This window comes from Bufo gargarizans, chromosome 10 (assembly GCF_014858855.1).
Source record: "Bufo gargarizans isolate SCDJY-AF-19 chromosome 10, ASM1485885v1, whole genome shotgun sequence".
Taxonomy (NCBI): domain Eukaryota; kingdom Metazoa; phylum Chordata; class Amphibia; order Anura; family Bufonidae; genus Bufo; species Bufo gargarizans.
The window spans coordinates 65,090,458-65,378,815 of record NC_058089.1 but is presented as its reverse complement, the minus strand read 5'-3'; the positions used below and the strand labels follow the sequence as shown (position 1 = coordinate 65,378,815).

At 43.6% G+C, this 288,358-nt stretch overlaps 3 protein-coding genes across 5 annotated transcripts in view; 1 reads left to right on the top strand and 2 right to left on the bottom strand.

The window, feature by feature from the left end:
- MUS81 (MUS81 structure-specific endonuclease subunit) overlaps positions 1 to 2,331 on the bottom strand; it is a 391,902-nt gene extending 389,571 nt beyond the window's left edge. For both annotated transcript variants that reach the window (XM_044271087.1, XM_044271085.1), the window contains exon 1: positions 818 to 2,331. The gene's annotated coding sequence lies outside the window, so the exon portion shown is untranslated. The remainder of the gene's footprint in view (positions 1 to 817) is intronic.
- CFL1 (cofilin 1) lies at positions 410 to 7,013 on the top strand. The gene is made up of 4 exons (XM_044271090.1): positions 410 to 567; positions 2,344 to 2,651; positions 5,830 to 5,906; positions 6,010 to 7,013. Exons 1-4 carry the CDS (start codon positions 565 to 567, stop codon positions 6,120 to 6,122), a joined length of 501 nt encoding a protein of 166 aa, XP_044127025.1. The 5' UTR covers positions 410 to 564; the 3' UTR covers positions 6,123 to 7,013.
- A 71,635-nt stretch (positions 7,014 to 78,648) lies between these two features.
- On the bottom strand, positions 78,649 to 273,092 carry OVOL1 (ovo like transcriptional repressor 1). 2 transcript variants are annotated; one of them, XM_044270698.1, is made up of 5 exons: positions 272,277 to 272,358; positions 185,977 to 186,116; positions 126,214 to 126,386; positions 80,912 to 81,086; positions 78,649 to 79,327 (listed from the first exon to the last, which is right to left on the bottom strand). In XM_044270698.1, exons 4-5 carry the CDS (start codon positions 81,072 to 81,074, stop codon positions 79,032 to 79,034), a joined length of 459 nt encoding a protein of 152 aa, XP_044126633.1. In that variant the 5' UTR covers positions 81,075 to 81,086; positions 126,214 to 126,386; positions 185,977 to 186,116; positions 272,277 to 272,358; the 3' UTR covers positions 78,649 to 79,031. The 2 variants fall into 2 exon arrangements, with proteins under 2 accessions (XP_044126633.1, XP_044126632.1); XM_044270697.1 differs by lacking the exon at positions 185,977 to 186,116 and having other exon boundaries at positions 272,277 to 273,092.
- Positions 273,093 to 288,358: the final 15,266 nt, after the last annotated feature.

Sequence of the window (288,358 nt, the reverse complement as noted above, 5' to 3'; positions counted from 1 at the left end):
TCCGCTAACCCGCCCTCCGAACTTTAGACGCCGAACTTAAAACAGAAGTTCGCTCATCTCTAGTCAGGATTCAGTGCGGGTGCTATGCGTTCACGTCACACATTGCACCACGCGGAAAACTCGCTCGTGTGAAAGGGGCCTTACACTTTTGCACACAGTACATCACATAGTCCTAATGTTACAGGGGCTGACAGGGAAATAAGCCAGCCACAGCAGACCGAGCACATTTCACATCTTTCTCTCGCATTTCCACCGCGGGTCCCCACCCCATGTGTCACGCTGCGCTTCCACCTAACCAATAATGGCTTCCCCGGACTGAGACCCTCCCAGCCGCTGCCTACAACTCCCGACAGCCTCTGCGCGCACAGACAGGAAGCCCGCCCCTCCCTCTTCATTGTGCAGCGCTTAAAGAAAGCGGAAGGAGGAGACAGAGAGGCTTCATTTCGGTGCGAGTCTGTCAGGCGGCTGCACGGTCTTTTCTACCACCTCCTGAAGCTACCGTCGGCGGTCCCCTCCTATCTCCAGATCCCTCCGCACCTCTTCTACCCACTAACCCCAGTAAAAATGGTGAGTAGAACCATCTGAATTGGGACATGGCACATTCAGGAGGGTCTGTGCCCGAGCGGAGCCGCTCCCTAATGCCGCCATTTTCTGAGACCCTTGTCAGTCGGCCCCTATCTGACTGCACTTTGCTGCGGCCACTGGTTCCTACGGGTGACTGCGCAATGACGTGGTTGACTGCAGACTGGAAAGTGTGCGGGTGACTCACATTAAGACTCCTCAGGATATCACACAGACAACGGTGGCAGGTTCTTACCGGTGACGTCTCGTTATTGGCAGGTTCTTACCGGTGACGTCTCGTTATTAAATGACTGAGGCCGGTGACGCGAAATGTAGGTGTACGTGCTCTTGTCGAGGAAATAAAAGGGCGGGAACGGAGCCCGTCGGCATTTGGGTGTGGCCGGGCGCGCTAGACCGTATGCCCCGCCCCCTGTGACGGCGCTGGTAGCGGATGGGGCGAGCGTCCACCTCGCAGGATGCTGTGCACGCTACTCGGCGTTTGCGAAGCCGCCTGCGCTTCTGTGTTGTGGCAGAGGAAGTCTTTTATCGCGCATGTCGTGGCGGGCCTGCCTTGTGTCTGTGACCGGCCTGCGGTTCTAACAGAGGAGCAGCTGGTCACTGGGGGTCCTTTATGTTTATGACCTTTTTGTTTTTTGGCACTTGACAACCTTTTAAAAACGACGTCACATGGGTGATGTGTGGGGACTGGCGGGGACTTTTTCCGCCAGGTGTGAGGGCTGCTGAAGGTGCATCTAGAGGCATGGGCATCTTCCATAGGCTGCAGTATACGCCCAGGCCGTGGGGATTATTTTAGGGACATGTGCACCTCTGATTCCCGTATTGTGGAATCTGCCAAATCCTGCGGTAGTTAAGCAGGTGCTCAGATGCACCCCAGTATTGCCAGCGACCACACACACACACACACACTCTCTGTTAATTCAAGTCCTGTACTGCCACAATGTGGTCACATCTTGTGCTTCTGCAAAGGAGGCCTCCACTGTGTATGGCCATGCTGGATATACTCCTGGCATACATTGGGGCCTGTGAATGTGTTTAGCATCTATGCTGTGGGCTATCCTGGCACTTGAAGAGGACATGGATAACTGCGCCAGACAAGTGAGTAACCTGGGGGGCAAATGTCGTCTGTAATTCATGAATGTTGCTCAGCTGGAAATTTAAGGGTACTCTCTACATTAGAAGAATCCGGCAGACCACTGCCTGCCGGGTGTGGCAATCCATATGTAAACGGATATCACTGGTTTCCAGGTGCGGATCAGTCTCACACTGCAGTGCAATACCCGATCCCTCGTGTCATCCGGAAAAACAGATCCAGGTTTTTTTTCTTCAGATTTAACAGTCTAAGCATACGCAGGCCAGGAAACTGGATCCGGCATTAATACATTTCAATAGAAATTAATGCCGAACGAGGCAAGTGTTCCTGAACTTTCTGTGTTATTTTCTCCGGCCAAATACCGTAAGAGGAATGGAAGACATCCTGATACATACTGAATGGATTGCTCTCCGTTCAGAATGCATGGGGATAATTCCTATATATTTTTTTTTCGCTATTGAGCCCCTATGACGGAACTCAATACAGGAACGGTATTGAGCCCCTATGATGGAACTCAATACAGGAAAACTTTAACGCTAAGCCCAATTTCAAGAGCATTCTGTCTTCCCTCTGTATATTAGAAGTGCACAGGGGTAACATTCCTGTATGGGATGATCTCTTACAATGGTCTTTCTTCCCTCACATTCTTTACTCCAATATTTGTGTTGTAGGCCTCAGGTGTGACTGTTTCAGATGACGTCCTTCAGATCTTCCAATGCATGAAAGTGCGAAAGGCCTGCACCCCTGAGGAGGCAAAGAAGCGCCGGAAGGCTGTTATATTTTGCCTGAGTCCTGATAAGAGAAGAATTATTCCAGAAGAAGGGGCAGAATTCCTGGTGGGAGATTGTGGGGGGAAGATTACTGATCCCTACAAGCACTTTGTGGACATGCTGCCCAGTGATGACTGCCGTTATGCCCTTTATGACTGCACCTATGAAACAAAGGAGAGTAAGAAAGAGGATCTGGTCTTCCTTTTCTGGTGAGTTGAGGTGGACTTGAAATTGTGCTTAGAGTTCAGAAAGCAATGTTATACCTTGAAGGGGGATATTGGGCCTGGCAACAAGGAAAATCGGTATTGATTGGCATTCCAGTGACCACTTGTTACATCCATAGAATATCTGACAGAACCTCAGAGGAATGTGTGGAGAGAACAGCAAAAAAATGGTACTCAGGACATAATGTCTGACAAATCAGTGCGCTATAAAAAAAATTGTGAAATTGTAAGATGTCCTAGAGAAATACTATGCCATGCAATGGAAAACAGGATAATTGCGAATGCCTACGTGCTTTAGATGCCACATACACACCACGTGACATTAGTTTGTTCATTGCCTTGTCTTTTGTCTTGGGTTTTAGTTTTCACTTGTAGCTGGGATACATGGTGTTCAAGAGGAGTCTGAATACTGATCTGTAAGGGTTACGTGTAGCTAGATGCCATAATGTGGCAACAGATGTTCCTTGTGGAGAACCCATCTGAGTATTGAGAAATTGTAATAGTCCAGCGCCTGGAATCTGCCTTACAGGATGGTGCTTTTCTAGACAAGACAACACTAAGGGTAGTAATATATTTTAATACAAAAAGAGCAGACTGCGTGTTGCATACACTTCAAGCCACAAATGCTGTACAATAGCCCGATTAGGTGAATAGCCGCCAAAACGGTCAGTGTTGGTAGGACCAGCTGGCCTAAATTGGTGCCCTGGGGACATATTTTGTCACTGACAAGTTGCCACCAGCAGTGTCTGGCAGTATATAGCAATCTTCTCTGAACCGATGGATGCTAAGTAAGCATATGGAGGGTAGGGAGCTATACCTGTCAGTCATTTGCTTTGTAAGGCAGCATCTATGACTGAAAGAAAAGACTGTTAAATGCCTGTTTTTCATCCTTTTTAAACAGCAGTTAGGGTACTTTCACACTAGCGGCAGGACGGATCCGACAGGCTGTTCACCATGTCGGATCCGTCCTGCGGCTATTTCGCCGTGCCCGTGGACCGCCGCTCCGTCCCCATTGACTACAATGGGGACGGGGGCGGAGCTCCGGCGCAGCACGGCGCTGCACGGAGAAAGGCCGCCGGACTAAAATTACTGCATGTCAGGCTTTTTAGTCCGGCGGCTTTCTCCGTGCAGCGCCGTGCTGCGCCGGAGCTCCGCCCCCGTCCCCATTGTAGTCAATGGGGACGGAGCGGCGGTCCGCGGGCACGGCGAAATAGCCGCAGGACGGATCCGACATGGTGAACAGCCTGTCGGATCCGTCCTGCCGCTAGTGTGAAACTAGCCTTAAGAGCTGACTTTCATTGGATTTAAAGAGGACCTTTAACCAGAATAAAACTTCTAAACTAACTATACAGGCATGTAGAGCGGTGCCTAGGGACCCCCCTGCGCTTACTGTTATACCTCCGTTCTCCTGTTATTGCCTCCGGTATCTTCATAGTTAGGCTCCCCCAGGGGAACCTGCTGGTGTCTCATTCTCCCATGCTGCAGCGCTGGCCAATCACAGCGCTCAGCTCATAGCCTGAGAGGCTTTTTTCTCTCAGCCTATGAGCTGTGTGCTGTGATTGGCCAGCACTGCAGCATGGGAGGAGGAGGGCTGGCAGGTTCCCCTGGGTGGAGAAGTTTTATTCTGGTGAAAGGTCCTCTTTAAGTTAAAACTCCAACCCTTACAGTGCCCCAGTATAAATGTACTTTGTTCTGCCTCTGTAGTTATAATAGCCCACGTTGTGCCCCAGTACATATTGGCCACCACATATGCCCTCATACCCGCTCCTCAGACTCTTCACTGGATGCAGGAGGACCTGACTTTTCTTAAAGGGATTCTGTCACCTGGCTTTTAGTGACTGCTTTTAACATCACATCAGTCTGCTCTTTGTATTAAAATATACTAGTATTACTACACTTAGTGTTGTCTTTTGTCTAGAAAATTGCTTTTATTAATATGGTAATTACCTGAGTAAGGATCCCAAGGGGCTGTCCCTCCAGCAGCTGGAGCCCAGATGTGCCCCCTTCTCCTGGAGTCCAGCACTGCCCCACTGCAATTTATTTACTACTCATTGCTGGCTGGCGCATGTCCCGTAAGGCCGATTCCAGGCAGACGTGTATCCACGGAATGCGTTCGCTGAGCCATAACCTAACGCACGAGCTGTAGATACACATTGGCACCTGGAATCGGCCGTAATTACCAACTTAATAAACTTTTGTCCAGAAAAAGACACTAAGAGTAGTAATACTAGTATATTTTAATGCAAAACAAGCAGACTGATGTGATGTTAAAAGCTCTGTCACTAAAATCCAGGTGACAGAATCCCTTTTAAGGCTACTTTCACACTGATTTGGCTTTTAGTTTGAGATCTGTTCAGGGCTCTCACAAGTGGTCCTAAATGGATCAGTTTTGCTCTTAATGCATTCTGAATGGAAAAGGATCCACTCAAAATCAGTTTCCCTCCGTTCAGTCACCTCTCAGCTCTGGAGGCGGACACCAAAACCCTGCCTTCAGCGTTTTGGTGTCCATCTGACGAGAACTGTGCCAAATGGGTCCGATTTGACACACAATGTAAGGGGACGGATCCATTTTCTATGGCACAATAGAAAATTGATCCGTCCTGCATTGTCTTTCAATGATGTTTAAGACGGCTCCATCTTGGCTGTTATAATTAAAACGGATCCGTTCTGAACGGCTGCAGACCATTGTATTATCTGAACAGATCTGCACCAAACATGTGTGAAGGTAGCCGAATTCCTATTCTTGTTGCGGTTTATTTTTTAACAAGTGTTAAGACTATGCACTCCTAGCCTTGAGAATAGCCCCATAGACTAATTGGCTCTGGAACTGCCCAACTGATGGCTCGCTGTCATGATTGCATTATGCTCATTGTTCAGATCTCACACTTGGCTACATTGTAGTTTGGTAGGTGTAAGACAGAGCTTTGCAGAGGGTACATGCCAGCTTGCACTTGCATGGTTTCATGAGCTTTTTAGCTTCCCAAGGTTTTGTACTAATTTGAATTGTGGCAATGATGCACAGGCTTGATGATCATCCTGGCTTTCAACATTACAAACTAGTGTTATGGTAAAAATGGAATAAACCCACTTAAATAGTGCTTTTAGATGTGCAAATATAAGGATGCCATGGCCTGTCTAAAAAAAAAAAAATTTGTTTTCTCAGGGCTCCTGACGGCGCGACACTGAAAAGCAAAATGATATATGCCAGTTCTAAAGATGCAATCAAGAAGAAATTCTCAGGCAAGTATCCGGAGCTAAAGTGTCCATAATCACTAGACTATTCACCTTGGCCATAAAATTGGATAACTTTTGTCTCAATGTGACTATTTGACTTATTTTGCAGGTATCAAGCACGAAGTACAAGCGAACAACAAATGTGACATTAAGGACCGCTCTGCCCTGGCTGAGAAACTTGGTGGCTGCACTGTCATCTCTCTAGAAGGCATGCCTCTGTGAAGACCCACATCTGTGCCACTTAAAGAGGCTTCCATGTTATCAACCCTACCCCAACAGTGTCTCCTGTTACCCTCAAACCCTACATGCCTCTTGATTAGGAAGTCGTTCAACAGGGCGGCTTCTCCTTTAAGCCCTTCCACAACAGCCATAAATGTCCTCGTAATTATACTTTTCTTTCCAACAGAAGCAGCTTTCCGTTCTAGTTATGAAATGTCCTTCAGCCCCTCCATTCTTCATTTGCCTCCTAAGTTGAGTTATTTTGCCAAAAGCAACCTGGCATCTTACCCGTTCTCCTCACTGTTCAGTAACCCCAAACTGGGCGCTGTAGATGTGGATCAAACTATGACCTGTAACATGCTGCTTGTGGGTTAGGCTCTAACATTCCCAGAACCTGCTTTCGGTTGTCATGAGTGCACCTCCAAATTCCACTTTTGCAGCATTCCTTATGTTACCCTTCTGATGTTTGCAGGGTATTTGTAGTAATTGTAGTATTGTTAGGAAACAACTTTTTTTTTTATTTTTTTTTTAAGAGGTGTGTAATGGCAGTTAATAATTGTAAACCTTCAGTAGCACAGAATTCCTTTAACTTGAGAAGAATGGGACACAGCTCTTTGCGCTAATCCACTATTCAATATTTCATTTTTGAAATGGATGGCTACACAAAGTATGTTTTGCCAATTTCCTCAATTCCATGACTCATATTTTTGGCACTTGTGTTAAGGGGTCTTTGGGAGAGTTAAGTACAGATGACTGAAGCCTTTCACCACCTACAACTCCCTTTACCCCCTCAGTCACTTGTTCATTGCAGTCTTTAATTCCTCTTGTCTTGCGTTACTAATATGGAAGTTGTAATGACAGATCCAACATTAATAAAGGAATTGTTTCATGTGGTCACTTTGAATCTTTCAATTACTTGATGCAAGCTACAGACCCCCCTAACATCGTTTATAAGGCTGGAAAAATACATTTGTCCATCCAGTTCAGCCTGTTATCCTGCAAGTTGATCCAGACTAAGGCAAAAAAGAGTGAATGCTGGCTCTCCATTGCAGCACCAAACCTTGCAAAGAATTTGGGATACCCCGGTTAGAGGCCTCACACTGACTGTCAATGCAATGTAATACAGCAAGTACTGTACTGGTTTAATCAAACCCCAGAGATTAAGTCCCATAGTGGGACAAAAATGGGGTTGTATGATGCTGGGTTGTATCTAATCCTATCCTGTGTAATACTGTCTGCTGACGACATAAGATTAGATATCCTGTGGGAGAGCTGTGTATCTAATATGTTGTCAGCAGACAGTATTACACAGGATAGGATTAGATACATGCACTCAGCAGACAGTATCACATGACAGGATTAAATATAGCTATTCAGGCATTACTCATGATAGTATTAGATGCTCAGCAGGCAGTATCACAGGATAGGATTAGATACATAGCTCAGCAGACAGTGTCAAAAAGGATATGGTTAATATACACAGCTCAGCAGATGGTATTGGATTAGATGCACTAGTCAGTAGACAGTAACACAGGATCAGATTAGATACACAGCTCAGCAGACGGTATCACAGGATAGATGCACGACTCAGCAGGCAGTATCTCACCGGGTGGGATTAGATGCACAGCTCAGCAGACAGTATCAAATACAGCTCGTCAGGCATTACGCAGGATAGGATTAGATACACAATTTAGCAGGCTGTATCACATAGGATTAGGTACATAGCTCAGCAGACAGTGTCACACAGGATGATTCATCTATATTTCTGAGAGATTGATACCTTATTAATGTTCTTGTATACTTTACCCCGTCTACCCAGCTTCCTTCGCTTTTATATTTTATTATTTCAGCAAGGGAGTCCCGAAGCCTGTGATGTATTTGAGAAAGTGTGAGTTTAGTTCCCTTAAATTTATAGCAAAAATCCAAGAAGGAATTTTCCTTAATATTCAGAAGGTGTTTATCCTGGGTACTCATATGTGCATGTCTAATTTGTGCATACCTGAACCTGTCTATAAATGTGAGTTTAGTGTTCTTAATTACATTTTCTAAAGAGATAATGTTGCCGTGTGGTGAAATGTGAGTTAAACAATTGATACCACGTGAATTCCAGTATTCATAATCAGAAATAAGCCTAAATTCTTTTAAATTAGAGTTGTGCCAGAGAGGAGTAAAGTAAGCAGAGTGCGTTATACCTAATATCTTTTATTTTATTCCAAACTTTATTTAACGTGCCACTAATTAGGCACTCCCCCCCCCCCCCACCCCCAGATATCCAGTCTCTAAAATAGAAAGGATGTCCCCACATGGCCCCCGAAAATCCCTTACAAAGTGGGCAAGATAATGGTCCCCCCGCCCATACACCACCGCATCTGAGCTGCAATATAGTATCCCTGGAGAAAGGGGAGAGAGAGCCACCATCTCGCTCAGAGAGCCAAAGATATTTTTGTTTAATTCTTACTCTACCCCTCCCCCAGGTTAGCTCATTCAACAGTCTCTCCAGGAGGCCAAAGAAGGAGTCATCAATCCTCATCGAGCAGGCGGTCACCGGGTATAATGCGATAGGCAAGACCACCATCCTGACCAATGCAATCCTTTCAACTTGGGACAGAGGCAATTTCTGCCAAGTTAAAAAAAACTTTGAAAGATACAGCGGCTCACCCCCTCACCGTATGGATAAGGTGCTCACCCTCAGGTCCCACCCTTAGGACCTTAAAGAACCAAAGGAGGTGTAAGCAATATGAAGGGGCACACTCAAAAGGGACCACAATAATAGCAGAAAATATGGACTTTAATCGTCTAAAAACATACATGTAGGCACACATGTACCTATACAAATCTAGTAAGACTATAATGGGAAGAAAATTGCTGTTGATGTATTAATCCTCCATTAACATATGTAACAGCGTGCCGGCAATGTCCCAATAGGTGCTATTAATAAGCGTCGTACTAGTATGGCCGAAACCACAATGCACAATGTTTGTATTGCACAAGATTCAGTGGCGTGCAGGAAACACAACTGGTGCCGAATATCAAGTAAAGTCAAAGTATTCAGGCGAACACTACTCGCTTCACAGTGAAACTAATGTTGGTATAACTTATAGTTTCTTCATATGTCCTATAATGCTCATATACGAGCCCGGTCTTACCCCTCTTCACTGCTCTCCGCAGCGTTGTATCCAGGCGGCCATGCACTCACAGCGTCCCATGTGATGTGCTGGCCGTACGTGGCGTCCCACGTGACCTGGTTGTCCAGGGAACCGGATAGACGCTTTGATGATGTCACTGTTTGGCGACTGCTCTTCAAGCAGGTTTTCTTGCTTTATTACTTATTTCTTTTGGTTCCAGGCTTCCTTTTTCTTTGTTTGTGATGATCCCACGCTCACTCTGTAATGCCAGACGCGTTTCAGGGTCTAACATCCCTTCCTCAGTGGTCAACTGGGTGAGCGGATCCTCACTCCTTATAAATGGGATGTCATTACCAACAATCCCATATTGTTTTGTGCATTTGATAATCTCTGGATTGGATTTCAATCATCATGTATATATCTTTATAAGTTAAAACAATAAATAATGCCCTACATTTAAGTACACATAATGACCACACTTAAAAATTGTTAAAAATAGTTAGAAATGAATATAGGAGAAGACTGCAAGGTCCAGCGATCTTTTTTTTTTAAAAACGCATCAGAAACGCACAAGTGTGAACTAGGCCACATATGCGGTTTTGGCCTATAAGTGTGCAGTTCAACCTCAAGAGTTGAAACCTACCTCTCATCTTCTGTTATTGTGTTATTTAGCTCTATTGTTCTTCTTCAAAGAAGAGGTGATATATAGTGTTGTATTGTAGCATAGGGGAGCTCCTTCATATTGCTTACACCTCCTTTTGTTCTTTAAGGTCCTAAGGGTGGGACCTGAGGGTGAGCACCTTATCCATACGGTGAGGGGGTAAGCCGCTGTATCTTTCAAAGTTTTTTTTACCTTATCACCCTTTACAGCTGAGCTCCCCTTTCCTCGAGATGGACATTTGGGAACACTTAGACAATAAATATAAAAAGATAGAGACATTTACCTTCAATGTGGAAGGTGAAGCATTGGCAGAAAGATCTACGGATTATGTTTTTAAGGTTTTGGAGAGGACTTTGCAACATCAGTTACGCAATAAGTGGGAAATTAGGTCACTTACGTAATATTTGGATAAGGGCCTCATCCCTAAGGGTTTGACACTCACCAAGACACCGGCATCGGACTTGGTGGATGACAAATTCAAAAAAGAATGGGATGCGTTCCTTAAAACCCAGTCAGAAACCCTTGTACAAATGATTATTAGAAGGACACAAATGACAGAAGAAATGGCGGGGCAGATAGATGCTCTAAAAAGAGAGATAGAAAAATTTCCAGACACTGATATAGTCCGTAAATGGCATGAGAGGATTTGCAAAAATCTGGACTCATTAGAAAGAGAAATAATAGGAAAAAGGTCCAGGAAGTTATACTATATGGAGAAAAAAGAAGTCACTGAAGTTTATAAACAGAGTGAAGTCGATCACGTTAATACACAGGGGATACAATATGACAATGTTAGTATCTCCACAGATTTGAAACACTTATGACACCGCATTTTTTAGATTTCACTCCACCACATCACAAAGCACGAACGAGGAGCACACGTACCCCAACACCACCACGACAGGACACAAGGAAGCACAATCACAGAACACAGGGACAGGGTCACGATTACAATTTGAGGGAGCGTCCGAAGGAGTATGTACAGGACAGAGGGATTCACCAGGCACAGAGACAGGAACATAGGTATTGTCAGAACACAGAACATCACTATACACCAACACTAACCAGGTCGAAACGACACGAGCACAACGGAAAATTCGGAGAGGACGACATGCACATAAGAAGGAATCACAGACACCCATACAATCGATGACCAATGTAATAAATATCAGTGATACTGTACTCACAGACACCCAGGTTCAGTTACTGAACAAGGGTTTAAAGTTTGCCCCCACAAATTCCCTGGACAAGTTCGCCACATATATTGGGGTGGAAAAGTTCATAAGACGGTTATGTCTTAAGAAATATTTTCTAAAAAAAAACATTAATAGAGAGATGGACATGGAAGGGAATATTAGCAAATATCAACATACTGATCTAAAGGCCAGATCTAAAAAATTCCCTAGACAGGAGATTAGTAACGAAATGGCCGCGTTCAAGAACAATGTAGAGCGGGACTTGAGAAGAATTAAAAGCCAGAGAATAAACACAAATCTAAACAAAGGGGAAATTAGGGCAATCAAATCGCTGCAAGAGGCGAATGATATCATAATTAGGCCGGCTGATAAGGGTGGGGCTGTAGTAGTACAGAATACGGCAGATTACTTGAGAGAGTGCTATAGACAATTAGGGTCACCTATCAAAAATTAAACGGGGACCCCACAGAGGAATATTATAAAATCCTAAAGAATTACTGTGAGAAGGGATTAAAAGTGGGCTTCCTATCCAATCAGGAGGCTGGACACTGAGAAGAGGATCCCGATGTTCTATTGCATCCCCAAGATCCATAAAAATTTACAAACACCCCCAGGTCGCCCAATAGTGTCTGGGATTGAATCCATTTCATGTAACTTATCCAAGTACATTGATCAGTGGCTTCAACCCTATGTTAAGAGAGTGCCATCATACATTCGTGACACTACCGACATTATTAAAATATTGGAAACTATTGAATGGGTAGACGGATGGATCTTGGGGACGTTGGATGTTGGATCCCTGTATACGGTGATCGATCACACCCAAGGCATACAAGCATTGTATGAACAATTGTCGGGAGATGTCGGACTATCTACTGAACAGCTACAATTCCTTTTGGGGGAAGTCGAATATATATTAGCCCACAATTATTTTTCATTTGAGCAGGAGTTCTATGTACAGCGTACTGGCACCGCCATGGGTACCAGATTCGCCCCCAGCTACGCCAATTAGTTTTTGGCCCAATGGGAAAAGGAAGTTATACAACCCAGCCTTGGGGCGGATCTGGTCCTATGGCGGCGCTACATAGACGATATTTTGTTCATTTGGCAAGATACAACTGAATCCCTAGACCTATTTTTGAACAGTATCAATATCATTGATAGGAATTTGATTTTTAGCCCAAATGTTAGTAAAGAAAAGGTTGAGTTTCGGGTTCTGGAGATTCAGGTGAAGGGGAACTGTTAAATATCGCCCAGCATTTCTTAATTTTGTAAGAGATGCTTCAGAAGGAGCCAACAAAATATGGAGAGTTCTTGATGAAAGATAAAAGTTAAAAGGATTTAATTCGCATAAAAAGAAACAGTTACAAAGTTTAGGAAGAGAAAACTATAAAGTACAGCAGATGAATCTCAAAAGGTAACAAGCAAACAATAAACCAATTTAAAATGAGTGAAGAAAAAGTAATTCCCTTAAAGTAACGTGTATGTGTGAATGTGTGTGTGTGTAGAGAGCAACAGGTGTCTTGTCAAAGAATGCTCTGCCAATGTCATGGGACAAAGCTTTTTTATAGGTTGACTCTCCATAGAGTTACATTGTATCCTAAATTTACCATTATAACAGACATATATGGTTAACTAGTAAAACCCCTTACTAGAGTTGAGCGAACACCTGGATGTTCGGGTTCGAGAAGTTCGGCCGAACTTCCCGAAAATGTTCGGGTTCGGGATCCAAACCCGATCCGAACTTCGTCCCGAACCCCATTGAAGTCAATGGGGACCCGAACTTTTCGGCACTAAAAAGGCTGTAAAACAGCCCAGGAAAGGGCTAGAGGGCTGCAAAAGGCAGCAACATGTAGGTAAATCCCCTGCAAACAAATGTGGATAGGGAAATGAATTAAAATTAAATTAAATAAATAAAAATTAACCAAAATCAATTGGAGAGAGGTCCCATAGCAGAGAATCTGGCTTCCCGTCACCCACCACTGGAACAGTCCATTCTCAGATATTTAGGCCCCGGAACCCAGGCAGAGGAGAGAGGTCCCGTAACAGACAATCTGGCTTCATGTCAGCAGAGAATTAGTCTGCATGTCATAGCAGAGAATGAGGCTTCACGTCACCCACCACTGCAACAGTCCATTGGCATATATTTAGGCCCAGCACCCAGGCAGAGGAGAGAGGTCCCGTAACAGACAATCTGGCTTCATGTCAGCAGAGAATTAGTCTGCATGTCATAGCAGAGAATGAGGCTTCACGTCAGCCACCACTGCAACAGTCCATTGGCATATATTTAGGCCCAGCACCCAGGCAGAGGAGAGAGGTCCCGTAACAGACAATCTGGCTTCATTTCAGTAGAGAATCAGTCTGCATGTCATAGCAGAGAATGAGGCTTCACGTCAGCCACCACTGCAACAGTCCATTGGCATATATTTAGGCCCAGCACACAGGCAGAGGAGAGAGGTCCCGTAACAGACAATCTGGCTTCATGTCAGCAGAGAATTAGTCTGCATGTCATAGCAGAGAATGAGGCTTCACGTCAGCCACCACTGCAACAGTCCATTGGCATATATTTAGGCCCAGCACACAGGCAGAGGAGAGAGGTCCCGTAACAGACAATCTGGCTTCATGTCAGCAGAGAATTAGTCTGCATGTCATAGCAGAGAATGAGGCTTCACGTCAGCCACCACTGCAACAGTCCATTGGCATATATTTAGGCCCAGCACACAGGCAGAGGAGAGAGGTCCCGTAACAGACAATCTGGCTTCATGTCAGTAGAGAATTAGTCTGCATGTCATAGCAGAGAATGAGGCTTCACGTCAGCCACCACTGCAACAGTCCATTGGCATATATTTAGGCCCAGCACCCAGGCAGAGGAGAGAGGTCCCGTAACAGACAATCTGGCTTCATGTCAGCAGAGAATCAGTCTTCATGTCATAGCAGAGAATCAGGCTTCACGTCACCCACCACTGTAAGAGTCCATTTTCATAAATTTAGGCCCAGCACCCAGGCAGAGGAGAGAGGTCCCGTAACAGAGGATCTGGCTTCATGTCAGCAGAGAATCAGTCTGCATGTCATAGCAGAGAATCAGGCTTCACGTCACCCAACATTGGAACAGTCCATTGGCATATATTTAGGCCCCGGCACCCAGACAGAGGAGAGGTTCATTCAACTTTGGGTAGCCTCGCAATATAATGGTAAAATGAAAATAAAAATAGGATTGAATGAGGAAGTGCCCTGGAGTCCAATAATATATGGTTAAGGGGAGGTAGTTAATGTCTAATCTGGACAAGGGACGGACAGATCCTGTGGGATCCATGCCTGGTTCATTTTTATGAACGTCAGCTTGTCCACATTGGCTGTAGACAGGCGGCTGCGTTTGTCTGTAATGACGCCCCCTGCCGTGCTGAATACACATTCAGACAAAACCCTGGCCGCCGGGCAGGCCAGCACCTCCAAGGCATAAAAGGCTAGCTCTGGCCACGTGGACAATTTAGAGACCCAGAAGTTGAATGGGGCCGAACCATCAGTCAGTACGTGGAGGGGTGTGCACATGTACTGTTCCACCATGTTAGTGAAATGTTGCCTCCTGCTAACACGTTGCGTATCAGGTGGTGGTGCAGTTAGCTGTGGCATGTTGACAAAAGTTTTCCACATCTTTGCCATGCTAACCCTGCCCTCAGAGGAGCTGGCATTGACAAAGCTGCCTTGGCGACCTCTTGCTCCTCCTCTGCCTTGGCCTTGGGCTTCCACTTGTTCCCCTGTGACATTTGGGAATGCTCTCAGTAGCGCGTCTACCAACGTGCGCTTGTACTCGCGCATCTTCCTATCACGCTCCAGTGCAGGAAGTAAGGTGGGCACATTGTCTTTGTAGCGTGGATCCAGCAGGGTGGCAACCCAGTAGTCCGCACAGGTTAAAATGTGGGCAACTCTGCTGTCGTTGCGCAGGCACTGCAGCATGTAGTCGCTCATGTGTGCCAGGCTGCCCAGGGGTAAGGACAAGCTGTCCTCTGTGGGAGGCGTATCGTCATCGTCCTGCCTTTCCCCCCAGCCACGCACCAGTGATGGACCCGAGCTGCGTTGGGTGCCACCCCGCTGTGACCATGCTTCATCCTCCACCTCCTCCTCATCCTCGTCCTCCAGTAGTGGGCCCTGGCTGGCCACATTTGTACCTGGCCTCTGCTGTTGCCAAAAACCTCCCTCTGAGTCACTTCGAAGAGACTGGCCTGAAAGTGCTAAAAATGACCCCTCTTCCTCCTCCTCCTCCTCCTCCTCCTGGGCCACCTCCTCTTCCATCATCGCCCTAAGTGTTTTCTCAAGGAGACATAGAAGTGGTATTGTAACGTTGATAACGGCGTCATCGCCACTGGCCATGTTGGTGGAGTACTCGAAACAGCGCAACAGGGCACACAGGTCTCGCATGGAGGCCCAGTCATTGGTAGTGAAGTGGTGCTGTTCTGTAGTGCGACTGACCCGTGCGTGCTGCAGCTGAAACGCCACTATGGCCTGCTGCTGCTCGCACAGTCTGTCCAGCATGTGCAAGGTGGAGTTCCACCTGGTGGGCATGTCGCATATGAGGCGGTGAGCGGGAAGGCCGAAGTTACGCTGTAGCGCAGACAGGCGAGCAGCAGCAGGATGTGAACGCCGGAAGCGCGAACAGACGGCCCGCACTTTATGCAGCAGCTCTGACATGTCGGGGTAGTTGTGTATGAACTTCTGCACCACCAAATTCAGCACATGCGCCAAGCAAGGGATGTGCGTCAAATTGGCTAGTCCCAGAGCTGCAACGAGATTTCGCCCATTATCACACACCACCAGGCCGGGCTTGAGGCTCACCGGCAGCAACCACTCGTCGGTCTGTTGTTCTATACCCCGCCACAACTCCTGTGCGGTGTGGGGCCTGTCCCCCAAACATATGAGTTTCAGAATGGCCTGCTGACGTTTACCCCGGGCTGTGCTGAAGTTGGTGGTGAAGGTGTGTGGCTGACTGGATGAGCAGGTGGAAGAAGAGGAGGAGGAAGCCAAGAAGGAGGAGGTGGCAACAGGAGGCAAAGAATGTTGCCCTGCGATCCTTGGCGGCGGAAGGACGTGCGCCAAACAGCTCTCCGCCTGGGGCCCAGCTGCCACTACATTTACCCAGTGTGCAGTTAGGGAGATATAGCGTCCCTGGCCGTGCTTACTGGTCCACGTATCTGTGGTTAGGTGGACCTTGCTACAGATGGCGTTGCGCAGTGCACACTTGATTTTATCGGATACTTGGTTGTGCAGGGAAGGCACGGCTCTCTTGGAGAAGTAGTGGCGGCTGGGAACAACATACTGTGGGACAGCAAGCAACATGAGCTGTTTGAAGCTGTCTGTGTCCACCAGCCTAAATGACAGCATTTCATAGGCCAGTAGTTTAGAAATGCTGGCATTCAGGGCCAGGGATCGAGGGTGGCTAGGTGGGAATTTACGCTTTCTCTCAAATGTTTGTGAGATGGAGAGCTGAACGCTGCCGTGTGACATGGTTGAGACGCTTGGTGACGGAGGTGGTGGTGTTGGTGGTACATCCCCTGTTTGCTGGGCGGCAGGTGCCAACGTTCCTCCAGAGGCGGAGGAAGAGGCCGAGGCGGCAGCAGCAGAAGAGGCCAAGGCGGCAGCAGCAGAAGAGGTAGCAGGGGGAGCCTGAGTGACTTCCTTGGTTTTAAGGTGTTTACTCCACTGCAGTTCATGCTTTGCATGCAGGTGCCTGGTCATGCAGGTTGTGCTCAGGTTCAGAACGTTAATGCCTCGCTTCAGGCTCTGATGGCACAGCGTGCAAACCACTCGGGTCTTGTCGTCAGCACATTGTTTGAAGAAGTGCCATGCCAGGGAACTCCTTGAAGCTGCCTTTGGGGTGCTCGGTCCCAGATGGCGGCGGTCAGTAGCAGGCGGAGTCTCTTGGCGGCGGGTGTTCTGCTTTTGCCCACTGCTCCCTCTTTTGCTACGCTGTTGGCTCGGTCTCACCACTGCCTCTTCCTCCGAACTGTGAAAGTCAGTGGCACGACCTTCATTCCATGTGGGGTCTAGGACCTCATCGTCCCCTGCATCGTCTTCCACCCAGTCTTGATCCCTGACCTCCTGTTCAGTCTGCACACTGCAGAAAGACGCAGCAGTTGGCACCTGTGTTTCGTCATCATCAGAGACATGCTGAGGTGGTATTCCCATGTCCTCATCATCAGGAAACATAAGTGGTTGTGCGTCAGTGCATTCTATGTCTTTCACCGCTGGGGAAGGGCTAGGTGGATGCCCTTGGGAAACCCTGCCAGCGGAGTCTTCAAACAGCATAAGAGACTGCTGCATAACTTGAGGCTGAAACAGTTTCCCTGGTATGCATGGGGGTGATGTGACAGACTGATGGGGTTGGTTTTCAGGCGCCATCTGTGCGCTTTCTGCAGAAGACTGGGTGGGAGATAATGTGAACGTGCTGGATCCACTGTCGGCCACCCAATTGACTAATGCCTGTACCTGCTCAGGCCTTACCATCCTTAGAACGGCATTGGGCCCCACCATATATCGCTGTAAATTCTGGCGGCTACTGGGACCTGAGGTAGTTGGTACACTAGGACGTGTGGATGTGGCAGAACGGCCACGTCCTCTCCCAGCACCAGAGGGTCCACTAACACCACCACGACCATGTCCACGTCCGCGTCCCTTACTAGATGTTTTCCTCATTGTTATGGTTCACCACAACAACAAAAATATTATTTGGCCCAATGTATTGTATTCAAATTCAGCGGGATATAAATTTGAGGCCTCGTAGACTTCAATTTTCCCCACCAAGATGTTCCAGACATAGTATTCCATTCATGTTCTATTTCTGATAATTGTCCTTGATGATTATTAAATGCAATTTCAGCTTATTTTACTTGTTCGTTTAATATTTTTAAAAAACCTTTATCCTTTTTAATTTCTTCTGTCCACTTATCCCACGGAAATGTATCAATTTGAGTGAGATTAAATTGTATTGGAAGGGGTTTCAATTGATTTGTATTTATGGAAGAAATATTAAGTCTTACTAAATTCATAGAAATAGCTCTCAAATCTCCCTCCAAACAATATAGACCTCTTGTCAAATTCTCGTAATGTATACAAGAAGAAAAGAATGCTACGACCTTTTCTTTCTCAGACATCACTTGTACACAAACTTTGTTTAAACCAACTTGAGTTACCAAATCACGAATTGAGTATACATTCTCAATCCGTGCATGGCAAGAAGTTTGATTATGGAAACAAGAATGATAAATCGCCTTATCTTGCTCCGGTAAACAGATTATTTTAGAAACATAGAAACAGAATGTGTCGGCTGATAAGAACCATTTGGCCCATCTAGTCTGCCCAATATATCTGAATCCTATGAATAGTCCCTGGTCCTATCTTATATGAAGGATGGCCTTATGCCTATCCCATGCATGCTTAAACTCCTCCACTGTATTTGCAGCTACCACTTCTGCAGGAAGGTTATTCCATGCATCCACTACTCTCTCAGTGAAGTAATACTTCCTTATATTACTTTTAAACCTTTGCCCCTCTAATTTAAAACTGTGTCCTCTTGTGGTAGTTTTTCTTCTTTTCAAAATGCTCTCCTCCTTTACCGAGTTGATTCCCTTTATGTATTTAAAAGTTTCTATCATATCCCCTCTGTCTCTTCTTTCTTCCAAGCTATACATATTAAGGTCCTTTAACCTTTCCTGGTAAGTTTTATTCTGCAATCCATGTACTAGTTTAGTAGCTCCTCTCTGAACTCTCTCTAGAGTATCTATATCCTTCTGGAGATATGGCCTCCAGTACTGCGCACAATACTCCAAGTGAGGTCTCACCAGTGATCTGTACAGCGGCATAAGCACTTCACTCTTTCTACTGCTTATACCTCTCCCTATACATCCAAGCATTCTGCTGGCATTTCGTGCTGCTCTATTACATTGTCTTCCCACCTTTAAGTCTTCTGAAATAATTACTCCTAAATCCCTTTCCTCAGATACTGCGGTCAGGACTGTGTCAAATATTCTATATTCTGCCCTTGGGTTTTTACGCCCCAGGTGCATTATCTTGCAAAGTGTAGAGATGAAGAAAGATCCAATTGTTCTACAAACCTGATTCCAAAAAAGTTGGGACACTATACAAATCGTTAATAAAAACTGAATGCAATGATGTGGAGGTGCCAACATCTAATATTTTATTCAGAATAGAACATAAATCACGGAACAAAAGTTTAAACTGAGAAAATGTACCATTTTAAAGGGAAAAATATGTTGAATCAGAATTTCATGGTGTCAACAAATCCCCAAAAAGTTGGGACAAGGCCATTTTCACCACTGTGTGGCATCTCCCCTTCTTCTTACAACACTCAACAGACGTCTGGGGACCGAGGAGACCAGTTTCTCAAGTTTAGAAATATGAATGCTCTCCCATTCTTGTCTAATACAGCCCTCTAATTGTTCAATCGTCTTGGGCCTTCTTTGTTGCACCTTCCTCTTTATGATGCGCCAAATGTTCTCTATAGGTGAAAGATCTGGACTGCAGACTGGCCATTTCAGTACCCGGATCCTTCTCCTACGCAGCCATGATGTTGTGATTGATGCAGAATGTGGTCTGGCATTATCTTGTTGAAAAATGCAGGGTCTTCCCTGAAAGAGATGATGTCTGGATGGGAGCATATGTTGTTCTAGAACCTGAATATATTTTTCTGCATTGATGGTGCCTTTCCAGACATGCAAGCTGCCCATGCCACACGCACTCATGCAACCCCATACCATCAGAGATGCAGGCTTCTGAACTGAGCGTTGATAACAACTTGGGTTGTCCTCTTTGGTCCGGATGACATGGCGACCCAGATTTCCAAAAAGAACTTCGAATCGTGACTCGTCTGACCACAGAACAGTCTTCCATTTTGCCACACTCCATTTTAAATGATCCCTGGCCCAGTGAAAACGCCTGAACTTTGTGGATCTTGCTTAGAAATGGCTTCTTCTTTGCACTGTAGAGTTTCAGCTGGCAACGGCGGATAGCACGGTGGATTGTGTTCACTGACAATGGTTTCTGGAAGTATTCCTGAGCCCATTCTGTGATTTCCTTTACAGTAGCATTCCTGTTTGTGGTGCAGTGTCGTTTAAGGGCCCGGAGATCACGGACATCCAGTATGGTTTTACGGACTTGACCCTTACGCACAGACAGAGATTGTTCCAGATTCTCGGAATCTTCGGATGATGTTATGCACAGTTGATGATGATAGATGCAAAGTCTTTGCAATGTTTCGCTGGGTAACACCTTTCTGATATTGCTCCACTATCTTTCTGCGCAACATTGTGGGAATTGGTGATCCTCTACCCATCTTGGCTTCTGAGAGACACTGCCACTCTGAGAAGCTCTTTTTATACCCAATCATGTTGCCAATTGACCTAATTAGTGTTAATAGGTCTTCCAGCTCTTCGTTATGCTCAAATTTACTTTTTCCAGCCTCTTATTGCTACTTGTCCCAACTTATTTGGGATTTTTCCTTTAACCACCTCCGGACCGCCTAACGCAGATGTGCGGTCCGGAGGTGGCAGCGCTGCGCAGAGTCACGCATATACGCGTCATCTCGCGAGATGACGCGAATATGCGCATGCGCAGTTCGCGCCGGCATTTCATTCAGGACTATTTCGTCAGCAACCTGCCAGCCGTGATCATTGGCTGGCAGGTTGCTGATTTTTAAAAAATCCAATCAGAGAGCCGAATAACAGATCATATTTGTAAATATGATCTGTTATATGGCTGCCTGCTCCTCTGCTGGTTCTTTTAGTCGGTTGGATCCAGCAGAGGAGCAGGCTTCACAGTGAGTACACCAACACTACACACTTAGCCCCAGATCACCCCCCTGAACCCCAATTAACCCTTTGATCACCCCTTTGATCGCCCCTGTCAATCACAAGTGAAAAGAAAAAAGTGATCAGTGCAAACTGTCACTTTTTTTTTTCACTGGTATTGACCGTTAGGTTTCAGTATAGTTTAGGCCCCTTGGTTAGGTAGTTTAGGGATCGGTTAGCGCCCAGCCCACCGCACCGCAGTCCGTTATTCGCTGATTAGCGTATCGCTAATCAGCATTTGTACTTTTATAGTATCTGGAAGTGATCAAAACTGATCACGGTCAGATCTATAATTATACTAGTGTCACTTTAGTTCTCCCTCCACCCAAAACGCAGTGTTTGCCCGATCAGGCCTGATCGCTCGCCCACACGTGCGTTCGCCCACACCCGCCCCACCGCAGTGACAAAAATTTTTTTTTTTTAATACCCCTAGAATCCCAGAGGTGCTGGCAAACCCTGATTGGCAGTCCCCAACTTCAGCCGCACCTGTAGTTTTCCCTTTCACCGCCCAGTCTGGAGTTCAGGTTGAGACAGCTCAGATCGGTTCGGCCCTGGGATTTTTTGAGCTGTTCTTGACTGCGGAGCTTTTAGACTTAGTTGTGGCAGAAACAAATCGGTATGCCACACAATTTATAACCGCTAACCCGGGAAGCTATTATGCCCAGCCTTTCCGGTGGAAACCAGTCCAAGTTTCCGAAATTAAAACTTTTCTGGGCCTCCTCCTCAACATGGGCCTGACAAAAAAGCATGAATTGCGGTCATATTGGTCCACGAACCCGATTCATCACATGCCCATGTTCTCTGCTGCTATGTCCAGGGCACGATTTGAGGTCATCCTGCGTTTCCTGCACTTTAGTGACAACACCGCCTCCCGTCCCAGGGGCCACCCTGCTTTTGACCGGCTCCACAAAATTCGGCCCCTCATAGACCATTTCAACCAGAAATTTGCAGATATTTATACCCCAGAGCAAAACATCTGCATAGACGAGTCCCTAATACATTTTACCGGGCGCCTTGGCTTCAAACAATACATCCCAAGCAAGCGCGCCCGGTATGGGGTCAAATTGTATAAGCTCTGTGAAAGGGCCACAGGCTATACCCACAAATTTCGTGTCTATGAGGGAAAAGATCAGACCCTGGAGCCGGTCGGTTGCCCTGACTACCTGGGGAGCAGTGGGAAGACAGTTTGGGACTTGGTGTCACCCTTATTCAGCAAGGGGTACCATCTTTATGTGGACAATTTTTACACAAGTGTGGCCCTCTTTAGGCATTTGTTTCTAGAACGGATTGGCGCCTGTGGTACCGCGCGAACTAGTCGCGCGGGCTTCCCCCAACGGCTCGTTACCACCCGTCTTGCAAGGGGGCAGAGGGCCGCACTGTGTAACGAAGAACTGCTTGCGGTGAAATGGAGAGACAAGCGTGACGTTTACATGCTCTCCTCCATTCACGCAGACACGACAATACAAATTAAGCGAGCAACCCGTGTCATTGAAAAGCCCCTCTCAGTCCACGACTATAACCTCCACATGGGAGGGGTGGACTTCAATGACCAGATGTTGTCTCCGTATTTAGTTTCCCGCAGAACCAGACGCTGGTATAAGAAGGTGTCTGTATATTTAATTCAATTGGCTCTGTACAATAGTTTTGTTCTCTACAGTAAGGCTGGGAGAACTGGATCCTTCCTCAAATTTCAGGAAGAGATCATCGAGAACCTCCTGTACCCAGGAGGTTCCGTCGCCCCATCCACCAGTGTAGTTAGCCGTCTACACGAGCGACATTTCCCCAATGTCGTTCCTGGTACCTCAACCCAACCGTCACCCCGAAAAAGATGTTGTGTCTGTAGCAGGAGTGGAATAAGGCGTGACACCCGCTATTTCTGTCCTGACTGTCCTGACCACCCTGCCCTATGCTTTGGAGAGTGTTTCTGGAAGTACCACTCACAGGTACACTATTAGCATAGGGATCATCTCACCAGGATAGGCACACAGGGCTATTAGGGCCCATTCACTCACTGCTGCTGCAAACGTCTCCTTTCACATGGGACAAAGTGCATAACGCACTTCGCCACATCTTTGGGCGATTTGCGCTTTGCACATTGACCCATGGGGAAGGAGAGGTTTGTTCTATAAAGGTAAAAAAAAAAAAAAAAAACACACCAGTAAGCAAACACGTTAAGGTTCAGTTCAAAAAGTTAAAGTTACATGTTCTGTTGCAAAGTTAATAAAATTATTGCGTTGCGGCCTGTTTTTTTTTTTTCTTTTCTTTTTTTTTTGTCTTTTTACCTTCCAGGTGGACCAACCGATCGACCAGCTGCAGCACCGATGTGCATTCTGACAGAAGCATTGCGCTGCTGTCAGATTACACGCAAGTCGGTGTATGCGGTGCTGCAAGACGGGATTTTGCGGCGCTGCAAGACGGGGCATGGTGAGTTCCTAGAATTTTTTATTTTTTGTCGCAAGTTAGTGGAATAGACTTTGTAAGGAAAAAAGAGAAAAAAAAGAAAATCATCATTTTCCGCTAACTTGTGACAAAATAAAAAAATTCTAGGAACTCGCAGTGCCCCTCACGGAATACCTTGGGGTGTCTTCTTTCCAAAATGGGGTCACTTGTGGTGTAGTTATACTTCCCTGGCAATTTAGGGGCCCATATGTGTGAGAAGTACCTTGCAATCAAAATGTGTAAAAAATGACCGGTGAAATCCGAAAGGTGCACTTTGGAATATGTGCCCCTTTGCCCACCTTGGCAGCAAAAAAGTGTCACACATCTGGTATCGCCGTACTCAGGAGAAGTTGGGGAATGTGTTTTGGGGTGTCATTTTACATATACCTATGCTGGGTGAGAGAAATATCTTGGCAAAAGACAACTTTTCCCATTTTTTTATACAAAGTTGGCATTTGACCAAGATATTTCTCTCACCCAGCATGGGTATATGTAAAATGACACCCCAAAACACATTCCCCAACTTCTCCTGAGTACGGCGATACCAGATGTGTGACACTTTTTTGCTGCCAAGGTGGGCAAAGGGGCACATATTCCAAAGTGCACCTTTCGGATTTCACCGGTCATTTTTTACACATTTTGATTGCAAGGTACTTCTCACACATATGGGCCCCTAAATTGCCAGGGCAGTATAACTACCTTACAAGTGACCCCATTTTGGAAAGAAGACACCCCAAGGTATTCTGTGAGGGGCATGGTGAGTTCCTAGAATTTTTTATTTTTTGTCGCAAGTTAGTGGAATATGAGACTTTGTAAGAAAAAATAAAATAAAAAAATCATCATCATTTTCCGCTAACTTGTGACAAAAAATAAAAAGTTCTATGAACTCACTATGCCCATCAGCGAATACCGTAGGGTGTCTACTTTCCGAAATGGGGTCATTTGTGGGGTTTTTCTACTGTTTGGGCATTGTAGAACCTCAGGAAACATGACAGGTGCTCAGAAAATCAGAGCTGTTTCAAAAAGCGGAAATTCACATTTTTGTACCATAGTTTGTAAACGCTATAACTTTTACCCAAACCATTTTTTTTGGGCCCAAACATTTTTTTTTTATCAAAGACATGTAGAACAATAAATTTGGCGAAAAATTTATATATGGATGTCGTTTTTTTTGCAAAATTTTACAGCTGAAAGTGAAAAATGTCATTCTTTTGCAAAAAAATCGTTACATTTTGATTAATAACAAAAAAAGTAAAAATGTCAGCAGCAATAAAATACCACCAAATGAAAGCTCCATTAGTGAGAAGAAAAGGAGGTAAAATTCATTTGGGTGGTAAGTTGCATGACCGAGCGATAAACGATGAAAGTAGTGTAGTGCCGAAGTGTAAAAAGTGGCCTGGTCATGAAGGGGGTTTCAGCTAGCGGGGCTGAAGTGGTTAAAATGATACATTTACTCGGATTAAACGTTTGATCTGTCATCTACGTTCTATTACAAATAAAATATTGACATTTGCCATCTCCACATCATTGCATTCAGTTTTTATTCACAATTTGTTTAGTGTCCCAACTTTTTGGGAATCCGGTTTGTATATGAGAACTATCATATGCAAATTAAGTATATTGCAATTGATAATAAATCAACTGTGTTTCACTCACAGGAATTCCTAAAACAATTATTGGAATGACCATTTGTTCTTTTCCAGTTACTGGAATCAATGAGGTCACTGTACATGTGTTCTCATTACATCCTAACCACTTATTTACCCATAAATCTATATGTCTCATACTATCTCCAATTTTCCACCCAATCTTCATCAACTTTTCCTGTTATGGGAAAAATGGATGAATCCATTATTTTTACATAATTCTGGGTATGAAACCAAATTTCCTCTCGAGATTTTCCCACTCTTCCAAATGATATCTTATCATGTGTGACATTCTCCAGACCATATAGCTGACTCATTTCCTTTTATCACGATACTCCAGTATATCTATCGATGTACACTCCCATGTACCTGTTCTATTGTTATGTGTGAATGTTCCTTGTAATTGAGTGAACTTTGTCCTGCTGTTGCATGTAATTCAATGTGTGTATCATGTCTGAAGTGTAATTCAATACAACAGTTAACACCATAACCCATGCAAAGACCTCCAGAAATGTCTCTGGAATTATCTTGAATATGTTCTTCCAGAAAATCCTCAAGATGAAATCCTTTTCTCCTTCGTGCAAGGATTGAAGTCTCTGTATCATGGTCACTCTTTATATCATGAAATAATTCTGCGAACGTAGTTGTGAACATCATCATCAACAATGACATTCTCATCATGAAGACATCTGAAGACATCTTTTTCCGTTGTAGAATGCATATTCCATGAAGAATTTCATTCCCTAATGAAGAAAAGCAGTATCATTATTTTGGTACATACAATTTACATTGATCAACATGTACCCACAATTTATGTTGTCTGCAAGTATTCTTTAAAGCATTCGGTGCTCTTTGAACCAAAATCATTACTTTTCCCATAGTATCAATGATGGGACCTTCCCAATTACTTTCCCAAGGTCCACTCTTCCTGAAGGTCTTAATCATTACAAAAGCACCTTTCACAAATTTAGAAGAGTGAGGTGGTATCATGCATTGCATTTTGGATGCAGCATATGGAAGAATTGTACTTAAATTCTCTTGTAATAACTGTAACCACCTGGACCTTGCTACTGCATCTTTTTGAGGAGTAGACAAGAATGGTTCGTTTGGGAAAATTAATGACATTGTTCTTCCCGTCATCAATTCAAATGGAGTATATTGTGTCGTAGAGGAAACAGTTCCTCTTATACTCATCAGTACAAAGGGTATTGCATCAACCCATGTATTCCCTTTGTCTAATAACATTTTTGCAATCCTTGTCTTAATTGTTCTGTTCATTCTTTCCACAATGCCTGCAGATTGTGGGTGATATGTTACATGGAACTGTTGTTTTACGCCTAGAATAGCACAAACTGTTTGCATGATTTTACCTGTAAAATGACTTCCTCTGTCAGATGTAATCATTCTTAGGATCCCCCAAGTACAAAACACATGATTCATCAATGCCCTCGCTGTAGACAGAGCATCATCTTTCCTGACAGGTAAGATCTCTACCCATTTTGAAAATACATCCACCACCACTAATGCATACCTCAGTCCATGTTTACCTGAAGGTAGAGGACCTATGTAGTCTATCTGTAATGTAGACCAAGGACCATCTGCAGGTGCAATTTGTAAAAGTGGAGGCTTTTGTCCTTTAGGTCGCGGGTTGACTTGAGCACAAATGAGACATGACCGAACAACATCTTGGACAGTCTTCTCCATTTTGTCCCAGTAAAATTTATCTTTGAGAACTCCTAACAATTTTTCCTGACCCAAATGACCTAAACTCTCATGATTGTATTTGGTGAATTCAATCTGTAAGTGTTTTGGGACAACAGGACGCAATTCCCCCTTACAGTCATGACACAAAACCCCGTTTTCACAAACAAAGGGAGGTTTTGGATCAATCTGAGAAGTAACAATGGACGAATCCTTCGCTTGTTCTTCTGCAAAGGAAGGCAAATGCGTGTCTGTTTTCCTAACTGGTAAAGCTTTCAAAAATTTAGTTTCTCCCTCCAACTTTCCTGTCTTAGCTGCTTCCTTAGCTAATGCATCTACTGTATTGTTTCCAATAACTAGCTCATGTTTGCCTTTTTTATGTGCGGGAACTTTGACTATAGCATACCCATTTGGATTTTTAGTAGCCAATTTGAATACTTCCTTGAGTATATCACTATGAATCAGGACCTTGTTAGAGGAATCTACAAAACCTTTTTTCTCCCACACTGGTAAATAGTCTGTCAGTGATCTCACGACATATGAGCTGTCACTATAAATAACGAAGGGACTCTTGTTTTCTTTCTCATCAATTGTCAGTACTGTCTTGACAGCTTCTAACTCTGCTCTCTGAGCTGAATAGTGTCCTGGTAGCCTATGCTGAACTGCATATCCCCCATGAGGATACCAGAGAGCATAACCTGAATAGTATTTTCCCTCTGACCAGAATCTGGAGCCGTCTATGAACACTGGGTCATCAACGTTCTCTGCATCTCTTCTGAAAAGAGATGAATTTGGTTCACAAAATGTCTCTAAGCACTCATGCACCTTCCCTTCATACTGCATTAGTTGAGGAAGTACATACTTGGCTTTGTGATCAATCTCAATTTGCTTTGATGATAAAGACAACAACCAATGTGCAAATCTTTGATGTGACACACCCAGGATGTTTTTCTCAAGGAGAAGTTTTAGTGTGGAGTGAGGAGTCTGCAGAATGATTTTGTTAAATCCAACTATGTGTTCTATTGCCTTGACAGCAAAATGAACACCCACCAAATGTTTTGCACAAGTTTCAAACCCTTTTTCCACAGGTGTGAGAAGCTTGGAGAAATAGCCCAAAATCCGCCATTCTCCCCCTTGCAACTGCAAGAGTACAGCTGACACAGCCGTGTCTGAGGTATCAACCTACAAAGCAAAAGGTGCCAGAGGCATAGCTGTTGACAATGCTGGAGCGTTTTGCATATTTTGCTTTAAAAGTTCAAATGCCTTCTGTTGTTTCTCTTCCCATGGTCCAAAAGAGTCATCATCATTATTTTTCAAGAGATCATAAAGAGGCTTAGGTTTTTCTGCAAACCATTCAATGAATTATTTAGAAAAGTTTACCAGACCCAAGTAATGTCTTAGAGCCTTGTGTGATGTTGGAATGGGAAGAGAAGCAATAGCTTCAATCCTTTCTTGAAGAGGCTGTCTCTTTCCTGGACTGATTAACACTCCAAGATATCTCACTTTATTTTGCAACAACTTTACTTTTTGGGTATTCAATTTCAAACCTGCTTCATGCAACAATGAAAACAATTCTGCTAAGAGAGATAAATGCACCTCTCTATCCTCAGTGGCTAAAAGAATATCATCAACATATTGCAACAGACAATCGGGTCTTGAAAATTTGGACAACACTTTTGTAACTGCCTGATGAAATATGCTAGGTGATAAATGAGCTCCTTGAGGCAATCTGCAAAATACATATTGCTCATCCATAAAAGAAAATGAAAACTTGTATTGACAACTTTTTTCAAGAGGAATGCTGAAAAAAACATTACTGATGTCTAAAACAGATAAAAACTTTGCCTTAGCATTCAGTCGTGCCATAATGTCATGAGTATTTGCAACAATGGGTGCCACATTCAGCAGTCTTAGGTCCAATAACATTCGGTATGAACCATCAGGCTTCATGGTACACCACAAAGGATTGATCGTTACAGAATTCGCTTTTCTAATGACACCCTGATCAAGCAGTTCCTGTATGATTTTAGACATGGGACCAATTGATTCAGGTGGCAATTTGTACTGCTTTTGGGGGAGGAGGATCTCTCCCCTCCACATTCACAAGTACTTCTTTCATTGTGCCCACCTCATTTCTGAATTGTGCCCACAAAGAAGGAGTACATTGTACAATTCCTTTTAAAACTTCATCATCACCAGTGTCTGGCCACAAATGTTCTAAAGAAACAACTTCTGTTAAGCTAACAGTCCCAACATGACTGTATTCAGTGGGATCAATGACTACAGGTTTAGACCCATCCACCTCTTTCCAGATCACCTTATTCCCTAAGTCAATGACCCAACCCCATTTTTTTCATGATGTCAGTTCCTATGATGTTTTCAGAGTTAGTACTATGCCAAATGTCAATTTCAGTTTTCAGATAGCCAGGTATTTCCAAACCAACATTCTGAGCTAAAATTGCTTTAGTACCGCTCTTTCCACTAAAACCAACAATTGTACAAACAGGTGCATTTGGAATTAGAGGTAAATCCTGATTAGTCACGCTTAATTGAGCTCCTGTGTCAATGAGAAATGTAACCTATTTGCCCTGTAAAGATCCCCTTACAAAAGGTCTCCCACACTAATCTAATGAAATTGGAGCTACTAGTTCCAAAGGACGAGAGATCATAGTTTGTCCTAGTCATGGGGAAGGTAACAAACCAGTTGTCTCCTCAATCTTATCACCATAAGATTTCCCCTTGTACACTGTGTTATTTAATGTTAATTCTTAAATTTGTCGTATTAGAGGTGCATATGGTGACTGTGACTGATACTGCTCTGGAGAAGGAGCTGTTGGCACAAAACCATTTTCTTTCCCTGAATTTTGTGTCTCACTAAAGAATTTCCTACATTGCCATTTTAAATGTCCTATTTTCCCACAATGATAACAAATAACTTGTCCTCTGTGAAATTACACCTTTCCTTTCTGTTTGGAATATTCCCCTTTCATGGGACGGTTTGATTTAAGATGACTTGAATTAGTTACCTGTTTTTCATCCTTTTTTTGGACAGCAATAACTTTGGCCTTAACACTACTTTGTTTCATCGATCTCCTAATCTGATCAATAAATGTCGCTGCCTCTTGTAAACTAAGCTTTCCTAATGCTAACTCCCTGGAGACTGGATCAAGGTATTTAAATCTTTTTACAAATGACTTTATCATTGAGGTGTGTTCAGAATCATCCTCAATTTCCTTGACCATTCTATAAGCCTGTTCAAATTTTATTAAGAATGAAAATGGATCATCCTGTAAAGTTGGCTTTAACATGTCAAGGATTTCAAATGTAGGAGTAGTTGCCTCAATCGATCTGCTGGGGAACTATGTATTATTTCACGCTTATCATTTGTTCTTGGCGTAGTCTCTAATCTCCTTGCCATATGTGAGGGAATCCATACTTTAAATACTTTATTTTTCTATTCATTATTAAGGTTAAACTTATCAGTATTAGATTCAAAGATATCAGCATTGTGAAATGCATCCATCTTATCATTATAAGTTGGGATATCTTTAGTAATTTTCATTAACTGATCATGTATTTTTAAGTTTAGTTTGGCTGCCCTATCATGTAATTTCCTCCTCTTGATTTCCTCAGCCTCTATGTCTTCATCTACATCAGCTAGACTAGTGTCTGGAAGGTAGGACGCACCTGTATCTTTGCCACTTTTTGTAAGAACAGAAACTGTTTTCATACTATGGCGTAATTTTGATATTAGTTGTGTCCTAGTTTCCATCTGATCTTCCAGATCTTCTATGTGTTGTGCCAAAATGTGACAATTTAGACAATCATTAAAATCAACCTCCTCTAAATGTTCTTGTGTGTCAGTATTATGTGTATCTTTATTATTCACACATATACTATGTGTCTGATTCTGTGGCTGCCTGTCTTCAAGAACTAATATATTGAATATTTTGACCATATGTAACACATTTCTAAGTGTCTTTTGTAATTTATCTATACATAACAACTTTTTATCAATTCTTTTGTTCTCCTCTTCACATTGACTATATAAACTTGCCCATAGTTGTGCATTAGTATGACTACTCACAACTCTAAACTCAAATTTACTTTTATCAGAATAAGAATCAAGAAATTCCATTACTTACTCAGGTACAATGTCCTTGATGTCCTCTTCACGTCTTGTTTCACAGTCTATGGAAGGATCCCTGTGTAGTTTCTTCACAGGCCTCCGTCTGTAATATGTCTGGGAAGTGACACTTTGAACACGTGCAACAGATGTATGGCTCACTCCTTCTTGTATAAGTTCGTTTTTGTTGATTTCCTGAAGCTTGTAATAATAATTACTTAGTAAACCCTCCTTTTCAAGCAGAAGGAAAATCAGAGAAAAAAATCTGATCGGTGGCTCGCCATTTGTTAAATATCGCCCAGCATTTCTTAATTTTGTAAGAGATGCTTCAGAAGGAGCCAACAAAATATGGAGAGTTCTTGATGAAAGATAAAAGTTAAAAGGATTTAATTTGCATAAAAAGAAACAGTTAAAAAGTTTAGGAAGAGAAAAATATAAAGTACAGCAGATGAATCTCAAAAGGTAACAAGCAAACAATAAACCAATTTAAAATGAGTGAAGAAAAAGTAATTAGTCTTGGTAGGTATCTTGGAAATAGCTCACTGGTCCCACAACCATAAGAGGTGCACAATCTGATGAATTCACCCTTCAAATGGTATAAATGTTAATATGGGATTGGCACACTCAAACATGCAGAGCCTCACAGAGTTGAAACAGTTTACTATAACTACGTTTGATAAAATATAATAAAATGCAATAAAATATAATAAAATATGAATAAAATTGAATTAAACAATTGCAACAGAGTATCAACATGCAAATTAATTGCATTCTAGTTTTTCGAGAGCTATAGAAAATCTGTTCAAATCTTCAGGAGTTGCCGAAATTTCTTTTCGGAAAGATCCCCGAAAAAATCTCCGGAAAAATCTTTCACACAGAGTTCCGATTAAATTTACATTCGAAAAACAATAGGAAAGTTTCTTTATGCGGAATCGCATGCAATAGTTCTCTATATAAGCACTGTATTGCTATCTCTATATAGGCACTGTATCGTTGTCTCTTTATAAGGTATAAATTTGAAATCAGTACCGATAACCCACACTTGTGGGCTTACCTGTCCTTTTTGTTCAGCTGGTTTTTCGGAATAACTGTCGCTCCCGACTTTAGGCCGGCGTCCCGGTCTTTACTATGTTTAAATTTAACAGTGCACTGTCCGTTTAGAGTTTGAATCTTTCCAGGGTGAACCTCTCGCCAGACGCGTTTCGGGGATAGCTCTCCCCTTCCTCAGTGACATCACCCCCTATGAATAAATTATGGGTTTTTATACCCCTCGATAGTCTTGTAAAAAGGTATCATGGGAAAAGGATATCGTGGAAGAAACGGAATATTGATTCCCCCAATATGGATCTTTCTCAGCCATACTTCTTTTCTCAGTTTTGTAGGTATTTTTCTTGTTTTGACTGTCCATGATCATTCCAGAATTCATAAACCATGTGATTTTATTGATTTCCAAGTATTTTTTGTACTTGCGATTTTTAGTTGCGATTTTTGTTGCGTTTTTTTCTTATGATGCGTTTTTTTCCTCTATTAGTGCGTTTTTTTGATATTTGTTGCATTTTTTACTTCTGACTCAGCCACATATCATATTTTTTTTAAATAACTTTCACAATTCAATTAAAAATATAAGGCAATTGTGGCATTAGCCTTCAAAACATTGACTTCAGGTTAGGTCAGATGGTGGTACATCTGGCACATCCGGGGAGAAGTTAAGGGACGCACACCCGCGGTGCAGGGAGAGTCATAGTGCTGATAAACAGCCTGACATGTCACTCTCCGTGAACACACGGGCAGGTGACCCACTGTCTATAAAAAGCCCAAAATTTCAAGCTCTGAGTTTAGCCCCTTTGGCACCATTCTCCCAAAATCGTATATACGTCTCGATTCCGCTCTCGACATTTTTTCTATGTGATTGCCCCCCCTCCAGTGTGTGTCTATCTTCTCCAGAGCCATAAATGACAGGCCTGTACAGCTTTTATTGTGCATCTCTTTAAAGTGTTTGGATAATGGATTGTTTTCACATCATTTTATAATATTGTTGATATGTTCTGATATCCTCACTTTCAGCTGTCTTTTGGTACGGCCAATGTACTGTTTGGGACAAGGGCACTGGATTAGATAGACCACACTGGAGGAATTGCATGTCAGAGGTTGTTTTACCGTCATCGAAAAAGGGTTTTGGGTTGAGGAAATTTCTGTCGTTTTTTTAGGAAATTTGGTTTTCCCGCATCCTATGCATGTTCCGCATCTAAAGAAACCTTTAGTATTCAGCCAACCTGATGTATTTGTTTTCTTCTTTTTATCTTTTATGGAGGGGGCTATCTGTATACCCAAATTTGGAGCTTTAGTATAGGTAATGAGTGGTTGGGCTGGTAGAATAGGGCCAATTATTTTGTCGTATAGCACATGGTGCCAATGTCGTTTTATCAATTGTGAAATGTGTTTTGATTGTGCATTGTAGGGCAGGATTATTCTAAACTCTGAACTTTTGTCAAAATTCTGTGGGGGTTTAGTTTCAAAAAAGGACCTTCTGTCCAGCTGTCTTACTTTTCCCAATGCTTCGTCAAGTATTTTTGCAGGGTAATTCTTTTCTCTAAACTGCAAATTCATTTTTATCGCTTCCTTCTCAAAAACGTTATTCTCAGTGCATTTACGCCTAATACGGCGGAATTGCCCGAGGGGAACATTGGTAAGCCATCTTGGCAAATGGCAGCTAGAGAAAAGAATAAACCCATTTTTAGATGTTGGTTTGTGAAAGGTGTTACACAGGTATTTGTTTTCTTTCTTTGTTATTTGGATATCTAGGAAGTCTACCTTCTCTTTATTTGTGCCTGCCGTAAAACGCAGGTTGTATATGTTCTTATTCAAATCCTGCATAAACTGTTGTAATCCATCTTCACCACTTCTCCAAATGAAAATAACATCGTTGATATAGCGCCGCCATAGGACCAGGTCGCCCCCAAGCTTGGGATCTATAAACTCATGTTCCCACTGGGCCAAAAATAAATTAGCATAGCTGGGGGCGAACCTGGTACCCATGGCGGTACCCCTCAACTGTAAATAATACTCATCATTGAAGAAAAAATAGTTGTGGTGGAGAATATGGTCCACACCCTCTATTATAAAATCTATCTGTTCCTGCTGCATAGTCCCATTGGAATTAAGTTGTTCCCTTAGGGCCAAAATTCCCTGTTTGTGGTCTATTATCGTATAGAGGGACTGAATGTCCAGTGTGTTAATAATCCACTCTGGTTGGACATCCAGTCCCTCCAATACCCCAATAATTTGGGTTGTGTCCTTGATATAGGACTTGGTAGTTTTTACCAATGGTTGCAGCAGGATATCAATGTATTGCGATAGATTAGCTGTTAAGGATCCTATCCCCGATATTATTGGGCGTCCTGGAGGGTTTTCTATATCTTTATGGATCTTCGGCAGGCAATAAAAGATCGGCAGTCTGCCTAGTGTTCCCGTGATATAATTGTACTCTTGTTCCGTCAAAATATTTTGCTGAAAACCTTTGTCACAATGATTGACTAATGCTAACTTGAATTCACTTGTTGGGTCCTTTTTTATTTTCTTATAGGTGGATTGGTCAGACAGCTGAGACAGACACTCCTCATTGTATTGATCTTTACCCCAAATGACAATGGTGCCCCCCTTATCGGCCGGGCGGATTACAATATTGTGTTCTTCCTGTAATTCTCTTATGGCCTTGATCTCAGCATTAGTTAAGTTGTTCCTATCAGATCTTTTTGGTTTAATCTTATTCAGACCTATTTCAATGTTTTTTTGAAAGGCAGATATCTCTGGACCAATCTCTGCCCTCAGAATTTTTTTTGATTTGTTCTTCAAGTGAGTATGTATGAAGGAATCTTCCTTTTCCGTGTCTGTGCTAACTGGATTTTTCAAATAATATTTCTTTAAACATAACTTCCGGATATATTTTTGAATACCTATATAAGTGTCAAATTTATTCAATTTTTTTGTGGGGGCAAACTTTAATCCCTTATTTAATAGGGTGATTTGTGCAGGTGTGAGAGTTATTTGACTCAAATTAACTATATTACTCTGATCTGTGTTTAATAATGTTTCTTGTGCTCTGGTTTTCTTCTTACCTCTTCGTGTTTTCCTGGTTTTGTGGGATATTCCCTGTGATAGTGTCTCTGATTGTCCATCAAATGATTGTCTTGGACATTGTGTGAACATGAATCCTGTTTCTCCAAATGTGTCCTCTGATATGTCGGTTTCCTCTGTTCCAATGGTGGGGTTCTGAGCCTCAGATTGTATGGTGGTCTGTAAGGTGATTGTCTGTGCCTGATTCTCGGTGGGTGGGGAGGCGGGGTTTAGTCTAAAAAAGAATTGTGCGCTAAGATCTCAAATCTATTTTGGGTTGGTACGCCATGTCTATTATGGTCCTCATATTCTCTTGGTATCTTTACATTACCTTCTGGTTTTGACACTTCGTTCGCTTATCGTGTTTCGTTTGATTTTACTTTTGATATATATTTGTGTTTTTTCATTTTTTTTGTAATTATTTCTTGTTCTGTTTTATCTAAACTTTTACACAGTCTTTCCTGCCCAATTTCAAAGATCTGGTCTCTTGGAAACTGGTCTATTTTATTTTTCAATTTTGTAATCTGTTCAGACAAGTTATCCAAGATCTCAGATCTACGTTTGATAATCAATTCGACTAATATACGTGATTGTGTAAATAGAAATTCTTCCCACTCTTTGTTGAATGCTTCTCCCAATAAATCTTGTGCTGGTAGTTTGGTTAGCTGCAAACCCTTTGGGATCTTATTAAATGCTAAATACTGTTTCGAGGAGCGTATTTCCCAGAACTGTCTCAGCTGTTTCTGCATTAGATTTTCCAAATCCCTGAATGTGTCAGAAACAGATGTCTCACCACCCGATCTCATGGTGTCGTCATCAATGACATCAAATATAAAAGCTTCTGCCTTTGCCTTTTATTCTCCATGTGGTTCCATATGTCCATGGCTGTGAGAGAAGGAGCTAAATTTCCAATTGGGTGAAAAAAAGGGTATAATCTTGGTAGGTATCTTGGAAATAGCTCACTGGTCCCACAACCATAAGAGGTGCACAATCTGATGAATTCACCCTTCAAATGGTATAAATGTTAATATGGGATTGGCACACTCAAACATGCGAAGCCTCACGGAGTTGAAACAGTTTATTATAACTACGTTTGATAAAATATAATAAAATGCAATAAAATATACAAACCGGATTCCCAAAAAGTTGGGACACTAAACAAATTGTGAATAAAAACTGAATGCATTGATGTGGAGATGGAAAATGTCAATATTTTATTTGTAATAGAACGTAGATGACAGATCAAACGTTTAATCCGAGTAAATGTATCATTTTAAAGGAAAAATACGTTGATTCAAATTTTCATGGTGTCAACAAATCCCCAAAAAGTTGGGACAAGTAGCAATAAAAGGCTGGAAAAAGTAAATTTGAGCATAACGAAGAGCTGGAAGACCAATTAACACTAATTAGGTCAATTGGAAACATGATTGGGTATAAAAAGAGCTTCTCAGAGTGGCAGTGTCTCTCAGAAGCCAAGATGGGTAGAGGATCACCAATTCCCACAATGTTGCGCAGAAAGATAGTGGAGCAATATCAGAAAGGTGTTACCCAGCGAAAAATTGCAAAGATTTTGCATCTATCATCATCAACTGTGCATAACATCATCCGAAGATTCCGAGAATCTGGAACAATCTCTGTGCGTAAGGGTCAAGGCCGTAAAACCATACTGGATGCCCGTGATCTCCGGGTCCTTAAACGACACTGCACCACAAACAGGAATGCTACTGTAAAGGAAATCACAGAATGGGCTCAGGAATACTTCCAGAAACCATTGTCAGTGAACACAATCCACCGTGCCATCCGCCGTTGCCAGCTGAAACTCTACATATCAGTATCTGGATTGAGTTGATTTGAACAATATAGGAGCAACTACAATTGTTTGAATCAATTTTATTCATATTTTATTATATTTTATTGCATTTTATTATATTTTATCAAACGTAGTTATAATAAACTGTTTCAACTCTGTGAGCCTCCGCATGTTTGAGTGTGCCAATCCCATATTAACAAGAAAAAGTAATTCCCTTAAAGTAACGTGTATGTGTGAATGTGTGTGTGTAGAGAGCAACAGGTGTCTTGTCAAAGAATGCTCTGCCAATGTCATGGGACAAAGCCTTTTTATAGGTTGACTCTCCATAGAGTTACATTGTATCCTAAATTTACCATTATAACAGACATATATGGTTAACTAGTAAAACCCCTTACATCATGATTTTTATAAGTATTCCTTATTTGTAAAGTTAATAATAATATGCTGAGGAGGAGGATTCCTAACCTTTCCAAAATTGACACTTCACACAAGTGCTGACCTTTCATGGTCCTTAACCACTTCCCATCTGGGCCATTTGCCCCCTTCCTGACCAGGCCTAATTTTGCAAAACTGACATATCTCACTTTATGTCGTAATAACTTTGGAACGCCTTTATTTATCCAAGTCATTCAGAGATTGTTTTCTCGTGACACATTGTACTTCATGATAGTCCTAAATTTGAGTCAAAATATTAAAAAATTAGCAATTTTCTAAATTTCAATTTCTCGGCTTTTAAAACAGAAAGTGATACCTCATAAAATATTTATTACTTAACATTCCCCATATGTCTACTTTATGTTGGCATCATTTTGGAATTGTCATTTTATTTTTTTAGGACGTTAGAAGGCTTAGAAGTTTAGAAAAAATTCTTCAAATTTTTAAGAAAATTGCCAAAACCCACTTTATAAGGACCAGTTCAGGTCTGAAGTCACTTTGTGGGGCCTACATAGTGGATACCCCCATAAATGACCCCATTGTAGAAACTACACCCTCAAGGTATTCAAAACCGATTTTACAAACTTTGTTAACCCTTTAGGCGTTCCACAAGAATTAAAGGAAAATGGAGATCAAATTTTTTAATTTCACTTTTTTGGCAGATTTTCCATTTTAATCCAATTTTTTCTTTAACACATCGATGGTTAACAGCCAAACAAAACTCAATATTTATTACCCAGATTCTGCTGTTTACAGAAACACCCAACATGTGGTCATAAACTGCTGTATGGGCACACGGCAGGGCGCAGAAGAAAAGGAACTCCACATGGTTTTTAGATGCCATGTCCCATTTGAAGCCCCCTGATGCACCCTTACAGTAGAAACTCCCAAGAAGTGACCCCATTTTGGAAACTAGGGGATAAGGTGCCAGTTTTATTAGTACTATTTTTGGGTACATATGATTTTTTGATCATTCATTATAACACTTTATGGGGCAAGGTGACCCAAAAAGTTTCTATTTATTTATTTTTTCAGCGTTCACCTGAGGGGTTCAGTCAAGTGACATTTTTATAGAGCAGATTGTTACGGACGTGGCGATACCTAATATGTATACTTTTTCTCATTTATTAAAGTTTTACACAATAATAGCATTTTTGAAACAGAAAAATTATGTTTTAATGTATCCATGTTCTGAGAGCTATAGTTTTTTTATTTTTTGAGACATTTTCTTATGTAGGGGCTCATTTTTTGCGGGATGAGGTGACGGTTTTATTGGTACCATTTTGTGGGACATACGCGTTTTTGATCACTTGGTGTTGCACCTTTTGTGATGCAAGGTGACAAAAATTGCTTGTTTTGACACAGTTTTTCTTCTTTTTTTTTTACGGTGTTCATCTGAGGGGTTAGCTCATGTGATATTTTTATAGAGCTAGTTTTTACGGACGCGGCAATACCTAATATGTAGACTTTTTTTTTTTCACTTTAACAAAATAATAGCATTTTTGAAACCAAAAAAATGATGTTTTAGTGTCTCCATGTTCTAACAGCTATAGTTTTTTTTTAGTTTTTTAGAGATTTTCTTATGTAGGGGCTCAGTTTTTGCGGGATGAGGTGACGGTTTTATTGGTACCATTTTGTGGGACATACGCGTTTTTGATCACTTGGTGTTGCACCTTTTGTGATGCAAGGTGACAAAAATTGCTTGTTTTGACACAGTTTTTTTTTTTTACGGTGTTCATCTGAGGGGTTAGCTCATGTGATATTTTTATAGAGCTGGTTTTTACGGACGCGGCAATACCTAATATGTAGACTTTTTTTATTTGTTTCACTTTAACACAATAATAGCATTTTTGAAACCAAAAAATGATGTTTTAGTGTCTCCATGTTCTAAGAGCTATAGTTTTTTTTATTTTTTGAGAGATTTTCTTATGTAGAGGCTCATTTTTTGCGGGATGAGGTGACGGTTTTATTGGTACCATTTTGTGGGACATACGTGTTTTTGATCACTTGGTGTTGCACCTTTTGTGATGCAAGGTGACAAAAATTGCTTGTTTTGACACAGTTTTTTTCTACTTTTTTTTACGGTGTTCACCCGAGGGGTTAGGTCATGTGATATTTTTATAGAGCTGGTTTTTACGGACGCGGCAATACCAAATATGTCTATTTTATTTTATTTTTTCTATTTTAAATTTATTTATTTTTTATTCCTTACTTGGGGACCTTTTTTTTTTACATGTGAAACTTTATTTTATTTTATTTTTTCAACCCTTTATTTTATTTTTTACACTTTTCGTCCCCCCATAAGGTCATACAAGACCTCTGGGGGACATTTGCTTCACTTTTTCATTTTTTTTTCACTGTTGATTTCTCCTGTAACTGGGGCTGACATAGTAGCCCCAGTTACAGAAGAAATGCACCCCCCAGAGAGGCTGTACAGCGTGATTCTGCGCTGTACAGCCTCAGAGCAGGGCTGATCGAGGTCTCTGTAAGACCTCACGCAGCTCCTGCACGCTCCCGCACAGCGCTTCCTGCTCTGCAGACACAGCGCTCGGTGAGCGCTGTGTCTGCAGCGATCCGGAAGGCAGGGACACCTGGGCACTGTCCCTGCCTTCTCTCTGGGTTGCCCTGCTGTCACTGACAGCGCGCAACCCGATCAGCAGCTGCACGATTAGCGTGCAGCTGCTTTTTCTGAAAGGACGTTTTATAACGTGCTTTCAGAAATAGAGGTCCACCCATAGGACGTTTGTATCCTATGGGCGGACGTAAAGTGGTTAAAATACCCTATCGTACTAAAAAGTGTTAATATGTTATTTTACAGGAACCAGTTGTATTGCAGTACGTTTTTCAAGCCAGTGGCCAAAAACAGCTTCATCAGGTTTTCCAGTTGCCATCTTCCATGGTGGCTGCTAAATGTTCCAACGAGTCAGTTCCGTAGACTAAGGCGAAACTGTACGGATGATGGCAAGTTTGATGAGGAAGCCACTGGCTTGAAACAACAATTATTAGAAAGAGATTACCCAGCTCAGGTCATCGATAAATCATTGGAGAAGGTGAAGGGAATGGAAAGAGGAGACTTCTTTTTGGTTAGTCATCCCCTACCACGAGATGAAACATTGAGGATTATCCTTCCCTTTAATTCCCAATATAAGATGATGGAAAAGAGTATTCGGAAGCATTGGGGACTCCTATTGAATGATAAGGTGATAGGTCCTCTGTTGAGTGAAGCACCCAAGATTACGTATACACGGGCTGATAATTTAGCTGGAAAAATAGCCCCAACTGTCAAAGTGAGAAAAGAGAGTCAGAAAAAAGATAATTGGTTGGCAGTGAATGGATTTTTTTAAATGTGGCAGATGTGCCAACTGTAGAATCAGGAATTTCTCGAAAAAAAAACACAAAAGTAGTGTCTACAGTGAATTCCTTTAGTGTAGAGATACAAGAATGCTTGACTTGCGACTCTACAGATGTGATATACCTGCTTCAGTGTGACTGCAGAAAACAATATATAGGCAGGACAAAAAGAACGCTTAAAAAGAGATTAGCGGAACAAGTAGCAAACATCAGGAAAGGTTTAGAGACCCATTCATTATCCAAACATTTTTAAATCAAACACAATTGTGATCCAACTGGTCTGAAATTCACAGCCATTGAGAAGGTAAATAAAGTGTGGAGAGGAGGAAACCATATTGCACATATGTCGAGGCAGGAATCCCGTAGAATCTTCGAATTATCCCCAGAGGCTCGAACGCCGAGATGGAGGTCTTTGGGTTCCTGTGAGGGGGTGTTGTCCAGCGGGGATGGGACATCGCGGTTTGGCCGACTATGGGCACCGTGATCTCCCCTCCCTGACGGACGCCTCCCCTAGGCTACAATACAACACTATATATCACCTCTTCTTTGAAGAAGAACATTAGAGCTAAATAACACAATAACAGAAGATGAGAGGTAGGTTTCAACTCTTGAGGTTGAACTGCACACTTATAGGCCAAAAACACATATGTGGCCTAGTTCACACTTGTGCGTTTTTGATGCGTTTAAAAAAAAAAAAAAAAGATCGCTGGACCTTGCAGTCTTCTCCTATATTCATTTCTAACCATTTTTAACAATTTTAAGTGAGGTTATTATGTGTACTTAAATGTAGGGCATTATTTATTGTTTTAACTTATAAAGATACATACATGATTGAAATCCAATCCAGTGAGGATCCGCTCACCCAGTTGGCCACTGAGGAAGGGGTGTTAGACCCTGAAACGCGTCTGGCATTACAGAGTGAGCGTGGGATCATCACAAACAAAGAAAAAGGAAGCCTGGAACCAAAGGAAATAAGTAATAAAGCAAGAAAACCTGCTTGAATCCAAGAGCTGGAAGAGCAGTCGCCAAACAGTGACGTCATCAAAGCGTCTATCCGGTTCCCTGGACAACCAGGTCACGTGGGGCGCCTTGTACGGCCAGCACATCATGTGGGACGCTGTGAGTGCACGGGCGCCTGGATACAACGCTGCGGAGAGCAGTGAAGAGGGGTAAGACCGGGCTCGTATATGAGCATTATAGGACATATGAAGAAACTATAAGTTATACCAACATTAGTTTCACTGTGAAGCGAGTAGTGTTCGCCTGAATACTTTGACTTTACTTGATATTCGGCACCAGTTGTGTTTCCTGCACGCCACTGAATCTAGTGCAATACAACCATTGTGCATTGTGGTTTCGGCCATACTAGTACGACGCTTATTAATAGCACCTATTGGGACATTGCCGGCACCTATTTGTATAGATTTGTATAGGTACATGTGTGCCTACATGTATGTTTTTATATGTATTTTTTAGGGGTATGTTTTTAGACGATTAAAGTCCATATTTTCTGCTATTATTGTGGTCCCTTTTGAGTGTGCCCCTTCATATTGCTTACACCTCCAATTTCTGCCAAGTGCAGATCTTATCTTTCACCTTGTTAATCATGGGAGTGATATTTAAATGATTGTATCTAGCAAGATCCGCGCTGATTCTAACTCCCAGATATCGTATAGAGTCAGTGGGAACAAGTGTCCTTACGCCGAGGGGGCCGCCAGGTGGGGAGCGGACCAAGGGGAGAAGTTCAGATTTGTCCCAATTTACTCTATATCCGGATAGATACCCGTATTCTTCCAAGATATTCATCACTAAGGGTAATGCCTTCCACCCGTTTCAGAAAGACTAGAATGTTGTTGTGTAAAGGCTAATTTTATCTTCCCCCTCCCTCCCTCAAGCCTATAATCTTATTGGACTGTCGAATTCTACATGCGAGGGGTTCTAGGATTAAAGCAAAGATTAGGGGGGAAAGGGGGCAACCCTGCCTTGTACCCTGTTTTAGGGGAAACTGTTCGGAGTCAACCCCATTTATTTTAACACTAGCGATAGGATTACAATAGAAAAGCTGAGCCCATTTGATGAAGTGTCCACCCAAATGCATTCTCTCCATAGTTCTCCACAGGAAGGGCCACTCCATACCGTCAAAGGCCTTTTTGGCATCCAGGGACAGGATGGAGCGGTCCTCCCCATCCCCAATATAAATATTAAGGAGGGCTCTGCGGATATTCGATTGTATATTTCGTTTTGGGATAAAACCTGTCTGATCTTGATGGACCAATTTTATGGATGACCTTCCTCAACCTATTAGCAAGAAGTTTCACTAGTATCTTGTAGTCGGTGTTGAGTAATGAGATTGGGCGATACGACCCGATTTCCGTTTTATCTTTGTCCTTTTTCAAAATCAGGGATATAGAAGCCTCCCTCAAAGAGGGAGGGAGTGAGCCAGCCTCCCAAGAGCCATTAAGCATTTGGAGTAAGAGGGGTAGTATGATTTTTCCATGGAATCTATAGATTTCAAAGGGTAGACCGTCTCTACCAGGGGCTGTGTTGCCTTTTTTGCTATTAACCGTGGTCTCCAACTCGCTAACAGTAATTAGGAAGTTTAAAAGGGAGTGCTCTTGGTCGGAGAGGCGAGGGAGCACAGTACTGTCTAAATAGGCAGCTAAGGCTTCATCGCCCTCCCCGAGTTCTGTTTGGTACAGCGTAGTAAAATATTTAATGAATGCTAACTTGATGTTTGTAAGATCATCGGTTAGGGGACCGGATGGTAATCTAATGCATTTTATAGGGGATTGGGTCTTTTGACTGGCAATAACAGATGCAAGCATTCTGCCTGATTTACCTTTTTCCCAAAAATCCTTCTGCCCCGCAAAGAAGGACTTATGTTGCGTCTTTTCATATTGAAAAAATTTATATTTCTTTTTAGCCTCCATCAATAACTGTTGAGTGATTTCCCTATTCTGTCTGCCCAGTTCCAATACCAATCCCCTAACCCTTTCTGCCAGCCCCTTCTCAATACTACCTATTTCCACCCTTTTTCTACTTATTCTCATACAGTATGTCCCTCGTAGCATAGCTTTGAGGGAGTCCCACACAAAATGCACATCCGTAGATCCATAATTTTGTGTCCAAAACTCTAAGATATCAGTCCCAATCTTTTCTTGTTCCCCAACCACATGAATCCAGTGTGGATTTAACTTAAAAGGTTTCTTACCACCATATATTATTTTTTTCTAAAAACTCGCCAGAGCAAGATCTATTCTGGACATAGCTCTGCAGGATCTGCTAAAACAGGAGAAAGTTGTTTTTTTACCATATAAAGAACGCCAAACGTCCGTTAATCCCATCTCCTGGCAGATCCTGCCGAGCGTCGTCACCTGACCCTTGGCGCCCCCCTAATAAAGGAGGCTGAAACCCTATCTCCATCACTGAATTAAAGTATCCCATCACTAACACAGGGCACTTATCCCTCTTATATACATATTCAGCCAACTTCCTCATAACTTCCGAGGAGAAAGGTGGTGGGATATATACAAACGCAAGAACGCATACCAGTCCCATCCATCGGCCATATAGAAATATAAATCTTCCTTCTTTGTCTATCCATTGATCATATGGGTCATAGTAGACTTTTCTATGTATATAGACGCTTACACCGCCGGATTGGGCCGAGAAATGGGAGTGGTACTCGTATTGCGTCCATGTTTTTTACATATATTGTATTTTTTCAATTGTAAAATGCGTCATAAGTAGGCCAACGATCGCAGGTAGATGTCTAAGAATAATGTCAGAACCCACCCTCCTCTTAAGTTTGTCCGACAATCCGCGTACATTCCATGTCAGTATACGAGACATTGATCTATTGCAGAGGGATGATCCTAGGCTATGCCCCCCCCTCCCCATCTGGTCCAGCAACAGCGAATACCCACCCTTAATCCATCCCGCCCCATGGTGCACAAGGCAAGATAGTCTCATGCTCCTCTTACACACCACCCAGGCCTCCCCCCGAGTCCCCATCTCATAGTCCCCTGGAGTCTAACCAGGCAGAGGCCTCCACAGTACTGGAAAGGAAAGTAACTGTGTCATTATATACTATTCTTAATTTAGCAGGGTACATCATCGAGTATTTAACATTAGCATGAATGAGACTTTTTTTATCTCCCGAAATTCTCTTCTTTTAAGTTGGGTCATGATGAAATAATCTGGGTAAATCTCGATTTTATTCCCATTATAGTCCAGGTCATGGAGTTTTCTTTCGCCTCAAGATTTCCTCTCGATCGCTGGTACATAGGATTTTGGCTACAATATTACGTCTTTTATTGGGGATTCTGTGCACCCGTTCCACCATAAACAATGATGAAAAGGTTTCTGGACCCATAGATTCCAGCAACCATTTCTGGATGAATCCCCCTGGATCATCTTTTTCTGTCCCTTCAGGGAAACCTATTCAACGGATATTCCCTCTACGTGATCTGTCTTTTAAGTCAGTTAATTTATCCTTGGGGGCCTTGTGATCTGATTCGATCATCTCAATTTTCTTTCCCAGCATCGTGACTTCATTTTTAGTCTCAGATAGAGATGTTTCAGTTTCGTGGGCCCTAGAGCGAACTTTATCCATATCATCTCTAATAAGGGAGATATCAGATTGCAATGAGAATACAGTGGTTGTTAAAGTACCCAAGGCCTGGTTAGTTATTTTCAACGTCTCCAGAATGTCTCCTAGTTTTTGTTTAATCGTTTCCATGCGTGTATGTATGTGGGTATTCATATCCTCTTTTCCACTGTAGTCACTCGGCTCTAGAATGGTTCTAGGCCCTTTCTTTTCCTCTGGTCAGGCAGATGATTTAAGTATGGCTCTAGTTTTGGTGGGGGCAGCTTTAAGGTATCTCTCAATGTTGGTTTTGGGACTTTTAATTTCTAGGCCTTTCGGGGAGGAGCTACCCATTGATTTTCTGTTTTGATCTTTATGGGCCATATTGTGCCAATTTTTATGCGGTGGGTACTACAATAACGTGAAACAGATGTATCCAAACCAACCACTTTTGTTCCTCCTTAGACCAGTAAATGCCTCCAGTGTCAGAGATAAATACATACAGAGAGTCTTTTCGACAGTTTTCAACAACAACAAAAAGGATTTCAACGCTATATCACGCAGTTAATAGACGTGTTATATAAACCAGATCTTAAGCGTCAGTTGTTAGTGAAGTTTATGGACTGTTATGTTTGCGCCTGAGTGTATGGGCTATTTAGTCCCGGTCAGTACACAGAGATGTTAGTATAAAACTAAAAGCCTTAGAAACAAATAGATGGATAACATCAAAAACTTTCCTGTCCCTGAGCTGGTTAATCAATGGGTCTGTATCCTTTTCTGGGGCAGAATAAAGTTGTCCCCTTAAGCTGCATCACATGTCACGGTTCCTCAGGGCGGCAGTTATTTCAAGCTTCTTGCCCAGAACTACTCGGGCTGGCAGGAGGACACAGTTATTTCAAACTTCTTGCCTAGGACCACTCGGAGGACACATCAGAAGTTTAGAGTGTCACCGCGCCAGAAGACCAATAGGATCTCCCCTCCTCCGTGCTCCACGCCGGCCAGAGGGTTTTTTTTCCACCTCCATGAGCCGCACCGGCTGAGTCAGTAGAGTCCTCTCACAGCTCTCTGATTCGGGTGTCCCGAGCCCCACACTGGCGGCTCTCACCCATCGAGGTAGGCAGGGGCAAGCAACACCTCCAAGTCACGACCTGCGATATGAATCGGCGCCGCAATCCACGCTGGACAGTCCCACCGCGATAAGAGCAAAGCAGACAGCTGGAGGAATCGGAACAGCCCGGGGGGAGGGAGGAGCCCGCAGCACGTCTACGCCCTTACGTCATGCTGCTGCGTCTGCGTCCCTAGGTCTCTGGACTTGACTCACAGATATATTCTCAGGGGATGCTTTCTTCCTGGAACTGGAGGTTGTCTGTAACTTTCTGCTTTCTTTTCATCCAGTTGAGCTGCAGGGCATAGACTGGGAATTTGATCAAGTCTCAACACGAGTCTTGGTCCTTGCAGTCTTCTCTATGCACGGGACAACTAGAACTGGTTCTAACAGTTTTTTTCCTCCCTTGCTGCAGGAAGCCGGAAACCTTCACTTCTCTTCAGCAGGGGGGCAGAATAGAACAGGATCGTTCCACTCTGAACGGCCATAACAGTAAGACTATCTCTACCAATGATGCTGCTACCTGCTGGCGGACCTGTAAAATTACAAGGAAACAATTACATTCAACATGGTTTTACAGGCACATTTGTGGAGACATAATATAAATTACATCTGATGACAATATAACAGCTCTTAAAGGGCAGTAGAGGTTTTAGTTACACTACTCTGGGGTGTTACATCCCCCCTTACTTTGAATCAAGCAGTCCTTGGCTTGTGCTTGGGATAAGAGGAATAAGCTCTGTGGTACCAAAATTAATACAAAGTGCAGCATGAAATACATATAAAGACAAACATGAAACGGCTACCCGGAGGTTCCTGCCCGCATGAGTAGGGTGTCTTAATTAATAGTTTCCCTCTCGGTATAACCAGTGAACCAAAGGTCTGCACTAAGCAATCACTACTGACTGACTTTGAAGTATTTTGGATCCGAATACCAAAGAAAGCATGGGGGTGTCCTTACTCCGTAATCCCACCATGGTGTAATGAAATGCTGGCAAATGGAAGGGTTGCTTTATTCTGTATTCCCTTCCCTGCACCAAAATCAAAATATAAGGCTTATAGCACGATCATTATGGTGACTATGGGTCGCTAAAATGGCTCTAAGGTTGAGGCCTATACCTTAGGCAAAGACACAGAAGAGGAAGACATGAGCTTCTCCAAACGCTTCTGGCAGTGTCACAGGAGGAGGGCATAATAGTCCCATGAAACTCCTGGAAGACACCTCAGCATGGGAGCAATCCTGAACAAATAACAAACGGGAAGGAGGGGTCAAAAACTCCTCTAACCATTCCCGAAGAAGAGGGGCCCCCCTCTATGTGAAAGATAGCATGAAATCTAATTTGATACAAGTTAGTGAGACCAATTTAGAGTCAGTTTGGGTTACCTTGCAGCTTGATAATCATAAGGTGACTCGTGTAGGTGTGATATATAGACCACCTAGCCAAGTCAAAGAATTAGATGATCTACTAGTTGAGGAAATAGCTAAAATGACATTGAAGATGGAAGTTATCATTATGGGAGACTTTAATCTTCCTGATGTAAACTGGAAAACCAAAATAGCTAGTTCTGCCAGGAGTACAGATATTCTAAATTCCCTACTGGGATTATCTCTACATCAAGTAGTTGAGGAGCCAACCCGGAAGGAGGCCATTTTAGATTTAGTATTCACAAATGGGAATTTGGTATCTGATATTACTGTAGGGGAAAGCTTGGGATCTAGTGATCACCAGTCAGTGTGGTTTACTATAAGTACAGTGACTGAGTCACACCACACAAAAACAAAAGTTTTAGATTTTAGAAAAACTGACTTTTCTAAAATTAGATTAGTGGTGTACGAGTCGCTATCAGATTGGAACAGTTTCATTGGAGTCCAGGACAAATGGGACTACTTAAAAGTGGCATTATTGAAGGCAACAGAAAATTGCATTAGGCTTGTCAGTAAAAGCAAAAAAAAGGAAGAGACCACTGTGGTACTCAGCAGAAGTGGCCAAAATCATTAAAAACAAAAAGATAGCATTTAGTAATTATAAAAAATTAAAAAAACAAGGATGACAGACAAATTTATAAGATTAGGCAGAGAGAGGCCAAACAAGTTATAAGAGCTTCCAAAGCACAGGCAGAAGAGAAATTAGCTCAGTCAGTGAAAAAAAGGCGATAAGACCTTCTTCAGATACATAAATGAAAAAGGAAACTTAAACAAGGAATTGCCAAATTAAAAACAAAAGAAGGAAGGTATATGGAAGAAGATAAAGAACTAGCTGACTGCCTCAATGAATACTTCTGTTCAGTTTTTACAAAGGAAAATGAAGGAAAAGGACCACAGTTAGGGAGGAAGACTAATGAATCTTTTGATGCATGTGTCTTTACAGAGGAAGAGGTTCTAAGTCAGCTGTCTAAAATTAATAGGATTTAGGAAAACTAGAGGAATAGTCAAAAATCTGGCAACTAAAATTTAATGTTGATAAGTGCAAGATAATGCACTTGGGGCGCGTAAAAACCCAAGAGCAGAATATAAAATCAGTGATACAGTACTAACCTCAGTATCTGAGGAAAGGGATTTAGGGTTCATTATTTCAGACTTAAAGGTAGGCAGACAATGTCAGAGAGCAGCAGGAAATGCTAGCAGAATTCTTGGGTGTATAGGGAGAGGCATTACCAGTAGAAAGAGGCAGGTGCTCATGCCCCTCTACAGAGCACTAGTGAGACCTCATTTGGAGTATTGTGCGCAGTACTGGAGACCATATCTCCAGAAGGATAGTGATACTTTGGAGAGAGTTCAGAGAAGAGCTACTAAACTAGTACATGGATTGCAGGATAAAACTTACCAGGAAAGATTAAAGGACCTTAAAGGGACACTGACAGGCCCAATAACCATAATTAGCTGTACATATCCATGCACAGGTCTTCTAATGTGCATTTAAAACATATAAGTATCCCCCCTGTCCACATTATGAATACTGCAAAGTCGTGTTTTATAACCTGAACTAATCCCTGTTTTTTCTGCCCAAGGGGCGGGGTTTCAGCTTCTCTGAGCACAAGAGAAGCTGAAACCCCGCCCCTTGGGCAGAAAGAACAGGGATTAGTTCAGGTTATAAAACACGACTTTGCAGTATTCATAATGTGGACAGGGGGATACTTATATGTTTTAAATGCACATTAGAAGACCTGTGCATGGATATGTACAGCTAATTATGGTTATTGGGCCTGTCAGTGTCCCTTTAACATGTATAGCTTGGAAGAAAGACGAGACAGAGGGGATATGATAGAAACTTTTAAATACATAAAGGGAATCAACAAGGTAAAAGAGGAGAGAATATTTAAAAGAAAAAAAAAAGCTACAAGAGGACATAGTTTTAAATTAGAGGGGCAAAGGTTTAAAAGTAATATCAGGAAGTATTACTTTACTGAGAGAGTAGTGAATGCATGGAATAGCCTTCCTGCAGAAGTGGTAGCTGCAAATACAGTGGAGTTTAAGCATGCATGGGATAGGCATAAGGCCATCCTTCATATAAGATAGGGCCAGGGGCTATTCATAGTATTCAGTATATTGGGCAGACTAGATGGGCCAAATGGTTCTTATGTGTCGGCACATTCTATGTTTCTAGGGGTTACCCGTGTAGTTACTGGACCTGCCGGGACTTACCACTTGGTCCTACCCTGGGTACCTATGGGCATATAACAGCGGGTGTAGGCAATTAGTATTAAGCGTCCAGATAGGCAGTCCGTAAAAGGGGGGAGAGACGAGCTGTAAAGCAAGGCACACAAAAGTAAGGTGCTACTGATCTGGCTAAAGGCAAAAGTTAGTGCAGTTTCACAAAAAGTGCATGAAGGTCACATGGCGGCACCTAGAACAGAATACACACAATGGGCATAAGATACTTCAATGTTGCGTCACCTGTAAACATTTAGGCAAAATTAGTGCAAGACTAGAACAGTATAAATCACAAAGAGCTCAGGTACACATTTGAGTCCTTTCTTTGGGTGCAAGCTTGTTACTTTGCATAACCTGTAAACATATTGGAAAGACAGTGCAATAATATTAGTGCAATTAATATTCAATAATACACTCAAATATGACTTGAGTCCTTTTTTTCTTGAAGTGCTTGATATAGAATCCTCTGGAAATACACAAAAGTCAATTGTAATCCAATGGATGATATAGAATGTCATATAAAAGCACATACAAGAGCAGCATAATGAGAACCATAGTTCCATGAGGCTCTCAAGTAACCTGAGAAAGGGGATAAAACAATGTTAACTGGGGTATAAAACAATAGTAGATGATGGGGGGAGTCCTCCCAAGAGTGGCCATCCAGCTGAGGCTATAACTTGTGCCAACCAGAAACAACAAAACTGGCCAACAGTCTCTCAGTCTTCAATACCAGTCCACACTGTGGCTTTCATAAGTTCTTTTATTTTAGGATGAGAAGGGCATTTAGAGAAGGACTTCCAGGTCCTCCTCGCTGCTAGAGCTACTGAAGCTCATCAGGGGGCACTCTTGCCTTTGATAACTCAGCTTTGCGGCTGTAGTGGTGCGCTACTGCCCTCTAGTGGTGTCTTTTGATAATGGCTGCGCAGTAAGCCTGGAGAATGCAGCTGCGACATATTGCAAACCAGGTTCCCTAGCCGGTGCAGAGGTGGATAAAACCTCCGGCTGGAGAGGCTCTGGAAAGCAAACTGGGGGTGCCTGTGGCAGCTTCCATGGCAGAACATAAGGTTGCACCCTGGGGTTGAATGTCAACACTGAGTTGTTGATCTGGCCCACCTGTAGTGTTGAGGGTGCAGCCAGGTCAGGGATGAGTGGCTATGGCTCAGGCTGCACTTGCTCTCTGAACCTTAATTGGCCATCTGGGGTCTCTTGAAGACGTCTGACCCTCCTTGCAGAGCCTGGGTCCTCCTGCCAGGTCTCTGGGGTTATGGCATGGGATAATGGCTTGGCGAGTATAGTCACTGCTGCCGCAAAGGGGCCTTTCAGAGACCGCATTGGGGTGTAACCACTTGGTCGCCCACATACAGGCTGTAGGTAGGGGCGCTTAACGGAGCTCCAAAGTAGTTGTCCTGGAGGAAGCCCACTGTCCCTGTCCATCTGGTGAGCTTAGGATCGCCAGGCTGGGGGTCGTCTAGGACTTCTTTGACCCACTCCTCTATGGCAGTCTTATATTCCCATGGGGTCTGGGTGTGACCGGTAATCTCTAGCGGGGCCTCTGGATTAGGCTGGCCTGGGGCTGTCTCTTCTGGGCGGCGTTATCATGAAGCGTGAGGAAATTCGACTTCAGGACAAATCAAATGTTTCTTGAAATTCGGATCGAATTCCACTTCGTCAACTTCGATTCACTCATCTCTACTTACCATGTTGTCACCTGTCTATTGTTTCAGATGTCTAGCAATATAGACATATAGGCGTATATTTATTTCAAGGTCCTCTCATTCAGTGACTCTATTTTGTTATACAACTGTTAACTTGTTCTGTTATATGCAATGTGCCTAGTTTCAAGCAGGTGCAGTAGGTCTGGCAGTGTCCCTAACTGTCCCTAACTTGAGTAAGTGCGGGAGGGACAGAGAAAAGCAGAGACAGGCAATGGGCGGCGTGCGCACCGACAAGAGCGTACAGCAGTCAAGAAGGGTCAACAAACCAGCAAAGGTAACAACAAGAGGTCGCATCAAACTACAAGGGAGATGCAGACTATACCAATAACAAGCCGGAGGTCAAACCTAGAGGTCGCGTCAGAGTACAAGGAGGAAGCAGGAACGTAGTCAAATAACTAGCCGTCGATCAAATTCAAGAGCAATGGAGCAGAGAATCAAGAGCCTATATAAACAATATCACAGGCAACCTGTGGCTAGCAGGTTGCCTGCTTATATACTGAAGGGCTCAGGTCATGTGACGTGGCCAGTGCCACATGACCTGTCCCAGGACTGATAGCTGAGTGTCTGGCTCGGCGCTCAGCCCACACAGGTATCTTGGCAACAGAGGACGCCGGGCACGTTTCCGCCCTCCATTGCCATGGCAGTGGAGGCGCCTTCTGCAGCTGCCGGAGAGGAACAGGACGTCGGCGGCGCAAGGGGAAGGACGCTCGTTGCTGGCGTCCTGTGACAGGCAGAGTCCTAGAAACAAGCATGGAACTAACCATTCCATTCTTGTACCCCCTTTGGGCAGAAGTGGGCTGATCTGCTTCTAGGAAGCTAGAATTACAAACCGGATTACAAAAAAGTCGGGACACTATACAAATCGTGAATAAGAACCAAATGCAATGATGTGGAGGTGCCAACTTCTAATATATTATTCAGAATAGAACATAAATCACGGAACAAAAGTTTAAACTGAGAAAATTTACCATTTTAAGGGAAAAATATGTTGAATCAGAATTTCATGGTGTCAACAAATCCCCAAAAAGTTGGGACAAGGCCATTTTCGCCATTTGTGTGGCATCTCCCCTTCTTCTTACAACACTCAACAGACGTCTGGGGACCGAGGAGACCAGTTTCTCAAGTTTAGAAGTTTAGAAATAGGAATGCTCTCCCATTCTTGTCTAATACAGGCCTCTAACTGTTCAATCGTCTTGGGCCTTCATTGTTGCACCTTCCTCTTTATGATGTGCCAAATGTTCTCTATAGGTGAAAGATCTGGACTGCAGACTGGCCATTTCAGTACCCGGATCCTTCTCCTACGCAGCCATGATGTTGTGATTGATGCAGAATGTGGTCTGGCATTATCTTGTTGAAAAATGCAGGGTCTTCCCTGAAAGAGATGACGTCTGGATGGGAGCATATGTTGTTCTAGAACCTGAATAAATTTTTCTGCATTGATGGTGCCTTTCCAGACATGCAAGCTGCCCATGCCACACGCACTCATGCAACCCCATACCATCAGAGATGCAGGCTTCTGAACTGAGTGTTGATAACAATTTGGGTTGTCCTTGTCCTCTTTGGTCCGGATGACATGGCGTCCCAGATTTCCAAAAAGAACTTTGTGACTCGTCTGACCACAGAACAGTCTTCCATTTTGCCACACTCCATTTTAAATGATACCTGGCCCAGTGAAAACGCCTGAGCTTGTGGATCTTGCTTAGAAATGGCTTGGCTTCTTCTTTGCACTGTAGAATTTCAGCTGGCAACGGCGGATAGCACGGTGGATTGTGCTCACTGACAATGGTTTCTGGAAGTAATTCTGAGCCCTGTCTGTGATTTCCTTTAAAGTAGCATTCCTGTTTGTGGTGCAGGGCCCGGAGATCACGGCATCCAGTATGGTTTTTACGGCCTTGACCCTTACGCACAGAGATTGTTCCAGATTCTCGGAATCTTCGGATGATGTTATGCACAGTTAATGATGATAGATGCAAAGTCTTTGCAATTTTTCACTGGGTAACACCTTTCTGATATTGCTCCACTATCTTTCTGCGCAACATTATGGGAATTGGTGATCTTCTACCTATCTTGACTTCTGAGAGACACTGCCACTCTGAGAAGCTCTTTTTATACCCAATCATGTTGCCAATTGACCTAATTAGTGTTAATTGGTCTTCCAGCTCTTCGTTATGCTCAAATTTACTTTTTCCAGCCTCTTAGTGCTACTTGTCCCAACTTTTTGGGGATTTGTTGACACCGTGAAAATTTGAATCAACTTATTTTTCCTTTAAAATGATACATTTACTTGGATTAAACATTTGATCTGTCATCTACAATCTATTACAAATAAAATATTGACATTTGCCATCTCCACATCATTGCATTCAGTTTTTATTCACAATTTGTTTAGTGTCCCAACTTTTTTGGAATCTGGTTTGTAATTAAAGTTGGAATTCTAAGGGACAAGAGCGAGGGGATGTGTTTCCTCTCAATCCTGCTGCAGGAGCCTAGGAAGCAGCTCCGAGAGCACCCCGTTCCTTGCTTTTGACTGAACTATAGACTTTTGTGAGAAGGCACAAGGTGTCATAATGGATCCTGTTTATGGCCTGTATTTAAAACTTAGCCTTTATGATTTAACATAAAAGGTAAATTGCCCAAATTTCCATTAAAAATATATAGCCGCTTAGTTGTAAATCGGATTTGTCATTCATTTTTATATTTAGATGTGTGTGTGTGTATATATATATATATATATATATATATATACAGTACAGACCAAAAGTTTGGACACACCTTCTCATTCAAAGAGTTTTCTTTATTTTCATGACTATGAAAATTGTAAATTCACACTGAAGGCATCAAAACTATGAATTAACACATGTGGAATTATATACATAACAAAAAAGTGTGAAACAACTGAAAATATGTCATATTCTAGGTTCTTCAAAGTAGCCACCTTTTGCTTTGATTATGGCTTTGCACATTTGGCATTCTCTTGATGAGCTTCAAGAGGTAGTCACCTGAAATGGTTTTCACTTCACAGGTGTGCCCTGTCAGATTTAATAAGTGGGATTTCTTGCCTTATAAATGGGGTTGGGACCATCAGTTGCGTTGTGGAGAAGTCAGGTGGATACACAGCTGATAGTCCTACTGAATAGACTGTTAGAATTTGTATTATGGCAAGAAAAAAGCAGCTAAGTAAAGAAAAACGAGTGGCCATCATTACTTTTAGAAATGAAGGTCAGTCAGTCCGAAAAATTGGGAAAACTTTAAAAGTGTCCCCAACTGCAATCACAAAAACCATCAAGCGCTACAAAAAAATTGGCTCACATGCGGTCCGCCCCAGGAAAGGAAGACCAAGAGTCACCTCTGCTGCGGAGGATAAGTTAATCCGAGTCACCAGCCTCAGAAATCGCAGGTTAACAGCAGCTCAGATTAGAGACCAGGTGAATGCCACGCAGAGTTCTAGCAGCAGACATATCTCTAGAACAACTGTTAAGAGGAGACTGTGTGAATCAGGTCTTCATGGTAGAATATCTGCTAGGAAACCACTGCTAAGGACAGGCAACAAGCAAAAGAGACTTGTTTGGGCTAAAGAACACAAGAAATGGAAATGGACCAGTGGAAATCTGTGCTTTGGTCTGATGAGTCCAAATTTGAGATCTTTGGTTCCAACCACTGTGTCTTTGTGCGACGCAGAAAAGGTGAACGGATGGACTCTACATGCCTGGTTCCCACCGTGAAGCATGGAGGAGGAGGTGTGATGGTGTGGGGGTGCTTTGCTGGTGACACTGAACCAGCATGGCTACCACAGCATCTTGCAGTGGCATGCTATTCTATCCGGTTTGCGTTTAGTTGGACCATCATTTATTTTTCAACAGGACTATGACCCCAAACACACCTCCAGGCTGTGTAAGAGCTATTTGACCATGAAGGAGAGTGATGGAGTGCTGCGCCAGATGACCTGGCCTCCACGGTCACCGGACCTGAACCCAATCGAGATGGTTTGGGGTGAGCTGGACCGCAGAGTGAAGGCAAAGGGGCCAACAAGTGCTAAGCATCTCTGGGAACTCCTTCAAGACTGTTGGAAGACCATTTCAGGTGACTACCTCTTCAAGCTCATCAAGAGAATGCCAAGAGTGTGCAAAGCAGTAATAAAACCAAAAGGTGGCTACTTTGAAGAACCTGGAATATGACATTTTTTCAGTTGTTTCACACTTTTTTGTTATGTATATAATTCCACGTGTTAATTCATAGTTTTGATGCCTTCAGTGTGATTCTACAATTTTCATAGTCATGAAAATAAAGAAAACTCTTTGAATGAGAAGGTGTGTCCAAACTTTTGGTCTGTACTGTATATACACTCACCTAAAGAATTATTAGGAACACCTGTTCGATTTCTCATTAATGCAATTATCTAGTCAACCAATCACATGGCAGTTGCTTCAATGCATGTAGGGTTGTGGTCCTGGTCAAGACAATCTCCTGAACTCCGAACGGAATGTCAGAATGGGAAAGAAAGGTGGGCTACAACAGCAGAAGACCCCACCGGGTACCACTCATCTCCACTACTAATAGGAAAAAGAGGCTACAATTTGCGCGAGCTCACCAAAATTGGACTGTTGAAGACTGGAAAAATGTTGCCTGTTCTGATGAGTCTCGATTTCTGTTGAGACATTCAAATGGTAAAGTCCGAATTTGGAGTAAACAGAATGAGAACATGTATCCATCATGCCTTGTTACCACTGTGCAGTCTAGTGGTGGTGGTGTAATGGTGTGGGGGATGTTTTCTGGGCACACTTTAGGCCCCTTAGTGCCAATTGGCCATCGTTTAAATGTCACGGGCTACCTGAGCATTGTTTCTGACCATGTCCATCCCTTCATGACCACCATGTACCCATCCTCTGATGGCTACTTCCAGCAGGATAATGCACCATGTCACAAAGCTCGAATCATTTCAAATTGGTTTCTTGAACATGACAATGAGTTCACTGTACTAAAATGGCCCCCACAGTCACCAGATTTCAACCCAATAGAGCATCTTTGGGATGTGGTGGAACGGGAGCTTCGTGCCCTGGATGTGCATCCCTCAAATCTCGATCAACTGCAAGATGCTATCCTATCAATATGGGCCAACATTTCTAAAGAATGCTATCAGCACCTTGTTGAATCAATGCCATGAAGAATTAAGGCAGTTCTGAAGGCAAAAGGGGGTCCAACACCGTATTAGTATGGTGTTCCTAATAATTCTTTAGGCGAGTGTATATATATATATATATATATATAGATCACATAGAAGCAGTTACTGGGGGTATTCTTTTCATACACCCTCATCCTTCTGTGTTTAGAGTGTTAGTTTTAATGTGAAGTCCCTATTGCAATAATCTGCTCTACTTGCTAAGATGTTTCAATTCTCCCTACTCAAAATGTGTAATTAATTTAGTATATGACACATAATGAGCGTAGATATAATCAACTCAATACTCTGTGGAATCTCCTGATCGGCTCATAGTACCCTTGCTATCTATCATAAAGTCTATACCTCCACTCACACACTCCACTCACACAGTAAGTACTGATCCCATATATCGCTTTCCTGCCTAGATCAGTTAGCCAGAGCACCTGCAGTGCGCACCACTGATCTCAACAACTAAGGCCCCTTTCACACAAGCAAGTTTTCTGTGCGGGTGCAATGTGTGACGTGAACGCATTGCACCCGCACTGAATCAAGACCCATTCATTTCAATAGGGCTGTGTACATGCGTTGCGCGAAAGTTGCAGCATGTTCTATATTCTGTGTTTTTCATGCAGGCCCGATAGAAATGAATGGGGCTGCGTGAAAAAAGCATTGCATCTGGATGCACTGCATTGCGTTTTAAACACAAGTGACTTAGCAACAGTTAAGGGATTTAAAGGCAGGAGGTTCAGTTCTCAGCGTCTGGCTGCAGGCACTGCATGGAAAAGAGATTTCTTATTATTCTCTTGCCCTTGCGGAACAAATTTAAACATGCAAAAGACCAAAAAGTCCATTGATGTTAAAAGGATGATCGTCCAGGTCGAGGAGAGGCCATATATTTGGGACAGCAGGTCATGGGAGTACATCGACCGGTACAAGAAAGATGCGGCATTGCTCGAAATCACCCAGGACCTTTTCAGTATCTGGGAGAATAGTCAAGGCCAGAGTCGGCAGAGGTTGGGTAAGTAAAGTGGACAATCTATACATGTTTGATCCTAGCTGTCCTCCCTAGCATAGCACATGTCAAACGCCGTCCTCCCTAGCATAGCACATGTCAAACGCTGTCCTCCCTAGCATGGCCAATGTCAAAAGCTGTCCTCCCTAGCATAGCACATGGCATAAGATGTCCTCTCTAGCATAGCACATGGCATAATATGTCCTCTGTTATTAAGATTGTATTGTTTTGTTAAATGTTTTTTTTTTGTATTTTTATTCCTAGTTGATGAAGTAAAGAATCGCTGGAGGAGCTGCCGGGACCAGTTCCAGAAGGAGATCCAGCAGAAAGGGTGCAGTGGGTCCGGGACCTCCAGAAAAAGGCCCTATCTCTTCAAGGAACAACTTATGTTCCTGCGCCCATTAATAGAGCTTTGTCTGTAAGTAAATTATAAACAATGATGACTACATGTATTTCAATACACACTGCATGTTTACTGTGTAGGTAATGTAATTTGTACCAATATGTAAATTAGAAATGTCATAGTTGACGATAGCAACCAATCCGATTCCTCCTTGTATTTGCATAAGTAGGTGAAAAATATTACAAGTGGAATAGGATTATTTACAAAGGCCAGCTATACCACTTCTAATTTCCAGAATGTAGTTACATGACCACATATGTAATATGTTGGTTCATTTAAACATTACCTGTTACCATTACTGACATGCCTTTTTAAATAGCTTTATGTATTTCCCATGTAATAACAATTCTGGAGCATCTATTCTTAGGATTCTTTATGTAGTGGCATTCCTTTATTATTCCTGCTAGAAATTATCATTGAATTGATATTACACTTCTATAAGGGTACAGAGGGGTGTTAACAAGTTGGGGGGGGGGGTTTGTACCTGCACTTACTCATTCTATCCAATCAGTGCAGCCATGTTTAGGTGTGCAGGTATACCCCCCCCCCCTCCCCCAACTTCATAACTACCACTCGGTACCCTTTAAAACTGAAGGCTAATAGCAATTCATTCATAACTTCTATTTTACTCATAATAAAGAAATGGCACAACATTGAGCCATAACAATAGATGTTCCTGAAATGTTATTACATGGGGAATACATGATTTAAATAAAGAACACATGTCAGGAGTAGTGTCGAGCGAGAATATTCGAATAGCGAATATTAATCGCGAATATCGCAACTTTGCTAATTTGCTAATATTTAGAATATAGTGCTATATATTCGCTATATCGAATATTCGTCATTTTTTAACATCTGAAAGCATGATTCCTCCCTGCTTCTTTCTTGTGGGTCAATGAGTCATTGGCCCACAATCAACTTAAGCAGGAAGGTATTATGTTTTCATATGGAAAAAAAATTACGAATATTCAAAAAAATTAATATATAGCAATATAGGGAACATTTTCCTTATTTAGAATATTCACCTTTTTCCCCCCAATCTGTACAGTTTTTCGCATACTCCTCCCCAACAAGCGTCCCCGTCACCATGGGAATGCCTGTGGGTTAGAAAATACCATTGGATCTGAGTTTTCCCTGAGATCGTGAAAACTCTGATTCGATGGTATATTCTAACCCACAGGCATTCCCATGGTGACAGGGACGCTTGTCGGGGAGGAGTATGCCAAAGTGGAATAACAGTACACATTGAAAAAAATATTCTAAATAATTAATATACAGTGGCGGAAATAATTATTTGACCCCTCACTGATTTTGTAAGTTTGTCCAATGACAAAGAAATGAAAAGTCTCAGAACAGTATCATTTCAATGGTAGGTTTATTGTAACAGTGGCAGATAGCACATCAAAAGGAAAATCGAAAAAATAACTTTAAATAAAAGATAGCAACTGATTTGCATTTCATTGAGTGAAATAAGTATTTGAACCCCTACCAACCATTAAGAGTTCTGGCTCCCACAGAGTGGTTAGACACTTCTACTCAATTAGTCACCCTCATTAAGGACACCTGTCTTAACTAGTCACCTGTATAAAAGACACCTGTCCACAGAATCAATCAATCAAGCAGACTCCAAACTCTCCAACATGGGAAAGACCAAAGAGCTGTCCAAGGATGTCAGAGACAAAATTGTAGACCTGCACAAGGCTGGAATGGGCTACAAAACCATTAGCAAGAAGCTGGGAGAGAAGGTGACAACTGTTGGTGCGATTGTTCGAAAATGGAAGGAGCACAAAATGACCATCAATCGACCTCGCTCTGGGGCTCCACGCAAGATCTCACCTCGTGGGATGTCAATGGTTCTGAGAAAGGTGAAAAAGCATCCTAGAACTACACGGGAGGAGTTAGTTAATGACCTCAAATTAGCAGGGACCACAGTCACCAAGAAAACCATTGGAAACACATTACACCGCAATGGATTAAAATCCTGCAGGGCTCGCAAGGTCCCCCTGCTCAGGAAGGCACATGTGCAGGCCCGTCTGAAGTTTGCCAATGAACACCTGAATGATTCAGAGAGTGACTGGGAGAAGGTGCTGTGGTCTGATGAGACCAAAATAGAGCTCTTTGGCATTAACTCAACTCGCTGTGTTTGGAGGAAGAAAAATGCTGCCTATGACCCCCAAAACACCGTCCCCACCGTCAAGCATGGGGGTGGAAACATTTTGCTTTGGGGGTGTTTTTCTGCTAAGGGCACAGGACAACTTATTCGCATAAACGGGAAAATGGACGGAGCCATGTATCGTGAAATCCTGAGCGACAACCTCCTTCCCTCTGCCAGGAAACTGAAAATGGGTCGTGGATGGGTGTTCCAGCACGACAATGACCCAAAACATACAGCAAAGGCAACAAAGGAGTGGCTCAAGAAGAAGCACATTAAGGTCATGGAGTGGCCTAGTCAGTCTCCGGACCTTAATCCAATCGAAAACCTATGGAGGGAGCTCAAGCTCAGAGTTGCACAGAGACAGCCTCGAAACCTTAGGGATTTAGAGATGATCTGCAAAGAGGAGTGGACCAACATTCCTCCTAAAATGTGCGCAAACTTGGTCATCAATTACAAGAAACGTTTGACCTCTGTGCTTGCAAACAAGGGTTTTTCCACCAAGTATTAAGTCTTTTTTTGTTAGAGGGTTCAAATACTTATTTCACTCAATGAAATGCAAATCAGTTGCTATCTTTTATTTAAAGTTATTTTTTCGATTTTCCTTTTGATGTGCTATCTGCCACTGTTACAATAAACCTACCATTGAAATGATACTGTTCTGAGACTTTTCATTTCTTTGTCATTGGACAAACTTACAAAATCAGTGAGGGGTCAAATAATTATTTCCTCCACTGTATTTGCTATATTGCTGTAACTTCGTTTTTTTAGAATATTCATCATATTCTAAAACAAGAATATATAGCAAAATAGCAAATATTCGTAAAATACAGATATAGACTGCAATTTAGCTAATATAGTGCCATAATATTTTTTTTTACAATGTAAATTTTTTCCAAATCTGAAGTTCAAAAGAGAAAAAATTATAGCACTATACTAGCTAAATTGCAGTCTATGTGTATTTTACGAATATTCGCAATATTGCTAGAAATTAGTTTTTTAGAATATTACGAATATTCTAAAAAATGAAGTTATAGCAATATAGCGAATATTCTTAAAATACACATATTAGTTATAGCCAACCAATAGGAAAGTTGCCCTATACAGGTAAAATTGCAATACGCAAATAATTAAATCGCATATTATTTGCAATAAATATAATAATGACGAATATTCGATTTTGACGAATAAAAGACGAATATTCAATTGAATATTCGCGAAATATCACGAAATCGAATATGGCACCTCCCGCTCATCACTAGTCAGGAGTGGTGATCGGTCATATTTAAACTAGTATTATGTTAAAAATGTATTTTGCTGATAATAGTAATATAATAAAATATTTTTGAGGACATATTGGTGTGTTCATATATTAATGTATATGTTTATGTTTGTTTTTATTTTATAGAATGGAGGACATTTTATGGAAGCTGAAGAGAGTGCCATAAGGCGCCTCCTGCCTCTGAAGCTCCTCAAGACAGTGCTAAAGGGCCCAGCACCTCATCCGCCTGTCAGCCCCAGCTTCTGCTGCTCCCTACTTTGCCATTGCCAGCATGCCGCCGCAGACCAATGCTTCCTGCCGAGGCTGCGATAAATACCCAAGTATTGGATTATTTGTGTCGAGCCTGGCAGGAGGATCATTGTGATCTGTATGCGTGGAGTCTGGCTCATTATTTAAGGAATCTGCCTCCAGAACGATTACCGAGAACCAAATCGGCTCTCGGGATCGTTCTGGTAGCAGCCATTCTGCCTAATGAGCCTTCCCAAATTTTCGGAAATTTCTGGTCCCCAGCAAGCGCCAATTCCCAAGATGCCACAGGGGCCCCCACAATTGCCTCCCACAAGAGCATTTTAAGGGCAACATAGTCGCCCATATGCCCAACCTTACTATGGTGACCAGTCATCTGTGCAGCCTGGCCCCTCCTCATCCCAACCTGCCCCATCTCACCACTCTGGCCCCTCTTCACTACCCTCCTACCCTGGGCCCCAGTTTCAGGCTCCAACTGGGTCACCTAGGTGTTTTTTTAATTTGTGATTTTTCTTTTCACATTATTGTTTATATTATTTTTTGGAAAAAAAAAACTTTGTGCAAAAATAAACTGTTTGGTTTTCACGCATTTCCCTGTTTCCTGTCTTTATTATAAACATTGAATACATATATTTATGTAGCACAAACACATAGAAAACATTAATAATTTTAAATCATGATTTTAAAATCATTTACACACATAAATATAAAAATTATAAACAATATCAACAAATTTACTTACGTAATTTTACATTTTGGTATTTATAATACATATCTCCCTAAGAAAATGACCAACTAGTTAATGTCCATTATGAACACAGTAGTATAGACAATACATATGGAGTTTGCTGACATGACACATGTAATGATAGTTATTAGTAATTGATAATGAGGCCTACTGCAACTTCATTAATTATTATGGTGATACAGCCATACATTAAATAATGCTTACATTTTATATTTTTATAATAATTTTACTACATATTTCACATACCTATTTTAATACACATAGAATGGTTCATTTTTTTGTCACGCGTGTGAAAAACACATGCAATCTGCATGTCACCCGCGCAAAAAAATGCAATCACGCAGCGCAATCGCAAACAAAACTGACAGCACTCGCAAGTAAAATCACACAATTTTCCCTGAACGCATCCGCAATGCATCTGGATCTAATCCGTCACGCTCATGTGAAAGAGGCCTAAGTCAGCTATTGGACTTTATAAAAAAACAAAATAGAGCTCCCCCGACACATTGTGTTGAAACTTGTTGGGGAGCTCTATTTTGTTGTTTTTTAAACTCTGAACACAGTGGATGAGGGTGTATGAAAGGAATACCCCCAGTGACTGCTTCTATGTGATATATATATATATATATATATATATATAAATATGAAAAATAATGACGATTCCGATTTAAAACTAAGCGGCTATATATCTTTAATGGAAATTTGGGCAATTTAGCTTTTATGTTAAATAATAAAGGCTAAGTTTTAAATACAGGCCATAAACAGGATTTGGATAGCCTTCGGCTATTGAACCTCTTTACTTTAGTATCTTCCTGGGTCAATTTTGTTAAATTTTGGTAATAGTGGATGATAGATGGCCTTGGTGAAACGAACCGGTAGTGTGGTATGACTACTCCCACATATCCAGGCCAGGTTTTGGCTGGCCTATAAAAGCAAGGAAGCCCAGGAGAGCTGGGAATGTGGTTCCTAGTCTGAAAGTGTACTAGACTGGGTGTACAGCTTGGTGGAGTTGTTTCGGCAGAGAGTCTGCTATTGTCATGTCTTTCTTCCCCCTCAAGCTGAAGGTGGAAACCAGGAACTACAGAGGACTGTGAGTCAGGCGATTTCACCTGGACTGTATATTTTTGTGTTTACATGCTGAAGTAAGCCATTTTTGTTGATACTGGTTTTTAGACCAAATAAAAAAACATATGGACTATTACCAAAGTCCCCATTTGAGCTGATCGCCACACTTTATTTACATGAGAGGGAAAACAGGCAAGAGACACCCTACTCATTGAACAGATGACAGACTTAGAGGTTTTGTGCCACTTTACAAAGTGGCATTTATCATGTAGAGAAAGTTAATACAAGGCACTTACTAATGTATTGTATTTATCCATATTGCTTCCTTTGCTGGATTAATTTTTCCATCACATTATACACTGCTTGTTTCCATGATTACAACCACCCTGCAATCCATCAGAGCTGGCTGTGCTTGTGCAGTTGCCGGGTTTGGGGTGGCCCCAATGCTATGTTGGGTCCCCTGGACATCGTCGAGGTGTCACCACGTGTTGCTGTTCTCCGGAAGGGAAGGTAAGGCATGGTGCACCATAATGGGAAATTAGTCCAGAGAATCAGGGTCTGCAGTAAACCAGGGTGCTTATTTACTGGAGGAATTCAGGTGCAAAACAATATAGGCGAGGCATAGGGATGGCTTCTCCAGTCTCCTCCCTGGCAAAAGAAGGGTTTGATGCTGAGGAAAGGCCTGAGCTGGCTGTCCCTCTCTCTTCAGAAAGCTGGAGGCTCACAGTCTGTAGCTCAGTAGTCTGGGTGGTAATTTGGTCACAGGGCTGGTGACCCATGGTCTGTGGCTTAGCGTCCCCATCTCAGTGTCTTCTTCTAGTCACTCATGCAGACTGGCATGAGTCTTCCCAAGCACTGGTCCTTAACTGCAGAACACAAAGGGCTCTGACTGCTCTCCTTATATACCGTTTCTAGCTAGACTGGAACCTTCTAGTGGGAGGGATGAAGTGAAGAAACTCAGCACAAACAAATACAAAGTGACTACTCCCATCTGGCAGACTGACAGTAAAGCTTCAATGATACTCAATGGCAATGATACAACAGTTTTTCCAGACAAAAACTATTTTCCAGACATACAGGGAGTGCAGAATTATTAGGCAAATGAGTATTTTGACCACATCATCCTCTTTATGCATGTTGTCTTACTCCAAGCTGTATAGGCTCGAAAGCCTACTACCAATTAAGCATATTAGGTGATGTGCATCTCTGTAATGAGAAGGGGTGTGGTCTAATGACATCAACACCCTATATCAGGTGTGCATAATTATTAGGCAACTTCCTTTCCTTTGGCAAAATGGGTCAAAAGAAGGACTTGACAGGCTCAGAAAAGTCAAAAATAGTGAGATATCTTGCAGAGGGATGCAGCACTCTTAAAATTGCAAAGCTTCTGAAGCGTGATCATCGAACAATCAAGCGGTTCATTCAAAATAGTCAACAGGGTCGCAAGAAGCGTGTGGAAAAACCAAGGCGCAAAATAACTGCCCATGAACTGAGAAAAGTCAAGCCTGCAGCTGCCAAGATGCCACTTGCCACCAGTTTGGCCATATTTCAGAGCTGCAACATCACTGGAGTGCCCAAAAGCACAAGGTGTGCAATACTCAGAGACATGGCCAAGGTAAGAAAGGCTGAAAGACGACCACCACTGAACAAGACACACAAGCTGAAACATCAAGACTGGGCCAAGAAATATCTCATTTTTCTAAGGTTTTATGGACTGATGAAATGAGAGTGAGTCTTGATGGGCCCGTGGCTGGATTGGTAAAGGGCAGAGAGCTCCAGTCCGACTCAGACGCCAGCAAGGTGGAGGTGGAATACTGGTTTAGGCTGGTATCATCAAAGATGAGCTTGTGGGGCCTTTTCGGGTTGAGGATGGAGTCAAGCTCAACTCCCAGTCCTACTGCCAGTTTCTGGAAGACACCTTCTTCAAGCAGTGGTACAGGAAGAAGTCTGCATCCTTCAAGAAAAACATGATTTTCATGCAGGACAATGCTCCGTCACACGCGTCCAAGTACTCCACAGCGTGGCTGGCAAGAAAGGGTATAAAAGAAGAAAATCTAATGACATGGCCTCCTTGTTCACCTGATCTGAACCCCATTGAGAACCTGTGGTCCATCATCAAATGTGAGATTTACAAGGAGGGAAAACAGTACACCTCTCTGAACAGTGTCTGGGAGGCTGTGGTTGCTGCTGCATGCAATGTTGATGGTGAACAGATCAAAACACTGACAGAATCCATGGATGGCAGGCTTTTGAGTGTCCTTGCAAAGAAAGGTGGCTATATTGGTCACTGATTTGTTTTTGTTTTGTTTTCGAATGTCAGAAATGTATATTTGTGAATGTTGAGATGTTATATTGGTTTCACTGGTAAAAATAAATAATTGAAATGGGTATATATTTGTTTTTTGTTAAGTTGCCTAATAATTATGCACAGTAATAGTCACCTGCACACACAGATATCCCCCTAAAATAGCTAAAACCAAAAACAAACTAAAAACTACTTCCAAAAATATTCAGCTTTGATATTAATGAGTTTTTTGGGTTCATTGAGAACATGGTTGTTGTTCAATAATAAAATTAATCCTCAAAAATACAACTTGCCTAATAATTCTGCACTCCCTGTAATAACATAGCTAAAACCAGACATTCAAAAGGTCAGTCTGTAGCCGGCCAGCTAAGACCTGTCCTAGGTTGCTAACATGGATTATTTGTTTATACAGCTAGACCTGCCAATAACCTTAATACAGTTCCTATGTTTGTGTGTTGAAGACAAAAGCAGTTATTTACATTGACCTCATGTTTGGATGTCATATGACTGTTATATATATTGTGTTCACAGAAGCAGAAAGGATAATATGCCTTTAAGATTCATTATATAATGTGAGGTAAGCTCAATGACACAACAGAAACAACAGAAAGCATAGAGCTAAACTGTTGTTGCTGGGCAGGAGTCTAGCCTCACACACAGCAGGAGTTTTTACCAATCACAGCCAGCCTCATACACAGCCTATGTTGGAAATTCACCACCAGAGGAGAGAAGCTGAACAGACATTCACTCCACTAAGAGCTGTTTTATGGAAGCAGAGAGGCCAAAATAGTTCCACCAAACCAATTGCAAACTACAAACCAATTGCAAATTCAAATTCCCAATTGCAATCCAAATTGCATACAACCATACCAGATCATACTCAACCAATCTGCAAATAGTTACTGCTAACTGCATACTGCAAATTACGACCAAATTCAGCAAGTAGAACTATTAGTTAGACCTCAGATATACCTCTCCGGGAGGTCATAAAGTGCTTAAATAACTTAAAGCGAGAGTACAATGTCACTTCGCTAATTCTAACAATCATATAGGAAAGTTTACTATAGAGACAGCTAAGTTTAATTCGCTATGCGATTATATTACTTTGCTTTTTTTTAAAAAATAAATAGAATAATTATAATACCTGATAATTATTATAATTATTCTATTTATAAAAAAAAAGAAAAGTAATATAATCGCATAGCGAATTAAACTTAGCTGTCTCTATAGTAAACTTTCCTATATGATTGCTAGAATTAGCGAAGTTGATGAATAGGTAGCTAAAACGAAGATGGAGAATACTTTGTTATCTTCGTTTTGTGGAATATGATTAATACATTCGTCATATTCGCTAATTCTACCAAGCCAACCATAGTAAACCAGGTCCAAGTTGAAATCGCAATTCGATTATTATAACTTGAATTAATCAAATTGTAATTTCAACGTAATTCTCAAATCCGACAGTACATTCTAGTATATGGAGACGTTCCCATGGTGATGGGGACGCTCCATGAGCACGGAAGTTGGCAGAAGCGGCAACGGGCACTGACTGGAGCAGCCAGGAAGCCAGGAATCCTAAGGACAGGTAAGAACAATTTTAGGGAAGTGGGAAAGAAAAAAATATAACAATAAAAAAAAACAAAAAAAAAACAACGAATATTCGATTTCGCGAATATATAGAATTATATTCTAAATATTCGCAAAATCTCAAAGTTGCGATATTTGAGAAAAAAAATTGCAATCGAATATTCGTGCTGAACACTAGTGCCTAGGCTGAAGATTCCCTAAAATCCCTAAGATGGTGAAAGGGGGAAAGAGGCAGCCTGCTCCCTCAGGACCTGGAGGGGGCAGGCGTCTCTCTAACAGCCTAGACAGACAATCACAAGAAAACAAAACCAACTTATCTTGTACTGAGCAGGAACAGCAATCCTTCCCTCCTTCCTTCCTCTGAACAAGACAGAAGCTATAACCTGCACAGGACACTGGGAGTGGGCGTAATTTAAGCTCATACCAACGACCCCACCCTGTGCACCTGAAGGGAGGCGGATACAGCTCAACTCCAAAACAATAACAAAAGGCTACACATGTGCTGCTAACCTAGCAGACTTCCACACATGCCACAGCGCAAAAGGCACTTCATAGTGCTGCGCCTGCCGCACTGTCTGTCTGGTTTTGGTGGTAAACAAGTCTGGCTTTTTCCCTCCAAAACATGCTCTTCTTTAAACCCTATGGGAGCAGTGGAAAATTACCAGCTTCTCATTCAAAGTCTCTCATTAACCCTTTCTACAAACCCTTGCAAATACAGTGCAAATGAATAAGATATACCGTATTTTTCGCTTTATAAGACGCACCTGATGATAAGACGCATCTAGATTTTTGAGGAGGAAAACAGGGCAAAAAATATTTTGAATCAAAAGGTGTGCTTTTGAACTAATGGTGGTCTGTGGATGACACTATTATGGGGGATCTGTGGATGACGCACTGTTATGGGGCATCTGTGGATGACGCACTGTTATGGGGCATCTGTAGGTGACGCACTGTTATGGGGCATCTGTGGATGACGCACTGTTATGGGGCATCTGTGGATGACGCACTATTATGGGGCATCTGTGGATGACGCACTGTTATGGGGCATCTGTGGATGACGCACTGTTATGGGGCATCTGTGGATGACGCACTGTTATGGGGGCATCTGTGGATGACGCACTGTTATGGGGGCATCTGTGGATGACGCACTGTTATGGGGGCATCTGTGGATGACGCACTGTTATGGGGGCATCTGTGGATGACGCACTGTTATGGGGGCATCTGTGGATGACGCACTGTTATGGGGGCATCTGTGGATGACGCACTGTTATGGGGGCATCTGTGGATGACACACTGTTATGGGGCATCTGTGGATGACGCACTGTTATGGGGATCTGTGGATGACGCACTGTTATGGGGATCTGTGGATGACACACCTATATGGGGGGAGCTGTGGATGATACTGCTATGGGGATATCTGTGGATAACACTGTTATGGGGGATATGTGGATGACACAGAGAGTATATAGCATCTTATGCTGGTCCCCTCTGTGTCTTCTTATGTCCCTGTGTAAATAGTGACCCCAATTAAACCGGACCCCACTCACAGCAGTCTTCATATGTAATGATTAGTCATGTAACCCTCAACAAGTGGCTCTGCTTTGTTAAAGTACTGTAATCGTCTGTAGTAGTACTCACTATCAAGCTAGCAAGCAGGCCGGCAGCGTCATGTCACTCAGTCAGTCACGCTCCTGCTCCACCAGCTTCATTAATGATGTGGGAGGAGCATGACTGACTGAGTGACGTGACTCTGCCTGCCTGCCTGCTAGCTTGATAGTGAGTACTACTACAGACGATTACAGTACTTTAACAAAGCAGAGCCACTGGTTGAGGATCACATAACTAATCTTTACATATGAAGACTGCTGTGAGCGGGGCCCTGTGTACTGGAGTACAGCGACTGCACTGGACCCCGCCACGAGTGAAACAGCAGTTGCCGGCCTCCAGCCCCTTCTCCCACCCCACGCGATAAAGCTCTGATACATCGCCGGCCGCACTGTGTATCAGTGTCAGCAATGTAAAAATTGCAACCTTCTCTTGATGCACTGCCCTTTTCCTCCCACTTTTGGGGGAAAAGGTGCGTCTTATAAAGCGAAAAATACCATAGATCACACCATACATTTAAAATGCAGTTACACAGTATTAAACAGTGCATGTTAACCCGTTCAAGTAATTAAAGTAAGATGTTTATAACTTTGCATAGGGGAAACAGGGGAAAATGTCCACAAATGTCCAGACTTCAAAGTAGCCCTTGCTCCAGGGCACTACACTTGAGCACTATAGTAAAAAGAGACGACCTCTCTGGTGGCCGGGACTGTGAGAGCTCACATAGGCCGGTGCTTTTATCCTATAGTGTACAAACACGGCCACTGCTGCTGGATAGCAGGGTGGTCATAACCATGGAAACGAGTAGTGTGATGTGATGGAAAATTTATGAAGCCAGCAAAGGAGGCAATATGGACAATCACAATACATTAGAAAGTGCCTTGTATTAACTTGCTATACATAATAAATGCTATTTGCTGAAGGGACACACAACCCCTTTAGGCCAGAGAAGCATTTGGATTAACTGTTGCCACCTTGCATCCTGCTGGTACCAAGTGGAGTGAATTCCAACCAATTAAATAAACATTTATATTGCCAAGTTCAGTCAGTAAACTAAGTTCAAGTTTCTCAGTCTGGACTTCTTTGTCTAGTTCAATTCAACTATTGCAGCAAACCACCCCCAGGGAGCAATGGCCTGAAGTAGGACCACCATGACACAAGAACACTACACTAGGCCATATTATACCACTGCAGACCTCAGCACGAATATACTGGGGCTTCCCATGGTGTACATTGCAATTGGTTGAGGGTAGACATCTAGTGTTACGGCCTCATAGTATACCTAGCATAGCACAAGGGCAGACTCAGAACTTAAAGTGGCCCCATGTTGTAGGTGGGTACAAATTGACAGAAGGTAGGACAACAGAAGTAGATGGGGCCAGTAATAAATAGTAGCATAGTATATAAGGCCGAAAAAATACATTTGTCCATCCAGTTCGGCCTGTTACCATGGGGCAGAACCAAATACCACAGTGCAGCATAAAATACTGTCACTTATGCCACAGTATGAAAACTTATCATCATCCTGAGGACAGCAATGCAGTTGAATTCTGGAGGGCACCTTAGGAAGCTGGCCAGGTTCATATGTGCCTGATGCTCCTACATTAATGATGAGAACATCAAATCTTTATATACCTGGCTGGCTGCCAAGAGGAGGGGTTTGACGGCCTTTTGGGCATCGGCTCACCGGGAAGTTTGCCTGTGGAGTCTATGGCAAGTCCATCTATGCAAAGCGACACTATAAGCATCTGTGCTTCGTATTGCAGCTCAATACAATTCACTTGAATGGGATTGAGCTGCACAAATATCATGTCACCAATGGACAAACAGGCCAAGGAGGAGGCTGCATCCTCTTCCAATAGTTGACTGCCAGGGTTGCTGAAAGTTGAACATCCACCAATCGTATATTAACCACTCCAGGACCGCCGTATGCAGGATTGCGTCCTGCCGGCGGCCCTGCTCTTCTGGGTGGACGCATATACGCGTCCTCCCGCGATACCCGAGATTTCCTGTGAACAAGCGCACGCAGTCGCGCGCGCTCACAGGAACGGAAGGTAAGAGAGTGGATCTCCAGCCTGCCAGCGGCGATTGCTCGCTGGCAGGCTGTAGATTTGATTTTTTAACCCCTAACAGGTATATTAGACGCTGTTTTGATAACAGCGTCTAATATACCTGATACCTGGTCCTCTGGTGGTCGCTTTTGTTTGGATCGACCACCAGAGGACACAGGTAGATGTGTAAAATAGCACCAAACACTACACTACACTCCCCCCCTGTCACTTATTAACCCCTTATGAACCCATGATCACCCCATATAGACTCCCTGATCACCCCCCTGTCAGGCTCCGTTCAGACGTCCGTATGATTTTTACGGATCCACGGATACATGGATCGGATCCGCAAAACACATACGGACGTCTGAATGGAGCCTTACAGGGGGGTGATCAATGACAGGGGGGTGATCACCCATATACACTCCCTGATCACCCCCTGTTATTGATCACCCCCCCTGTCAGGCTCCATTCAGACATTTTTTTGGCCCAAGTTAGCGGAAATATATATTTTTTTTTGTTAGTTTTTTCTTACCAAGTCTCATATTCCACTAACTTGTGTCAAAAAATAAAATCTCACATGAACTCACCATACCCCTCACGGAATCCAAATGCGTAAACATTTTTAGACATTTATATTCCAGACTTCTTCTCACGCTTTAGGGCCCCTAAAAAGCCAGGGCAGTATAAATACCCCACATGTGACCCCATTTCGGAAAGAAGACACCCCAAGGTATTCCATGAGGGGCATATTGAGTCCATGAAAGATTGAAATTTTTGTCCCAAGTTAGCGGAAAGTGAGACTTTGTTTTTTTTGTTTTTTTTCTCACAAAGTCTCACTTTCCGCTAACTTGTGCAAAAAATAAATAAAAAATTTCTATGAACTCGCCAGGCCCCTCATTGAATACCTTGGGGTGTCTTCTTTCCAAAGTGGGGTCACATGTGGGGTATTTATACTGCCCTGGCTTTTTAGGGGCCCGAAAGTGTGAGAAGTCTGGGATCCAAATGTCTAAAAATGCCCTCCTAAAAGGAATTTGGGCCCCTTTGCGCATCTAGGCTGCAAAAAAGTGTGACACATCTGGTATCGCCGTACTCAGGAGAAGTTGGGCAATGTGTTTTGGGGTGTCATTTTACATACAGACGTGGACAAAATTGTTGGTACCCTTTGGTCAATGAAAGAAAAAGTCACAATGGTCACAGAAATAACTTTAATCTGACAAAAGTAATAATAAATTAAAATTCTATAAATGTTAACCAATGAAAGTCAGACATTGTTTTTCAACCATGCTTCAACAGAATTATGTAAAAAAATAAACTCATGAAACAGGCATGGACAAAAATGATGGTACCCCTAGAAAACACAGAACATAATGTGACCAAAGGGACATGTTAATTCAAGGTGTGTCCACTAATTAGCATCACAGGTGTCTACAACCTTGTAATCAGCCATTGGGCCTATATATATGGCTCCAGGTAATCACTGTGTTGTTTGGTGATATGGTGTGTACCACACTCGACATGGACCAGAGGAAGCAAAGGAAAGAGCTGTCTCAAGAGATCAGAAAGAAAATTATAGACAAGCATGTTAAAGGTAAAGGCTATAAGACCATCTCCAAGCAACTAGATGTTCCTGTGAGTACAGTTGCACATATTATTCATAAGTTTAAGATCCATGGGACTGTAGCCAACCTCCCTGGACGTGGCCGCAGGAGGAAAATTGATGACAAATCTAAGAGACGGATAATCCGAATGGTAACAAAAGAGCCTAGAAAGACTTCTAAAGAGATTCAAGGTGAACTTCATGCTCAAGGAACATCAGTGTCAGATCGCACCATCCGTCGTTGTTTGAGCCAAAGTGGACTACATGGGAGACGACCAAGGAGGACACCATTGTTGAAAACGAATCATAAAAAAGCAAGACTGGAATATGCCAAACTACATGTTGACAAGCCACAAAGCTTCTGGGAGAATGTCCTGTGGACAGATGAGACAAAAATCGAAGTTTTTGCCAAGGCACATCAGCTGTATGTTCACAGACGAAAAAATGAAGCATATCAAGAAAAGAACACTGTCCCTACTGTGAAACATGGAGGAGGCTCTGTTATGTTCTGGGGCTGCTTTGCTGCGTCTGGCACAGGGTGTCTTGAATCTGTGCAGGGTACAATGAAATCTCAAGACTATCAAGGAATTCTAGAGAGAAATGTACTAGCCAGTGTCAGAAAGCTTGGTCTCAGTCGCAGGTCATGGGTCTTGCAACAGGACAATGACCCAAAACACACCGCTAAAAACACCCAAGAATGGCTAAGAGGAAAAAATTGGACTATTCTAAAGTGGCCTTCTATGAGCCCTGACCTCAATCCTATTGAGCATCTTTGGAAGGAGCTGAAACATGCAGTCTGGAAAAGGCACCCTTCAAACCGGACACAACTGGAGCAGTTTGCTCATGAGGAGTGGGCCAAAATACCTGCTGAGAGGTGCAGATGTCTCATTGACAGTTACAGGAAGCGTTTGATTGCAGTGATTGCCTCAAAAGGTTGCGCAACAAAATATTAAGTTAGGGGTACCATCATTTTTGTCCATGCCTGTTTCATGAGTTTATTTTTTTACATAATTCTGTTGAAGCATGGTTGAAAAACAATGTCTGACTTTCATTGGTTAACATTTATAGAATTTTAATTTATTATTACTTTTGTCAGATTAAAGTTATTTCTGTGACCATTGTGACTTTTTCTTTCATTGACCAAAGGGTACCAACAATTTTGTCCACGTCTGTATACCCATGCTGGGTGAGAAAAATATCTTGGTCAAATGCCAACTTTGTATAAAAAAAAAATGGGAAAAGTTGTCTTTTGCCAAGATATTCCTCTCACCCAGCATGGGTATATGTAAAATGACACCCCAAAACACATTGCCCAACTTCTTCTGAGTACGGCGATACCAGATGTGTCACACTTTTTTGCAGTCTAGGTGGGCAAAGGGGCACATATTCCAAAGTGCACTTTTCGGATTTTGCAGGCCATTTTTTTTACAGATTTTGATTGCAAGGTACTTCTCACACATTTGGGCCCCTAAATTGCCAGGGCAGTATAACTACGCCACAAGTGACCCCATTTTGGAAAGAAGACACCCCAAGGTATTCCGTGAGGGGCATGGTGAGTTCCTAGAATTTTTTATTTTTTGTCGCAAGTTAGTGGAATATGACACTTTGTAAGAAAAAATAAAATAAAAAATAAATCATCATTTTCCGCTAACTTGTGACAAAAAATAAAAAGTTCTATGAACTCGCTATGCCCATCAGCGAATACCTTAGGGTGTCTACCTTCCGAAATGGGGTCATTTGTGGGGGTTTTCTACTGTTTGGGCATTGTAGAACCTCAGGAAACATGACAGGTGCTCAAAGTCAGAGCTGCTTCAAAAAGCGGAAATTCTCATTTTTGTACCATAGTTTGTAAGTGCTATAACTTTTACCCAAACCATTATTTTTTTGCCCAAACATTTTTTTTAATCAAAGACATGTAGAACAATAAATTTGGCGAAAAATTTATATATGGATGTCGTTTTTTTTGCAAAATTTTACAGCTGAAAGTGAAAAATGTCATTTTTTTGCAAAAAAATCGTTACATTTTGATTAATAACAAAAAAAGTAAAAATGTCAGCAGCAATGAAATACCACCAAATGAAAGCTCCATTAGTGAGAAGAAAAGGAGGTAAAATTCATTTGGGTGGTAAGTTGCATGGCCGAGCGATAAACGGTGAAAGGAGTGTAGTGCCGAAGTGTAAAAAGTGCTCTGATCATGAAGGGGGTTTCAGCTAGCGGGGCTGAAGTGGTTAATGACCTACAGTATCCTGTGGAAAGATCATCAATATGTAATTCACAGAAAACACCTTTAACACTAATTATCAATACTCTTGCACAGAAACGAGTAAACCTTGATGAAAATTGTCAAGTGTTTAATTGGACTTTAAAGAGCATGCATTCAGGCTTAGCAGCTAGGGCAGCATGAGCTCTAAAAACAGCCCTGGAAATATATACTTTATGTTTGTAATGCTTTGCTTGCTGACTTGAAGCCATCGAATATGTATAAATAAAAAAAAACATATTTTTTCAGTGCACATGGGAAGTCACCTGGTTGGATAATTAAGTAGTATCTTACAGTCATAAATCGAAGGGTCATCTATGTTTCTCTTCCTTCTGGCCATTATTATGGATGCATTGGTTATATACACAAATAATATGACTACCTATAAATTTCACATAATGTGCAATTATTCATTGATTGAAAGCAGTTATACCAATAGAAAGCTTTAGTATATACTATGGACACTAACTGCATACAAGTCAATAGTGTGTATGTGGTACAAATGGCTATCTTCTGATAAGTGGTCTCTGTGATATGACAGACAGGTTAGGCTACTTTCACACGCTTCCGTTACAATAATACAACCACATGCATCTGTCAGGAACGGATCCGGTTGTATTATGTCTTATATAGCCATGAAAGTCATGAAAAATCCGTCCCCCATTGACATGAAAGTCAACGAGGGACGGATCCGTTTTCTATTGTGGCAGAGAAAACGGATCCGTCCCCATTAACTTACATTGTGTGTCAGAACGGATCCGTCTTTCTCCGCACGACATCTCGGAGCAGCGTTTTTCTGTCTGCGATGGGGACACAACCAAACGGAACGGAATGCATTTTGGAGCATTCCGTTTTGTTCAGTTTTGTCCCTATTTACAATGGATGGGAACAAAACAGAAGCGTTTTCTTCTGCTATTGAGATTCTATGATGGATCTCATTTGCGGAATTGAAAACGCTAGTGTGAAAGTAGCCTTAGCTTGTCTCTTGGAAGAACACACTGGCTCAGCAGGTCTTTTAATGGAATCCCAAGAATAATACTGTATTATAAGGAATTGCTGAGACTATGGCTCAGATTTACTAATGTGCTAAAAATCTGTCTCGAAAAGAGGCACAAATTGGTGCATCTTAGGCTACTTTCACACTGGCGTTTTGGTTTCAGTTTGTGAGATCCGATCAGGGATCTCACAAGCGGTCCAGAACGGATGAGTTTTGCCCTCAATACATTCTGAATGGAAAAGGATCCGCTCAGAATGCATCAGTTTGGCTCCGTTCCTTCTCCATTCCACTTTGGAGGCTTCCAGCGTTTTGGTGTCCGTCTGACGAAACTGAGCCAAGTTTTCACTGACACAATATGGCACAACAGAAAACGGATCCACCCCCATTGACTTTCAATGCTGTTCAAGACAGATCCGTTTTGGCTATGTTAAAGATAATACAAACGGATCCGTTCTGAACGGATGCATGCAGTTGTATTATCTGAACGGATGCGTTTGTGCAGATCCATGATGGATCCGCACCAAATGAGAGTGTGAAAGTAGCCTTAAATAGAAGTCTCAGGGGCCTGGAACCGTGAGGCAGCAAGCGGCAGTTTTCAGCGAGTCATGGGAGTCTATGACTTCTGTCCCAGCCATTCAACCTCAGACCATTAGCCCTGAAGCCTATAAGCCAGTAGACATGGTCACGAACACCTTTGTCAAGACATTAGCATTTGTGACCGAGTCATTGCGGCGCCTGAGACCTGCAGCAGGAGGCCACAGTGATGTAATTGAGATGGAGAGTGTTTGTTATTATTATACATGGGGGCATTAAGGCTGGGTTCACATCACCTTTTTGTCTTACTTTTAATGTGTATGTTAAACAGATGCCTCCAGCGCACGTTGTCACATAATTCCATTATAAATAAACATACACTTTAACTTATACATTCTTGAGCTGGACTCTGCAGTATGGAAAAGCGTAATATACTCCACTTTTGCATCTTTTCCCCCCTAATGTGTAAGTTAAATGTAGGGCAAAACCATTATGTGAAACCAGCCCTATACAAGCCAGAGCACTAGAGGGGTACATATAATACATAGGGAAGTACTGGGGTCATTAATACTAGTTGGGGGCATCATAATACATGGGGAATTACTGGGGGCATTAATACAGGCCACAGGACTACGGGGGTGCATTATAATACAGTCACTACTGGGGGAATTAATACAGAACAGAACACTACAAGTGGGGCATTATAATACAGGGAGCACAACATGGGGGGCATTATAATACAGAGGGCACTACTGGTGGCATTAATATAGGCCAGAGCACTACAGGGGGCATTATAATACAGAGGGCATTACAAGGGGTTTATAACTGCAGGAGGGCATTATAGTTAGAGGGGCATTGCATTATTATTATACTCACTTATATAGCGCTGACATATTCTGCAGTGCTTTACATCAACCAGTCCCCAATAGGGCTGGAGGAACGTAAAGTACCCGGAGGAAACCCACACAAATATGGTGAGAACATATGAACGATGATGTCCTTGGTCAGGTTTGAACCCAGGATCCCAGCGCTGCAAGCCACAGTGCTACCTCTTTAAAACTACATGGGACACCTCAAGGGGCATTAAAATTTAAATTACTGTGGACACTACAAGTTTTTTTTTAATACTGTAGCTACTACACGGAGTATTATAACTACTGGGGCTACTACAGGGGACATAGTAAATATTGGGTTCACCATAAAGGACATTATAACTACTGGGGACACTATAGGGGGCTTTATTACTACTGTGGGTTCTATAAGGAGTCTTATAGATTGGCCTTATTTCTGCTGAGGGCACTATAGCCTTATTTCCACTGGGGCCACATTATTATTGGACACAATGAAGAGCATTGTTACAAATGGGACAATTTTAGGGAGCATTATCACTATTGGGGTATTGTAGGGGATGCTATTACTATTGAGGTCAGTCTGGTAGCTCTATTACTATGGTGGACTATCTGTATGGCACTGTTATTTTTGCAGTATTGTGTTTGTGGGTTTGGGGAAGCACAGCGGGCAAACTATTGAAGGGCAGGATGATGGAAAAGGCTGATGAGGAACCTAAGATGTCTGAGTGCAAAGACAGAGACCAGACGTGATTGAAAAAGATGTCAAGGCGGTTTGGTCCAAAAAGAGATTATGAATATGTACATCAGAGGAGGCATCATTGGATGTAAGAGGACTGGATGTGCTATATATAGTCTATTAACAATAATTTTGACGCCGCTCATCAACTGAAATTATTTTCTGTGTGGCCCATATATCTGGACGAGTTTAAAACCCCTGATCTAGGGTTTCTAAACTTTTTTCCAACATGCTCCATGAGCAGGGGCGGACTGAGAACTTAAAGTGCCCCTGGAAAAAATGCTAAAAGTGGCCTCGTTTTGTAGTCAGGTCCAAATTGATGGAATGCAGGGCCAGCAATACCATATTGTGGCACGTTATATGACCCCAACAGAGCCAAATACCACAGTCCATCACAAAATACTGCCACCAGCAGCACAAATGACATCCCCAAAAACTTCCACTGGCTGGCCGTGATGAGGGCTCAGGCGGCCCCCTGGGCATTGGCCCACCTGGAAATTTCCCTGTAAGGTCTATGAGCAATCAGTCCATGAGGGAGCAGGGCTTAGCAGAGCTTCGTGGAAAAAGGGGTTGGTCCTAAGATGCTCTATTATGTGCCAAATTTCTGTGCAATTCTGGTGTAAAAATCTGTCTCAAAGAGAACAAGCCATTAGTTGGTATAGAGTCAGTGAAAAGTGTCTATCCCTGCACTAGATTTATTATCGAGCCAGAGCCACTGTGATATATCTGCGGCAGGTCTTGACAGCCTGTCTAAGCCTGCACCATCTACAGTAATAGTAAATCTGGGCCTGAGTATTTCAGAGCAGGAGGTTGCTGTGCAGTAAGGGGTTGACTCCACTCTGTAATGTTGCTGCCAGTTTCTTGGAGGCACGCTGGATTAAAGCACTGCCAGGATGCTGGTGCTGGAGATGATGTAGGTGGTTCTCCTGGCTGTCAGCTGTAAATCCACAGTCTTCACATACATAGAGCTTTGTCCTACGTTCCTTGTAGGCGTAATTCTGTTGTACTCCATGGATCTTCTTCAAATGTGACTCCAGGGAGCAGCGCTGAGTGAATGCCTTGTCACATAGGTGGCACTTATAAGGACGGACACCTATAAAAGAAATGTTAAATAAATTGTTTATTCTGACTGTTGAAATCTTTTGTCTGTCAATAATAATACATTTTCCAGAATATTGTTTACTACAAGCTCTTAATCATACTTGATACTGGATTTCATCTTGTGGCACAGGCATTTAGACATGGCAGGTCTGTGGCCTTTGTTATGCCCCTGGTTTCCATGGCAACACATTGTCACCCCACAATTGTGTGGGACAGATGGAAACCCATTGGCGAGCAGCTGCATGCAAGCCTTACAACAGCAAACACAATGCTAAGTGTCAGATGGAGTGGTGTGTCTCTGGACTCTGAAGCAGAACGTTACCTGCCTGACTGCAGCGTGCCAACTATAAAGTTTGGAGAAGGATGGATAATGCTATGGAAATGTTTGTCAAGGGTTTGCCTAGGCCCCTTAGTTCCAGAGAAGGGGAATCTTAATGCTTCAGCATACTAAGTCATTTTGGACAATTGTATGCTTTCAATTCTGTGTAAGAATTGTTTGGGGGAAGGCCCTTTCCTGTTCCTATGACTGTGCACCAATGCAGAAAAAAAGGTCCATAAAGACATAGTTGGATGAGTTTGGTGTGGCAGAGTTTTACTGGCCCATACAGAGCCCCAACCCCATTGAACAGGGTGAACTAGAACAGAAATTGTAAGCCAAGTCCTCTTTTCAACATCAGTGTCTGACCTCACAAATGAGGTCCCACAAACATGCTTAAATTTTTTTAGAAAGTCTTCCCAGATAAGAGAGCTGTTTTAGCTACAAATGAGGGACTGACTCTATATTAATGTCTTTGGATGTAGAATAGGATGTCATAGAAGCTCCTGTACGTGCAATGTAGTGTTAGGTGTCTCAATATTTTTGTCCATAGTTGGTATTAGCATAGACAATCATTCTCTTATTACGTTACAAGTTGACCCAGACTGGATCCTGGTCATTTGGAGAAGCATATTGTTTGAAAATAAAAGGAAAATTATATATTTTATAATACATTTCCAGATCATTGTGATATAACATCCAAAGGCATTTTCTTTTTTCCTATCACATTCTTTGCAAGCTGGAGTTACAGTCATTTCCTAGCCATGCTCTCATTATAAATAAAAAGAGATATCAACCACTAGATGGCGGCACACCTCCACAATATAACATTTCCAACAGAAAAAAAAAAATGCCATCTAGTGCTTATATTACCATATTAAATATAATGATACGGTCACAGCAAGCTGCCTATGCCTTCCCAAAATACATTTGAAGTGTTCAGAAACATGAAGTGATAAACATAAAGTAACATTTATGTTTGTGAAATGCTGTATGATTATCAGTATGTAATCCTTGGGGTTCAATGTCCCAGACCCACAAGTTCAGAAGAACAAAGATGCAATGGTCTACCTCCAATCTCCTGTTCCAGTTGTAGTGTATACTGTATCTGGTTTACCAGGTGAATTATTTGAGCGTTTAGCCAACTGGACTAGATATGTAACATACTCTAGTATGTTATAAATCTAGTCCAGTGGGCTAAACGCTCAAATTCTGATAGCCAGTGCCATCAATGTGGTTCTCAGCCCCATCCATGCTCACCTGTATGGGTGCGGACATGTCTCTTAAGGTCAAAGGTGTCATTGAATCCTTTGCCGCAATGCTCACACTGGTGTCTCTTCACCTCACTGTGACACTTCATATGACGATTCAGCATCCTTTGATATGTAAAGCTCTTGTCACAGAGCGTGCAGCTGAACAGCATCTTCTGTTCACCCTATTATGATATTGAACAAGGAGAAGACATTATAAACAATATTTCAACGAACCAGGCCATGATGACAAGGAGGTTATTAAATTAAATCTTTAACCCAGAGACCAAAACCAAGCAATTTTTCAGCTTTGTGAACAGGCCTAATTTTGCAAATCTGACATGTGTCACTTTATGTGCTAATAACTTTGGAATGCTTTTATTTATCCAAGCCATTCTGAGATTGTTTTCTGGGGACATCTCGTACTTGATGTTAGGGGAAAATTTGGGTCGATATGTTTTACCTTTATTTTATAAAAAATCCAAATTTTACAAACAATTTTGAAAAAATAGAAATAGTCTAAATTAGAATTTCTATGTCTTAAAGGCAGATAGTGATACCTCATTAGATAGTTTTGACTTAAAGAGTTTGGCCACTTTTGGGTTATTATTGACCAATGTGTATATAACATAATATAGCCTTTGTTGAAATTCTGCACCATTTTCTGTATTTTATAAGGGACACAATGTCTTTTGTACTGTCCACACCAAGGTCTTGTCCATAAAATGGCTGCTGATGGATTGTCATATGACCTGGAAAATCACCTCCATGTGATGTTTCCTCCATACAAACACACTGCACCTGCATTAAACTCCAAACAGAACAAGTGCAGATGGCAGGGGCAGTGTATCCAAATGGATTAGACGTCACATTGAGGTGATATGCCTAGTCACATGACCCTCAATCAGCAGCCATTTTATGGACAAGACTCTGTGTACAGTACACTAGACTTTATGTACTTTATGAAATATAGAAAATGGTGCAGAATTTCAACAGAGGCTATATTAGTAAGTGCCATATAATCAGCTTTTATACACTTTGGTGAACAATAATCAGAAAGTGGCCAACCCTGTTAAGATTCCCTATATGTCTACTTTATGTATGTATCGGTTTGAAAATTAAATTATTATTTTTTTAGGATGTTACAAGGCTTTAAGAAGCAATTTTTCAAATTTTCTATAAAATTTTCAAAACCGACTTTTTCAAGGACCAATTCAGTTCTGAAGTCACTTTGAGGTCCTTACATAATAGAAATTACTATAAATGACCCCATTTTAGAAACTATACCCCACAAATTATTCAAAACTGAAAATGGAGGTGAAATTCAAGAGGGGCCTGGATGTATTTCTGGAGTGTAATAATATTACAGGCTATAGCTTCTAGAGAGAGATCGTTGATCCAGGGATTTATTCTGATTGCCTGATTGGAGTCGGGAAGGAATTTTTTATTCCCCTAACGTAAGGGAAAATTGGCTTCTACCTCACAGTTTTTTTTTGCCTTCCTCTGGATCAACTTGCAGGATAGCAGGCCGAACTGGATGGACAAATGTCTTTTTTCGGCCTTATGTACTATGTTACTATGTAAATTTTGCAGAATTCAAAAGGAAAGGAGCGGTATCTGGATTTTCTAACATGTAATTTGCTGAGCCGTGTGGGGGTCTCATGTTTTACAGGATGGGCTGTGGTTTTTAATGGTACCATTTTTGGGTACATATGACTTTTTGATTGCTTTTTATTTAATTTTTATGAGGTGAAGTGGGCTAATATTGCAATTCTGCCAGTGTTTTTTTTTTTTTTTTATGCGAATACAGAATATATGACCTAAAGTTACACTAACTATATGAATAAACTTGATTTACTTAACAAAAATATTTTGAAAAAGATCATTTGTGCCCATCCACCATGGCAAGGTGACCTCTTTTGCACAGGAACCTACGCTAAATGCTACCTCTTCTGGTGCCAAATGGTCTTCAGTGAATTCAGGAAAGGCAGGCTCCACATATATGCAGAGCCTCCTCTGTATGCTACTCCTCTCTGACAGTTTGGTGCTTGTATGTCCTGGGTTAAAATTGGGTAACATTTTTTGTCTCAGTTATAGATCTCACACGCCCCCTATCTGGGGACTATATATCAAAACTAACGGAAGGACCCGGCTTTGCACGGGTATATTTCATTTATTTCATTTAATGTTTGTGTGTAATAAAATTGCTTGTATGAGACGCACAGGAGTGGAAGAGACCACAGACGGAGGTGCTCACAGTAAAGAGGATTCGCCCCTCCTCCAAATACGAACAATGAGATAAAAAGACGGGACGCCACTTTAAATACTCACCGTGAATTGTCTGTTTAAAGATCCAGGAACTTTGTCTCTAACAGGAGATTTAGACACACTTTTGAAGTGAATACAGGGGATACATTTAGACCCCTAAGAACGTCCCCAATGGCTCTCTTAATATCCTAGCTGTAATTGAGATCTAACTGCCACAAGCTGCAGAGTGGATAGCACTACATTGTTGCACTGACGTTTATTTATTTATTTATTCATGGTCTTTTATACTTTGTCTTGAATTATCAATTTTTAGGTTGTTCCACTGTCATATATGTATTAGATGTAAGCGCTAAATTAATAGGCTATTGCATATTTTAAGCTGATATTTTTATATTTTATAAGTTAATAAATCCAATGGTAACTTGCATATGTCAATAAATTAAGTATTAATCACCTTTTTGCATACGTCTTTTGCATAGTCCTACTTATAGAGAGAGTGCCCAGTATTTTTATCTTAATGTTTGTGTTGTTAAAAGATATCCACTATAACAGTGACATCTACAGTACCCCTCCCCTTTAACAGTGAGCTCCACAGCGGCTGCCCCCTTAACAGTAACATTCACAGCGCCCTCCCTTTTAACAGTGACCTTCACAGCAGCCACCCCTTTATTAGTGACCTCCACAGTACCCCATCTCGTTAATAGTGATTTCCACAATAACCCGACCCCTTAACAGTGACCTCCACAGAGCTCTATTCCCTTAAAATGTGTCTTCCACAACACCCCACCCCCATAACAGTGGCCTCTACAGCAGCCCACCCGTCCCTTAACACTGACCTCCATAGCAGACCGTCCCCTTAACTGTTACTTCCACAACACCCCTCCCCATTAACAGTAGCCTCTACAGAAATCTGCCTCTTAACACTGACCTCCATAGTGGACCGTCCCCTTAACTGTGACCTCCACAGCAGCCTGCCCCTAGGGAGGCCACATAGCCCGGCTTTCAGACTCCCTGTCCTCCGTCCAGCGCAAGGCATGGATAGACACAGGGATGTCCTTTTGAACATCTCACTCTCAGACAGAAGCACAGTGCTGTCTGAGCGTGAGGTGCAGGGAGAAAGTCACCCTTCCTCCCACCCCTGCAGCTGACAGAAGTTGTTTTTTACCTTCATTTTTTCAATCCCTGTAGGCTGCGGAGAGGGTGTGGCCTAACAAGGCCTGGGCGTGACTTATCAGGACCTGGGGGCGGGGTTTTTAAGTCTGTCTTTTGAAGGGTGTCTTGAATGGCCACCCTACCTGCCCCCTTAACTGTGACCTCCACAACACTCCGCTCCCTTAACAGTGTCATCCACAGTGCCCAGCCCGTTTAAAGCTGACCTACAGCAGTGTAGAAAAATGGCTGGGTTGTTATGAAAACCTGGTGTAAAACTGTGTATGTGGAGACTAAGGGTCTGCAAGCTTCTATTGGCTGATAAGGGTCATGTGACCAGGCTTCTATTAGCTAATGCATTTTTTGGAAATATCTCAGGAACGGTACGTGCTAGAGAGCTGAGACCCGATCTCAAACCTTCCCGGACACCTGACACCTGATGTTTCTGTGTGCCAAATTTCGTGATTGTAAATGCGACGGTGCGGATTCCTTTAGCGGACATACATACACACATACACTTAGCTTTATATCTCATATATATAAAAATGTGTTTCTGTCTGTCTGTCTGTACGTTCTTTATGCGTGACTAAACGACTGGACCGATCTTCACCAAATTTGGCACACAGGTACACCAGGTGTCCAGGATGGTTTTAGGACGTATCGTTTCTGATATATTCCCAAAAAATGACCTGCATTAGCCAATAGAAGCCAGCTACATTTCACTAAAATCCGAACTGCCATTTACACGGTCACATGTCCCTTATTAGCCAGGTTGCCATAACAACTGATCACAGGTTTTATCAGTTCGCAGGTCCTTAAATATTCAGTCAAATGAGGTATGACGGCACAACTACACTGTTACATGCATGGGGTAAAGGGGCCACCAGTAAACGGACGGCCGCTGTGGAGTTCACTGTTAAAGGGGCGGGCACTATGAAGGTCACTGTTAAAGGGGCAGGTACTGTGGAGGTCACTGTTAAAGGGGTGGGCACTATTAAAGGGGCAAACACTGTGGAGGTTACTATTAAAGGGGTCTTCACTGTGGAGTTCACTGTTAAAGGGGCGGCCACTATGAAGGGTGGGCACTATGGAAGTCACTGTCAAAGGGGTGGTCAATATTAAAGGGGTGGGCACTGTGGAAGTCACTATTAAAGGGGCGGGCACTATAGAGGTCTCTGTTAAAGGGGGTCACTGTTAAAGGGGTGAGCACTGTGGAGGTCACTGTTAAAGATGCGGTCACTGGTAAAGGGGCGGGCACTGTTGAGGTCAATATTAAAGGGGCAGCCACTGTGAAGGTCAATGTTATAGGGAAAATTGTTGATATCTTTTTACGACACATGGAAACATAAAATTAAATAGAGGAAATATACCCGTGTGAAGCCGGGTCCTTCTGCTAGTCTCTTATACATAAAAAAACATGCGGAAGGACCCGACTTTGCACGGGTGTATTTCATATATTTCATTTAATGTTTGTGTGTGTGTCATTAAAAGATAGCGACAGTATCCCCCATAACAGTGACCTCTACAGCACTCCGCCACTTTAACAGTGAACTCCGAGTTCCCCACCCCTTAACACTGACCCCCCCCACAGTGCCCCGCCACTTTAAAATGGGAACTCCACAGCAGCCCATCCCCTTAACTTTGACCTTCATAGTAGCCCGCCTCTTTAACAGTGAGTTTCACAGCACCCCACTTCTTTGACAGTGACCTTCTCAGGGTCCCGCCCCCTTAACAGTGACCTCCACAGTACACCGTTGCCTTAACAGTGACCTCACAGTACCCTGCTGCCTGGACAGTAACCTCTACAGCAGTTGCCCTTTTAATAGTGGCCCCTGCCGCCTTAACAGTGACCTCCACAGTGTCCGCCCCTTTAACAGTGACCTCCACAGCGGCCTGCCCCTTAACAGTAACATCCCCAGTGAACTCTGCTTTAAGAGTGACCTCCACAGCAGCTGACCCTTTAATAGTGGCCCCTGCCCCCTTAATGACCTCCACAGCAGCTGCCCCTTTAATAGCGGCCCCTGCCCCCCTAACAGTGACCTCCACAGCGCTCTGCCCATTTAAGGCTAGGGCTACATGAAGACATGTCGCGCAACATTTTGTCGTACCAATGAACGCCTATTTAACAGTGACCTCCACAGCGCCCTGCCCCTTTAATGCTATGGCTACACAACGACATGTGTCTCGTGACATTTTGTCTCAATGATTTTTATCCAAGATGTCGCACTGCAACACCATAGACTATCATTATAGTCGCGCGGCACATGTAGCAGTTTAGTTGTGCCCTATGTGTCATGCGACTTATTGTCACACAACACATGTCGTCATGTAGCCTAAAGCTGACCTACAGCAGTGAAGAAAAATGGCTGGGTTGTTATGGAAACCTGGAGTAAAACAGTGTATATGCGGATACTAAGGGCCTGCGAGCTTCTATTGGCTGATAAGGGACATGTGACTGTGTGTATGGCAGTTGGGATATGAAGAGAAAGACTTGCAGTCTTGTATTGCCTAATGCAGGTAATTTTTTGGTAATCTCTCAGTAACGGTACATCCTAGAGAGCTGTGACCCCCCCCTCCCCTCCACAAGATTTCTTTCCAGGTAGCAAGGGTTGTGTATACCAAGTATCGCTGAAATCAATGGTTGTGTTTTTGAGTGATCGCGGAACATACATACGCACATACAGGGAGTGCAGAATTATTAGGCAAGTTGTATTTTTGAGGATTAATTTTATTATTGAACAACAACCATGTTCTCAATGAACCCAAAAAACTCATTAATATCAAAGCTGAATATTTTTGGAAGTAGTTTTTAGTTTGTTTTTAGTTTTAGCTATTTTAGGGGGATATCTGTGTGTGCAGGTGACTATTACTGTACATAATTATTAGGCAACTTAACAAAAAACAAATATATACCCATTTCAATTATTTATTTTTACCAGTGAAACCAATATAACATCTCAACATTCACAAATATACATTTCTGACATTCAAAAACAAAACAAAAACAAATCAGTGACCAATATAGCCACCTTTCTTTGCAAGGACACTCAAAAGCCTGCCATCCATGGATTCTGTCAGTGTTTTGATCTGTTCACCATCAACAATGCGTGCAGCAGCAACCACAGCCTCCCAGACACTGTTCAGAGAGGTGTACTGTTTTCCCTCCTTATAAATCTCACATTTGATGATGGACCACAGGTTCTCAATGGGGTTCAGATCAGGTGAACAAGGAGGCCATGTCATTAGATTTTCTTCTTTTATACCCTTTCTTGCCAGCCACGTTGTGGAGTACTTGGACGCGTGTGATGGAGCATTGTCCTGCATGAAAATCATGTTTTTCTTACCTTGCAGACTTCTTCCTGTACCACTGCTTGAAGAAGGTGTCTTCCAGAAACTGGCAGTAGGACTGGGAGTTGAGCTTGACTCCATCCTCAACCCAAAAAGGCCCCACAAGCTCATCTTTGATGATACCAGCCCAAACCAGTACTCCACCTCCACCTTGCTGGCGTCTGAGTCGGACTGGAGCTCTCTGCCCTTTACCAATCCAGCCATCTGGCCCATCAAGACTCACTCTCATTTCATCAGTCCATAAAACCTTAGAAAAATCAGTCTTGAGATATTTCTTGGCCCAGTCTTGACGTTTCAGCTTGTGTGTCTTGTTCAGTGGTGGTCGTCTTTCAGCCTTTCTTACCTTGGCCATGTCTCTGAGTATTGCACACCTTGTGCTTTTGGGCACTCCAGTGATGTTGCAGCTCTGAAATATGGCCAAACTGGTGGCAAGTGGCATCTTGGCAGCTGCAGGCTTGACTTTTCTCAGTTCATGGGCAGTTATTTTGCGCCTTGGTTTTTCCACACGCTTCTTGCGACCCTGTTGACTATTTTGAATGAAACGCTTGATTGTTCGATGATCACGCTTCAGAAGCTTTGCAATTTTAAGTGCTGCATCCCTCTGCAAGATATCTCACTATTTTTGACTTTTCTGAGCGTGTCAAGTCCTTCTTTTGACCCATTTTGCCAAAGGAAAGGAAGTTGCCTAATAATTATGCACACCTGATATAGGGTGTTGATGTCATTAGACCACACCCCTTCTCATTACAGAGATGCACATCACCTAATATGCTTAATTGGTAGTAGGCTTTCGAGCCTATACAGCTTGGAGTAAGACAACATGCATAAAGAGGATGATGTGGTCAAAATACTCATTTGCCTAATAATTCTGCACGTAGTGTATATATATATATATATATATATATATATACACGTCCTTCTTTATACACTCACCTAAAGAATTATTAGGAACACCTGTTCTATTTCTCATTAATGCGATTATCTAGTCAACCAATCACATGGCAGTTGCTTCAATGCATGTAGGGTTGTGATCCTGGTCAACACAATCGCCTGAACTCCAAACCGAATGTCAGAATGGGAAAGAAAGGTGATTTAAGCAATTTTGAGCGTGGCATGGTTGTTGGTGCCAGACGGGCCGGTCTGAGTATTTCACAATCTGCTCAGTTACTGGGATTTTCACGCACAACCATTTCTGGTTTACAAAGAATGGTGTGAAAAGGGAAAAAGAAAAAGTATGCGGCAGTCCTGTGGGCGAAAATGCCTTGTTGATGCTAGAGGTCAGAGGAGAATGGGCCGACTGATTCAAGCTGATAGAAGAGCAACGTTGACTGAAATAACCACTCGTTACAACCGAGGTATGCAGCAAAGCATTTGTGAAGCCACAACACGCACAACCTTTAGGCGGATGGGCTACCGCGGCAGAAGACCCCACCGGGTACCACTCATCTCCATTACAATTTGCACAAGCTCACCAAAATTGGACTGTTGAAGACTGGAAAAATGTTGCCTGGTCTGATGAGTCTCGATTTCTGTTGAGACATTCAAATTGTAGAGTCCGAATTTGGCAAACACAGAATGAGAACATGTATCCATCATGCCTTGTTACCACTGTGCAGGCTGGTGGTGGTGGTGGTGTAATGGTGTGGGGGATGTTTTCTGGGCACATTTTAGGCCCCTTAGTGCCATTTGGCCATCATTTAAATGCCACAGGCTACCTGAGCATTGTTTCTGACCATATCCATCCCTTCATGACCACCATGTACCCATCCTCTGATGGCTACTTCCAGCAGGATAATGCACCATGTCATTTCAAATTGCTTTCTTGAACATGACAATGAGTTCACTGTACTAAAATGGCCCCCATAGTCACCAGATCTCAACCCAATAGAGCATCTTTGGGATGTGGTGGAACAGGAGCTTCGTGCCCTGGATGTGCATCCCTCAAATCTCCATCAACTGCAAGATGCTATCCTATCAATATGGGCCAACATTTCTAAAGAATGCTATCAGCACCTTGTTGAATCAATGCCACGTAGAATTAAGGCAGTTCTGAAGGCAAAAGGGGGCCCAACACTGTATTAGTATGGTGTTCCTAATAATTCTTTAGGTGAGTGTATATATAGATGAGTTTCTGTCTGTCTGTTCTTTATGTGTGACCAAACCACTGGACCGATCTTCACCCAATTTGGCACACAGGTACAGGGTCTCAGCTCTCCAGGACGTACCATTCCTGAGATATTCCCAAAAAAATTACCTGCATTAGCCAATAGAAGCCTGCGAGTCTTTCACTCATATCCAACTGCCATACACACTGTCACATGTTCCTTATCAGTCAATAGGAGCTCGCAGGCAGTGGCGTAGCGCGGGGGAGACCAGGGGGGCTGTTGCCCCAGGCGCAAAATTCCAGGGGCCAGGGGGCGCTAGCAGGGCCGCACTGCCAATTTGGCAAAGTGCTGACAAGTGGGTTTGGCGGCAGGGCACAGGGAGATGAGCGCTTCCATTGTGGAAATGCTCATCTCCATAGTCATCTGTATCGCTGTCCTCAGGACAGCGATACAGGTGGCTGTGCTGCAGCCGGGCAGGGGAGAGGTGGCGCAATGACGTCATTGCGACGCCAGAGCCATACAGAGCGGGACACAGGCTGGAAGAGGCCTGCATCGCATCGCTGCCAGCCTGATGGAGGTAAGTATAAGTGTTTATATTACTGGTATATGATTAGGGTGGGGAACTTGTTACTGGCACATGATTAGGGGGCATCTATGGGGCACTTGTTACTGGCACATGATTGGGGGGCATCTATGGGGGCACTTGTTACTGACACATGATTGGGGGCATCTATGGGGCACTTGTTACTGGCACATGGTTTGGGTGCATCTATGGGGGCACTTGTTACTGGCACATGATTAGGGGGCATCTATGGGGGCACTTGTTACTGGCACATGATTGGGAGGCACCTATGGGGGCACTTGTTACTGTCACAAGATTGGGGGGCATCTATGGGGGCACATCTTACTGGAAAATTATTGGGGGCACTGTGGGGGCATCTATGGGGGCACTTCTTACTGGCACATATTGGTGGCACTTTTTACTGGCACATTATTGGGGCATCTACTGAGGCCACAAAGAATGGGTATTTTATATGGGGGGCTCTGTATAGGGGTATTTTATACTGGGGCACATTATGGTGGGTACTATGGGGAATGGGAAAGAGGAGTACTACGGGCTCATCTATGGGGGCACTAAAAAGGGGTATTTTATATTTGCAAATTATGGGGGACACTGAGGGCATCTAGTGGGGCACTATATGTGGGGCATTTTATACCGGCACATTATGGGGGCACTATGGGGACATTAGCTCAACTGGGGGCATTAAAAGGGGGTATTTTTTGCACTGGCACATTATAAGGAGAATTATTACTACTGAGGGGCATTATGTTGGGCTTTATTACTACTGGCGGTCTTAGGGGAACATGACTACTATTATGGGCACTATGGGAGCATTATTACTTTTGGGGCACTGTAGGGACATGTTAGAAGCACTGTAGGAGCACCATTACTACTATGTGTGCTCTAGCAGAGAATTATTACTATTGGTGGGACTTTTAGGAGCACTATTACTGTGGGGGCACCTTGGCACAGTATCAGCTTACCACAATTATTTTTGGGGGACATTATGTTTGCACTATTAGTGTCAGGGGCACTATTTTCTGGGCACAGTTATTTTAGGGCAGTGTGTACCAATAATTATTGAAGGTGGCATTATCTGTGTGGCACTAGCATAATCAGGGGGTTTATCTGTTTCTGCAGTATAGTATTGGGGAGCACAGCGGCACAGTATTGGAGGTGGTAGGATGATTTGTCCAGAAGATGGGAGGATGATGGAAAAGTAGTAAACTAAGACTTTGTTTGTTAAACTGCAGAGATGAGAAATGGCTGAAAACTGGTGGTCTGGTCTGATGGTCTGAAAGGAAAAGATGAGGAAAGAGATGTCACTGGATGTAAGAGGTATGGGGTACGGTATTACCCTGTATGTTCTGTACTGATGGGAGGATGGATAGAGAATTTGGCCCACACTGTAGCAGCCTGGCCCCAGACTTCAGGTCACACTGTGCATGTTCTGAATTCTGGGGGCTCACACCCATCTACTACATTATCTGTACTCAGAGTTATCACTGTGTTATCTGTGGTGTTATGCATGACTGCGAGAGACATCTACTACATTATCTGTAAAAAGGGGCGTGGTCACATGTTGGGGGGGGGCACAATTCTTGGCTTGCCCCTGGTGCTGGCAGGCCCTTAGTCTCCACATACACACAGTTTTGCTCCAAGTTTCCATAACAACCCAGCCATTTTTTTTCACTGATGTAGGTCAGCTTTAGGCTAGGGCTACACGACGACAATAAGTCGCATGACACACAGGGCACAACTACACTGCTACATGCATCCATCTTGGTTGGATTTTTTTGTGACTGTCATGTCTCAGTCGCAGCATGTGGCATGACGCAGTGCAACACCATAGAATATAATTATAAAAATATTTGCGCGACATTGGTACAACAAAATGTTGCGCGACACATGTCGTCATGTAGCCCTAGCCTTGTGGGCGCTGTGGAGGTCACTGTTAACGGGGCAGGGGCCGCTATTAAAGGGGCAGCTGCTATGAAAGTAATTAAGGGGGCAGGGGCCACTATTAAAGGGTGATCTGCTGTGGAGGTCATTGTTAAAGGGGCGTTCACTGTGGATGTTACTGTTAAGGGGGCAGGGGCCACTATTAAAGAGGAAGCTGCTGTGGAGGTCACTTTTAAGGCAGCAGGGTAATGTGAGGTTGCTGTTAAGTGAGCAGGGTACTGTGAAGGTCACTGTGGCAGTCACTGTTAAAGGGACGGGTGCTGTGGAGGTCTCTGTAAAGGGGGCAGGGAACAGTGGAGGTCACAGATAAGGGAGCAGTCCCCTATGGAAGTCAGTATTAAAGGGCGGGGTGCTGTATAGGTCACTGTTAAGGGGGCGGACCCCTGAGGAGATCAATGTCAAGGGAGTGGGGTGCTGTGAAACTCACTGTTAAAGGGACGGTCTGCTGTGAAGGTCAAAGTTAAGGAGATGGGCTGCTATGGAGGTCCCATTAGAAGCAGGTGGGGCGCTGTGGGGGGTCAGTGTTAAGGGGTGGGGGACTGTGGAGTTCACTGTTAGGCTACTTTCACTAGCGGCGGGACGGATCCAACAGGCCGTTCACCCTGTCGGATCCGTCCTGCCTCTATTTCGCCGTGCCGCCGGACTGCCGCTCTGTCGCTCTGTTTTTTATTGACTTTAGGAACGGCGCAGCAGAGCTCCGGCGCAGCATGGCGAGAGGCCGCCGGACTAAAAGTACTGCATGTCCGACTTTTTAGTCCGACGGCCTCTCACCGCGCACTGCCGTGCTGCGCCAGAGCTCCGACCCCGTCCCAATTATATTCAATGGGGACGGAGCGGCAGTCCGGCAGCACGGCGAAATAGTGGCAGGACGGATCCGACAAGGTGAACAGCGTGTCGGATCCGTCCTGCCGCTAGTGTGAAAGTACCCTTAAGGAGGCGGGGTACTGTAGAGTTCACTGTTATGGGGAATACTGTCGATATCTTTTAACGACACACAGAAACATTAAATAAATTAGATGAAATATACCAGTGCGAAGCCGGGTCCTTCTGCTAGTATTAGATAATTTTTCCCCTACTACAGTAAGATGGATGCCAAAGGGGTGTTCTAAATTTTAAAAAATTGCCAGAGTGTCACAGACATACTCCACTAATTTTTTAGAATAATTCATGCCTTTACACACACACACACACACACACTCCACAGAAGAATTTCCTCTTTTACAACAGTAAAAAAAATATATCATGACTCACAGACACGCTACACAGAAGAACTTCCACAGAGAATGCAAAAACTGCACTGGAGTACAACAATAGCTAGGTACACCTGGTATTTCTGTACTCTGCCAATATAAGACATAATAGTCTTGAGTCTGTAGGCAGAAGTCCCAGTGGAGAAGGAGGCGGATGTGGCGGTGCAGGCATCAACCTTTTTTTAAAATTTTGTTTTTTGGTTTGGTTTGTGGAGGCCCCAAAACATTGGTAAATAGCAAAGAGAGCACACACACTGTGCTGGTGTACAATTGCTAGGTGCGCCTGGTATACTTCTGTATTCTGCCAATATGAGATAACAATCTGAGCCTGGAGGCAGAGGTCCCAGTGGAGGAGGAGGCTGACGTGGCGGTGCAGGTGGAAGAGGCAGACGTAGCGGTGCAGACAGTGAGGAGGACACGGCGGTGCAGACAGAAGAGGCGGAGGTCATTAACCTTTTTTTTTATTTTCTTTTTTGGTTTGTGGAGGCCCCAAAACATTGGGAAATAGCAAAGAGAACACACAAACTGCGCTGGAGTATAACAATGGCTGGGTGTGGCTGGTATACCTCCCTAACTTTGGCCATGGTATGGACAAGTTCTGTTGGATTCCATTCCTTGATTCATTTTAATTAACGTGAGCTTGTGCATGTTGGCTGCGGATAGGCGCATCACCCCCCTGCCGTGCTAAACACACATTCGGACAATACACTTGCCGCAGGGCAGGCCAGCACCTCCAAGGCGTAAAGGGCAAGCTCAGGCCACATGCCCAATTTGGAGATGCAGAAGTTAAAAGGGGAAGACCCATCAGTCAGTACGTGCAGACGCATGGACATGTACTGTTCCACCATGTTGCTGAAATGCTGCCTCCTGCTAAGACGGTCCGTATAAGATGGTGGTGCTGTATATTGTGGCGTGCAGGCAAAGCATTTCCACATTTTGGCCAGGCAAACAATCCCTTCTGAGGTGCTGACGGTGCCCCTGCTGCGTTAGCGACTTCCTGGCATACCTCTCCGCCTCTTGCTTCCACTGAGCCCCCACATCAGTAGTGCCTCTACCAGCGTTTGCTTGTACTCGCTCATCTTCCATTCACGCTCCAGTGACAGAAGTAAGGATCGCATGTTGTCTCCAGCAGGGTGGCCAGCCAGTAATGAGCACCTGTTAAAATGTGGGCAACTCAGCAGTCATTGCGCAGGCACTGCAGCATGTAGTCGCTCGTGTGCCAGGCTGCCCAGAGGCAATGACAAGCTATCCTCGGTGGGAGGTGTATCCATCTGTGTGCTCTGTATCCCCCAGCCACGCTCCAGTGATGCCCGTGGTCATCACCGCTGACCATGTTGGTGGAGTACTCGAAGCAGCGCAACACGGCACACAAGTCCTGCATGGAGGCCCACTCATTGGTGGTGAAATAATGCTGTTCCGCAGGGCGACTCACCCGTGCGTGATGCAGCTGAAACTTTACTATCGCCTGCTGCTGCTCGCACAGTCTCTCCAGCATGTGCAAGGTGGAGTTCCACCTTGTGGGTACGTCGCATATGAGGTGGTGAGAGGGAAGGCCAAAGTTACGCTGCAGCGCAGACAGGCGAGCAGCAGCAGGGTGAGGACGCCTAAAGCGTGCACAGACGGCCCTCACTTTCTGCAGCAGCTCTGACATATCGGGGCAATTCTTCAGGAACCTCTGCACTAAGTTCAGCACATTTGCCAGGCAAGGGATGTGCATCAAACCGGCTAGCCCCAGAGCTACAACTAGATTTTGCCCGTTGTTGCACACCACCAGGTTGGGCTTGAGGCTCAGCGGCACGAACCACTCATCAGTCCGTTCTTCCATGCCCACCCACAGCTCCTGCACGGTGTGGGGTCTTTCCCCCAAACATATGAGTTTCAAAACAGCCTGTTGTCGTTTCCTCCTGGCTGTGCTGAAGTTGGTGGTGCAGCTGTTGCACTGACGTGATGAGGAGGTGGTAGAGAAGGAACCGGAGGTGGAAGTGGAGTAGGAGGTAACAGGAGGCATCAAGAAACATCCAGCAATCCTCGGTGGCGGTAGGACATGCGCAAAACCGCTGTCCGCCTCAGGCCCCATTTACTCAGTGGGCAGGTCTGGTACAAAGAGACAAGGAAATAAACACAATACAAAAAGGAAAGACACTTAACTCCGGGTAAATGGAAAGCAGGAACTTAGCCGAGATCCAGACACCAAACGATCCACAACCAGAATGAGCCATCAACCGCAAGGAGTGATGGATAAAGCCAGACTAAGAAGGGAGTAGTAATGGTCATATGATCTAGACCTGAAAAGGAGGTGTGGACATCCCAGCAACACATAGACAAAGTGAAACCAAAAGAAGCTGTCAGATCACTGACGTGCAGCCAGTCTTTCAGATCTTCTACCACTTGTCACAGGTGGGACAGTACCCCCCATTCTACGGGTGGCCTCCAGACACCCAGGACCCACTTTATCTGGATGAGCTCTGTGAAAAACTTTCACCAGACGCTTAGCATTAACGTCGGCCGCTGGTACCCACATCCTCTCCTCTGGTCCATAACCCTTCCAGTGCACGAGATACTGGAGGGATCTACAGAGAACTCAGGAGTCAATTATCCTGCCGATTTGAAATTCTAAATTACCTTCCACCATCACAGGAGCAGGAGGCAAGGAGGACGGTTCAACACATTTAACATAACTCTCTAACAGCGACTTATGGAACACATTATGAATTTTCAAAGCTTGGGGGAGCTCAAGACGAACGGCTACCAGGTTAACAATGGCAGTGATCTTATATGGACCAATAAACCTTGGACCCAACTTCCAAGAAGGTATTTTCAACTTAATGTTTCTTGTGGACAGCCACACAGAATCACCCACTCTCGGGGTCCGACCATTCATACGTTTGTCAGCCATACGTTTATACTTCTTGCCTATCTTTTCCATATTATTTAGAATTTTCCGCCAAATAGCTGACAAAGAAGAAGAAAATCTTTTCTCTTCAGGTATACCAGAAGTCTCAGTGCCAGAATATGTGCCAAATTGCGGGGGGATCCCATATGCCCCAAAAACGACAACTTATCAGTAGATTCCTGTCTACGGTTGTTTATTGCAAATTCGGCCAAAGACAAGAATGAAGACCACTGCTCTTGATTCTCTGAGACAAAACATCTTAAGTAAGTCTCCAAATTCTGGTTCATGCGTTCAGTCTGTCCGTTCGACTGAGGGTGAAAGGCCAAAGAGAAGGACAATTGTACCCCCAGATGAGTACAGAACGCCATCCAGAACTTGGAAACAAACTGAGTCCCTCTATCAGACACCACATCAGAGGGAATATCATGTAGTTTCACAATGTTATCTACAAACACTTGTGCAAGAGTTTTAACATTGGGAAGACCTGGTAAAGCTATAAAGTGCACCATCTTACTAAAGGGATCTACAACCACTAGAATCAAAGTTTTCCCCAACGAATTAGGTAAATCAGTGTTAAAATCCATGGATAAATGAGTCCATGTTCTAGAAGGAATTGGCAGCGGAAGTAAAGATCCGGAAGGCCGGGTACGTGTCACCTTAGCATGTGCACAAGTACTACAAGCGGACACATAGTACTCAACACACTTGCGTAAACCTGGCCACCAGAATCTACGAGATATGAGATCGACAGTGGATCTGCTACCTGGGTGTCCTGTGAGAACAGTACAGTGATGTTCCTCAAACACCTTGTCACATATCTCAGAAGGAACAAGCAACTTCGCCAGAGGGCAAGAATCCGGTGCTTCTCCCTGGACCTCCAACACCTCTGCCTCAAGGTCTGGTTTAGGGCGGATATTAGTACCCCTTCAGACAATATCGGGCCAGGATCTTCCGAATCGCCTCCCACAGGAAAGCTACGTGACAAGGAATCAGCCTTGATATTCTTAACTCCAGGGCTATAGACGACAATGAAATTAAATCTGGTAAAAGACAACGACCATCTGGCCTGGGTTTAGCTGACTCCAAGTAAGCCAGATTTTTGTGATCAGTGAGCATTGTAATAGGATGAATTGCTCCTTGCAACCAATGAAGCCATTCTTCAAAAGCCAACTTAACCTCCTCCGGACCGCCTAATGCAGGATTGCGGTCCGGAGGCGGCCGGTTTATTCCTCTTCGACGCGCCATCTTGCGAGACGCAAGATTTCCTGTGAACGCACGCACACAGGAGCGATTTTTTTAACCCTTGAAAGGTATATCAGATGCTGTTTTGTTAACAGCGTCTGATATACCTGCTACCTGGATCTGTGGTGGTCCCTTTTGCTTGGATCGACCACCAGAGGACACAGGTAGCTCTGTAAGTAGCACCAAACACCACTACACTACACCCCCCACCCCCCTGTCACTTATTAACCCCTTATTAACCCCTGATCACCCCATATAGACTCCCTGATCACCCCCCTGTTATTGATCACCCCCCTGTAAGCCTCCATTCAGACGTCCGTATGTGTTTTGCGGATCCACGGATCCACAAAACAAATACGGATGTCTGATTGGAGCCTTACAGGGGGGTGATCAATGACAGGGGGGTGATCACCCCATATAGACTCCCTGATCACCCCCTGTCATTGATCACCCCCCTGTAAGGCTCCATTCAGACGTCCGTATGTGTTTTGCGGAGCCACGGATCCACGAATCCATGGATCCGCAAAATACATACGGACGTCTGAATGGAACCTTACAGGGGGGTGATCACCCCATATAGACTCCCTGATCAACCCCCTGTCATTTATCACCCCCCTGTAAGGCTCCATTCAGACGTCCGTATGTGTTTTGCGGATCCATGGATCCGCAAAACACATATGGACGTCTGAATGGAGCCTTACATGGCGGTGATCAATAACAGGGGGGTGATCACCCCATATAGACTCCCTGATCACCCCCCTGTAAGGCTCCATTCAGACGTCCATATGTGTTTTGCGGATCCGCGGATCTGCGGATACGGATGTCTGAATGGAGCCTTACAGGGGGGTGATCAATGACAGGGGGGTGAGTTTTGTGGATCCACGGATCCGCAAAACAAGGACACCGCGGATCTGCAAAACACAGACACCGGCAATGTGCTTTCCGCATTTTGCGGATCCGCACATTTCCAGAACTATATAGAAAATGCCTTTTCTTGTCGGCAATTGCGGACAAGAAAAGGACATGTTCTATAGGCTCTACAAAAAACGCAGTGTTCGCCCGATCAGGCCTGATCTTGTGCGCACACGTGCATTCAGTCCGCCCCACCGCAGTGACAGAATTATTTTTTTCCTGATCACTGCAAAAACACAGTAAAATCGCTGCGGCGCTATAAAAAGATCACTTTTGAGGGGCATGGCGAGTTCATAGAAGATTATTTATTTTTTTGGCACAAGTTTTTTTGTTTTTTCTTACAAAGTCTCATATTCCACTAACTTGAGACAAAAAATAAAATCTCACATGAACTCACCATACCCCTCATGGAATCCAAATGCATAATTTTTTTTTTTTACATTTATATTCCAGACTTCTTCTCACGCTTTAGGGCCCCTAAAATGCCAGGGCAGTATAAACACCCCACAAGTGAGCCCATTTTGTAAAGAAGACACCCCAAGGTATTCCATGAGGGGCATGGCGAGTTCCTAGAATATATATATTTTTTTGGCACAAGTTAGGGGAAAATGATTATTATTATTTTTTTTTTCTCTTACAAAATCATTTTCCACTAACTTGTGCCCAAAAAAATAATATTCTAGGAACTCGCCATGCCCCTCACGGAATACCTTGGGGTGTCTTCTTTCCAAAATGGGGTCACTTGTGGGGTATTTATACTGCCCTGGCATTTTAGGGGCACTAAAGCGTGAGAAGAAGTCTGGAATCCAAATGCCTAAAAATGCCCTCCTAAAAGGTACTCATTGGAATTTGGGCCCCTTTGCGCATCTTGGCTGCAAAAAAGTGTCACACATGTGGTATCGCCGTACTCAGGAGAAGTAGGGCAATGTGTTTTGGCGTGTATTTTTACATATACCCATGCTGGGTGAGAGAAATATCTCTGTCAAATGACAACTTTGTATAAAAAAATGGGAAAAGTTGTCTTTTAGAGAGATATTTCTCTCACCCAGCATGGGTATATGTAAAAATACACCCCAAAACACATTGCCCTACTTCTTCTGAGTACGGCGATACCACATGTGTGACACTTTTTGCAGCCAAGATGCGCAAAGTTGCCCAATTTCCAATGAGTACTTTTAGGATTTCACAGGGCATTTTTACGAATTTGGATTCCAAACTACTTCTCACGCTTTAGGGCCCCTAAAATGCCAGGGCAGTATAAATACCCCACATGTGACCCCATTTTGGAAAGAAGACAACCCAAGGTGTTCTGTAAGGGGTATGGTTAGTTCATGTAAAATTTTATTTTTTGTCACAAGTTAGTGGAATATGAGACTTTGTAAAAAAAAAAAAAAAAAAAAAAATATTTTCACTAACTTGTGACAAAAAATAAAAACTTCCATGAACTCACTATGCCCATCAGCGAATACCTTAGGGTGTCTACTTTCCCAAATGGGGTCATTTATGGGGTGTTTCTACTGTCTGGGCATTGTAGAACCTCAGGAAACATGACAGGTGCTCAGAAAGTCAGAGCTGCTTCAAAATGCGGAAATTCACATTTTTGCACCATAGTTTGTAAACGCTATAACTTTTACCCAAACCAATAAATATACACTTATTGCATTTTTTTTATCAAAGACATGTAGAACAATAAATTTAGAGAAAAATTTATATAGAAATGTAGTTTTAATAGAAAAATTTTACAATCGAAAGTGAAAAATGACTTTTTTTAGCGAAAATTTCGGTCAATTTCGATTAATATAAAAAAAGTAAAAATGTCAGCAGCAATGAAATACCACCAAATGAAAGCTCTATTAGTGAGAAGAAAAGGAGGTAAAATTCATTTGGGTGGTAAGTTGTATGACCGAGCAATAAACCATGAAAGTAGTGTAGTGCAGAATTGTAGAAAGCGGTCTGGTCATTAAGGGGATTTAAGCTAGGGGAGCTGAGGTGGTTAATGGCCAGCAATTACCTATACCATAGCTGAGAGTTTCTTAGAGAAGAATGCGCATGGGTGCCATTTACTAGGTGAAGGACCCTGCGACAGGACAGGTCCTACCCCAACCTTGGATGCGTCAACTTCCACAATGAATGGCTGTGACACATCTGGTTGCACCAGTATAGGGGCAGAAGCAAAACATTCCTTCACCGCTGAAAAGGCTTTTAATGCCGTATCCGACCAGACTGAGATAACCAAACCTTTCCTAGTCATGTCCGTTAAAGGTTTAACCACAGTTGAGTAGTTCAAAATGGATTTACGGTAGTTGGTGCACCCCAACAAACGCATAAGGGCTTTATAGTTTTCGGGACGATCCCAGTCCAGCACATCACAGACCTTCTCAGGATCCATCCGAAAACCTAAGGATGAGAGTAGATAACCCAGGAATAGCACTTCCTGAACTGCAAATACACACTTCTTCATCTTAGCAGACAATGTATTCTCTCCTAGGATCTGTAACACCTGTCTCACGTGATCCTGATGGGTCTTTATATCAGGAGTATAAATTAGTATATCATCCAGATATACGACAACAAACCTCCCCACCAGATGCTGAAAGGTGTAATTAACAAAGTGTTGAAAAACTGCAGGTGTATTGGTTAACCCAAAAGACATGACCAGATTCTCAAAATTACCTTCAGGGGTATTAAATGCCGTCTTTCGTTCGTCCCCTTCCTTGATCCTTACCAGACTATATGCCCCCCTCAAATCCAACTTTGAGAACACCTTCGCACCGACAATCTGATTAAACAAATCTGAGATCAAAGGAAGGTGATAAGGATCACGGACAGTGATAAGATTAAGTTCACGGAAGTCCAAACATGCCCTGAGAGTGACGTCCTTTTTCTTAACAAAGGAAAATCCTGCGGCCACTGGGCATTTAGATGGTCTGATATGTCGCTTAGCCAAACTCACGGTGATATATTCTCTCATAGCCGTTCTTTCGGGTTCAGAAAGATTATATAATCGAGATTTGGGCAATATTTAGCTCCGGGAATAAGATTAATAGGGCAATCATAATCCCGATGCTGAGGTAATTCCTGGCCTCCACTTTCAGAAAATACATCAGAGAATTCAGATATAAATGAAGGTACAGCTTTAGTGGTTACAACAGCAATCAATGTATTAAGACAATTTTCTGTGCAATAATCACTCCAATCGAGAATCTGTCTCGCTTGCCAAATCGATGGTAGGATTATGTTTACTTAACCATGGCAAGCCCAAAACCAAAGGAGCAGGCAGACCCTCCAACACAAAACACGAAATGATTTCCTGATGAAAATCACCCACCCTTAGGCCTCATGCACACGACAGTATTTTTTCACGGTCCACAAAACGGGGTTCCGTTGTTCCGTGATCCGTTTCAGTTTTTGTTTCCGTGTGTCTTCCTTGATTTTTGGAGGATCACCAGACATGAAGGAAAGTGAAAAAAAATCTAAGTCAAGTTTGCCTTGCAGGTGATAGGAAAAAAACGGACACGGATCACGTATGCGGATGACAAACGGTGCATTCTCCGAGTTTTCAACGGACCTATTGAAAGTCAATAAGTCCGCAGAAAATCACGGAAAACGGAACAACGGACACGGAACACAACAACGGTCATGTGCATGAGGCCTTAATTTGATGTTCTGCACCATCTGTGATAAGTATTTTTGAGTAAGTGGAGCAGAATCAATTGCAAACACAGAAATATTTTTTTCTAATGCACTTATTGACAATCCATGCATGCAAACGAACTGACCATCAACTAGGTTAACCCCTGCTCCACTGTCAGTAAAGGCCTCAATTTTCACAATTTTGGACTCTAGCGCCACCTCAGCAGACAGGAGAAATCAGGTACTACCAGTAAATGATAAATTTAAGTTCTCTGGATCTCCACCCACACCACCAAGAGTAAAATGGGAATTAAACATTTTATTTTTGTTTTCACCTTCACGCTGAACAAAATGTCCCTTTACCACAGAAAAAACAGAAACAACATTCTTTCCCACAGGTCTAGTGGTAGCTCCCCCCAACTGCATAGGCTCGTCACCAGACATACTTTGGGTGAAGAGGCACTTGAGTGTGTCAGAGGAAGCCACCACCTCATAGGATAGTACATCCTGAGAGTGAGAGACCTTAGATATCTCTCTCAGACGTCTATCGATATGTACAGCAAGTGACATAGCCTCCCCCGATGACAACGGATTTTCGTGAAAGGCCAACACAACTTTCAGCCTCTCGGATAACCCCTGACAAAATTGACTACGGAGAGCTGGATCATTTCACTCCATATCCGTAGCCCATCTCCTAAATTCAGAGCAATAGATCTCCACAGACCGCTTTCCCTGGTGTAAGCCATGCAACTTGGTCTCGGCCAGGGAAATCCAATCCAGGTCATCGTAGATCAGACCTAGAGCTCTGAAAAACTCATCTACCGACCGGAGGGACTGCGATCCGGTCGGCAAAGAAAAAGCCCACGCCTGAGCGTCTCCTTTAGACAACGACATAATTATACTCACTCTTTGATTCTCATCACCAGAAGAATGAGGACGTAGCTTAAAATATAATTTGAATGATTCCAGCATGAAATTGTCACTGCCCCCGGAAAGACACTTAACTGTGGGTAAATGGAAATCAAGACACCAAACGATCCACAACCAGAATGAGCTATCAACAGTAAGGAATGATGGGTAAAGCCAGACTAAGAAGGGAGTAGTAATGGTCACATGATCTACACCTGAAAAGGAGGTGTGGAAATCAAAAGAAGCTGTCAGGTCACTGACGTGTAGCCAGTCTTTCAGATCTTCTACCACCTGTCACGGGTGTGATAATTGTACAGGTGAAACTTAGAATATCGTGCAAAAGTCCATTTATTTCAGTAAGACAAATGAAAAGGAATTGCATTTATGCAGCTTAATATTCAAATTTTGCAAAAAGGTTCAATATTCTAGGCTCAAGGTGTCACACTCTAGTCAGCTAATTAATCCATACCCCCTAAGCAAAGGGTACCTCAAAATTGTGACTTTGGGGTTTCATAAGCTATAAGCCATAATCATCCAAATTATAACAAATAAAGGCTTGAAATATCTCGCTTTGCGTGTAATGAGTCTATCTTACATATTAAGTTCACCTTTTAAGTTGCATTGCTAACATAAATGAACTTTGCACAATATTCAAATTATTCAAAATTTTCGAGTTTGACCTGTATATCCCTGTGATGGTGGCAAGTACAGTGTTTTTTAAACAAAAACAAAAAAAAAGTAGGTCACACCGACCTAATTAACCGGCCGAATAACTATTATATATCCCTCTGGTGGTGGCAAGTATGGTATTTTTTTAACTAAAAAAAAGGTAGGTCACACCTACCCAATTAACCGGCTGAATAACTATTATATATCCCTCTGATGGTGGCAAGTACTTTGTTTAAAAAAAAAAAAAAAGTAAGACACACTGACTCAATTAACTGTCTGAATAACTATTATATCCCTTTGACGGTGGCAATTACACTGTTTTAGACACCCAAAAAAAGGTAGGTCACACCGACCCAACTAACCAACAAAATAACTATTATATATCCCTGTGACAGTGACAAGTAAATGTTTTTTCAAAAAAATAAAATAAAATAGGTATGTCTCGCCCACACAATTAATAGGCTGGTTAAGTATTATATTTCCCTGTCACTGGTGCAAAGGAGCTGTATTGCACCAATAATGCCTACAGTTCATCAGCACACATTTTAAAACTAATAAAAGCCTAACACTCTCCCTGCCTGCAGCAGCGTCCTGTCCCTACACTAGTCAGAGCAGAATGGCGGCGACCCATGTGATCCAGCATTTGCGCATACATGGTCACATGGTGCGCTGGCCGATCACAGCCATTCCAATACTAGGCATGATTGTGATGGCTTACAAGTGCCCACAGCTTAACCGTTTCTTGACTGGCTGCGCTGCAGCCTTTCAACAAGCTTTATTTAAAGTACGAACAACTAACCCAGACATGGACTTTGTATTGGTTCGGTTTTGGCACACGAACACCCAGATTTCTGGTACGGTCCAGAATGTGGCGGTCTGGGTTCGCTCATCCCTAGTCAGGAGTGCACAACCAAAATGGAGACAGCCACACATCCACATACACACTGCACAGACCGTGGACAAGAATAGGCATTTCTATAGTCGGCCGCTCTTTCTGTTCAACAAATTGCGGAGTACACATGGGCGGCATCCGTGTTTTACAGATGCCGCCCGTGTCCATTCCGTGATTTGCGGAATGAAAATAGCGGCCAATTATAGATGGGTGCGGTCGTGTAAATGTGTAATATCTCATAGTAGTGCTACTGTATCTAATGGCTATTAGAAATGTCATCCTTGTATTTATTCCAGGTCCTTCACATTGTGCATTGATATTATTGTTATGCAACTGTTCTGTACATGTAATATGCCTTGTTCACCAGCAGGTGGTGGTGTGTATCTGGCAGAGTGAGAGAGCTCTAGACAGAACTCACTTTGGGCAGAAGTGGGCCAGTCCTGCTTTATACCAGAGGGAGGGGTTGTATTTCTAGTTTAGAGCAGTCTAAGCCTGGGCACCGTCAGAGCCAAATGTGCCTACCATGTAGCAGCCAGTGCACTCTAAGCTAAGCCTGAGTTGGGGGCAAATATGTGGAAGATGTAGCAGCAAGGGAAAAATGTTCCCTGGCTGCGGCAGGAGTCTCTCAAAAGGGAAGTAGCTTATAGAGCACCCTGACTCCTTGCTTATTTACTTACTGAGTGTCAGGAGGGGGGCAACAGCCAAATCACCCCAATCCGGGTATACCAGAACCGACCAAAAGTCCTTTAACCAGACCCAAGCCGAGTTTAGCTTAGCAGAGAGAGAAACCAGAGTTATCAAGTCTGACTTTCAGTTTATGCCAAAGCCTGCTAGAACCAAGAGGAAGCCTGAATATTGTCTAGATGCAAGTTGATGCAAGTAAAGCTATTGAACTTTATAAGAGTCTGGACTCAACTTATTCTCCACCAATGCTTATGCCCTTTATTGTTTCGGAGCCTAACCCTGGGGATCGGCTGTAACCAGGTAGGAGCACAGTGAACCACACAGAAAACTATTGGGGCTGCACTACTCCGCATTCCACTAAACCTGGGACGCGATCGGCTCTCGGGGGGCGGCACATTGCAAATGCGCCCCTAGTCTGCACATACTAATGTTCAGGTGCATGTCACAAAGGCTGAGAATACAAAATGAAATGCAATGCAACAGCACTCTGAAAAAATAGAAAATATGAACTAATGCTATACTCACTATATGAATTAGGGTCTATTCACACATTCGTGGTGTGAATGGACCCTAAATTTGAGGTTCTTGGCAAATATATTTTGGCCGCACACTCTTGACTAGCCCATCTTTCTCAAAGGCTGATTCTAATTAGTTTAGTATAAATCCAGTTTCCCCCAAAAAAATTTCCCCAACAAATAGCGGGCAGTTGGGCTGAGCCCAACATATTTTGACAGATCCTGAAACAAAATTAATGTGACGAATACCACACCTCGTGCCCGCTTGACGTCACCTACGTCGAGCTCACGAGACACGGTATAGTCACGGGTTACCAAAAACATGATGTTGCGCCTTCCAGAGGAGCAGGTAAGGTCAGGTTGGTACAGTTTACACACACATCTCCTGTCCACGCGGGCACAGAGAGGCAACAAGATGACACAGCCTTTTCACTGCCGCAGTGAAAACAGCGCTGTCTCAGCCCGGGAAATCTGCCACCAGCTTCTCGTTTGATATAAGCCAAATCCGCTAAAGGGATTATATAGGGTGAGAAACCAACCCGCGGTAGCTTATAACTAGGCCAAAACATGGATGTGAGGATTTGTGATCGAGATACAAGATAGCACAAGATTAAATTATATATTTAATTGCCGTAAGGGCACACTAGATTTAATACAATATACACAGAGAATATATACAGTGGTCTGAGGTTAGATACAGGTTATATGGGTACAACAGGGTTAAGCAGAGTAAAAGTCAGTTACCGGGTAGATGAAAGTTCCTTTGGGTCATAAGGGTGGAATAGCCCTTGGCTGCAGTCACATGGGGGCAGTGTGGTCAGCTGGTTCCTAGTCTCTGCAAACACATTGGCACAATGTGACCCCCTTCAGAAAAGACACTGCCCTCGCTTGCATGGGCTTATGACCTGTAGCCAGCCGCTCCCCTCAACGCTTATGCATAGGGCACCACCCCTCCTTCTCTGGTGCTGGGAGCAAATGACCCATAGGGCTCATAGCCCCAGACCAGAATGTCGCAGGAAGATGGTTCCGGGCCCAATTGATCCGCCTGGGTTCCTGCTTCAACTAGAGTCCAAACATGGTACCAGTATTTGGTTTCTGTTAGGAGATATGGATATCTCCTTTCCCTGGCAGGCCCCCATCAAACAAAGCCCATGGGCACGTGCATTGTGGCCACCGGGACACAAATATGTATCCTGTTTGCGCCTGTGATTGTACATCGCCTAACATCAACAAGTGTGACTTCCCCCAGTTAATATTTAATCCAGAAAAAAAAAAAAAATTATCTATTATATCAATGACTATTAAACTGATCCCCAGTATTGTGCATAAATAATAACATGTCATCTGCGTACATCAATAGTTTTTCTTCTCCACCCTCATATTGAAAACCTTTAATCTCCCTATCATTTCTTATTATGCATGCCAAGGGCTCAATTGCAATGGCAAATAATAATGGTGAGAGAGGACATCCCTGCCTAGTGCCCCGATAAAGGGCAAGGGGCAGGGACAAGCTCCCATCCACCATCAGCCTAGCCCTAGGATTGTGATATATTAGCTGAATCCATCTTATAAATTCCTCCCCTATACCGACCCTTTTTAATACTGCCCATAGGTACTCCCATTCAATACAGTCGAATGCCTTTTGGGCATCCAGTGAAAGTACCGCTTTCTCCCCAGATTCTAATCTATTAGCTTTGATATTTAGGAACAACCTTCTTATGTTTGAATATATCGTTCTCCCAGGTATGAAGCCTGTCTGGTCCTCATTTATAACTCCCCCAATCACCTTGGACAACCTCTCGGCCAAAACCTTTGCCAAGATTTTAACGTCCGTGTTTAGGAGAGATATTGGCCTATATGATCCGGGATCTAGTTGTTCTTTATCCTTTTTAGGAATTAAGGTAATTGCCTCTTTCATGGATTCTGGTAAATCCCCGATTGTTTTGGCCTCATTCAGTGTTGTTTTTAACTCTGGTATTAACACCTGGAAGAACGTTTTATATATTTCAAAAGGGAGCCCATCACATCCTGGTGCTTTATCCGGTTTTACCTGACTCAAAACCTCTTTTATTTCCGCCATCGATATTTCTTTCTCTAAGTATTCCTTTTGGGGCTGAGATATCTCTCTGAGAGATATCCTATCTAGGTATAGGTCCAGATCTTGTTTTGTGTAATATACCCTAGATTTATAGAGTTTCTGGAAATGTTCCAGAAACACTTCTTTAATTCCTTCCGGTGTACTAATTGTTTCACCCGTTTTATCTTTGATCGCCCCTATCCAGGATTTCCCTCTTTGATTTCTTACAATACTTGCCAAAATTTTACCAACCTTTTCCCCCTCTGAAGCTAGGCGGATCCCTTGGAAAAGTAATTCTTTCCTACTTATATCCATTTGGTATACCTTTAAACTTTTCTTGTTGTTCCTCCCATGTTTTCCTATTGTAATCTGTAGGGTGTGATATACAGGTCATTCTTGCTACTTCTACTTTTTTTTCCAGTGCATTACCTATTTCTCTAGTACTCTTTTTCCAATAATTCACCTTTTTAAAGAGCAATCCTCTCAGATATGCCTTAGCAGTATCCCAAACAATTAGCCTACTAGCAGTGCCATTATTCTCCCCAAAATTATTTTTAGTTCTTCCATTATAGTCTCTTTATCTGTAATCATCGTTAACCTGTGGGAGTTGAACTTAAATGGTAACAAAATATTTTTTTTAAATCCATTACCACTGCACTGTGGTCTGATAGAGCCATAGGCAGGTACTTTATCTTAATCCTATTTTGGGACATTAGGTTTTTGTTTCCCAGGACCATATCTATCCTTGACCAGGTTTGATGTGTTTTAGAATAACAGGAATACATGGTTCCATCCAGGTTTTGAAGACGCCAGACATCCACCCAGTTGAATTCTTGGGATAATTAAAAAAAATCTACTTTTAATGCTCCTCCACCTCTGCCAGACGTTCTATCCCTGAGTGGATCCATCACCGCATTATAGTCTCCTATCGCGATCATTTTAGATTCCTGTCTATTCAACATAAATCTATACAATTGATACAAGACACCCGGTTTATATGGCGTTGGGATATATATTCGCAATAACCATTTTAACACCTTCTATATTGCAATATAAAAAGAGGTACTTGCCATAGTCATCCGCCTCGGCCAAACACTCAAATCTAATCTTATTATGTATCAAAATTGAGACCCCTCTAGAGTAGGTAGTGTATACTGAATGGTACCCCTCCGCTATCCATCTCTTCTGCAACCATCTTAAAGATTCCTTATCCAAATGTGTCTCTTGGAGGCAGATGATGGCTGGCAAGAAACTCTTCATCCACTCAAGGATAGCATGTCTTTTTACTCTCTCCCGTAAACCCCTCACATTCAATGAGAGAATCCTAACCATCTAGCAGAGGCGGAGGAGAGAAAAAAAAAAAAAAAAACACGCCCCCCTCTCCCCCGTTCCCATAAATACCTCCCCTCCCTAAATAGCCCCCCCTTCGGCTAAACAGCAGTCGGGGCGACTCCATATCTCAGCATATTAATGCCTTTCCCCTCCACCTCCCCCAACCTCAAAGGCCCTCCCCGTCCGCCCACTCGACAACCTCTTCCGGCGCCTGAAAAAAAACTGTCCTACCTTTATATTTTACCCTTAATTTTGCCGGGAAAAGTAAGCTATATTTTAATCCTGCTTCCCTCAGTCTCTTTTTAACGGCAATATATTCTTTCCTATTAGCATTAGTATAAGCAGAATAATCTGGAAACAATCTTATCTTTTTACCCTCTATCTGATATTTTTCAGAGTTCCTGGCGTCGGATAGTATTGCATCCCGATCCTTAGCAAGTAGACATTTAACCAGTATCTGTCTGGGATATTCCCCGGGAATCCTCTTTTTCATAGGGACCCTATGTGCTCTTTCAACAACGAAAAAAGGGGAGAGGGTATCCGCCTTACAATTCTCCCTTATCCATCTCTCCATATATTCAGTACAATTATCTCCCTCTACCCGCTCTGGGATCCCTACGCATCTTATGTTGGATCTTCTTGATCTATCTTCTTGACTTATTCGTTTTTACTCCATCTTGATATTCATTTCTTTTAAAAACACTACCTCCTTCTCTAAGTTCTGTACCGAGTGTTCTAAACCAGGGACCCTTTTTTCCATCTCATGTAGACGTTGCCTAATTTTCTCCATCACATCCCTTATTATACTGACATCCGTCAGCACTGCCCCAATCTGGGTTGCTATATTCCCCATTACATTCTCCATCCTCGAGACAGAGTATGTCCTTCATCATCCTTGCATCTGCCTCTGTAAATATCGCAGAGAGTCCCCTCTCTCCTCCTCCCCCCATCGACCCATTCTCGTGGGTCAGAACATGGGGCCCAGGCTCTATAGTATTTTCTTTTTGTGGGCTTCTAAAACCTGGTGAATTCGGAACTAAAAATGTATTTAAACCCTGTTGTTTGGGCCCGCTCTCTGAGCCTGTTGTTGATCTCCTGCCGCTACCACCCGTAGGGGCAGACTGTTTCTTGGGTGGCACTTTAAACTCCCTTTCTCTCACCTTTTTCCCCCCCTCTTTTACCCAAGCCACCACTGCTACCAGATTACCAAAATATAAAAAAGCAAAACAGACCATAAGATAAATACAATTCGTTAATATCCCAGAAAAGAAACAAATATCACAAATAGAGGGTAAGGGAGAAAAAAGAGTCCTGTGAGTAGCAAGTAGATAGTCTCTTATTATTCGGCACAGATCCTTAATCCGGTCAATGAAGAAGATATTGTCCGTCCACTTTTTACAAAGATAGCACTGAGTCGTCCCAAACAGACACTCGACGAATCGAATGTCTGTTTGTTTTTTTTTGTTTTTAAATACGATGATGAAGCTGCCTAGAACTAAAATAGTCCGAAGGGGTTTAAAGGTGTTAAAAATGTTAGAGGTGTTAGAAAGGTACTTTAAATGGTTTGGTGGGCAGACAAGTTATAAATAGATTGGGGTGGAAAGAGGAATGGAACCACTTAGAGGTGTTGGAATCGGGTACAATGGGCAAAAAGAGCACAGGTAATAGAATACTGAATTTATTGGAGTACATATGGGTGGAGATCAAAAAAATATTAGAGATTAAAGGGTTTTTGTACTACACACCTATTTGGAAAAACATAAATCTCAAGGAATTGCAAACGATTAAGATCTAGATAGACTGGGAAAAAAAAGGGATGAAATACCTTAGCCAGATATTTGAACAGGGCAAACTGAAAGATTTCAATACAATGGTTAGTGAGTTTGGGATCCCCCAAAAAGATATGTATAAATATTTTCAGATTAGGAATGCCCTGCGGGCAGTCCTTCAGGAGGATAAATATAAAATAGAAAAATCAGACATAATACACAAATTTACTAATGAGGGCGAAAGAGGAGGTATAACCGCAAAAAGATATAAGATATTGATGGAGAGTAAAAAGAAACAGATTATAATACTTGCCAGAAAAAAATGGGAGGATGAACTTCAATCTTTTACGGAAGATAAATGGAAAGATGCCCTCAGAAGTTATTCAGCGGTCTCCAATAGGGGCTTACATAAGACCTCACAGTTTTTTGTAGTGCATAGGTTGCATCGATCCCCACGGTTACTGAAGATAATGGGTGTGAGAGCCTCGGATAGATGTTCAAAATGCGGTAGAGAGAATGCTGATTTAATACATTGCTTTTGGAGATGCCCAAGGCTGTTTAGATATTGGAGGGAAATATTGGAGACTGTATATCTAATTTTGAAGGTCCAAATATCTGAAGATCCTGTGATTTGTATATTAGGGGCAATTGAACATCTGAATCTAAATAGAGATACACGAGTGGTTCTCTGCAAAGTGTTATTTCAAGCTAGACTTCTTATACTTAAGAAATGGGTAGGGGCAGATCCTCCGACAGTGGGACAGTGGAGAAAAGCGGTTGATAACTTGATTAAGGAAGAACGGGTGATGGAGGGCCATAGTAAAAGAGTAAAAAGTATTGATGAACTTTGGAAAAAATGGTTACTTTAGGGCTGGATTGAGAAAGGAATTTTTTTTTTTTTTTTTTATACATCCCCCCCCTCTCCCTCCCCCTCCCATAAGGGTGGTGGGAGGGTAAACGGAAAAAATTAATAAATTCTTCAGGTATAGAAGAATCAGTTGTTTAGGGTAAAATGGAAATGTATTTATTCTCTGTGGATATTGAAATATTTGATATGTTGGGAATGTATATGTTTCCTTTTTTTGAAATGAAAATAAAGATTCAATTTGAAAAAAAAAAATATAACACAATCAGGGCTAGGACTTTGAAGCAGGGCCCACCTGTGGAGCTCTGCTATCTTTCAGCAAATGGAGGGTGTGAGGACATGACTGACAGTAAGTATTAATCCATATTCCTCACAGTCCATCAACAGGTTTTTCATGTTTATGGGTAGCTTAACCACTTGCAGACCGGGCCATTTGCTCCCTTCCTGACCAGGCTTAATTTTACTAATCTAGAAGTTAACAAAAATTTTAAAAAATTAACTGTTTTATAAATTTGAATCTCTCTGCTTTTAAAACAGAAAGTGATACCTCATAAAATATTTATTACTTGGTAGTCAGGGCACTGACGGGAGAACGTAACTCCTACCTGTTGATGTATAACTAAAGCGGTTAGATTTGTGCTGAAACCGCGCCTGAAGGAGGGCATCCCCTTGGTGTGAGAAACTGAGGCTTAGGGTGGGTAGGGGGGAGTGTTGAAACGACGTTCGTTGAGGGAGGGGGCATACTGCCATGATATAGGCAGCAGTGCCCCTCCCACAAATACAGGACAGGAACAGCGAGTTGACTGAAACTGTTTAGAAGTGAATGAAGGTCTTTTGTGGTGGAGTCAGGGTGTTCGATAATTAGAAAATCATCTAGGTAGTGAATGATATTACTGCAGTGGAATTCATGGACTAGTATCCAGTGGAGAGCTTGGGCATACTGGTCGAATAACCATGGGCTACTCTTGGAGACAAAAGTGAGTTTGGATGCAAAATAATAAAGACCCCTCCACTTGTTACCATGCCACTGCCACAGAGACGGCTTGATAGGCAGTAATTTGAAGGCATCTGAAATATCAGCTTTTGACAGGATTGAGCTGGGGCCTAACTGCAATATGATGGCAGATGGCTTGGTCTATGGACGAATATCTCATGCTGACTTCTTCTGACGGAATGAGGGAATTGATGCTGGGAATGGAGGAACCATGCGGGGAAGACAGGTCGATAATCAATCTCTCTTTCTTGCTGAATTTACCGGTGACCACGCCTACAGGATTAACCCTCCACCGTTCGAAGGGTGAGGATGAAAAAGAGCCTATCAGAAAACCTTTAACTAACTCTGCTGTGATCAATTTATCAGAGACATTTGGGTTACGGTCAGCGGATTGTAAATTTTTTCATTTGTGTGTAGATTCTGTTAGGACAACCATCCCAGTGTGGAAACTGAACGTGAGACCTGTGACTAGGAATTCCCCAAAACCTGGGTCGTGATGGTAGCGCAAGAACCGTTTTAAGCAAACTACGTTAATTACACACATGTAACTTTTATCCGATTTTAATGAACAGACTGGATGGGCTCTGAAGCAGGATGAGTAATTGAAATTGTTGCATATCTGTGACCTACCGAGAAGTTTGATGGGTCTACCTAGCTTGTCTACAATGCCAGAGGATTTCTGCGGTTCAGAGGGCCCGGCAACCGGAACTGTGGAACTGAACTCAGCACCAAGAGCGGCCTTATGACACCATACTGTGGAATGATAAATGGATTGGCACAGGGAGCATGATGGGGCCCTCAGCCCGGCGAAATGCCTGCAAAATATCTCGGTGTTGATGTTGGCCCAGTTCGTAAGGAACTGCAACTGACTGAGAGCAGCTGCTGCCTTAGCTGAAAACGAACAGTGGTAGTCATAGAAGGAACTACCACCGTACTTGTGTCCCTTTTCGGTTACTCTGAACAAATACAGATCTAGCTCTTCCCTCCGGTCAGGACGCACGGATACAAGATTAACATTCCTACCTTCCAGGATGTCTTTCTTTATATTGGCAGGAATTAAGTGCGCCGTGGTGATATTGGGCACTGCTACTGTGACACCTGAGCCCCCATCTGAAGATGTGGAAGGGATGGCTACGTCGGTAGTAAGCGGAGTATCAGCGGTACCGCAGGACTCAACCACTTTCAGTCTGGTTTGGATATCCAAGATGGACAAAGTCAGGTTGTTCAGCATGACATGAATTTGTGGTCATGGAGACCTCTTCCTGACGTTGAGGGCATGAGCTAGCGATGAGCAGACGATATAGTTCGGATTTTCTGGCAGTAGCGGGAAACGAGATACCCCTTTTTGATAGTTCCGACATTAACCTGGGGATGGTCCAGCTGCGCAGAGACTGAATACTGCCCCCTTCTGACATCCTGGCGGCGTTCTCGTCGACCGAAGCCTCCACTATGTCTGATGCGTGTGACATTTTCCTGCGGGTACAGTATGCTACAATGAATCCCGTTAACCAACCCGTAACCAGAACCGCGTGCCAAACGACACTCGTGCAAGACATGAGAAGGCCCGGGACCATGCAAACCATGTTGGATATACAGTCAGGTCCATAAATATTGGGACATCGACACAATTCTAACATTTCTGGCTCTATACACCACCACAATGAATTTGAAATGAAACGAACAAGATGTGCTTTAACTGTAGACTGTCAGCTTTAATTTGAGGGCATTTACATCCAAATCAGGTGAACGGTGTAGGAATTACAACAGTTTGCATATGTGCCTCCCACTTGTTAAGGAACCAAAAATAATGGGACAATTGGCTTCTCAGCTGTTCCATGGCCAGTTGTGTGTTATTCCCTCATTATCCAAATTATAATGAGCAGATAAAAGGTCCAGAGTTCATTTCAAGTGTGCTATTTGCATTTGGAATCTGTTGCTGTGAACTCTCAAGATGAGATCCAAAGAGCTGTCACTATTAGTGAATCAAGCCATCATTAGGCTGAAAAAAACAAAACAAACCCATCAGAGAGATAGCAAAAACATTAGGCGTGGCCAAAACAACTGTTTGGAACATTCTTAAAAAGAAGGAACGCACGGGTGAACTCAGCAACACCAAAAGACCCGGTAGACCACGGAAAACAACTGTGGTGGATGACAGAAGAATTATTTCCCTGGTGAAGAAAACACCCTTCACAACAGTTGGATAGATCAAGAACACTCTCCAGGAGGTAGGTGTATGTGTGTCAAAGTCAACAATCAAGAGAAGACTTCACCAGAGTGAATACAGAGGGTTCATCACAAGATGTAAACCATTGGTGAGTCTCAAAAACAGGAAGGCCAGATTAGCGTTTGCCAAACGACATCTAAAAAAGCCTTCACAGTTCTGGAACAACATCCTATGGACAGATGAGACCAAGATCAACTTGTGCCAGAGTGATGGGAAGAGAAGAGTATGGAGAAGGAAAGGAACTGCTCATGATCCTAAGCATACCACCTCATCAGTGAAGCATGGTGATGGTAGTGTCATGGCGTGGGGATGTATGGCTGCCAATGGAACTGCTTCTCTTGTATTTATTGATGATGTGACTGCTGACAAAAGCAGCAGGATGAATTCTGAAGTGTTTCGGGCAATATTATCTGCTCATATTCAGCAAAATGCTTCAGAACTCATTGGACGGCGCTTCACAGTGCAGATCAAAAATGACCGAAAGCATACTGCAAAAGCAACCTAAGAGTTTTTTAAGGGAAAAAAGTGTAATGTTATGCAATGGCCAAGTCAATCACCTGACCTGAATCCGATTGAGCATGCATTTCACTTGCTGAATGCAAAACTGAAGGGAAAATGCCCCAAGAACAAACAGGAACTGAAGACAGTTGCAGTAGAGGCCTGGCAGAGCATCACCAGGGTTGATACCCAGCGTCTGGTGATGTCTATGCGTTCCAGACTTCAGGCTGTAATTGACTGCAAAGGATTTGCAACCAAGTATTAAAAAGTGAAAGTTTGATTTATGATTATTATTCTGTCCCATTACTTTTGGTTCCTTAACAAGTGGGAGGCACATATGCAAACTGTTATAATTCCTGCAGTTACAGCACATCTTGCTTGTTTCATTTCAAATCCATTGTGGTGGTGTATAGAGCCAAAAATGTTACAATTGGGTCGATGTCCCAATATTTATGGACCTGACTGTATATGAGGGATGAGTGACATGGTGAGCCTGTGAAGCAACCTGAACCGAAAGCTGAATCCTGACTTACCCATGGTGACGGGTATGTTAGGTGGTGATACGGAGCTAACATTACCACCTGACAAAAACGTTAGGATAGAAATAGCAAGTAAAGACTGATGTCTATCGTACTGTACCCTGCTAGTTGTAGGAAGAAACGTAAAATTACGTAGAACCACAACACGGATCCTGAAACAAAAGGAGACGTAAGTACATAGCATACGCGCTACGGCCAATGCGTGTTGGCACATGGATGAAATAACGAGTAGACGAGTATATGCGAAATGCATCATCATTCTTTTTTTAAATTATATATTTTTATTTATATATACGCTTTTTTATTTTTTTATATTTATTTGTATATATATATATATATATATATATATATACACACACAAATTTGTCTTTTATTTTTTAACCTTATTTTCCTCTCTTTCTTTTTGTTTTGCTACAACTACATGTAATAACTGAGATGGCCACTAGAGGGAGCAAACATGAGAACTGTGAATCTCCTCCTGCCCGCAGTACCTGAAAGACCACTAGAGGGCACCAGAGTCACAGCGCCTGTGGAAACCGAACAGCAGATCAGCGCGAGGCAGGGGTGAGTGAGTGCGGGAGCGGGCATGACTATGAAGAACTTGTGCTGTGGTTTTCAACCCTACCTTGCTAGAGGCACGTCGGCCCGTGCCATACATTACGGGTGTGAGATGTGTGAGTCGATTCGGGATCGTGCTGACCCCTGCTCCCTACGATTCATGCCGCGTGGGACCTGAAGCTGTCTGGCAGAACTCTCCGGTGCGGTGTAGCTTCCCCTTACCTAGGGTTCCGGCACCACCGGCCGGACTTTTGAAATCGGAGCTGCGATACGAGGCAGCCACTTACCTGTTCTTGGTGCGAGTTTGTGAGGCACGAAAATTTTTCAGGCTAGACGCAAAAGCTGTAGCGCTCCCCCACACAGAAACAAGGCCAGTGTTAAAACGACATTCGTTGAGGGAGGGGCATACTGCCATGATATAGGCAGCAGTGCCCCTCCCACAAATACAGGCCAATGAATCGGCCTTAAAACTTAACATTCCCCATATGTCTACTTTATGTTAGCATCCTTTTGTAAATGTAATTTTATTTTTTGAAGACGTTAGAAGGCTTAGAATTTTAGAAGCAATTCTTTAAATTTTTAAGAAAATGTTTTCTAAAACCCACTTTTTAAGGACCAGTTCAGGTCTGAAGTCACTTTGTGGGGCTTACACAGTGGAAACCCCCCAATAAATTACCTTATTGTAGAAACTACACCCCTCAAGTTACTCAAAACTGATTCTACAAACTTTGCTAAACCATTGGGTGTTCCACAAGAATTAAAGAAAAATGGAGATGAAATTTCTAAATTTCACTTATTTGGCAAATTTTCCATTTAAATCCATTTTTTTCTTTAACACATCGAGGGTTAACAGCCTAACGAAACTTAACATTTATTACCCTGATTCTGCAGTTTACATAAACACCCCAGATGTGGTCGTAAATGAATGCAAGGGCACACGGCAGGGCGCAGAAGAAAAGGAGCGCCATATGGTTTTTGGAAGGCAGATTTTTTGCTGTACTGGTTTTTAGATGCCATGTCCCATTTGAAACCCCCCTGATGCACCCTTACAGTAGAAACTCCCAGAAAGTGACCCAATTTTGGAACTAGGGGATAAGGTGCCAGTTTTATTGGTATTATTTTGGTGTACATATGATTTTTAATTGCTCTATATTACGTTTTTTGTGAGGCACGGTAACAAAACAAAAAAGGCTGTTTTGGCACATTTTATTTATTTATTTTTTACAATATTCATCTGACAGGGTAGATCATTTTTTATAGAGCAGGTTGTTACGGATGCAATGATATCAAATATGTCTACTTTCTTTGTTTGTTTGTTTCAGTTTTACATAATAAAGCATTTTTGGAAAAAAACATTTATTTTTATTTTTCTGCCAATCGTCTTGTGCAGGAGTTCGTTTTTTGCAGGAAGAGTTGATGTTTTTAATGCTACCACTTTTCGGTACATATGATTTTTTGATCATTCATTATTACACTTTACACTTTAATATATATAAATTGTATGAGACGCACAGGAGTGAATGTGACCACGGGCGGAGGTGCTCACAGTAAAGAGGATTCGCCCCTCCTCTGACAAATTGAGATACTGAGATAGACAATACTGGGCACTCTCTCTATAAGTAGAACCATGCGAAAAACAGGTATATATGGTGATAAATTGTTTATTATCATATACAATTTATATAAAGATTACATTCAATTTATTACTTAAAAATATGGATGTATAAAATATTAGCTTAAAATACCCAATTAATACATATAAGACATATAAGATAGTGGAACTACCTAAAACCATAAATAGGCATCAGTGCAACAATATATTACATACAGATATACAAATAAATAGTAAAGCGTCAATGCAACATAAGGTGTTCTCCACTCTGCAACTTATAGCAGTTAGGTCCCAATAATGGCTAGACTAGTGGAAAAATAGGAGTATTCTTGGGGTCTAATTGTGTCCTCTGTATTCACTTCCCAAGTGTATCCCAATCTCTTAGTAAGAGCAAAGTTCCTGGATCTTTATGTAGATGAATCACAGTGAGTTTTTAGAGCGGCGTCCCGCTATTACTCACTGCTTGATGTCTGCTGGTGGAGCTCCGGTCCACTGTAAGTATAGAGATTCTCTCACAGGTTGCTGCTGTCGCCGGTCTAGGCTTCTCTGGGCACCTCTCCGTTACGCTGAAGAGCCTCCGATATGCAGGATATTCCGGTATTTATCACCCTAGGTTGACTGTGATAAATACCGAAATATCCTGCAAACAACGGAGACCTGGCACGCTGGATAACTAAGACTACAGCAAAAGGACATCACAGACCGCAACTGCAGTCCAAATCCAGAGCAGTAGCAGGCGACTAGGTTCTCGGAGGACACCGGCTCTTCAGCGTAATGGAGCGGTGCCCAGAGAAGCCTAGACCGGCGACAGCAGCAACCTGTGAGAGAATCTCTATACTTAAGGTGGACCGGAGCTTCACCAGCAGACATCAAGCAGTGAGTAATAGCGGGACGCCGCTCTAAAAACTCACTGTGATTCATCTACATAAAGATCCAGGAACTTTGCTCTTACTAAGAGATTGGGATACACTTGGGAAGTGAATACAGAGGACACAATTAGACCCCAAGAATACTCCTATTTTTCCACTAGTCTAGCCATTATTGGGACCTAACTGCTATAAGTTGCAGAGTGGAGAACACCTTATGTGGCATTGACGCTTTACTATTTATTTGTATATCTGTATGTAATATATTGTTGCACTGATGCCTATTTAGGGTTTTAGGTAGTTCCACTATCTTATATGTCTTATATGTATTAATTGGGTATTTTAAGCTAATATTTTATACATCCATATTTTTAAGTAATAAATTGAATGTAATCTTTATATAAATTGTATATGATAATAAACAATTTATCACCATATATACCTGTTTTTCGCATGGTTCTACTTATAGAGAGAGTGCCCAGTATTGTCTATCTCACTTTACACTTTAAGGTGACCCAAAAAATTGTTGTTTTATCACAGTTTTTATTCATTTATTTTTACAGCGTTCACCTGAGGGGTTAACTCATGTAACACTTTTATAGAGCAGATACCTAATATGTATACTTTTTCTTATTTATTTCACTTTAACACAATAATAGCATTATTGAAACAAAAAAATTATGTTTTAATGTCTCCATGTTCTTAAAACTATAGTTTTTTTTTCTTTTTTTAGCGATTTTCTTATGTAGGGGCTCATTTTTTGCGGTATGAGGTGGCAGTTTTATTGGTACCATTTTGTGAGACATACGCCTTTTTGATCACTTGGTGTTGCACTTTTTGTGATGTAAGGTGACAAAAATAGCTTTTATGACTTAAAAAAAAAATAATTTATGGTGTTTATCGGACTGGGTGGATCATGTGATATATTTATAGAGCCGGCCGTCACGGATGTGGCAATATCAAATATGTCTATTTTAATTATTTTTCTATAAAAAAAAATGTATTACTTAATTGGGGATTTATTTATTTTTTACATGCAAGCTTTTTTTACATTTTTTTTGTAAAACACCTTTTTTTTTTTTTTTTTTTTTTTTTTACACTTTGCGTCCCCCATAAGATCATACAAGACCTCTGGGGGACATTTAACATCACTTTTTTTTTTCTCACTATCGATTTCTCCTGTAACTGGGGCTGACATAGTAGCCCCATTTACAGGGGAAATACAGCACCCAGAGATGCTGTACAGCCTCAGTGCAGGGCTGATCTAGGTCTATGGAAGACCCGACAGCTCCTGCCTTCACCCGCGCTTTGCGCTTCCTGATCTGTATACACAGCGCTCGTTGAGCGCTGTCTATACAGCAATCTAGAAGGCAGGGACACATGGGAACTGTCCCTGCCTTCCCTCTGGGTCACTGACAGCGGGCCCCCCGCTCGACAGCTGCACGATTAGCGTGCAGCTTCCATCTCTGAATGGACGTTTTTGAACATCTATTTTGAGATAAACAATCGCCCATAGGACGTTTATATCCTATGGACGGTTGGGAAGTGGTTAAAGGAGTTTTGTCACTTCAGCAAATGGCATTTATCATGTAGAGAAAGTTAATACAAGGCACTTACTAATGTATTGTTATTATCCATATTGCTTCCTTTGCTGGCTAGACTAATTTTTCCATCAAATTATACATGTCTCGTTTCCATGGTTACTACCACCCTGCAATTCATCAGTGTGGCTGTGCTTGTATACTATAAAAAAAAAGCACCAACGTATATGAGCTCCCATGGTCCTGGTCACTAGAGAGGCCTGCATTTTTTCCTATAGGGTGCAAGCACGGGCAGCACTAAGGCCCCTTTCACACGGCGTTGCGGGAAAATGTGCGGGTGCGTTACGGGAACACACACGATTTTTATGCGCGAGTGCAAAACATTGCAATGCGTTTTGCACTTGCGTGAAAAAAATCGCGCATGTTTGGTACCCAAACCCAAATTTCTCCACAGAAGTTCGGGCTTGGGATCGGTGTTCTGTAGATTGTATTATTTTCCCTTATAACATGGTTATAAGGGAAAATAATAGCATTCTGAATACAGAATGCATAGTCAAATAGCGCTGGAGGGGTTAAAAAAATAAATACAAATTTAACTCACCTTAGTTCACTTGTTCGCGTAGCCCGGCATCTCCTTCTGTCTCCTTTGCTGAACAGGACCTGGGGTGAGCATTAATTACATGAACAGGACCTGTGATGACGTCACTCCGGTCATCACATGTTCCATCACATGATCTTTTACCATGGTGATGGATCATGTGATGACCGGAGTGACGTCATCACAGGTCCTGTTCATTATTTTTCCATGTGTGAACAGGGCTCTCTAGGTGAGTCAGGGATACGTTTATGTGTTTAGTTGAAGCCTAGCCGGGCAAGAGTTTGTTATTTTGTGTGGATGTCACACGCGATAAGTTGAAGCTGCAAACCTTTTAACCTGTGCTTTGCTGAAGTGTCTGAAATAAAGCAAGACATAACCATGTCTGCGAAGATATCTGTGAGTGTGACCCCCCCCCCCCCCCCCGAAAAGAGATGATCCCTTACACAATACAGTGGCTGGTATTAACTCTCTCTACGTGATTAATGCCACTTGCTGAAGTGACAAAACTCCTTTAACCTGTTGGGGACACATGACGTATCGGTACGTCATGATGTCCTGTTACTTAAAGGGGTATTCTCATCTTAATGATCACTATTAAATTCCCACCCCTTAGAAGTAAATAAACGTATACTTACCTGACTGTTGTCTTCCATCTTCCCTGGTTACGGCCACTGCTCTTCTCAGGAATCGCGGTGGCTGCGCGTGCGCAGACGACTTCTTCTCTTCTCCCAGCCGGCCGCACGCTGTACTGAATGCGCACGCCGAGGCCGCGCATGCGCTATGGTGATTTCTTCCTGGCCAGTATAATATACTTGCCAGGAAGAAGTCACCAGGGCGCATGCGTGGCCTCGGCGTGCGCGTTCAGTACAGCGCGCGGCGCGGCCGGGAGAGGACTTCAATCAAGATGGAGCCCGCCCCCTGCCGAGTGCTGAAACCAGGAAGTGGACAGCGCGCCGGGAGCAGGTAAGTATGAAATAGAGTCTTGAGAATACCCCTTTAAGGACACATGATGTACCGGTACGTCATGTGTATTTACGATCACTGCCGCCGGTGAAATCAATCAGCAGGCACCCTGGGACAATGCGCAGGGGGGTCCTGTGACCCCCCCAGATCGGCGATCGCGGCAAACCGCAGGTCAATTCTCTCTGTTGTCCTGAAAACCCGGAACAGGATGGTGATCGGTGGTGTGATAATACACCTCCAATCACCATCCTGCGATCCTGAGAGGTGATGGTGACATCACCTCACAGGAACGCTTCTGATTGGCTGCACGGGCAGGCGGGAGGTTTAACTTGATGCAGCTCTCATCTCCTCCTCCTTTCTGTGTCCGGGAGCAAGGAGCCTGCATCGGATCTGTGCCCAGCACCCCCCCCATCTGTGCCCAGCACCCCCTTCTGATCCCCCACAGTGCCATATGGCACTAAAAGGTACTTAGGGAAAGGTTAGGGACAGGTTAGGTTAGGCAGGGATATTCATGGATAGTTTATAAAAAAGAAAAAGTTTGATTGTTGCATCACCCTAATCGAGTGTCTGGGGTCCACAGCACAGCTGTGTGTCCCTAGACCCCCCCAGGGGTGCTGCAGATTGCCCCCCCCCCCCACACACATTTTTTGGGGCGCAAGCATTTTTTTTTTTTCTGTGTACGCTGACTGTGGCCGGCACTCATTTTTGGGGCTTTTTTTAAATGTATTTATTTTTTCTGTTAGTTTTAGGGATAAGTACGTGAACACCCGTGCCCCCACACACACGCACACTAAATAAAGATTATTTACACACGCACACACTCCCTTATGGCCCGCCGGATGTTCTTGGCCGAGGAGGCATATGCCCAGCTTGCCTCCGACTCCGAGAGCCCCAGTGAGGACGAGGATGACCCCACTTTCCTTTTGTCATCAGCTTCCACCTCATCATCTATCGATGATGATGAGCCCCCAAGGCGGCGGAGCAAGGGGACCGCCATGCCAGGGACCCTGTGGCCCACACTACTACGAGCAGCTCTGGGGCTCGTACTAGTTTTCCGGCCCCCCAGTTAAGTCCACCGGAGCCCCCTACCGGTGAACTTGCATGGTGTACCCCAGAGCATTTTGAGCCTGTGATTCCTGATTTTGTTGGCCAACCAGGAATCCAGATTCCCACAGTGGGCTTCACTGAATATGACTATTTTAGTCTTTTTTTTCAGTGACCACTTTGTGAATCTGATGGTGGAGCAAACGAACATGTTTGCCCAACAGTTCATTGCTCAACACCCGGGCTCCTTTTTGGCTAGGGCCGGTGGCTGGACTCTGGTCAGTGCAGCCGAGATGAGGACGTTTTGGGGCCTCGTGCTGCACATGGGCCTAGTAAAAAAAAAAAACAGTGTCAGGCATTACTGGAGTGTGGACGTCCTCTACCAGACCCCACTTTAAAGTACATCCATGACACGTACCTGGTTTGAGGCCATCCGGAAATGCCTGCATTATGCAGATAATGCAGCATGTCCCCCTTAAGGTGATCTTGCCTATGACCACCTGTACAAAATCAGGCCGGTCATCGATCACTTTGGGGCCAAATTTTTGGAGGCCTATGTACCTGGAAGGGAGGTCGTGGTTGATGAGTCTCTCATTGCTTTCAAGGGGAGACTCATTTTCCGCCAGTATGTTCCCTCTAAGCGGACGAGGTATGGCGTGAAGCTGTACAAACTTTGTGAGAGTACCTCAGGGTACACTTACAAGTTTTGTGTGTACGAGGGGCGAGATTTCCGTATTGAACCCCCAGAATGTCCCCCCACTCTGGGTGTTAGCGGTAAACTTGTGTGGGACCTTATGCACCCACTGCTAGATAAGGGTTACCACCTGTACGTGGTTAACTTTTATACTAGTATCCCCTTGTTCCAGTCCCTCGTCTCCAGGTCCGCTTGTGGGACCGTGCGGAAAAATCTACGCGGCCTCCCTACCCACCCCCTCCAGGTACCTATCCCCAGGGGTGAGACCCGTGCCCTTACCAGTGGAAACCTGTTGCTGGTCAGATATAAGTACAAGAGGGATGTCCTTGTACTGTCCACAATTCACAGTAACGGCATCACCCCTGTCCCTGTGTGAGGTACCGCGGTAATGATGGTCCTCAAGCCCGATTGTATCGTCGACTACAATCGGTATGAGGGAGGAGTTGATCTCTCTGATCAAGTCCTCAAGCCATATAATGCCATGCGCAAAACCTACGCATGGTACAAAAAAGTTGCAGTCTACTTGATAAAGGTTGCCTTGTACAACTCTTTTGTGCTGTCCCGGAGCGCTGGCAACACAGGGAAATTCCTCCAATACTTTCCAGGTGTGGTCCCCCATACTGGAAAGAAGGAACGGACCCAAAAAAGGTGCAGAGTATGTCACAGGAGGGGGATATGAAAGGACACCACCACTCAGTGTGACATGTTCCCCGATCATTCATGCCTCTGCATTATTGGTTGCTTCAGGGAGTACCACACTTCCATGGAGTACTAAATTTATAATCCCCTTCCCCAATTTTAATTCCATTTAGCCACTGACAATGGAAAAAAACTATGGTTCTCAGACTTGAGACACTAAAACATTTTTTCCCCAAAAAATATTATTTTGCAAAACGAAAATAAATAAAAAAAGTAGACATATTAGGTATTGCCGTGTCTGTAAGAATACGCTCTATAAAAATACCCCATGACCTAACCCCTCAGATGAACACAGTAAAAAAAAAGAAAAACAAAACTGTGCCAAAACAGCTATTTTTGGCAAATTTTCCATTTTAATCCTTTTTTTCCAGTAACAAAGCAAGGGTTAACAGCCAAACAAAACTTAATATTTATTACCCTGATTCTGCAGTTTACAGAAACACCCCATATGTGGTCATAAACTGCTGTATGACCAAACGGCAGGGCGCAGAAGGAAAGGAACGCCGTATGGTTTCTGGAAAGCAGATTTTGATGGCCCTTTTTTTTGGCACCATGTCCCATTAGAAGAACCCCTGATGCACCCCTAGAGTAGAAACTCCATAAAAGTAACCCCATCTAAGAAACTACACCCCTCAAAGTATTCAAAACTGATTTTACAAACTTTATTAACCCTTTAGGTGTTCCTCAACAGTTTATGGGAAATGGTAACCTTGCCTCACAAAAATGTAATAGAGAACAACCAAAAATCATATGTACCCTAAAAATAGTCCCAACAAAACTGCCACCTTATCCCGTAGTTTCCAAAATGGGGTCACTTTTGAGGAGTTTCTACTCTAAGGGTGCATCAGGGGGGGTTCAAATGGGACATGGTGTAAATTAACCAGTCCAGAAAAATCTGCCTTCCAAAAACCACACGGCACACCTTTCCCTCTACACCCTACCGTGTGCCCGCCGTACAGTAGTTTACTGCCACATATGAGGTGTTTCTGCTAACTACAGAATCAGGGCGATAAATATAGAGTTTTGTTTGGCTGTTAACCCTTGCTTTGTTACTGGAAAACATTGATTAAAATGGAAAATATGTATGGCCTAGTCGGGCAGCAAAGGGTGCTGTTTGACTGCTGGGTCCCGCCGCCTGCCAGATTGGCGCCACAGCGTCGGTGGTCGCAGCTCAGCGCCGTGCCAATTTTGGAGTAGGAGCCACTTATAAAGGCAACCTTGGCGTGGTGAGTGGGCTTATACCTTTTGATCAAAATGTACACTAATGCCTCATTTAGCATGTAGCATAGGAGGCGGTACACATGCGCTATTTAGTGCTGTTTTCTGGTAAAGTAGCAGGGATTAGATCAAAGCATAGCAGCTGGATGTGCAATTCATTTCTTTTCTTTTTTATATATAATAGGAATTTGTTTGAGAAAAGTAATATATTTAGTTAGTAGATACCTGAGGTGAAAGTCTCAGCTCTTGAGTATGAGAAGATTGGCTTGTGTTCCTCTGTGTCCCTTGATGGGATGAAGGGTTTGCTACACAACGCAGGTGAGGAAGAGATAGATCCAGAGCCACGTCATTATCATACTGAGGTCCAACATCTTTCTGGGGGACATATTCTAAAGTAACTGTTTTGGGATAAACAGACAGTCAGGTTTAGAAATTGTGCATGACACGAATATTCTAATAAATAACATAATGGAGGTTAGGCATAACAGTAACCGTGAGTTTGTAAAAGTGTTGTTTGATAAAGACCTTCGCTTTCCATATGTCTTGTTAAGGAACGTGAACATAATAGAGAAGGTTTCTGTGTTTGTGCCCCATGTTTATAAGCCAGAGCATACAGCCACTCACAAAGAACAATTATTTCTCTATCGGACACAGACCATACATGTGTTATATGAGCAGTGGCCACCTAGGAGGAGCGAGTGGAGCATGGGAGTGGTAGTAGCTCTGACACATGGATCACAGTGGCAATCCTTCCACCAATTTCCCCCTAGGGCCGTGTAGTGACAGGTGTGCGCACCCTTTCTTCCCTTGGGCACACCTTGATGTTGGGGCTCCTGCATAAGGATAATTTGGGTGTCCTTGGAGTTGTGTTTTTTTGCAAGGTGAAAAGCAGGAGTGTAGATGAGGTGCAGTCATGGGCAAATGGTGTTGGTGCAAATAAATAGATCAGAGTGCTATTCTTTCCCAATAGCAATGTATGTGCAGCGTCCCACTACGTGTGTGTGGGCACTGCTTAAAAGCACTTTTTACCCTGTCTACAGTATTAGGTTGTAATGTATGATTTTGTGTGTATGTATCTGCAAAATCCCTGTTACTGGGCAGATTAGGTGCAATTTATAGATTCCACCACTAGATGGGGATATAGCTTGGGTCCTATACAGGTCCTTCTAAAAAAAATTGCATATTGTGATAAAGTTCATTATTTTCTGTAATGTACTGATAAACATTACACTTTCATATATTTTAGATTCATTACACACCAACTAAAGTAGTTCAAGCCTTTTATTGTTTTAATATTGATGATTTTGGCATACAGCTCATGAAAACCCACATTTCCTATCTAAAAAAATTAGCATATTTCATCCGACCAATAAAAGAAAAGTGTTTTTAATACAAAAAAAGTCAAACTTCAAATAATTCTGTTCAGTTATGCACTCAATACTTGGTCGGGAATCCTTTTGCAGAAATGACTGCTTCAATACGGCGTGGCATGGAGGCAATCAGCCTGTGGCACTGCTGAGGTGTCATGGAGGCCCAGGATGCTTCGATAGCGGCCTTAAGCTCATCCAGAGTGTTGGGTCTTGCGTCTCTCAACTTTCTCTTCCCAATATCCCACAGATTCTCTATGGGGTTCAGGTCAGGAGAGTTGGCAGGCCAATTGAGCACAGTAATACCATGGTCAGTAAACCATTCACCAGTGGTTTTGGCACTGTGAGCAGGTGCCAGGTCGTGCTGAAAAATGAAATCTTCATCTCCATAAAGCTTTTCAGCAGATGGAAGCATGAAGTGCTCCAAAATCTCCTGATAGCTAGCTGCATTGACCCTGCCCTTAATAAAACACAGTGGACCAACACCAGCAGCTGACATGGCACCCCAGACCATCACTGACTCTGGGTACTTGACACTGGACTTCAGGCATTTTGGCATTTCCCTCTCCCAGTCTTCCTCCAGACTCTGGCACCTTGATTTCCGAATGACATGCAAAATTTGCTTTCATCCGAAAAAAGTACTTTGGACCACTGAGCAACAGTCCAGTGCTGCTTCTCTGTAGCCCAGGTCAGGCGCTTCTGCCGCTGTTTCTGGTTCAAAAGTGGCATGACCTGGGGAATGCGGCACCTGTAGCCCATTTCCTGCACACGCCTGTACACGGTGGCTCTGGATGTTCCTACTCCAGACTCAGTCCACTGCTTCCACAGGTCCCCCAAGGTCTGGAATCGGTCCTTCTCCACAATCTTCCTCAGGGTCCGGTCACCTCTTCTCGTTGTGCAGCGTTTTCTGCCACACTTTTTCCTTCCCACAGACTTCCCACTGAGGTGCCTTGATACAGCACTCTGGGAAAAGCCTATTCGTTCAGAAATTTCTTTCTGTGTCTTACCCTCTTGCTTGAGGGTGTCAATGATGGCCTTCTGGACAGCAGTCAGGTCGGCAGTCTTACCCATGATTGCGGTTTTGAGTAATGAACCAGGCTGGGAGTTTTTAAAAGCCTCAAGAATCTTTTGCAAGTGTTTAGAGTTAATTAGTTGATTCAGCTGATTAGGTTAATAGCTCGTTTAGAGAACCTTTTCATGATATGCTAATTTTTTTAGAAAGGAATTTAGGGTTTTCATGAGCTGTATGCCAAAATCTTCAATATTAAAACAATAAAAGGCTTGAACTACTTCAGTTGGTGTGTAATGAATCTAAAATATATGAAAGTCTAATGTTTATCAGTACATTACAGAAAATAATGAACTTTATCACAATATGCAAATTTTTTTAGAAGGACCTGTATATATACCTAGGCCAGGCCAGGTCAGATGAGAGTGGAGTAAAAATGTAGTCAGAGAAGAGAGCAGATCTGAGGAGTTCAGATCAGATTAGTGGCAGAGAATGTTGGGTGAAGACTCCATTACACAGATTAGTGAGTGGAGCCAACTTTGCTAGGAGGTGATACTAAGATGTGAGGCGCAGAAGAGCGTTTTCCTTCTGTGGCCGGACTATAGACTTGCATCCCTGACCAGTAGGAGAAGAGTTTGCCTCCCTGGAAAAGAAACAAGCTTTCCTAAGGAATCATCGGTGATAAGAGCCATTATTGAGGACCACAGACACCTTTGCATGGTGGATGATTTATAGCTTCTGGCAACCACACCACACTTCTGAGAGACAGTTTTCCTGTCTAAATATTCAGCTTGTAGGGAAAGGACAAGAAATAGGATCCCACACATCAAAAGGAACCAGGTACACCTAACCCACTGCTCCAAAACTAGACACCTGAAAAGCCTAGAAACGGTGGATTTGCAGAATCAACTCTTTAACATCAAGAAACTGCATTTTTGTACTGCTGCAACTAAAGACATCAAAAGTAAAAGTTGTGAGTTGTATTTCACCACAGTCTATTATCGTCCTTATTACCATTATTGGTTGTACCACCATTAACGGTACTGGCGTCACAACAAAAACCATCAAGGGACTCAGCCGCAACAAGCACCCTAAGCACCCCTAACATCAAGGGCACCTCAACCACCATCTTGGCTGATGCTTCCCTACACAGAGCGTGCCCCGGAGGATTTCGTGCTGTCCACCTCAACACTGTGCTGCCAGCCCAGGGAGGCCTTCTGCTAACCGTGAGTAAACTGATGAACTGTGTGTTATAATTTGGCCCCTCATCAGTCCACCGTGCACCTCACGTGTTGCCCCTGCGCTACTGGCTGGCTGCATATGGATGCATAGTAGCAATGAAGAGGGCTGTGGTACTCCTTCTCTCTGTCCTTCTAAAGTCTCCCTGCAAAACCTTAGGCATTCAACTGAATTTGAAACAGGTTCTGTAATTCCCAGGGTGAGGGGTACAGAATTAGAATACAGCTGGACAAACCATCTCAAAGTGTGCACTGATAATATTCCCTCTCACAGCAGCAATGTCTTTATCAGCCTTAGGCCTCATGCACACGACCGTTGTGTGCATCCGTGGCCGTTGTGCCATTTTCAGTTTTTTTTCGCGGACCCATTGACTTTCAATGGGTCCATGGAAAAATCGGAAAATGCACTGTTTTGCAGCCGAGACTGTGATCCGTGTATCCTGTCCGTCCAAAAAATATGACCTGTCCTATTTTTTTGACGGACAACGGTTCACGGACCCATTCAAGTCAATGGGTCCGTGAAAGAACACGGATGCACACAAGATTGGCATCCGTGTCCGTGATCCGTGGCCGTAGGTTACTTTCATACAGACGGATCCGAAGATCCGTCTGCATAAAAGCTTTTTCAGAGCTGAGTTTTCACTTCGTGAAAACTCAGATCCGACAGTATATTCTAACACAGAGGCGTTCCCATGGTGATGGGGACGCTTCAGGTTAGAATATACTAAAAGAACTGTGTACATGACTGCCCCCTGCTGCCTGGCAGGTGCTGCCAGGCAGCAGGGGGCAGACCCCCCCTCCCTCCCCTTTAGTTAACTCATTGGTAGCCAGTGGGGCCCCCCCTCCCTCCCCTGTAGTTAACTCGTTGGTAGCCAGCCCTCCCCTCCCTCCCCTGTAGTTAACTCATTGGTAGCCAGTGGGCCCCCCCCTCCCTCCCCTGTAGTTAACTCGTTGGTAGCCAGTGGCCCCCCCTCCCTCCCCTGTAGTTAACTCATTGGTGTCCAGTGGCCCCCCCTCCCTCCGCTGTAGTTAACTCATTGGTGTCCAGTGGGCCCCCCCTCCCTCCCCTGTAGATAACTCGTTGGTGGCCAGTGGGCCCTCTCCCCTCCCTCCCCCTCCTAATTAAAATCTCCCCCCTATCATTGGTGGCAGTGGAGAGTACCGATCAGAGTCCCAGTTTAATCGCTGGGGCTCCGATCGCTAACCATGGCAACTGGGACGCTACTGCAGTCCCGGTTGTCATGGTTACTTAGCAATTTGTAGAAGCATCATACTTACCTGCGAGCTGCGATGTCTGTGTCCGGCCGGGAGCCCCTCCTACTGGTAAGTGACAGATCATTAGGCAATGCACCGCACAGACCTGTCACTTACCAGTAGGAGGAGCTCCCGGCCGGACACAGACATCGCAGCTCGCAGGTAAGTATGATGCTTCTACAAATTGCTAAGTAACCATGGCAACCGGCACTGCAGTAGCGTCCCGGTTGCCATGGTTACCGATCGGAGCCCCAGCGATTAAACTGGGACTCCGATCGGAACTCTCCACTGCCACCAATGATAGGGGGGGAGATTTTAATTAGGAGGGGGAGGGAGGGGAGAGGGCCCACTGGCCACCAACGAGTTAACTACAGCGCAGGGAGGGGGGGCCCACTGGACACCAATGAGTTATCTACAGGGGAGGGAGGGGGGCCCACTGGCCACCAATGAGTTAACTACAGGGGAGGGAGGGGGGGCCCACTGGCCACCAATGAGTTAACTACAGGGGAGGGAGGGGGGGCCGGCCGCACTGGCCACCAATGAGTTAACTACGGGGGGGGGGAGGGGGGGCAGCCGCACTGGCCACCAATGAGTTAAAAACAGCAGGGGGGAGGGGGATCTGCCCCCTGCTGCCTGGCAGCACCTGCCAGGCAGCAGGGGGCAGTCATGTACACAGTTTTTCAGTATATTCTAACCTGAAGCGTCCCCATCACTATGGGAACGCCTCTGTGTTAGAATATACTGTCGGATCTGAGTTTCACGATCTAGCTCATATCCGACAGTATATTCTAACATAGAGGCGTTCCCATGGTGATGGGGACGCTTCAAGTTAAAATATACCATCGGATTGGAGAAAACTTTGATCCGATGGTATAAAAGGGACTCCTGACTTTACATTAAAAGTCAATGGGGGACGGATCCGTTTGCAATTGCACCATATTGTGTCAACGTCAAACGGATCCGTCCCCATTGACTTGAATTGTAATTCAGGACGGATCCGTTTGGCTCCGCACGGCCAGGCGGACACCAAAACGACTTTTTTTTTTATTTCCATGGATCCTCCAAAAATCAAGGAAGACCCACGGACGAAAAAATGGTCACAGATCACGGACCTACGGACCCCGTTTTTGTGAACCGTGAAAAAAAACTGTCGTGTGCATGAGGCCTTAAACAAAGACGGTATCTTGCTGACTGACTCGAATTCATGGCCTTGCAGGTTCTGGACATTCTAATCTTCCTTCTCTTTCATTCTTTCTTTCTTTCTTTCTTTCTCTGAAGCACTTTGATCAAGAAAGTCATTGCTTTCCAAAAGTACTTTAGAAAGATCCAGACAAAGGAAAGAACTGTGAAGGTCCAGAAGGTATTTGCTGTTTAAGGCCTCATGCACACAGCCGTTGTTTTGGTCCGGATCTGAGCCGCCGTTTTGGTGGCTCGGATGCGGACCCATTCACTTCAATGGGGCCGCAAAAGATGTGGACAGCTCTGTCTGCTGTCCGCATCCGTTGCTCCGTTCCGTGGACCCGCTAAAAAAATATAACATGTCCTATTCTTGTCCGCGCTTTGTGGACAAGAATATACATTTATATTGAAGGCTGTCCATTGTGGAACTCGCACCGACGCCATCAGTGTTTTGCGGATCCGCGATTTGAGGACCGCAAAACACCCCACGGTCGTGTGCATGAGGCCTAAGGCTGATAGAGACTTTACTGCAGTGAGAGGGACATTGCTAAAACACCTTTCACACTTGGACACTGTCTTAATACTGTACCCCTCAGTTGGTAATTACAGCCACGAGTAAGAGTAATATTAACAGCCATAGATTCTACAGATAGAGACTTTGGAGAGACAGTTCTTATCCTTGCTTTGTTCTTATTCTTTGCACCTTCATCTATACTACAGTCCTTATCCTTTGTTTTTACTTCTTTTTACTATGTTCATGCCTCTTATATTCATAAATATTTCCAAGTTCTCTAAGGCATCGTAAAGTACCCTCTCTCTGTATGGAGGCTGTTAATTCATTATTCTAGGGTCATATCTATTAATATTACTTCATCAGATATCGATTTGTTGTTCCAACATTATCACATTTATTGGATTTGGGGGGGGGGGGGGGGGGGGCGGGTACAATCTTTGATGCATGGCTCTATATTAATCTCCAACTCTCTTCCCTATATGTCCAGATGACTTCCAGATGTCCCGGTGGCACCGTACATCCCCGCAACCAAGAGGTGAGTTTATGTGCAGGTTGTGTTTTATAACCACCCATTTGTTCCATTTTAATTTTTGTGCTTTTATCTATTTTTATTATACTAAAACTGATTTATCAATTCCTTCTTTTTAATTTTTCTTTGTATTTTTATTATTTATTATTTTTTGCTTTTTTATTTTATTTATTTTATTTTTTCTTATATATTTAATTTTATACTTATTTTCATTGGAATTATACAGGTGCTTCTTGTGACCTTTACCCTTGTGTTCCTCTCTTTTCTTTGCTATGTGTTGATGCTCAAGGTAACTAATTTGCTTAAAAATTAATTGTTGTAATTCCACTGCTATCAATATACCCTTATGTGGCTAATATTACTGTATACTCCGGAATCAGTCCTTGTTTTCCCTCTTTGTTTTCCCCCTTTTTCCGGGACTTACCATTTTTTCTTCCTTCTTTTTAATCCATCTAATTTTTATTATTGATTTTATTTTTATTTCTTTGTGATAATATTTTGGTACTTTTCTACTCTCAATATGTGATTTCTGGCATGACTATACAGTGACATTGGTCATACTCCATGTTCTGACAAATATCTTATTTCTGATGGTAGTCATCTATTTGTGGTTTCTGGCTTGGCTGCTTTCCTTTTATTTATAGTTTGGTTCTATTTGTATCTTATGTCTTCCTTTTACTTAAATCTTCTTGCTAGAATCTCTCTCAGAGAAATGAGGCAAATGTAAAGCCCTCATTTAGTCCTGAGGGGGCTAGACTTTTCAAACGATAAATCCAGCGGGTTTTCTCCTGTTGTAGTCTCCTGTCTAAATTTCCCATTCTGGGGCCCAGTCTAAGTTTTTGTATTCCCCACACTTTTAAATTCTGAACATTTCCATTATGTATCTGATGCATATGTCTTGCAAGGGGTGTATCCCCAATGGTATTTATTACACTCAGATGTTTGGATAGACGCCTTCTAAGTTCTTGCGTGGTTTTGCCCACGTAGATTTTTGGACATTCACATTGTATGGCATACACTACTCCCATAGACTTACAATTGATGTATTCCTTAATCTGATATTTCCTATTATCACCAGGATTCAGGAATTCCCATTTTGGTGACATCATCTTGCAAAAACTGCAATCCCCGCATTGAAACGATCCACTCATTCCAAGCCAGGTGGGTTTATTTAGTTTTTTATTCTGAATAAAGTGACTATGTGTTAGCAAGTAAAGATACAGTGATTAGCCAACGGGTCAGGCCCACAAGAACGGAGGCATTCATTGGTCTACAGTATCGTCACATGTGGAGGAAGGTTTCATAAGCACGGCTCCGCCCCCAACACTGAGTCCTCTGCCCATATTCCTGAAGACGCCTGTTAGGTGAAACATGTCGGGGGGCAGCCAGTGATGTTAGGGTTTTAGCCAGCTCTTGCCCAGCCTGCACGTCTGGGAGATATACAGACAACAGGAGTACAGCTTAGGAAGGCAGACATGCAATAAGCACGCTGTGAGGATAACAGCATGCAATATTCCACTAGAGAGATACCGTTATAATAAAGGTTGCAATGAGACAAACAGCTGAACGTGTATAGAGCCATCTAGTGGACGTACTCGAAAAATACACACCACATAGTTATATGAAATAAAAGGCAGGCAGGCAAACGCTGATATTTTTAATTATAGTATTATAGAGTTCTAAGTAATTGATTTTAAGGACAAGTAATAAACGTTATATTTTAGGACTAATAACATGTGTTAATCTAGGGACACTGATGGTTCTAGTGGCCAATTGTGAATAATATATGTTATTTACATGGGACTGTATGTCGGAGGGGGCTGGGGGAGGCAGTGATGTTATTTACCTGGGACTGTATGTTGATGGCGGCTGTGGGAGGGAGTGATGTTATTTATCTGGGCCTGAATGTTCAGGGGGCAATGTTATTTACTTGGGACTGTATGTTGAAGGTGGCTGGTGGGGGGAATGATATTTACACGGGACTGAATGTTGAGTGGGTGATGTTTACATGGGAATGCATGTTGGAGGCGTCGGTGGAGGGGGTGATATTATTTACTTGGGACTGTATGTTGAAGGTCGGCTGGGGAGGAGGTGATGTTATTTACATGAGACTGTATTTTGGAGGGGGCTGTAGATAGAGAGGGATGTTATTTACATGGGACTGTATGGCGGAGGGAGGGAAATAGTGTTATTTACATGGGACTGTATGTTGGAGGGGTGAAGGGAGGGGAGTGATGTTATTTACATAGGACTGTATTTTGGAGGGGGCAGGAGAGATGGAGTGATGTTATTTACATGGGACTGTATGGTGGAGGCGGGAATATAACAACAGGGGGCACTGCTAATCCAGGGGACATTATAGGCGTTCTTATTACTACTGAGGGCTCTATAGGAGGGACTTTTTAGATCCACCTTATTTCTACTAAGAGTACTATGGGGGGCATTATTACTACTGAGGGGTCTGTAGAGAGCTTTATTACCACTGGGGGAACAATAGGGATCCTTATTTGTACTGGGGGCTCTGTGAGGGTATTATTAATACTGGAGGGCTCTTCTACTAATGGGGCACTCTTGGGGAGCATTATCACGGTTGGGGGCACTGTAGGGGCAGTATTACTATGGGGGCACTAATTTTTCTTCAGGATAGTATCTGGTGGTATTGGGAGGCACAGCGAGCAGCAGGATAACACTGTTGGGACTCCAGGTTGGGGGATGATGATAGAAATGCGAGGAAGCTAAGATGTCTGTGTGTCACACTCTGCAGAGACGAGGTGGCTGAGAGAAGTTTTGTGGACCGAATGGAGAAGATGATGACAGAGATGATCTACACCCGAGGAGACGTCACCTGGGAGGCCCTGGATGTGAGAGGTATGTGCTGCTTTATAGCAAGTACAGCAAAATGCGGTGTGTGGGGGGGAGGGGGGATGAATTAGAGAACCGGACCATATTTATTGGGACTTGGGTCCCGGATCTTTTGAGACATTAGCAACGCCCCTGGTTTGTCCCATCTAGAAGCTATTCACTGAATGCTGTGGCAAGCTGCGTACGCAGTGTTTCCTGGTAATAAAATAATCTGATGCTTTAGCTGTTCTTCTTCCATCGTTGTTCCTAGCTGTATGAGTGTGAGTGTCTGTTCTAAGATAAATATCAGGGTGATGAGATTGTTCAAGTGACAGTTGTCCCCACTGGCAAATTTTGTGGCCTATTCCAAAGGCTTCAGCATGTGACAGGGGGCTCAGATGAGCTTTCAGAGCAAATTTACTCGCGTTTTGTGGTAACGAATCACAATTTTTCCTAAAATGGCGGTTACACGTGTGAGGACTGAGGACATGGGGCAAGGAAATCTGGGAAGGCGGGATCAAACAGATTGGCTGCTGATTGGCTGCATGCATGCATGTCAGTCAGTCCTGTGAAGTCACAGCCCTATAAATACGGCGGCCATCTTAGAGTCAGACATTTTCCAGCGTTCACGTGAGAAGGTGCTAGGGACAGCAATAGGAAAAACCTCATTGTGAAAAAAAAACCTGAAAAAACGATTTATAAGCGCAGGGAAAGGATAGGGAGGAATCATTTCACATCATCTTAGTGCAGGGAGAGACGTCTGAAGTCGCTTGGGACAGTGCCAGAAAGACCTGATTGTGAAAAAGAAGAGCTTTACAAGTGCAGGGAAACATTATTTGGGGATCCAAATAGCCATTACACAGCATTCCAGCAATTTGTTCTTCTTTTGGGGTGCAAGTGCTATGTTGAAAAGCCTTTAGTGGCTTATATCTGTGGAATAATAAAAATATATACGCATTTCACTACTGCAGATATTTGTCTAAAAATAGTTTAGTGGACTAATTCAGTACAAAAAGGAAAAATATATACACATTTCACTTCTGCAGTTATATGTGGTGAAATTGTTCAGTGTACAAAAACGAAAAAAATATACACACTTCACTGGTGCATTTATTTCTGCTAAAGGCTAATTATTTTCTCAGTTCACTTCTGCAGTTATGTGTTGAAATTGTACAGAAAGAAAAACATATACGCACTTAACTGGTGCACTTATTTGTGGCGAAAGCGTTTAGTGGCTTATTTCAGTACAGAAAGAAAAATATATACGCGCTTCACTGTTGCAGTTATTTGTGGCGAAAGCATTTAGTGGCCTATTTCAGTACAGAAAGAAATATATATTTGTGGCTTTTAGGGGTGTTTTAATTTGCTTTTAATTTATTTAGTTCAGCTAAAATTATATTAGACAGAGAAGTTCCAGGCCATGCACAGCAGGGGAAGAGGCCTAAATGTTTCTGGCGCAGGCAGAGGTCACAGCAGAGTAAGGGGGCATGGCAGCAGGAGTCGCAGCGAGAGGCGTGAGCTCCCGGTATCATCTAGCGGTTGTGTCTTGACCAGCAACCCAGCGGTTCTTGATTGGTTAACTGTCATCCATTTCATCCCAAGTGACATCAAACACCCCCAGCCAACAGTCGGTGGGATCGTCAGACACAACCCTTAGTTGGCAGGCCCTGTCCTGTCAACCTGCCTCTGTCCTTTTCTGTTCCCTCACCGCGAGAAGTATTATATGCTGTAGACTGATATGCTGCACTTTTCAGCAAGGAAGAGCTACTAGAGGACAGTCAGCAGCTACTGCCCAGCCAAGATGTGGAGGAGACATCCGCCGCTTCCTCCGCTAAGCGGGCAAGTAGTCATGAGGAGAGTGGCGTGGGAGGTGGTGTTGCTCCTAACCCAGAGACCATTGAGGAGCGTTGACGTGCAATCACTACTTAATGATGATAAAGCCGATCGCACTTAGGAGCAGAAGGGGCTTTATCATCAGGAGAAGAGGGTGGCAGCTTGCCCGTGAGGCAGCGGCTGACCTAGCAGGTGGTAGCAGTGGAGGTCGGGAGCCAAACGTGCCCAAGGTAGACCACTTGCTTTGAAGCAGCCTACCCACCCGGGAAGTAGTGGTGCAGGGGTTCGCGGAGTCAGCTGCGGTAGCAGTCAGTCAGTGCGGACTGTTGGGGGAGAAAATCACCTACTCGGTGGTGTGGCAGTTTATTATTAAGCTGCCAGATGAGGGTAACATGGCCATATGTAGAATATGCAGGCAGAAGGTAAAACGTGGCCAGGGTGCCAATGTTGGCACTCAACATATGCAGTATCGCCATAAAGTGGCCTGGGAGAACCATGGCTCTGATATGGTGGTCCTGCCTGCCGCAGCAACCGCTGCATCACCCAGTGGCACTAACCCGATTTCAGCTTGTCAAGTATCCACCACCTCAGCCAAAGGGAGCTGTCTGTCGTTCCCATCTTCTGCTGGCCCAGATGCTCCTGCTCCTACTCCTCGTCAGTAATTCCGTCAGCAATCGATCACCGAAGCGATTGCCAAGAGACAGCAGTATGCGTGCACACATCCAATGGCGCAGAAGCTGAATGTGGTCCTGTCTAAGTTGAAGGTGCTGTAGTCCATCCCTTTTCAAGTGGTGGACTGCACCTTTCAGAGAACTGATGGCTTGTGCCGAGCCGAGGTGGAGAGTCCCAAGCTGTCATTTCTTTGCCAAAAAGGCAGTACCAGCCCTGCACAAATATGTAGAACAGAAGGTGGGCCAGTCTTTGAGCCTGTCGGTGTCTGCCAAAGTGCACGGCAGCGCCGACGTGTTGAGCTGTAACTACAGTCAGGGACAGTACATGTTCTTTATGGCCCACTGGGTCAATGTGGTTCCTGCACAGCCACACCAGCAACTTGGCCAGGTCACGCCGCTTCCGCGTCCACCTCCACATTGGTCCTGCAACAATGTCCGCCTTGGCCACCTCATCCTCCACCATGTCCTTAGCCTCCACTGCAGGAACAAGTCACAGTGCCCCTCAAGCATACCACATGTGCAGGGCATGGCGGTGTCACGCTGCTCTGCACCTCGTTTCCCTGGGTGAACTGAGTCACACAGGGGAGGAACTGCTCCATATCCTTCGTCAAGAAATCGATTCCTGGCTTTCTCCCCGACAACTCGGAACCATGGTGTCCGACAACGGGAAGAACATATTGTGTCGGCGCTGCATCAAGGAGGGCTGAGCCATGCGCCCTGCATGGCGCAGGTGTTCAATCTGGTTGTCAAGAGGTTCCTGAAGTCTTCCACCAATCTACAAGACATCCTAAAAATGTCCAGGAAACTTTGCATGCACTTCAGCCACTCGTACACAGCAAAGCACACCCTCCTTGAGCTGCAGCGGCAGAACAGCATCCCCCAACATAGGCTGATATGCAATGTTATTATACGTTGGAATTCCACCCTCCATATGTTTGACCGACTATATGAACAGAGAAAGGCCATCAACAATTTCTTGATGATGCAAGCGGATAGGAGTGCTCCCCTGTGTAACTTCGATGTCAGCCAGTGGCAGCTCATGCGTGACACCTGTTGTTTGCTCAGGCCCTTTGAGGACGCTGCGCTAGTTGTCAGCTGTCATTCCACTGCTTTATGTCCTGGAACATATGCTGGTAACAGTGGCTGGTCAGGGGACTGGAGACGTGGTGCCTAGATCTCATGGCCACATGAGCCCTGAACTGGAAGAAGGGGAGGAGGACATTGGAGCATAGGCAATGTGTAGCTCACTTGCTTGTGTAGTGACAATCAAATTGTCACCATTCGGAAGAGGGATGACTTCGGGCTCTCCACCTTGTTGGACCCTCGCTACCGGTCCAGAATGGGGCCCTGTTTTACACCCACTGAGAGGGAGAACAAACTGAACTACTACAGAGACATCCTATGTAGTCAGTTGGCCGCTGCCTATCTGCCCCATCGTCCATCCTCTCGCAGGTCTGAACAGGAAGGGCCCTCTGCGCTCACATTCCACTGCTATGGCTTCTGGGGAGGGGTGGGGTGGCAGGAGCATTACCAGCTCCATCAGCCGCAGCCTGAGTCTACAGTTGCTGATGAATAGTTTTCTTCACCCGCATAGTGAAGAAACTACTCACCAGCAGCAGAAGCAGCAGGTAGACCTGGATCAGGACCTGAACCAGCAGGTGGTGGCATACTTGGACAGGATCCGTGGATCATGGTGTTTCCGCGCCCGCTCCAACAGATCACAGGTGTTCGCAATCCAGGTAATTAAATTGGACTTTTACTTAGACTATATATATATACCCTGTCACTCTGTTACTTAGTAACTCCTGACGAAGCCGCTGAGGTGAAACACGCGTCGAGGTCTTGTGCTTTGGGCTTACCTATTGCGTTTATCATGTCCTCAGGTACGTTCCACGTATAGTACTATGGTATATCTATACATGGTTTCATATCACATCCATATTAGGCCCAGGATACCATCTGGTGGGGCATCATTACATCTTGATATCCAGTGACCGATTCTTTTTGTGACATTTTATTATAAATGTCTTAGTCTTGGATGTCTATATATATATAAAACATTTTGATGTGAGGTCCATGGACAATCAGTGATTCATTGATTCTGCTTTACAGCATATACCCTTCCTTGGGTTAATCTTACTATCTGCTATGCAGTATTGGCTGTCCATGCACCATAATCATTTTTACCTGTAGGCTATCCATGCTTATCCTCGTGTGGACACACATGATTTCGCAATTGTGTACATTGCCCTATGTTTCTCTGTATACTGTCTATCATCCTGTCTTTTCCCCCATTTTATATTTGAGAATAAAGTGATATTTTGATATATTATCTCCACTTGCTTTTTCGTTTATAGACCTGGATCAGGACCTGAACCAGCAGGTGGTGGCATACTTGAACAGCACCCTGCCAACCCACATTGAAGATCCGCTGGACTACTGGGCAGCCAAACTGGATTTGTGGCCGCAACTAGCAGAGTTTGCCCTGGAAAAGCATCCACTATGGTGCAGCCTTTGTCAGTGACCACTGTGTCCAGTTGGAGTTTCTGGGAGACAGCCAGCGGAATGTTTGCTGCTTGACTGCAAAGAATGGTGGCCCACTAGGAAGGGACAGTGAATATAGAGAGGACAAACACTGAAACGCTTCTCTGGGGTTGCAAGGAGGAGGAGGAGAAGGAATTTTGTGACCGCTGGCTCCAAGGCATGGTGTCAGACTCAGAATTGACCTCTGTGTCATCCTTCTGTAACCGAGAGGAGGAGTGGGACATCCAATCCATGATCTCATCTTTCTCCTCAATGATAATGTTGCGCCTCTCCAAAGTCAGGGATAACTGTGGTCTACTAGTACTACTACTTCAGACCGTATAGCTGGTACTCACTACTACCCACATTCTGGCTCTGGATGGATAAGGCCTAGGTATTTGGTTTTGATTTTAAACAACCCTTCCGCCCATCATCCCCTCAAAGCTTTCCCTAATCAAAATCCTCCCGGTTCTATACAATTATTTATTTCTATTCTGTTCCTACACTGTCCCTGTAACACTAGAATAGTCTTGTTTGTGACTCTGTATAAGATTGTTTTCTGTCAAACCCTGAATATACCGATCCACCTTGATCAGCAGTTCAATGCAGAATAATGTTCTGCTACTCCTACAAGGGCACCTCCCTGCCTGCTGCCCCACTGATTGGCTCAGAGACTGAATAACAGCCTCATCAACCAATCAGGGCAAGTTCTCCCACCCACATCCTCCCTGGGGTCATGTGAGCTTCTTCCTCCCTTATGGTTTTTCCTTCCAACATGTGCAGTAAAATGGTGCTGCGTCACATTTAACTGGATTCATCAAACGCAAACTTGAAAAGATTCAGGTTTGTTTTTCGGATTCATTTTTTTAAATTCCTCATGACCATTCTCAGTTTCAAGCATGCCCTAAAAACACATATCTTTAGGAAGATTTACAGCATTACATTATGTCACTCTTTTGTGCTACCTTCTATACTATCCCCTAGAAAATGTTCCCCTCATCCAATCATAGCCCTGATACTCCATACATTCCTATGCATTTAATATTTGTATTGCCTGGTGTCGGCTCACACAGCCTTATTGTAGCTGGCCAGCTAAGACCTGTCCTAGGTTACTAGTATAGCCTTATGTGTATACAGCTAAACCTGCTAATAGCCTTCATACAGTTCCTATGTTTATGTGTTAAAGACAAAAGCAGAGTTATTTACTGTGACATCATGTTTTAGATGTCATATAACTGTTATATTTTGTGTTCACAGAAGCAGAAAAAGATAATATGCCTTTTAAGATTCATTTTGTAATGAAAGGTAAGCTCAGTGACACAGCAGAAACAACAGAAAGTATAGTGTTAATCTGTTGTTGCTAGGCAGAAGTCTAGACCAATTACAGCCAGCTTCTCACACAGCAAAATTTTTCCCTAATCACAGCCAGCCACAGACAGCCTGTCTGGGAATTCCCCTAGCAGGAGCTGCTGGTATCATTATTCACCAGGGACAGGAGCTGAAGAAACATTAATTCCACTGAGAGCTGAGTTTTATGGGAACAAGAGGCCAAAATAGTTATTTAAAACAGTTATATAATGTTCATATTGTTAGTGTGATTAGAACTGTATAATGAACCAGTTATATATGTGTTTACTTACAGTTCCACCAAATACAATTGCAAATACAATTGCAAATACAAAACTGCAAACTGTTTATACCAGATCATAAGCAATTGCATACTGCAAACTGCAAACCAAGTTGAGCAAGCAGGAATATTAGTTAGACCTCACATATACCTCTCAGAGAGATCATAAAGTGCTTAAATAACTTGAAGCGAGAGTACAGATACTCAAGAGAGAACAATATCCACAATTTTATGTTGAATGACAAGATTGAACAGTTGAACCACCATCTTAATCATACCACCATTTGTGATATATTTTCAACAGGTATTATGTACATGGACTATCTGCTGTGGAGGCAGCAGTGTTATATGAAGAAAAGTTGAAGTTTAATAAAGAAGTTATTTCAAGCATTTGGTGTGCTTTTTAAACCTACTGTTTCCATAGAACGACGCTAGAGGAATTACAGAGTGAGGCCCCATGCACACGGCCGTGTTTCACAGTCGTGTGCGGGCCGTGGAACCGCGGCCTGGATCCCTCCTGAGAGCAGGAGTGCACGGCGTCACTGGTTGCTATGACGTCGTGCACTCCCTGCTGCCGCCGCAATACAGTAATACACTGGTATGATCTATACCAGTGTATTACTGTACTGTGCCGGCAGCAGGGAGCGCACGGCGTCATAGCAACCAGTGACGCCGTGCACTCCTGCTCTCAGGAGGGATCCAGGCCGCGGTTCCACGGCCCGCACACGGCTGTGAAACACGGCCGTGTGCATGGGGCCTGATAGACAGTCTGGTTAGACTAAAAGTCAGAGATACCAAAATTCTTCTAATGCCACAGCGTAAAAGGCACTTCATAGTGCTGCGCCTGCCACACTAATATGTATTTCCCTATACTATATAAAAGATGGCTGGGCCATTGTACAATACAATCTCTTATGCCTCATGTATGACCCCTATCTCCTATATTGTAAGCTCTCCCGACCAGGGCCCAAACAATGAAGCTCAGCCCCTGATATCACATCCTCCCACGACACTTTGCAATCGACACTCAATGAAAATAATAGTATAACGTCGTATCAGTACAGGTTTTTGAGGGATCAGTCTTGTCAGACAAATGTAATCAATTTCTGTGAGAAGGTAAGTTCAAGATTGGACTGTGGTGAGTCAATGGATGTTATTTTGATTGCCTGATCAGAGCCGGAGAGAATTTTTTCCCCTAAAATGAGGAAATTGGCTTCTATCTCTGAGTTTTTTTTTTGTCTTCCTCTGGATCAACCTTTTTACGATAACAGGCCTAACTGGATGGACAGATATCTTTTTCAGCCTTATAAACTATGTTACAAAATTGTTATAAGATGTCAAATATCTTGACTTCTCCAAAGCTTTTGATACTGTGCCACATAAAAGGTTAGTAAATAAAATAAGAATGCTCGGACTTGGGGAGAATGTGTGTATGTGGGTAGTAACTGACTTTCCTGAAAACAGTAAAAACAAAGGGTGTGTCACCATTACTAGTGGGATACCTCAGGGTTCAGGACTGGGCACTATTCCTTAAAAAAAATGTATTAATGATTTGTTAGAGTGGTTGCACATTCACATAACTGTGGGATGGCTGTATCCCTTTTGGGAACTGCAGATCTGCAAAACATGGGCACTGGCCGCATGCACCCCACATCACGGTGCGGACCCATTGACCTCCTGTCCGCAATCCACCAGATGTGGCCAAAGACATGCCATGTCCTATCCCTTGCAGTGCAGAGGCACAGACCTGGAAACACAGAGAAATACCTGGAAGCCGTCTGTTTTCTCTGAATGCACCCTAAAATATCAGTTTTTGCTGAAAATACTAAACTGTGTAAAGTAATAAACACGGAAGAGGACAGTATACTGCTCCAGGTGGATCTGGATAGATTGGAGGCTTGGGCAGAGAAGTGGCAAATCAGGTTTAACACTGAAAACACCAGTACATACTAAATGGTAAAAATTCTATGTATTAAATAAGGAGAGAAAAGAAGAAATGAATCGCACATCCACTGCTAATGCTATGATCTCATCCCTGCATTCCTGCAGGAGACAGCACTAAATAGCGCATGTGTACCACCTCCAAGCTACATGCTAAATGAGGCAATTGTGTACATTTTGATCAAAAGGCAATAAGCCCACTCACCACGCCAAGGTTGCCTCTATGAGTGGTCTATGAGTGGGTCCTAACCTAAAATTGGCGCGGCGCTACACGGCGACCACCAGCGCAGTGGCGCCATCCTGGCCGGCGGCAGGACCCAGTGGCCAAACAGCACCCCTGCTGCTTGACCATGCCATACCTATCTCTGGGCCCCACCAACCAGCCAGGAAAACAGCACAATGGCCCCCATGCAGCACCGCACCATGTGAACAGTTGTGAAAGCTCACCTGCTCTGAAGCTCACAGGAACTCCAACTGAGAGCATGATAGGCTAATTTAACTCCTACTACAGAATACTAGGCTAATTAAAATCACCTGGCTAGTGGAAGGAGTGCTGATCCAGGGACAGAATTCTATGTATTAAATAAGGAGAGAAAGGAAGAAATGAATCGCACATCCACTGCTAATGCTATGATCTCATTCCTGCAGGAGACAGCACTAAATAGCGCATGTGTACTACCTCCAAGCTACATGCTAAATTAGGCATTTGTGTACATTTTGATCAAAAGGCAATAAGCCCACTCACCACGCCAAGGTTGCCTCTATGAGTGGGTCCTAACCTAAAATTGGCCCAGCGCTACACGGCGACCACCAGCGCTGTGGCGCCATCCCGGCCGGCGGCAGGACCCAGTGGCCAAACAGCACCCCTGCTGCTTGACCATGCTGTGGTGAGTGGGCTTATTGCCTTTTGATCAAAATGTACACAAATGCCTCATTTAGCATGTACCTTGGAGGTAGTACACATGCGCTATTTAGTGCTGTCTCCTGCAGGGATGAGATCATAGCATTAGCAGTGGCTGTGCGATTCATTTCTTCTTTTCTCTCCTTATTTAATACTAAATGGTAAAACACTGGGTAACAGGACTTAGGGATTTTAGTGGACAAACTTAAATGCCATTTGTCAACAGATTTGTACAAATGAAATTGTCTGATGTGCTTAGCAGCTGAAGGCATCTGTATTTGCCCATGTTCATATGTGCCGCTTTGCTGAGAAAAATATTTCAAATGGCAAGTACAGATGCAGCCCAACAATTAGTGGTTTTCCACAAAAGGATCTCACGGTTGTAGCACACCATGTATGCAGTCAAACTGCATTAACTGCATCGTTATTAGTGCTAATTGCCTGGCGGCACCAGTTTTCCATCTTTTTCCCCTTTTTATCCCAGTAGCAGATTACAGGTGGTGCACAAAATCAGAAGGTGCGGGGACCGCATTCTAAATGGACAGTTTATGTTAGTTATTGAATCCTATAAGGACGGAGAACTGAAATCTCATCCAGCTATCAGAGGCAATAATCGCAGAGCCGTATTGTTCATACGAAAAAGTTGTAATCCACCTCCTACTGGTGCGCAGATCTCGTCATGAGTCACCAACCACTAGTTCCAAACACCGGACCCGAATACCTTTGAGAAGGAACAGAACAGATGGTGCAATACCCTCGATATTTTTTAAGGTAAGGGGTTTATTATACTCACAATTTTTACGTTTTAAGCATGCACATAGAATTGCCCGACCCGGGTTTCGCTATTAACTTCTTCATGGGCTGCGGTGCAAACGCCGCTGCAGGCCACGAGTAAAAGATCACTTCTACCCCAGAACTAAAACGGACTTCCGTTGTCCAATATCGTGTCAATCAAGCAATAGATGTCGGATGTCAGACATATACAAAATGTGCAACATAAACAGACATATAAAATCGCATGGAATATACAATGACATATACAATATCAATATCATATAAAAACACATATAAAAGATATATAAAAAAATATATATATAGAATATAAAAATATAGAAATATAGGTATAAAATTTATGAAAATATATAAAAAGCGGTAATAGTATCAGACGAGTCAAACCATACAGACTGCTTTTATATCCCACTCGATATTTAATCCTTGTGGCTGTAAGGTGTCCATCTCAAATATTCATTGCGCTTCTTTCTTATTGATTTGTGTGGCGGGATTACCTCCTCGCCAATACCGTTTAACTAATTCTATGCCGCAAAATTTCAAACCAGTGAGGTCTTTTTGATGAACTCTCTTAAAATGGGCTGAGACACTATGCGTCTCCAGCCCCTTCTTAATATTTCTAATATGCTCCGCCACCCAGACTTTCAGTTTCCTTAGAGTTCTACCTATATATTGGAGCCCACAAGGGCACTCCAACATATAGATGACTCCCATAGATTCGCATGAGATATTTCCTTTTATCTTTTTTTTTTTTTTTTTTTGAACAATAATTTTTATTGAGAAGTTTTAAAACAATAGGTTACATAGCAAATGAAAAGCACTACATGTGCATCGAGTGATAGGTAACATTATGGCATAAATGTAGCTAATATACAGGTACATAGATTTTCCCAGCATACAGTTGCAAATGTTAAGCTTGGAAAAGGTAGAGGGTTGTACGGGTACAATTAAAGGCTGCGCAGGAGGAAGATAAAGAAAAGGAATATTTCCTCGGAGAGACTATAGCTAAAATAAGCATAAATCAAGAACCTTACATTCTAATGGAGGCACTAGGAGGTAAGTTACATCTTTTGTGGTTCAACCAAACTTCCCATCTCTTCAGAAATGTAGTTTTCATATTATTAGAAGATGCCCTTAGACCTTCATATAAACAGCTATTGTCTAAGGATCTGCAAATCCTACTAAGATTGGGGAGGCTCCCAGATTTCCAACAAGCAGCTATTTTCAAGCGAGTAATAAAAATTAAGTGGCCAGCTACGAATCTAAAGTGATACGGGAGGTCTATCAACCCTACAGACAATAAGGCCATCCTAGACGAAGGATCAACGGGGTAGCAGGCTAATGCTGATATAAATTTAAATATTGAGATCCATAAGGATTTAACAGTTGGGCAGTCCCACCACATATGCAGGAAACTACCTGGATTATGACCGCATCTCCAACATTCTGGGGATGAATCGGGAAAAATTTTGTTAAGTTGCATAGGTGTTCTATACCATCTATAGAGTATTTTTCTCGACCCTTCCAAATGATCAGAGCACTTAGACAATTTGGATACAGAGACAAAGGCTTCTGACCACTCTGAGTCCAATAAAGAAGAACCCAATTCATGATTCCATAGGTCTAGGGTGTTCTGTAAGGGGTTAGCGCATGACTCTTTCAGTAAGGTATACCCTTTAGTGATGCCTTTGTCAAGCCTTTGGGTCAAGTGTATCCACTGTAAGAAAGCTTGATTGTTTGTATTGTATGTAAAACATTTTGGGGATTTCAGTAAGTGTCTTAACCTTAGATATTTGTAGAAATCTGCATTGGGGATATTAAAGTTTTTATTAAGGTGGGCAAATTCTACAAACACCTTATCTCTCCATAGTTGTTTAACTTCAGTAATGCCCAACCCCGCCCAGTTGTCTAGACTAATGTCTGGAATGGCTAGCTCACAAACCTTCAGGGGCATTGTGAAGATAGAGGTACTAACTAATTTATCTATTCTAGCAACAGAATACCAAGTGTTTAGCATTGTTGTCAAGGTTAATAAAGGAGAGTTATGTCTGGTACCAAAAGCCGCTACGGCCGAAAGGCGCATTTCTATATTATAGGGACTCATGATAGTTTTTTCTAGTGCTACCCATTTTTTTGTGGAATCATCCTTGAGCAAATATCTCAGTTGGTCAAGTATAGAAGAGGCATGATAATGCTTAATAGAGGGTACATTAAGGCCTCCCGTTTTGAGTGGTTTATTAAGTATGAGGGTTTTCACTCTGGGTCTTAGTTTACCCCAAATGTGACGATTAATTAATGATTGGAGCTTAGTTATGTATCCAGAGGGAATAGAAATAGGGATATTGCGAAACATGTAAATAATTTTGGGTAAAATAACCATTTTCACAGCGGCTATTCTCCCTAGCCAAGAAATAGAATCCATCTTTAAGCTGTTCAAGGAGCTATTGATTTTATCATATAATGGCCAAAAATTGACCTTAAATAGTTTGCTAGTTGGAAAGGCAAGTTGAATACCTAGATAAGTCAGGGACTCATGTGCCCAAGGAAATTTATATAATCTGGAAATTAAACGTTTAGTAGAAGGGGGTAAGCCCAAGTCCAGAATTTGAGATTTATTAACGTTTACTTTATAGAAGGAAGCTTTACCAAATTTTAAGATGATGTCATTAATGGCAGGCAAAGCTATGGCTGGATTTGAAGTAATAATTAGGACATAGTCCGCAAAAAGACCTATGCGATGGTCTACTTCTCCTACTTTTATCCCTTTAATAAGCGAGGAGGATCTAATATGCTCTGCAAAGGGCTCCATTGCAAGTGCAAATATCAAGGGTGACATAGGGCAACCCTGTCTAGTCCCGTTGTTGATATTAAAAGGGGTGGAAAGAAAGCTAGATGAGTATATAGAGGCACTTGGGTTAGAGTATAGAGACATCACCGCAGATAAGTAAAAGTCTCCAAACCCAAATTTTTTCAGAGTTGCTGAAATATAGTCCCAGTGTATTCTGTCAAACGCCTTCTCTGCATCCAAGGATAGAAGCAGAGAAGGAGTCCGAGTATAATGTGCCACATCTAGTAAATCTATAAATCTTCTAGTACCATCTGACGATTGCCTATTAGAAACAAACCCTATCTGGTCATTGGAGATTAATGTGGGTAGGATATTGGACAGCCTTTTTGCCAGTATTTTTGTAAAAATCTTAATATCGGAATTTAAAAGTGAAATGGGTCTGAAATTAGCTGGAGTGTCTGCTGGTTTACCAGGCTTTGGCAAAGTTATGATCAGTGCACTTAACATATCTTTTGGGATTGACTTTTGTGCTGCTATTGAGTTAAAGGTTCTGTTTAGGAAGGGATTTAAAATATGCGAAAGAGTTTTATAATACTCATTTGTGAGACCGTCTGGTCCAGGGGATTTGTTATTTTTGAGGGAATGGATTGCTTCTGAGATTTCTGAATGTGTAATTTCAGCATTTAGAGATTGTTTTTGACTTAATGATAGTGAAGGGAGGGAAACACCATCAAGAAACTCGTTAATATAATTAGATGTGGGCTGCAGAACGTCTGTTGAATTTCCTAAGTTGTATAAATTTGCATAATAGTTTGCAAATTCATCTGCAATTTGTTTAGGGTTGAATAGTTTTTTGCCTTGGGAATCATACAAAAAGGGGATTCTAGATCTAACTTCTCTCTTTTTTATTCTCTTTGCTAGGATTTTAGAGGCTTTGTTGCCTTGTGAGTAATGGTCTGCTTTGATTTTCCGTAAGTGGAATTCATGCTTCTCATGCAAGTAAAGATATAAGTGGTGTCTGGCCGTTTTTAACTTGCTGAGAATTTTCGGGTCAAGAGAGGATTTAGATGTTTCCTCAAGGGACTTAATATCAGTTAATAGTTTATCTAAGGTTTTCTGTCTATTTCTTTTTTGGATGGCCGCGTGCTTTAACAGTATCCCTCTTATGAACGCCTTGTGTGCACTCCAGAGAGTAGTATCTGATATCAGGTTATTATCATTAGTCCTAAAGTATTCTTTGAGCGAATTTTCCACATCCACACGAATACTTGAATTCTGGAGTAGCGAATTATTAAGTCTCCAAGGAGAGTAAACTCTATTGTTGTACATATCGTCCAGAGTAAGGGTTATAAATGCATGATCCGACCATGTTATATTAGATATGGATACATCTATTACTTTTTGGAGAAGCCATTTATCTGAGATAAACAGATCAATTCTAGAGTATGCATTATGTGAATGTGAAAAAAACGAAAAGTCCTTTTCATTTGCATGGTGCACTCTCCAAATATCATGTAGACCTTCTTGAAAAAAAAAATCTTGTAGACGGGAGGATTTATTGGAGGGGGGATGAACAGGGAGCCTATCAATTGAAGAGTCAGGGCACATATTAAAGTCCCCGCAGACCAGCAGAGAACCTTGTTTGGATTCTTGAGCCAATCTAATAGTGCGTTTGATAAAATTTATCTGATCAGAGTTGGGAGCATAAAGATTTACTATCGTGTATCTGGAATTGTTGATGTCACAAATGATTATAATGTATCTACCCTCCTTATCTAATGAGATATTGTGGCACTGGAATGCAATAGTGTTTTTAAAACCTATAATCACACCTCTCTTTTTTTTTGAAGCTGGAGACATAAATATGTGTGGGAAAGAGGGGTGACAGAACCTGTGGAAATCCTCCTCATTAAGGTGAGATTCCTGAATGCAAATAATGTCAGCCCTCTGTCTTCTCACTTCATTCGAGTAAGTGGATCGTTTATAGGGGCTATTCAAACCTTTAACATTTGTCGATAGGAACTTTATGCCATTGTTAGCCATCTTGAATGTTCAGATGAAGTATTCCTGTTGAAGACAATATCCTGAGGAAATTGTAGAAGAAAAAAGAGAACAGGTAATACAAAGCAGAGTACCCCAATGTTACCATTGTATGATTGAGGGGACCGTGGAATATTTATTTGTTTTCATATTCATGACGAGGTGAGAATAGACCCCCTATGTGTAACCTTAAAAAATAATAAATCAAAATGTAAAACATAACAAATAATACATAACAGTAACATAGTAAGGGTCTAACAGTGACCGTATAAATAGTGATGTCTATCACTTAGTGTAAGAGGCGTAAAGTGAACAAAGGATTAGGGATTGTGAACACCTAGATGGAAAAAGTGTCCTGAAAAAATAGAGTAGCAGGGTGTGGATCCCCGCAAGCCTTGTGAAACAAGCAATTTAGACACAGGGAAGAGTAGCTATATTTACTGTCCCGGAGTGAGATCATGGTGGGGTTCTTCCTACTCTTGTCCATTCTGGAGTTAGGTTGAGATGACTCTTATTAGCAGGCGATTTAGTAGGAGAAGCAGTCGTAGCTTTGTCTTTGTCTTTGGTGCCCTCTTGTGGTAGAATAATGTTCCATTTGGAGAAAGCTTCTGATGCCTCCTGAGGAGAAGCTAGGACATGTGATGAGTTTTGATGTCTCACAATAAGTTTGACAGGAAAGCCCCATTTGTAGGGGATATTGTTATCCCTTAACACTTTAGTATATATTTGAAACTCCCGTCTCCTGCTTAGTGTCGCTGGGGATAAATCTGTGAAAAGGAGGACATTATTGAATCTATCAGGAATATCTTTCTTCTTTTTTTGAGCTTCCCTCATCAAGGAATCTTTCAAGTGGTAAAAATGGATCCTAGCAAGGACGTCTCTGGGAACAGAGGCAGGGAGAGCTTTGGGCTTAGGAACCCGGTGTACCTGGTCAATGATTAGCTCTGACTCTGGGGTATCTGGAAGATATGATATAATAAGATCCGAAATAAAATCTTGCAACTGAGAATCTGAAACGTTTTCAGGGATATTTCTAAATCTGATGTTGTTTCTTCTGGAGCGGTCTTCCAGATCAGCAATTTTAAGCTTAATGGCCGCTATATCATCCTCGACCACGTTGTGATTGTCCACTAATGAGTTGTGAGCTGTAACAAATTCCTCAATTTTTTCTTCTAAATGCGCCGTTCTCTTTCCTATGGCTACTATATCGGCATGGATGACTGAGATTGTCTCTTTGAAATCACCATGAATGGATCTTTTTAAGTCTGTCAGTATGTCCTGCATTGCATTGACAGTGAGTCCAGGGTCTATGCCTGGTGAAGCAGGGTAAGTATCAAGGGGAGGTATAAATGAATGTTGCTCACTCACCCTTTTTTGTTTTTTAGGCTCCTGTGAAGCTGGAGGGCTGGAGCCAGCTGAGGAAGGAGACCCTGAAGAGCGCTGGTCCGGAGTCGCTGCCGGAGATGCACGGAGCGCTCCCTCCGTGTGGCGGGAATCGGCGCCATTTGAGCCAGGAGCCGGGTGAAAAAAAGCGGTCATTTTCTGAGGCTGCGAACCCTTCTTTTTCCCTCTCGTCATCATCAGAGGATCTGCGGGGGACAAGGACCGTCCAGAGGCAGGTAGGATCGAAGTAATTGCTTGCTTTTCTTCGCTATATGCCGCTGTATGGGGATCCACGGACGGAGCTCAAGCTCTAAGCGTCCTCTCCTCCCGGCATCCGGCCACGCCCCCCTTTATCTTTTAATATGGATGTTCTGGAGGTGGACACAATCTCCTCTATTCTGGATTTTTTCTTTTCTTCCCTGGAGCGGTTTTTGCAGCAAGGGCAGAAGCCGCACCAGGTGAAAACACTACGGGGTTTAGGTATAATAGGCTCATCTTTCACATAGCTATGTACGATGCGGTTCCTAACAGTGGGGGCTCTTTTAAAAATAAAAGTTTTTTTGGGGGGGATAAGGTCTCCGATGATCCGGTCATTTTTCAGGACATTCCAATTTTGATGAATAATCTTCCTAATTTGGGGGCAGATAGTGGAATAAGAGGTAGAAAAAGCGAATTGGTATTTGTCCCTTATCCGTTCTGTGTGTTCACTAGGGTCCTTATTTTTGTTTTTAGTTTTACAATTATCTAGCTTCACTTCTTCCCTCTGATTATACAATGTTTCCCTTTCATATCCTTTTTCGATGAACCGATCTATAATAATGTTACTCTGTTTTTCATAATCTTCTATGTTAGTACAGTTCCTTCTGATACGTTGTAGCTGTCCTTTCGGTACATTGCATAACCAAGGTTTGTAATGACAACTACTCCTATCTATATACCCATTACGATCAGTCGGCTTGAAGTAGGTTTTGGTTATAATTTTACCTTGTTCTAGCCTGATCTCAAGGTCCAGAAAATGGATGGTGTTTCTACTGATGTCGTCAGTGAATTTTATATTCCATGCATTAGAATTAATGCGTGAAATAAAATCAAATAATCCTTTTTCAGTACCATGCCAGATACCGATGCAGTCATCGATATATCTTTTCCAAAATCGCAGACTGCCATTCTCGGTATCTCTCTTTAGGGCGGGGGAGATAGTGAAATGCTCCCAATATGCCATAAAGAGGTTGGTGAAACTGGGTGCGAATTTCGGGTCGGGCAATTCTATGTGCATGCTTATAACGTAAAAATTGTGAGTATAATAAACCCCTTACCTTAAAAAATATCGAGGGTATTGCACCATCTGTTCTGTTCCTTCTCGAAGGTATTCGGGTCCGGTGTTTGGAACTAGTGGTTGGTGACTCATGACGAGATCTGCGCACCAGTAGGAGGTGGATTACAACTTTTTCGTATGAACAATACGTCTCTGCAATTATTGCCTCTGATAGCTGGATGAGATTTCAGTTCTCCGTCCTTATAGGATTCAATAACTGACATAAACTGTTCATTTAGAGCGCGGTTCCCGCACCTTCTGTTTTTTTTGCTATTTAGGAGACCGAACCTACTCCCTTAAGGGTACCGCTGCTGTGGTCCATTATTTTCACACCAGATAACGTTTATATATTTTCTCTTACAGGTGGTGCACACCAATTAGTGTGCTGCACCAATTAGCAGGTAACTGCACTGAGATATGCGCAGCTCCAGCACATGTATTAGGACATTAGATAGAAGTAGGCTGATAGTGAATGATCGTTATGTCAAAGCAGTCAAAAACACTTTACTACATACTGACCGTTAAAGTCACATAAATGTGTACCTCCAGGCAGTGGCGGATCCAGAGCCTGGTCTCGGGAGGGGCACTTTCAGATTATTTTCTGTCCGCCGCCACAAAACAATGGTGCTTATAGAACATACTCCGCAGTGTAGGCTATATGTGTATAACAAACATATTTCACATGAAAACTTACAGTTACTTGGCTTGGCCCTTGGGGATCTCGGACACCACTTCCACACTTTGGCCGGGGGCTCGGCAGAGCTGATGTTGTGTTTTATCCTAATGAGAAAGATTTCATAATAAGGATTTGGAGAAGGGGCAGAGGGATAGCAGAGCAGGGAGAGGCTGGTGCTGCTACTAGGGGGTCATACCACGGGGGAGTAATAAAGCCCACCATAATGCCCCCCCAGTAGAAAAAATTCTCCTTATAATGTGACAGTGCAAAAAATACCCCCTTGTAATGCCCCCAGTTGAGCTAATGTCCCCATAGTGCCCCCATAATGTGCCAGTATAAAATACCCCTATATAGTGCCCCTAGTAAATGCCCCCATAGTGCTCCACACCCTCCTTCCTCCTAGTGCCCCCTATAATGTACCAGTATAAAATGCTCCAGTAGATGTCCTCAGTGTCCCCCATAATTTGCAAGTATAAAATACCCCTTCTTAGTGCCCCTCGTAGATGACCCCATAGTACTCCTCTCCCCCCTTCCCCATAGTACCCACCATAATGTGTCCCAGTATAAAATTGTACTGTACAGAGAGCCCATATAAAATACCCCTTCTTTGTGGCCTCAGTAGATGCCCCTATAGTGCCCCCAATCATGTGCCAGTATTAACAGCCCCCTCCTGTGCCAGTAATAATAGCCCCCTATGTCAGTAATAGCAGCCCCCCTGTGCCAGTAATAGCAGTCCCACTATGCCAGTAATAACAGCCCCCAGTAATAACAGCCCTTCTGTGCCAGTAATAACAGCCCCTCTGTGCCAGTAATAACAGCCCCCAGTAGTAACAGCCCCTCTGTGCCAGTAATAACAGCCCCTCTGTGCCAGTAATAACAGCCCCTCTGTGCCAGTAATAACAGCCCCTCTGTGCCAGTAATAACAGCCCCCAGTAATAACAGCCCCTCTGCCAGTAATAACAGCCCCCAGTAGTAACAGCCCCTCTGTGCCAGTAATAACAGCCCCTCTGTGCCAGTAATAACAGCCCCTCTGTGCCAGTAATAACAGCCCCTCTGTGCCAGTAATAACAGCCCCTCTGTGCCAGTAATAACAGCCCCCAGTAATAACAGCCCCTCTGCCAGTAATAACAGCCCCCAGTAGTAACAGCCCCTCTGTGCCAGTAATAACAGCCCCTCTGTGCCAGTAATAACAGCCCCTCTGTGCCAGTAATAACAGCCCCTCTGTGCCAGTAATAACAGCCCCTCTGTGCCAGTAATAACAGCCCCTCTGTGTCAGTAATAACAGCCCCCAGTAGTAACAGCCCCTCTGTGCCAGTAGTAACAGCCCCTCTGTGCCAGTAATAACAGCCCCTCTGTGCCAGTAATAACAGCCCCTCTGTGCCAGTAATAACAGCCCCTCTGTGTCAGTAATAACAGCCCCCAGTAATAACAGCCCCTCTGTGCCACTAATAACAGCCCCCCTTTGCCAGTAATAACAGCACCTAGTAATAACAGCCCCCAGGTGCCAGTAATAACAGCCCCCAGGTGCCAGTAATAACAGCCCCCCCTTGCCAGTAATAACAGCCCCCCCTTGCCAGTAATAACAGCCCCCCCTTGCCAGTAATAACAGCCCCCCCTTTGCCAGTAATAACAGCCCCCGCAAGTAATAACAGCCTCCACCAGTAATAACAGCCCCTCCTTTGCCAGTAATAACAGCCCCGCTTTGCCAGTAATAACAGCCCCGCTTTGCCAGTAATAACAGCCCCCTTTGCCAGTAATAACAGCCCCCTTTGCCAGTAATAACAGCCCCCTTTGCCAGTAATAACAGCCCCCTTTGCCAGTAATAACAGCCCCCCCTTTGCCAGTAATAACAGCCCCCGCCAGTAATAACAGCCCCCCCTTTGCCAGTTATAACAGCCCCCGCCAGTAATAACAGCCCCCCCTTTGCCAGTTATAACAGCCCCCGCCAGTAATAACAGCCCCCCCTTTGCCAGTAATGACAGCCCCCGCCAGTAATAACAGCCTCCTTTGCCAGTAATGACAGCCCCCGCCAGTAATAACAGCCTCCTTTGCCAGTAATAACAGCCCCCGCCAGTAATATCAGCCCCCCCTTTGCCAGTAATAACAGCCCCCACCAGTAATAACAGCCCCCACCAGTAATAACAGCCCCCCCTTTGCCAGTAATAACAGCCCCCGCCAGTAATAACAGCCCCCCTTTGCCAGTAATAACAGCCCCCTTTGCCAGTAATAACAGCCCCCTTTGCCAGTACTAACAGCCCCCGCCAGTAATAACAACCCCCCTTTGCCAGTAATAACAGCCCCCCCTTTGCCAGTAATAACAGCCCCCCCTTTGCCAGTAATAACAGCCCCCCCTTTGCCAGTAATAACAGCCCCCCCTTTGCCAGTAATAACAGCCCCCCCTTTGCCAGTAATAACAGCACCCCTTTTGCCAGTAATAACAGCCCCCCTTTGCCAGTAATAACAGCCCCCCTTTGCCAGTAATAACAGCCCCCCTTTGCCAGTAATAACAGCCCCCCCTTTGCCAGTAATAACAGCCCCCCCTTTGCCAGTAATAACAGCCCCCGCCAGTAAAAGTATTGTATATAATAAAAATAAAAAAAAACACATACTTACCTCCATGTCAGTGATGCAATGCAGGCCTCTTTTGGCCTGTGTCCCACGCTGTATGGCTCAGGCGGCGCGATGATGTCATTGCGCCGCCTGCGCCGGCCTCTGATAGGCTGCCGACCTAGTGCCTGCAGCCTATCAGAGGAAGGGAAAGGGACACGCCTCTCCCTCCCCTACCGCAGCACAGGCAGGCATCTGTATCGCTGTCCTGAGGACGGCGATACAGATGACTGGAGATGAGCGCTTCCACAATGGAAGCGCTCATCTCCCTGTGCCCAGCCACCGCCGCCCGCCGCCAGCTCGGGGGGGGGGGGGGGCAATTGCCCCGTTGCCCCGCCCCCTGGATCCGCCACTGCCTCCAGGTAGAAAACAGCTTTCCACAAATGAATAGTACAGGTGAATATAAGAAACTTTGTAATAAATCTTGTTAAAGAAAAATGCTTCTCTGTACTATGTGCATGTCAGGCTGTAGTTATCTTTCCTGCTTTTAACATTGACGTCTATGGAGAGAGGAGGGGGAATGAGAAAAACACAAACTGCAGTTTCTCAGCTCTGCTACAATTAGCACTTTAGACTCTACTATATCCACCAGAGAGTCCATTTTTTATTTTATCTATATCTGCTGCACTGTGTTAACTGATCAGTGGAGCAACAGTGGGTGGAAACTGTTGTTCTACCAATTGTGTCCTCCAAGATGAAGCGCTAGGAGGACCCTGGATGCACCAAAGAGCCCTGGATGCGCCAGCCCACTTGCCTCGTTCTTGACAGACTTGTCCTGCCCGTGACAGACAGCCAAGGAGAAGCACAAGTGCCCCTGAGCAGCGCTGTGTCTCAGTCCCTGCCTACCTGCCTCTGAGCACTGCTGCTGACTGCCTGCCAGCCAGTGCCACTAACCTCCTGCTTCAGACTCCTTATCTGGTGTCTGTATGGATCCTGATGGGCAGCCTGAGCAAGATTGTTGAGTCTGAAACCCTCTACTGTGCCCCCTACCCTGTACCGTGTCCCCTTAACATTCCCTGTACTATGCCCCTGTGAGAGTAATGGTCAATGTTATTTTATATAACTCTGTAATCCATGCATATACATAAACATAAACCTATATTCTAGTATAGTTAAGTTTTGTTATTAATCTGATTGAATATAATGTGAATTTTATCATATTGCTCTGCTATATAACATTCATTATGACCTTGAGAACACACTTTGAGGGCCATCTCTAGATGTGACTAGACATGTGTAACATGTACGGAAAAGGGTGTATTTTCCTATCTGATTAATAACACAATTAGACAATTAAAAATGCATTTTCATGCCGGTATAAATCAGTGGTCTCAGAACTTTTTGACATGTTTTCCAAGGATAATGTACCAGATACCCGGTGTATGTTTCCATTGCCTGGAGAGATGAACTTTTACCTATATACTTGTCCGAATGACTTATTATCTAATTATATGACTATAAGATAATGCCAAATGTATCACGTGTAACTATGTAACCTGTAAAGGTCTAATCATATGTACTGTAACCACCTTGAAAACCCCCAGTTACTCCTACTATCCTCAGGATATAAAATAAAGCTCTTTTGAGGCGGACCTCAGATCTCCGCAGATACAGCTCTTGTGATATTATGTCTGTGTTATTGGCCGATTGACATAATATTTGATTGTTGATTGCTTTGTACCTGAAGAAGTAGTTACTCTGACACCCCCTACCCTGTAATGTGCCCCCTAACCTGTATTGTCCTCCTTTATACCCTGCACTATGCTCCATCATCATACCCTCTACATAGCCCCTTATACCCCTGTACTGTGCCTCCTAACCTCTAATATGTCCCCTTATACCATATACTGTGTTCCTAGTCATACCCTAGGGGCATAAAAGTAATAAAACCCCACCTGGTGGTGACACTACCTGTATTGAGGTGTTCCTCAATTTAGTTAGTAGAGAACTAGAAGCAACCTTTTTATGTTTCTCTCTACCTAACTGCATAGAGGAGGAACGAAAGGCCATAAGCACCCTGGAAAGGGAAAAAAATATAACCATTAAACCTTTGGATATGGGGGCAATACAGTTATTCTTGACACCAAGGTATATAAATCTGTGCGAGACTGAAGGTGATCCGACAATACAATACAGACAGGAATTTTACTGTCTCTCGAAAGTACATAAGGGGCACAACCCACTAAAAGGCAGACCTATTGTCTCGGGGTGGGCAGCCTTTGTCAGAACTTGGGAACTTATATAGACAAAATATTAGCACCTTTCGTGGCAGCCCTTCCCTTTTATGTATGTGACATAGGGGACCTTCTGAAACAATTGGAAGGGTATCTATCTTGATACTGATTATATTTTGGGGATTATTGATGTTGAGGCATTATATTCATCCATCCCACACAAATTTGGTCTACATGCTGTTGAATATTTTCTATCCACCAGTGGACACCAATACTCACAACACAACCAATTCATCCTTCAGCTTCTTGAATTCTCATTAACAAGAAAAGTTTTTTCTATTTAATGACAGGTTTTACCACCAGCTCCGGGGCCCTCAGATGGGGAGTTCTTGTGCCCCATTGTATGTAAATGTGTTCCTGGGCTGGTGCGAAGACACTTGTATCTTTGTAGATGATGCATCAGTTGACACACACTGCATATGTAATGCTCCATCAGGTGTGGACCCGCTGTGCAACTTACTGGTTTGGCTTTGGGCCAAACTTGGGAGCGGAATCTAAGTGTTCCCCTGGTCCTCACCCTTTATCCCGCTCTAGAATGTGGAAGCTGGGCTTAGCTGCAGAGGAGACACCAGGTCCCTACCAGAAGAATGGTCCCGGTTAAGTGGCAGCTGGCCGAGCAGGCCAGAACACCCCAGTGCAAGCACTGGGGATACAGGCAGGTGGAGCACGCTGTGCTGGATGGAAGAAGCGCAGCAGCAGAGTCAGATGAAGCAGAGCTGAGTTGGTGATTAAGCAGAACTGGAGCTGTTAGATCAGCAGAGCTGAATAGCTCAGGTGCAGCAGGTGTAACAAGCTGAACAGCAGACAGAGGCATGATCTACAATCCGAATTGTACACGTTAGAGCAGCGAGGTACAGGAGGATCAGGCAGAGACAAGGTCAGGATACAGAGATGACGTCATAGACGAAGCTGGAACCTTCACTGTAGAAAACTACAATATTGCTCAGGCATCACAGGAAGGGGGAAGTTTGGAATGGCACTATGGAAATATTTACTACATGGGCCAATAGCCTGAACATCTATGAGGTTGGCCTTAGATTCACATCTGAATGCCACCAGACCAAACCATGTGATAAGCGTAGTGATGTCATCAAAGGTCCTTTACCCAGGTCATGAAGAAAGAAGAAAGAAGAGAAGCTGGGCTGCACGAACAAGTGGATAAAGGTGAGTCAAATACATATTTTTTTTAACCCCTCCATCACTATTTTGCTATGAATTCTGCATTAAGAATGCTATTATGTTATAAGGGAAAATAATACAATCTACACAACACCTAACTAGAGTTGAGCGAACACCTGGATGTTCAGGTTCAAGAAGTTCGGCCGAACGTCCCAAAAATGTTCGGGATCCGAACTCGACCCGAACTTCGCCCCAAACCCCATTGAAGTCAATGGGGACCCGAACTGTTCGGCACTAAAAAGGCTGTAAAATATCCCAGGAAAGGGCTAGAGGGCTGCAAAAGGCAGCAAAATGTAGGTAAATCCCCTGCAAACAAATGTGGATAGGGAAATGAATAATAAAAAATAAAAAAATACCCAATATCAATTGGAGAGAGGGCCCATAGCAGAGAATCAGGCTTCATGTCATAGCAGAGAATCAGGCTTCATGTCACCCACCACTGGAACAGGCCACTGTCAGAAATTTTTAGGCCCCGACACCCAGACAGAGGAGAGAGACCCCATAGCAGAGAATCAGGCTTCATGTCATAGCAGAGAATCAGGTTTCATGTCACCCTCCACTGGAACAGGCCACTGTGAGATATTTAGGCCCCGGCGCCCAGACAGAGGAGAGAGGTCCCATAGCAGAGAATCAGGCTTCATGTTACCCACCACTGGAACAGGCCATTGTCAGATATTTTTAGGCCCCGGCACCCAGACAGAGGAGAGAGGTCCCATTTCAGAGAATCAGGCTTTATGTCACCCACCACTGGAACAGGCCATTGTTAGATATTTTTAGGCCCCGGCAGTATCAGGTGGCAAAGAGAGGCACAATGACAGAGTAAGGAGGTGGCAGCAGCATGAGTAGGCCACAGAGTGGCACAATGACATTGTGGAGGTGGCAGCAGCATAAAGAGGCCACAGAGTGGCACAATGACAGAGTGTGGAGGTGGCAGAAACATGAGGAGGCCACGGAGTGGCATAATGACAGAGTCTGAAGGTGGCAGCATCATCAGAAGGCCACAGAGTGGCACAATGTCAGAGTGTGGAGATGGCAGCAGCATGAAGAGGCCACAGAGTGGCACAATAACAGACTCTTAAGGTGAAGGTAGCATCAGGAGTCCACAGAGTGCCACAATGACAGAGTGTAGAGGTGGAAGCAGCATGAGGAGACCACAGTGTGGCCCAATGACAGGTGTGGCCCAATGACAGAGTCTGAAGGTGGCGGCAGCATCAGGAGAACACAGAGTGGCACAATGACAGTGTTGATGTGTCATCAGCATGAAGAGGCCACAGAGTGGCACAATGACAGAGTCTGAAGATGGCGGTAACATGAGAAGGCCACAGAGTGGCACAATGACAGAGTGTGGAGGAGCATCAGCGTGCGGAGGCCACAGAGTGGCACAATGATTGAGCCTGAAGGTGGCGTCAGCATCAGGAGGCCACAGAGTGGAACAATGAAACACTGTGGAGGTGGCAGCAGCATGAGGAGGCCACAGAGTGGCACAATGACAGAGTCTGAAGATGGCGGTAACATGAGGAGGACACAGAGTGGCACAATGACAGAGTGTGGAGGTGGCAGCAGCATGAGAAGGCCACAGAGTGGCACAATGACAGAGTGTGGAGGAGCATCAGCGTGCGGAGGCCACAGAGTGGCACAATGATTGAGTCTGAAGGTGGCAGCAGCATGAGGAGGCCACAGATTGGCATAATGACAGAGTCTGAAGGTGGCATCAGCATCAGGAAGACAGAGTGGCACAATGACAGAGTCTGAAGGTGGAGGCAGCATGAAGATGCCAAAAAATGACCCAATAACAGAGTGTGGAGGTGGCAGCAGCATAAGGAGGACAAACAGTGGCACAATGACAGAGTTTGGAGGTGGCAGCAGTATCAGAGTGCCACAGAGTGGCCCAATAACAGAATGTGGAGGTGGCAGCAGCATGAGGAGGCCACAGAGTGGCACAATAACAGAATCTGCAGGTGGCGGTAGCATCAGGAGTCCACAGAGTGCCACAATGACAGAACGTGGAAGTGGAAGCAGCATGAGGAAACCACAGAGTGGCCCAATAACAAAATCTGTAGGTGGCGGCAGTATCAGGAGGCTAAGAGTGACACAATGACAAATTGTGAGGGTGGCAGCAGCATGAGAAGGCCACAGAGTGGACCAATGACAATGTGTGGAGTTGGCAGCATTATGAGGAGGCCACAGAGTGGCAACATTATTGAGCCTGAAGTTGGCAGCAGCATCTAGAGGCCACAGATTGGAACAATAAAATACTGTGGAGGTGGCAGTAGCATGAAAAGGCCACAGATTGGCATAATGACAGAGTCTGAAGGTGGGGTCAGCATTATAAAGCCACAGAGTGGCATAATGACAGAGTCTGGAGGTGGCAGCAGCATGAGGAGGCCACAGAGTGGCACAATGACAGAGTCTGAAGGTGGCAACAGCATGAGGAGGACACAGAGTAGCACAATGACAGAGTCTGGAGGTGGCGGAAGTATGGGGAGACCACATAGTGGCCTAATGAGAGAGTTTGTAGGTGGCAGCAGTATCAGGAGGCTAAGAGTGGCCCAATGACAAAATCTGCATGGGGAGACCACAGAGTGGCCCAATAACAGAGTCTAAAGGTGACGGTAGCATAAGGAGATCACAGAGTGGCACAATGACAAAGTGTGGAGGTGGAAGCAGCATGAGTAGACCACAGAGTGCCCCAATGACAAAATCTGTAGGTGGCGACAGTATCAGGAGTCTAAGAAAGGCATAATGACAAAGTGTTGAGGTTGCAGCAGCATGAGGTGGCCACAGAGTGGCACAATGACAGAGTCTGGAGTTGGCAGCAGCATGAGGAGACCACAGAGTGGCATAATGACAGAGTCTGAAGGTGGCGGCAGCATCAGGAGACAATAGAGTGGAAAAATGACAGAGTGAGGAGTTGGCAGCAGCATGAGGAAACCACAGAGTGGCACAATGGCAGAGTCTGGAGTTGGCGGCAGCATGAGGAGACCACAGAGTGGCACAATGACAGAGTGAGGAGGTAGCGGAAGAATGAGGAGGCCATAGAGTGGCCCATTGACAGAGTCTAAAGGTGTCTGCAGCATCATGAGGGCATAGAGTGGCACAATAACAAAGTGTATAGGTGGCAGCAGCATGAGGAAACTACAGAGTGGCACAATGACAGAGTCTGAAGATGGTGGCAGCATCAGTAGGCCACAGAGTGGCACATTGACAGACTGTGGAGGTGGCAGCAGCATGATGAGGCCACAGAGTGGCACAATGACAGAGTGTGGAGGTGGGGGAAGAATAAATAGACCACAGAGTGGCCCAATGACAGAGTCTAAAGGTGTCAGCAGCATCAGAAGGCCATAGAGTGGCACAATGACAAAGTGTGGAGGTGGCAGCAGCATGAGGAGGCCACAGAGTGGCCCAATGACAGAGTCTGGAGGTGGTGGCAGCATGAAGAGACCACAGAGTGGCCTAATGACAGAGTCTGGAGGTGGTGACAGCATGAGGAGGCTACAGAGTGGCACTAAGAAAGAGTCTGGAGGTGGCAGCAGCATGAAGAGACCACAGAGTGGCACAATGATAGAGTCTGAAGGTGGCGGCAGCATCAGGAGTCCAAAGAGTGGCACAATGACAGAGTCTGGAGGTGGCAGCAGCATGAGGAGACCACAGAGTGGCCCAATGACAGAGTGTGGAGGTGGCGGAAGAATAAATAGAACACAGAGTGGCCCAATGACAGAGTCTAAAGGTGTCAGCAGCATCAGGAGGCCATAGAGTGGCACAAATATAAAGTGTTGAGGTGGAAGCATCATGGGGAGACCACAGAATGGCCCAGTGAGAGAGTCTTTAGGTGGCGGCAGTATCAGGTGGCAAAGAGTGGCAAAATGACAGAGTAAAGAGGTGGCAGAAGCATGAGGAGGCCACAGAGTGCCACAATGACAGTGTGGAGGTGGCAGCAGCATGAAGAGGCCATAGAGTGGCACAATAACAGAGTCTGAAGGTAGCGATAGCATCAGGAGTCCACAGAGTGCCACAATGACATACAGGTCCTTCTAAAAAAATTAGCATATTGTGATAAAGTTCATTATTTTCTGTAATGTACTGATAAACATTAGACTTTCATATATTTTAGATTCATTACACACCAACTGAAGTAGTTCAAGCCTTTTATTGTTTTAATATTGATGATTTTGGCATACAGCTCATGAAAACCCAAAATTCCTATCTCAAAAAATTAGCATATCATGAAAAGGTTCTCTAAACGAGCTATTAACCTAATAATCTGAATCAACTAATTAACTCTAAACACCTGCAAAAGATTCCTGAGCTTTTAAAAACTCCCAGCCTAGTTCATTACTCAAAACCGCAATTATGGGTAAGACTGCCGACCTGACTGCTGTCCAGAAGGCCATCATTGACACCCTCAAGCAAGAGGGTAAGACACAGAAAGAAATTTCTGAACGAATAGGCTGTTCCCAGAGTGCTGTATCAAGGCACCTCAGTGGGAAGTCTGTGGGAAGGAAAAAGTGTGGCAGAAAACGCTGCACAACGAGAAGAGGTGACCGGACCCTGAGGAAGATTGTGGAGAAGGACCGATTCCAGACCTTGGGGGACCTGCGGAAGCAGTGGACTGAGTCTGGAGTAGAAACATCTAGAGCCACCGTGTACAGGCGTGTGCAGGAAATGGGCTACAGGTGCCGCATTCCCCAGGTCAAGACTTTTGAACCAGAAACAGCGGCAGAAGCGCCTGACCTGGGCTACAGAGAAGCAGCACTGGACTGTTGCTCAGTGGTCCAAAGTACTTTTTTCGGATGAAAGCAAATTTTGCATGTCATTCGGAAATCAAGGTGCTAGAGTCTGGAGGAAGACAGGGGAGAGGGAAATGCCAAAATGCCTGAAGTCCAGTGTCAACTACCCACAGTCAGTGATGGTCTGGGGTGCCATGTCAGCTGCTGGTGTTGGTCCACTGTGTTTTATCAAGGGCAGGGTCAATGCAGCTAGCTATCAGGAGATTTTGGAGCACTTCATGCTTCCATCTGCTGAAAAGCTTTATGGAGATGAAGATTTCATTTTTCAGCACGACCTGGCACCTGCTCACAGTGCCAAAACCACTGGTAAATGGTTTACTGACCATGGTATTACTGTGCTCAATTGGCCTGCCAACTCTCCTGACCTGAACCCCATAGAGAATCTGTGGGATATTGGGAAGAGAAAGTTGAGAGACGCAAGACCCAACACTCTGGATGAGCTTAATGCCGCTATCGAAGCATCCTGGGCCTCCATGACACCTCAGCAGTGCCACAGGCTGATTGCCTCCATGCCACGCCGCATTGAAGCAGTCATTTCTGCAAAAGGATTCCCGACCAAGTATTGAGTGCATAACTGAACAGAATTATTTGAAGGTTGACTTTTTTTGTATTAAAAACACTTTTCTTTTATTGGTCGGATGAAATATGCTAATTTTTTGAGATAGGAAATGTGGGTTTTCATGAGCTGTATGCCAAAATCATCAATATTAAAACAATAAAAGGCTTGAACTACTTCAGTTGGTGTGTAATGAATCTAAAAATTTTTTAGAAGGACCTGTAGTGTGTAGCTTGCAGCAGCATGAGGAAACCACAGAGTGGTGCAATGACAGGGTGGTAGTGGCAGCACAGCATGAGGAGGCCACAGAGTGGCACAATGACAGAGTCTGAAGTTGGCGGCAGCATCAGGAGACCACAGAGTGGCCCAATGACAGAGTCCGGAGTTGGCGGAAGAATGAGGAGGCCATAGAGTGGCCCATTGACAGAGTCTAAAGGTGTCCGCAGCATCAGGAGGGCATAGAGTGGCACAATGACAAAGTGTGGAGGTGGCAGCAGCATGAGGAAACTACAGAGTGGCACAATGACAGAGTTTGAAGGTGGCGGCAGCATCAGTAGGCCACAGAGTGGCACATTAACAGACTGTGGAGGTGGCAGCAGCATGAGGAGGCCACAGAGTGGCACAATGACAGAGTATGAAAGTGGCGGCAGCATGAGTAGACCACAGAGTGGCCCAATGACAGAGTCTGGAGGTGGTGGCAGCATGAGGAGGCTACAGAGTGGCACAAAGACAGAGTCTGGAGGTGGCAGCAGCATGAAGAGACCACAGAGTGGCCCAATGACAGAGTCTGAAGGTAGTGGCAGCATCAGGAGTCCAAAGAGTGGCACAATGGCAGAGTCTGGAGGTGGCAGCAGCATGAAGAGACCACAGAGTGCCACAATGACAGAGTCTGAAGGTGGCGGCAGCATCAGGAGTCCAAAGAGTGGCACAATGACAGAGTCTGGAGGTGGCAGCAGCATAAGTTGACCACAGGGTGACCCAATGACAGAGTGTGGAGGTGGCAGAAGAATAAATAGACCACAGAGTGGCCCAATGACAGAGTCTAAAGGTGTCAGCAGCATCAGGAGGCCATAGAGTGGGACAAATACAAAGTGTGGAAGTGGCAGCATCATGGGGAGACCACAGAATGGCCCAATGAGAGAGTCTGGAGGTGGTAGCAGTACGAGGAGCCCATTGAGTGGCACAATAACAGAGTAAAGAGGTGACAGCAGCATGAGGAGGCCACAGAGTGCCACAATAACAGATTCTGAAGGTGGCAATAGCATCAGGAGTCCACAGAGTGCCACAATGACATAGTGTGTAGTTGGCAGCAGCATGAGGAAACCACAGAGTGGTACAATGCCAGAGTCTGAAGGTGGCGGCAGCATCAGGAGTCCACAGAGTGGCACAATGACAGACCGTGGAGGTGAAAGAGCATGAGAAGCCCACAGTGTGGCACAATTACAGAGTCTGAAGGTAGCGGCAGCATCAGGAGGCCACAGAGTGGACCAATTACAAAGTGTGGAGGTGGCAGCAGCACGAGTAGGCCACAGAGTGGCAAAATGATTGAGCCTGAAGGTAGCGGCAGCATCAGGAGGTTACAGAGTGGGGCAATGAAATACTGTGGAGGTGGCAGCAGCATGAGTAGGCCACAGATTGGCACAATGACAGAGTCTGGAGGTGGCAGCAGCATGAGGAGGCCACATCGTGGCATAATTACAGAGTCTTAAGGTATCAGCATCAGGAAGCCACAGTGTAGCACAATGACAGAGTCTGGAGGTGGAGGCCACAGAGTGGCACAATGACAGTGTGGAGGTAGTAGCAGCATGAGGAGTCCACAGAGTGGTACAATGACAGAGTCTGAAGGTGGAGGCAGCATCAGAGTGGCACAATGACAGAGTATGAAAGTGGCGGCAGCATAAGGAGACCACATAGTGGCCCAATGACAGAGTCTGGAGGTGGTAGCAGCATGAGGAGGCTACAGAGTGGCACAATGATAGAGGCTGAAGTAGGCGGTAGCATGAGAAGGCCACAGAGTGGCGAAATGACAGTGTTGAGGTGGCATCAGCATGAAGAGGCCACACAGTGGCACATTGACAAAGTCTGAAGGTAGCGGTAGCATGAGGAGGCCACAGAATGGCACAATGACAGAGTGTGGAGGTAGCAGCAGCATGAGGAGGCCACAGCACGGAGTGGCACAATAACAGAGTCTAAAGGTGAAGGCAGCATGAGGAGACCACAGAGTGGCCCAATGACAGAATCTGTAGGTGGCAGCAGCATGACGAGGCCACAGAGTGGCACAATGACATAGTCTGAAGGTGGCAACAGCATCAGGAAGCCACAGAGTATACAAATGACATAGTCTGAAGGTGGCAGCATCAGCAGGAAGCCACAGAGTGGCACAGTGACATGGTCTGGAGGTGGTGGCAGCATGAGGAAACCACAGAGTGGCCATATGACAGAGTTTGGAGTTGGTAGCAGCATGAGGAGGCCAGCGAGAGGCACAATAACAGAGTCTGAAGGTGGTGGCAGCATGAGGAGGCCACAGAGTGGCACAAATACAGAGTCTGGAGGTGGTAGCAGTACGAGGAGCCCACTGAGTGGCACAATAACAGAGTTTGAAGGTGGCGGCAGCATCAGGAGGCCACAGAGTGGCACATTGACAGAGTGAGGAGATGGCAGCAGCATGAGGAGGCCACAGAGTAGCACAATGACAGTGTCTGGAGGTGGCTGCAGCACCAGGAGGCCACAGAGTGGCATAATGACAGTGTCTGAAGGTGGAGGCAGCATCAGGAGGCCACAGAGGGGTACAATGACAGACTGTGGAGGTGGCAGCAGAATGAGGAGGCCACAGAATGGCACAGTGATCAAGTATGACGGTAGGGGCAGCATCAGGAGGCCACAGAGTGGCACAATGACAGTGTAGAGGTGGCAGCAGCATGAGGAGGCCACAGAGTTGCACAATGACAGAGTCTGAAGGTGGCGGCAGCATCAGGAGTACACAGAGTCGCACAATGACAGAGTCTGGATATGGCGGCAGCATGAGAAGACCACAGAGTAGCACAATGACAGAGTCTGGATGTGTTAGCAGCATGAGGAGGCCATAGAGTGGCACAATAACAGAGTCTTGACATGGCGGCAGTATCAGGAGGCTAAGAGTGGCACAATGACAGAGTCTGAAAGTGGCAGCAGCATCAGGATGGCACATAGTGGCATGATAACAGAGTCTGGAGGTGGCAGCAGCATGAGGAAACCACAGAGTGGCACATTTGCAGAGTCTGAATGTGCCGGCAGCATCAGAAGGCCACAGAGTGGCAAGGTGACATAGTGTGGGTATGGCAGCAGCATGCATGAAAAGACCACAGAGTAGCAGGGTGACATCGTTTGAAGGCATTTACTACATTTAAGTGCACTGCAGAGCGGTAAATGTATTTTTTCTTTTTGCTATAATTTAAGATAAGCGAATCGAATCACAATATTTCCTAAAATGGCAGCTACAATAGCGGCTACACGTGTGAGGACATGGGGCAAGGAAATCTGGGAAGGCGGGCTAACTGATAATGCCATGCATGCAGCCAATCAGCAGCCAGCCACTCCTGTGATGTCACAGCCCTATAAATACGATGGCCATCTTAGAGTCAGACATTTTCCAGTGTTCTGACTGCATGGACAGACGTGAGAAGGCGCTAGGAACAGCAATAGGAAAAACCTAATTGTGAAAAAAAAAACTGATAAAATGATTTATAAGTACAGGGAATGGATAGGGAGGAAGCATTTCACCGTATCTGTGTGCAGGGAGAGAGGTCTGAAGTCGCTATGAACAGTGCTAGAAAAACCTCATTGTGAAAAAAATAAGTGACTTACAAGTGCAGGGAAACATTATTTTGGGTTCCAAATAGCCATTATACAGCTCTGACATTCCAGCAATTTGTTCTTGTTATTGGGGTGCAAGTGCTATGTTGAAAAGCCTTTAGTGGCTTATACTGTATCTGTGGAAAAAGAAAAATATATACACATTTCACTTCTGCAGTTATTTGTGTTGAAAGCGTTTACTGGCCTTTTTCAGTACAGAAAGAAAAATATATTCTCAGTTCACTAATGCAGTTATATGAGTTGAAAGTGTTTACTGGCCTATTTCAGTACTGAAAAAAAAAATATTCACTCTTCACTGGTGCGTTTATTTCTGCTAAAAGCGTTTACTGGCCTATTTCAGTACAAAAAGAAAAATATATTCTCAGTTCACTTCTGCAGTTATATGTGTTGAAATTGTACAGAAAGAAAAAAATATATGCACTTCATTGCTGCACTTATTGGTGGCAAAAGCGTTTACTGGCCTATTTCAGTACAAAAAGAAAAATATATTCTCAGTTCACTTCTGCAGTTATATGTGTTGAAATTGTACAGAAAGAAAAAAAATATATGCACTTCATTGCTGCACTTATTGGTGGCAAAAGCGTTTACTGGCCTATTTCAGTACAAAAAGAAAAATATATTCTCAGTTCACTTCTGCAGTTATATGTGTTGAAAGCGTTTATTGGACTATTTCCGTACAGAAAGAAAAATATATACGCACTTCACTGGTGCATTTATTTCTGCTAAAAGCGTTTACTGGCCTATTTTAGTACAAAAAGAAAAATATATTCTCAGTTTACTTCTGCAGTTATGTGTTCCAGTTATGTATGCACTTCACTGGTGCATTTATTTGTGGCAAAAGCATTTAGGGGCCTATTTCAGTACAGAAAGATAAATATATATGCACTTCACTGTTGCATTTATTTGTGGTGAAAGCGTTTAAAGTGGCCTATTTTAGTACAAAAATAATTAAATTTTATTTTTTGGGTTTTTAGGGGTGCTTTAATTTGCTTTTAATTTATTTAGTTCAGCTAAAAGTATGTCAGACAGAGAAGTGCCAGGCCATGCACAGAGGAGTGGCAGAGGCATAAATGTTTCTGGCGCAGGCAGAGGTCGCAGCAGAGTAAGGGGGTGTGGCAGCAGGAGTTGCAGCGAGAGGCCTTAGCTCCCGGTGTCATCTAATAGTTATGTCTTGACCAGCAATCCAGGGGTTCTTGATTGGTTAACTCGGTCATCTACTTCATCCCAAGTGACATCAGAAACCCCCAGCCAACAGTCGGTGGGTTCGTCAGACACAACCCTTAGTTGGCATGGCCCAGGAGCAGGCCCAGTACCCTCACCTGTCCTCAACCTGCCTCTGTCCTGTTTTGATCCCTCACCACAAGAAGTATTATATGCTGTAGTCTCAGCTCCACTATACAGCGAGGATGAGCTACTAGAGGACAGTCAGCAGCTACTGCCCAGCTAAGATCTGGAGTAGACATCTGCCGCTTCCTCCACTAGGCGGGCAAGTAGTGATGAAGATAGTGGCGTGGGAGGTGGTGTTGCGAGCGGACAAGGTCCTGACCCAGAGACCGTTGAGGAGGACATCAGTGATGTGCAGACACTACTCGATGATGATGAAGCCGATTGCACTTGGGAGCCGGGTGCAGAAGGGGCTTCATCATCATCAGGAGAAGAGGGTGTCAACTTGCCCGTGAACCAGCGGCTGAGCCAGCAAGGTGGTAGCATCGCTGGGAGTCAGCAGGGTGGCAACAGTTGCATGTCGGGAGCCGAACAAGCCCGGGCTAAACCACCTGCTTCGCAGCAGCCTACCTGCCCGGGAAGTAGTGGTGGAGTGGTTCACGTAGGCAGAGGCGGTAGCAGTCAGTCAGTGCAGACTGTTGGGGGGAAAATCACCTACTCGGTGGTGTGGCAGTTTTTTGTTAAGCTGCCGGAGGAATTTAACATAGCCATATGTAGAATATGTGGGCAGAAGGTGAAGCGTGGCCAGGGTGCCAATGTTGGCACCACAGCCCTGCGTCAACATATGCAGCGTCACCATAAAGTGGCCTAGGAGCTGCATCACCCAGTGGCACGCACCCGTTTTTAGGCAGTCAAGGCTCCACCACCTCAGCCGAAGGGAGCTGTCTGACATTCCCATCTTCTGCTGGTCCAGATGCTCCTGCTCTTCCTCCTCCTAGTCACTCATTCCGTCAGCAACCGATCACCGAAGCGATTGACAAGGGACAGCAGTATGCATACATGCATCCAACGGTGCAGAAGCTGAATGCGCTCCTGTCCAAGTTGCTGGTGCTGCAGTCCCTCCCTTTCCAAGTGGTGGACTGCACCTTTCAGAGAACTGATGGCTTCTGCCGAGCTGAGGTAGAGAGTCCCAAGCCATAATTTCTTTGCCAAAAAGGCAGTACCAGCCCTGCAAAAATATGTAAAACAGAAGGTGGGCCAGTCCTTGAGCCTGTCGGTGTCTGCCAAAGTGCACGGCAGTGACAACGTGTGGAGCTGTAAATAATTTCACCCTTCATATGTTGGACCGACTATACGAACAGAAAAAAGCCATCAACGATTTCTTGATGATGTAAGTGGATAGGCGTACTCCCCTGTGTAACTTCGATGTCAGCCAGTGGCAGCTCATGCTTGACACCTGCTGTTTGCTTAGGCCCTTTGAGGACGCCACGTTATTTTTCAGTCGCCAGGACTACAGGATGAACAGCATCATTCCACTGCTTCATTTCCTGGAACAGATGGTGGTAATAATGGCTGGTCAGGGGACTGGAGACATGGTTTAGATCTCATGGCCACATGAACCCTGTGGGGGCTGAACTGGAAGAGGAGGAGGAGGGGTAGCAGGACATTGGAGCACAGGCAATGTGTAGCGAAATTTGTGGTTTTTCTACTCAGGTGACAGGAGAGGAGGAGCAGAAGCAGCCAGAAGAGCAGGGCAATGAGACGAGACAGAGGACCCAGACACACAGTGTCAGTATGCAGTGGAGATGGAGGCAGGGAGTCCTTCCGAGTCACTTGCACAAATGGCCTGATGCATGCTCACTTGCTTATGTAGTGACAGCCGAATTGTCACCATTCGTCAGAGGGATGACTTCTGGCTCTCCACCTTGTTGGACCCTCGCTACCAGTCCAGAATGGGGGCCTTTTTTACAACCACTCAGAGGGAGGACAAACTGAACTACTACAAAGACATCCTATGTAGTCAGTTGGCCGCTCCCTATCTGCGCCATCGTCTATCCTCTTGCAGGTCTGACCAGGGGGGCCCTTTGCCACTGCCATGGCTGCTGGGGAGGGGTGGGTTTGCAGGGGCAATACCAGCTTCATCTGCAGCAGCCTGAGTCTACAGTCGCTGATGAGTAGCTTTCTTCACCCGCACAGTGAAGAATCTACTCACCAGCAGCAGGTGGTGGCATACTTGGACAGCACCCTGCCAACCCACTTTGAAGATCCACTGGACTACCGGGCAGCCAAACTGGATTTGTGGCCGCAACTAGCAGAGTTTGCCCTGCTATCTCCACATTATGTCACCTTGCAACTCTGTGGTATCCTGATGCTGCTGCTGCTACTGCCATCTCCACACTATTTCACCTTGCCACTCTGTGGTCTCCTGATGCGTTTGCCATATCCACACTATGTCACCTTGCCACTCTGAGGTCTTCTGATGCTGCTGCCATCTCCACACTATGTCACCTTGCCACTCTGTGGTCTCCTGATGCTGCTGCTGCTACTGCCATCTCCACACTATGTCACCTTGCCACTCTGTGGTATCCTGATGCTTCTGATGCTGCTGCCATCTCCACACTATGTCACCTTGCCACTCTGTGGTCTCCTGATGCTGCTGCTGCTGCCATCTCCACACTATGTCACCTTGCCACTCTGCGGTATACTGATGCTGCTGTTGCTACTGCCATCTCCACACTATGTCACCTTGCCACTCTGTGGTCTCCTGATGCAGCTGATGCTACTGCCATCTCCACACTATGTCCCCTTGCCACTGTGTGGTATCTTGATGCTACTGCTGCCATCTCCACACTATGTCACCTTGCCACTCTGTGGTATCCTGAAGCTGCTGCTGCTACTGCCATCTCCAACCTATGTCACCTTGCCACTCTGTGGTATCCTCCTGCTGCTACTGCCATCTCCACACTATGTTACCTTGCCATTCTGTGGACTCCTTATGCTGCTGCTACTGCCATCTCCACACTATGTCACCTTGCCACTGTGTGGTATCCTGATTCTGCTGCTGCCATCTCCACACTATTTCACCTTGCCACTCTCTGGTATCCTCCTAAGCTGCTGCTGTCGCCACCTCCAGACTTTGTCATTGTGCCACTCTGTGGCCTCCTCCTGATGCTGCTGCCGCCACATCCACACTCTGTCATTGGGCCACTCTGTGGTTGTCCTCATGCTGCTTCCACCTCATCAATATGTCATAGATCCACTCTGTGGACTTCTCATGCTGTTGCCATCGTCCCCACTTCATGACTGGGCCACTATTTTGCCTTTCGGCTTGGCTGGCATCATCATTTATTTGACCTTTCTTCTGATCTGTCAGAAGGAAGGAAAAAATAGACACACAATGGATCCTGTCTGTGTAGCAGCTGTAAGGCCTGTATGTGTAACACCCCAGAGTTGTGTTACGAAACTTTTACCCTGCTACAACCTGTTAAGGGCATTAACTTTGTCATCTAATGTAATTTCACATAATATCCTCACAAATATTCATTCAAATCTTTGTTACATATATATTGCTGTAATTTCCATGTTCACCAGCAGGTGGCAGCAATGTGTTAGCAGGGACTTAGTTTCAGTTTAGTGTTTCTAGGCTGGAATAGTACATTCCAGTTTAGCTCCCCCCCCTCTGTGAGCAGAGTGGAATATCCCACATCCTGCCTCATGGGGAGAGAAGGAAGTTAAGTGAGTGTGCCAGCCACCCCTGCTAGGGGTAGGGTGTGCGTGTAGTAACTCCCAGATGTAGGGATTCAAAGCCAGGATCTTGTTTCGGCTGAGACACTGATCATCATCCCCAGCCTGAGCTTTGCAGCCTCAGCTGGAAGAAAGCAAGCAACCATCCAGTTACAGGAAGAAGCATACCCTGAGACAATAACTGTGAGTACCGTCCAGAGACCCCAGGAGAAGCCAAATTCCTCCTCAGCTAGTCAGTCCCCAAGACAACAGAAGATAGATAGTGCAGAAGATAAATTCCTGCCACATTACAGAGCTACTAAGCAGACGTCCTTTCCTGCAAAAGCTCCAGGCACATGATAGAGCAGAAGATAATTTCCTGCCACACATTGCCAATACCTGCTGGGACCAAAGACTAATGCTGTATCTCGCTTAGATGAAAGCTGCAACTAGTAAAGACAAGTTTGAACTTTACCAAAGGTCTGGATCTCAATTACTGATGCAAGTTCCTCAATTACTCCTACTAGCACCACACTCATTCTATTGCAAGTGAGCCAGGATCCAGGAGTCCAGCCATACCCAGGTAGGAGACACCATTGACACTATTGCCATTACCACACAGAGACATTACACCACTCTGGCATTCCTAACCTGGTACGTGAGTTACAACACCTTAAAGGGCCCTGTGTTAGTACCCTGCACATGGTGCAATTGGCGTCACAAACAAAACAATAGATTATTATACCCATATCCTGACCCACTGCATAATTTGGCATCTGTGTAACCGTACCACGGTCCCGCTCATTGCATATGGTACCATCAAAATTGGCATATGATTTGGTAGCCAAAAGCAGGAGTGGGTACAAAACACAGAAGACATGCAAATATTCCATTCATGTGTCATCTGTTTTAGATCCACTCCTGTTTTTTTGGGGCATTAGCAATACTGATGGATTATTGAGCAAATGCTGACCGAGTGAAGGAGCATGCTCCACAGACAAGATCCGTTTTTTTGTGGGTTATTGTTCTGACGGATCAGAGGAAGGGCAAATTAATTAGTGTTGTCAACGCAAACTTACTGCTGACACCCTCTTCACTCTGTCGGGGGTCTCTACTTGTATAAGTGTTTAATAGAACAGGTTCTGATAACATCTATGTGGAATCAGCTGCCAACGGTGTAAAAGGAGTGCACTTCTTCTTGGCACTAACATCGACCTGTAAGGCTGAGTTCATACTTGAGTTATTTGGTCAGTTTTGGCCCCCGTGACTGCCCTAATAAGTGAAGTGTGCAGTGATTCAGTGATTCTAAGAGCAACGCCTGTCATATGCATGTCATACGGACTCACAGTAATATTTCACCACCAAAGCAGACTCCTATGAGTGTTACTACAAGGCACAGTGTTTTACACCACTATAAAGGCTTTCAGCAGCCAGGAAATAGCAGTTTTTTTTTTAACATAATTTGCTGCACATTTATTCGGATGGAACAGAATTTTTCCCGAAAAATTCGATCATCTCTAGTGCTAATACATGTCACAACAGGCTTTAAAAGAAATAACTACACCGCTAAGCAGCAAATATATTTTTTCTTTTTGCTCTAAAACACCCCACCAAAGCCTTTACTACAGATGAGCGCACCCCACTCCTTTGACAGTGACCTCCTCAGGGGCCAGTCCCGTTTACAGTGACCTCCATAGGGGACCGTCCCCTTATCTATGACCTCCACTGTTCCCTGCCCCTTAACAGAGACCTCCACACCACCCATCCCTTTAACAGTGACCGCCACAGTACCCCGTTCCCTTAACAGTGACCTCCAAAGTACCATGCTCCCTTAACAGTGACCTCACAGTACCCTGCTGCCTTACCAGTGACCTCCACAGGATTTGTCCCTTTAGTAGTGGCCCCTGCCACCTTAACAGTGACCTCCGCAGTGCCCGCCCTTTTAACAGTGACCTCCACAGCCTCCTGCCCCTTTAACAGTGACCTCCACAGTGCCCGCCCCTTTAACAGTGATCTCCACAGCAGCTTCCCCTTTAATAGTGGCCCCTGCCCCCTTAACAGTGACCTCTACAGCAGCTGCCCCTTTAATAGTGGCCCCTGCCCCCTTAACAGTGACCTCCACAGCTCCCTATCACTTTAAGGCTAGGGCTACATGATGACATGTGTCCCGCGACATTATGTCATACAATTGTCGTGCAACCGTGAACGCCCCTTATTCTGTTAGATCTGATAATGTGGCAGTAATTCAATTAAGTTTTAATATCTTTAAAAATAAAATTATATTAAGCTTGAATTAACCTCTTACTAAGCCATTATAAATATTGACAATGGCTAATTGATCCGTCTATCTTCCTAAAGCTAAAGGATCTTTGATGATGTCACCACAGGTGCTGGAAGTTAACTGTCGCAGCCCCTTTGTTAGTTCATGCAGGACACAGACATGTATCATTTTGAAATATTATCAATAGCTAATTGCGGCACCCAACTTTCCAGGGTGCCGATAACATGTTGAAGCCATATAGCGTCTTCATACAGATTTGTCTTTTGTCCCTTTACAGACACAGCAGCTGCGGCAGAAACAAAAGAAGCTGCGGCAGCGGCGGCACCCAACTGCCCCAGGTGCCGATTCTGTCTTCCCATTTAGTTCTATTTCATAGCCGCATCTATCACAGATATTCAACATACCTTATCTAAGGCAGATATGTAGCATTTATAAATATTAACAATAGCTAATTGTGGCACCCAACTTTCCCGGGTGCCGATAACACATATATATCTTCTAATACGCCATCTGTCCATTAATTTGTACAAACACCTACCAAATTTAGGAGTCCACAACGTTTATACATCTTTTTACGAGACATAGTCGGCCTAATGTAAGAGCAGCTGTGACAATAGCAAACAGTTGTCAAAACATGCCCGGAGACGTCCTAATATCTTCAAAAATAAAATGATATTAAGGTACTATCCCAACCATCTATCTTTCAGCCATCTCTTAGAATCTTTAATAATAAAATCATTAAAAACAGACTATGACAAAATTAAAAAGGCACCCAACTTTCCCAGGTGCCGATAACGCTTTGAAGTCATATTCGTCCTTATTTTTTACCCTCATGTCCGTTTTGTGAAGCGCATCAGGGTATGTTCGGACATGTCCTAAGACATTATTTAGGAGTGTCAAAATCATTTTATCTCGTTAGGAAATTTGCTTTGTTACAAAATTTAAGTTTAATAAAAATCGAAGGCGTACGTGATTTAAGCAAAATGTATTTATTTACGATGCATCACAGTAAATTTTTCAATAACTTAGTAGGATAGGCACATTTGTGCTTAATTACAGCCACGTATACATAATTGTTTTATGTGCCTTTTTCATGGTCATGGTCACGGTCATTTTTTCTGAAATGGCTCGGAAATATTTTTAATACATTTTCAAAAGACATTCCTTTAGTGATACAATGTAAGATATAGATGCAGTAATGTCCACAGACCGAACTAACGGCGTTCTGTATTTATTTGTTTTGATATCTTATAGTCTTAGAATTTTTAGATAAAAATTTCATAAATTCACCAGGAAATATTTCATTTGCGGGTGATAATCCATAACTATAAAAAAAAATAAATAGATACGTCATTCGGGTATAATATAATTAAAATCCAGTGCAAATTGTCTGTATTTACAATATAGGCCACTGGACGGTCGATGATTTTATTTTCCGGTAATAAATTGTACGGAAATACAACTTTAAATATGTGCCGGGCATGAAAGTCGGCTTTGACAACGCAGGTAATTTCATAATTATTCATTTTTATTGAAAATCATATAAAACCTCCGTTCTATTGTTTATTTCAATAATATTTTAATGAACAGAATACACAATCATATTAATAGTGTTTGGCACCGTCTCAGCAAATCTAATTTCAGCTCTGAAATTTCCAGTTTTTACTAGAGAGAAATGTCCACCAGGTTCTTGATCCGGCAATAAATCAAAAGCGACCAAAGTGTACCCGTTCAAAAATCGGACCGATCCACGGATAAAGCGTTGTCAGTCTTTTGCTTCCCCGAAATATGTACGAGTGACATATATTCACGAACAGCCGAATCGTCTTTAAAATTAGGCTGAAACAGTTTTGCGGTTATTTGTTGTCCGTCCAAATATAAGGCGGCATAATTCACATTATAGTGATTGAAACACAAAGGATTTCTTTGTTAGTTCCTGGAAAATTATTCATTCACAAACGCTAGCATTACTCGTGGTTAGCTATGTGCCTGCTATACACTTTAAGAGATGCGCAATCGACTGAGTACTTTGCGTTAGCGGTTAACAGAGCGCGACTGTGTCCGATTCTCACAGCGGCGATACTCAAACTCTTTTGACAAACAGCGAAGTGTGCTGTATTTGGACTTTAAAATGTGTTGCCTCGGCAGACATAAGACAGAAGGAGTCTTTGTTTCGGGTCAACTTAATCTTTAGATCTAGGCCGTTCAGAATTAACTTTGGCTGATTAAATATATAGGCGTTGTGGGGATTCGCTCTGGTAGGCAGGGTAAGCGGACGCAGTACAGAGGCAAGAACACGGTAGTAAAGCAAAAGTCAGTGTTTATTCACACAACAAGGGAAAAAATAGCACAAACACTTGGCAGAGTCCTGGTGTTAATTCACACCACAGAAATTCCTCATGTTATTTCACATGGCCAAAGTCCACAGAACTCAAAACAAACACATCACCTGAATATCCACAGCAGGCTTTTAGGGTGCCTGGCTTCCAGCTGGTGGCTCTCATGCAGCTCCCCAAGACACAGAGCCTTCACAGCACCACTTTTACTTGGAGGAACATACCACACCCAGCTGAGCTGCTGGCTGGGTTTTTTAAACCCCAGCCCAAAACCTGGCCTGGACGTGGGGAACAGCCACCCACCCTGCTCTTTGGCTGCTCCCAATAAGAACCGGCCCGGATCGGCTTTTCAGCCACACTAAGAATAAACAGTGTCAGCGACCACTAGCTGCGGCTGACACATAAAATAACCGGTTCTTATCTCACCGAGGCCAGGAACCTCGGTGACACGTCAATGACGGACCCTTGCACCTTCCTACATACCTCCCCCCTTTGTTCAACCCTGAGGGGGTGAACACACGCCAGACAGTGTACTCGGGACAGGGCATCCGCGTTTCCCTGTAACCGGCCTGCCCTGTGTTCTACTGTGAATTTAAAGTTTTGCAGCGATAAGAACCACCTGGTGACCCGAGCATTCCTCTCCTTGGCCTGGCTCATCCACTTGAGAGGGGAGTGATCGGTCACCAGACGGAATTTCCTCCCCAACAGATAATAGTGGAGAGACTCGAGTGCCCACTTGATGGCCAGGCACTCTCTCTCCACTATACTGTACCGGGTCTCCGCTGGAGTGAGCTTACGGCTGAGGAAGACAAAGGGATGCTCCTCCCCGTTGACTTCCTGAGACAGTACCGCACCGAGGCCTACTTCGGAGGCATCAGTCTGGACCACAAATTCCCTCTTGAAGTCGGGCGTCACCAAAACTGGGGACCCACACAGGGCGGACTTCAAAGCGGAGAAAGCCTCTTCCGCCTGGTCATTCCAGCGGACTATCACGGACTTCCGTCCCTTTAAAAGCCCTGTCAATGGAGCCGCTAAAGTGGCAAAATGGGGAACGAACCTCATGTAATAGCCCACCATTCCCAGGAATGACCTTACTTGTCTAGAGGTGGCAGGTCGGGGCCAATTCCGTATCGCCTCTATTTTGCTCACTTGGGGTTTAATGACTCCACGTCCAATGACATACCCAAGGTATTTAGTCTCCTCTAACCCTATTGCACATTTCTTTGGGTTAGCTGTTAGTCCCGCCTTTCTAAGGGAGTCCACTACAGCCTGTACTTTAGGTAGGTGACTTTCCCAGTCGGTGCTATGGACAACGATATCGTCCAGGTACGCCGAAGCGTATCGACGATGTGGACGGAGTATAATATCCATTAGCCGTGGATTAAACGTGGCGGGAGCGCCATGTAGACCAAAGGGTAGTACCTTGTACTGATAAAGCCCCTCTGGCGTGACAAAAGCCGTTTTTTCTTTGGCAGCCTCTGTCAAGGGTACCTGCCAGTACCCTTTGGTGAGGTCTAACACAGAAAAATACCGGGCTTGGCCCAACTTTTCAATAAGCTCATCCACTCGGGGCATGGGATACGCGTCAAATTTGGACACCTCATTAAGTTTGCGGAAGTCATTACAGAACCTCAACGTCCCATCTGGCTTGGGTATTAATACTATCGGACTGGCCCACTCACTTTTAGACTCCTCGATGACATCCAGCCGCAACATAAGTTGCACTTCCTCCGAGATGGCTTTTTGCCGAGCCTCAGGTACTCGGTATGCTTTTAACCAGACTTTTGCCTGAGGCTCGGTGACAATGTCATGTTGGATTACGGAAGTGCGTCCAGTGAGGTCTGAGAACACATCCGTGTTCCGACTAACAAACTCCCTGGTTTCCTGAGCCTGTTTAGAGGAGAGGCTGTCAGCAATTTTTATTGTGGCAACCGCTTCCCTTGCATCAGACTTAGGAGCCGGAACCTCTTGTCCAAGAAAGCCCGGTCGCGGGCTGTCTTCCGTAGAGGTTTCCCTATCCTTCCAAGGTTTTAGTAAATTAACATGGTAAACCTGCTCCGGCTTTCGCCTCCCCGGCTGGTGTACTTTGTAATTTACCTCTCCTATTTTTTCACGTACCTCGTAGGGCCCCTGCCACCTGGCTAGGAACTTACTGTCCACTGTCGGCACCAGAACCAAAACCCGATCACCCGTGTTAAAGTTCCGGACCCGAGCCTGCCGATTATAGATCCGACTCTGGGCTCGCTGAGCGGCCTCCATATGTTCCCTGACAAGAGGCAAAACGGTCTCTATCCGCTGTTGCATCTTGGTAACATATTCCAGGACGCTTTTATGCGCAGTGGGTTGTTCTTCCCAAGCCTCTTTGGCTACGTCCAACAAGCCACGAGGATGTCTGCCATATAGCAATTCGAAGGGCGAGAACCCAGTAGAGGCCTGGGGCACCTCTCGCACTGCGAACATGAGATAAGGCAGAAGAAGGTCCCAATCCTTTCCATCTTTGGTCACCACCCTTTTTAACATGGTTTTTAGAGTTTTATTAAACCTTTCCACTAGTCCATCCGTTTGTGGATGGTACACAGACGTCCGTAACTGTTTTATACGCAGCAACTTGCAGAGTTCCCTCATGACCTTGGACATAAAAGGGGTCCCCTGGTTAGTCAGGACCTCTTTAGGTAGCCCCACTCGGGAGAACATCTCCATTAGCTCTTTAGCTATAAGTTTTGCAGAAGTATGTCGCAGTGGCACTGCCTCCAGGTACCGAGTAGCGTAATCAAGGACAACCAAGATGTGTTGGTGTCCCCTGGTGGACTTTGGTACAGGACCTACTAGGTCCATAGCGATTCGCTCAAACGGTACCTCAATGATCGGGAGGGGTACCAAGGGACTGCGAAAAAGGTGCTGGGGGCTAGTTGCCTGGCAGGTCGGGCAAGACTTACAGAACTCGTCCACCTCTTTAAACACACTGGGCCAGTAAAACCGTTGTAGCATCCGGTCCTGTGTTTTCTGCATTCCCAGATGACCCCCAAGAACATGCTGGTGTGCTAACTCTAACATGAGTTTGCGATAAGCCTGAGGCACCACCAACTGTTCAATGGACTCACCTCGCAGCTGATTTACCTGATACAACATATCCTGATGGACCACAAAACGGGGGAACACCGACTCTGCCCCTGGTTGTTGTGGTTCACCATCTATTATTAGCACATTTTCCCAGGCTCGGGATAAGGTTGGATCCCGGTGTTGCGCGGTACCAAAATTATCCCCAGAGACATTGAGGTCTGCCAGCTCAGGCCCCGGCGGCAAGTCCTCCATGTCTCCCACCATTACACTCAGTGGGGTTGTCTCCTCCTCTTCCACCGAAGTGGCGGTCACCCCTACCGCGGGACCTTTAGACTCAGGTTCCCAGGGTTCTGGTCTCCCCCCTGAGCCGGGCCATTCTGCTAGGGTTACACCTGTATCATGCATATCAGTCACTCTCGGAACTGGCCACAGTGCCGTGAAACCCGGGAAGTCTCTCCCTACTATAAGTTCATAGTGGAGATGGGTTGCAACAGCCACCTCGTGGATCCTCTGCCGGAAACCGTAGACAGAGTCACTATAGCAGTAGGATAGTCTTTTAAGTCCCCATGGATACACATGACTCCAACTTTACGGCCAGTGTACTCAGCGGAGCGTACCAGGGAAGCCCTTACCAGGGTCACCAGACTTCCTGAGTCCAACAGAGCCTCCGCTGGAGTGTCTCCCACCTCAACCTGGCACAGGTGGTTCAGAGACTCCGAAGCATCCACTGCACACAGTTTCCCGGCATATAATGAATGACGGAAGCCACAGTTCGTGTCCATGGGTTCCCCCTGACGTGGACAGTCCGCTCGAACATGACCTGGCTCCCGACACCGCCAGCAGATTATTGGAGCGGGGTCCACAGGGGTTATATCCCGGGCAGGTTTGATGGGCACCGGTTGTTGGGTCCGGGGTGGAGAGTTACGGGACCTGACTGCCCCCCTCCCAACAGAACCCCCCTGTAAGTTCCGGGTGGCCTCATAGCGCTCTTTAGCAATATTCCTGGCAGCTGTTTTTACGTGCGGTTTTACAAGTTTCACACCTTTCTTGAATAGGGGAACGACTCACCGGAACAACCCACAAAATAACCCGGCGAGACCAGAACCGTGCATGAATTGTGCACCGTGAAAGCCGTTCAAACCATGACCTTGGCTTGAGCTATGTAATAATGTGTATACGCATCCGGGTCATCGTACACTCTCTGGGACAACATTTTAATGCGTCGTCACAGCGCGAGGTCTAAAGTGTAATTGCACAATAGTTTTCCCGTATTTGAATTTAACAGGTATAGCTTGATCCGTGAGTATCAATATTGTAATGGTATCAAAGTGTTGTTTGCAGAGAGGTATATAGTACAGCCTGTTATACATTAACGTGACTGTTTTGCCATTTTTACCGCTTAACTCCACAGTTCTTAAAAGCTGTATGTAACTATCGCCAACAAGTTGATGTTGAATGATATCGGTATAAACAAACATTGTATAAAATCCTGCTTAAGAACCCTGCCATTTTTCACCTTAAGGACCAGGAATTTTTTTGTCATGTGTCACTTTAAGTGGTAATAACTTTAAAACGCTTTAACTTATCCAAACCATTCTGAGACTGTTTTCTCGTCACATATTGTACTTCATGACAGTGGTAAATTTGAGTAAAAATATTTCATTTTTATTTATTAAAAAATACCAAATTTACCCAAAATTTTGAAAAATTTGCAATTTTCTAAAATGTTATTTCTCTTAATTTTAAAAAACAGATAGTAATACCTCCTAAAATAGTTATTACTTTACATTTCCCATATGTCTACTTCATATTTGGATCATTTTGTAAATTACATTTTCTTTTTTTGGGAAGTTAGAAGCCTTAGAAGTTTAGAAGCAAATCTTCAAATGTTTCTGAAAATTTCCAAAACCCACTTTTAATCTATTTTTTTTCCAGTAACAAAGCAAGGGTTAACAGCCAAACAAAACTCAATATTTATTGCCCTGATTCTGTAGTTTACAGAAACACCCAGTATGTGGTCGTAAACTGCTGGGCACACGGAAGGACGCAGAAGGAAAGGAACGCCATATGGTTTTTGGAGGGCAGATGTCACTGGCATAATTTCAAGTTGCCATGTCACATTTGAAGACCCTCTAAAGCACCCCTAGAGTAGAAACTCCCAAAAAAATGACCACATTTTGGAAACTACGGGATAAGGTGGCAGTTTTGTTGGTACTATTTTTGGGTACATATGAATTTTAGTTGATCTATATTGCACTTTTTGTGAGACAAGGTAACAAAAAATAGCTGGTTTGGCACACTTTTTATTTTTTGTTATTTACAATGTTCATCTGACAGGTTAGATAATATTTTTTATAGAGCAGGTTGTTACAGACACCAAAATAAGAAATATGACAACTTTTTTTGGTTGTTTGTTTCAGTTTTACATAATAAAGCATTTTTGAAAATAAATATTTTTTAGTGTCTCCATATTCTGAAAGCCATAGTTTATTTTTAGTTTTTGGGCGACTGTCTTATGTAGGGGCAAATTTTTTTGGGTATGAGATGACGGTTTGAGTGGTACTATTTTAGGGTGCATATGATTGGTATTACTCTTTTTATGATAAGGTGACAAAAAATAGCTTTTTTGACATTTTTATTTAGCTTTTTTACGGTGCTCATCTGAAGGTTTAGGTTATGTGATATTTTTATACAGCAGGTTCTTACAAATGTGGCAATACCTAATATGTATACTTTTTTTTATTTATTTAAGTTTTACACAATAACAGCATTTTTGAAACAAAAAAAATCATGTATTAGTGCCTCCATATTATGAGAGCCATATTTTTTTTTGGGGACGATTGTCATTTTTTGCAGGATGGGATGACGGTTTGATTGGTATGATTTTGGGGGGCATACGCCTTTTTGATTGCTTGGTGTTGCACATTTAGTGATGTAAGGTGACAAAAAAATGTTTTTTTTTAGCACAGTTTTTATTTAATTTTTTTGACAGTGTTCACCTGAGGGGTTAGATCATGTGATATTTTCATAAAGCCGGTCGATACCGATGCGGTGATACCTAAATATGTCAACTTTTCTTTTTTTCACAATTTCTTTACATTTTTTGTTACTTTATTTTGGGAAATGGATGCTTTTTTTTTACTTAAAACATAAAATTTAAGGAGAGAAGGTAGGTTATTGGTGGCTCACCTGATCAATACAATGTGTAGGTGCTCTGGTTCTGGACTGATTCACCCAATCAGAAAGGCGGTTTATAACAAGAAGGTATATAGTGGAAAACCGTCACTCTACATCTATCAGTAATGCTAAGGAGGCAATATACACGTAGGATAGTAAAATATGTATTTATTTTTATAAGGGTACGTTTTAAGAGTGGAGAATAAAAAGGTAGAGGTTCTAAAAATGTGGAAGTCCCAAAAAATGAGGTTCTCAAAAATAAAAATGATGTTTTGCAATATACAGCATTGAAGGTGCACAATAACAAAAATAACAAAAATAACAAAAATATGCAGAGTGGAGATGTGACAATGCAGTGATTGTCTGGTAGCAGTTTCCCCCTTCAGTGGGTATAGTAAATGGCTGTGTCCATTTGTGTACAGTCTATAAAAATTGTCTGTCTGTACCACCGGTGTTGGTCACATAGAAAGTATATAGTATATGGATAGAGCGATGAAAAGGTAAAAAGGATAAAAATATAAAATGCTAAAATATATATAGGTGGTATGTCAGTCGGGTGCTGTACTTAGTGTGGCATCCCACACATTAAAGAAGACTGCACCCTGACTGTTTACCTTCTTTGCGAGGTGTCCTGGCTGTTGGAGCAGCTTTGCTGGAATTCGTTATTCTGAAGCGCCTCCAGGATAAGGTTCTTAGCAGGTTTTAGAGGGAGGTCACCAGACGCGTTTCGAAGGACTTAGCTGCCTTCTTCATTCTGTGAATCCAGAGTACATTAGAGACCAGAAATCAATAAAGAACAATCCATTGAGGGGAAAAAATACAGCGGTAGCATAACAAAAAAACAAAAAAACACAGAACCCACACTAGGGTCCCCAAACAGGCCCGAATACAAAAATGCACAACTAGTAGAAGCCGCAGCGGTACCACAGAAAACACAGACACTGAGAGAAAAAAAAAACAAAACGCAGAATTAAGTCAGAAACCATAAATCAACAAAGAACCAAAACAATAACCAGCAATCACACTACCAAAAACAGTACAAAAAACAAACACACACACACAGAAAAAAGCAAACAAAAAGAAGACACCTAACTAGTACTTATCCAGATTTTCGATGGAACCATCACATCCAAAAGTCTGGACCATATAAAATGAGATCCAGTCCAGGTCTGAAAGATCCACCAGCAGCATAAAAAGCAGTAAAACGGCAGTCAGAGGGCTACCACTGATGAAGAAGGCAGCTAAGTCCTTCGAAACGCGTCTGGTGACCTCCCTCTAAAACCTGCTAAGAACCTTATCCTGGAAGCGCTTCCGAATAACGAATTCCATCTGAATTCTCCGGATCGAAAAAGACCACCAACGAAAATCTCAAAACCAAGTCCGGCAAAGACACGCGAGATGCCGAAGAAGTGACGTCATATCCACGTGGCACGCCGAAAAGACCGGGAAAACAAACACTGCAGAGCGCAGCAAAGCTGCTCCAACAGCCAGGACACCTCGCAAAGAAGGTAAACAGTCAGGGTGCAGTCTTCTTTAATGTGTGGGACGCCACACTAAGTACAGCACCCGACTGACATACCACCTATATATATTTTTGCATTTTATATTTTTATCCTTTTTACCTTTTCATCGCTCTATCCATATACTATATACTTTCTATGTGACCAACACCGGTGGTACAGACAGACAATTTTTATAGACTGTACACAAATGGACACAGCCATTTACTGTACCCACTGAAGGTGGAAACTGCTACCAGACAATCACTGCATTGTCACATCTCCACTCTGCATATTTTTGTTATTTTTGTTATTTTTGTTATTGTGCACCTTCAATGCTGTATATTGCAAAACATCATTTTTATTTTTGAGAACCTCATTTTTTGGGACTTCCACATTTTTAGAACCTCTACCTTTTTATCCTCCACTCTTAAAATGTACCCTTATAAAAATAAATACATATTTTACTATCCTACGTGTATATTGCCTCCTTAGCATTACTGATAGATGTAGAGTGCCGGTTTTCCACTATATACCTTCTTGTTATAAAACATAAAATTGTTGTTGTAAAACTTTCTTTTTAAACTTTTTTTTTTTACACTTTATTTTTTGTCCCACTCTGGGACTTCAACTTTTGGGGGTCTGATCCCCTTTACAAATGCATCACAATACTTCTGTATTGTGATGCATTGGCTTTAAGAGTATTACAGACTGTAATACACTTACAGCCTGCTTGCCTGTGAGATCCAGGGGGCTGCCTTCCTTGTCATCGGGTTCCCGTCACAGCAGCACGGGGACCTGATGGCCACCCCAGACTCGGCAGAATCTCACATTTGCCACGGTCAGTGCTGACCGCGGCACAGCGAGGGTTAATGCGCCGGCATCAGTGTTTTCACCGATGCCGGCGCCATACAGCAGGGGTCTGGCTATCAGTGATTGCTGGACCCCTGCCGGTGATCGGGCGGGCGCAGCTCCTTAAGTCACATCCACCAGCGCCGTGGGTCCTTAAGGGGTCAATATCCGGGTGAATTTTTCTCTTCATAGTTAAAGAATCGTTCTCTTTTGTTAAAACGAAATCAGTATCCGCAAAATGTTCTTAAACTGACAAACTAGATTCGCTGTAGCGGAAAAAAATGTACACTGTGCCTACATTCTTATTCGCGCGATCGCTCGAATACCCCTGAAGACCTAATATATTGTCTAACTTTTCACCAGGCATGAACTCGTATAAGGGCAATTTTGTTACATAAACGGTTCTGTCAATGTCGTTGTATCTTAGGCGCAATTGATCAGGCAGTAGTTTTTATAGAATCAAGTTTGTTATTAATGGTTTGTTCATATTAGGGTAATACCCCGATTTAACAAAAACTCTCTGATAGGATCATCGCGATGTGCGACGTAGAATACACCATCTCTGGCCCAAATGTTTCCCACATATGAGGGTATTTAATCTCTACTAACGCTGCTTCATAAGGCCCGCGAAGATGGACGGCATTTGCTAATTTAGTGGCGTAATCTGCGATGGTATTTTTGGAGTAAAGTTTGAAGGAGGCGTTGCAGGGGAGCATAATAAAAAACGATCCGTCTTCCATAGTTTACACGCTCACTAACTGCTTTTCCTGTACCCAAGTGTTAAACTTTTTGGGGTAACCGACCCACTTTACAAAATATTGCGTTTTTCCCCTAACCTTCTTTTTCACGATTTTTTCTATCCGTTAAATGCGTCGCTTATCAAGGGGTACTTTTTGGACTTCATCCGCGTAGAACGATCCTTCAATGAGCTCGTCGGACAGGTCTTTCAACTTAAAGAGCCCCTAGTGTTTACAGCATAAATGGTAAATGATCCGTATAGGTTTGTTCATAGCCCTTCGCGAACATCCCCTTATATCCTGCAATTCTGATGTGGTCGCCTATTTTTAATAACGGTTTAACTTTAATAGCAGCGTAATCGCCGTAGATATTTTTCCAAATAGTTAAAGAGTTCTCTTTTGTCACATGAACAGGGCGACACTGTATGGTTCTGTGGTACATACAATTATAACTATACACCAGGTCTTGTAACTTGTCAATGTATCTGTATGTGTTTTATTTTCTAAGATAATGCCACATTCTTGTTTTCAGCATCCAACAACGCTTTGACCGTATTCAAAGTAAAAAAATGATGTCACAACGTTTTTTCATAGGCTAGTTTATAAACTCTCGACCTCGATCCGTCTGAAGTTTCCTGGGGGACCGCCTGTGCCGGCATACATACATAATTCCTCTGGGTAGCCATCTTATATGCTTCTGGCCCATGTAAAAAGCTGTGAACTCTCATCTTTCTGAAGCCTGGGTCGCCTATGATATAGATGGACACTTTTATTACCCCTACTCTGTGAGCCCAGCAATAAAAGGTCATAAAGGCTATACCAGGCCCAGCTCATCCTATAAGATAAGATCAGCTCGCTGTCAAGCCTGGCTGGAGCGTGACGTCATTAATTTCCAGGTCTGGTTTGAGGAGAGCTAATAGCCCTTAATTAGCTCTGGGCATAAAACCAGTCCACTTTCATATTTCATTTATGAATCAACTTATGCCCTTTCTGACACCAGATCCAGGCTCTACAGAGTATTGTGGTTAATTGGGTATCAAATATGACTAGAGGATGTGATTCCTTAGCTGACCTATGGGTGGTAGAAGAACTACAGGTCCCAGCATTACCGTGTGTGGTCTCATTCTGTAGGTAAATAAATAAGGATCGCAAATATGTATTCTGTATAACAATATGCCGATGTATCAAGGAGATACGGGCTTAAGTATAATCCTCATTGTAGGAACTGAACTTTGATGGGGTCATAAAACACTTGGGGGCAATCCCTAGGATTGACAGTCACTCTGCTGCCATTGGCTGACAGGAGTAAGTCTCCTGCCCATGGCAGAGTTCATAAAAATCCATGCACAAGGACAGAGGAGAGAGACCCATGGAACATCACCAGACACTTAATTGGACATTGACGGCATATCCCTGTATCAGAAGAACTTTGAGGGTCTCCCCTGATACATACTGAAAAGGGGTTTGCAAGGATTCAAAAAGGACATATGAACGACCATCTGAAACCCTCCAGAGAAACTAAGTATTCTTTCATCTTTTTCCCTTTCATTTGAACTGTCGTGATTATTTATATTGTTATTATTATTCTGTAGTTTTATAGTCATTTTCATTAGACTTGTCTGCACTGCTTTTTACCGCTTATTAAAGATTATAAAATCTAAGTAGCCAAGTCTTCCATATTCTAAGCTGCTGAACAACGTACCTTGCCTTTGAAGAGACGTTACCAGGTAGTTAGTTAAATTGCATTTAGGAATTGTAGCTGGGGGTGATTGACTGCGGTTGGTCAGTAAGTGATATCCGGATCATCCACTAATCTGTGTGATAGTGAATGACCCGAATAGTCGGCTCGTGGACCGGGAACCCACGTGGTGGCAGTTACCGAAGTGTAGTGGGGGGTGTTAGCCGAGTGGTAATACCCCGGTCACGTGAGGTCTCTGTGTGTGCGCAGACTCCGTCACAGACCACTACGTCAGAGCTGTGGGATCCGGAGCGGTCGGATCCATAGTTCGTGACACCGCCTGTTTAACATAAATATCTCTTCAAAAGCGGCTGCTACTGTCGCCCCGGATTTATTGGAAAGTCCAGACACCCAAGCATATTTCAAAAGAATATTAACGACCGTTAGCAAGTATTTTACACCATTATTTTCTTTAGAAAAATCTATCATTGACACAAGATCGGCTTGCCATTGGTTGTCTATATCAGACACCACGACTTTGTTTCTTTTAAATGATTTTTTTAACCGGTTTGTGCAATGTGTAAGTATCCTCGTTGTTCAACCAATTTTTTACATCGTCTTTTCTTATTCCAAATTTTCATACTTCTCTGAATAAGGGTTCAACGCCGCCGTAAGAACCGACAACTTTTGGCATGTACTACTGTTTTCTCAATATTTCGGTGTTTGCTGTAAATTTAGCAACGTTTTTAAGTACCTGCTATCACTGGTGCACCCTCGTAGTTTATGCAAATGTAACTAATCAAGATAGTGTACAGGTCCTTCTCAAAAAATTAGCATATTGTGATAATAAGTTCATTATTTTCTGTAATGTACTGATAAACATTAGACTTTCATATATTTTAGATTCATTACACACCAACTGAAGTAGTTCAAGCCTTTTATTGTTTTAATATTGATGATTTTGGCATACAGCTAATGAAAACCCAAAATTCCTATCTCAAAAAATTAGCATATCATGAAAAGGTTCTCTAAGCGAGCTATTAACCTAATCATCTGAATCAACTAATTAACTCTAAACACCTGCAAAAGATTCCTGAGGCTTTTAAAAAGTCCCAGCCTGGTTCATTGCTCAAAACTGCAATCATGGGTAAGACTGCCGACCTGACTGCTGTCCAGAAGGCCATCATTGACATCCTCAAGCAAGAGGGTAAGACACAGAAAGAAATTTCTGAACGAATAGGCTGTTCCCAGAGTGCTGTATCAAGGCACCTCAGTGGGAAGTCTGTGGGAAGGAAAAAGTGTGGCAGAAAACGCTGCACAACGAGAAGAGGTGACCGGACCCTGAGGAAGATTGTGGAGAAGGACCGATTCCAGACCTTGGGGGACCTGCGGAAGCAGTGGACTGAGTCTGGAGTAGAAACATCCAGAGCCACCGTGTACAGGCGTGTGCAGGAAATGGGCTACAGGTGCCGCATTCCCCAGGTCAAGCCACTTTTGAACCAGAAACAGCGGCAGAAGCGCCTGACCTGGGCTACAGAGAAGCAGCACTGGACTGTTGCATGTCACTCGGAAATCAAGCTGCCAGAGTCTGGAGGAAGACTGGGGAGAGGGAAATGCCAAAATGCCTGAAGTCCAGTGTCGAGTACCCACAGTCAGTGATGGTCTGGGGTGCCATGTCAGCTGCGCGTGTTGGTCCACTGTGTTTTATCAAGGGCAGGGTCAATGCAGCTAGCTATCAGGAGATTTTGGAGCACTTCATGCTTCCATCTGCTGAAAAGCTTTATGGAGATGAAGATTTCATTTTTCAGCACGACCTGGCACCTGCTCACAGTGCCAAAACCACTGGTAAATGGTTTACTGACCATGGTATTACTGTGCTCAATTGGCCTGCCAACTCTCCTGACCTGAACCCCATAGAGAATCTGTGGGATATTGGGAAGAGAAAGTTGAGAGACGCAAGACCCAACACTCTGGATGAGCTTAATGCCGCTATCGAAGCATCCTGGGCCTCCATAACACCTCAGCAGTGCCACAGGCTGATTGCCTCCATGCCACGCCGCATTGAAGCAGTCATTTCTGCAAAAGGATTCCCGACCAAGTATTGAGTGCATAACTGAACATAATTATTTGAAGGTTGACTTTTTTTGTATTAAAAACACTTTTCTTTTATTGGTTGGATGAAATATGCTAATTTTTTGAGATAGGAAATGTGGGTTTTCATGAGCTGTATGCCAAAATCATCAATATTAAAACAATAAAAGGCTTGAACTACTTCAGTTGGTGTGTAATGAATCTAAAATATATGAAAGTCTAATGTTTATCAGTACATTACAGAAAATAATGAACTTTATCACAATATGCTAATTTTTTGAGAAGGACCTGTATTTATTGTAAAAAGAAAAATGGCCTACATTTTTATTGTCATTTTATGTAAAACATTGAGATATTACATACAAATAAATTTTTATATACAGTCAAAGTAAAATTGACAACACTAACCAAGCCATCTATAACAAAGTCATGTAAAACAAATAAAAACATTATCAGGCACTACATACAAATAGATTTAAAGTAAAAGTTACAACGTTAACCAAGACTCCTATAACAAATGTGGCGTTCTCTTTTTAGGTAATAAAGAGCCTCGAGTTAACACAGGGGTTGTTGTTACGAACAGCTGCTGCCTAAAAGGGGTACGAACCACTTCAAAAGGTTCAAAAGGGTGACCTGCTTTTTAAATTATCGTAAAGTTCACTCGTTCTTGTATTATCAATCAAAGTTGATGGCACGTTCAGTTTGGCGATGGTTTCCATGAAGGAGTCCTACCCGCGAGGCGTTTTAGACTTAAGCAAATCATGACTGCTTTGCGGTGTGAATCAGGTCGATGATGTTGGATCCTGGTATAACTTGATCTTTGTAAATGAATTCACCCCTAGCATTTCAGTATGGCTTGTTACCCGATCGTCGCAGCTTGTTCAACAAAAGTTCAGCATTTTTCCTAATCCTTATTGTCAAGTATCTTTTTAACATCGTCTCCAATAGAAGCGTCATTTGTCAATCATTGTTGATCGGGTTGTGGCTGCGTAATCAAAGTTAGGGTTGACATTTCTTTACTGGCCTGTCTGTTGAACATCTAGTACAGTGATGGCTAACTTTGGCACTCCAGCTGTGGTAAAACTACAACTCCCAAGATGCCCCCCTTGCTTGGTTGCTCTCAGAACTCTATAGAAATAAATGGAGCATGCTGGGATTTGTAGTTTCACCACAGCTGGAGTGCCAAGGTTAGCCATCACTGATCTAGTATCTCTGTAACACATTAGTGTATATCTTAAATTTTTCATCATCTGAAAGGTCATTTCTGTGTAGTAGTTTGGCGTATGTCTGGTGTTTCTGTAGATTTTTTTTTAGGCGGTCCAGTTCGTGTTTGGAAACCAGGAACATTTTCTCAGCATACTCCATTATGAGCCGCCGACTCTATAAGCTATCAAGCTAGTGATTAAAGGTATTGCAAAGCCGAGCAGCGACCCTATAAAACCACCGCTCTGGTTCACAATGCGCTTCTTGTCTTTAATGGGGTGGCTTTTATCGCTTCATTTTGTTATAGCCTTGCTCCATCTTTTCAGTATATTTTTTTGTCACTCTCTAAGAGGTATCTTTCCTTTAAGGATGTTGTGAGCGATCTCACCAATAAGTGGATATCAAATAATTACTGGCACTGTGTAATATTGATTTTCAATGTTTGTGTTTTTGTTGAGCGTGTATCGCTCTTTTACATACCGCTAATTGACTATGGCTGAAAGATAGATAGTTGGGATAGACCCTTAATATCATTTTATTTTTAAAGATATTAGGACGTCTCCGTTTAACAACTGTTTGCTATTGTCACAGCTGCCCATTCATTAGGCCGACTATGTCTCGTAACACATGTATAAACATTGTGAACTTCAAAATTTGGTAGGTGTTTGTACAAATTGATGGACAGATGGCGTATTAGAAGATAGATACGTGTCATCGGCACTTGGGAAAGTTGGGTGCCGCAATTAGCTATTGTTAATATTTATAAATGCTACATATCTGCGATTGATAGATATGTTGAATATCTGTGATAGATGCGGCTTTGAAATAGGACAAAATGGGAAGACAGAATTGGCACGCGGGAAAGTTGGGTGCCGTGGCTGACGCAGCTTCTGTTTTTTCTGCCGCAGCAGGAAGAATATAACTTCAACATGTTATCGGCACCCGGGAAAGTTGGGTGCCACAATAAGCTATTGTTAATATTTATAAATGATACATGTTTGTGTTAGATGCAGTGATTACATATTTTGCTTAAATCATAGACGCCTTCGATTTTATTAAATACAATCTTATATAATTAAAGCAAATTTCAGACACCGCAGGTCCTGCAGGATCTAACAAAGGGGCTGCGTCAGTTACCTTCCAGGGCCTGTGGTGATATCATCAATGATCCTTTAGCTTTAGGAAGATAGACGGATCAATTAGTCATTGTAAATATTTATAATAGCTTAGTAAGCGGTTAATACAAGCTTAATATCATTTTATTTTTGAAGATATTAAAACTTAATTGAATTACTGCTGCGTTATCAGATCTAACAGAATAAAAGGGGCATTGAATGGGCGGTGTGACATCATCAAAGGTGCTTTAGCTTAAGGAAGATAGACGGATCAATTAGCCATTGTCAAAATTTATAATGGCTTAGTAAGAGGTCAATACAAGCTTAATATCATTTTATTTTTAAAGATATTAAAACCTAATTAAATGACTGACGCAATATCAGATCTAACAGAATAAGGGGCGTTGAATGGGCGGTGTTTAGGCGTGGTTTGGGGCGATATTTAGGCAGGGTTTGAGAGGGACTGGGAGGGGTTGTGGGTAGAGTGGGTGAGTTTATGGGCAGGGAAAGGGGCGTGTCAACCTGTCACTTTTAGTTTGACAAAATCTATAGAGGTTATAATACTTATATACATTTATTACACAGTGATCTACTTAAAGTGCTTATTTCATTTAATGTTGATCATTATGCCTTAGAGATAATGAAAACCCAAAAGTTAGTGTCTCAGAAAATTAGAATACACAGGAACATATTAACATAGTTGTAAGCCTGAAAAAGACATATGTCTATCAGGTTCAGCCTCTTATCCTGCAAGTTGATCCAGAGGAAGGAAAAAAAATCCCTGTGAGGTAGAAGCCTATTTTCCTCATTTGAAGGGGAAATAATTCCTTCCTGACTCCAATCAGGCAATCAGAATAAATCCCTGGATCAACGACCTCTCACTAAATCTAATAAATATAACCTGTAATGTTATTATGCCTCATTCACACGTCAGTGTTTTGTTCAGTGATTTCCATCAGTGATTGTGAGCCAAAGCCAGGTGCGGCTATGAACACAGAATAGGTGCAGATCTTTTGGCTCACAATCACTGAAGGAAATCACTGACCAAAACACTGACGTGTGAATGAGGCTTTACACTCCAGAAATACATCCAGGCCCCTCTTCAACTCTTTTAGTGAATTCACCATCACCACCTCCTCAGTCAGAGAGTTCTATAGTCTCACTGCTCTTACCATAATTAATCTTTTTCTCTTCCTTTTATATAATGATTTTCAATACAGAAATGTTAGCTTACTGAAAAGTGTGTATAGTATATGCACTTAATACTTGGTCGGGGCTCCTTTTGAATTACTGTATCCATGCGGCTCGGCATGGAGGCGATTAGCCTGTGGTACTGCTGAGGTGTCATGGAAGCCTAGGTTGCCTTGATAGCGGCCTTCAGCTCATTTGTATTGCTGGGTCTTGTGTCTCTCATCTTTCTCTTGACAATACCCTATAGATTCTCTATGGGTGTAGAACAGGTGAGTTTGCTGGCCAATCAAGTACAGTGATACAGTAATTATTAAACCCGGTATTGGTACTTTTGGCCGTGTGGGTAGGTGCCAAGTCCTGTTGGAAAATTAAATCAGCATCTCCATAAAGCCTGTCAGCAGAGGGAAGAATGGAGTCCTCTAAAATTTCCTGGTAGATGGCTTCACTGACTTTGGATTTGATATAACACTGTCGACCAACAGATTACATGGCTTGACCAACCATCTCTGACTGTGGAAACTTCACACAACAGTCCAGTCCTTTTTCTGCTTAGCCTAGTTAAGATACTTTAGATGTTGTTCCTAAATCATGAATGGCTTGACACAAGGAATATGACAGTTGTAGCCCATGTCCTGGATAAGTCTGTGGTGGCTCTTGAAACATATACAGCTGACATTCTGCTTTAATGGCCGACATTGGTGCTGGCACAGATGACGGCTGTTTACCCCTTCCATGCTCTGGTCTGTAGGGACCGCTGCATGGAAGATGTTAACAGAGGGAGCTCCCTTCCCATCAGGTCGCTGTTTGCTGTGGCAGCGTCCCGATGGTTACCATGGCAACCAGACACCTTCACAGGCATCCGGTTTGCCATGGTACATCTGAGCCTGATCAGGCTTAGTGTAAATGAAAATACACTTCAGTACACTATACAGTCAACAGACCCACTGGATCTTCAAAAACCAAGTGGGTCTGAGTCCAAAAAGTGTAAAAAAGTAGAAAAAAAAATCTAACTTCTTCCTATATCCACACATTTATAAAAAACATGTTTGGTATCAACACGACCTGATATATAAAGGATTATGTTACGTTTACTGCAGGGTAAACACCATTAAAAAAAAAGTCATATGTACCCAAAATTAGTACCAATCAAACCATCACCTGATCCCACAAAAAATGAGCCCCTACTTACGACAATCACCCATAAAAAGATAATATATGGCTTTCAGAAAATGGAGACACAAAAGCATGATTTTTTTTCCCAAAAATGCTTTTATTGTGTAAAATCGCATATCATCGCGTCCATAACAACATGCTCTATAAAAATATCACATGATCTACCCAACTAAGGTATATGCTGTAAAAAAAAACTTTGCCAAAAAAGCTATTTTCTTGTCACCTTACATAAAAAAGCGTAATGCCAAGCAATCAAAAAGTCCAATATAGACCAGATTAGTACCAATCAAACTATCACTTCATCCAGCAAAAAATAAGGCCCTACATGAGACAATCGCCCAAAAAATAAAAACACTAAAACATGAATGATTTTTCTTTTTCAAAAATGCTTTTATTGTGTAAAACCGAAATAAAATAAAAAATAGACATATTAGTAAACACATTGTAAAAAAATAAAATAAAAACTCTGCCAGAACAGCCATTTTTTGGTTACCTTGCCTCTTTGGAGCATAATATTGAGCGATCAAAAATCATATGTACTCCAAAATAGTACCAATAAAACTGTCACTTTATCCCATGATTTCCAAAACGGGGTCACTTTTTGGGAGTTTCTACTGTAGGGTGCATAAGGGGGGGTTCATATGGGACATGGTGTCTAAAATCCAGTCCACCAAAATCTCCCCTCCAAAAACCATCTGGCACTCCTTTCCTTCTACATCCTGCTGTGTGCCCATACAGCAGTGTATGTCCACAAATGGGGTGTTTCTGTAAACTGCAGAATCAGGGTGATAAATATTGAGTTTAGTTTGGCCGTTAACCCTTGCTGTGTTAAAGGAAATAATTTATTAAAATGGAAAATATGCCAAAAAAGCTAAATTTAGAAACGTAACCTCCATTTTCCTTTAATTCTTGTGAAAGGGTAAACAAAGTTTGAATAACTTGAGGGGTGTAGTTTCTAACATGGGGTCATTTATGGGTGGTTTCTACTATGTAAGCCCCCACAAAGTGACTTCAGAACTGAAAAGTGGGTTTTGGAAATTTTCTTAAAGATTTTAAGAATTGCTTCTAAAGTTCTAAGCCTCCTAACGTCTTAAAAAATAAAATTACATTTCCAAAATTATGTCAACATAAAGTAGACATATGGGAAATGTAAAAGAATAACTATTTTGTGAGGTATCACTATCTGCCTTAAAAGCAGAGAAATAAAAATTTTGAAAATTTTTACATTTTTCTAAATTTTTAGGAAATTAAGTTTTTCTTTTCATAAATAAAGGTGTTTTATATTGACTCAAAGTTACCACTATTATGAACTACAATCAAAATGACTTGGATAAGTAAAAGTGTTCTAAAGTTATTACCACATAAAGTGACATGTCAGATTTCCAAAAAAAAATAAAAAATGGTTAGGTACTGAAGGGGTTAAAAGAAGCAGATCCAATGACTTACAGTTGATTTTTCCACAGATTTCAGTTCTTCATTTTCCTTTTCTTTTCCTTTTTGTCCAGACCACAAGCAAACGTTTTTGGTCAGGTGTGTGCAGTCCCCTCTGATTTATAAGAAGACACTAGTATTATTATATGGCACATGGGGGACTGTTGCAGATTTTGCAAATCAGCCCCCAAATTTATGCAGACCACAGATCAACCCACGCATTTATACAGGTCACTATCATCCTGCTGCTACTCCCAATACTGTGCCTACTGTCCTCCCCCATGCCGACAAACACTATATTGTCAGATATAATAGTGCCATACAGATAGTCCCCCCATAGTTATAGTGCTCCCAGACAGCCCTCATTAGCAATAGTGCACCCAATTGTCATAATACTCCCCAAGAGAGCCCTAATTAGTAGCAATGCCTAAATATTGTGTCCAATAATAATGCCCCACAGTATCCCTGGTAGTTATAATGCCACCAGTGCCCCCAATATTTATAATGCACCCCTTTAGTGCCGCCTGTATTATATAGCTCCCCCATAGTTCCAGTATATTATAAGTTTTTTCTCCCCTCTGTAGTATCAGTATACATATGCCCCCTGTAGTGCTAGTATATAATGCTCCCCCATTGTCAATATATAATACTCCACCCCACCCTAGTGTCAATATATAATGTCCCCCACACCCTAGTGCCAATATACAAGGCTGACCTTCCCCACTGTGTCAGTATATAATGTATACTCCTCCCCCTGTAGTGCCAGGTATATATGATCCTCCGCCCCCTTCCTTGGTACCCCCAGTAGGCCATTGATTAGGTTAAAAAAACACTTACCTCACTCCCATTCCCCTGCTGCCTCTTTTGATCTGTGGCCTGTTTTACTGTGTTCCAGGACAGGTGGTCCACATGACATCACTACTCCTGTGCAGGAGGTTGTAGTGACATCATTGTGGCCTTTTGCGCCTCTCTGTTGCCTCATAGGCTTCAGGGCTTGTGGACTGAATCCTATGGGGCTGAATGGCAGCAGATGTGGCCATAATTGCGCTCCCACAAGACACAAGAAAAGGTGGGCGTTACCCCTCGCGTCAGAGAAAGACCTAGTTCATTCTCAAGTGATCAACATTTCTTCTAAGATACTCTCCAAACCACAGATTCAAGTTCTATATAAAGGCCTATCTTTTTCTCCAACATGTCATTTTGACATCTACAAGACCCTCCTGGATGTGAACAGATCGGGACGTTACTTTGAGGAGACACTTCGTTCATAGTGACACAGATGATTCCTCCCCTGCTCCTCCTGTTCCGGCTCTCATTTCTCCTGCCGTAATTTCTCCTGCCGTAATTTCTCCACGCCAAATTAATACATCCTTTCAGGAACTTGTCCACATCTCTTATCTTTAGCAGTATCGGGACGTTTCTAGTTCTCTTCTTGTGTCTGATTTCTCTCATAATTTTGCTACTCACAACCGTGATTTTTATCCTATACAGTCTCGCTCTTTGGCTCTTGATCATTTTCAGGAATCAGTGGAGCGAGATTTGGTTGCATTGAGGGATATCTGTCAGTTTCTAGATCTAAATTTAATATCAATCGTAATTTGTCCACTGCTGAAAAAATGGCTCTTAAGGAGCTTGAAAATATGAAAGATGTTATCTTTAAACAGGCGGACAATGGGGAGTCGGTTGTGGTCATGGATTGCTCCATATATGCGTCTCAAAATCTTCTCATGTTAGAGTTCTCGGACACATATCTGGAGATGTCACATGACCCCACCCCCCAGTTCCAAAAAGATCTGCTTTCTTTGTTGTCTTTGCGGGTCAAGAGAGGATTTATGGACCAAAAACAAGTTGATTTTATATATGTTTTACATCCTATTATTCCCATTTTCCACTCTTCACCCAAAATCCATAAACCAGGTTTTCCCCCATCCATGCGGCCCATTGTAGCCGGCATAGGCTCATTTACGGAGCGATTGTCTGCGTGGGTTGACAGTTTGTTGCAGCCACTTTACCAGACTATCCCGGGTTTTCTTCTAGATACTAGAACTGTACTGCATTCCTTTCATCAATTTTCCTGGAAACCGGAGTATGTCTGGATAACTGCGGATGTTACATCCTTATACACTGTCATCCCTCATCATGCAGCCATAGTCTCCTTACGTTGGTTCCTGAATACTTATACCGATTCCAACAGAGTCACCCGCACTTACCGCAAGGAGACGGCGGGTAATAGCACTTTGTTCACGTCCTCCTGTCATCCTGCTCATGTTGTATCCTATATTCCTAGAGGCGAATTCACACGCCACAAACGTAATTGCTCCAGTGACACGGGCTTCAGGGAGGAGCTCAATCTAGCTAGCTTCATCAAGAAATCGAATCCTGGCTTTCTCCTTGACAACTCAAAATCGGAACCATGGTGACTGACAATGGGAAAAACATGGTATTGGCGCTGCGTCAAGGAGGGCTGAGCCATGCGCTCTGCATGGTGCATGTGTTCAATCTGTTTGTAAAGTGATTCCTGAAGTCTTCTGCACATCTGCAAGACATCCTGAAAATGGCCAGGAAGCTTTGCATGCACTTCAGCCACTCGTACACCGCAAAGCACACCCTCCTGGAGCTGCAGCGGCAGAGCGGCATCCCCCAACACAGACGGATATGCGACGTTTCCACCCGTTAGAATTCCACCCTCCATGTGTTGGACCGATTATATGAACAGAGAAATGCCATAAACGATTTCCTGATGAAACAGGCGGACAGAGGTACTCATGCGAGAAACCTGCCGTTTGTTCTAGCCCTTTGAGGAGGCCACTTTGTCAGTCGCCAGGACTATGGGATGAACAACGTAATTCCACTGATTCATGTCCTAGAACAGATGCTGCTAAATCTGGCTGACAAGGGGACAGGAGACATGGCAACTAGATCTCATGGCCACGTGGACCCTGTGGGGGCTGAACTAGAGGAGGAGCAGGAGGAGGACATTCGAGCACAAGCAATGTGTAGAGAAATGGGTGCTGGGGGGGAGGGCAGGAGCAGTACCGGCTCCATCAGCAGCAACTTAAGTCTAGAGTCGCTGATAAACAGTTTTCTTCACCCACCTACTGAAGAAACTACTCACCAGCAGCAGCTACGCATAGAGCAGAACCTGAACCAGCAGATTGTGGCATACTTGGAGTGCACCCTACCATTCCACATCGAAGATCCCCTGGACTACTGGGCAGCCAAACTCGATTTGTGGCTCCAACTGACCGAGTTTGCCCTGGACAAACTTTCCTGCCTGGCCAGCAGTGTGGCATGAGAGCGGGTGTTTAGTGCGGCAAGGCCATAGTTACCTCAAGGAGAACTCACCTGTCCATGTGGAGAAACTGACCTTTGTGATGAACCAGGCGTGGATCAGCCAGGATTTTCAAACACCAGTGCCTGATGCAGCAGACTAGATCATCCATGATGCCACACTTACATTTTGCAGCTATTCTGATGCTGCCACCCGCCTGATGCCACACCTGATGCCAGGTGCTCCTACTGCCGGCCACCATCTTCATCTGGTACTGGTATTGGCCCCCACCTCCCCACTTTATCACTGTGCCACTCTATGGTCTCCTCATGCTGATGCTACATCTACACTATGTCTCTGGGCCACTTTGTGGTCTCCTCATGCTGCTGCAACATCACTACTCTGTGGTCTCCTTATGCTGCTGACACTTCTCTCCTCTGTGGTCTCCTCATGCTGCTGCCACCTCAACACTATGTCACTGGGCCACTCTGTGGTCTTCTCATGCTGTTGCCACATCACTACTCTGTGGTCTCCTCATGCTGCTGCCACTTCTCCCCTCTGTGGTCTCCTCATGCTGCTGACACCTCCCCACTTTGTCACAGGGACACTCTGTGGTCTCTTCATGCTGCTGCCACCTTTCCACTCTGTCTCTAAGCCACTCTGTGGTCTCCTCATGCTGCTGCCACAACACTACTCTGTGGTCTCCTCATGCTGCTGCCACTTCTCCACTTTGTGGTCTCCTCATGCTGCTACCACCTAATACTATGTCACTGGACCACTCTGTGGTCTCCTCATGCTGCTGCCACATCACTACTCTGTGGTGTCCTTATGCTGCCACCTCAACACTATGTCACTGGGCCACCCTGTTGACTCCTTATGCTGCTGTCACATCACTACTCTGTGGTCTCCTCATGCTTCTGCCACCTCAACACTATGTCACTGGGCCACTCTGTGTTCTCCTCATGCTGCTGCCACCTCAACACTCTGTCACTGGGCCACTCTGTGGTCTCCTTATGCTGCTGCCACATCTCCACTCTGTGGTCTCCTCATGCTGATGCCACCTCAACACTATGTCAGTGGGCCACTCTGTGGTCTCCTCATGCTGTTCCCACCTCCCCACTCTGTCATTGAGCCACTCTGTGGTCTCCTCATGCTGCTGCCACAACACTGTTCTGTGGTTTCCTCATGCTGCTGCAATTTTCCATTCTGCTGTCTCCTCATGCTGCTGCCACCTCTACACTATGTCACTGGGCCACTCTGTGGTATCCTCATGCTGCTGCCACTTCTCTACTCTGTGGTCTCCTCATGCTGCTGCCACCTCAACACTATGTCACTGGGCCACTCTGTGGTCTCCTCATGCTGCTGCCACCTCACTACTCTGTCACTGGGCCACTCTGTGGTCTCCTCATGCTGCTGCCACCTCAACACTATGTCACTGGGCCACTCTGTGGTCTCCTTATGCTTCTGCCACATCTCCACTCTGTGGTCTCCTCATGCTGATGCCACCTCAACACTATGTCAGTGGGCCACTCTGTGGTCTCCTCATGCTGTTCCCACCTCCCCACTCTGTCATTGAGCCACTCTGTGGTCTCCTCATGATGCTGCCGCAACACTGTTCTGTGGTTTCCTCATGCTGCTGCAATTTTCCATTCTGCTGTCTCCTCATGCTGCTGCCACCTCTACACTATGTCACTGGGCCACTCTTTGGTCTCCTCATGCTGCTGCCACTTCTCTACTCTGTGGTCTCCTCATGCTGCTGCCACCTCAACACTATGTCACTGGGCCACTCTGTGGTCTCCTCATGCTGCTGCCACCTCACCACTCTGTCACTGGGCCACTCTGTGGCTCAATGTTTTCACCCTCCCCACTCCATGACTGGGCCACTATTTTGCCTTTTTGGCCTGGTTGACATCATCATTTATTTGACCCTTCTTCTGATCTTTCAAATGGAAGAAAAAATGAGACTCACAACAGATCCAGTATATGTAGCAGCTGTAAGGCCTGTATGACATGGTCCCTATTTTGCATCAGAGTTGGCTTATGATTTAGTAGCCAAAAGCAGGAGTGGGTCCAAAATACAGAAGACATGCAAATATTCATTTCACATGTCATCTCTGTTTTGGATCCACTTATGTTTTTTTGGCTTTAGCAATACTGATGGATTACTGACCAAATGCTGATCGAGTGAAGGCACATGCTCAACAGACAGGATACGTTTTTTGGGGGTTACTGTTCTGACGGATCAGAGGAAGAGCAAAATAATCAGTTACGTCAATACAAACTTACTGCTGACACCCTCTCCACTCTGTCAGGGTGGCTCTACTTGTATAAGCCTTTAATAGAACAGGTTCTGTAAAAATCTATGTGGAATCAGCTGACAATGGTGTAAAAAGAGTGCGCTTCTTCTTGATGCTAACATCGACCTGTAAGGCTGAGTTCACACTTCAGTTATTTTGTCAGTTTTGGCCCCTTAACTGCCCAAATAAGTGAAGTGTGCAGTGATTCTAAGAGTGACACCTGTCATCTGTGTGTCATAGTAACTCACAGTATTATTTCAGTACCACAGCAGACTCCCTATGTGCGTTACTGCAAGGCACAGTGTTCTACAGGCTCTCTGCAGCCAGGAAATAACAGTTTTTTAATGCTATTCGCCACAAATAAATTTGGATCGAATCAAATCTTTTTGGAAAATTGGGCGAACTGACTTAATTCGAATATCTAGCAGTGATGTTTATTCATCTTTTCCCAAAGAGTGAGGATGTTCATTCAATGCATTGTAGGCCAAAATCACATTCATTGAGGTAGATCACACATGTAGAAGAGCAATTCAGATGCAAAAATGTTGACCCATAACATTACTAAAGTTCTTCCTCCGTGAAATTAATGTCAGTGTAAATTCTGCCAGAATATACAGTATTGTTACAGATGAAGCACATCGGTGGAATGTCACTAGTGCCTACGTGAATCACAGCATGTCTAGAAATTTCTCAGTATAACACCGATTGAGAGAATACAGGAATCCTGTCCAGATCGTTTTCGCCTCCTAAGGAAAAAAAAAACTATTGGTTGTACCACCATTAACGGTACTGGCGTCACGACAAAAACCATCAAGGGACTCAGCCGCAACAAGCACCCTAAGCACCCCTAACATCAAGGGCACCTCAACCACCATCTTGGCTGATGCTTCCCTATCACAGAGCGTGCCCCGGAGTATTTTGTGCTGTCCACCCCAACACTGTGCTACCAGCCCAGGGAGGCTTTCTGCTAACCGTGAGTAAACTGATGAACTGTGTGTTATAATTTGGCCCCTCATCAGTCCACCGTGCACCTCACATGTTGCCCCTGCACTACTGGCTGGATGCAGGGGCTGCACAACAAAATAAAAATTTTGATACTAATGATACTAAACTGTGTAAACTAACATTAAAAAAGATAGTATACTGCTACAGATGGATCTGGATAGATCGAAGGCTTGGGCAGAGTGGCAAATGAGGTTTAACACTTATAAATGTAAGGTTATGCATATGGGAAGGGAAAATACATGTTACCAATACATACTAAATGGTAAACAAAAGCAAAAAAAAAAAAGACAACTGAGGGGAGATCAAATAACTATGTATGTCAATACAGAGATGCCTCACATAGACTCCCAGGCCTGTGACAATGACAAGGGGGCATCCTCTACATCTAGAGGAAAGAAGGTTTCTACATGAATATGAAAGAGGATTCTTTACTGTAAGAGCAGTAAGACTATGGGACTACCTTAAGACATTGTGATGGTGAACTTACTGAAAGAGTTCAAGAGGGGCCTGGATGTGTTTCTGGAGTGTTATATTTCTGGTTATAGTTACTTTCTGGAGAAGGATCATTGATCGAGGGAGCAGGGCCGGTTTTAGACAAAATGTGGCCCTATGCAAAATGAAAATTCTGTAGTACTGCACCAATGTCATATTCAGTCAATTCAGAAAAATATTAAAAGGAGCACAGAAACAACTAAACCATACAGTCATTGGAAATGTGAAGAGGTGAAGGAGCATTATAGCTTCAGGTTCAATAACAAATATAGACACACAGGGGGTCATTTATTAAACAGAAATACCCCTAAATTAGGTCAATTTCTGTTGATGATTTTGGCACTAAGGTCCTTTGCACCGCAGTCTGCGACTTTTCCATGGTCATGCCAGGTCTAAAAAAGTAGGCGTGATGGGGAAAGGGCCGTTTTGATTTTTTTTTCCTTGTTATGTTATTTTTTTATTCTCTTTTTTTGTATATCCTTTATATTTTTTAAATTTTTTTTTTTTTTTTTTTACATTTAGTCTATAGGATAATAACTATGGGGCTCATTTATTAAGACTGGTGTTTTAGACACCGGTCTTAATAACCCATATAGCTGGCGGTGGATCTGCTGGAGTTATGTAGAGGCATCATTTTCGGTTTTAGACCATTTTCTACACCTAAAGCAGGCTTAGAAAATGATGAATGAGAAGTGCCTGCCGTCCCGGCCCCTTCCCCACCCACACCACTCCCACTTTTTTAGACCTGGTGTGAGTGGGGAAAAGTTGCAGATTGCAGCACAAAGGTCCTTTGCACTACAATCTGCGCCAGAAATGTGCCTAATATAGGCCTATTTCTGGATAGTAAATGATGCTCTATATGACCCCTACCACCTTGATAGGAACCTCAATATGACAAGCCTCATATTCTTCAGAAGGACTAAGACTGCCAAAGCAACCCAATGGTTCCTGCAATCACAATGTGGGGAAGCCATTTGGTCACTAGGAGTGTAGTGCTCCTGGCAATTAGACGTTTAGATGCGGTGGTCACAATTGGCTCAGTGCTACATAGATGTGGAGGTGGAGCCAGTGACGCGGTGCTCATGTCATGCATGCAGTGCCTCTGCTCCACCTCCTTGCTTCTCTGACAGAGCGCTGAGGCGGAGCTGCAAACTGCCAGGTCTCGAGCATGCCACAGGTGCCGTACTCTGCACTCTGCACTCTGCACTCACAGTCTGTCAATGTTGCACTCGCAGTCTGTCTCTGTGCCCTGCTCAGCTGCAGCCCGTCTGTTCTCTTCCACATCTGACAGCCGGGCCAGCAGCTGAGTGGTATAGTTGTGTGGTGGACGGTGGCTGTGTGGAGTGAACAGGGGGCCCTATTTAGGCATGGGGGCCCTGGGCAATTGCCCAGTTTTCACCCTCTAATGTCAGCCCTGCCAGGGAGTTATTTTGATTGCCTAATTGGAGTCGGAAAGGAATCTTTTCCTCTCAAATGAGGAAATTTGGCTTTTATCTCATCAGGTTTTTTTTGCCTTTCTTTGGATCAATTTTGTAGGACAACAGGCTGAACTGGATGGACGTATGTCTTTTTTTTTCAGCCTTACAAACTATTGGGGTCAATTTAAAGCTGGTGTAAAGTAGAACTGGCTTAGTTGCCCACAGCAACCAATCACCTTTCATTTTTGACAGCTCCTATGGAAAATAGAAGGTAGCATTTAATTACTATGGGTAACTAAGCCAGATCTACTTTACACCAGCTTGATAAATGACCCCATATGTACTGTATATGGTATTTTTGCCCTGGCACACGTTATAAGGGAGGGCACTATGGGGACATTGGTTCTGCTGGAGGCACTAAGGGGGGCATTGTTTGTACTGACACAAATTATAAAGGGGATTTTTGTACTGGCACATGTTATAAAGCGGGTACTTGTACTGGCACACATTATAAGGGGGTATTTTTTTTGCACTATTCCACATTATAAGGGGGCATTTTTGGTATTGGCACACATTATAAGAGGGCATCTACCGGAATGCACTATAGGAGGGTATTTTTGTTGTACTACACACATTATAAAGAGGAATTTTTTGTAATGTTTCACATTATTAGGGGAATCTTTACTACTAGGGGGCATTGTGGTGTGTTTTTTACGACTGGGAGACTAAGAGGATCATGATTACTAGTATGGGCACTGTGGGGACATTATTACTATTGGGTTGACTATAAGGGCACTGTTGCCACTAAGTGCACTCTGTGAGACAATTATTACTAAACACTCTATTTACTGTGGGGGGTACCCTGGCACAGTTTCAGCTTATCTTAAATATGTTGCAACACTATTACTATTAGTGCGACACTATTACTGTCATAGTTGCTAGGCACAATTTATTTTCAAGGCACTGTGTGTCAATAATTATTGAAGGAGGCACTATCTGTGTTGTACTCATATTTTCAGTGAGACTATCTGTTTGCGAAGTATAATATTGGGGAGCACAGAGGGCACAGTATTGGGGGTTTATTCAGAAGGTAGGGAGGATGATAGAAAAGTGGGAATCTAAGGGCTCATAAACACAGCCTTTGCCCAGATGTCTGTTTGTCAAAGTATGCAGAAAGAAACATGGCTGAAAGAAGTCACCATGGTGGCCTGGTCCAAATGGAGAAGATGAGGAAAGAGAACATCTACATCAGAGAAGACATTTATAGATGTAATAGGCATGTTGTGCTGTATTCTCCTGTATGATTGGTAGTGCTGAATGTAGTTTCAATAGTAATAGGCATCAATCATTGGTCCTTATGTGGTGTCTGTCATTTTGACAGGAAGATTAGTGTTACATGCTGCACAAATCTCTCTCTGTTTTAAGCCTCTGTCAGCAGTTTCTTCAGATTTAACAGAGAATTCAAACAGAGCCCATGACAGCAGTGGGAGAATAGCCTTCAAGGGGAAGATCAGGGCCGTACCACCAATTAAGGGTGGGGGGAGGAAGCAGCAGGGCAACAGGAGTGGAGATGAGTGCTTCCATTGTGGAAGGGCTCATCTCTATATTCATCTGTATCGCCGTACTTAGGATGTGCAGTGGCGGGGAAGGGAAAGGCATCTCCCTTCCCTGTCCCATCAGAGGCCGGTGCAGGCGCCTGAGCCGTAAAGAGCGGGACACAGGTCGGAAGAGGCCTGCATCGCATTGCTGAAAGCAGCATGGAGGTAAGTATTAGTGTTTCATTTTTTTTCTGGCACACACTGGAGGAGAGGAGTGCTATAGGGACATCTATGGGGACACTTCTTACTGGCACATTATTGGGGGGCTCTGTGGTGAATCTATGCAGACACTTCTTACTGGTACATTATTGGGGGCACTTCTTACGGGCACATTATTGGGGGCACTATGGGGGCACTTCTTACTGGCACATTATTGGGGGGCATTATGGGGGCACTTCTTACTGGCACATTACAGGGGTCACTATGGGGGCCCTTCCTACTGGAACATTATTAGGGGGCAATATGAGGGCATCTATTGAGAGCACAAATAAGGGGTATTTTATACTGGCAAATTATGGGGGAAACTGAGGGCATCTACCGGGGCACTATAGTGGGCATATTCTACTGGTACATTATGGGGGGCACTATGAGGAAGGGGGGAGAGGAGAACTATGGGGGCATTTACTGGGGGCACTATATAAGGGTATTTTATACTGGCACATTATGGTGACACTATGGGGAAGGGGGAGAGGAGCAGTTTGGGGGCATTATATAGGGGGAGTTTATACTGGCACATATTATCAGGGCACTATGGGAACATTAAAAGGGGGTATTTTTTTGTACTGGAACACATTAGGGGGCATTTTTCTACTGTCACATTATAAGGAGAATTATTACTACTGGGGCATTGTGGTGGGCTTTATTGCTACTGGGGGACTATGGGGAACATGATTACTAGTATCGGCACTATGATAACATTATTATTTCTGGGGCACAGTGGGGACATGTTGGGGGCACTGTCAAAGCACTATTACTATTGGTGGGATGTTGGGGAGAACTAGTACTGTGGGGGGCACCCTGACACAGTATCAGCTTAGCACAGTTATTTTTGGGGGACATTATGTTTACACCAGTGTTGATCGAGCACCCGAGCACACTTAAAGTCAATGGGAGAACCCAAGCATTAAACCAGGCTCCCCCTGCTCTGAAGAGGGAAGGGTGTCTGGTTCATAGGAAAAGGTCAGAAATTGATAGAAACACAACCGAAATGGTTCGGTAACAGCATGGGGAGCATGTCTGGATGCATCTTGGACTCCCAGGTCGCTGCTGGGAATGATGTTGTCCGAGTAGCATGCCACTTTTACAGACTGACAATAATACGCACAAAAACGAAGATAAAATTGATTTTAGAGGAAAAATTGTTAGGAAACATTATTTCCTGTATATTTACTTGTATAAAAAAGTGCAAGTGCTGCCAAAAATTACAAGGAAGAGGCACTCCGATGCAACCTGTATATCACATAATGAAGGTCCTCATTTACATCGTGGCACAATTGTTCAGGTAGTGGGACTCCTACACTCATAAAGCTATGTACTAAGTGAAAGGGCTTCCAAAAATTACAAGGAACAGGCACTCCAATACACCTTTTACTACACATAAAGGAGTGCATCATACACCCTTGAAAAATTACGATTGATGGCCTGCTGGTGACCCTCAAAAACATTAGGAGCAAGGTCCTGCTGGTGACCCTCTAAAACATTACGGGCGAGGGCCTGCTGCTGATCTGACCATCTAAAACATTAGGGGTGAGGGTCTTCTGCTTAGCTAACCATTGAAAAAATTATGGGCGAGGGCTTGCTGGTGAGCTGACCCACTAAAAGATTGTACGGGAGGGCCTGCTGGTGAGCTGACACTGTAAAACATTATGGTTGAGGGCCTGCTGGTGAGCTGACCCTCAAAAACATTATATGCGAGAGCCTGCTGGTGAGCTGGCCTCTCAAAGATTGTAGGTGAGGGCTTGTTGGTGAGCTGACCCTGTAAAACATTATGGTTAAGGGCCTGCTGGTGAGCTGACCCTCAAAAACATTATATGCGAAGGCCTGCAGGTGAGCTGACCCTCTAAAAGATTGTAGGTGAGAGCCTACTGGTGAGATGACCCTCTAAAACATTATATGTAAGGGCCTGCAGGTGAGCTGACTCTCTAAAAGATTGTAGGTGAGGGCTTGCTGTTGAGCTGACCCTCCAAAACATTATATGCAAGGGCCTGCTGGTGAGCTGAACCTCAAAAACATTATATGCGTGGACCTGCAGGTGAGCTGACCCTCTAAAAGATTGTAGGTGAGGGCCTGCTGGTGAGCTGACCCTCTAAAACATTATATGCGAGGGTCTGCAGGTGAGCTGACCATCTAAAAGATTGTAGGTGAGGGCCTGCTAGAGAGCTGACCCTCTAAAACATTATATGCGATGCCCTGCAGGTGAGCTGACCCTCTAAAAGATTGTAGGTGAGGGCCTGCTGGTGAGCTGACCCTTCAAAACATTATATGCGAGGGCCTGCAGGTGAGCTGACCCTTTAAAAGATTGTAGGTGAGGGCCTGCTGGTGAGCTGACCCTCAAAAACATTATATGCTAAGGCCTGCAGGTAAGCTGACCCTCTAAAAGATTGTAGGTGAGGGCCGGCTGGTGAGATGACCCTCTAAAATATTATATGCAAGGGCCTGCAGGTGAGATGACCCTCTAAAATATTATATGCAAGGGCCTGCAGGTGAGCTGACCCTCTAAAAGATTGTAGGTGAGGGCTTGCTGTTGAGCTGACCTTCTAAAACATTATATGTGAGGGCCTGCTGGTGAGCTGATCCTCAAAAACATTATATGCGAGTGCCTGCAGGTGAGCTGACCCTCTAAAAGATTGTAGGTGAGGGCCTACTGGTGAGCTGACCCTCTAAAACATTATATGTGAGGGCCTGCAGGTGAGCTGACCCTCTAAAAGATTGTAGGTGAGGGCCTGCTGGTGAGCTGACCCTCTAAAACATTATATGCGAGGGCCTGCAGGTGAGCTGACCCTCTAAAAGATTGTAGGTGAGGGCCTGCTGGTGATCTGACCCTCTAAAACGTTATATGCGAGGGCCTGCAGTTGAGCTGACCCTCTACAACATTAGGAGCAAAGGCAGACTAATCAGCATGTTGATATGATGGAAGAGGAGGAGGAGGACAAGAAAATGAAGATTGAACCATATACCCTTTTTTTGTGGTGGAAGGGGTTCATGGGAATTCCACCACAGGAATGAGAGATGAGAAGTTATTTTTGTAGCAAGGGTCGAGAAGGGTGAGCAACCAGTAATCAGTGTTGTCCAAAATGCGTAAAATGCGTGGGACCCGGGAAAGGAAGCCTAACATAAAGTCAGCCATGTGTGCCAGAGTCCAAACAGGCAAGACTTTGCTGTCGTCATTGACTCTCAATCTCCTCATCCTCTTCCTCCTCTTCTGCCCATCCATGCTGAACAGATGGAATTCAACTTCCATGGGTACTACCCTCTGTAGCGGAGTCAACTGTCTCCTTCTCCTCCTCCTCCTCAGCATCCAATTTGCGCTGAGAAAACTAACTGAGGGTGGTCTGGCTATCACCCTGTGTACTGTATTCCACCATTTCCACCTCTTCCACATGCAAAGTGTCAGCCTTAATTGTGAGCAGCGAGTGTTTGAGTAACATAGTAACATAGTAACATAGTACATAAGGCCGAAAAAAGACATTTGTCCATCCAGTTCGGCCTGTTATCCCGCAAGTTGATCCAGAGGAAGGCAAAAAAAAAAAAACAAAAAAAAAAAAACCCTGTTAGGTAGAAGCCAATTTTCTCCACTTTAGGGGACTATAAACTTCCTTCCCGACTCCAATCAGGCAATCAGAATAACTCCCTGGTTCAACGACCCCTCTCTAGTAGCTATAGCCTGTAATATTATTAAGCTCCAGAAATACGTCCAGGGCCCTCTTGAATTCCTTTATTGTACTCACCATCACCACCTCCTCAGGCAGAGAGTTCCATATTCTCACTGCTCTTACCGTAAAGAATCCTTTTCTATGTTTGTGTACAAACCTTCTTTCCTCCAGACGCAGAGGATGTCCCCTCGTCACAGTCACAGTCCTGGGGATAAATAGCTGATGGGATAGATCTCTGTACTGACCCCTGATATATTTATACATATTAATTAGATCTCCCCTCAGTCGTCTTTTTTCTAAAGTGAATAACCCTAATTTTGATAATCTTTCAGGGTACTGTAGTTGCCCCATTCCAGTTATTACTTTAGATGCCCTCCTCTGGATCTTCTCCAGCTCTGCTGTCTGCCTTGTTTACAGGAGCCCAGAACTGTACACAGTACTCCATGTGTGGTCTGACTAGCGATTTGTAAAGTGGTAGGACTATGTTCTTATCACGGGAATCTATGCCCCTTCTGATGCAACCCATTATCTTGTTGGCCTTGGCAGCAGCTGCCTGACACTGGTTTTTGCAGCTTAGTTTGCTGTTTATTAAAATTCCTAGATCCTTTTCCATGTCAGTGTTACCGAGTGTTTTACCATTTAGTATGTACGGGTGACTTGCATTTTTCCTTCCCATGTGCATAACTTTACATTTATCAGTGTTAAACCCCATCTGCCACTTATCTGCCCAAGCCTCCAATCTATCCAGATCCCTCTGTAGTAGTATACTGTCCTCATCAGTGTAAATTACTTTACACAGTTTAGTGTCATCTGCGAAAATTGATACTTTACTATGCAAGCCTTCTACAAGATCATTAATAAATATATTGAAGAGAATAGGGCCCAATACTGACCCCTGAGGTACCCCACTAGTGACAGTGACCCAATCAGTGTGTACCGTTAATAACCACCCTCTGTTTTCTATCACTGAGCCAGTTACTTACCCACATACAGATGTTTTCTCCCAGTCCGAGCATTCTCATTTTATATACTAACCTTTTATGTGGTACAGTGTCAAATGCTTTGGAGAAGTCCAGATATACGACATCCATTGATTCGCCGCTGTCAAGTCTAGAACTTACCTCCTCATAGAAACTGATTAAATTAGTCTGACATGACCGATCCCTCACGAAGCCATGCTGATATGGCGTTATTTGCTTATTTCTGTTGAGATGCTCTAATATAGCATCTCTCAGAAAACCTTCAAACAGTTTACCCACAACAGATGTTAAACTTACCGGCCTATAGTTTCCAGGCTCTGTTTTTGGCCCCTTTTTGAATATTGGCACCACATATGCCATGCGCCAATCCTGTGGGACATTCCCTGTCAGTATAGAGTCTGCAAATATCAGAAATAAGGGTCTGGCTATGACATTACTTAATTCCTTTAGGATACGGGGGTGTATGTCATCCGGTCCTGGCGATTTGTCTATTTTAATCTTTTTAAGTCGCTGATGTACTTCTTCCTGGGTCAGACAGGACACTTTTAATGGGGAATTTATTTTTGCATTCTGCATGTCATCTGACAATTTATTTTCCTCAGTGAATACATTGGAAAAAAAAATATTTAACAGCTTTGCTTTCTCCTCATCGCTCTCTGCGACTTCCCCCTCATTACTCTTTAAAGGGCCGACACCTTCAGATTTATACTTTTTAACATTTATATAATTGAAGAACATTTTAGGGTTAGTTTTACTCTCTTTGGCAATTAATCTCTCGGTCTCTAGTTTGGCCGCTTTTATTTGTTTTTTACATGTTCTATTTTTTTCCTTATAGTTTTTCAGTGCTTCCGTGCTCCCCTCCTGTTTCAGTGAATGATATTCTTTCTTTTTGTCATTTATTGGTTTCGTTACAGTTCTATTTATCCACATTGGTTTCTTTTTGTTCCTTAACCTTTTATTACCATACGGTATGTACCTCTCACAATGAGATTTTAGGATGTTTTTAAAGATATCCCATTTTGTGGCTGTATTTTTATTTTTGAGGACTTTGTCCCAGTTAGTTTGGCCTATGGCCTCTCTTAGTTGGCTAAATTTAGCTTTTTTGAAGTTTGGTATTTTTGTTCCTCCCTGTAGAAACGCTCTTTTGAATGATAATTGTAAGGTTATTACTTTGTGGTCACTATTTCCCAGGTGTCCCCCAACCTGCACGTCTGTTGTTCGGTCCGGCCAACAGAAGTAGACACAGAAGTGGAATGGTGACGCTGGGTTGATTCCTCAAAGTTTCTTAAAACCCCACAGAGGTCAGACATCCATGCCCACTCGTCGCTTGTGAAGAGCGGAAGCTGACTGGAAAGGCAACAACCATGTTGCAGCTGGTATTCCACTACAGCCCTCTGCTACTCACAAAGCCTGGCCAACATGTGGAATGTGGAGTTCAACAGTTGGTGAGCTGACAATTGTAAGCGCTGCTGCAGCATTGACAGACCGGCGGAAGCTGTCGACTTGCGGAAATGGGCACACACACGGCGCACCTTCACCAGTTGCTCAGGCAAATTGGGGTATGTTTTGAAAAAACACTGAGCTTGCCGAGCTCCAAAGCTGCCAACAAGTTATGGCCATTATCTGACACAACCATGTTGTCGTCCGCACTTTCCTAAAAAAAGTGAAAGACTGCGGAACACCTACCCCTTGGCAAGGGAGATTTCCGCAAGGGTGTGCTCCGGGGAACGGTTGAGGGCCTGTTTGGTGTGGCCCGCCTTCTCCCTTTTGCCACCCCACTGCCTCTTCTAGCCTGTTACGGTGCTGTGGATCCCTCCCCTCTGTACTGCTGTCCTGGCTCGGCTTGCCACCTTCCCAGGTTGGGCCAGTGACTTATTCGTCCACCACCTCCTCTTCCTTTCTGCTCGCCTTCTTCATATTAAATGTTATATATGCTTGAAAGTATGTCACACATTCAATAGCTTAGGATTTGTCAGTGTATGCGCAAAAAATAAAAAAAGGTATTTGGGATGTGGAAACGTCACACAGGAGATATACCACAGATAATGTCGCTGATGTCAGCAGTGGCTAATATACAATTACAGGAAATGTCACAGGTATTTCGGATGTGGATACGTTACACAGGAGATGCACCCCAGGTAATGTCAATGTCCGCAGCGGACACTGTCTATGGAAAAAGTACACTGGATGTCACTGATATTTTTTGGATGTGCACACGTTACACAGGAGATGTAGCGCAGCTAATGTCACTGTCCGCAGCGGACACCGTCTATGGAAAAAGTACACTGGATGTCCCAGATATTTTTGGGATGCGCACACGTTACACTGGAGAAATACTGCTGATAATATTGCTGATGTCAGCAGCGGCTAATATAAAATTACAGGGAATGTCACAGGTATTTGGGATGTGGAAAAGTTACACAGGAGATGTACCCCAGGTAATGTCACTGTCCGCAGCGGACACCATCTACGGAAAAAGTACACTGGATGTCACTGATATTTTTGGGATGCACACACATTACACAGGAGATGTAGCTCAGATAATGTTGCTGTCTGCAGCGGCCTAACTATTGCTGATGTCAGCAGTGGCTAATATAAAATTACAGGGATTGTCACAGGCAGGGGCGTTGCTAGGGTCTCAAAAGATCTGGGGCCCAAGACCCAATGCATATGGCACAATTTTCTAAGTCGACCAACCGCCCCCCCACCCCTGCAAACACTAGCACTGAAGACATTTTACTGTACTTGCCATACAGCTGTACAGCAGCATGTACCTCACACATCCAGTGCCTCCCAGATGACGTCTCCTCTGATGTAGATCTTCTCTGTCATCATCTTCTCCATTCAGTCCGGACAACTTCTCTCAGCTACCCCGTCTCAGCAGAGTGTAACACACAGACATCTTATCTTCCTCACTTTTCTGTACCCTCAAATACTATCCTGAAAAAAAAAATGAGTGCCATACAGATAATCTTCCCCATAGTAATAGTGCTCCTCATAGTTCCACCAATAGTAATTCCCTTCTAGAATACCCTCATTAGTAATACTGCCCCTTACAATGCCCTCAACAGTGATAGTGCTCCCCAAGAGTGCGCCCATTAGTAGAAGAGCCCTCCAGTATTTATAATGCCCTTACAGAGCCACCAGTAGAAATAAGCCCCCCCTATTGTTCCCCCAGTGGTAATAAAGCTCTCTACAGACCCCTAAGTAGTAATTAGGGCCCCATAGTGCTCTTAATCTGACAAACCAACTGCCAATCCCGTCGTACTGTGCCACTGTTGCCATACAGGTCTCGTCCACTAGAGTCTTCTGGATGCGAATCCACTATGAGCACAGTAGACGTGTAAGATTGGTTGGTGTGCCCATACATGATACAATCAGAATTTTTTTTTTATCGATTTCACGCAGGAAATCAGATTAATTTGCTGCCACCACTCTTCGTATTGAATTGGGGCGAAGAGACCCCGACTAGCTAATCCTAAAGGGAAGAAACGGTTATTTGCAACCTAGCTAAACAATTAACAATTTAGAAAAATAAGACAATGCGGTATTATGTCTCCTCTGAGGACAGAGTTCTTAGCATAAACCAGATAATCAAGGAACAAGGGCAAAACTGGAACGATGCACTCGTTAGTTTTATTCTAAAAACTATACACAAAAAATATATGCATTAAAACTGACAGATAAATATACCTGCCAGTCGAACAGATTGGTTGGATAGAAATAGGTAAGAGGTGGAAGGGAGTAGAATGTCTGTAAGTTCAGAATTACCGTGGTAGTGTCCAGTAAAAGGCAAAGTCTTTGTAAGGAATAATCCAAGATGGCAGGGTGCCCGTGTCCAGCGGGCGGTCGTGATGTTAGTCGACGTCAGATGGTAGGTGTAGAACCCAGGACCTGAGTGTGTCACTGTTTTTAACCACTCTGAAGCAGGGAGAAGTCCTCTCAAACCAATAAAGAAAAGTACGCTGAACCTTAAGTGGAGCGTGTGGACTGTTGGGGGCGCATGAAACAACCGATCGAAGACAATGTTTTGGTTTCAGCAATGTTCCATTTATTCGTAAGACAATGCGTTTCGGGGTGCTAAAGTCCCCTTTATCAAGTCTAAAAGAAAGATTAGGTAAGAAAGGAGAAACATATGTAGGGAAACACAAAAATTGTGCTTCCCTATAGTGATTCTGTATAACAAACGGAATATATAAATAAATAAATAGGTATAGATAAATATAGATGTAAATATATATAAATAAATGTATATGACCCATGGGAATGATGTTTAGATGAGTGTAAACAGTGATTAGGTACTATTAACCTAAATTGATTGCGCAAGGAATATGAATTGCCTTTGGGGGTATAGGGGACATAACTATTGTGTATAAGGATATTGATACTGAGGGGAGGGGGACAGAAAATGGGGATAATGAGACCGGAGCGTAGCTGTCTTTTAAATGAAGATGCAGGATAAGTGACAGTTGGATATAAGGAATGTACAGGTGGGTGGGAGCGGGGAGATTGGTTGAAGTGAGAAGGGGGGGATCAATGCAATGGAGAACCACGAAATGAGGAAAAAGAGGGGTCCAAAGGTGGAGAGGAGTGTCCTGACTATACTTACAGGCCATAGTTCAGTATGTGTGATTGAAAAACTTTATTTCTTTTCTTTTTTTGTATGCTTGGCAGAGAACTGATCAGAAACATTTGCTCTCTAAGGGCCCCACCCTCTCAAACCCACCATCTTCCAAATAAAACACAGACCTCTCAGCGACCTGACGCACGCACAATTACACACAGACATCCACAAACGCCTTCATCCACGAAGTTAGGCACATTGTCCAAGACTACTCAGCCCACCCCCTCCCTGCCCTCGTCCGACCTACCAGTATGGTTCACCCCACCACCCATTCCGCCATTATCCACTTTTCGTCCCCCCTCAAGTCCGCCCCTGGACCCTTCGCAAGGTTGTCCCCTCAATCTACCTCCTACTTTCTTTTCTTCATTACCCACAATATTGGATCCCACTGAGATTGAACCTTCTGTACTAGAGGATTCTTTAATTACTGTACATAATACAAGCACTTCAGACGACACACAGATCTCTCCCAATCATGCTGTGAACCAATCAGTCTCTTTTTTAGCGCTACCCGGGGCATTGACCCCGGAAGCAACGTATGTTCTCAAACCACCAGCAGGTGGGGCGAAGTTGATCCAGCATTTCTTCAAGCCCAAAACCAATCTCCCCCCCCCCCCAAAGGGTCTAAAAATAAAAAATACAGGAGAGGACGAAGAGGAGGAATACGAAACCGTGGAATCAGAAAAAACAACAAAAATGGAAGAAACGAAGCAGGACCCTCACAGCCCAAAGAGGAACAAAACCTCACTACAGTAAAGATATTTAATCTATCCAGGTTTGACCTCTCTGCGGCACAGACGCCAGTCCTCCAGAGAGGCTTGTCGTTCTGTCCAGCAGGAAAAATACAATGAATTTGACCTTTTTGTGGATCTAAATACATTCATCAGGAATGTCATACTCCAAAGGCATTTTGCCATTAAATCTAAACTACCTGTGAAAAACAAGGAGGAGGGAACTAGGGCAAGTAAGGATGAAGAAAAAGAAGAAGAAATAAGCACCCCCCACACTAACCTGAAACCAAAATCTACGTTTAATCCTACATACCATAGAGGAAACCACATTAACACCTTTTATTCTTTGGTATCCAAAGAAGCAAGAGAAATTAATAAAGCTATCAAGGTCAAGAACAACCTATCAAAAGAAGAAAAAGATGCTCTAACAGAACTAAATAATAATGACCTTCTTGTCATTAGGAGTGCAGACAAGAGAGGTGGAATAATCTTACAAAATAAGGAGGATTATATAATGGAAGCCAACAGGATACTGGATGCCTTTTATTATGAACTACTTACATCCAATCCACTTATAGAGGATCAAAAGACACTGCACATTATGTTGAAGCAGGCTGAAGAGGACGAAGTCATCACGAAGAAAGAAACAGAGTACATAGTGATTGAACACCCGAATATGGCATTATTTTATCACCTACCAAAAATCCATAAAAACCCTTTGAATCCACCAGGTAGACCGATCATCTCGGGAATTAACTCTCTCACCAGTAATCTTTCTCATTTTGTTGATATATTCCTTCAAAATCATGTCAGAAATCTCCGATCCTATCTGAGAGATTCCACACAACTAATCAGTTTACTAACAGATCTCGAATGGGAACCGCACTTTTGTTGGCTGACATTGGATGTTGCAGCGCTTTATTCCAACATCCCACATATAGCGGGCATTGAAACTACAAAACGTTTTTTAGAAACAGACGACCGTCTTTCTGACAAACATAGGGATTTTATATTGGATGCAATCCACTTTATTTTAATGCATAATGTTTTTACCTTTGAGGGCAAGATCTATAAGCAACGAAACGGGACCGCAATGGGGACGCGTTTCGCGCCGAGTTTTGACAATTTATATATGGGCTGTTTTGAAGATGATTTTATCTACTCAAGTCAATATTGGAAGAAAAATATCATATTCTATAAGCGTTATATAGATGACCTGATAGTAATTTGGAATGGTCCCAAGGAAGAAGCCGAATGATTTGTTGGCCACCTCAATAAAAACACATGGAATCTCTCGTTTACATCCAATATAACTACCTCATACATCGAATACCTAGACCTGCTCCTCTATTCAGAGAATAAGAACATCAAGTCCAAGACACATTTCAAAACAGTCGACGGGAACGGCTACCTCGACTATAGGAGTGCCCACCACAAAAAGTGGAAAGATAATATACCGTACAGTCAATTCAAACGGATTAGAAGGAACTGTACTGATGATGACGACTTCCTCATTCAAAGCGAGATATTACGCTCCAGATTCATGAAGAAGAAATACCCGAAAAGAATTGTAGATAATGCGTTCATGCGGGCAAAAAGCCAGAGCCAAGAGGAATGCCTGAATGTAAGGGAGAAGAATGAACCAGCCGAAACACCAAAAAGCATGGACTATAAGACCTCTTTTATTACAACTTTTTACCCTAACCATGAAATCCTAAGAACAATTTTATCAAAGCATTGGCACATACTCAAATGTGATCCATATTTTAAAGACACCATACCAAAAAAAACGCGCATTATCTTCAGGAAAGCGAAATTTCTGAAGAACACACTTGCACCGAGTAAACTGAAGAAAAAGAACAAGAGCACTAACACAACCTTAACTGGTGCAACAGGCCATTTGAAAATCACAGGCACCTACAAATTTAATCATAGATTATGCAAATGCTGTAATAATATTTCAAATCGGAGATAGTCATTTAAGAGCAATGTGACGGGGGAGGAATACCCAATTAAAAGTCTTCTGAATTGCTCATCTTTCTACGTTATCTTTGTGATGGAGTGTGAGTGTGGTTTACAATATGTAGGCCGCACCATCCAGTCACTTAGAGAAAGACTAAATAAACACCACTGGAACATCTCACGGGGCTACCTTAAACACAGTGTGTCCCGTCATTTCCTCACCTCTCATAATAAAGACCCATCTGGATTGACAATTACACCCATCGAAACCATTGCAGAAACAACGTCGGATAGATTTAGGACTCTACAGAAGAAAGAGATGTTTTGGATTTTTTTATTACAAACCCTCGAACCCCATGGACTCAATGAGTCCTTAGAGAGCAAATGTTTCTGATCAGTTCTCTGCCAAGCATACAAAAAATAAAATAAATAAAGTTTTTCAATCACACATACTGAGCTATGGCCTGTAAGTATAGTCAGGACACTCCTCTCCACCTTTGGGACCCCTCTTTTTCCTCATTTCGTGGTTCTCCATCGCATTGATCCCCCCCCTTCTCACTACAACCAATCTCCCCGCTCCCACCCACCTGTACACTCCTTATATCCAACTGTCACTTATCCTGCATCTTCATTTAAAAGACAGCTACGCTCCGGTCTCATTATCCCCATTTTCTGTCCCCCTCCCCTCAGTATCAATATCCTTATACACAATACAGGGAGTGCAGAATTATTAGGCAAGTTGTATTTTTGAGGATTAATTTTATTATTGAACAACAACCATGTTCTCAATGAACCCCAAAAACTTATTAATATCAAAGCTGAATATTTTTGGAAGTAGTTTTTAGTTTGTTTTTAGTTTTAGCTATTTTAGGGGTATATCTGTGTGTGCAGGTGACTATTACTGTGCATAATTATTAGGCAACTTAACAAAAAACAAATATATACCCATTTCAATTATTTATTTTTACCAGTGAAACCAATATAACATCTCAACATTCACAAATATACATTTCTGACATTCAAAAACAAAACAAAAACAAATCAGTGACCAATATAGCCACCTTTCTTTGCAAGGACACTCAAAAGCCTGCCATCCATGGATTCTGTCAGTGTTTTGATCTGTTCACCATCAACATTGCGTGCAGCAGCAACCACAGCCTCCCAGACACTGTTCAGAGAGGTGTACTGTTTTCCCTCCTTGTAAATCTCACATTTGATGATGGACCACAGGTTCTCAATGGGGTTCAGATCAGGTGAACAAGGAGGCCATGTCATTAGATTTTCTTCTTTTATACCCTTTCTTGCCAGCCACGCTGTGGAGTACTTGGACGCGTGTGATGGAGCATTGTCCTGCATGAAAATCATGTTTTTCTTGAAGGATGCAGACTTCTTCCTGTACCACTGCTTGAAGAAGGTGTCTTCCAGAAACTGGCAGTAGGACTGGGAGTTGAGCTTGACTCCATCCTCAACCCGAAAAGGCCCCACAAGCTCATCTTTGATGATACCAGCCCAAACCAGTACTCCACCTCCACCTTGCTGGCGTCTGAGTCGGACTGGAGCTCTCTGCCCTTTACCAATCCAGCCACGGGCCCATCCATCTGGCCCATCAAGAGTCACTCTCATTTCATCAGTCCATAAAACCTTAGAAAAATCAGTCTTGAGATATTTCTTGGCCCAGTCTTGACGTTTCAGCTTGTGTGTCTTGTTCAGTGGTGGTCGTCTTTCAGCCTTTCTTACCTTGGCCATGTCTCTGAGTATTGCACACCTTGTGCTTTTGGGCACTCCAGTGATGTTGCAGCTCTGAAATATGGCCAAACTGGTGGCAAGTGGCATTTTGGCAGCTGCACGCTTGATTTTTCTCAGTTCATGGGCAGTTATTTTGCGCCTTGGTTTTTCCACATGCTTCTTGCGACCCTGTTGACTATTTTGAATGAAACGCTTGATTGTTCGATGATCACGCTTCAGAAGCTTTGCAATTTTAAGAGTGCTGCATCCCTCTGCAAGATATCTCACTATTTTTGACTTTTCTGAGCCTGTCAAGTCCTTCTTTTGACCCATTTTGCCAAAGGAAAGGAAGTTGCCTAATAATTATGCACACCTGATATAGGGTGTTGATGTCATTAGACCACACCCCTTCTCATTACAGAGATGCACATCACCTAATATGCTTAATTGGTAGTAGGCTTTCGAGCCTATACAGCTTGGAGTAAGACAACATGCATAAACATCATTCCCATGGGTCATATACATTTATATATATATATATATATATATATAAATATATATACACATTTAGTCTACCATTTATTTCCTACATGCCGGCTGCAGCCCCACAATTCCCCCGTGCAATGTAGTCCTGTCTCCATCCCCTCTAATAGTCCTTATTCTCTTCCCTATGCGCCACCCCCAACCACGCCCCCATATGAACTCGCCGCCCACCAACTCAGGCCAACGCTCTTACTCTTCCCCATTCCTCTTTTACTCCGTCCCTCACAAGCCGGCTGCAGCTCCGCCCCTTCACCACGTGATGCAGTCCTGCCCCAATGCTTCCAACCATCCCCGATGTTCTCCAGGCGGTCCCCCCCTACCACGCCTCCATACGAGCTCCCTGCCCGTCCACTCAGACAAGTCCTCCTCTCCACCACCCCGTCAGGCTCTGTGCGCTTTCCCCAACTACACCCCCCCATGGAGGCTCCTCCTATGGACCCGGGTAGCCCCTCCCACCCACTCCCCCTTTTCTCCAGCAGCGCGGGCACCAAAGAGGTCAGCACGCGCCTCTGCACACGAGCCGTGACACTCTCCTAGCCTTTCCGGCTCAGGTAAGATGCCCTAAGGTTGAAGCACTATATGTTTTTCTGTGACCACATCATGCAGGCTACAGTAATAACACCCCCTGTCGGCTAATAGACAATACACCCCCCAACACTCTGCCAGTGGACACATTACATTTGCCAACTACATCTGATAGTGTTTTTTTTTCCAAATGTATGGAAATATCAGCCGTATGCTATTATAGTCTACCTGCAACTATATCAAAAAGTCTGGTCCCGGATTTGGTCTTATATACTAGTATCCTGCAGCATTGTTGTTAATATAACATACAGTTTATTCTCATAACAGATATTTTATTATAATACAGCAGCATAGATACAACATTGTTTTAATTCCGTATTTATCTCATCATTTACGATTATTATTACTAACTTATTTCTATATGTACTTTTTATCCTTTCCCTATGTGTACTTTTGTGAGACTTACTATTTTATCAGTATATACTTTGGTACCTATATTTACATCTATATTTATCTATGCCTATTTATTTATTTATTTGTATATTCCGTTTGTTACTGTATACAGAATCACTATAGGGAAACACAATTTCTGTGTTTCCCAACATATGTTTCTCCTTTCTTACCTAATCTTTCTTTTAGACTTGATAAAGGGGACTTTAGCACCCCGAAACGCATTGTCTTACGAATAAATGGAACATTGCTGAAACCAAAACATTGTCTTCGATCGGTTGTTTCATGCACCCCCAACAGTCCACACGCTCCACTTAAGGTTCAGCGTACTTTTCTTCATTACCATTACCCTAGTGGCAGGGTGGCTCCTGCCCAAGGCGATCGGACGAATCTAGGCTGCACCAACCATCACTTATCTATACTCGATCTCCATTGCAGTTGCATCCAATTGATGCAACCACAATAGGTGAGCAAACCATTTATTTTATTAGAAATTAGTTTTGTTGAATTTACTTACCCTATGAGCGCCTTCTCTATCCTATTGGCCATTATCTGCTCTCAAACCAATGGCAGCTCCTGCTCCACATACTGTAAGTGTTTAATAAACGGCCTACTTTAATTGTAGGGATCTGAACACATCCATATGGATTGGACTTTCAGAATCCCATAAATCAGGGGAAGATCGTTCCGGTTGTCCCTCTATTATCCGCTGCTTAGGAGTATACATACATTTGAGAGGTTTATGTATATTTTTTACCCTACACCTTTCCTTCTGAACTGTTCTAGTCCCTCCTTCCATTCCTCCCCCAGTCCCATTACCTTGCCCCCGGTCTCTATCTGCGCTATCTTCCCGTCCTATAACGTAATTACCCTCCCCCCCAGTCCCTAGTTTAAGCACTCCTCCAACCTTCTAGCCATCTTTCTCCCCAGCACAGCTGCCCCTTCCCCATTGAGGTGCAGCCCGTCCCTACGATAGAGCCTGTAGCCGATAGAAAAATCGGCCCAGTTCTCCAGGAACCCAAACCCCTCCTTCCTACACCAGTTCTTGAGCCACTTGTTAATCTCCCTAATCTCCCGTTGCCTTTCTTGTGTGGCTCGTGGTACAGGCAGTATTTCGGAAAATACTACCCTTGAGGTCCTTGCCCTCAGCTTTTGACCTAAATCCCTGAAATCATTTTTAAGGACTCTCCACCTACCTCTAACTTTGTCATTGGTTCCGATATGGACCATGACCGCTGGATCTTCTCCAGCCCCTGTATACTAATGCCAGAAGTCTGACTAATAAAACTGGTGAACTGGAATTAGTGATGTGTGAGGAGAACTATGACATAGTGGGAAAAACTGAGACATGGCTGGATAATAGCTATGACTGGGAGGTTAATGTACAAGGTTACAGTCTGTTTAGAAAGGATCGTCAAAACCGGAGAGGGGGAGGGGTCTGCCTTTATGTAAAGTCAGGTCTAAAGCCCACACTCCGCGAAGATATAAGTGAGGGACATGAACATGTGGAGTCAGTGTGGGTAGAGATACATGGAGCTAAAAACAACAATAAATTACTAATAGGAGTTTACTATAAACCACCTAATATACCAGAGTCCACAGAAAATCTACTAATAAACGAGATAGACGAGGCGGCAAATCATAATGAGGTGGTTATTATGGGGGACTTCAACTACCCAGATATAGACTGGGAAACTGAAACTTGTATATCTCATAAGGGAAACAGGTTCTTGGCAATAACCAAAGACAATTACCTCTCCCAACTGGTTCAGGACCCGACTAGAGGGACGGCCATACTGGACTTAGTATTAACCAATAGGCCGGACAGAACAACAGACGTGCAGGTTGGGGGACACCTGGGAAATAGTGACCACAAAGTAATAACCTTCCAATTATCATTCAAAAGAGCGTTTCTACAGGGAGGAACAAAAATACCAAACTTCAAAAAAGCTAAATTTAGCCAACTAAGAGAGGCCATAGGCCAAACTAACTGGGACAAAGTCCTCAAAAATAAAAATACAGCCACAAAATGGGATATCTTTAAAAACATCCTAAAATCTCATTGTGAGAGGTACATACCGTATGGTAATAAAAGGTTAAGAAACAAAAAGAAACCAATGTGGATAAATAGAACTGTAAAGAAAGCAATAAATGACAAAAAGAAAGAATATCATTCACTGAAACAGGAGGGGAGCACGGAAGCACTGAAAAACTATAAGGAAAAAAATAGAACATGTAAAAAACAAATAAAAGCGGCCAAACTAGAGACCGAGAGATTAATTGCCAAAGAGAGTAAAACTAACCCTAAAATGTTCTTCAATTATATAAATGTTAAAAAGTATAAATCTGAAGGTGTCGGCCCTTTAAAGAGTAATGAGGGGGAAGTCGCAGAGAGCGATGAGGAGAAAGCAAAGCTGTTAAATATTTTTTTCTCCAATGTATTCACTAAGGAAAATAAATTGTCAGATGACATGCAGAATGCAAAAATAAATTCCCCATTAAAAGTGTCCTGTCTGACCCAGGAAGAAGTACATCAGCGACTTAAAAAGATTAAAATAGACAAATCGCCAGGACCGGATGACATACACCCCCGTATCCTAAAGGAATTAAGTAATGTCATAGCCAGACCCTTATTTCTGATATTTGCAGACTCTATACTGACAGGGAATGTCCCACAGGATTGGCGCATGGCATATGTGGTGCCAAAATTCAAAAAGGGGCTAAAAACAGAGCCTGGAAACTATAGGCCGGTAAGTTTAACATCTGTTGTGGGTAAACTGTTTGAAGGTTTTCTGAGAGATGCTATATTAGAGCATCTCAACAGAAATAAGCAAATAACGCCATATCAGCATGGCTTCGTGAGGGATCGGTCATGTCAGACTAATTTAATCAGTTTCTATGAGTTTCTATCAGTTTCTATGAGGTAAGTTCTAGACTTGACAGCGGCGAATCAATGGATGTCGTATATCTGGACTTCTCCAAAGCATTTGACACTGTACCACATAAAAGGTTAGTATATAAAATGAGAATGCTCGGACTGGGAGAAAACATCTGTATGTGGGTAAGTAACTGGCTCAGTGATAGAAAACAGAGGGTGGTTATTAACGGTACACACTCAGATTGGGTCACTGTCACTAGTGGGGTACCTCAGGGGTCAGTATTGGGCCCTATTCTCTTCAATATATTTATTAATGATCTTGTAGAAGGCTTGCATAGTAAAGTATCAATTTTCGCAGATGACACTAAACTGTGTAAAGTAATTTACACTGATGAGGACAGTATAATACTACAGAGGGATCTGGATAGATTGGAGGCTTGGGCAGATAAGTGGCAGATGAGGTTTAACACTGATAAATGTAAAGTTATGCACATGGGAAGAAAAAATGCAAGTCACCCGTACATACTAAATGGTAAAACACTTGGTAAAACTGACATGGAAAAGGATCTAGGAATTTTAATAAACAGCAAACTAAGCTGCAAAAACCAGTGTCAGGCAGCTGCTGCCAATGCCAACAAGATAATGGGTTGCATCAGAAGGGGCATAGATTCCCGTGATAAGAACATAGTCCTACCACTTTACAAATCGCTAGTCAGACCACACATGGAGTACTGTGTACAGTTCTGGGCTCCTGTAAACAAGGCAGACATAGCAGAGCTGGAGAAGGTCCAGAGGAGGGCATCTAAAGTAATAACTGGAATGGGGCAACTACAGTACCCTGAAAGATTATCAAAATTAGGGTTATTCACTTTAGAAAAAAGACGACTGAGGGGAGATCTAATTAATATGTATAAATATATCAGGGGTCAGTACAGAGATCTATCCCATCAGCTATTTATCCCCAGGACTGTGACTGTGACGAGGGGACATCCTCTGCGTCTGGAGGAAAGAAGGTTTGTACACAAACATAGAAAAGGATTCTTTACGGTAAGAGCAGTGAGACTATGGAACTCTCTGCCTGAGGAGGTGGTGATGGTGAGTACAATAAAGGAATTCAAGAGGGCCCTGGACGTATTTCTGGAGCTTAATAATATTACAGGCTATAGCTACTAGAGAGGGGTCGTTGATCCGGGGAGTTGTTCTGATTGCCTGATTGGAGTCGGGAAGGAAGTTTATATTCCCCTAGGGTGAAGAAAATTGGCTTCTACCTCACAGGTTTTTTTTTTTTTTATGCCTTCCTCTGGATCAACTTGCGGGATAACAGGCCGAACTGGATGGACAAATGTCTTTTTTCGGCCTTATGTACTATGTTACTATGTTAGGAGTAGATGGCAAGTTCGGTCCCTTTTTCACCTTTTCAAAGATAGGAGGTTGTTCTTTTTTTATGTTATAATCCAGCCCAATTGCAGGGTCAATCCTGGTTACAGGGTTTGATTCCTCTGGTGGATTTTTCATTAATGATGAATTCACTGGTTCACCTGTACAAGTTGGGATAGTGAATCCTTGATGCTGTTGTACAGCTAGTTGCTGAAATAAAACTGCACAGTCCTCTACAGCTGTACTTAGGCCTTTTGGCTCTGGCCTTCTTCTTCTAACCCGTTCCCTCTGGGGTCTAGGTTCACTGACGGGTTCTTTGGTAACAATGGCGGGCTGCCATAGAATATTGGTGCCTGCAAATCCTGTGGCATATTGGTTTTGAGTGCTAGGTGGCACATACTTGGCAGCAGGCCGCACTGGGGCGGTAGAAGATTCTTGTTCCAGATCCTCCTCAGACTCAGAGTCTTTGGCAAGCTCCTGGGTCTCCGTGGGCTGTAATGGCCGACGTACCGCAGTAGCGTAAGGTCCACATGCACCCTCTGCAGGGGTGAACTTAACTGTTTCATTGATGTACAGACTATGTAGCCAACTAGAGAGCTCCTTCCTCTTCACAAACCGGCGATTCACATAATAATCTCTGTTGGTCTCCATATCACGGATAAATCCAAATCCTCGCTGCTTACAGAAGTCGAGAACTCGGCCCAATCTCCGTACCGGAACCAGGAAGTCTTTTACTGGTTCCTCTAGCAATTTGCGAGTCAGACCCTCATTATATTTCTTACAAACGTGGGTGGGCGGGAGTCGAGCTGACTTAATTTCCGCTGACAACTTGGCCCAAAGTGCTGTCTGTTCAGTAGTGGGCCACGCCATGGTGGGGGAATCAGCAACCAGACTGGACCTTTCGGCATACTTCTGAGGCCGGTTTCGTGGCATCACGACTATGTGCTGACCTGTACTGTAATCCACCGATTCAGTATTGCGATCAACACTGCGTTCCTTCCAGTGGCGATCCCATAAGTCCTGGACACGGACCTGCAGTTCAGGCGTAATGGGTGTAGGGGTCCATGTCGGTGCGGTGACAAGGTCCCGTTCGGATCCAGTCTCTTGCGCAGAGCTCACTCGCTTCTCCGCCATGCTGCTTCGGCAATATACTCTTCTTTCTCCATGAAGCAATCGGCGTCTCCCTTTTCAACGTGCGCACGCACGTCACGCTCTTCCTGAGCGCTGGGCCCGCCTCCCAGGTCTGTATGACTGACAGGGGTGATGCAACCATCATCCACCGTACAAGGGGCGGTCTCAGGGAGTCGGGTGTCCAGAGCAACAATGGTCAGTATCCCACTTTTGGTGGTTTGGTGACACACAATAATGGAGCAGTCTTTTGTGCATTAAGATATTCCACACATGGTTCCACCCATTTTGTTTTTATGGTAGAACTCTTTATTGGGTAAAGAAGGCAGTGCTGCGTTTGCATATAGGATCGGCCTCTCAGAATTGATACAGTAATGGTAGGACGGGCTGGCCGGACAATTTTGTATAAATGGGCGGCACTAGGTTTTCCCGCTCTTCAGGGGTGTTACTAACTTATCCACAGTGATGGCGCAGTACTTTTTTAAACAAGAAGGCCTCCGGCGGCCATCTTAAATGCATAGAAACAGTCTATTCAATGACAGCAAGCCGTTTTAGTAACACACAGATGTCTGATTTTCTCACTTTTGACACAGCGATTTTTATGCTGATGACTAGTATAGCACTTTCATGTAATTTCCAAACAGTTTAAACAGTTCTGTGGCCCAATACAGTGCACAATAAGTAAAAGTCTCTAAATAAAGCAATGGGGCTTATTCTCATGCAACAGTCTTTCAAATAAGGCGCAGGGGTTAATATCCTGTTCGTGACACCATTTCTAGATGTGGCATGCCAGAACCGCAGGGGCTACACGTGAGGTGCACCGTGGGCCGATGAGGGACCAATAATAATACAGTTCATCAGTTTACTCATGGTTATCAGAAAGCCTCCCTGGCCAGCAGCACAGTGATGAGGAAGACAGCAATAAATCTGTAAGAGGGAAGCACCAGCCTAGATGGAGGGTAAGGTGCCCTTGATGTCAGGGGTGCTTAGGGTGCTTGCGGTGGCTGGGTCCCTTGGTTGTATTTGTCGTGACGCCAGTACCGTTAATGGTGGTACAACCAATTGTAGTAATATTGAAGAATGATGTAGACAGTGGTAGGATAAAACTCACAACTTTTACTGATGTTGGTTCCAGTTGCGTCATATACATTCAGACAGAATACAGTCTTTTGCAATTTAGAGGAATTCTGTTGATCCACTGTTAATAGGTTTGGCTGGGTTTAACTTTTTAAACCAGTAGAATTTGGTGAGGTTGCCTGTAGTACTTACTGGTATGCTTAGTCCTATTGTTTCTGTATCTTCCAAGCCATTGAACAGGTAGCTAATCTGTATTCTTCAATTTATGGTGAGGCTGCCTGTATTTAGATTGTCCTCCACCATGCGCAAAGGTGCCCATAAAGCCTTAAGTAATGGCTGTTATCACCGATGTGTCTCTTTAGCTTGGACTTCTTCTTCCAGGGACGCAAACACTATCCTCTGGTTGTAGGATGTAGGAACTAAGAGGATCACAGGAGAAAAACGCTCTCCTGCCCCTCATACCTTGGCTCTACCTCATTTCTGCATCAGGCTTCACCCACTACTCCGTGGTGTGTAGCCTCAGCTTAACAACTGGCTCTACTCCTCTCAACAACCACTTTCCACTCTCTACCTTCTCCTCCACACTAGGCCTGACCTAAGTATTTATATGACCTAAGTGCTATCCCCATCTAGTGGTGGGATGTATAAACTACACCTAACCAGCCTATAAACAGGGATACAACAGGTGTTGTAATACAAAATGACATGCAATATGATAATGCCGTTTCACAGTAATTTTGCAGTTCCCACGTGTCCAGAGTGGGACGCTGCATAATCAGTACAATTTTACGCATCATCTGATACCAAATATGACTAGACGACAATACAGTGTACCTGAGAACCTTTATATCTCAGAGCGGGAATCTCTGATTTTCCCGTGGGTTTCATTGAAGTGGGTTATAATAATCTGAACAATTCCTGAAGAGATTACTCATTTTGTATTTTCCTATCCTATGAAATATGAGGGTGTTGTGGAAATTTTATTATGCGGACATTTTATCTTAGGATGTGTGTGTGTTTTATAGATTGTCATCATGTCTCTCAGTGGTAATGGTAGATTATTGTATTGTGTTTGTATGGGGTGTGTCCATTGTCTGCACAGCCACATTGGCTGCCCCTCCCTGTCTTTTGATATGTCATCACTTCCTGTATCCTTGTCTTGGGCCAGCCCCTTTTACACCTTTTGTTTTAGTCAATAAAGGACGCACTGGGCATGGAGGAGGGAGGATATGCTCAGGAGAGTTGAATGAAGATGGTAGCATTTGTGTGGTTCTCTGGCTGTAGCTGATGGAGGATGGAGTTGCCTTTTCCTTACACTAACTTTGATGCGAGCTGATTACAACTATTAATATTTTTACCACAACAGATGGCGAGCTCAGGAAGGAAATAATATTTTTTCCCTGTTATCGGCAGAACTTAAAAGGAGACACAGTTTAATTTTCAAAAAGCAAAAAAGGCCGGCATAAGGTAATATCCTTTTCTTTATTTATTTATTTATTTTTTATTTTATTTTTTTAAACCTATGAGATAACAACTCACAATTGTCAGTATAGGTACGGATGTAGTCTAATACATTATGCAAAATTATCACAAAGAGGGAGAGGCACCTTTCTACATATATGGTGGAAATGTGAGATAATCAAAACGTATTGGGAACAGATCTGCTTAGTTATCACAAAGGTATGCAAGACTAATTTGCAGCCTTCTCCACAGATCTGTCTACTTAACTTATTAGACCAGATAAAATGTTCAGTCGCTACCAAACGCCTCATCACGCAACTACTGGCAGCAGCTAGAGTACTAGTCGCAGTTAATTGGCGGAAAACACTCCCCCCTCCATTGGGGAATTGGGAAATTAGGTGTGACGATATATATAGAATGGAACAGATAGCAGGTTGGGAGAATAGATCCACTCATATGTTCCAAAAAGTGTGGGACCCTTGGGTAACATATAGAGGCCTCCAATCCACTTAAGGTAGCTTATCCATCTTCTTCCTCAATGTCTGAGAGAATGAGGTACAATTTTTTAGGAGGTGTCGAAGCGTGTGCTGCAACCATCCACCTTCCCCCCATCCCTATCTTTTCCTTTCCCCCCTTTCCCCCCCCCTTTATTTCTTGTTTCTTTTCTTCTCTTTATTTCTTATTTTTCTATTATTGTTGATGTGCTATAACATTGCTTATATCACTTTTGGCTTCAAGTGCAAGTAGAAGTCGTAAAATATACAAGATGACATGTGTGCCTGCACTGACAATTATAAACGGAATTCTCATAATATGGCAATTCTTTTCTTTACTCTCATTTTTGAGAAAGTTTTGCTCTTTGTGAACTGAAATCTGTGTCCTCCAATCTGCTGGTATCAGAGGAAAAAGAAATCTGTTCACACAACCTATGTGGTTGTTGTCTGCCGCATCGAGGGGTGTAAGGGTGGGGTAAGTGTTTTTCCATTGTGTTGATTGTACAGAGATTGTATGATGAGCAGTACAGGGAATTGTGTTTTTTGTAACTTCTTAACTTTTATGTTACTGTGATTTTGTAAGAGGCGATTTTATAGAGGCAGCAATTGGTTTTAGTGTATGTACATTAGAGACAGCGTTCAGAGTGGTTTTTGTATTGGTAGCCTGTAAATCACCCATAGAGTGGAGGTTTTGCTCTGGTTTAAACATAGGGAAATATAAAAACTGTTTTTATTGCTGGATATTGTAGACACTATCTTGATTTCCTTTGTGTGACCATGCTTGTCGGCCATCTTTACCATGCTTGTCGGCCATCTTTATCATGCTTGTCGGCCATCTTTACCATGCTTGTCAGCCATCTTTAAGTTTGTCGGCCATCTTAATTAGTTTGCTATGGGAAGCGATTTGATTGTTTTTGCCTGAAATGTTAGTTTTGTTGAATAGTTATCTTGTCTTTTTGTAACCTTTCTATGTGCAGTTTGATTTTGTTTTAATAAGTTTTGTGCTGGATATCGGTTTAGTGTTCGGTTATGTTATAGCTCAGTGACCAGTCTGATATAGGAATCATTGTGTGAGCATTAGTGGCAGTTTAACGGTGAAATCGTCCTAGAGTTGATGATTCTGCTTAATGTTTGTGTATCTGTGGCTGTTACACTGAATTGTAGACCTGTTTGGCATAATTAATGTGGGTATTACAGTGTAGAAAGGTTCTGTGCCAAAAGTATTGGGACAACTAGTACTAGTGTTTTGTTTTTTGTAGCAACCATTGTGGTGTTTGTTTTATTGAAACAACCCTTGGAGAGTAATGTGTCTGGGATTAAAGGCAATGTATGGTCACGATATTGTAATGTTGCTAAGTACCCCACAACCACACCTAGCGGCGAGGTGGGGTAATGGTCCCAGATATGCTTCTTTGCAAAGGCAGAGAACCCAGGGACAGTCAAGATCTTGGATCAGTGAGGCGGATTTTAAATCACAATATGAACGGTTAAAATGTGAAAGAAACCGGTTTTGGGACCTTGTGATGTTAAATCCTGCTTCTCTGGTCAAATGAATCTGAAGCTGTTTGGGGCTGGGCAAATTAACATTTCAATTACTGGGTGGGTAGAGTTTCTCTTGTACGGTTTCAGGGGAACCCTCCAGGACATTGATTTGTTAATTCAGTCCTATACAATTGTATGTGTTCCTAAGGGTTTAGTTTTTGCATGAGTTTTGGGTTTTAAGGTAAAATTACTTTTTTACTGAAGCTCAATGTATGTAATGAAGTGTTTTTTTCCTTTTTTATTTTTCAGTTATATTTGTCTATTTTTGTGTGGGTATTTCTTTGATTAATTTATATTTACATTTTTCTTATTTTTCTCTTTCTCTATATTGCATATTTGCTGCTTTTCTCTCTCTCCCTCTCTTTTCTCAGTAGATTTGGTTAGGAGTACTGGGGGTCTCATGATATTGTGTGGGAACTACTGTCTGAATTCAAGGACTGCTGCTGAGCGAGAGGTTTCTGATCAGTCACTGCAAAAAGGGCTTTGTGTGCTGTTCAGCTTGACTATATAGAATCATATCGGCAAAGGAAAGTGAGTTGATGAGCATTTTTTTTTTAGGAGACAAGGTGATGTATATCACCCGGGCATACCAATAGCTGTGCGAGTAACCCCATTTCCCACAGGAGTACTGTGTGTTTGTTTCCTGTGCACCCCTCGTCCCCACAGAGGGTACTGTGTGTTCTCTGTGCACCCCCCTTTTCCACTCCAGGTCAATTGGAAGCCCTATCCTGTGGTCAGGTCACTATTCAGAGCCAAAACCGAGGCTGGTATATCTCATTAGGAGACTCAGAGGGCCGCCGTGTGTCGGCGAGAGCCCTTTTCCTCACACTGATTACTCCTTTTCCTGAGGTCTAACTAGGGTGAACGGGTCCGTGTGTCGGTGCCAGAAACCCTAGGGCAACTCAGAGGCGAACGAAGAGGAGTAGCAGCCGTCCAGGCGTTTGTCGCAGGACACTGGAGGTGGACGCACCTACTTTTAGAAAATTCCTTGCGTAGGCTGCAGGAAAATTTATGCTCGAGCATGGGTTTAGGGAAAATTAGGGATCAGAAGGGTACCACTTCTGACTACTATAGGACAGCCAAGCAGTACATGAAATCCATCTATAGAGGAGGAGTTGTTAAGCCCCCTCAAAGATTGGCACCAAGGGACCGTAGGTTCAGAGTGGATCATCCCCAAAGAAGGGACCTTTGAGGTCTGGATTGGGAAAAAGTTCATCCGTAAATTCCCCACTAGACTCCAAAGCCATGGTTCCCTCCAGAAAGCAGAACTGTGGCTGCACGAATCCATCAATCTCCAGCAACAGGACATTCAAAAGTCCCAGACAGTGCGAACTAACACTGTCATGTACTCCCATCCCGCTAAGACTGCAGAGTCCAAGAGAAGCGCTTTTCTTTTTCTCTTTCTCTATCTCTCTCATCCCTCCGTCATCTCTCCATCTAACCTTGAGATGATGCACCATGCTAATCCAGCTTCTCTTTGTCCTGGTTTTAAGGCCGACGAGAAGGGGGGAAAGTGGTGCAGAAATCAACGATCTTCAAACTTTCTAACCTCTCAAATGTCAATCAATCACAACTGCCTTTTCTTTGCTGGTACTTGGGTCAGATTTTTGCAAAGTAGGTAAAAATCACGGCCGATCCATGGCCTGAATGTTCCGCTGTAACCCTTTTATTCCATCAGGTATGCCTCCAGGCAGCCCCACGGGTTATCACCCGATGTCCACCACCGGGTTCAGGAGTTGCTCCCGGACCCAGACTCAATAACCAGTGTTCATTCTAGCCAACCAGGTGATTGGGTCGTGCTAAAGAAACATCTGAGGACGGGACTAGAGCCGAGATATCTTGGGCCATTCCAGGTGCTGCTGATGACGCCAACCTCTCTGAAGTTCGAGGGACGAGACAACTGGATCCACACCGGTCACTACAAGAAGCTGCTCAACTAAATCAAAGAATGCAGAGTATCACTTTTGTTTATTTGTTTCAAGGAGGCATTTGTTGATAGACGATATTAATATTAGCTCTGGCTCCTGCTCCTCGCTTGTTAATCCTGTATGGGTGTCCGGGCAGCTAGGCAACCCGTAGATTTGGGATCCTCCAGTTGTGAGGAAGGTATATGGTTACGCCAGGCTAGCAGACACCATTGACAAGGGTCAGGCCCATACTGACAGGAGCAGGGCAGGGGCGGAGCTATGACTAGTGAGAGTCAGAATCCTTTTTAAAACTTTGGGAGGTCTTGGGGCTCACTGGTTTTCCATTGGATCCGGGCGAAAGGAAATAGGACATATACTTATGTTTTTTGTCTCCATTCCTTCTATATGCCGGAGTGAGATGTTCCTGATTAGAGTTGAGCGAACACCTGGATGTTCGGGTTCGAGAAGTTCGGCCGAACATCCCGGAAATGTTCGGGTTCGGGATCCGAACCCGATCCGAACTTCGTCCCGAACCCGAACCCCATTGAAGTCAATGGGGACCCGAACTTTTCGGCACTAAAAAGGCTGTAAAACAGCCCAGGAAAGAGCTAGAGGGCTGCAAAAGGCAGCAACATGTAGGTAAATCCCCTGCAAACAAATGTGGATAGGGAAATGAATTAAAATAAAAATTAAATAAATAAAAATTAACCAAAATCAATTGGAGAGAGGTTCCATAGCAGAGAATCTGGCTTCCCGTCACCCACCACTGGAACAGTCCATTCTCAGATATTTAGGCCCCGGCACCCAGGCAGAGGAGAGAGGTCCCGTAACAGAGAATCTGTCTTCATGTCAGCAGAGAATTAGTCTGCATGTCATAGCAGAGAATGAGGCTTCACGTCAGCCACCACTGCAACAGTCCATTGGCATATATTTAGGCCCAGCACCCAGGCAGAGGAGGGAGGTCCCGTAACAGAGAATCTGTCTTCATGTCAGCAGAGAATTAGTCTGCATGTCATAGCAGAGAATGAGGCTTCACGTCAGCCACCACTGCAACAGTCCATTGGCATATATTTAGGCCCAGCACACACACAGGCAGAGGAGAGAGGTCCCGTAACAGAGAATCTGGCTTCATGTCAGCAGAGAATCAGTCTGCATGTCATAGCAGAGAATGAGGCTTCACGTCAGCCACCACTGCAACAGTCCATTGGCATATATTTAGGCCCAGCACACACACAGGCAGAGGAGAGAGGTCCCGTAACAGAGAATCTGGCTTCATGTCAGCAGAGAATCAGTCTGCATGTCATAGCAGAGAATGAGGCTTCACGTCAGCCACCACTGCAACAGTCCATTGGCATATATTTAGGCCCAGCACCCAGGCAGAGGAGGGAGGTCCCGTAACAGAGAATCTGTCTTCATGTCAGCAGAGAATTAGTCTGCATGTCATAGCAGAGAATGAGGCTTCACGTCAGCCACCACTGCAACAGTCCATTGGCATATATTTAGGCCCAGCACACACACAGGCAGAGGAGAGAGGTCCCGTAACAGAGAATCTGGCTTCATGTCAGCAGAGAATCAGTCTGCATGTCATAGCAGAGAATGAGGCTTCACGTCAGCCACCACTGCAACAGTCCATTGGCATATATTTAGGCCCAGCACACACACAGGCAGAGGAGAGAGGTCCCGTAACAGAGAATCTGGCTTCATGTCAGCAGAGAATCAGTCTGCATGTCATAGCAGAGAATGAGGCTTCACGTCAGCCACCACTGCAACAGTCCATTGGCATATATTTAGGCCCAGCACCCAGGCAGAGGAGGGAGGTCCCGTAACAGAGAATCTGTCTTCATGTCAGCAGAGAATTAGTCTGCATGTCATAGCAGAGAATGAGGCTTCACGTCAGCCACCACTGCAACAGTCCATTGGCATATATTTAGGCCCAGCACCCAGGCAGAGGAGGGAGGTCCCGTAACAGAGAATCTGTCTTCATGTCAGCAGAGAATTAGTCTGCATGTCATAGCAGAGAATGAGGCTTCACGTCAGCCACCACTGGAACAGTCCATTCTCAGATATTTAGGCCCCGGCACCCAGGCAGAGGAGAGAGGTCCCGTAACAGAGAATCTGTCTTCATGTCAGCAGAGAATTAGTCTGCATGTCATAGCAGAGAATGAGGCTTCACGTCAGCCACCACTGCAACAGTCCATTGGCATATATTTAGGCCCAGCACCCAGGCAGAGGAGAGAGGTCCCGTAACAGACAATCTGGCTTCATGTCAGCAGAGAATCAGTCTGCATGTCATAGCAGAGAATCAGGCTTCACGTCACCCACCACTGCAACAGTCCATTGTCATAAATTTAGGCCCAGCACTAGTGTTGAGCGGCATGTCCCATATTCGAATTCGCGAAATTTTGTGAATATTCGAAAGAATATTCGTAAAATATTCGCGATTATTCAAATTCGTTATTATTTCGCATATGCGATAATTCGAATTATCGCATAATACATATGCTATGCAAAATTCACATGTGCGCTAATGAAATCGCCTTACGAAGATTCGCAACTCAATTCAATCACTAATGTATGAATGCAATGCCCTTTGCCTCTGTTCTGGGACAAGTGTAGATATTCGCATGTGCGCTAATAAAATCGCCTTACGAAGATTCGCACCTCAATCACTTTCTAGGGAATGTGAGACTTTTGGGAATCAATCGAGATACAGTGGGGGGTGATGACAGTAGTTGACAGAGTACAGATCAATGTAATCTGTAAGGTGGAAAGTAAAATAAAAAATACGAATATTCGTAAATCGAATTTTACGAAGTTCTACGTATTCGCGAATATGGTGCTATACTATATGAATGCACAGGCCTTTGCCTCTCTGTTCTGGGGACAAGTGTAGATATTTGCATTTGCGTTAATAAAATCGCCTTACGAAGATTCGCAGCTCAATTCAATCACTAATGTATGAATGCAAAGCCCTTTGCCTCTGTTCTGGGACAAGTGTAGATATTCGCATGTGCGCTAATAAAATCGCCTTACGAAGATTCGCAACTCAATTCACTAATGTATGAATGCAAAGCCCTTTGCCTCTGTTCTGGGACGTGCCGATATTCGCATGTGCGCTAATAAAATCGCCTTACGAAGATTCGCGCCTCAATCACTTTCTAGGCAATGTGAGTAAGATCTGAGCTGTTGGACCTTTGGGAAACAATCAATTATATGTGTACTGTAATTTTGTGGGGGGGGGGGGGAAACAAAAAACGAATATTCGTTTTTACGAATATATAGCACTATATTCGAAATATTCGCGAAATCGCGAAGTTGCGATATTCGCGAAAAAAATTTGCTTTTCGAATATTCGCGCTCAACACTACCCAGCACCCAGGCAGAGGAGAGAGGTCCCGTAACAGAGAATCTGGCTTCATGTCAGCAGAGAATCAGTCTTCATATCATAGCAGAGAATCAGGCTTCACGTCACCCACCACTGTAAGAGTCAATTTTCATAAATTTAGGCCCAGAACCCAGGCAGAGGAGAAAGGTCCCGTAACAGACAATCTGGCTTCATGTCAGCAGAGAATCAGTCTTCATATCATAGCAGAGAATCAGGCTTCACGTCACCCACCACTGCAACAGTCAATTGTCATAAATTTAGGCCCAGCACCCAGGCAGAGGAGAGAGCTCCCGTAACAGAGGATCTGGCTTCATGTCAGCAGAGAATCAGTCTGCATGTCATAGCAGAGAATGAGGCTTCACGTCACCCACCACTGCAACAGTCCATTGGCATATATTTAGGCCTAGCACACAGGCAGAGCAGAGAGGTCCCGTAACAGACAATCTGGCTTCATGTCAGCAGAGAATCAGTCTGCATGTCATAGCAGAGAATGAGGCTTCACGTCACCCACCACTGCAACAGTCCATTGGCATATATTTAGGCCTAGCACACAGGCAGAGCAGAGAGGTCCCGTAACAGACAATCTGGCTTCATGTCAGCAGAGAATCAGTCTGCATGTCATAGCAGAGAATGAGGCTTCACGTCACCCACCACTGCAACAGTCCATTGGCATATATTTAGGCCTAGCACACAGGCAGAGCAGAGAGGTCCCGTAACAGACAATCTGGCTTCATGTCAGCAGAGAATCAGTCTGCATGTCATAGCAGAGAATGAGGCTTCACGTCACCCACCACTGCAACAGTCCATTGGCATATATTTAGGCCTAGCACACAGGCAGAGCAGAGAGGTCCCGTAACAGACAATCTGGCTTCATGTCAGCAGAGAATCAGTCTGCATGTCATAGCAGAGAATGAGGCTTCACGTCACCCACCACTGCAACAGTCCATTGGCATATATTTAGGCCTAGCACACAGGCAGAGCAGAGAGGTCCCGTAACAGACAATCTGGCTTCATGACAGCAGAGAATCAGTCTGCATGTCATAGCAGAGAATCAGGCTTCACGTCAGCCACCACTGCAACAGTCCATTGTCATAAATTTAGGCCCAGCACCCAGGCAGAGGAGAGAGGTCCCGTAACAGAGAATCTGGCTTCATGTCAGCAGAGAATCAGTCTTCATATCATAGCAGAGAATCAGGCTTCACGTCACCCACCACTGTAAGAGTCAATTTTCATAAATTTAGGCCCAGAACCCAGGCAGAGGAGAAAGGTCCCGTAACAGACAATCTGGCTTCATGTCAGCAGAGAATCAGTCTTCATATCATAGCAGAGAATCAGGCTTCACGTCACCCACCACTGCAACAGTCAATTTTCATAAATTTAGGCCCAGAACCCAGGCAGAGGAGAAAGGTCCCGTAACAGACAATCTGGCTTCATGTCAGCAGAGAATCAGTCTTCATATCATAGCAGAGAATCAGGCTTCACGTCACCCACCACTGCAACAGTCAATTGTCATAAATTTAGGCCCAGCACCCAGGCAGAGGAGAGAGCTCCCGTAACAGAGGATCTGGCTTCATGTCAGCAGAGAATCAGTCTGCATGTCATAGCAGAGAATGAGGCTTCACGTCACCCACCACTGCAACAGTCCATTGGCATATATTTAGGCCTAGCACACAGGCAGAGGAGAGGTTCATTCAACTTTGGGTAGCCTCGCAATATAATGGTAAAATGAAAATAAAAATAGGATTGAATGAGGAAGTGCCCTGGAGTCCAATAATATATGGTTATGGGGAGGTAGTTAATGTCTAATCTGGACAAGGGACGGACAGGTCCTGTGGGATCCATGCCTGGTTCATTTTTATGAACGTCAGCTTGTCCACATTGGCTGTAGACAGGCGGCTGCGTTTGTCTGTAATGACGCCCCCTGCCGTGCTGAATACACGTTCAGACAAAACGCTGGCTGCCGGGCAGGCCAGCACCTCCAAGGCATAAAAGGCTAGCTCTGGCCACGTGGACAATTTAGAGACCCAGAAGTTGAATGGGGCCGAACCATCAGTCAGTACGTGGAGGGGTGTGCACACGTACTGTTCCACCATGTTAGTGAAATGTTGCCTCCTGCTAACACGTTGCGTATCAGGTGGTGGTGCAGTTAGCTGTGGCGTGTTGACAAAAGTTTTCCACATCTCTGCCATGCTAACCCTGCCCTCAGAGGAGCTGGCCGTGACACAGCTGCCTTGGCGACCTCTTGCTCCTCCTCTGCCTTGGCCTTGGGCTTCCACTTGTTCCCCTGTGACATTTGGGAATGCTCTCAGTAGCGTGTCTACCAACGTGCGCTTGTACTCGCGCATCTTCCTATCACGCTCCAGTGCAGGAAGTAAGGTGGGCACATTGTCTTTGTAGCGTGGATCCAGCAGGGTGGCAACCCAGTAGTCCGCACAGGTTAAAATGTGGGCAACTCTGCTGTCGTTGCGCAGGCACTGCAGCATGTAGTCGCTCATGTGTGCCAGGCTGCCCAGGGATAAGGACAAGCTGTCCTCTGTGGGAGGCGTATCGTCATCGTCCTGCCTTTCCCCCCAGCCACGCACCAGTGATGGACCCGAGCTGCGTTGGGTGCCACCCCGCTGTGACCATGCTTCATCCTCATCCTCCTCCACCTCCTCCTCATCCTCGTCCTCCTCGTCCTCCAGTAGTGGGCCCTGGCTGGCCACATTTGTACCTGGCCTCTGCTGTTGCCAAAAACCTCCCTCTGAGTCACTTCGAAGAGACTGGCCTGAAAGTGCTAAAAATGACCCCTCTTCCTCCTCCTCCTCCTCCTCCTCCTGGGCCACCTCCTCTTCCATCATCGCCCTAAGTGTTTTCTCAAGGAGACATAGAAGTGGTATTGTAACGCTGATAACGGTGTCATCGCCACTGGCCATGTTGGTGGAGTACTCGAAACAGCGCAACAGGGCACACAGGTCTCGCATGGAGGCCCAGTCATTGGTGGTGAAGTGGTGCTGTTCTGTAGTGCGACTGACCCGTGCGTGCTGCAGCTGAAACTCCACTATGGCCTGCTGCTGCTCGCACAGTCTGTCCAGCATGTGCAAGGTGGAGTTCCACCTGGTGGGCACGTCGCATATGAGGCGGTGAGCGGGAAGGCCGAAGTTACGCTGTAGCGCAGACAGGCGAGCAGCAGCAGGATGTGAACGCCGGAAGCGCGAACAGACGGCCCGCACTTTATGCAGCAGCTCTGACATGTCGGGGTAGTTGTGAATGAACTTCTGCACCACCAAATTCAGCACATGCGCCAAGCAAGGGATGTGCGTCAAATTGGCTAGTCCCAGAGCTGCAACGAGATTTCGCCCATTATCACACACCACCAGGCCGGGCTTGAGGCTCACCGGCAGCAACCACTCGTCGGTCTGTTGTTCTATACCCCGCCACAACTCCTGTGCGGTGTGGGGCCTGTCCCCCAAACATATGAGTTTCAGAATGGCCTGCTGACGTTTACCCCGGGCTGTGCTGAAGTTGGTGGTGAAGGTGTGTGGCTGACTGGATGAGCAGGTGGAAGAAGAGGAGGAGGAAGCCGAGAAGGAGGAGGTGGCAACAGGAGGCAAAGAATGTTGCCCTGCGATCCTTGGCGGCGGAAGGACGTGCGCCAAACAGCTCTCCGCCTGGGGCCCAGCTGCCACTACATTTACCCAGTGTGCAGTTAGGGAGATATAGCGTCCCTGGCCGTGCTTACTGGTCCACGTATCTGTGGTTAGGTGGACCTTGCTACAGATGGCGTTGCGCAGTGCACACTTGATTTTATCGGATACTTGGTTGTGCAGGGAAGGCACGGCTCTCTTGGAGAAGTAGTGCCGGCTGGGAACAACATACTGTGGGACAGCAAGCGACATGAGCTGTTTGAAGCTGTCTGTGTCCACCAGCCTAAATGACAGCATTTCATAGGCCAGTAGTTTAGAAATGCTGGCATTCAGGGCCAGGGATCGAGGGTGGCTAGGTGGGAATTTACGCTTTCTATCAAATGTTTGTGAGATGGAGAGCTGAACGCTGGCGTGTGACATGGTTGAGACGCTTGGTGACGGAGGTGGTGGTGGTGGTGTTGGTGGTACATCCCCTGTTTGCTGGGCGGCAGGTGCCAACGTTCCTCCAGAGGCGGAGGAAGAGGCCGAGGCGGCAGCAGCAGAATAGGCCGAGGCGGCAGCAGCAGAAGAGGTAGCAGGGGGAGCCTGAGTGACTTCCTTGGTTTTAAGGTGTTTACTCCACTGCAGTTCATGCTTTGCATGCAGGTGCCTGGTCATGCAGGTTGTGCTCAGGTTCAGAACGTTAATGCCTCGCTTCAGGCTCTGATGGCACAGCGTGCAAACCACTCGGGTCTTGTCGTCAGCACATTGTTTGAAGAAGTGCCATGCCAGGGAACTCCTTGAAGCTGCCTTTGGGGTGCTCGGTCCCAGATGGCGGCGGTCAGTAGCAGGCGGAGTCTCTTGGCGGCGGGTGTTCTGCTTTTGCCCACTGCTCCCTCTTTTGCTACGCTGTTGGCTCGGTCTCACCACTGCCTCTTCCTCCGAACTGTGAAAGTCAGTGGCACGACCTTCATTCCATGTGGGGTCTAGGACCTCATCGTCCCCTGCATCGTCTTCCACCCAGTCTTGATCCCTGACCTCCTGTTCAGTCTGCACACTGCAGAAAGACGCAGCAGTTGGCACCTGTGTTTCGTCATCATCAGAGACATGCTGAGGTGGTATTCCCATGTCCTCATCATCAGGAAACATAAGTGGTTGTGCGTCAGTGCATTCTATGTCTTTCACCGCTGGGGAAGGGCTAGGTGGATGCCCTTGGGAAACCCTGCCAGCGGAGTCTTCAAACAGCATAAGAGACTGCTGCATAACTTGAGGCTGAGACAGTTTCCCTGGTATGCATGGGGGTGATGTGACAGACTGATGGGGTTGGTTTTCAGGCGCCATCTGTGCGCTTTCTGCAGAAGACTGGGTGGGAGATAATGTGAACGTGCTGGATCCACTGTCGGCCACCCAATTGACTAATGCCTGTACCTGCTCAGGCCTTACCATCCTTAGAACGGCATTGGGCCCCACCATATATCGCTGTAAATTCTGGCGGCTACTGGGACCTGAGGTAGTTGGTACACTAGGACGTGTGGATGTGGCAGAACGGCCACGTCCTCTCCCAGCACCAGAGGGTCCACTAACACCACCACGACCATGTCCACGTCCGCGTCCCTTACTAGATGTTTTTCTCATTGTTATGGTTCACCACAACAACAAATATATTATTTGGCCCAATGTATTGTATTCAAATTCAGCGGGATATAAATTTGAGGCCTAGTATTTAGGCGCTGGGTGACCGGTATGGATTTAGTGACAGAATTAGACTTGGAAATGCACAGAAGCGTGTGTGTGTGAAGTTATTCTGAATGACCCAATGTGCACCTTGAATATTATATACCCTTTTAGGGATAGATTTCAAATAGCTCTGATATAGCAGAAACCACTAAATTATGAAATTGCTAAATTGGGAATTGTACTTCAACCCAGAACAAAAAATGTGCTTTGACGGACACTAAATATCTTGCCCAGCAACAACAGTACAACGGTGGGTAACGAGAGATTTAGAGGGAATTAAATTTGAGGCCTAGTATTTAGGCGCTGGGTCACCGGTATGGATTTAGTGACAGAATTAGACTTGGAAATACACAGTAGCGGGTGTGTGTGAAGTTATTCTGAATGACCCTATGTGCACCTTCAATATTATATACCCTTTTAGGGATAGATTTCAAATAGCTCTGATATAGCAGAAACCACTAAATTATGAAATTGCTAAATTGGGAATTGTACTTCAACCCAGAACAAAAAATGTGCTTTGACGGACACTAAATATCTTGCCCAGCAACAACAGTACAGCGGTGGGTAACGAGAGATTTAGAGGGAATTAAATTTGAGGCCTAGTATTTAGGCGCTGGGTCACCGGTATGGATTTAGTGACAGAATTAGACTTGGAAATGCACAGAAGCGTGTGTGTGAAGTTATTCTGAATGACCCAATGTGCACCTTCAATATTATATACTCTTTTTGGGATAGATTTCAAATAGCTCTGATATAGCAGGAACCACTAAATTATGAAATTGCTAAATTGGGAATTGTACTTCAACCCAGAACAAAAAATGTGCTTTGACGGGCACTAAATAACTTTCCCAGCTACAACAGGACAACGGTAACGAGAGATTTAGAGGGATTTAAATTTGAGGCCTAGTATTTAGGCGCTGGGTGACAGGTATGGGTTTAGTGACAGAATTAGACTTGGAAATACACAGTAGCGGGTGTGTGTGAAGTTATTCTGAATGACCCTATGTGCACCTTCAATATTATATACCCTTTTAGGGATAGATTTCAAATAGCTCTGATATAGCAGAAACCACTAAATTATGAAATTGCTAAATTGGGAATTGTACTTCAACCCAGAACAAAAAATGTGCTTTGACGGACACTAAATATCTTGCCCAGCAACAACAGTACAGCGGTGGGTAACGAGAGATTTAGAGGGAATTAAATTTGAGGCCTAGTATTTAGGCGCTGGGTCACCGGTATGGATTTAGTGACAGAATTAGACTTGGAAATGCACAGAAGCGTGTGTGTGAAGTTATTCTGAATGACCCAATGTGCACCTTCAATATTATATACCCTTTTTGGGATAGATTTCAAATAGCTCTGATATAGCAGGAACCACTAAATTATGAAATTGCTAAATTGGGAATTGTACTTCAACCCAGAACAAAAAATGTGCTTTGACGGGCACTAAATAACTTTCCCAGCTACAACAGGACAACGGTAACGAGAGATTTAGAGGGATTTAAATTTGAGGCCTAGTATTTAGGCGCTGGGTGACAGGTATGGGTTTAGTGACAGAATTAGACTTGGAAATACACAGTAGCGGGTGTGTGTGAAGTTATTCTGAATGACCCTATGTGCACCTTCAATATTATATACCCTTTTTGGGATAGATTTCAAATAGCTCTGATATAGCAGAAACCACTAAATTATGAAATTGCTAAATTGGGAATTGTACTTCAACCCAGAACAAAAAATGTGCTTTGACGGACACTAAATATCTTGCCCAGCAACAACAGTACAGCGGTGGGTAACGAGAGATTTAGAGGGAATTAAATTTGAGGCCTAGTATTTAGGCGCTGGGTCACCGGTATGGATTTAGTGACAGAATTAGACTTGGAAATACACAGTAGCGGGTGTGTGTGAAGTTACTCTGAATGACCCTATGTGCACCTTCAATATTATATACCCTTTTTGGGATAGATTTCAAAGAGCTCTGATATAGCAGGAACCACTAAATTATGAAATTGCTAAATTGGGAATTGTATTTCAACCCAGAACAAGAAATGTGCTTGAACGGACACTAAATAACTCGCCCAGCTACAGCACTAGGGACAGATTTAGCTGGATATAAATTTGAGGCCTAGTATTTAGGCGCTGGGTGACCGGTATGGATTTAGTGACAGAATTAGACTGGGATATGGCCAAAAAATGAACAGACTATTGCTGGTTAAATGCACTTGGTGTGACAGCTTCACCCTGATGTAGGCTTTAGCCAAAAAACAACCACACCATTGAGGGTTAAATGCACTTGGTGACAGGCGCAGCTTGCCCCTGATTTTGTATATGGCCAAAAAATGAACAGACTATTGCTGGTTAAATGCACTTGGTGTGACAGCTTCACCCTGATGTAGGCTTTAGCCAAAAAACAACCACACCATTGAGGGTTAAATGCACTTGGTGACAGGCGCAGCTTGCCCCTGATTTTGTATATGGCCAAAAAATGAACAGACTATTGCTGGTTAAATGCACTTGGTGTGACAGCTTCACCCTGATGTAGGCTTTAGCCAAAAAACAACCACACCATTGAGGGTTAAATGCACTTGGTGACAGGCGCAGCTTGCCCCTGATTTTGTATATGGCCAAAAAATGAACAGACTATTGCTGGTTAAATGCACTTGGTGTCACAGCTTCACCCTGATGTAGGCTTTAGCCAAAAAACAACCACACCATTGAGGGTTAAATGCACTTGGTCGCAGCTTGTGCTGGCGCACCACAAGACACAAAATGGCCGCCGATCACCCCAGAAAAATGAGACTGACAAACGGTCTGTGCAGCCTAAAAACAGTGAGCAATTGAGGATCAGCAGCTCAATGATCCACAGCTGCAGATCGATCAGTTAATCAAGTCCTTTGGAGGAGTTAATCTGCCTAATCTCGCCCTACTGTCGCAGCCGCAACCTCTCCCTACGCTAATCAGAGCAGAGTGACGGGCGGCGCTATGTGACTCCAGCTTAAATAGAGGCTGGGTCACATGGTGCTCTGGCCAATCACAGCCATGCCAATAGTAGGCATGGCTGTGATGGCCTCTTGGGGCAAGTAGTATGACGCTTGTTGATTGGCTGCTTTGCAGCCTTTCAAAAAGCGCCAAGAAAGCGTCACAAAAGCGCGAAGAAAGCGACGAACACCGAACCCGAACCCGGACTTTTACGAAAATGTCCGGGTTCGGGTCCGTGTCACGGACACCCCAAAATTCGGTACGAACCCGAACTATACAGTTCGGGTTCGCTCATCCCTATTCCTGATGTCTAATCGACTGATATAACGAAGCCCGAACAGACAAGACGCCCTGAAGACCAAACCATGGACCAGATGCAGAGGATTCCAAACCAGCCGGCGACCAACGCGAAACACCACCTCCTAAGTCACCTCCCGAAGAAAAGAAGCTATGTGTCAAGATTGACTTTCTGTTTTCCATCATCTGTTTTGTTTTATGGATTCAGGACTTTTCGAAGACAAGACAGTTTTTTTTGCAAAGAAGAAGATCAAGATTTGTCAAGGGACACTGGGGAGCATATGACAAAGAGGAGGGACTGTTGTGGAAATTTTATTATGCAGACATTTTATCTTAGGATGTGTGTGTGTTTTATAGATTGTCATCATGTCTCTCAGTGGTAATGGTAGATTATTGTATGCATGTGTTTGTATGGGGTGTGTCCATTGTCTGCACAGCCACATTGGCTGCCCCTCCCTGTCCTTTGATATGTCATCACTTCCTGCATCCTTGTCTTGGGCCAGCCCCTTTTACACCTTTTGTTTTAGTCAATAAAGGACGCACTGGGCATGGAGGAGGGAGTTGCCTTTTCCTTACACTAACTATGATGCGGGCTGATTACAACTATTAATATTTTTTACCACAACAAGGGAAATATGGGAAAATATGAGATCTATGGAATGGAGGGTGACTTCAAGGTCACCTTTCTCCCTGTATCCTCCAGCTATCTGATACAGATCTGTCCTTTCTTTTGAAGCTTTCTGACAAGGCTTAAGGTGTGAGGCTTCCTGCTGGGGTTGGAACCACTCCGACTACAGAAACGGTTTTTATGAGGTTCTGTCAGGAGAATACCAGATTGATGGGTACTTAACCTGGCATGAGGGCAGAAAGAGTCTTTGGCAAATAGGTGCTAATTGTACCTTTGATCTGTGAGCTGTGCTAGCAAAGGTGAATTACTTTGGGTTGAAAAAAGATTTTAACTCTTTGTGTGCAGGCAAAGACTCTGGTGTTTTTAAAACCGGATGTATCCGCATTAGTCCTGAGAAGGTGGCGCTCTTCGCTCTCAGGAGTGTGGTGAGCTGAAGTTGCTGTGGGTACGAGAGGTGGGGATTGATGTTCCAATATTCCGCCACTTCTCGTAGGTCTGCTAGCAGGTCTCCTGCGTCACCTTTTGCAGGCTGTACAGCTTCACAGTACAGTCAGTCGCTCTCCCAATAGACCTTATATGAAGTGCCCTCGCCTGGAGGCTGGCCAGGTCGAGCCCTAAGCGTCTTCAGACTGGGGTCACTCTTCAAGGCCTGCACGAATGCAGTGCCACAGGTCTCCTCCAGCTGACCGGTGATGTAGGATGTCAGCTGCAGAGAGTTACCTTCAATGCGGGGGTCAGAGGTGGGTAGAGGGACGGTTGGTTCTGTATCCGCAGCCCCATCTGAGCCAAGGTTACTGGCGACACTGGAAGCGTCTGCCAGCACAGTTACACGATCATCCTTATCACATGAGAAGGTGTTTCTCGCATTGTTGTCATCTGCCTGAAGGTCAGAATCGCCCGAGGGGGTCCCTTCGGTCGGTTCTGAGTTCAGGCGGCTGGCCATAGCACCTGTAATAACCAGAACAGGTACAGCATCATGTATATTACCATTGTTAACACTAACACATGTATTTGGATCAACAATGACAGGTGCAGAAATAGGCAAATTACATTCAATTGTTTGCACACTTAAATCTAATACCTCCCGCCTAGATGCGTTAGGTACGATAGAAATAGCAGGTAAAGTGTCCCTGTCTCCCTGTTTCCCCAAAGGGTTGTACAGTACCTGGTTTTGGTCAGGGAGTCCTGCTTGGGTCTCCTGCGTGGTTGCAGGGTACTCATAATGGCAAACAAGGGTGCCCAAATCAGTGGCAAGCACCGTGGCGACAGGAATATCATCCAGGACTTGGACTTGGGCCACATGAGTGCGAGTGCCCCCCCAACTCCAGTCAGAGTGAGGTACTTTCCTGGAAGGATATCCTTTTCTGTTACAAGATGTGAACGGACCAAGGTGACATCTGCATCGGTGTCTCGGAATCCGAAGACAGTCTGCCCATTCACAGTGACGGACTGGTGATTCTGGTATCCGCCATGCACATTGGATCCTCCGACCATCAATATAGCAGATGAGGCAGGTGTAGAGGCGTTCGTACCCTTAGGGCATGGCATCGTCGCATTGCTAGCTGCCTGGCTAGGTGGTTGGGCTACCTTCCCTGCGTAGCAAGTTTGCTTGGTGTGACCAGATCTGCGACACAGCTCACACCAGGGCCTGGTTGTCTCACGGTTCACAGGGACAGCAGGCCTGCCTTCTCTCCAGTTCTGGGTTATGGCTCTGTCCTTGTTGGATACTGGAGTTCTGCGGCTGTCAGGTACCAGGGGTTTGTGGATGTCTTGTACCATAGGCCTGCGAACGTTCGCCACCACAGGTTTGCGAACATCCGGCACCCGTATTGCGACAAACATGTCTGCCAGCTCAGTGGCTTCTTTGGCATACTGGGGCTTGCGCTCCAGCACAAATTGTCTCACGTCTGTAGGGCATACAGTGAAGAGCTGGTCATGGATCATCAAATCCTCAAGGTGAGCATAAGTCCTTTGGCGGAATGTGGTGCATAAACGTCTAGCCACATCCGCGTAAGAGTCTGTGGACCCTTTATGGATGGCACAGAACTTTCTCCGGTAAATCTCAGGGGTTAACTGGAACTTTGCGATTATGGCATCCTTCGATAGTCTGGTAATCGCAGTCTTGGTCTGTGGGTAGCTCCGCAAAAGCATCCAGGGCTTTACCAGTCAGCTGAGGCGTCAGGTGTAGAGCCCACTGATCCTCAGGGATGCAGACCTGGCGGTATGCTCTCTCAAACGAGCGTAAATATAAATCAACGTCCCCGTTTTTCTCCATAACTAGAAACCTTGCTATGGAGACCATGGGTAGAGGTACGCATCCTGCAGCAGGAGTGTTAGGAGAGGAAGACCGCTCGGCCTGTCTCATTTGGGCCAGTTCTAGTGCACGCTGGTGTTGCAGTGCTTCTCTCTGAAGCTGGAATTGCTGCTGTCGCTCCTCTCTTTCGAGCTGCATCTCCAGGTATAAACGCAAATCCGAGCCAATCAGGCCCGGTAACAACTGCTGGCTCATGGGGCCCAAGGTAGTGAAGTTCAGTCCAGAGTTGCTTGTTCCTTGCTGAGGGTTAGCAGGAGCAGTGCACATGGTGTAATCCAGGGTATCCACATCACCCGGAGATGAAGTGGCAACATCAGCACTCCCACAGCTGGGGTGCTGGGTAATGAACGAAGGGGCAGCAAAGCCTCCCACACGGGATTGGAATCCTCCATTGCTTGGCTGTCTCTTTCTGTCAAAGCTTTGACCAACTGTGATCGATTTTTGTTCAGAATGTCAATGCCTTGTGACTCACATAAGGCTCATAAGTCGGCGACAGACTAACTTAGGTAATTTGGAACTGAATTAGACATTCAGAGTAAAAGAATAGGATATAGCAAAGAAAAAGGTGGGAAAATATATACCAATCTATTCGCTCTCAATGTGTACCGTTTTGCGCCCCCGGGACTCAAGTTCCGCAGTCCTATTGTTCTGATCGCACAAAAAACTGCACTTGTCAGTTCTTTGTGCTCTGATCTCCCAAAAGCTGACTTCTGTCTGGTTTTGGGTTCTGCTATCCCACTAGCTGCCAACCAATGTGACAAACCACCCATCAATCCCGTCGTACTATGTCACAGTTGCCATACAGGTCTCGTCCACTAGAGACTTCTGGAGGCAAATCCACTGTGAGCACAGTAGACGTTTAAGATTGGTTGGTGTGCCCATACATGATACAATCGGAAAAATTAAATTATTGATTTCACGCTGGAAATCAGATTAATTTGCTGCCACCACTCTTTGTATTGAATCGAGGCGAAGAGACCCCGGCTAGCTAATCCTAAAGGGAAGAAACTGTTATTTGCAATCTAGCTAACCAATTAACAATTTAGAAAAATAAGACAATGCGGTATTATGTCTCCTCTGAGGACAGAGTTCTTAGAATAACCAGATAATCAAGGAACAAGGGCAAAACTGGAACGATGCAATCGTTAGTTTTATTCTAAAAACTATACACAAAAATATATACATTAATATATTACCTAAATATACCTGCCAGTCGAACAGATTGGTTGAATAGAAATAGGTAAGAGATGGAAGGGAATAGAATGTCTGTAAGTTCAGAATTATCGTGGTATAGTCCAGTAAAAGATAACGTCTTAGTAAGGAATAATCCAGGAGGCCGGGGTGCCCGTGTCCAGCGGGCGGTCGTGATGTTAGTCGATGTCAGATGGTAGGTGAAGGACGCAGGACCTGAGCGTGTCACTATTTTTACCCACTCTGAAGCGGGCGGTGGTTATGACACGTACAGGTCCAGCCTTGTGTAATTGGAACAGGGGCAGTCCTTTGCCCCATAGGGAGAAAATCTGGCAGAATCTTTGCTTTGCCAGTTTCTCCGTACCCGTAAGTCCAATCAAGAAATAGAGCTGATATTGATAATCAGTATAATTTTACGCATCATCTGATACCAAATATGACTGGACAACAATACAGTGTGCCTGAGAACCTTTATATCTCTGATTCGCCAGCGTTTTTTTTGGAAGGTGGGTTATAATAATCTGAACAATTCCTGAAGAGATTATTCATTTTGTATTTTCCTATTCTATGAAATATGAGGGAAATATGGGAAAATATGGAATGGAGGGTCAAGGTCACCTTTCTCCCTGTATCCTCCAGCTGTCTGATACAGATCTGTCCTTTCTTTTGAACCTTTTTGACGAGGCTTAAGGTGTGAGGCTTGCTGCTGGGGTTGGAGCCGCTGCGACTACAGAAAGGGAGTTTTTATGAAGTTCTGTCAGGAGAATACCAGATTGATGGGTACTTAACCTGGAATGGGGGCAGGAAGAGTCTTTGGCAAGGAGGTGCTAATTGTACCTCTGATCTGTGAGCTGTGCTAGCAAGGGTGAATTACTTTGGGTTGAAAAAAGATTTTAACTCTTTGTGTGCAGGCAAAGGCTCTGGTGATTTTAAAACTTTTTGAATCCCAGGCATAGTCACCTCTATCACTGTCCTCAGCAGGAGAGGGAGATGAGTGTCTGCTGGGACTGAAACCCACGACCTTCTGTATCAGAGGCAAGGCACTTACCCACACAGCTATTAGAGCTGTATAGCCACCGACTGAAAAAATATGAGACTTCTACTGTAGACTCAGTTAGCTGTTCTAGCCAGTGTACATCTGCACACATGACAGTGCCCCAACACACCCAGCACTGCTATCTCTCTATATGACAGCTGCCCCAGCACACTCAGCTCTGCTATATCTCTATATGACAGCTGCCCCAGCACACTCATCCCTGCTATATCTCTATATATGATAGCTGCCCCAGCACACCCAGCTCTGCTACATCTATACACATGAAAGCTTCTCCAGCACACTCAGCTCTACTATATCTCTATATATGACAGCTGTCCCAGCACACTCAGCTCTGCTATATCTCTCTCTATATATATATGAAGGCTGCCCCAGCACACTCAGCTCTGCTACATCTATACACATGACAGCTGTCCCTGCACACTCAGCTCTGCTATATCTATATATCTGTAAGTATTACTATACAGTAGATAGATATATAGCAGAGCTTGGTGTGCTGGGGCAGCTGTTATGTGTATAGATGTAGCAGGGCTGGGTGTGCTGTGGCAGCTATCTGATATAGCAGAGCTGAGTGTGCTGGGGCAGCTGTCATGCGTATAGATGTAGCAGAGCTGGGTTTGCTGGGGCAGCTGTTATGTGTATAGATGTAGCAGAGCTGGGGCAGCTATCATATATAGAGATATAGCAGAGCTGGGTGTGCAGGGGCAGCTGTCATGTGTATAGATGTAGCAGAGCTGGGTGTGCTGGGGCAGCTGTTATGTGTATAGATGTAGCAGAGCTGAGTGTGCTGGGGCAGCTGTCATATAGAGATATAGCAGAGCTGAGTGTGTTGGAGAAGCTGTCATGTGTATAGATGTAGCAGGCTGGGTGTGCTGGGTCAGCTGTTATGTGTATAGATGTAGCAGTGCTGAGTGTGCTGGGACAGCTGTCATGTGTATGGCTGTACACTGGCTATCAAAGCTATTAGAGTCTACAGTAGAAGTCCAATATTTTTTCAGGCAGCGGCTATGCAGCTCTTAGAGCTGTGTGGTTAGGTGCCTTGCCTCTAATGCAGAAGGTCGTGGGTACGAGTCCCAGCAGAAACGTTTCTGAAATACACAAGCACTGACCTCATATATGGACATACAGCGCGGGACACAGACAGGAAGATGCTGCATCGCATAGCTGACGTGGAGGTAGGTAAGTATATGTGGTTTTTTTTTAAATACCGGACTGTTACTGCCACATGGGGGGAGCGGGAGGCACTTGATACTGGCACATGGGGGATGGGGGTTGGCACCTGATACTGGCACATGGGGGGGTTGTCACTTGATACTGGCACATGGGGGGGAGGTGAAAGGCACTATGGCACTATGATACTGGCACATTGAGGGGGTGGGCACTATGATACTGGCACATTGGAGGGAAGATGGCACTATGATACTGGCACATGGGGGGTTGGCACTATGATACTGGCACATGGGGGGAGGAGAGAGGCCCTTAATACTGGCACATTGGGGGGGAGATGGCATTATGATACTGGCACATGGGGAGGTAGGTGGGAAGGAGAGAGGCACTTGATACTGGCACATAGGGGGGAAGGAGAGAGACACTTAATACTGGCACATTTGGGGGGAGATGGCATTGTGATACTGGCACATGGGGAGGTGGGTGGGAAAGAGAGAGGCACTTGATACTGGCACATTGGGGGGGGAGATGGCACTATGATACTGGCACATAGGTGGGGGGGAAGGAGAGAGGCACCTAATACTGCACATTGTGGGGGGAGATGGCACTATGATACTGGGACATAGGGGGGAAGGAGAGAGGCAGTTGATACTGGCACATGGGGGGCATCTATGGGGACATTTACTGGCACATTATTGGGGACATTATGGGGGCATCTACTGAGGCCACAAAGAAGGGGTATTTTATATGGGGGGCTCTGTGTGGTACTAGTAATATCAGGGGGTTTATCATTTTCTGCAGTATTGTATTGGGGAGCATAGCGGCACAGTATGGTGGTAGGATGATTTGTCCAAAAGATGCGAGAATGATGGAAAAGTAGTAAACTAATATTTTTTTTTTGTCAAACTGCAGAGATGAAAAATGGCTGAAAACTGGTGGTCTGGTCTGAAGGTCTGAAAGGAGAAGATGAGGAAAGAGAACATCTACGTCAAAGAGACATCACTGGATGTAAGAGGTATGTGCGCTGTATATGCGCTGCAGGCGGTGATCGGAACAAGGTGCACCTCGGCTAAATGCGTGGGGGGGTCCCAGACCTGTAGTTTGCGACTTTATACGGCGCGGGCGGCGGCGGCAGCAGTGCCATCGGGTCCCCATGGTGCTGTGGAGGGGACCCGATGGCATGGAAGCCAGCGCCGGAAGCTGTATGAGTAATACACAGTATTACTCATACAGCCAATGCATTCCAATACAGAAGTATTGGAATGCATTGTAAAGGAATATATCCCCAATAGTTCAAGTCCCAAAGTGGGACAAAAAATAAAGTGAAAAAAAGTTGCAAAAAATAGAGTTTTCCCCCCCAAAATTAAAAGTTTAAAGTAAAAATAAACAAAAACGTCATTTTCCTCAAATAAAGTAAAAAAAAAAAAGTTAAAAGTAGGGGGGAAAAAAGTATACATATTAGGTATCGCTGTGTCCGCATCGACCGGCTCAAAAAAAATATCACATTAACTAACCCCTCAGATGAACACCGTAAAAAAATAAAAACATTATCCCCTACCTGAGACAATCGCCCAAAAAATAAAAAAAACTATGGCTCAGAATATGGAGACACTAAAACATCATTTGTTTTGTTTCAAAAATGATATTATTGTGTAAAACTTACATAAATAAAAAAAGTATACATATTAGGTATCGCCGCGTCCGTATCGACCTGCTTTATAAAAAAAACACATGACCTAACCCCTCAGATGAACACCGTAAAAAATTTAAAATAAAAACTGTGCTAAAACAATTTTCTGTCACCTTACATCACAAAAAGTGTAATAGCAAGTGATCAAAAAGTCACACGCACCCCAAAATAGTGCCAATAAAACCATCATCTCATCCCGCAGAAATCATACCCTACCCAAGGTAATCGCCCAAAAACTGAAAAAATTATGGCTCTCAGACTATGGAAACACTAAAACATGATTTTTTTTGCTTCAAAAATGAAATCATTGTGTAAAACTTACATAAATAAAAAAAAAAAGTATACGTATTAGGTAACGCCGCATCCGTAACAACCTGGTCTATAAAAATATCACATGATCTAACCTGTCAGATGAATGTTGTAAATAAAAAAATAAAAACAGTGCCAAAACAGCTATTTCTTGTTATCTTGCCTCACAAAAAATGTAATAAAGAGCAACCAAAAATCATATGTACCCTAAACTAGTACCAACATTACTGCCACCCTATCCCGTAGTTTTTAAAATGGGGCCACTTTTTTGGAGTTTTTACTCTAGGGGTGCATCAGGGGGGCTTCAAATGGGACATGGTGTCAAAAAAAAACAGTCCAGCAAAATCTGCCTTCCAAAAACCATAAGGCATTACTTTCCTTCTGCGCCCTGCAGTGTGCCCGTAGGAGCAGTTTACAACCACATATGGGGTGTTTCTGTAAACTACAGAATCAGGGCCATAAATATTGAGTTTGGTCTGGCTGTTAACCCTTGCTTTGTAACTGGAAAAAAATTATTAAAATGGAAAATCTGCCCAAAAAGTGAATTTTTGAAATTGTATCTCTATTTTCCATTAATTCTTATGGAACACCTAAAGGGTTAACAAAGTTTGTAAAATCAGTTTTGAATACCTTGAGGGGTGTAGTTTATAGAATGGGTTCATTTTTGGGTGGTTTCTATTATGTAAGCCTCAGAAAGTGACTTTAGACTTGAACTGATCCCTAAAAAATTTTTTTTTTAAAATTTCTGAAAAATTTCAAGATTTCCTTCTAAACTTCTAAGCCTTGTAACATCCCCAAAAAATAAAATATAATTCCCAAAATGATCCAAATATGAAGTAGACATATGGGGAATGTAAAGTAATAACTATTTTTTGAGGTATTACTATGTATTATAGAAGTAGAGAAATTGAAACTTAGAAATTTGCAATTTTTTCAAAATTTTTGGTAAATTTGGTATTTTTTTATAAATAAAAAAGATTTTTTTTAACTTCATTTTACCAGTGTCATGAAGTACAATATGTGACGAAAAAAATATTCTCAGAATGACCTGGATAATTCAAAGCGTTTTAAAGTTACCAGCACTTAAAGTGACACTGGTCAGATTTGCAAAATATGTCCTGGGCCTTAAGGTGAAATAGGGCCTTAACGGGTTAATATTCTGTCCCATGTAAATAACATTTTATTAGTGTTACAAGTGAAAAAGCATGCTTTTTCCAAAATAAAGTAAATTTTTTTGGGGGAAAATAGGAATAGTAGACATACAACATATCGCCGCGTTCGTATAGACCGGCTTTATTAAAATATCACATGATATAACCCCTCAGGTGAACACTGTCAAAAAAGTAAAATAGAAACTGTGCTAAAAAAAAAAACATTTTTGGGGTCACCTTACATCACTAAAAGTGTAACACCAAGCGATCAAAAAGGCGTTTCCCCACCAAAATAGTATCAATCTAACCATCACCTCATCCAGCAAAAAAATGAGCCCTTACCTAAAACAATCGCCCAAAAAAAAAAAAAAACTATGGCTCTCAGACTATGAAGACATTAAAACATGATTTTTTTTGTTTCAAATATATTAGTGTATAAAACTTTAATAAATAGAAAAAGTAGACATATTAGGTATTGCCAGGTCTGTAATGAGTTAACCCCTCAGGTGAACACCGTAAAAAAATTAAAGAAAAACTGTGTAAATTTTTTTGGTCACCTTACATCACAAACAGTGTAATACCAAGCGATCAAAAAGTCATACGCACCCCAAAATCATACCAATCAAACCGTCATCTCATCCCGCAAAATATGAGACTGTACCTAAGACAATCACCCCCCCCCAAAAAAATATGGCTCTCAGAATATGTAGACACTAAAACATGTTTTTTTTTAATTAAAAAAATGCTGTTGTTGTGTAAAACTTTAATAATAAAACAATGTATACATATTAGTTATCGCCGCATCCATAATAACCTGCTCCATAAAAATATCACACGATTTAGCCCCTAGAGTAACCAGTTTTTCCATACTTGGTCAAGATTTTGTGATCTTTTAGTATGACTCTCCATCACACGTTCTTCTTTGATTAAATTATCTATTGCTTTTCTCCCCTGTCCCACTGTCGGTGAATCTGCCTTTATTCATTTCCTAAGTATAAGAAGTCTGGCCTGGAATAGTACTTTATTCAAAACCAGTCGTATTTTTTTAATTTAACTTCAAATGTCCAGTTGCCCCTAGAATACAAATTACTGGATCATTGGGCAACTGAACATTCAAAAGCAAAAACACGGTTTCTACTATTTCTGTCCAATATCTAAGGAGTTTGGGACATCTCCAAAAACAATGTATCAAATCAGCTTTCTCCTCCCAACATTTTGGACACTTATCTGTAGCTCTCACACCCATTCTTTTCAACATCCATGGAGATCGGTGTAGTCTATGCACTATGAAAAATTGTGAGATCTTGTGTGAACCCCTGTCCGAAATCGTCACATAGTTTTTAAGGGCATCTCTCCATTTCTCTTCCGTAAAAGATTCTAGATCTTTCTCCCATTTTTTCACAGCAAGCATTGTAATCCTTTTTCTCTTTCCCTCCATCAAAATCCCGTATCTCCTTGCGGTTGTTCTTCCTCCTTCCCCTCCTCTGGTAAACTTGTCCAGCATGTCAGATTTTTGCCTTCTATACCTATCGTCCTGCTCCACTGTCCGCAGCGCATTCCTAAGCTGAAAGTATTTATACATGTCTCTATGGGGGATCCCAAATTCCACTACCATTGTAGTAAAGTCCTTCAGCTTATCTTCCTCAAAAATCTGATCTAAGTATTTCATTCCTTTTTTTCCCCAGTCTATATAGTCCCTAATCATTTCCAATTCCTTTAAATTAAGATTTTTCCAAATCGGTGTATAGTGCAAAAACCCTTTAGTTTCCAATATCTTCTTAATTTCCCCCCATACGTATTCTACTAGGTTTAGTGTCCTGTTACCAGTATTTCTTTCCCCAAAAAACCTGACTCCAACACCTCTAAGTAATTACACTCCTCTTTCCATCCCCATCTGCAAGTGTTAAATTCAAGTTTAATATATACAGCCTTTAAATTCTGTTACCAAAAGAACACTTTTTTGGCAATATACAACATCTGGATTAGTCAGTATGCAATTTAAGCTAGAAATACAGCAATCATTTTTAAAAACAGACTTTTTAGCCAGTTTCCACTATTTTTCTGGCCTTGCAGCATCAGAATGTGTGAAATTCCAGGGTTATATACTGCTGTCAAATTCAGTTATTAAACAAACACCCGTTTGGGCAAAAAAAAAATAGTTGGCAGCCTTTGCTGCAGATGTCATTGTGAGATACCGCCTTTACATACTGTCTTTCTATTCAGTTATTTGAAATAAACCATTTTGGGCACAATTCTTTCATAGCATCCTAGTGTGGATCAGGGTGTGTGAAATACACCCTTTAAATACAGGGCTTCTATTCAGGTATTTGAAATACAGCCATTTTGGGCAAACAAATTTAATTGAGGCCTAGTGTAGATCAGGGCATGTGATATACACCCTTTAAATACAGGGGTTTGATTCTTTTATTAATAAAACACCTTATTTTGTACAAAATACACAATTTTTCAGGCCTTGCAGCATCTTGACGTTTGAAATTCCAGGGTTATATACTGTTGCCATATTCAGTTATTAAACAAACACCCTTTTGGTCAAAAAAAGTTTATTTGGCAGCCTTTGCTGCATATGTCATTGTGAGATACACCCTTTATATATTTGGGTTATATTCAGATATTTGAAATACCGCCATTTGGTGCACAAATCTTTAATTGAGGCCTAGTCTGGTTCAGGCCGTGTGAGATACACCCTTTAAATGCAGGGCTTCTATTTAGGTATTTGAAATACAGCCATTTTGGGCAAACAAATCTAATTGAGGCCTAGTGTGGGTCAGGCTGTGTGAGATACACCGTATATACGGGGCTTATATTCTATTAATAAAACACCCTTTTTGGGGCAAAATACTCAATTTTTCAGGCCTTACAGCATCAGCACGTTTGAAATTACAGGGTTATATACTGCTATCATATTCAGTTATTAGACTAAGGGCTCTTTCACACTTGCGTTATAGTCTTCCGGCATAGAGTTCCGTCGTCGGGGCTCTATGCCGGAAGAATACTGATCAGGATTTTCCTAATGCATTCTGAATGGACAATCCGTCCTTCAGGATGCATCAGGATGTCTTCCGTTCCGGAACGGAACGTTTTTTGGCCGCAGCAAATAGCGCAGCATGCTGCGCTTTTTGCTCCGGCCAAAAATCCTGAACACTTGCCGCAAGGCCGGATCCGGAATGAATGCCCATTGAAAGGCATTGATCCGGATCCGGCCTTAAGCTAAACGTCGTTTCGGCGCATTGCCGGATGCGACGTTTAGCTTTTTCTCAATGGTTACCATGGCTGCCGGGACGCTAAAGTCCTGGCAGCCATGGTAAAGTGCAGTGGGGAGCGGGGAGCAGCATACTTACCATCCGTGCGGCTCCCGGGGCGCTCCAGAGTGACGTCAGGGCGCCCCAAGCGCATGGATCACGTGATCGCATGGACACGTCATCCATGCGCATGGGGCGCTCTGACGTCATTCTGGAGCGCCCCGGGAGCCGCACGGACTGTAAGTATGCTGCTCCCCAGCTCCCCACTACTACTATGGCAACCAGGACTTTAATAGCGTCCTGGGTGCCATAGTAACACTGAAAGCATTTTGAAGACGGATCCGTCTTCAAATGCTTTCAGTACACTTGCGTTTTTCCGGATCCGGCGTGTAATTCCGGCAAGTGGAGTACACGCCGGATCCGGACAACGCAAGTGTGAAAGAGGCCTTACACTCGTTTGGACAAAAAAATAAAAATTTGCAGTCTTTGCTGCATATGTCATTGTGAGATACAGCCTTTACATTGTGTGGTTCTATTCAGATATTTGAAATACCGCCATTTGGTGCACAAATCTTTAATTGAGGCCTAGTGTGGGTCAGGCCGTGTAAGATACACCCTGTATATACAGGGCTTATATTCTTCTATTAATAAAACACCCTTTTTAGGGCAAAATACACAATATTTCAGGCCTTGCAGCATCTTGATGTTTGAAATTCCAGGGTTATATACTGCTGCCATATTCAGCTATTAAACAAACACCCGTTTGGGCAAAAAAAGTTTATTTAGGAAGCCTTTGCTGCATATGTCATTGTGAGATACACCCTTTATATATTTGGGTTATATTCAGAAATATTAAATACCGACATTTAGTGCACAAATCTTTAATTGAGGCCTAGTCTGGTTCAGGCTGTGTGAGATACACCCTTTAAATACAGGGGTTTGATTCAGGTATTTGAAATACAGCCATTTTGGGCAAACAAATTTAATTGAGGTCTAGTCTGGTTCAGGGCATGTGAGATACACCCTGTACATACTGTCATTCTATTCTACATTGAAATGTGGAAAAGCTTTGTCAGCACGCCACAACAACCAGCACTGCCAGCTGATATGGAATGTCTAAGCAGGAGGCAGCATTTCACCAACATGGTGGAGCAGTATGTGTGCACACGCCTACACGTACTGAATGACGGGTCTGCCCCCTTCAACTTCTGGGTCTCTAAATTGGGCACATGGCCTGAGCTTGCCCTTTACGCCTTGGAGGTACTGGCCTGCCTTGCAGCCAGTGTATTATCTGAACGTGTGTTTAGCACGGCAGGGGGCGTCATCACAGACAAGCGCAGCCGCCTGTCCACAGCCAATGTGGACAAGCTCACGTTCATTAAAATGAACCAGGCATGGATCCCACAGGACTTGTCCGTACCTTGTGCAGAATAGACATGTATACCGACACAAGCGCAATTGCTCATTCTTGTATTTTGGATATTTCACACTCTTTTAGAGTGTACCCTAATTTTAAAAAATAAAATTAAAACCAAAAACCTGTGTTGGCTACCTCGTCCTCCTCCACCGCTACTTCCACCTACACCGCTACGTTCACCGCCTCCTCAAACTCCTACTCCATATGGAACTCCACCTCATAAATCAAATTATTTTATTTATTTGTACGTATTTTATGTCATTTCACTACTTTGTCATTTACATTTTTGGGTGAAATTCAAAATTTTTTAGGCGTGATGTACCACTGCTATACCTAGTAGACAGGTTAAAAAAATAAATAGTCAGTTACGTTTTCTGGTGAAATTCACCAATTTTTGGGTGTGATGTACCACTGCTATACCAATTAGACAGGTAAAAAAAAAAATTGTCACATTTTTGGGTGAAATTCACCAATTTTTGGGGGTAATATACCCCTCCTCTACCTAGTTGACAGCTTAATAAATTTCAATAATTTTTCTTTAACATTTTCGGGTGACAATAAACAATTTTTTTCTGTCATAGACCCCTGCTCTACCAAGTAGACAGGTTAATAAATTTCACAAATTTTTCTGCTACATTCTTGGGTTGACATTATACAATTTTAGACGTGAATAAACCCCTGCTCTGCACAGGTGACAGGGAATAAAATTTAATAAATTCTTCAGTAATTAATGCACGCCACATCCTTTCATTCAATGCTTTAAAAAGTTGTCACACTTTTAAGCTTTAATAATTTCTCCCATAATTCAACTCTATAATTTTAAAGGGCTTCTGTCACCCCACTAAACAGTTTTTTTTTTGGGGTGTACCCTAATTTAAAAAATAAAATTTAAAACCAAAAAACAGTGTAGGATACCTCCTCCTCCACCGCCGCTTCCACCGCCTCCTCAACCTCCTACTCCATATGGACCTGGTCCTCCTAGATCAAGACTATTATTTTTTATTTGTACGCATTTTATGTTATTTAAAGTCATTTCCCTATCCACATATGCCATGCTCTTAACCACATTTTCATGCCATTTGCAGCCCTCTAGCCCTTTCCATGACATTTTTACAGCCATTTTAGTGCTCAAAAGTTTGGGTCCCCATTGACTTCAATGAGGTTCGGGGTCAAGTTCAGGTCAAGTTCGGGTCCCGAACTCAAACTTTTTTTCAAAGTTCGGCCGAACCCTTCGAACCCGAACATCCAGGTGTCCGCTCAACTCTACTTCTCACGTCCCCAAAAATAAAATGGCATTCTCAAAATGATCCAAACATGAAGTAGACATATGGGGAATGTAAAGTGATAATATTTTTTGAGGTATTACTGTCTATTATAAAAGTAGAGAAATTGAAATCTGGAAACTTGCTATTTTTTTCATTTATTTTTTGTAAATTTGGTATTGGTCATGAAGTACAATATGTGACGAGAAAACAATCTCAGAATGGCCTGGATAAGTAAAAGCGTTTTAAAGTTATTACCACAAAAAGTGACACATGTCAGATTTGCTAAAAATGACCTGGTCCTGAAGGTAAAATCTAGCTTGGTCTTGAAGGGGTTAATATATAGGCTACTTATTTAAGCACAAAAGGTACCTTGGAACCGAACCCGATTTTTTATTTTTTTTTTGTACAAATTAATTTATGAAGTTATTACACAAAGCCAATACATTCTAATACTGTACGGAGGGAGTCTTGCACTAATAAACAAATGACACCTACCTCGGATATTGTCGTGTTTTGCGCCATAAGATATGTCTGGCAGCTTGATGTAGATCTCTTCAGCTAAGCTAACCAATCTACTACAAAAGAATACTTAGCCCAATGTGTTCTATCAAATATTAGTGCTCATGCACACAGCTGTTGTCGTTTTTGCAGTCCACAAATTGCAGATCCACAAAGTAAGGAAACTGGCCGCATGTGTTCTGCATTTTGTGGAATGGAACTTCCTGCCCTCTATAGAACTGTCCTATCCTTGTCTATAAAACAGTCAATGCTTTTTTTTGGGCAGGGAATGGACATACAGAACCGGACAGCACACCTGCATCATTTGTGGCCCAATTGAAGTAAAAGGGTCCGCATCTGACCCGCAAAAAAAAATGCGGATCGGATGCGGTTCAAAGATACGTTTGTGTGCATGAGCCGTTAAAGAAAGACGTAGATAGATTTTCAGCATGGGCACAAATGAATTTTAATGTTGATAGATGTAAAATAATGCACCTAGGCCACAGTAATCATATGGCTGCATACACATTAAATTGAAAAAAAACTCTGGACAACAAATAAGAAAAGGGCTTGAGCATTTTGGGTACAAGTACAGATGTAACTACTGAAATTTTGGCATAACAGTAATACAACAAATAGCATTAAGGAGATCATCCTGGTGCAGCTGTTTTGTTTAAGCTAAGCAGCAGTACTCAATGTCAGGTAGCAGCTGCAAAAGCAAATCTGATTTTAGGGTGTATAAAACGAGAGACAAAAACCCATGATCCCAATGTAATATTACCCCTTTATAAATCCCTGATAAGGCTACTTCTTGAATATGGCATTCAGTTAATGGCTCCACATACTATAAAGGAAATAGGAGAGCTAGAAATGGTTCGAAGGTGGGCAACCAGATTATTTAATGGAATGGAAGGTGTCTCTTATGAGAGGCTTAAAAAATTGAGCTTGCTCAGCTTGGAAAAAAAGACTCCCTAGGCCAAGTTCACACTTCAGAGATTTGGTCAGTAATTTCCATCAGTGATTGTGAGCTAAAATCAGGTGTGGGTCAACAACACAGAACAGGTGCAAATCTATTCATTTCCTTGTCTCTGTGTAGCCTCCACTCATGGTTCTGGCATACAATCACTATGGAAGTAATTGATCAAAAACTGATTGTGTGAAAATGGCCTCCCTGTTTGATCATTGAGCCAAAACTAGAAGTGGAGCCTACAGTATATGTTAAAATGGAAAGATATGCACATCTTCAGTATTTTTGACCAGCACCTGGTTTTGGCTCACAATCACTGATGAAAATCACTGACCAAATCATTGAAATGAACTAGCCTTAGAGGTGTTCTCATTCACCTGTAAAATATGTGTGGAAAATACAAATAACTGGCAAGTGATTTATTTTCAAGGACTTTATAATGGATCATGTCCATGTGACATCTTTACTTATTGAGATAAGGTGATTTAGACATCAATACAGGAATTTTTTATAGTTACAGAAATCAAACTATGGAATGACCTACCGCAAGAGCTAGTAATGGCAGATAGTATGTCAGCATTAAAAAATGCATAGGTGGTAAATTCTTATAAAATGTTTTATTTTTCAGTAACTATGTAACCTAATAGGGTGTCTGCTCCAGTGGTTGCCAATACCATAATGTCAACCTGTGCATGTTCAAAGAGACCCCTGCTAAGCCAGTGGCAGATTGAGCAGGCAATGCACAAAAGGTGAAAACATTGAGAAAACCTCGGTCACAGTGAGAGATCTAAATTTAGTGAAATGTTCAACTTTGTTCAAGGCAGATAGCAAACAAGGAAATCATTGCGTAAATTCAGTTAGACAGTTCTCATGTAACCTATGAGGTTGGTTTAGTCAGGTTACATGGTGATTTGATTTGGGATGATCTTGCTGCAGCATTTCAAGGCTTTAGCTGTCTTCCTGGGTTTGGCAATTTTCCATGGGATAGGAGGAGTAATGGATGGTAGAAAGATGGTAAGAATCATTCTGGATCACCATCCAATATTGTTAGATCTGAAAGGTCAGTATATTTTCTCATGATCATCTTCTTTCACTTTACAGTAAAACTCAGACCATTTCAGCATCCTCACCTCAGTGATTTAACACATCAGTGATGTGTCACCACCATGACTAGTCATTGGCTGCAGTGGCCACTTGTACAGCCGGGACCAGCGGCACAATTGTAATGGAGCTGGAACCCAGCAGTTGGGATCAGATAAGTATGCTCATCACTGCAGATCCAGTCATGCTGGGGGGTCTGAAAAAATTCACAATCACTTTAATCTACTCCTAGTCTAGGCTTCAAAAGTGCTTAAAAAATGCATAAAAATAGCACTTGTAAGTGCACCCTAATTTCTCCAGTAAACTATGAATGTGTATTTTTCCTGTTATATTGTACTGATATATGTAGACGTGCATAAAGATGTTGCTGTTTAGTTTATTTTCGGTATCTTGTGATGGGGAGAGTGAGCATCCGGGAGTATGTTTGTATTTGATCATGTTATCATACTGATGAAGTGGATATATGCAAAAGTGAACTATGTGATACTTACAGCCCTGCTGTTCTGGTAAAGTTACATTTACATCACCGTTTCTCATTTCCGTTCCTCTGCTGCACTATAGGAACAAAACAACGAAAATGATGGTAGTGCCGAAACAGTGATATGATAGCCAACGATGGTGTCTAACTTGTCTTCCAAGTATCTGTCAAAACTGTCAAAATAATGAGAGGACACATAATAGCCCACATGACACACCGTAAAAAATTGATCTCCTCCCAATTTCAGAAATACAGTTTAGATCTTGAGAGGGTGTATACGATATTCTGCACAACCCCAACTTAACCGCTTTAAGTCCGCCCATAGGATATAAACGTCCTATGGGTGGACCTCTATTTCTGAAAGCACGTTTTAAAACGTCCTTTCAGAAATAGCAGCTGCACGCTAATCGTGCAGCTGCTGATCGGGTTGCCCGCTGTCAGTGACAGCAGGGCAACCCAGAGAGAAGGCAGGGACAGTGCCCAGGTGTCCCTGCCTTCTAGATCGCTGCAGACACAGCGCTCACCGAGCGCTGTGTATGCAGAGCAGGAAGCGCTGTGCGCTTCCTGTTCCGGCCCGGCGGTCATGTGACCGCCGGGACCGGAGCTGCAGGAGCTGTGTGAGGTCTTACAGAGACCTCGATCAGCCCTGCACTGAGGCTGTACAGCGCTGTATTGCGCTGTACAGCCTCTCTGGGGGGTGCATTTCCACTGTAACTGGGGCTACTATGTCAGCCCCAGTTACAGGAGAAATCAACAGTGAAAAAAAAAAGAAAAAGTGAAGCAAATGTCCCCCAGAGGTCTTGTATGACCTTATGGGGGACGAAAAGTGTAAAAAATAAATAAATAAAGGGTTGAAAAAAATAAAATAAAAAAAAGTTTCACATGTAAAAAAAAAAGGTCCCCAAGTAAGGAATAAAAAAAAAAATTAAAAATTGAAAAAATAAAATAAAATAGACATATTTGGTATTGCCACGTCCGTAAAAACCAGCTCTATAAAAATATCACATGAACTAACCCTTCGGATGAACACCGTAAAAAAAAACCCAAAAAAACTGTGTCAAAACAAGCAATTTGTCACCTTGCATCACAAAAGGTGCAACACCAAGTGATCAAAAATGCGAATGTCCCACAAAATGGTACCAATAAAACCGTCACCTCATCCTGCAAAAAATGAGCCCCTACATAAGAAAATCTCTCAAAAAATAAAAAAACTATAGCTCTTAGAACATGGAGACACTAAAACATCATTTTTTGGTTTCAAAAATGCTATTATTGTGTTAAAGTGAAACAAATAAAAAAAAGTATACATATTAGGTATTGCCGCGTCCGTAAAAACCAGCTCTATAAAAATATCACATGAGTTAACCCCTCAGATGAACACCGTAAAAAAAAAAAAAAAACGGTGATAAAACAAGCAATTTTTGTCACCTTGCATCACAAAAGGTGCAACGCCAAGTGATCAAAAACGCGTATGTCCCACAAAATGGTACCAATAAAACTGTCACCTCATCCCGCAAAAAATGAGCCCCTACATAAGAAAATCTCTCAAAAAATAAAAAAAATATAGCTATCAGAACATGGACACATTAAAACATAATTTTTTTGTTTCAAAAATGCTATTATTGTGTAAAACTTTAATAAATGAGAAAAAGTATACATATTAGGTATCGCCACGTCCGTAACAATCTGCTCTATAAAAATGTCACTTGACTGAACCCCTCAGGTGAACGCTGTAAAAATAAATAAATAGAAACTGTGCTAAAACAACCAATTTTTTGGTCACCTTGCCCCATAAAGTGTTATAATGAATGATCAAAAAATCATATGTACCCAAAAATAGTACTAATAAAACTGGCACCTTATCCCCTAATTTCCAAAATGGGGTCACTTCTTGGGAGTTTCTACTGTAAGGGTGCATCAGGGGGCTTCAAATGGGACATGGCATCTAAAAACCATGTGGAGTTCCTTTTCTTCTGCGCCCTGCCGTGTGCCCATACAGCAGTTTACGACCACATGTGGGGTGTTTCTGTAAGCCGCAGAATCTGGGTAATAAATATTGAGTTTTGTTTGGCTGTTAACCATCGATGTGTTAAAGAAAAAATTGGATTAAAATGGAAAATCTGCCCAAAAAGTGAAATTTAAAAATTTGATCTCCATTTTCCTTTAATTCTTGTGGAACGCATAAAGGGTTAACAAAGTTTGTAAAATCAGTTTTGAGTAACTTGAGGGGTGTAGTTTCTACAATGGGGTCATTTATGGGGGTATCCACTATGTAGGCCCCACAAAGTGACTTCAGACCTGAACTGGTCCTTATAAGGTGGGTTTTGGCAACTTCTAAGCCTTCTAACGTCCTAAAAAAATAAAATGACATTTCCAAAATGATGCCAAAATAAAAGTAGACATATGGGGAATGTTAAATAATAATGTTAAATAATAAATATTTTATGAGGTATCACTTTCTGTTTTAAAAGCAGAGAAATTGAAATTTAGAAAATTGCGAATTTTTCACATTTTTGGGTAAATTTGGGATGTTTTCATAAATAAAGGTGAAATATTTTGACTCAAATTTATGACGATCATGAAGTACAATGTGTCACGAGAAAACAGTCTCTGAATGACTTGGATAAATAAAGGCGTTCCAAAGTTATTACCACATGAAGTGAGATATGTCAGTTTTGCCAAATTAGGCCTGGTCAGGAAGGGAGCAAATGGCCCTGATGGGAAGTGGTCAAGAAACTAAACAGTCATGGACAAGGCAAAAGCAGGAATAAGCGTGAGGATATATATCGCACACAACTAGAAGTTCAGATGTATCACCATGAGAACACAACAGGGAAACTACTTGCATGCTTAGCTAAAGGTAAATTAATATCTTCTCCCATAATGTCATTAAAAGACTCTCTAGGTGTACTCTCACATAACCCCAAAACGATAAACAACATCCTGATGCAATGTTACAAACATCTATATTCTGATACCACACAACCAAACCCATTGGCCAGACAGTGGCTGGACTCATTACTTATGCCTAGTATGACAGAGTAAGAATTCAACTCACTTAATGCACCTATTACAACGCAAGAAGTGACTGACTGACTGAAGTGACTGATGCTGCATATGGGAAAGGCCCCGGGACCAGATGGGTACACAAGAGAATTTGACAAAATACTAAACACTGATCTGACCCCATTATTAACAAATGTATATAATGGCTATAAGTCAGAGAAGACGATTCCCATGACATCCAATATAATATCAAGATCATCCCGAAATCAGGAAAAGACAACACATTACAATCCTCTTTTAGACCTATCTCACTGATAAATGTGGACCTCATAATAGTTTCTAAAGTACTAGTGGACAGGCTGGCTAATGTACTGCCACGACTCATCTCACCCCATCAGGCAGGTTTTGGTAAAGGAAGAGCTGCGGTATCCAATATACACAAGGTACTCACTGTCCTAGATGCTATCCAAATCGATCCGAATAAGTACATATAACCAGGCATATTTAGCATTGACACGGAAAAAGAGGTACTCAATTGTGTGGGTCTCAGGGGACCTTATAGAACATATCTGAATAACTTATTTGATACACCACAAGCCAGAATATACACGCCAGGTTTTCTGTCTTCCACTTTCACACTACAAAAAGGAACGAGACAAGGATGTCCGTAACGCCTTTGCTATTTAATCTGGCACTGGAGCCCCTTTCTAAGGCGATACTGCTAGCAACTAACATCAAAGGTATTCAGATAGGGAAATCGGAAATACGGCATGCTCTATTTGCGTATGACATTTTGTTTTTCTCGGGTAAAGATATAACGGTTATACTAACCCTACTGGAACACTTTGATACTATTTCAGGGTTCTAGGTCAATCAACATAAATGCGAATTACTAAACCTGACTCCGCCATCTTCCCCTATGTACCGTAAACAAGTAATAAGCCCAGTAGCTATTGCACATACATAGGTAAAACCCAAAACTCTATATCTATATATATATATATATATATATATATATATATATATATACACACTCTAAACTATCCCCCCCAATTGAAAAAATAATGGAAGATGTAGACAGATGGAGGCGTGTCCCAATATCCATCTTAGGGAGATGCCACCTTCTAAAAATAATGAGTACACCCAAGTTACTGGATTTCATGCAAACGATCCTCCTACTCATTAAACACCAAGATGTTCTAACACTGGAAACATCATTTAGATCCTTCATATGGGCTACAAAAAGGCCAAGAATATCTCTAAAAACCCTACAACTGACTAAGGGCTCATGCACATAGGGCTATTGTCCCGCACTCATAATATCATATAAGTGCGGTACAATAGTCCCGCGGGCGGCCTGATGCGCACGATATATGCCGCTTCGGGTCATATGGCCCGCTCACGGACCATATGTCTCCTCGGAGGGCATATGGTTGTGTGCATGAGCCCTAAAGCACATGGTGGCATCAACTACCCTGATATTCGCACAATCTGGCAAGCCTTAATGAGATATTGCATAGATTGAATAAAAAAGAGAGACAGATACTCGAACTATTTACTAGAAACAGACCTCCTCAGTCCGTGGAACCTAAATACCTTATTACATACCAAATTCACAGATATCCCCCCTAAAGCTAGGCGTAGTTTGTTATTTAAAGACACATATGCGACGTGGAGGACAGTCAGAAAACTCTCTGGTCTATCTTTTCAATGCTCCAAACGCATTGACATCTAACATCTAGGCATACCAGTAGCAGGAAAAACACTGAGCTGGCAGGGTACTCAAACCCTATCTTTTTTTTGGAACCCGTAACAAGGAAGATATCACACCTTCCAGGAATTTAGCTTGAAAATGGGAGTGAAAGATTCCTCTTTCCTGTCCTACTACAGCATCATTAGTTTACTCAAGGCTAAATTACGGGATTGCTTTACTGAACTCTCCCAAAACGAATTCGATCTAATGATTAGACAGACAGACTCAACCGTCACTTTTGCGTCTCACTACAGAGACATAAGAAGCAATATATCAAGGAAACAAGTCACATCAGTTTTTCATAAATGTAAAAAGAGGTACCTGAACTAAATACTCCAAGAGGTTTTAGAGGGATGGAAGAGGGTATGCCCTGCAACAGTAAATGAGGTGTGGAGGGAAACACATTTCCGCATAATACATAGGGTAATATACGTTTTTTATACCCGGAAAGACCAAATAGACAAAATGACCACATGTCCCAAATGTCATATAGAAAACACCACTCTTTTCCATGGGGAACTTCATGAAAATGTAACTGATATTAATGCCATATGTATTTTTCTTCATGCAAACACTGATTATTACATTTACATTTATGTAATGACTAATGTGTATGTATACATGTCATTGGTTTTATAAACAATACAAAAAGTTTTTTTATTTTTTTAAACTGTCAAAATTTCAGCCATTTTACCAAGCAAAATTAAAATATTTTTTCTGCCATTTTTGACGGGATAGGTTTTTAGAGGCTCTTAACAGAATCTCTAATGTTTAGATTGACTGTAAGTGTCCTTATTAAAGGCTCCTTTAGGGTATGTTCCTATTAAGTGTATGTTACTTGAGTGAATATGCAGTTGTGGGAATAAAGATACTACACATGCTTTACCCGATTTGTCAGTTGACTCAGATGATCATTATATGCCCAGAGCAGACCTAGTGAAAGGGGGTTGGGGGGGTTATTAAAGAAAACTTTGTGGATATTATGTTATACAGTATTATATATATATATATATATATATATATATATTTACTTATAAATATATGGTCAACCATGTCACAAATATGTATCTGCATTCTGTAATTGTGTAGGCAAAGCTCTGTTCACATCAACTTGTCATTTTCTTGTTCTTTTCCACATTTCAATTAGCCAGACTAGTACATTCTGCAGCATTTGTCTTGCAGTCAAAATGACTGAAAACTTGATGGCAACCTGTTGGACACCATTATAAGTCAATGGGATCCATCAGGAAAATGTTACATTGTAGCTGTCTTGGGTCTTTTAATAACAGAGGCTAAAGATTATATTAAAATATTTGACAATAATAGATTATTCACCTGGAATGTACATCTCTCCTCTGTCATCATCGGGTACTTCACTCCACTTTCTCTTCCAACTTCCCAAACTGGACTTCCTTACCAGAAATGCCCTGGGCATCTTGAACTACCTGGAAATCTCCCAGATATATTCAGCAGTAGGGGCCACCAAAGCTGGAAATTCCACAACCAACCAGTTAGATCAAATAAGTATTTATTGTGATAAGTGTCTCTTTGCTGATGTCCGCACAGTCCATTAGGCTCTTGGTAAATTAATCTGAATCACTAATTATTGTCAGAAAAATTTGGCACTTTCTTTACATAGTAATATGTAAGCCAGTCTATTTTGTATTTCCAAAGGGTATAGAGATAGTGGATCACGTCATTCTTGAAGTTGCATTTTGTTTGTAATAAAAATTTTGATAATTAAATGGAATGTTTTCCAATAGAAAAATAAAATGCGCGTAATAAAAAAGCATTAAAAAAAATATATAAAAAATGGGACACAGCATCAATGATACTATTATAGTCGTCACGGCACCTCTTTCAAGATAGAATCCTACTGAAAATGAAAAGTCCACTGTATTCTGTTGTTAGGTGTCCCACGATCTTTGGATGATAATAATGTTTCTTGATTGATTGTGTCTATGTCCAGATTTGGAGAACCAACTCAAGATCATAACCAAGGTTGAAACAATCTTACTCTTTAAATATGAAGCGATAAAACTTTGGAATCCAATCGTAAAATGACTTGTTATTTTTTAACTCCAGAAGTGTAAAGGTGTAAACATCCAAAATTCATGTAAGTCTCCAGAATGATTGCTCTTCCAAAGCTGAAATATATATTGATGAAGTGTGAGTGTCTTCTGTAGAAGAACCAGTTGTGAAATAACGGTGGGGGGAGGATCCTCTGTATTATTATTTTTTTTTCATCATTTTCTCTCAACCTGCTGAACCAGTTTAAAAAGCGCTTGGAGTGAGGTGGAAACGCTTCAGGGAGGAGATGAAGATTGGTAAGGTGGGGACATGGCTTCTGGGTGGGAGAAGAAAAAAAGGCCCACACCCTGACCTGCACACACATTGCCACATAAAAATCAAGTAGCTCTTGTTAGGAGTATGTGCACGAGCCTGTTAGAAGGGTGTGTGTATTTTTGTGGTGTGAAAACAGTGACACATAGTTGCACAGCATTTATAACTGTCATTTCTAAATACTCTACAATCTGACATAAGAATAGAAGGATATACGCCTGCAAGCCCTTTCTAGTACTGTGTCCTATCTCCTACAAAACTAATTAGGTGTATAATTTCTCCTCTAAATAAAGATAAGAGGACATAGATCCCATACCTGTAATACACAGGCACCAGGATATAGCATTTAGCATCTAAAATTCATCAATATACAAACATCCCAAGTCTGCCTAAATTGCAGATATCAGAGCACAGACCTTTCAAGTGTCCTTAAAACACAGGCATTCCTAATACACAAAAATAGGAATCTAATCAGTATAAAGGCACATTCACACTTCAGTTTTTTGGTCAGTTATTTCCATCAGTTATTGTGAGCCAAAACCAGGTGTGGGGCAAAAGCACACAACAGCTGCAGATCTTCCCATTATACCTTATCTCAGAGTAGGCTTCAGTACTGGTTTTAGTTCACTGATGGAAATAACTGACCAAATAACTGAAGTGTGAATTCAGCCTAAGAAAAGCTGCAATATCAAGTACTGATATCACTAATATTCCATTGCACAACAAACATATTTTACATAGGCTAATGGCTCATTTCATAGCACATGTATCTCAATTTTCAGCTTCATTTTCATTCAGATGCTCATACTGCAACGGGTCGATCCTGTCCCAGGTTTATCGGAATGCCAAGTGGTGTGGTGCGGCCTTAACAGTCTCTGTGTGTATCACGGTGCTCCTACCTGGATACCATCACTCCCCAGGGCCTGGCTCCAAAGCAATAAAGGGTAAGAGTAATGGTGGAGGTGGAGAAAAAGTAGAGTCCAAACTTTTATAAAGTTCAACAGCTTTACTTGCATCAACTTGCATCCAGACAATATTCAGGCTCTCTCTTGGTTCCAGAAGGTTTTGGCGTAAACTGGGAGACAAACTTGAGTATTCTATTTTCTCTCTCTGCTGTGCTCAACTCGGTTCTATTCTGGCAGCTGGACTTTAGGACTGTTCTGGTATCTCTCGAGTGGGGTGCCTTTGGCTGTTGACTGCCTCGTGACACTCTGTATGTAAATCTGCAAGGAATCATGGTGCTCTATTAGCTGCTTCCCTCTGGAGGGACTCCTGCTACAGCAAGGGGGCCTTCCCTAGCTGCTAAATCATGGTACATCTGCATATGATGCTGCCCTGGCTTAGACTGCCTTGACACTTTCTGCTGACCCTCCCTTGGTAGGAAATGGGATTAGTCCACTTCTTCCCAAAAGGGGGAGAGTGGAATATTAAGTTCCTTTCTGTCTAAAGATATCTCTGCCATACACACTGCCACCTACTGGTGAACCAGGCACATTTCACATACAAAACAGTTACATAGAAAGATTATGAATGCACAATGTGGAAGACCTGGAAGTAATGCACAGATGATGTTATGATTAGCCATTAGAGACAGCAGCAGGGTGTAGGAATGGTAATACCACTCTGGGGTATTACAATACCATTTCACATACCAGCACACGGCAACTATGTATAATATATCCATATATCATTGTGCGTCTACACTTCCAATATGCACTCTTGTAGTGTAGAATACAATGGAAAGGTAAAGTCTTTAATATGATGGTGAATACAAGTCTGGTCTGAATCCAGTCTGGTGGCTAATACACAGTACTGTACAAATGTTTTGGGCGAGGGTGGAAAAATGCTGCAAAGTAAGAATGCTTTTAAGAGTACAAGTATTAATACAGAAATATAGTGGCAAATCTGGGGGAGCTGCTCAACCCCTAACACTGTAGCGTGTTTTTCATTGGGGGAGCAGCCCCACCGCATGTGGACCGCAGCAAACGACTATCCCCAGCAAAAAATATTTTGCATACGGTGGAGGATGTCGGCGCGGTCCACATGCACCACAAAGGCATCCTACACAAAACGGAGCATTGTGCGGATGAAAATATAATCATAAATCACAGAAAAAATGCACCACACGGATATGCCACTGACTATACTGGCTAGTCATAAATGCAGATATTAAAAGCTGAGACTTTTGCCAATATATTCCTGTCAGGAAGATATCGGAGCCCCAAGCACCACGTCACGGTTCTCAGCATGGCAAGGGGTCCTACCACTACGCTACCTATGGTGTGAACAAGGTCTGAGGGTGATGTAATCCAGCTCACAGCCAGGCTTCCACACAACCGCCTAGCAGGACAACTAGTGCAATGTGAACAAAGCCAGACTGTAAGCCACACCCATATCAGACTATGTAATGGAGGCTACCAGGTGCAAAGAGTGTTTGAATGCCAGGTGAAGGCACATACACTACATATAAAACAAGACAAAAACACAGAAATATAGTGGCAAATCTGGGGGAGCTGCTCAACCCCTAACACTGTAGCGTGTTTTTCATTGGGGGAGCAGCCCCACCGCATGTGGACCGCAGCAAACGACTATCCCCAGCAAAAAATATTTTGCATACGGTGGAGGATGTCGGCGCGGTCCACATGCACCACAAAGGCATCCTACACAAAACGGAGCATTGTGCGGATGAAAATATAATCATAAATCACAGAAAAAATGCACCACACGGATATGCCACTGACTATACTGGCTAGTCATAAATGCAGATATTAAAAGCTGAGACTTTTGCCAATATATTCCTGTCAGGAAGATATCGGAGCCCCAAGCACCACGTCACGGTTCTCAGCATGGCAAGGGGTCCTACCACTACGCTACCTATGGTGTGAACAAGGTCTGAGGGTGATGTAATCCAGCTCACAGCCAGGCTTCCACACAACCGCCTAGCAGGACAACTAGTGCAATGTGAACAAAGCCAGACTGTAAGCCACACCCATATCAGACTATGTAATGGAGGCTACCAGGTGCAAAGAGTGTTTGAATGCCAGGTGAAGGCACATACACTACATATAAAACAAGACAAAAACACAGAAATATAGTGGCAAATCTGGGGGAGCTGCTCAACCCCTAACACTGTAGCGTGTTTTTCATTGGGGGAGCAGCCCCACCGCATGTGGACCGCAGCAAACGACTATCCCCAGCAAAAAATATTTTGCATACGGTGGAGGATGTCGGCGCGGTCCACATGCACCACAAAGGCATCCTACACAAAACGGAGCATTGTGCGGATGAAAATATAATCATAAATCACAGAAAAAATGCACCACACGGATATGCCACTGACTATACTGGCTAGTCATAAATGCAGATATTAAAAGCTGAGACTTTTGCCAATATATTCCTGTCAGGAAGATATCGGAGCCCCAAGCACCACGTCACGGTTCTCAGCATGGCAAGGGGTCCTACCACTACGCTACCTATGGTGTGAACAAGGTCTGAGGGTGATGTAATCCAGCTCACAGCCAGGCTTCCACACAACCGCCTAGCAGGACAACTAGTGCAATGTGAACAAAGCCAGACTGTAAGCCACACCCATATCAGACTATGTAATGGAGGCTACCAGGTGCAAAGAGTGTTTGAATGCCAGGTGAAGGCACATACACTACATATAAAACAAGACAAAAACACAGAAATATAGTGGCAAATCTGGGGGAGCTGCTCAACCCCTAACACTGTAGCGTGTTTTTCATTGGGGGAGCAGCCCCACCGCATGTGGACCGCAGCAAACGACTATCCCCAGCAAAAAATATTTTGCATACGGTGGAGGATGTCGGCGCGGTCCACATGCACCACAAAGGCATCCTACACAAAACGGAGCATTGTGCGGATGAAAATATAATCATAAATCACAGAAAAAATGCACCACACGGATATGCCACTGACTATACTGGCTAGTCATAAATGCAGATATTAAAAGCTGAGACTTTTGCCAATATATTCCTGTCAGGAAGATATCGGAGCCCCAAGCACCACGTCACGGTTCTCAGCATGGCAAGGGGTCCTACCACTACGCTACCTATGGTGTGAACAAGGTCTGAGGGTGATGTAATCCAGCTCACAGCCAGGCTTCCACACAACCGCCTAGCAGGACAACTAGTGCAATGTGAACAAAGCCAGACTGTAAGCCACACCCATATCAGACTATGTAATGGAGGCTACCAGGTGCAAAGAGTGTTTGAATGCCAGGTGAAGGCACATACACTACATATAAAACAAGACAAAAACACAGAAATATAGTGGCAAATCTGGGGGAGCTGCTCAACCCCTAACACTGTAGCGTGTTTTTCATTGGGGGAGCAGCCCCACCGCATGTGGACCGCAGCAAACGACTATCCCCAGCAAAAAATATTTTGCATACGGTGGAGGATGTCGGCGCGGTCCACATGCACCACAAAGGCATCCTACACAAAACGGAGCATTGTGCGGATGAAAATATAATCATAAATCACAGAAAAAATGCACCACACGGATATGCCACTGACTATACTGGCTAGTCATAAATGCAGATATTAAAAGCTGAGACTTTTGCCAATATATTCCTGTCAGGAAGATATCGGAGCCCCAAGCACCACGTCACGGTTCTCAGCATGGCAAGGGGTCCTACCACTACGCTACCTATGGTGTGAACAAGGTCTGAGGGTGATGTAATCCAGCTCACAGCCAGGCTTCCACACAACCGCCTAGCAGGACAACTAGTGCAATGTGAACAAAGCCAGACTGTAAGCCACACCCATATCAGACTATGTAATGGAGGCTACCAGGTGCAAAGAGTGTTTGAATGCCAGGTGAAGGCACATACACTACATATAAAACAAGACAAAAACACAGAAATATAGTGGCAAATCTGGGGGAGCTGCTCAACCCCTAACACTGTAGCGTGTTTTTCATTGGGGGAGCAGCCCCCATTCAAACACTCTTTGCACCTGGTAGCCTCCATTACATAGTCTGATATGGGTGTGGCTTACAGTCTGGCTTTGTTCACATTGCACTAGTTGTCCTGCTAGGCGGTTGTGTGGAAGCCTGGCTGTGAGCTGGATTACATCACCCTCAGACCTTGTTCACACCATAGGTAGCGTAGTGGTAGGACCCCTTGCCATGCTGAGAACCGTGACGTGGTGCTTGGGGCTCCGATATCTTCCTGACAGGAATATATTGGCAAAAGTCTCAGCTTTTAATATCTGCATTTATGACTAGCCAGTATAGTCAGTGGCATATCCGTGTGGTGCATTTTTTCTGTGATTTATGATTATATTTTCATCCGCACAATGCTCCGTTTTGTGTAGGATGCCTTTGTGGTGCATGTGGACCGCGCCGACATCCTCCACCGTATGCAAAATATTTTTTGCTGGGGATAGTCGTTTGCTGCGGTCCACATGCGGTGGGGCTGCTCCCCCAATGAAAAACACGCTACAGTGTTAGGGGTTGAGCAGCTCCCCCAGATTTGCCACTATATTTCTGTGTTTTTGTCTTGTTTTATATGTAGTGTATGTGCCTTCACCTGGCATTCAAACACTCTTTGCACCTGGTAGCCTCCATTACATAGTCTGATATGGGTGTGGCTTACAGTCTGGCTTTGTTCACATTGCACTAGTTGTCCTGCTAGGCGGTTGTGTGGAAGCCTGGCTGTGAGCTGGATTACATCACCCTCAGACCTTGTTCACACCATAGGTAGCGTAGTGGTAGGACCCCTTGCCATGCTGAGAACCGTGACGTGGTGCTTGGGGCTCCGATATCTTCCTGACAGGAATATATTGGCAAAAGTCTCAGCTTTTAATATCTGCATTTATGACTAGCCAGTATAGTCAGTGGCATATCCGTGTGGTGCATTTTTTCTGTGATTTACAAGTATTAATAGTTTATTTTTAGCAATTAACAAAATTCTAAGTGAAGGAAAAGAAGATGAATCTAAATCAAATCAGTATTTAGTGTGAACACCCTACACCTTCAAAACAGCATAAATTCTTCTAGTTAAACTTGCACGCAGTTTTTGAAGGAACTCAGCAGGAAGGATGTTCATTGGAGAACTAACCACAAATCTTCTCTCGTAGACTTGCCCCAATCCTTCTGTCTCGTTGTGTAATCCCACACAGACTTAAAGATGTTGAAGATAAGGGCTCTGTTGGGTCAATATCATCACTTCCAGGACTCTATGTTCATATTTTACTCTAAAGACAGTTCTTTATGACATTGACTGTAAAGGGCCCTTTATACAGGCCGAGAATCGCAAAGATTATTGTTCATCGGGTAATCCGATCGTTTGTGCGCACGCAAAAGTGATTGTTTATCGGCAGTAGATCATGCTGTGTAAACACAAGCTTCTTCTGGCAAACAAAGAGTCTTGAAGGAGAAGAGTGATGGCATTAGCAATTGCTCCTCCCCATACTCTTGAGGAGATCCGCTGCCAATCAGCAGATTGTCGGAAAGGAACGTTTCCATCCCAAAAATCTGCTGTAATATCGTCCCGTGTAAATGGACCCTAGGTTTGGGGTCGTTGTCTTGCTGCAGAATAAATTTGGAACCAGACGCCTCCCTAATGGTATTGCATTATGGATAAGTATCTGTCTGTTTTTCTCAGCATAGAGAACACTATTAATCCTGACCACATTGAAGATTATAGATGCCGTAGTTGGCCAATAAAAAGTTGGTGCAGCAGATGAAAGACACATTAAAACTTTGAAACTCTTAGGTAGCAGATTGAACAACCTCTAGTTGGGTTGTTGGATTAATTTACAATGTGTTGGCTTATTGTATGCCTAAATATCAGTTAGGTGGTAATTATATTGCAGAAAAGATACATTTTTTTTAACTCGTTTTATTAAACAATGGAATTAAAACTTAAAATAAAAAAATGAAATTGGTGTACGTGGGTTACTTGAAGTGTTTATGCTATGTTTGTACATTTCTTGACATGGTATTTACTGTACATGATCGTATTTCATATGACTATAGACACATACGAGATGGATGGAAGGGCACATACACAAGCAAGGTAATGATGAAGTTACAGAAGTGGCTTTTATTGATACGTCTTATATAAACTGAAGGTAATGAATTGTTCATGTATCATGCTGAATATTGTGTAAGCGGAGATGAACACCACAGTCCCCACACCTTGTCGAACTTAGCCTATGCTTGTATACAATACATTCATATGAAATGATGACATTGACCAATGTTTTTTACTGGTTAAGTGACAGACTTCTCTCTCCCATCCATCTCCAGGCAAAGGCTTTCCTTGCCAAGAATAGTGATTCTTGGAGGAATTAATATACCGCATCATCTAATATATGGAATAGACATATCTTAGGGTGTATAGCTGGCCAGCTAAGGCCTGTCCTAGGTTGCTAATATAGCTTGTGTGTTTATACAGCTAGACCTGCCAATAACCTTAATACAGTTCCTATGTTTGTGTGCTAAAAAAAAAAAAGCTGAGTTATTTACAGTGACTTCATGTTTAGATGTCATATAACTGTTATATATTGTGTTCATAGAAGCAGAAAACATAACATGCCTTTAAGATTCATTATATGGATGTGAGTTAAGCTCAATGACACAACAGAAACAACAGAAAGCATAGAGTTAAACTGTTGTTGCTGGGAAGGAATCTTGACTAATCACAGCCAGCCTCACAGGCAGCAGGAGTTTTGACCAATCACAGCCAGTCTCACACACAGTCTGTGTGGGAAATCCCCCTAGAAGGAGCTGCTAGAATCATTGCACCAGAGGAGAGAAGCTGAACAGACATTCACTCCACTTAGATGCAGAGGGGTATTTAAAAATCGAAATAGGTATTTAAAACAGTTATATAATGTTCCAACTGTTAATATAGTCATTAGAACTTTATACTGAACTAGTCATATGTGTGTAAAGTTCCACCAATTGCAAACTACAAAGTTCACAATCCAAATTCCAATTCCATATTGCAATCCAAATTGCATACAACCATACCATATCATACTCAACCAATCCACAAATAGTTACTGCTAACTACATACTGCAAATTCCGACCAAATTCAGCAAGTGAACTATTAGTTAGACCTCAGATATACCTCTCAGAGAGACCATAAAGTGCTTAAATAACTTAAAGTGAGAGTATTGATACTCAAGAGAGAAATATATCCACCATTTTATGTTAAAATGACAAGATTGAACACTTGAGCCACCATCTTATGCATACCACCATTTTGTTGATAGCTTGTTCGCTTTATACATATGAGATGTTTGGTCCGCCCCCTATACATCATCATTGAGTAAACTTTGACCCTGTACCTCACAGTCAGCAGACACATTCTAGCCAATCAGCAGCAGAGCCTCCCTCCCAGACTCTCCCATCTCCTGGTCAGCATCCATTTTAGATTTATTCAGAAGCTGCATTCTCAGTGAGAGGAGGGACAGTGCTGCTGCTGCTGATTCAATAGGGAAAGTGATAGCTAGGGCAGTGTTCTGTGTCCACAGACTCATCTGATGTAAGGACAGCGTCCTGACAGCACCCCAAAAGGCCTGGGCTGGTACATCAGTCAGCTTTTTTTTTTCCATATATATATATATATATATATATATTGCAGTTGCCTGGCTGCCCATGTGTGAGAGGCTGCAGGCTCAGTCATAGACAGCACTGTGTGCACACCATTCATACAGAGTGTGACAGAAAATACCTTGCAGATAAAAAAAAAGATTCTATTTAATATTTTTCTGTGATATAATCACATTTGCAAGCCCGTGTGTCAGGCCCACACAGACTGTATTGTGGCCACTGGCTAGTGGCTAGGCACCCACTCATACCGTTACAGGGTGTCACTCACTCAAATACCCTGCAGATAAACAAATATATATTTAATATTTTTCAGTGATATAATCACAGTTGCAAGCCAGTGTGTGTCAGGCCCACACAGGCTGCATTGTGGCCACTGTCTAGTGTATAGGCCTCCACTCATACCATTACAGGGTGTCACTCACTCAAATACCTTGCAGATAAAAAAATTATATTTACAAATGTTCAGTGATATAATCACATTTGCAAGCCCGTGTGTGTCAGGCCCACACAGACTGTATTGTGGCCACTGGCTAGTGGCTAGGCCTCCACTCATATCGTTACAGGGTGTCACTCACTCAAATACCTTGCAGATAAAAAAATTATATTTAAGATTTTTCAGTGATATAATCACAGTTGCAAGCCAGTGTGTGTCAGGCCCACACAGGCTGTATTGTGGCCACTGGCTAGTGGATAGGCCTCCACTCATACCGTTACAGGGTGTCACACACTCAAATACCTTGCAGATAAAAAAAATGTATTTAATATTTTTCAGTGATATAATCACAGTTGCAAGCCAGTGTGTGTCAGGCCCACACAGACTGTATTGTGGCCACTGGCTAGTGGCTAGGCCTCCACTCATACCATTACAGGGTGTCACTCACTCAAATACCTTGCAGATAAAAAAATTATATTTACAAATGTTCAGTGATATAATCACACTTGCATGCCAGTGTGTGTCAGGCCCACACAGACTGTATTGTGGCCACTGGCTAGTGGCTAGGCATCCACTCATACCGTTACAGGGTGTCATTCACTCAAATACCTTGCAGATAAAAAATATATATATTTAATATTTTTCAGTGATATAATCACAGTTGCAAACCAGTGTGTGTCAGGCCCACACAGACTGTATTGTGGCCACTGGCTAGTGGCTAGGCATCTACTCATACCGTTACAGGGTGTCACTCACTCAAATACCTTGCAGATAAACAAATATATATTTAATATTTTTCAGTGATATAATCACAGTTGAAAGCCAGTGTGTGTCAGGCCCACACAGGCTGCATTGTGGCCACTGTCTAGTGTATAGGCCTCCACTCATACCATTACAGGGTGTCACTCACTCAAATACCTTGCAGATAAAAAAAATTCTATTTACAAATGTTCAGTGATATAATCACATTTGCAAGCCCGTGTGTGTCAAGGCCCACACAGACTGTATTGTGGCCACTGGCTAGTGGCTAGGCCTCCACTCATACCATTACAGGGTGTCACTCACTCAAAAACCTTGCAGATAAAAAAATTCTATTTAATATTTTTCTGTGATAAAATCACATTTGCCAGCCCGTGTGTGTCAGGCCCACACAGACTGTATTGTGGCCACTGGCTAGTGGATAGGCCTCTACTCATACCGTTACAGGGTGTCACTCACTCAAATACCTTGCAGATAAAAAAAATATATATTTAACATTTTTCAGTGATATAATCACAGTTGCAAGCCAGTGTGTGTCAGGCCCACACAGACTGTATTGTGGCCACTGGCTAGTGGCTAGGCATCCACTCATACCGTTACAGGGTGTCATTCACTCAAATACCTTGCAGATAAAAAAAATATATATTTAATATTTTTCAGTGATATAATCACAGTTGCAAACCAGTGTGTGTCAGGCCCACACAGACTGTATTGTGGCCACTGGCTAGTGGCTAGGCATCCACTCATACCGTTACAGGGTGTCACTCACTAAAATACCTTGCAGATAAACAAATATATATTTAATATTTTTCAGTGATATAATCACAGTTGCAAGCCAGTGTGTGTCAGGCCCACACAGGCTGTATTGTGGCCACTGTCTAGTGTATAGGCCTCCACTCATACCATTACAGGGTGTCACTCACTCAAATACCTTGCAGATAAAAAAAATATATTTAATATTTTTCAGTGATATAATCACAGTTGCAAGTCAGTGTGTGTCAGGCCCACACAGACTGTATTGTGGCCACTGGCTAGTGGCTAGGCCTCCACTCATACCATTACAGGGTGTCACTCACTCACATACCTTGCAAATAAAAAAAATTATATTTAATATTTTTCTGTAATATAATCACAGTTGCAAGCCCGTGTGTGTCAGGCCCACACAGACTGCACTGTGCCCACTGCCCACCACTTATATAGTGTGGCACAGTACCTTGCACGCATAGTACCACTTATCTAAAAAAAAATGTCAGGCAGAGGCAGGCCACCCCGCAGGGGCCGTCGTGGTCGTGGTGCTGTGATTTCCACTGGCCCTGGAATAATCCCCAGTGTTCATAGGCCACGTAGCCTGAACCCCAAAAATTCTGAGAAAATAGTTGACTGGCTTACACAGGACACCCAATCTTCAACAGCTTCCGCTAAGAACCTTGACGCACCATCCTCCTCTAGCTCAGCTTTGGTCACCTGCTCTCAAGTTACCACTCTCCCGCCCGCCGCCACCACCACCACTACCACCACAGCCACCACAGCCGCTTCACTTGATCCCTCAGAGGAGTTATTTACACATCAGTTGGATGAAATTAGTGATGCGCAACCATTATTGCCAGAGGATGTAGATAACAGAGATATGTCTCAGTCAGGCAGCATTACACACATGGACGTACAGTGTGATGATGATGTTGTACCCGCTGCTGCTTCCTTTGCTGAGGTGTCAGATACAAGTGAAGTGGTTGATGATGACGATGTGTCCGTTGATGCCACGTGGGTGCCTGCTCGAAGAGAAGAAAAAGAGGCGAAATGTTCAGAAGGGGAGACAGAGAGAAGGAGGAGACGAGTTAAAGCAGGGGGAGGTCGTCGCAAGGAGCTAGTGGCACAGTCAGACAGCATGTATCGGCACCCGGGGTCAGCCAGACAGCAAGCCAATCAACGCATGCTGTTGCCACCACCAGAATGCCGTCATTGCAAAGCTCAGCAGTGTGGCATTTTTTTTGGTGTGTCTGCCTCTGACAACAGCGATGCCATTTGCAACCTGTGCCAAAAGAAACTGAGTCGTGGGAAATCCAACACCCACCTAGGTACAACTGCTTTGCGAAGGCACATGATCGCACATCACAAACGCCTATGGGATCAACACATGATGACGAGTAGAAGCAGCACACAAGCTAAAAGCCACCATTCTCCTCCTGGACCAGCATCTTCAGCCACATCAACCACTGCTGTCCTCCTTGCCCCCTCTCAACCACTCGTCACTCCGCCTCTCACCTTCAGCAGTTCCATCTCATCTGCCCACAGTCAAGTGTCTGTAAAGGAAATGTTTGGGCATAAGAAGTCAATGTCACAGAGTCACCCCCTTGCCCGGCGTCTGACAGCTGGCTTGACGGAACTCTTAGCCCGCCAGCTTTTACCATACCAGCTGGTGGAGTCTGAGGCCTTCAAAAAATTTGTCGCTATTGGGACACCACAGTGGAAGGTACCCGGACAATTTTATTTTTCAAAAAAGGCAATCCCAAACCTCTACTCAGTGATTAAAAAGGAAGTCATGGCATCTCTGGCATACAGTGTTAGTGCAAGGGTCCATCTGACCACTGATACCTGGTCTGCAAAGCACGGTCAGTGCAGGTATATAACCTACACTGCGCATTGGGTCAACCTGCTAATGGTATGCGTGGCTCTGCAGCGGAGTTGGTGACACCGCCACGACTTGCAGGCAGCCTACTGCCACCTCCTCTACTCCTCCTACTCCATCCTCTTCCATAACCTCCTCGGCTGAGTCCTCTTTTGCTGCGGCGTCTGGCTGCACATCAACTGAATCCCCCCAGCTCCCCAGGGGCTATTCCACATTCCGGATACGACAGTGTCACGCTGTCTTGGGGTTGACTTGCCTGAAAGCAGAGAGCCACACCGGACCAGCACTCCTGTCCGCCCTGAACGCACAGGTGGATCAGTGGCTGACCCCGCACCAACTGGAGATCGGGCAAGTGGTGTTTGACAATGGAAGCAATTTGTTGGTGGCATTGAATTTGGGCAAGTTGTCACATGTGCCGTGCTTGGCACATGTGTTGAATCTCATCGTACAACGCTTTGTGTCTAAGTACCCAGGCTTACAGGACATCCTCAAGCAGGCCAGGAAGGTGTGTGGCCATTTCAGGCGTTCCTACACGGCCATGGTGCACTTTTCAGACATTCAGTGCCGAAACAACATGCCAGTGAGGCGCTTGATTTGCGACAGCCCGACAAGTTGGAATTCAACACTCCTAATGTTCGACCGACTGCTCCAACAAGAAAAAGCCGCCAACGAGTATTTGTATGACCGGGGTGCTAGGACAGCCTCTGCGGAGCTGGGAATTTTTTTGCCACGTTTCTGGACGCTCATGCGCAATGCCTGTAGGCTCATGCGTCCTTTTGAGGAGGTGACAAACCTAGTCAGTCGCACCGAAGGCACCATCAGTGACCTAATCCCATTTGTTTTCTTCCTGGAGCGTGCCCTGTGAAGAGTGCTGGATCAGGCTGTAGATGAGCGTGAAGAGGAAGAGTTGTGGTCACCATCAGCACCAGAAACAGCCTTGTCATCATCGCTTGCCGGACCTGCGGCAACGCTGCAAGAGGAGTATGAGGAAGAGGAGTCAGAGGAGGAATGTGGCTTTGAGGAGGAGGAAGACCAACCACAGCAGGCATCCCAGGGTGCTCGTTGTTGTCACCTATCTGGGACCCGTGGTGTTGTACGTGACTGGGGGGAAGAACAGACCGCCAATTACATCAGTGAGGAGGAGGAACGGGAAATGAGTAGCTCGGCATCCAACCTTGTGCAAATGGGGTCTTTCATGCTGTCATGTCTGTTGAGGGACCCTCGTATAAAAAGGATGAAGGCGAACGACCTGTACTGAGTTGCCACGCTACTAGACCCCCGGTATAAGGAGAAAGTGGCGGAAATGTTACCAAATTACCGGAAGTCAGAAAGTATGCAGCAGTTCAAAACCAAAAATAAAAAATATGCTTTACACAGCTTATAAGGGGGATGTCACAACACAATGGGAATCTAACAGGGGAAGAGGTGAAAGTAATCCTCCTCCTACCACGACCACGGCGGCAAGGACAGGACGCTTTACAGATGTGTTGTTGATGGTGGAAATGCAGAGCTTTTTCAGTCCTACACATCGCCACAGCCCTTCGGGATCCAGCCTTAGAGAATGACTCGACCGACAGGTAGCAGACTACCTCGCCTTAACTGCAGATATCGACACTTTGAGGAGCGATGAACCCCTTGACTACTGGGTGTGCAGGCTTGACCTGTGGCCTGAACTATCCCAGTTTCAATAGAACTTCTGGCCTGCCCCGCTTCAAGTGTCCTGTCAGAAAGGACCTTCAGTGCAGCAGGAGGCATTGTCACTGACAAAAGAAGTCGCCTCGGTCAAAAAAGTGTTGATTACCTCACCTTCATTAAGATGAATGAGGCATGGATTCCGAAGGGACTGACAGTGGGGGATACATTTGACTAACAAAAGGCCTGATGACATGCCTTGGCCTCAAAATGGTCCCCACGCTGCTGTATTTAATGTCTGCATACCGGATGACTTTTGTGAATTCTCCGCCACCAACTAGGGTTCAAGCCGCAATGTTTAGTCACCTTTCTGCCTGGAAAACATAAATTTTTCCGGCTGCTGCTACAGCAGCGGCTGCAACAATACCTAATTTTTCAGGCATGTGTACATGCCTAATTTTTCTGGCCTCTAGTGCTGCACTGTGGCTGCAAAAACAAAACAAAAAAAGGCACATACATGTGTCAATTCCCCTTCGTGATCGGTACATTGTTGTGGTGAAGGGGCTTGTGTATCACAATGAAGCGATCATCACCTCTATGAGTGTGTTGGCAATGTTGCCACACCCTAGATAAGGCCGTTGCTTCATTCTGATCAGACTAAAAGTGATTGGCTGGATAATTTTTCATAGAATTATTATTTTTTTTTTTTTAAGTAGTATGGTTTTTTTAATACATAAAATAAACTATTAAGAGACTTTATTATGATTTTTTTTATTAGAAATAATGCAGACAATGTAAAAAATCCCCATCAATTCCAATACAAAGCAAGTACAGAGCTCAGAACAAAATTATTTCAGGATGTCGTTAATTCGACAATGATTAATCAATTCGACACACGTCCCCAGATAGGGGACGTAACAGGAATTAAACTGATGAGAATAGTACTACAGAAAATACCACTCATATCGGGTGTGACAGTAAATTGCACGGCGCAGACGCAGTGACCGTGGCATGGATTCAAACAAAGGGGAGAG

What these genes read in the sequence shown, in the direction of transcription:
- CFL1 (XM_044271090.1), top strand. An exon ending in GATCTGGTCTTCCTTTTCTG is followed by an intron (nt 2,652 to 5,829) that starts GTGAGTTGAGGT and finishes TTGTTTTCTCAG; the next exon opens with GGCTCCTGACGGCGCGACAC. An exon ending in AATCAAGAAGAAATTCTCAG is followed by an intron (nt 5,907 to 6,009) that starts GCAAGTATCCGG and finishes CTTATTTTGCAG; the next exon opens with GTATCAAGCACGAAGTACAA.
- OVOL1 (XM_044270697.1), bottom strand. Translation starts at nt 272,376, where the DNA reads ATGCCCAGGGCATTTCTGGTAAGGAAGTCCAGTTTGGGAAGTTGGAAG. An exon ending in AGGAGAGATGTACATTCCAG is followed by an intron (nt 126,387 to 272,276) that starts GTGAATAATCTA and finishes ATCCCAAAACAG; the next exon opens with TTACTTTAGAATATGTCCCC. An exon ending in ACATGTCCGCACCCATACAG is followed by an intron (nt 79,328 to 80,911) that starts GTGAGCATGGAT and finishes TTTCTTTTATAG; the next exon opens with GTGTCCGTCCTTATAAGTGC.